At 47.4% G+C, this 288,358-nt stretch overlaps 1 protein-coding gene across 1 annotated transcript; it reads right to left on the bottom strand.

Annotated features, from left to right (window-relative positions):
- Positions 1 to 65,750: 65,750 nt before the first annotated feature.
- il23r (interleukin 23 receptor) lies at positions 65,751 to 212,543 on the bottom strand. Its single transcript, XM_085982739.1, has 16 exons — positions 212,279 to 212,543; positions 199,478 to 199,567; positions 197,733 to 198,026; positions 196,305 to 196,422; positions 174,597 to 174,766; positions 173,322 to 173,476; positions 170,250 to 170,409; positions 161,275 to 161,357; positions 136,152 to 136,359; positions 131,030 to 131,260; positions 130,407 to 130,508; positions 121,601 to 121,756; positions 104,523 to 104,654; positions 89,551 to 89,650; positions 78,305 to 78,395; positions 65,751 to 67,597 (listed from the first exon to the last, which is right to left on the bottom strand). The coding sequence occupies exons 2-16, from the start codon at positions 199,545 to 199,547 to the stop codon at positions 66,962 to 66,964; spliced, it is 2,706 nt and encodes a 901-aa protein (XP_085838865.1). The 5' UTR covers positions 199,548 to 199,567; positions 212,279 to 212,543; the 3' UTR covers positions 65,751 to 66,961.
- Positions 212,544 to 288,358: the final 75,815 nt, after the last annotated feature.

Raw genomic sequence — 288,358 nt, 5'->3', positions numbered from 1 at the left:
GAAGTCCGTGTCAACAGAAGACGATGCCATTGCACTGTCAAGAGACCTTAGAACTCTGTGTTCGAATGGAGGATTCCATCTGACTAAGTGGATAAGCAACAGCAGAGCAGTTCTAGCTTCTATCCCTGAAAAGGAAAGAGCCACTGAAGTCAAAGATCTGGACCTGAGCCACAATGTCCTTCCTATCGAGAGAGCTCTTGGTGTACAATGGTGCATTGAGTCAGACACGTTCAACTTCAGAACAATGGTGAACGAAAGACCATCCACAAGACGAGGGATTCTCTCCGTGGTCAGTTCCATCTACGACCCTCTTGGATTCCTGGCACCACTCATTCTGCCGGTGAAGCTGATCCTACGAGAGCTGTGTAGAGACAAGAGAGGATGGGATGAAGATATCCCAGAAGGTCAAGCTCAGAGATGGCTCAGATGGTTGACAAATTTGCAACAACTTTCTAGCTTCAACGTCAGTAGATGCATCAAGCCTGTGAGTTTTGGAGTTACAAAGACGGCTCAACTACATCATTTCTCGGACACCAGTGAGGACGGCTATGGCACGGCTACTTACCTCTTGCTGACAAATCAACAGGGCCAGAAACATTGTTCCTTCCTCATGGGGAAATCCAGGGTGGCTCCGCTGAAGCAGGTCACCATCCCAAGACTGGAGTTGACGGCAGCGTTTGTTGCAGTTAAAGTTGACAAGGTGATGTGGAAAGAGTTACAGCTCCCACTAGAAGAATCTGTATTCTGGACAGATAACACTACAGTGCTGAAGTATATAGAAAATGAGAAGATACGCTTCAAGACCTTCGTAGCAAACAGAATCTCATCCATTAGAGAAGCTACCCAATCATCTCAGTGGAGGTATGTAAACACCTCATTAAACCCAGCAGATCAAGCCTCACGGGGATTGAAGGCTGAAAACTTCATGAGGAGCGAAACTTGGATACAAGGCCCAAGTTATCTGCTGGAAACAGAGAGATCATGGCCAGAAAGACCAGATATGCCAAGTCAGGTTGCTGAAGACGACGTCGAAGTTAAGAGATCAGTCACAGCAAATCTCATAACTACGAAAGAGAACTTTGACACAGTGAACAAGCTTGTTACCCATTTCTCAGGATGGCACCAGTTGAGGAAAGCAGTTGCATGGTTTCTAAGGCTGAAAGAGTTGCTGCTACACCTGAGCGGTAAGAGAAAAAAGTATTGAGCCACTATCAGTCAGTCTGAAAGTAACCCTGATAAGCAGAGAATGCTTCTACAGCAGCATATGCACTAGCACAAGACCACATTGACCGTGGAGGATTTGGCCACGGCTGAGATGGAGATAGTTTGCTTCAGTCAAAGACAAAGATATCCAGAAGAAATCGAAGCTTTACAGCGAAATACTCCAATCAAGAAAGGTAGTCATATCTACAAGCTGGACCCTACACTCCAAGATGGAGTACTGAGGGTGGGAGGGCGACTAAACAAATCTGCTATGCCAGAGGAGGCCAAGTATCCTGCTATCCTTTCTAAGGACCTCCAGGTTGCTACTCTCATTCTTCAGCATATACACCAGAGTATTGGACACAGTGGGAGGAACCACGTGCTTGCGAAGCTAAGACAAAGATACTGGATTCCAGGAGCTAATTCTGTAATAAGAAAAATACTCTCTGAATGCATTGTTTGCAGACGGTTACACGACCCTGGAAAGACCGATCACAAAGCTCTGCCTGCTACAAGAAGCAGCGTGAAAGGTTCCTGAAAAAAAAAAGAAGGGGACATTTATATTGTAAATATGTTGAACTCATTAGTTTATGACTCTTAAGAATGTTTGAGTAATTGCTATGCTTCATGTGCCTAGTCAATTAGGGGCCGGAATGTAAGAGTCATGAAAGTTTAAGAAAGTGTAAAGAAGAAAGAAAATACTTTAAAATATTGGTTAAATATTATGGTACAGTATGTATGTACATTTGTTTATTATTGATGCATATTCTAGTATAATATAGTTAATTTACCTGACTGACTTATTGTATTGAGAAACCCCCTCTTTTCTTGTTCCAATAGTATAGTCTGAGAGACCCCCTTTATTCTTGCTACAATGGTACAGTCCTTAAGCTTGTCACATGATATCCAGCCATTTTTACAGTTCAAGCTCCACGAGGCTGGAAAAGGTAGAAGCTTTGAGGGCTGTGGTGCAATACAGTTTTTGACCATGTGCGTGTTAAACGTGTTTTACTTTGAAATCCTGTTTAAAATGTAATACAGTAAACAGTTAAAAGACAAAGTTACGTTTTGGAACATTTTATTTTGACACGTGTCTACTCGTTGCTAAAAGCCTCAAAGCTCAGTGGCTGCATATTGAAAACTATGGAGCGCTACTATAACTCACGACCCTCTGTGAGAAAAAAATTCTCCTCATCTCTGTCTGAAATGGGCGACCCCTTATTTTTAAACAGTGACCCCTAGTTCTAGATTGTTCCACAAGAGGAAACATCCTCTCCACATCCACACTGTCCAGACCCCTCAGGATCTTATATGTTTCAATCAAGTCACCTCTTACTCTTCTAAACTCCAGCGGATACAAGCCTAGCCTGTCCAACCTTTCCTTATAAGACAACCCGCCCATTCCAGGTATTAGTCTAGTAAACCTCTGAACTACGTCCAACGCAGTTACATCCTTCCTTAAATAAGGAGACCAATACTGTACACAGTACTCCAGATGTGGTCTCACCAATGCCCTGTGTAACTGAAGCATAACATTCCTACTTTTGTATTCAATTCCCCTCGCAATAAACAATAACATTCTATTAGCTTTCCTAATTACTTGCTGTAACTGTATAGTAACCTTTTGCAATTCATGCACTAGGACACCCAGATCCCTCTGCATCTCAGAGCTCTGCAATCTCTCACCATTTAGATAATAGGCTTCTTTTTTATTCTTCCTGCCAAAATGGACTTCACACTTTCCCACATTATACTCCATTTGCCAGATCTTTGCCCACTCACTTAACCTATCTGTACCCCTTTGTAGCCTCCTTATGTCCTCTTCACAATTTACTTTCCTACCTATCTTTGTGTCATCAGCAAATTTAGCAACCATACCTTCAGTCCCTTCATCCAAGTCATTTATATAAATTGTAAAAAGTTGAGGTCCCAGCACTGATCCCTGTGGCACACCACTCATTACATCTTGCCAATCAGAAAATGACCCATTTATGCCTACTCTCTGTTTCCTGTTAGCTAGCCAATCTTCTATCCATGCCAATGTGTTACCCCCTGCACCATGAGCTTTTATTTTCTGCAATAACCTTTGATGTGGCATCTTATCAAATGTCTTCTGGAAATCTAAGTACAGTACATCCACCGGTTCCCCTTTATCCACAGCACATGTTACTTCCTCAAAGAACTCTAATAAATTGGTTAAACATGATTTCCCTTGCATAAAACCATGTTGACTCTGCCTGATTACTTTGAACTTTTTTAAATGCCCTCCTATAACGTCTTTAATAATAGCTTCTAACATCCCTATGACAGATGTTAAGCTAACTGGCCTGTAGTTTCCTGCTTTCTGTCTCCCTCCCTTTTTGAATAAAGGAGTTACATTCGCTATTTTCCAATCTAATGGAACCTTCCCTGAATCTAGGGAATTTTGGAAAACTAAAACCAACGCATCAACTATCTCACTAGCCACTTCTTTTAAGACTCTAGGATGAAGTCCATCAGGATCCGGGGACTTGTCAGCCCGCAGCTCCAACAATTTGCTCAGTACCACTTCCCTGGTGATTATAATTTTCTTGAGTTCCTCCCTCCCTTCCATTTCCTGATTTACAGCTATTTCTGGGATGTTACTTGTATCCTCTATAGTGAAGACCGATGCAAAATAACTGTTCAATTCAACTGCCATCTCCTTATTTTGCATTATTAATTCCCCAGACTCACTTTTTATTGGGCCAACGCTCACTTTGTTAACTCTTTTCTTTTTAAAATATCTATAGAAACTCTTACTATCTGTTTTTATATTTCCAGCTAGCTTTCTCTCGTACTCTAATTTTTCTCTCCTTATTAATCTTTTAGTCATTCTTTGCTGTTTTTTATATTCTGTCCAATCTTCTGGCCTGCCACCCACCTTTGCGCAATTATATGCTTTTTCTTTAAGTTTAATACTATCTTTAACTTTTTTAGTTAACCACGGATGGTGGCTCCTCCCCTTGGAATTTTTCTTTCTTGTTGGAATGTATATATTCTGTGTATTTTGAAATATCCCCTTAAATGTCTGCCACTGCAACTCTATTGACCTATCCCTTAACCTAATTTGCCAGTTCACTTTAGCTAGCTCTGCTTTCATGCAAATCCCCTCTCATTCTTCTAAACTCCAATGAGTATAGGCCCAACCTGCTCAACTTTTCATAAGAACATAAGAAATAGGAGCAGGGGTAGGCCAATCGGCCCCTCGAGCCTGCTCCACCATTCAATAAGATCATGGCTGATCTGATCCTAACCTCAAATCTTCTATCACTCTCCATCCACCCGAACCCATGTGATCTCCCGGGAGAGGCGAAAAACCAGATAAAAAACCCAATGGCCAATTTGGGAGAAAAAAATCTGGGAAATTCCTCTCCGACCCATCTAGGCGATTGAAACTCGTCCAGGAGATCACTCTGTCCCTATATTTTCTACAGTACTTACCTTCTGTAAAGGCGATCTCCACCCCAGCCAGGAACAGGAATAAAACCATCTCCTGAAATCTAACACAGAATTAGAACACAAGAAGTAGGAGCAGAACCAGGCTACACGGCCCCTGGGCCCACTCCACTACCCACAGGGCCATGACCATTCCGAACCTAGACTCATGTCCAATTTCCTGCCCGCTCCCTGTAACCCTTAATTCCCTTTACTTTTAGGAAACTATCTATTTCTGTTTTAAATTTATTTAATGATGTAGCTTCCACAGCTTTCTGGGGCAGCAAATTCCACAAACCTACCACCCTCTGAGTGAAGAAGTTTCTCCTCATCTCAGTTTTGAAAGAGCAGCCCCTTATTCTAAGATTATGCCCCCTAGTTCTAGTTTCACCCATCATTGGGAACATCCTCACCGCATCCACCCGATCAAGCCCCTTCACAATCTTATATGTTTCAATAAGATCGCCTCTCATTCTTCTGAACTCCAATGAGCAGAGTCCCAATCTACTCAACCTCTCCTCATATGTCCATCCCCTCATCCCCAGGATTAACCGAGTGAACCTTCTTTGTACTGACTTGAGAGCAAGTATGTCTTTTCTTAAGTATGGACACCAAAACTGTATACAGTATTCCAGGTGCGGTCTCCTAAGACTACATAAGACAACCCCTTCATCTCCGAAATCAACGTCGTGAACCTACTCTGAACTGCCTCCAATGCAAGTATATCCTTCCTTAAATAAGAAGACCAAAACTGTACGCAGTACTCCAGGTGTGGTCTCACCAATGCCCTATACAGTTGTAACAGGACTTCCCTACTTTTATACTCCATTCCCTTTGCAATAAAGGCCAACATTCCATTTGCCTTCCTAATTACTTGCTGTACCTGCATGCTAATTTTTTGTGATTCATGTACAAGGACCCCCAGATCCCTCTGTACCTCAGCATTTTGTAATCTCTCACATTTAAATAATAATTTGCTTTTTTTATTTTTCCTACCAAAGTGGATAACCTCACATTTTCCCACATTATACTCCATCTGCCAGATTTTTGCCCACTCACTTAGCCTATCTATATCCCTTTGGAGATTCTTTGCGTCCTCCACACAATTTGCTTTCCCACCTATCTTTGTATCATCAGCAAATTTGGCTACATTACACTCATTACCTTCATCCAAGTCATTAATATAGATTGTAAATAGTTGAGGCCCCAGCACTGATCCCTGCGGCACCCTACTAGTTACAGTTTGTCAACCTAAAAATGACCCATTCACCCCGACTCTGATTTCTGTTAGTTAACCAATCCTCTATCCATGCTAATATATTACCCCCAACCCTGTGAACTCTTATCTTGTGCAGTAACCTTTTATGTGGCACCTTATCGAATGCCTTATGGAAATCCAAATACATGACATCTACTGGTTCCCCTTCATCCACCCTGCTTGTTACATCCTCAAAGAACTCCAGCAAATTTGTCAAACATGATTTCCCTTTCATAAAACCATGCTGACTCTGCTTGACTATATTATGATTTTCTAAATGTCCTGCTACCACTTCCTTAATGATGGACTCCAGCATTTTCCCAATGACAGATGTTAGGCTAACTGGTCTATAGTTGCCTGCTTTCTGTCTCCCTCCTTTCTTAAATAGGGGCATTACATTTGCAGTTTTCCAGTCCGCTGGGACCTCTCCAGAATGCAGGGAATTTTGGTAGATTACAACTAACTCTGCATCCACCTTTTTAAGACCCTAGGATGCAGGCCATCAGGTCCAGGGGACTTGTCCACCTTTAGTCCCATTAGTTTGCCTAGTACTTTTTCTCTAGTGATAGTGATTGTTTTAAGCACCCCCCCCCACCCCAATAGCCCCTTGATTATCCATTATTGGGATGCTTTTAGTGTCTTCTACCATGAAGACCGATACAAAATATTTGTTCAAAGTCTCTGCCATTTCCCTGTTATTAATCCCCCAGACTCATCCTCTAGGGGACCAACATTTACTTTAGCTACTCTCTTCCTTTTTATATACCTATAGAAGCTTTTACTATCTGTTTTTATATTTCTTGCTAGCTTACTCTCATAAGCTATCTTCTCTATTTATCATTTTTTTAGTCGTCCTTTGCTGTTTTTTTTTAATTTCCCAATCGTCTGGCCTTCCACTATTCTTTGCAACATTGTATGCCTTTGTTTTCAATTTGATACCATCCTTTACTTCCTTAGTTAGCCACGGATGGTTCATCCTTCTCTTAGAGTCTTTCTTTCTCACTGGCATATATCTTTGCTGAGAGTTATGAAATATCTCCTTAAATGTTTGCCACTGCTTTTCTACAGTATTACCCTGTAATATATTTTCCCAGTCCACTTTAACTAAGTCTGCCTTCATACCTTTGTAACTACCTTTATTTAAGTTCAGGACACTAGTTTGAGACCTAGCTTTCTCACCCTCAAACTGAATTTGAAATTCTACCATGCTATGATCACTCTTCCCAAGAGGATCCTTCACTTCGAGATCATTAATTAATCCAGCCTCGTTACACATTACCAGATCTAAAATAGTCTGCTCCCTGGTTGGTTCCACAACGTATTGTTCCAAGAAACCATCCCGCATACACTCTAAGAACTCTTCCTCAAGTCTACCTTTGGCCAATCAATGTGAAGATTAAAATCTCCCATGATTATAGTCGTACCTTTCTTACAAGCCTCTATTATTTCTTGATTTATACTTTGTCCTACAGTGTGGCTATTGTTTGGGGGCCTGTAGACCACTCCCACCAGTGACTTCTTACCCTTATTATTTCTCATCTCCACCCAAACTGATTCTACCTCTTGACCTTCTAAGCCAATATCATTTCTCACTACTGCACTGATCTCATCCCTTATTAACAGCGCTACACCACCTCCTTTTCCTTTCTGCCTATCCTTACGAAATGGCAAATACCCCTGAATATTCAGTTCCCAGCTTTGGTCACCTTGCAACCACATCTCTGTAATGGCTATCAGATCATACCCATTTATTTCTATTTGAGCTGTCAACTCATCTATCTTGTTATGAATGTTGCATGCATTCAGATATAGAGCTTTTAATTTTGTCTTTTTACCATTTTTCCCTACTCTAACCCCTCTTTCTGATGCACTCTGTCCCTTCCTGTCACACTCTGGTTATCATTACCCCTATCGCTACCCTGCACTTTTGCCTTCTCATTTTTCTTTGACTTCTTACATTTCCGCTCAGCAGTCAATCATCTCCAGCTGTATTTTTCCTTTCCATTTGCAGTTCTGTAGCTAACCAAATATTCATCCTGAAGATACTCAAAGGATATCAACACGAACCATTAAATCATACCGCTTATACATTTAATAAGCAACAATATTACGAACCCTGTGATGGGCCTGAGCTCCCCATGTGTTAACCTCCTCTCAGTCCGTGCGGCATCAGCGTGTGAACAAAACAAAGTGCACCTTTATAACTTGGCACTGACGATTAAAGTAGACCGTACACATCTCCACCCGCTCTCTCATCTGTGTAGTATATTTGAATGAAAACGATTGAAATAAATGTGCCTGCAGCTAGTTAACACCCTGGTCTGTATTCTGTCCAGATTGTCCATCAATCGTGTTTCATTACCACAGAGCAGAATGAGTACATGGAATAAAACAAAATGTTTTACCCACCTGCAGTTTTATCATGTTTTAATCCAACTAGAATTCCTCCGTCCATTTCTCTCTGTCTCACTGCCCTTTTTATGTGTGAATCATAACATGGTCGATTTTTAAAATGTGTTTAAAACCGATATTGACGATGAGGCACCTTGAGAGGACAAAGCCGGCTAAAGTATTGCAGGCTCTCTGTACTAATGTTTAAAACAATGAAGATCGCTAATCTAAAAAAACCCTCCAGATCAGACATTGGAGATCCTGATTTTACATCATTGGGAAGGGTTTATGCTCCGCTGTAAACACTGCCGATCTTTCTCCGCTGACCTCCAGCCCCCCGCTTACACTCCACTGTTTCCCACAGGTACACATTGACCATGTTGCTCCGAGAGTTGGTGTCTCCGCCCGAAATGATCCATTACATTAAAAAACCCAATCAGACTGCGGAGGTAAACGAGATCACTCACCGTTCACGTCAATCCCGCATTGCAGCTCATTCTCCACGTGTCAGCCGTACACTTTCCCGGAATTCACAAAGGCGGCGTTAACAAGAGAGGGGCTGACTTTTTAGTCATCTATTTAAAGTCTGGGGAACAAAAAGACTTTCTGACAAATTTTAAACTGTTGCGTGATCGGCGTTCAAACCACAGTTGAGTTTTGCTCCCCAGAGCTGTGCTCCTGTGATTCTATTTAAAAGCCGAGCTCTAACCACACGCTTTCGCACCTCTCAAATGTGTGATCCTTCTCACACACAGTCATCAAAAAAACTTTGAATGCAGTGGGCTGCTGCATTCTAACTCGTCTAGACTTTATAGTGCAGTGTGTTTGAAATGGAAACCTGCTTTCCGAGCAGTCATAAAGGGTTGGAAGAAAAGTGTTTTGGAGTCGATTAGCAATGGGGGGCGTTAGATATTTCAGTGTTATGTGTTTCATAGAAATACAGCACAGAAACAGGCCATTCGGCCCAACTGGTCTATCTTTCTCTGTTGGTCATGACCCATGGTGGTCTGTGCCGGTGTTTATGCTCCACAAAAGCCTCCTCCCACCCTACTTCACCTCACCTTAATAGCATATCCTTCTATTCCTTTCTTCATTATGTACTTATCTAACCTCCCCTTAAATGCGTCAAATTATGTGTGTTTGATTTGGAGTGGGAGGAGGAATTTAAAAATTATACAATTTAACGTAAGAACATAAAAAATGGAACCAGAAAAAAGCATTTCAACTTTTCCAGTCTGCTCCATGCACAGACTGTGCAATCCATCCCATTAACCTCCCACGGGAATGTTCTGTGACCAATGGTTATCAATTGAAATTCAAAAAATATCTAGCCACCCTTACAGCTTCACTGTCCAACCTCAGTAGTTACTTTCTGTAGGTCATATCTGTTTATCACAGTTAGCACAGGTGAGTGCTATTCCTTGGAGTATTTGAATATTTCTTTACTTTTCCCTGTAACCTCCTTAAATCAGATGTTTATCCAGCTAATTTTTGGGAAGAGTTAATTAAGCAAGCATGAAATGCTATTGCTTTAGTACCATGCCCCATTTTTATCTATTCAAAATAGAAAATGTTTTAAGCAAAGACATAACACATCCATAGGTAAACATTGGAATATTACAATGAGAGTGAATGGAAACAGTTTTGCTAGTTGAGAAACCTAGATGAAGGACCAAGACCCCAAGAATAGGATACCATCAAGGCTGGAAGAATAGGTAAATGACGAAGCAGTGATTAGGTGACTTCAACTTTAGTTTTAAAAGCCAGTAGGTCAGAGGAAGAAGACCAAGGGAGGGAAGACACTTCGTAGTTTTGAGATTCTATGATGCAATGAAATTCTGTGCATGGATGAACATTGTGCTCAGATTAATCAGCCTTTCTGAACTTGAATGCATTGCAACAAACACCTACTGTTCAGTGACATGTTGTCTATATATTTGTAGGTATGAATTTTGTTCTTTACACAAGGGTATGAGATTCTCAAATTGAATTTCTCAAATACCTTTGTAATAGGAAAGAAACAGGGTGAAATTTACTTATCATAAGACAGGGTGAAACCTACATACAATCAAATCGATGTACTGTTTCTGCAGTTTGAATATGAACAAGTGATAATAAGCCATAATTTAGTTTCTCATATAGTTAGCACTAGTACACCATGTGATGTACATGTCTCATTAAATGTAATGTTTGGAACTCCAGTCTGCTGTAGATTATAATCTGCAATTTACTGTATGTTTTTAAAAAGAATGAATTTGGTAACTCCCTTGATGGTTGAGTTGTTGATACACTCCACAGTGTAAAACTGAGCCACACAGACCAGGGGATCCCAGGTGTACTGTCCTCCCTACGTGTATGTGCCTGTACACAGTTAGACAGCCAGCCAAACTCCTTTCAATAACGACATGGGAGTCAGGATGTAGCGTCCAAGCTCCGGTGTTTAATAATGCCACACTTGCATGAGGTCAATGAAACAATACAAATCAGTTGCATTGGGTTGGAGTAAAACTGAGAAAGAAAAAGGAAAGAAATGCACCATGTTACATACATGAGATATAACTAACATCTAAACATGAATATGTAGTGAAACCATTCAATTCACAGGCAATGCTTTCGAAGGCGTAACAATGTAAGATTACAGCGGATTAACTTGCAGCACGCTCCATGCTGATGTGACCTCTTTGTTTGCTATCACTATACTACTTCCTGTTGAGTGACCCTACTGGCCATTTCCATTTACTGCCACCTGCTGGTGGCAACAAAACGAAACTCCTGCAATTATAAGGCAGAACACTCCCCGCCTGGCGTCTATTAGATGCCACTACTTATAAAACATACAGACCTGTGGAATCAATAACACTCAGTCCTCCTTAGGTAAGAGGAGAACAACCTCTGAGATGGGTCTGAAGAACTTTTTGACCGTCCCTTGAACAGTGGCCTTGGTGTTCTATCAGTTCATGGTGGTGTCTTGTGAGCAATGTTGTGATGTGGCTTTGATGTGGCAGGACAACAGGACTCCTTTCTTGCAAGCTCAGTTCTGCACGCGTCAGCCGTCCTCCAATTCTGATGAGGCCGTCATTCAAAACTGGATTCAGTTTCCACAGTGAACTGGTCTTGGTAATGGTTCTTTTTTCAGCAAGTGCTCTGTACTCCTCAGAGTACGCCTGAACTTGAACTGACCTGATGATAATGTTCTCAGCTGCAGCCAACTCGTCTGGGGAACGAGGCTTCCTGCACCAGTGCCAACCTCTGCATTTGTTTGACGAGCTGCCAGGATCGGACTTGCGAGAGCGAGCCACATGGATTAAGAAAGCTATGGCTCTAACGAGCGATCGCCAGGTTGAAAAGCATTCAAAGCGCTCACAGGTAAGTAGGCTCTCTTGCGTGTGAGTCATTAAGCTGATCACATGTGGATGGACCTCCACATCTAGATCTGGGCTGACGAGCTTGAAGGATTCTTGTGCCGTATGGTCAGCTTGGTCAGGTTTGTGTAAGAAAGCTGGCCCGGTAAACCACATTGTACTGGAGAGCTGGGAGGCAGGCACTGACCGGGTGGCGAGGTCAGCTGGATTCAGCTCTGTGGGCACATAGTGCCACTGGTCGGGGCATGTTGATTGTCTTATTCGCTGAACTCTGTTGTGTACATATATGAAGAATCTCTTTGACTCATTGGAGATGTAATCGAGCACAACTTTGCTGTCGCAGTAGAATTTCACTGCATCAAGCTTGAAATCTATCTCATCCAGGATGAGATCCGCCTTCTCCACCGCTAATACTGCAGCGCATAACTCCAGGCGTGGTATGGTGGGCTCTGGCCGGGGTGTCAACTTCGCCTTTCCCAGGACAAATCCCACGTTGCTTTGGCCCTCATCATCCAGGGATCTCAGGTAGGCTACCGCGCCAATAGCTTTCTCGGACGCATCTGAGAATACACGCAACTCGGTGCGTTTGGATTTGGAGAGTGTGTCTGGTGAGTAGGTGCGTGGGTTTTGAAGATTTTTTAGATTTTTGAGAGAATTTCTCCATGTCTCCCATTCTGTCAACCTGCCTTCGGGGAGTGGAGAGTCCCAGTCGCTCATGTCTGTGCAGAGTTCTCGTAGTAGGGCTCTTCCCTGAATAGTCACGGGTGCCACCATGCCGAGAGGGTCAAAGAGCGAGTTGACCGTTGACAGCACTCCACGGCGTGTAAATGGCTTGTCACCTACAGACACTGCAAAGGTGAAGGTGTCAGATTCAATTTCCCAACGTAAACCAAGGCTTAGCTGGGCTGGAATGGTTTCGTCGCTGAGGTCTAAGTCTTTAATGCCCTTGGCGAGATCCTCAGCTGGAAAGGCCTTCATCACTGCTACACTGTTTGAGGCAATTTTGTGCAGCCTCAGGTTGGACTGTGCTAATGAAGCTTGAGTTCGCGTCAGCAGGTTGATGGCTTCTGCTTCTGAAGGTAAGGATATGAGGCCGTCATCAACATAAAAATGTCTCTCCACAAACTGTCTTGTGTCTTTTCCATGCTCGTGTTCTCCCTCTTTGGCTGCACTTCTGAGCCCATAGATGGAGACTGCAGGGGAGGGGCTGTTACCAAAAACGTGGACCCGCATCCTGTATTCAGTGATGTCCTTTGACATGTTGTTGTCGCGATACCAGAAGAACCTCAGATAGGTCCTATGGTCCTCTCTCACCACAAAGCAATAGAACATCTGTTGGATGTCTGCGGTTACTGCTACGAGCTCTTTCCTAAAGCGAATCAGCACGCCAAGGAGGGTGTTGTTTAGGTCTGGACCCGTGAGCAGAACGTTGTTGTGTGAGATGCCACAGTGCTGAGCGCTGGAGTCGAAAACTACTCTTATTTGACTAGGTTTCTGGGTGTGATAAAACTCCAAAAATCGGGAGATAACAGCACTCTTCTCCTTCTTTGAGTGGAGGTGCTAATTCAGCATGGTTACTCTCGAAAACCTTTTCCATGAAGGCAATGAACTGTTCCTTCATTTTGGGCTTTCTATCTAATGTGCGCCGCAGTGATGCGAGGCGTGACAGTGCCTGATCGCGATTGTTAGGCAGAAGAAACCGGGGTACCTTGAAGGGGAGAGGCGCAACCCAGCTGTTCGCCTCATCTTTGTGAAATTCTTTCTCCATAATATTCATGAAAGCTTCGTCTTCGAAGGAGAGAGCACCTTTGTTGTCATCTTTTGTCTTTTCAAACACGGTGTGCCCCAGTTTGTCGACAGCTCTGGTGTCAGCCGAGCACCCCCATGCTGTGTGAGAGAAATCACTTTGTTGCTCCCTGCCGTAGCTCGCTCTCTCAGGTGGATGTGACTTGGGCAGGGAGTGAGGAAAGAGGGTCGTCTGCTTTCTAGCACGTTGGTCTTAAAGGTGCTTACGTTGGGCTTATGAGCTTGGCCTAGGCACACTTCTCCCACGAGCACCCAGCCTAAGTCGAGTCTTTGGGCAAAGGGGGCATCGTGTGGGCCGTTAACTTGCTCTCTCAACTTATGCACTCTCACCACATCTCTCCCGAGCAGGAGGAGAATCTGGGCCTTTGGATCCAATGCTGGGATGCATGATGCTATGGGCTTTAGGTGGGCATGGTGAAGTGCTGTCTCAGGCGTTGGTATCTCCAATCGGTTGTTCGGGATTTCACTGCACTCTATCAGTGGCAGTAAGTCTATGCTCACCCCTTCACTCACTGCCTCGGCACAGAACCCATCTGCTTTCCTTCCTGCCATCTCCAAGAGTCCGGCACAGGTTCTCAGTGAGTAAGGGACTGGGCTACTCTCGACGCCATATATGTCAAAAAAGTCTGACCGTGCGAGTGACCGGTTACTTTGGTCATCGAGTATTGCGTACATGTTAACTGAGCAGTCGCGCTGTCCTTGTGGGTAGACTCTTACAAGGCATATTTTGGAACATGATCGTCCTGTGAGGCCTTGGCCACACACCTCAGTGCATATGGAGCTCACCGTTGGTGCAGTGGTAAGGGTTCCCTTTCTCTCGTCTCCGGGCTCAGAGTCTTTGATGGTTGGCTTTTCCGTTGTGTGGGTAGGACCTGGGTGCATAGCTGTGCTGTGGCGGTCACTCTCACACTCCCTGCATCTCAACGCTATCCTACAGTCTCTTGCAGTGTGGGAAACGGAGGCGCAACACCTAAAACATATCCCATTATCTTTGAGGTAGGCTCTGCGTTCATCTATGGTCTTGTTTATGAAGCCTCTACATTTTGCGAGCGGATGAGGCTTATGATGGATGGGGCAGTGTTTTCCGGGATCGTCTTCATTCTTTGCTGCATCTATGCTGATGTCGGTCTTTGCAGTGACATCCATCTTATGCACAGATATAGGCATTCTTGTGCCTACGTACTTTGACATGGGCTTCTCATACTTTGAGGGTCCACTACAGTAGCTGGACAGGGCAAAGCTTGGATCATTTCTAATTCTGGCCTCTCTGCAGATAAAGTTCACAAAGAAGGAAAATGGGGGAAACCACATGTGGTTGTCTTTTTTGAATTTTGAGCCTACGTTGATCCATTTTTCTTGGAGAGGGTGGGGCAACTTCTCCACTATTGGGTTGATGCCGCGAGCAGTATCTAAATAGGAGAGCCCAGGTAAGTATCCGTCTGTTTTGGCTGCCAGTAACTCCATTAAAAGGTCTCCGAGTTCTCTAAGCTTAAGGTAGTCTCTGTTACCTATTTTAGGAAAGTTTTCCAGCTTACTGAAGAGGGCTTTCTCTATCACCTCAGGAGCACAGTAACACTCCCTGAGTCTTGCCCAGACCATTCTAAGGGCTGTGCTTGGAACATTTGTGTACACAAACCGGATCCTACGGGCATGTTCTGACGATTCTTTGCCCAGCCATGATGACAATAAATCCAACTCCTCACTAGCACTCAGGCTCAAGCCGCCAGTGACATTAAGGAAGGATGACTGCCATGCTCTAAAACTCTCTGGCTTGTCGTCAAATTTTGTGAGACCTGTCCTTACAAGTTCTCTACGTGCCAAATATTGGGCAATGCCTGTCATATTAGGAGTCTGTGCATGGGTTGCCAGAGTATGATCGCATCAGAAGGGCTGCGATTGGATGGGAGACTGCCATGCCGGGTGACCTGTTCTAACCTTTGAAAAGGGTTCCTTTTTGATGTGTGGAATTTTGGCATAAGTACCTTCCAAGTGGTTGGGAGCGGCGGATTGAGGCACAGGTTTCTTCGGGAGCGCTGCAAACTCTCCTTCGTGTGACCAGTCATCAATAACAAGGAAGGGGTCGTCATCAGTGTAACGTGAATGATCCACCTGAGTAACCTCATGTTGGGCTGGTGATGGCGATTCCGTGTTCTCGTGCAATGGTTCAAAGTTTGGGAAGGAGGAGATGTCTGTGCGTGTCCTAGCCTGCTCCTGGACATAGTTGCTTGTCCGCCTCTCAGTGCTTTGAGGTGATGCAGGACGAACAATGCTGCGGTGCTCTCCCACCTCTGCTTCTAGTGCCGCTTCCCATATCTCCGCCTCAGCAGTAGTGTTAGCTGCTTCTTTCTCAATGTGTAGTGCCTCCAGCGTGGCGTCCAATGTAGCAGCCTCTGCTTGTAGTCAGGCCTTCTCTTTCTCCAATGTAGCAGCCTCTGCTTGTAGTCGGACCTTCTCTTTCTTCACAGCCAGTTCCTGTTTAGCAAAGGTCATGTGAGCCTGTGCCGCTTTAGCTTTAGCCCAGGCTTTAGCTGCTGCTACACTGGCTGTTGATGATCTAGATGAGCGTGTACTTCTTGAGCTGGTCACCGATCTCTGCTTGTCTTGGAAGCTCTTGCCATCCATGATTGCACTGTGCTGCACTGCGAATGTTGCTTGTTGCGCCAGCTGATGACTTGCCCTTTTTACAGTACTGTCCTCCCTACGTGTATGTGTCTGTACGCAGTTAGACAGCCAGCCAAACTCCTTTCAATAACGACATGGGAGTCAGGATGTAGCGTCCAAGCTCCGGTGTTTAATAATGCCACACTTGCATGAGGTCAATGAAACAATACAAATCAGTTGCATTGGGTTGGAGTAAAACTGAGAAAGAAAAAGGAAAGAAGTGCACCTTGTTACATACATGAGATATAACTAACATCTAAACATGAATATGTAATGAAACCATTCAACTCACAGGCAATGCTTTCGAAGGCGTAACAATGTAAGATTACAGCGGATTAACTTGCAGCACGCTCCATGCTGATGTGACCTCTTTGTTTGCTATCACTATACTACTTCCTGTTGAGTGACCCTACTGGCCATTTCCATTTACTGCCACCTGCTGGCGGCAATAAAACGAAACTCCTGCAATTATAAGGCAGAATACTCCCCGCCTGGCATCTATTAGATGCCACTACTTATAAAACATACAGACCTGTGGAATCAATAACACTCAGTCCTCCTTAGGTAAGAGGAGTACGACCTCTGAGATGGGTCTGAAGAACTTTTTGACCGTCCCTTGAACAGTGGCCTTGGTGTTCTATCAGTTCATGGTGGTGTCTTGTGAGCAATGTTGTGATGTGGCTTTGATGTGGCAGGACAACAGGACTCCTTTCTTGCAAGCTCAGTTCTGCACGCGTCAGCCGTCCTCCAATTCTGATGAGGCCGTCATTCAAAACTGGATTCAGTTTCCACAGTGAACTGGTCTTGGTAATGGTTCTTTTTTCAGCAAGTGCTCTGTACTCCTCAGAGTACGCCTGAACTTGAACTGACCTGATGATAATGTTCTCAGCTGCAGCCAACTCGTCTGGGGAACGAGGCTTCCTGCACCAGTGCCAACCTCTGCATTTGTTTGACGAGCTGCCAGGATCAGACTTGCGAGAGCAAGCCACATGGATTCAGAAAGCTATGGCTCTAACGAGCGATCGCCAGGTTGAAAAGCGTTCAAAGCTCTCACAGGTAAGTAGGCTCTCTTGGGTGTGAGTCATTAAGCTGATCACATGAGGACGGACCTCCACATCTAGATCTGGGCTGACGAGCTTGAATGATTCTTGTGCCGTATGGTCAGCTTGGTCAGGTTTGTGTAAGAAAGCTGGCCCGGTAAACCACATTGCACTGGAGAGCTGGGAGGCAGGCACTGACCTGGTGGCGAGGTCAGCTGGATTCAGCTCTGTGGGCACATAGTGCCACTGGTCGGGGCATGTTGATTGTCTTACTCGCTGAACTCTGTTGTGTACATATATGAAGAATCTCTTTGACTCATTGGAGATGTAATCGAGCACAACTTTGCTGTCGCAGTAGAATTTCACTGCATCAAGCTTGAAATCTATCTCATCCAGGATGAGATCCGCCTTCTCCACCGCTAATACTGCAGCGCATAACTCCAGGCGTGGTATGGTGGGCTCTGGCCGGGGTGTCAACTTCGCCTTTCCCAGGACAAATCCCACGTTGCTTTGGCCCTCATCATCCAGGGATCTCAGGTAGGCTACCGCACCAATAGCTTTCTCGGACGCATCTGAGAATACACACAACTCGGTGCGTTTGGATTTGGAGAGTGTGTCTGGTGAGTAGGTGCGTGGGTTTTGAAGATTTTTTAGATTTTTGAGAGAATTTCTCCATGTCTCCCATTCTGTTAACCTGCCTTCGGGGAGTGGAGAGTCCCAGTCGCTCATGTCTGTGCAGAGTTCTCGTAGTAGGGCTCTTCCCTGAATAGTCACGGGCGCCACCATGCCGAGAGGGTCAAAGAGCGAGTTGACCATTGACAGCACTCCACGGCGTGTAAATGGCTTGTCACCTACAGACACTGCAAAGGTGAAGGTGTCAGATTCAATTTCCCAACGTAAACCAAGGCTTAGCTGGGCTGGAATGGTTTCGTCGCTGAGGTCTAAGTCTTTAATGCCCTTGGCGAGATCCTCAGCTGGAAAGGCCTTCATCACTGCTACACTGTTTGAGGCAATTTTGTGCAGCCTCAGGTTGGACTGTGCTAATGAAGCTTGAGTTCGCTTCAGCAGGTTGATGGCTTCTGCTTCTGAAGGTAAGGATATGAGGCCGTCATCAACATAAAAATGTCTCTCCACAAACTGTCTTGTGTCTTTTCCATGCTCGTGTTCTCCCCCTTTGGCTGCACTTCTGAGCCCATAGATGGAGACTGCAGGGGAGGGGCTGTTACCAAAAACGTGGACCTGCATCCTGTATTCAGTGATGTCCTTTGACATGTTGTTGTCGCGATACCAGAAGAACCTCAGATAGTTCCTATGGTCCTCTCTCACCACAAAGCAATAGAACATCTGTTGGATGTCTGCGGTTACTGCTACGAGCTCTTTCCTAAAGCGAATCAGCACGCCAAGGAGGGTGTTGTTTAGGTCTGGACCCGTGAGCAGAACGTTGTTGAGTGAGATGCCACAGTGCTGAGCGCTGGAGTCGAAAACTACTCTTATTTGACTAGGTTTCTGGGTGTGATAAAACTCCAAAAATCGGGAGATAACAGCACTCTTCTCCTTCTTTGAGTGGAGGTGCTAATTCAGCATGGTTACTCTCGAAAACCTTTTCCACGAAGGCAATGAACTGTTCCTTCATTTCGGGCTTTCTATCTAATGTGCGCCGCAGTGATGCGAGGCGTGACAGTGCCTGATCGCGATTGTTAGGCAGAAGAAACCGGGGTACCTTGAAGGGGAGAGGCGCAACCCAGCTGTTCGCCTCATCTTTGTGAAATTCTTTCTCCATAATATTCATGAAAGCTTCGTCTTCGAAGGAGAGAGCACCTTTGTTGTCATCTTTTGTCTTTTCAAACACGGTGTGCCCCAGTGTGTCGACAGCTCTGGTGTCAGCCGAGCACCCCCATGCTGTGTGAGAGAAATCACTTTGTTGCTCCCCGCCGTAGCTCGCTCTCTCAGGTGGATGTGACTTGGGCAGGGAGTGAGGAAAGAGGGTCGTCTGCTTTCTAGCACGTTGGTCTTAAAGGTGCTTACGTTGGGCTTGTGAGCTTGGCCTAGGCACACTTCTCCCACGAGCACCCAGCCTAAGTCGAGTCTTTGGGCAAAGGGGGCATCGTGTGGGCCGTTAACTTGCTCTCTCAACTTATGCACCCTCACCACATCTCTCCCGAGCAGGAGGAGAATCTGGGCCTTTGGATCCAATGCTGGGATGCATGATGCTATGGGCTTTAGGTGGGCATGGTGAAGTGCTGTCTCAGGCGTTGGTATCTCCAATCGGTTGTTCGGGATTTCACTGCACTCTATCAGTGGCAGTAAGTCTATGCTCACCCCTTCACTCACTGCCTCGGCACAGAACCCATCTGCTTTCCTTCCTGCCATCTCCAAGAGTCCGGCACAGGTTCTCAGTGAGTAAGGGACTGGGCTACTCTCGACGCCAAATATGTCAAAAAAGTCTGACCGTGCGAGTGACCGGTTACTTTGGTCATCGAGTATTGCGTACATGTTGACTGAGCAGTCGCGCTGTCCTTGTGGGTAGACTCTTACAAGGCATATTTTGGAACATGATCGTCCTGTGAGGCCTTGGCCACACACCTCAGTGCACATGGAGCTCACCGTTGGTGCAGTGGTAAGGGTTCCCTTTCTCTCGTCTCCGGGCTCAGAGTCTTTGATGGTTGGCTTTTCCGTTGTGTGGGTAGGACCTGGGTGCATAGCTGTGCTGTGGCGGTCACTCTCACACTCCCTGCATCTCAACGCTATCCTACAGTCTCTTGCAGTGTGGGAAACGGAGGCGCAACACCTAAAACATATCCCATTATCTTTGAGGTAGGCTCTGCGTTCATCTATGGTCTTGTTTATGAAGCCTCTACATTTTGCGAGCGGATGAGGCTTATGATGGATGGGGCAGTGTTTTCCGGGATCGTCTTCATTCTTTGCTGCATCTATGCTGATGTCGGTCTTTGCAGTGACATCCGTCTTATGCACAGATATAGGCATTCTTGTGCCTACGTACTTTGACATGGGCTTCTCATACTTTGAGGGTCCACTACAGTAGCTGGACAGGGCAAAGCTTGGATCATTTCTAATTCTGGCCTCTCTGCAGATAAAGTTCACAAAGAAGGAAAATGGGGGAAACCACATGTGGTTGTCTTTTTTGAATTTTGAGCCTACGTTGATCCATTTTTCTTGGAGAGGGTGGGGCAACTTCTCCACTATTGGGTTGATGCCGCGAGCAGTATCTAAATAGGAGAGCCCAGGTAAGTATCCGTCTGTTTTGGCTGCCCGTAACTCCATTAAAAGGTCTCCGAGTTCTCTAAGCTTAAGGTAGTCTCTGTTACCTATTTTAGGAAAGTTTTCCAGCTTACTGAAGAGGGCTTTCTCTATCACCTCAGGAGCACAGTAACACTCCCTGAGTCTTGCCCAGACCATTCTAAGGGCTGTGCTTGGGTCAGTTGTGTACACAAACCGGATCCTACGGGCATGTTCTGACGATTCTTTGCCCAGCCATGATGACACTAAATCCAACTCCTCACTAGCACTCAGGCTCAAGCCGCCAGTGACATTAAGGAAGGATGACTGCCATGCTCTAAAACTCTCTGGCTCGTCGTCAAATTTTGTGAGACCTGTCCTTACAAGTTCTCTACGTGCCAAATATTGGGCAATGCCTGTCATATTAGGAGTCTGTGCATGGGTTGCCAGAGTATGATCGCATCAGAAGGGCTGCGATTGGATGGGAGACTGCCATGCCGGGTGACCTGTTCTAACCTTTGAAAAGGGTTCCTTTTTGATGTGTGGAATTTTGGCATAAGTACCTTCCAAGTGGTTGGGAGCGGCGGATTGAGGCACAGGTTTCTTCGGGAGCGCTGCAAACTCTCCTTCGTGTGACCAGTCATCAATAACAAGGAAGGGGTCGTCATCAGTGTAACGTGAATGATCCACCTGAGTAACCTCATGTTGGGCTGGTGATGGCGATTCCGTGTTCTCGTGCAATGGTTCAAAGTTTGGGAAGGAGGAGATGTCTGTGCGTGTCCTAGCCTGCTCCTGGACATAGTTGCTTGTCCGCCTCTCAGTGCTTTGAGGTGATGCAGGACGAACAATGCTGCGGTGCTCTCCCACCTCTGCTTCTAGTGCCGCTTCCCATATCTCCGCCTCAGCAGTAGTGTTAGCTGCTTCTTTCTCAATGCGTAGTGCCTCCAGCGTGGCGTCCAATGTAGCAGCCTCTGCTTGTAGTCAGACCTTCTCTTTCTCCAATGTAGCAGCCTCTGCTTGTAGTCGGACCTTCTCTTTCTTCACAGCCAGTTCCTGTTTAGCAAAGGTCATGTGAGCCTGTGCCGCTTTAGCTTTAGCCCAGGCTTTAGCTGCTGCTACACTGGCTGTTGATGATCTAGATGAGCGTGTACTTCTTGAGCTGGTCACCGATCTCTGCTTGTCTTGGAAGCTCTTGCCATCCATGATTGCACTGTGCTGCACTGCGAATGTTGCTTGTTGCGCCAGCTGATGACTTGCCCTTTTTACAGTACTGTCCTCCCTACGTGTATGTGTCTGTACGCAGTTAGACAGCCAGCCAAACTCCTTTCAATAACGACATGGGAGTCAGGATGTAGCGTCCAAGCTCCGGTGTTTAATAATGCCACACTTGCATGAGGTCAATGAAACAATACAAATCAGTTGCATTGGGTTGGAGTAAAACTGAGAAAGAAAAAGGAAAGAAGTGCACCTTGTTACATACATGAGATATAACTAACATCTAAACATGAATATGTAATGAAACCATTCAACTCACAGGCAATGCTTTCGAAGGCGTAACAATGTAAGATTACAGCGGATTAACTTGCAGCACGCTCCATGCTGATGTGACCTCTTTGTTTGCTATCACTATACTACTTCCTGTTGAGTGACCCTACTGGCCATTTCCATTTACTGCCACCTGCTGGCGGCAATAAAACGAAACTCCTGCAATTATAAGGCAGAATACTCCCCGCCTGGCATCTATTAGATGCCACTACTTATAAAACATACAGACCTGTGGAATCAATAACACTCAGTCCTCCTTAGGTAAGAGGAGTACGACCTCTGAGATGGGTCTGAAGAACTTTTTGACCGTCCCTTGAACAGTGGCCTTGGTGTTCTATCAGTTCATGGTGGTGTCTTGTGAGCAATGTTGTGATGTGGCTTTGATGTGGCAGGACAACAGGACTCCTTTCTTGCAAGCTCAGTTCTGCACGCGTCAGCCGTCCTCCAATTCTGATGAGGCCGTCATTCAAAACTGGATTCAGTTTCCACAGTGAACTGGTCTTGGTAATGGTTCTTTTTTCAGCAAGTGCTCTGTACTCCTCAGAGTACGCCTGAACTTGAACTGACCTGATGATAATGTTCTCAGCTGCAGCCAACTCGTCTGGGGAACGAGGCTTCCTGCACCAGTGCCAACCTCTGCATTTGTTTGACGAGCTGCCAGGATCAGACTTGCGAGAGCAAGCCACGTGGATTAAGAAAGCTATGGCTCTAACGAGCGATCGCCAGGTTGAAAAGCGTTCAAAGCTCTCACAGGTAAGTAGGCTCTCTTGGGTGTGAGTCATTAAGCTGATCACATGAGGACGGACCTCCACATCTAGATCTGGGCTGACGAGCTTGAATGATTCTTGTGCCGTATGGTCAGCTTGGTCAGGTTTGTGTAAGAAAGCTGGCCCGGTAAACCACATTGCACTGGAGAGCTGGGAGGCAGGCACTGACCTGGTGGCGAGGTCAGCTGGATTCAGCTCTGTGGGCACATAGTGCCACTGGTCGGGGCATGTTGATTGTCTTACTCGCTGAACTCTGTTGTGTACATATATGAAGAATCTCTTTGACTCATTGGAGATGTAATCGAGCACAACTTTGCTGTCGCAGTAGAATTTCACTGCATCAAGCTTGAAATCTATCTCATCCAGGATGAGATCCGCCTTCTCCACCGCTAATACTGCAGCGCATAACTCCAGGCGTGGTATGGTGGGCTCTGGCCGGGGTGTCAACTTCGCCTTTCCCAGGACAAATCCCACGTTGCTTTGGCCCTCATCATCCAGGGATCTCAGGTAGGCTACCGCACCAATAGCTTTCTCGGACGCATCTGAGAATACACACAACTCGGTGCGTTTGGATTTGGAGAGTGTGTCTGGTGAGTAGGTGCGTGGGTTTTGAAGATTTTTTAGATTTTTGAGAGAATTTCTCCATGTCTCCCATTCTGTTAACCTGCCTTCGGGGAGTGGAGAGTCCCAGTCGCTCATGTCTGTGCAGAGTTCTCGTAGTAGGGCTCTTCCCTGAATAGTCACGGGCGCCACCATGCCGAGAGGGTCAAAGAGCGAGTTGACCATTGACAGCACTCCACGGCGTGTAAATGGCTTGTCACCTACAGACACTGCAAAGGTGAAGGTGTCAGATTCAATTTCCCAACGTAAACCAAGGCTTAGCTGGGCTGGAATGGTTTCGTCGCTGAGGTCTAAGTCTTTAATGCCCTTGGCGAGATCCTCAGCTGGAAAGGCCTTCATCACTGCTACACTGTTTGAGGCAATTTTGTGCAGCCTCAGGTTGGACTGTGCTAATGAAGCTTGAGTTCGCTTCAGCAGGTTGATGGCTTCTGCTTCTGAAGGTAAGGATATGAGGCCGTCATCAACATAAAAATGTCTCTCCACAAACTGTCTTGTGTCTTTTCCATGCTCGTGTTCTCCCCCTTTGGCTGCACTTCTGAGCCCATAGATGGAGACTGCAGGGGAGGGGCTGTTACCAAAAACGTGGACCTGCATCCTGTATTCAGTGATGTCCTTTGACATGTTGTTGTCGCGATACCAGAAGAACCTCAGATAGTTCCTATGGTCCTCTCTCACCACAAAGCAATAGAACATCTGTTGGATGTCTGCGGTTACTGCTACGAGCTCTTTCCTAAAGCGAATCAGCACGCCAAGGAGGGTGTTGTTTAGGTCTGGACCCGTGAGCAGAACGTTGTTGAGTGAGATGCCACAGTGCTGAGCGCTGGAGTCGAAAACTACTCTTATTTGACTAGGTTTCTGGGTGTGATAAAACTCCAAAAATCGGGAGATAACAGCACTCTTCTCCTTCTTTGAGTGGAGGTGCTAATTCAGCATGGTTACTCTCGAAAACCTTTTCCATGAAGGCAATGAACTGTTCCTTCATTTCGGGCTTTCTATCTAATGTGCGCCGCAGTGATGCGAGGCGTGACAGTGCCTGATCGCGATTGTTAGGCAGAAGAAACCGGGGTACCTTGAAGGGGAGAGGCGCAACCCAACTGTTCGCCTCATCTTTGTGAAATTCTTTCTCCATAATATTCATGAAAGCTTCGTCTTCGAAGGAGAGAGCACCTTTGTTGTCATCTTTTGTCTTTTCAAACACGGTGTGCCCCAGTTTGTCGACAGCTCTGGTGTCAGCCGAGCACCCCCATGCTGTGTGAGAGAAATCACTTTGTTGCTCCCCGCCGTAGCTCGCTCTCTCAGGTGGATGTGACTTGGGCAGGGAGTGAGGAAAGAGGGTCGTCTGCTTTCTAGCACGTTGGTCTTAAAGGTGCTTACGTTGGGCTTGTGAGCTTGGCCTAGGCACACTTCTCCCACGAGCACCCAGCCTAAGTCGAGTCTTTGGGCAAAGGGGGCATCGTGTGGGCCGTTAACTTGCTCTCTCAACTTATGCACCCTCACCACATCTCTCCCGAGCAGGAGGAGAATCTGGGCCTTTGGATCCAATGCTGGGATGCATGATGCTATGGGCTTTAGGTGGGCATGGTGAAGTGCTGTCTCAGGCGTTGGTATCTCCAATCGGTTGTTCGGGATTTCACTGCACTCTATCAGTGGCAGTAAGTCTATGCTCACCCCTTCACTCACTGCCTCGGCACAGAACCCATCTGCTTTCCTTCCTGCCATCTCCAAGAGTCCGGCACAGGTTCTCAGTGAGTAAGGGACTGGGCTACTCTCGACGCCAAATATGTCAAAAAAGTCTGACCGTGCGAGTGACCGGTTACTTTGGTCATCGAGTATTGCGTACATGTTGACTGAGCAGTCGCGCTGTCCTTGTGGGTAGACTCTTACAAGGCATATTTTGGAACATGATCGTCCTGTGAGGCCTTGGCCACACACCTCAGTGCACATGGAGCTCACCGTTGGTGCAGTGGTAAGGGTTCCCTTTCTCTCGTCTCCGGGCTCAGAGTCTTTGATGGTTGGCTTTTCCGTTGTGTGGGTAGGACCTGGGTGCATAGCTGTGCTGTGGCGGTCACTCTCACACTCCCTGCATCTCAACGCTATCCTACAGTCTCTTGCAGTGTGGGAAACGGAGGCGCAACACCTAAAACATATCCCATTATCTTTGAGGTAGGCTCTGCGTTCATCTATGGTCTTGTTTATGAAGCCTCTACATTTTGCGAGCGGATGAGGCTTATGATGGATGGGGCAGTGTTTTCCGGGATCGTCTTCATTCTTTGCTGCATCTATGCTGATGTCGGTCTTTGCAGTGACATCCGTCTTATGCACAGATATAGGCATTCTTGTGCCTACGTACTTTGACATGGGCTTCTCATACTTTGAGGGTCCACTACAGTAGCTGGACAGGGCAAAGCTTGGATCATTTCTAATTCTGGCCTCTCTGCAGATAAAGTTCACAAAGAAGGAAAATGGGGGAAACCACATGTGGTTGTCTTTTTTGAATTTTGAGCCTACGTTGATCCATTTTTCTTGGAGAGGGTGGGGCAACTTCTCCACTATTGGGTTGATGCCGCGAGCAGTATCTAAATAGGAGAGCCCAGGTAAGTATCCGTCTGTTTTGGCTGCCCGTAACTCCATTAAAAGGTCTCCGAGTTCTCTAAGCTTAAGGTAGTCTCTGTTACCTATTTTAGGAAAGTTTTCCAGCTTACTGAAGAGGGCTTTCTCTATCACCTCAGGAGCACAGTAACACTCCCTGAGTCTTGCCCAGACCATTCTAAGGGCTGTGCTTGGGTCAGTTGTGTACACAAACCGGATCCTACGGGCATGTTCTGACGATTCTTTGCCCAGCCATGATGACAATAAATCCAACTCCTCACTAGCACTCAGGCTCAAGCCGCCAGTGACATTAAGGAAGGATGACTGCCATGCTCTAAAACTCTCTGGCTCGTCGTCAAATTTTGTGAGACCTGTCCTTACAAGTTCTCTACGTGCCAAATATTGGGCAATGCCTGTCATATTAGGAGTCTGTGCATGGGTTGCCAGAGTATGATCGCATCAGAAGGGCTGCGATTGGATGGGAGACTGCCATGCCGGGTAACCTGTTCTAACCTTTGAAAAGGGTTCCTTTTTGATGTGTGGAATTTTGGCATAAGTACCTTCCAAGTGGTTGGGAGCGGCGGATTGAGGCACAGGTTTCTTCGGGAGCGCTGCAAACTCTCCTTCGTGTGACCAGTCATCAATAACAAGGAAGGGGTCATCATCAGTGTAGCGTGAATGATCCACCTGAGTAACCTCATGTTGGGCTGGTGATGGCGATTCCGTGTTCTCGTGCAATGGTTCAAAGTTTGGGAAGGAGGAGATGTCTGTGCATGTCCTAGCCTGCTCCTGGACATAGTTGCTTGTCCGCCTCTCAGTGCTTTGAGGTGATGCAGGACGAACAATGCTGCGGTGCTCTCCCACCTCTGCTTCTAGTGCCGCTTCCCATATCTCCGCCTCAGCAGTAGTGGCAGCTGCTTCTTTCTCAATGTGTAGTGCCTCCAGCGTGGCGTCCAATGTAGCAGCCTCTGCTTGTAGTCAGACCTTCTCTTTCTCCAATGTAGCAGCCTCTGCTTGTAGTCAGACCTTCTCTTTCTCCAATGTAGCAGCCTCTGCTTGTAGTCGGACCTTCTCTTTCTCCAATGTAGCAGCCTCTGCTTGTAATCGGACCTTCTCTTTCTTCACAGCCAGTTCCTGTTTAGCAAAGTTCACGCGAGCCTGTGCCGCTTTAGCTTTAGCCCAGGCTTTAGCTACTGCTACACTGGCTGTTGATGATCTAGATGAGCGTGTACTTCTTGAGCTGGTCACAGATCTCTGCTCGTCCTGGAAGCTCTTGCCATCCATGATTGCACCGTGCTGCACTGCGAATGTTGCTTGTTGCGCCAGCTGATGACTTTCCCTTTTTACAGTACTGTCCTCCCTACGTGTATGTGTCTGTACGCAGTTAGACAGCCAGCCAAACTCCTTTCAATAACGACATGGGAGTCAGGATGTAGCGTCCAAGCTCCGGTGTTTAATAATGCCACACTTGCATGAGGTCAATGAAACAATACAAATCAGTTGCATTGGGTTGGAGTAAAACTGAGAAAGAAAAAGGAAAGAAATGCACCTTGTTACATACATGAGATATAACTAACATCTAAACATGAATATGTAATGAAACCATTCAACTCACAGGCAATGCTTTCGAAGGCGTAACAATGTAAGATTACAGCGGATTAACTTGCAGCACGCTCCATGCTGATGTAACCTCTTTGTTTGCTATCACTATACTACTTCCTGTTGAGTGACCCTACTGGCCATTTCCATTTACTGCCACCTACTGGCGGCAACAAAACGAAACTCCTGCAATTATAAGGCAGAACACCAGGTTTGATCCCTATTCAGTGACTCATGCTAGAAAGTGTTTGTGGGGCCATTAGATGGGGAGAGGACTGGGCTCAGATGTGATACACCCCCGTCAATCCCCCTAACCCCTGAATAGAATAGATTAGCCTATTGGCACTCTCTGTCCTGGATCAACCATGTAGAATGGGCATTTGAACAAAGTACCCAAAGGCAGTGGTGGAATTGTAACACAGCAAGAGCCTATGTCTTCAGCAGAGGAGCAGAAAAAGATGAAAACTTTAGCACCAATCAACTTGCTTCCCATTACTTCTGATCTGCACTTCATAATTCTTTTTACAGTTCTGTAAGCGCAGATCAGAATTAATGTCTGACATTAACTTTTATGCATTAGTAATTCTCATTAATTTGAATTCATCAATGACATGGTTTCAATGATAATTTATGAAGGTGCAAGTGATATCTGTTTTGAACAACATGCATAACATACATGGATAAATACTGTAACTGAGTGATGTTTCTTATTCTATTATGTTTATATAAAATCTGCAAAGTACAGTGTATGTTTAAACATAAAGGGCCCAAAATGTGTAATCGGAATAGAAGGGCAGCGGAATGTCTCTCTGCTTCCAGGTCATGGTGCTGACCCAGCTGTAAATTGCAAGGTCAGCTAATTGAAATAGTGAAAGGCATGTAGTCTGTATAAATACAGGCTACAATGCCTCAAATATGCTGGGGAAGGGGGAAGGAAAATACTGCAGGTGGAGGTTAGACACCAAATGGGCTATGATGGGGGTATTTAATGGAAAATACCTGGAGGAGGAGGTGGAAGTGAGGGAGGTAGAGTGTGGATGAGTGAAGGGAAAGAAGGGGATTGGGTGGGGGAAAGAAGGAGATGGAAATGGTGGGAGGGGGAGTGGGAGGGGTCAGGGGCTCGATAATACTTGGAGGAAAGGACACAGAACCTGCTGCTGCTTACATAAGAACATAAGAAGTAGGAGCAGGAGTAGGCCATACGGCCCCTCGGGCCTGCTCCGCCATTCAATAGGATCATGGCTGATCCGAACCTAGACTCACGTCCACTTCCCTGCCCGCTCCCCGTAACCCCTAATTTCCTTATCAGCTGCTTAACAGAGCAATGACAGCACTGCAGGACCCAGGTGACCTGAGCCAAGAAGGATGATAGGCAGATTGAAGAAACCAGAGGCAAACTTGATGGAGACAGACCGGCATGTCCTCATGATATCTAACTGATGCCATCAGGTCTGTCCTCCCATTGATCAGTTCCAAGAGGCTCATGGTACTACAGCATAGTCATGTACCACTGGCATCCTTGGTCCTCATGTGACACTTTGGTACAGCATTAACAACAGCACAGTGAGACACTAGGGGTAGCACGGTGACAATCAGGACATTTGCTGTAAATTTAGATGTAGAGAAAAACTACTTTGTTTGATGTAGTCCAGTGTTCTGAACATAGTCTGTTCTTTGTTTTTTGTGCTTGAGAGGATGTTTGGTCAGTTTGCAACAGGAGACAAAATTTCTTCTGTGTCTCACTGAACCATTGCCTCCTTAAACAAATCTCTTCTGAGACATCATTGACGAAACTCATGGTTTGTAGACTCTGGTTGAAAGGTACCTCCGAGTTGGTGTTCTTTGCCTTTGGTGTAGCCTTATCCTGTGTATCTTTCTCATTTCCTCTTCATTTTACTCCTGTTCTGCCTCCATTATAAGGACATAAATGGGAATGCCCATAGTGAACCCCATGATAAGGCTCCATAACAGAAGGCTGGGAAGAAAAAGATTTCCCTGCCTAAAACTGCTGACAGATTGCAGAATTCTTTTTTTTAGTCGCACAGCTGGGAAAAGACTTTTGTAAACGCTTGAGCTAAAGCCGATGTTTCAGACAAAATTTGTGGACATTCAAAGCCTTGAACTCTACCACTTCCTAGTTTGACAAGTCATGCAGGTTAACTCATCCCTCTTTTCAACAAGCTTATGTCAGGTGCAATCCTGGTGTAAATGGTGACATTTCTGATGAAATATTTTGCCCTCATTATCCTGGTATTTGCATACATGCATCACTTCGGGAATAGGTGTATCTTCCGCTAGCAGCCACTTCTACTGGAGTTTAGTGTGTATTTTAGAATAGGTGTAACTGTGGTATATCTGACTTATGCCACAAATTCTGGATTGCTACTCTGGTACTACACTACTCTTGCACCAAAAAAAGAATTGGAATTTCGAGAGCAAGATATTTTTGCCGGAGCTTGATTTAGAGAAATGGGGAAGAATCACTCGTCAGATATAGAAACTTTGCTGGCTTCAAATCGCAGTCTGTCTTTTAAGTAGTACACATACTGTTTTCCTGTCATAATTGCCAATTGATACAAGGTAAACGTGTAATATTTGCATGTATGGAACTGGGGAGAGTTTAAGTGCACAAACCTCATATTGTCTTCAGTGATCGAAGATCGTAGTCTGATTGGTGATTAAGAAATCAGAAAGAACTTTGTTCATTTAATGGTCAGACCAATTTTCTCATTTGGACAATTTATCCCAAAAACGATGTTGACACATGGCATGTTAGTAGGGTTGGTATTCTTTGATGAGTCCTACTCCATAGAGGGAATAGGATAGGAAAACTGGGAGGGACAAACAGTAACAGAACAAAAAATAGTGAAGAAAGAGCAGGAAATAAATGGAGAAAGAAAGCGAAGCAGTCTAACAGGGTGTTGGAATGCATGTGTGTTAATGCAAGGAGTGTTACAAGTAAGGTTGGTGAGCTACAGGCACAAGTTGCCACATGGTATTATGATATAGTGGCTATAACGGCGACCTGGCTTAAACATGGGCAGGAATGGGAACAAAACATTCCTGGCTGCAATGTATTCAGGAGGGATAGGGAAGGGAAAAAGAAAGAAGAGGGTGTGGGAATTTTGATCAAGGATAATATTACAGTTCAACAGAGGGATGATATACTGGAGGGTTCAAAGTCTAAATCTATTTGGTTAGAGTTAAGGAACAGAAAAGGAGCTGTTACATTGCTGGGTGTTTACTATAGACTCCCAAAAAGTGAGAAGGAGATAGGGGAGCAAATCTGCAGGCAAATTTCAGAGAAATGTAAAAATAATAGAGCAGTAATAGTAGCGGACTTCAATTACCTGAATATAGACTGGAAAGAAAACAAAGTAAAGGGCAAGGAGGGTGAAGAATTCCTAAAATGTGTACAGGAGAACTTTCTTGATCAGTATCTTTCTAGCCCAACGAGGAAGGAAGCGGTGCTGGATCTAGTTTTGGGGAATGAAGTCGGGCAACTGGAGTGTGTTTCAGTGGGAGAACATCTGGGTAATAGTGAACATAATATAATTTAGGTTTAAAGCAGCTATGGAAAGGGACAAAGAAAAATCAAAAGTGAAAATACCCAGCTGGAAGAGAGCCGATTTCAGTGATTTGAGAAGGGATTTAGTACAAGTGGACTGGAAACAAAGATTGGCCAGGAAAACAGTAAATGAGCAATGGTAGGCCTTCAAGGCGGTGATAGTTTGTGTAAAAACCAAGCATATTCTCATAAGGAAGAAAAATGGGGCATCCAAAGCTAGCGGTTCCTGGATGACAAAGGAAATAGAGGTTAAAATAAAACAGAAAAAGGAGGTTTATGGCAAATGTCAGGTACAGAATACAATTGAAAACCAGGCAGAATAAAGAGAGGTGAGGGGGAAATTGAAAAAGGATATAGGGCGAAGAGAGAGTATGAGAAAAGATTAGCAGGTAACATAAAAGGAACCCAACAATCTTTTATAAAAAGGAAAAGGATAGTTAAAGGAATGGTGGGCTGATTAGGAACAAAAAAGGAAGGCCTGGAAATTCCCTACCTTAATGCCATGTGTTTGCGCCATAATACTTCAAAAAATGGCGGCCACCTCGCTTCCGGCATGGGACACAGCGGCTGCCATTTTGGTGCGGGTCATAGTGCTGCCATTGTCAGCGCTGGCCTCTCAAATTCAAATGAGCAGATCGTGACCTCAATTGGCGGGCAACGCCTGATTTGACACTATGACTGCTATTTTCGATGTTGACGCACGCCATAACACCCTCCCTAAAACACGAACGGAAGAACATGTGTGAGAGCAGCACTGCAGAGATGCTGTCAGCACTTCTTAAAGGGACACACACATCTTTCAGGTAAATTTGGTTTTCAGCTTTTGGACTGTTCCTTTATATTTTATTGAAGTAGCAGCTTGGTGCAATACATTTAAAAAGTTGTTAAAATGTGGTCGAGATTGTTGGTAGGTGAGTGATGGGATGGGGGGGGGTCGTGCAATGAGCAGTGTGTGAGGCTAGTGATGCAGTTAGTAGGAGATGGCTCTTGAAGATGCATTCACTGACCTTGACCACTAGTCTGAGGTCATGTAACTTCTTTGGGCACTGGAGCCAGGTCCTGAGGGCGACACTGCTGGCAGTGATGGCCTCGGCGATCTGATCCCACATCCTTCTTTCTGGCGGGCCTCCTGACCCCTGTGAGTAGAGGAGCTCTCTTCCAGTGTTGCACCAAGCTGGAGTGCTGCGTATGAGATCCTAGGTGCCTTTCCCTGGCCCGTTGAGCCATTTGTGTTAGTGCTGAAGCACTTTTACCATTTTTTTATGTGCAGAAGGCAGTTCAGCTTTAAGAGCTGAAGACTGCCATTTTGGAATTATTTTTAATGTTTTTCTTTTTTCAGAAGGCAGTTGAGCTCTAAAGCCTAAAGACTGCCTATTTTTAAATGATTTTAATTTTTTTATTTTAGAAGGCAATTCCCCTTTCAGGGCTCGAGCCTGCTTTCTAAAATGACAGCCTAGCTTTAAGAAAACACTACCTCGTTCCAGGGATGCTACAGCCATGCTACATTGGGCCTCCTACTGAGCGCACAGCCTGAAACAGTGAGGTCCACACTAATGCTGTGCACTGCAATCATTCCAATCAGCAGGCAGCACCAAAATAACGGTGCTGCATGCGATCTTTTTACAGGCGTGAACAAAGCTCGCCCCGCAGTGGCACCGCCCATTTTCAGCTTTATCGGATTTCTAGGCCAAAATCTTCTTGTGCAGGCAGAGGGCTTGAGTGTGAGGTACTGAATGATTACTATTCATCTGTCTTCACAAAAGAAGAGGATGAAGTTAATGTTGGAGTAGAGGAGGGGGGAGCAGAGATAATGGATAGGATAAAAAGAGATAGAAAAGAGGTTGACATCACTCAAAGTTAACAAGTCACTCGGTCCAGATAGGATGTATCCTAGTTGCTGAGGGAAGGTAGGATGGAGCTAGCAGGAACTGTGACCACAGTCTTTCAATCCTCCTTGGATAGAGGAGTCGGGCCAGAGGACTGGAGGAGTGCAAATGTTATACTCCTGTTCAAAAAAGGGGTGAGAGATAAACCTGGTAACTACAGGGTAATCAGTCTAATGTCAATGGTGGGAAAACTATTGTCAAGGACAACATTAATTCTCACTTGAAGAAGCATGGGACAGCCAGCATGGATTTGTTAACAGCAAATTGTGTCTGACTAACCTGATTGAGTTCTTTGATGAAGTAACAGAGAGGGTTGATGAAGGTAGTGCAATAGATGTTGCATATATGGACTTTCAAAAGGCATTTGATAAAGTACCTCATAACAGACTTATTTGGAAAATAGAATCACATAGTATTAAAGAAATGGTGGTAACTTGGGTACAAAATTAGCTAAAGGATAGGAGGCAGAGAGTAGTGGTGAACAGATGTTTTTCTGACTGGAGAGAAGTACGCAGTGGGGTCCCCCAGGGGTTGATATTAGGACCATTGCTTTTCTTGTTAGAGGTAAATGGCCTGGACTGGGTATAGGTTGTACGATTTCAAAGTTTAGGAGGATGATACCATGGATGAGCGAGTTTAGTTATGTGGAGAGATTGGAGAAGCTGGAATTGTTCTCCTTAGAGCAGGGAATGTTCAGCGGAGACCTAATAGAGGTATTCAAAATGATGAGGGGTTTTGATAGAGCAAGTAGGGGGAAACTGTTTCCTTTGGCAAATGGGCTGGTAGCCAAAGGTGATAGATTTAAAATAATTGCCAAAAGAGCTAGAGGGGAGATGAGGAGCAATTTCTTCACACAGAGAATTGTTAAGATCGGGAACGCACTACCTGAAAGGGTGGGGGAATCCGATTCCATAGGGACTTTAAAAGGCAATTGAACATGTACTTGAAGAGGGCTAATTTACAGGGTTATGGGGAAAAGGCTGGGGTGTGGAATTAAATTGAGCAGCTTTTTCAAAGAGATGACGCAGGCCTGATGGGGTGAATGGTCTCCTTCTGTGCTATAATCTATGATAGGGATAGGGTAGGGAGTAGGATCATTGCTTGAGTCCTGAGGTTGCTTTACTACTGATAAAAACTAGCTAACTTCAATCTAACTCCAGCAATTAATGCATCCATTTCATGAGACACAGAAGTGAGTGAATTTTTTTGTGTCTAATTTACATCTTAGAAACTTTTGTGCAGCTCACTCAAAATATAGATGATAAAAAATGAAATGCTGGAAATACATCGCAGATCAGTCAGTTTTCCAATCTCTCCACATAACTAAACTCGCTCATCCATGGCATCATCCTCCTAAACTTTGAAATCGTACAACCTATACCCAGTCCAGGCCATTTACCTCTAACAAGAAAAGCAATGGTCCTAATATCAACCCCTGGGGGACCCCACTGCGTACTTCTCGCCAGTCAGAAAAACATCTGTTCACCACTACTCTCTGCCTACTATCCCTTAGCCAATTTCATACCCAGCTGCCCCTGTGGCCACCAACCAAAGGAATGTACTTAAAATTTTGTTTTTTAAGAAACATTTTCCTGTGGAGCCAGGAGGAGCAGGAGTCCTCCCCCGACTCCATTGGAGTTTCAATTGCTTCCCACCCGCCCCGTACCCATGGGCCGCTCCAACCCCCCCCCCTCCTGGGACGTACCTGAGGGCTGGTGACGGTGAGGCAGGAGGCCTGAAATTGATGTCTTCCATTGGGTGAGCTGCCCGTGGAGGCGGGACTAGCACCGGCAGCTCGTCCTAATTATTCAGATGAGGCTCGGAGACCAATTTCTATCTATCAATTGTTGAGCATTTTGCTGTGAGCATGTGCTGCCTCCACAGCTAAAAATGGGCCAGACTAATTTCTACACCCGCGTGTTTATTTATAGTGTGTGTTGATCGTGTGTGTGTGTGCCTGTGTGTGTGTAGTATACTGAATATTAAACAGTGACACAGTAAAAAAGGGAACTGCTCAGCACAGATGCTGTTTTGGTAGGTGAGTGCAGAGCTAGTTCAAGGAATTGGCAGTAAACAAATAAAGTGGAACCTTTACATGTAGTTGTGACATTAATAGAATATTTTAATAAAATACCAGCAGTCTTCATTCATAGCAAACATTCTTCCCTTTGTTATGAACAAACCCAGTGTTAGTCACTTACACTTTCTTGAGGCCCAAAGTCCCAACAATATCTCGCTCAAGGGGTCCTCTCTGGAATGCTGCACCACAGTTTGTTCGGACTTGGGAATATCTGATAGCACAGCTGGTGAGCTTCTAATTTCAACCATGCTACTATTGGCAGTTACCAACGAACTTCCATGCAGGAAGAGAAACACAAAAATTACCCTGGAAACTGCCAACTAACAGCATTTCCTTATATTCTTTTCCTGGAGAACAAGAAAAAGTGAAGGAGTTGCACTGAATCTAAACTCAGTCAACATCCCACAGCCAGGCAGAGGTACATGGAGCAGCAATAATCTCAAGGACAATGGGAGGTGAGCTGCAAATGATCGCCAGGCTGTATTATAAGTACCACTGGTGTAATGATATGGAGCACAAATTAAACTGTAATTTAGGAGAAAGGAAAAGATTTATGGAACCTTCTGTGGAGTGTTAACATTTCTAACCCTCCCTTTAGTTCAGCTAATGGAAAGAAACCGTACAATATTGAGGATGGCTTGATCACTCTTTCTTCCCCGTACCCTCACAAAGCTCAAGTAGTATATATTGCAAGTCTCCCATCTACCCAGGAGGATCCTATGCCAGTTCCTGATTCCCAGTGCTGGAGGCAGGCCTTCCTATATTGCCCACTGGGGAAGTTTGCTTGCAACGTCAGGAGTCAGAAGGCAGCACAGGTGATCTGGGATCCTACCAGATGACTTGTAAGGAAAATAATTATCTTCAAGGAAAATTTCTGCAGGAACTAAATAAAATCTATCTCCCAATGTTTATGGCAAACTTTCCCAGTAATGAGCCAGACATTGGTTTTCCACCATAATAACAACAGAAAATGCTGGAAAAACTCAGCAGGTCAGGCAACATCCGTGGAGAGAAATTTGAGTTGACGTTTCGGGTTGGACCCTTCTTCAAAACTGGAAAGAAAAGAAACTAGATCGGAGGCAGGGCCGCAATACTTTTGGGCAGTCTCAGTCCAGTTCCTAGTGGGTATGCGGCCATGATTGGCACTAATGAGCACTTTCACTCAGAAAGGCCATCATGATTGCTAGAGTTGCAAGTGGAACATTTCATATTAGTGCAGTATGTGTGCAATTCTGAGGCTGGGTTTAAGGCACATTATAAAGGCAGAGTAGAGAGAACTTTAGCCTGCAGATAGTTGTGAGATACCTAACTGAAAATGCTTGACAAATGTATTCCACTCCCCAGCACGGATATACTTCACTTTGACAAGTGAAACTTCAGTCCCAAAATGAAGAGGAGAAAAAAAAATGGTACAGTACTTTATTTTCAATAGACATGAATTTTGAGAAAAAATATTTAGCTTGTAGCAGATGTGATTGATGTGGCAAAATGGATATTTTCCTGTGTTGAATTTTGTAACTGGTATTTCTGTACTGCTAGAATCAGCACATAACGGGTTAAAATAATACCATCCAAGGCGTCACTCAAAGGGAAACACATTAATAGCCTGGATTTCAAACCCCGGTGGGAGTCACGGGCGTGGGGGTTGATTCAGACAGCAAACCATCCGGCTCTCCATTGTGTGAGGCTCAGGAGATTTTAACTCTACACGAGCCCTGTAAGTCTCTGATCCAAACCTGATGGGAAGCACTACTTAAGAAATGGTCCCCGGCTGTCAGTTATGTCTTGGGTGGGGGTGGGAGTGGGGTTGGTTGCAGGGAGTGGGGGTTGAGATGGCTTCATGGTCCTGGAAGGGCAGGGAAGCTCGGGGAAGAGAAGGATCAAGGTTTTGTTGTGGGGCCCAGAGGATCACTCCTGCTCCTCCTGGCTCTCTAGGGAACAATCTTTCTGAGCCTCTTTTGGATCTGGATCCACTTGCTGCCTGGTTGCCTGGAAAGATATGCAGATTGGATTAGATAAAGTAGGGTAGGAAAAGGTTGGTGTAGAGCATAAACACCAGCATAGACCAGTTAGGCCGAATGGCCTGTTAATGTGCTGTAAATTCTATGGCTCAGAAATTGGACTACTTACCGCCGCCCGCCACTCGAAAGCCTTCAGTATTTGGACTTTCAGAAGGCTTTCAATAAGGTCCCGCATAAGAGATTAGCGTGCAAAGTTAAAGCACATGGGATTGGGGGTAAGGTACTGACTCAGATAGAGAACTGGTTGGCAGACAGGAAGCAAAGAGTTGGAATAAACGGGTCTTTTTCCGACTAGCAGGCAGTGACTATTGGGGTACCGCAGGGATCGGTGCTAGGACCACAACTATTCACAATATATATTAATGATCTAGACGCGGGAACTCGATGTAATATCTCCAAGTTTGCAGCAGACACAAAGCTGGGTGGGCGGTGTGCTGTGTGGAGGATGCAGAGAAACTCCAGTATGATTTGGACAGGTTGGGTGATTGGGCAGATGCATGATAATGTGGATAAATGCGAGGTTATCCACTTTGGTGGCAAAAACAGGAAGGCAGATTATTATCTGAGTGGCAATAGATTGGGAAAAGGGGAAGTGCAACGAGACCTGGTGGTTGTTGTTGATGTTGTGGTTCTTCTTCTTCTTCTTCCCGCCCCGCCCCTGCCTCGCCTCTGGCCAAGGGCCCAGGCATGCCCCTGCCAGGAATAGCCAGCACTGTCTCCTTCAAGGGGGTGAGTTGAAGCTAGGAATGGGAGGTGTGCCTCGTGTTTAGTACAGGTTGTTGGTAGATGAGCGATTGGGTGGTGGTGGGCGGTGGGGGGGGGGGGGGAGGTGCGGTGGTCTTACAATGAGCAGTGTGTGAGGCTAGTGGTGCAGTTGGTATGAGACGGTTTTTGAAGATGCATTCACTGACCTTGACCAGTGGTCTGAGGTCATGAAGGTTCTTTGGGAACTGGAGCCAGGTTTGTGAGGGTGACACTGCTGGCAGTGATGGCCTTGGTGATCTGGTTCCACTGCCTTCTTTCTGGAGGGCTGCCTGGCCCCTGTGGGTAGAGGACCTCTCTTGCAGTGTTGACCCCTTGCACAAATCTGGAGTGCTGCATGCGAGACCCTCGGTGCTCTTTCCCTGACTTGCTGAGCCATTTGCATTAGTGCTGAAGCACTTCTACCATTTTTTAGGAGCGGAAGGGAATTCAGCTTTAAGAGCTAATGACACCCATTTGGGAATTATTTTTAATGTAAATTTTTTTTCAGAAGGCAGGGCTAAAAAGGTAAGGGCTAAAAACTGCTTATTTTTCCATGAGTTTTATTTTTTTCATTTCTGAAGGCAGTTCCCCTTTAAGGGACAGCACTGCTTTCTGAAATGACAGCCTTGCTTTAAGAGAAGGCTGTTCATGCTGCAATGAGGCTATGCCCCGCTACATTGGGGCCTCCTGCCAGGACTAACACCACCAGAGTGACATTGCACAGTGAGTTTAGCACTGGGCTAATGTTAATTAGCCACCAGCATCAATTTACCAGTCCTGCCAGCATTTCTTTTTCGGCAGCTGTTAACACCAGCCCACGGTGGCACCGGCAGGTTTTTACCGATATCGAATTTCTATGCCCAGCAGGGACCTCGATGACATCACTGGAGCCCAATCTGCATATTTAAAGCGGGTGACCCTAAAAACAGGTCAAAAATACATCCTGTGGAAGGCAGCGGAATCGCATGGGGTAAGTCGCTGCCCTGATTTTAACAACCTATCTGGGGGACAAGGGGACAGGGCTAAAATTGGGACTACTAGTTTAATTCTGGTCATACTGGCTACATGTATTCAAATTGATTAAACTGAGAATAATGGAAAGCCGTAGATGCCAATTAACTGGAATGGTCACATTCATTGTCAAGCAACTTAGGCCACTAGTAGAGATTGCTTCCATTCAATATTGATGAATGGTTGTTTTAGTTAAATGCAATCATAAGAGGTATATTATTTAGGTGTCAGCCTTGGCTTATTGGTTGTACTCTCTCCTCTGAGTCAGAATGTTTGGAGTCAAGCTCCATTCCAGAGAGATAAGTACATAGCTAACACACCAAGGTGTTGTCTGCCCTTTCAGGTGGACATAAAAGATCTCATGGCACTATTTGAGGAAGAGCAGGGGAATTGTTCCAGTGTCCTGGCCAACATTTATCCCTCAACCAACATGACCCAAATAATTTAATTGGTCATTGATGTTTGTGGGATCTTGCTGTGGGAACATAGACTGCCACATTTTTCCAGATTACAATAGTGATTACACTTCAAAAATACTTCATTGGCTGCAAAGCACTCTGGGAAAGACAAAGGCCGTAATTTTCCTTACCTTGGCGGGCCTGGTGCGGTCGGTGTCCGTGGCAGGTCCCGACCCTGCTGTTTGCTCCATCCCACTGTACAGAATGAACTTACCCTAGAGGGGCTTGTTAAGCCCGCCCAGCACGTTTCCCGGCCCAGTTAGATGGAACGGGTCTAGTAATGTCACTCATGATGCGTTTTGAGCCAGTTTCCTTACAGGGACCATGGCTACCTTACTTTTGATGTTTGTGCTGTCAGTGTTCTACAGCATTGACGTGCTGCATACACTGACAATCACTGCACAGAGGTGCAGGGCTGCACCCAGGTTCTCCCATGACCCCCTCCATATTTTTTTTAATTCGTTCACGGGATGTGGGCGTTGCTGGCAAGGCCAGCATTTATTGCCCATCCCTAATTGCCCTTGAGAAGGTGGTAGTGAGCCACCTTATTGAATCACTGCAGTCCTTGTGGTGAAGGTACTCCCATAGCGCTGACTTTGTCGTAGCAGTTTGGTACAACTGAGTGGCTTGCTAGGCCATTTCAGAGGGCAGTTAAGAGTCAACAACATTGCTGTGGTTCTGGAGTCACATATAAGCCAGACCAGGTAAGGACGGCAGGTTTCCTTCCCTAAAGGACATTAGTGAACCAGTTGAGTTTTTACGACAATCCATGTGCTTATGGAGGGAGTCAGAGCACGCAGGGAGGTCCTCTTCCCTTCCCATGGGTAGAAGAGATCTCCCCAGGAGACCAAGGCAGCCTGGTTGCACATTGTACAGGAGGACACAAGCAGGGTTGTCGTTAGGATACCTGGGTGCAGTGGCACAAACCTTTCAATGATTGCATTAGATCAGAAAACATGAGTAAAAAGCCATACTCACCCTTCATCCTGCTGTGACTCTCATCACATCCCCATCACTCTGCCTTCCCTACCCTACTTCCCTGCACATTCTTACTCACAGCAACCTACCTTGCACCTCCACCCATCCCTCTCTCTCTATCTACATTATTGCATCCCCATCTCACTAGCCACCCCTCACACTCACCCTCATCCGAGTGCAATCATACCAACTAACAACACACAAGGGTAGCCGCTTGGCTGTTTTATCCAATGTTCATGTAAAGTTTCTGTTAATGTGGTGTCAAACATTGAAACCTTTATTTTCAACACTAGGGGCTGGATTTTGTCAGCCCCAAAGAGGCGGGTATGGAGGTGGGACTGCCGGTAAAGTTGCAGAATTTGGGGGTGGGTGGCAAACCTTCATGCCCTCTTGCCAGGAGGCGGGAAGCCATCCTGCCCCGGGTCCCGTCTCCTCAAGGCGGGAAAGGGATTAAAGCCTATTAACTGCCTGTTAACAGGTAGTTAACAGGCAGAAAATAGGATTATCCCCAGTTTTCCTTCCGAAGTGCAGACTTCCCGACCTCGGGGAACCCCGCCAGGGTGTAGGAGATGAGAAGGAGGTCTGCGGGGGTCGGAGGGGTCTGAAAGTGCAATGTGGAGGTGAGTGATGGGTGCAAGTGTGGAGTGGTAAGTATGTAAGGTGAGTGTAAAGTGTTAGAAAATGTTCATTTACCTTTGTTTCTGCCTACAGCCTTCAGCCACTGTGGAGCCGGTGTCCCGACATCTCCTTTGTAAATATCACAGACTGACTGTTGGATCCTCCGAACCAACAGCCAGGTGATTTCGGCAAAGTTGAAAGGTTTGATGAGTCCTGAACACAAAGATTCATCAAACTACACAGAATGTCAGTGTTTGACAGCTTCACAGAGTTGTCAAACGATGACATTTCTTCTTTCAAAAGTTCTTGACAGGTCGCACGTCATACGTTAATGTGCTCTGTCACTAACTTCCCCCTAATTGACCTGCTGAGCCCGCTGGGCGGGCTTAACAAGGTCAATCAGGTGAAAATTCCGCTGGTTGGCTAGAAGCTGATGGAGGTGGGATTGAAAGCCGGCAATCACAGAATCACAGAATCACAGAAACCCCACAGTGCAGATAGAGGCCATTTCGGCCCATCGAGCCTGCACCGACACATATGCCACCCGATCCCCGTAACCCCTACACCAACACATGTCCCACCCTATCCCTGTAACCCCACGTATTTAATCCCCCTAACACTAAGGGTCAATTTATCATAGCCAATCAACCTAACCCGCACACCTTTGGACTGTGGGAGGAAACCGGAGCACCCGGAGAAAACCCACGCAAACACGGGGAGAAACACGAGGCAGCATCCCGCCTCCAAAAGCTTCTCATTGAGAAAATCCAGCCCTTTGTGTTCTTGGACAGATTTTTGTGCACCTATGGAAGTGGCTTAGTGAGTTGCAGTGAACGGTGAGACATAACGGTACCCTCGCAATGGTGATGAGTGTGAAAGGAATGGCTTGGACATTGTAGGGGTGCTTTATGGTGTTGGTGTGGGGTTTTGCCAACCTGGCGCATCATATGGCAGCCAGGGTGTACAGCGTCACGTGAAAAAAATCTGGCCATGGTGATGCCATCCCTGGACTCCCCAGCAGCAATGTGGTCGAGTGCTGATGCCCTCTGTCTTGCGTAGCATCAGGTGATTGCGGAGAAGGTTGGAGTTGTTGCTGGTGCTGCTGGTGTGCCTGCTGCTGCTGGTGTTGGGGCTGATCATGGTCAGATTCTGAGGACCAAGGTGAAACAGTATAAACGGTACCTATGCTGATGGAATAGATGGCAGGTGAAGTAGAGATGACAGAAGCAAGCTGTCAATGGTGAGAGAGGTTGTTCCAATGAGGTGACACTGGATGGAGAGTTTGCCTCAAACACTTGCAGCCTGCATAAAGCTCAATCTGGGTTCCAAATGGAGTAAGCAACAGCTTCTGCGCTTGGAAAGTGAACAGCTGTGAGGTGGGAGCTTTTATAGTACGTTTCAAGCTGTCAACTAATCAGCTGATCCAGCATTTTCTGTTGTTATTTCAGCTGATTCAACGACAATTCAACTCCCGCCTCAGATTAACATGTGGTCCAGGACCAGCGTGGGCCCCGTGGGCGAGCAGTTAAAGTGGAAAGGTAAGGTTAAAACCATTATTAAGGGTCTGTCAACAAGCCAATAATTGCTTTAATTGGGTCGTCTGCCTTTACGGGTCGGGTCCGATCCGATATCACAGATGCACCATTGGGAAAGGCACATTGTGGCAGGATGACAACGGGTTCCTGACCCGCTGTCAAAAATTCAAATTTCCCACCTGACCCTCCACCGATCCCACCCACTGACCTCACGGAAAATTCCGGCCATAGGTCATGAAAGGCGCTTTATAAATACAAGTTCTTTTTCCCTTTTCTTCTCTTTTTTGGCCTTCTTTCAGGAGGGTGGGGTGGGGAAAGAGTCTGTTCAGAAGCCCCTTGCTCAAAATTTTTCAACACAGATTCTATCTGAGATAGTGAATTTGATTGATAACTAATTCTGAGTCCTTTGAAAACATTCCTTTGGCTAGCTGGAGCCCTCTGATTGACAGCTCAGTGAGCAGAGACGTCACCTCAGATTGATATTAGCAGTTCTCTGTAAAAGCAGAGGGCACTCAGAGTGTGCCTGCGTCTCACACCCAAGAGCTGCGAGGCTTTTTATTTTAAGGTTCCATGTCATTCTAATGAATAAAATCAGGCTAGTTTGAGATTCTAGTAAGTGAGCATTTGGTTAGAGACTATGGGGGTGAAATTGGTCTTCAGTGGTCAGGCAAAACGGGCAATAGAGAATCAGTGGCCTTTAAGGATTCCTGGTTAAGACACTCCATGCTCAGTTCTACTGGGCAGAGCCCATGTGGTGCCCAGTGGAATACCACTGTATAGGATTGCCTACTCTAGTTGGACATATTCCTGGAGGTGTCATCACATGACCTCCTGGCTCCAATTGCCTATCCCCACACTTCCGCCATTGGTCGCCCAACATATCCAACCGTGCACCGATTAGAAAGTGAACAGGCTCTTCATTGCCCAATTGGATGATTCTTGACTGTCAGTCAAACAGACTTTTTTTCCATGTCCAATAATTTCATAACTATTAAACAAAAGTTTTCAGAGAAAATTTTTAAAAAAGCACAATTTTTTTGAATACCCCCATGATTTTACTTCTGGGTTGCTGGCAGCAGTGTCCTGAAGATTAGTCTTTAATTCCTGGAGACTCCAGGGCAATCCTGGTGGGTTGGCAACCCTACCATTCTATAAAAATAAAAAAAAAAAGGTGACTCAACCGTGGCTAACAAGGAAAATTAGGGATAGCATAAGATCCAAGGAGAGGACATATAAATTGGCCAGAAAAAGCAGTAAACCTGAGGATTGGGAGCAGTTTAGGATTCAACAAAGGAGGACAAAGGGATTAATTAAGAAGGGGAAAATAGAATATGAGAGTAAGCTTGCAGGGAACATAAAAGCTGACTGTAAAAGCTTCTATAGATATGTGAAGAGAAAAAGATTGGTGAAGTCAAGCGTAGGTCCCTTGCAGTCAGAATCAGGGGAATTTATAATGGGGAACAAAGAAATGGCTGACCAATTAAATACATATTTTGGTTCTGTCTTCACAAAGGAGGACACAAATAACCTCCCAGAGATGTCGGGGAACATAAGGTCTGATGAAAGGGAGGAACTGAAAAAAATCAGTATTTGTAGGGAAATGGTGTTAAGGAAATTGATGGGATTGAAGGCCGATAAACCCCCAGTGCCTGATAATCTACATCCTAGGGTACTTAAGGAAGTGGCCCTAGAAATAGTAGATGCATTGCTGATCATCTTCCAACATTCAATGGAATCTGGAACAGTACCCATGGATTGGAGGGTAGTTAATGTTACCCCACTATTCAAAAAAGGTGGTAGAGAGAAAATGGGGAATTACAGACCGGTAAGACTGACATCAGTAGTGGGGAAAATGCTAGAATCCATTATAAAAGATGTAATAGCAGAGCACTTGGAAAACAGTGACAGGATCGGACAAAGTCAACATGGATTTACAAAAGGTAAATCGTGCTTGACTAATCTACTGGAATTTTTTGAGGATGTAACTGGTAAAATAGGTAAGGGAGAACCAGTGGATGTGGTGTATTTGGACTTTCAGAAGGCTTTTGATAAGGTCCCGCGTGTAAAGTTAAGGCACATGGGATTGGGGGCAAGGTATTGACTTGGATAGAGAACTGGTTGGCAAACAGAAAGCAAAGAGTTGGAATAAACTGGTCTTTTTCCGAGTGGCAGGCAATGACTAGTGGGGTGCTGCAGGGATTGGTCCTTGGACCCCAGCTATTCACAATATATATTAATGATCCAGATGAGGGAACTAGATGTAATATCTCCAAATTTGCAGACGACACAAAGCTGGGTGGGCGTGTGTGCTGTGAGGAGGATGCCGAGAAACTCCAGTATGATTTGGACAGGTTGGGTGATTGGGCAGAAGCATGGCAGATGCAATATAACGTGGATAAATGTGAGGTTATCCACTTTGGTAGCAAAAACAGGTAGGCAGATTATTATCTGAATGGCAATAGATTGGGAGAAGGGGAAGTACAACGAGGCCTGGGTGTCCTTGTGCACCAGTCGCTGAAGGTAAGCATGCAGGTGCAGCAGACGGTTAAGAAGGCAAATGGTATGTTGGCCTTCGTAGCGAGAGAGTTTGAATACAGGAACAAGGATGTCTTGCTGCAGTTGTACGGGGCCTTGGTGAGACCACATCTTGAGTATTGTGTGCAGTGTTGGTCGCCTTATCTGAGGAAGGATGTTCTTGCCATGGAGGGAGTTCAGCGAAGATTCACCAGGCTGATACCTGGGATGGCAGGAATGACGTATGAGGCGAGATTGGGTCGATTGGGCTTGTACTCGCTGGAGTTTAGAAGAATGAGAGGGGATCTCATTGAAACTTATAAAATTCTGACAGGACTGGACAGACTAGATGCAGGAAGGATGTTCCCGATGGTCGGGGAGTCCAGAACCAGGGGTCACAGTCTAACATTAAGGGGTAGGCCATTTAGGACAGAAATGAGGAGGAATTTCTTCACCCAGAGAGTGATGAACCTGTGGAATTCTCTACCACAGAAGGCAGTAGAGGCCAATTCATTAAATATATTCAAGAAGGAGTTGGATATATTTTTTAAGGCTAAAGGGATCAAGGGGTATGGGGAGAAAGCAGGGACCGGATACTGAATTTGCATGATCAGCCATGATCGCATTGAATGGCGGAGCAGGCTTGAGGGGCCGAATGGCCTACTCCTGCTCCTATCTTCTATGCTTCTATGTTTCTAAGCATATTTAAATAGGCTCCCACCTGTTTCGGGCTGGAGCACTACTTGCCTGTATCCCGAGGTGCTCCAAAATCACGGTGGGCTGGATGTCCTTGCCAATGGAATCCCTGCCGAGGTGCTAAAGCACGGCAGAGAAGCACTACTGGCACGAATTCATGAGCTCATTTCTCTTATCTGGAAGGAGGAGAGCATGCCAGGGGATCTGAGAGACGCCGTAATTGTGACCATCTTCAAGAAAGGTGACAGGTCCAATTGCGGTAATTACAGACGAGTTCCCTGCTGACTGCCACAGCGAAAGTCATCGCAAGAATCCTCCTCAATTGCCTTCTCCCAGTGGCTGAAGAGCTCCTCCCAGAGTCGCAATACGGATTCCGCCCACTAAGGGGCACAATGGACATGATCTTCGCCACGCGCCAATTACAAGAGAAATGCAGGGAACAGCGCCAACCGCTGTACATGGTCTTCTTTGATCTCACAAAGGCCTTTGACACTGTCAACTGTGAGGGAATATGGAGTGTCCTCCTCAAATTCGGCTGCCCTCAAAAGATTGTCACCATCCTCCGCCTGCTTCACGACGACATGCAAGCCGTGATCCTGACCAATGGTTCCACCACAGACCCAGTTCATGTATGGACTGGGGTCAAGCAAGACTGAGTCATCGCACCAACACTCTTCAAGAACGTCCTTGCGGCAATGCTCCATCTCACCCTCAGTAAGCTCCCTGCTGGAGTGGAGCTAATTTACAGAACAAACGGGAAACTGTTCAACCTCTGTCGCCTCCAGTCCAGATCCAAGGTCATCCCTTCCTCAGTCATCGAATCACAGTATGCAGACGACGCTTGCGTCTGCGCACACTCGGAGGTCGAACTCCAAACCATCATTAACACCTTCACTGAAGCGTACGAGAGCATGGGCCTTACACTAAACATCCGTAAGACAAATGTCCTCTACCAACCTGCCCCCGCCACACAGTACTGCCCCCTGATTATCAAAATCCACGACAAGGCCTTGAATAACGTGGACCACTTTCCATACCTCAGGAGCCTACTGTCAACAAGGGCAGACGTCGATGACGAAGTCCAACACCGCTTTCAGTGTGCCAATGCAGCCTTCGGTGTTTGAAGACCAGGACCTCAAACCCGGCACCAAGCTCATGGTCTACAGAGCAGTAGTAATACCCGCACTCCTGTATGCCTCAGAGACATGGACCATGTACAGCAGGCACCTCAAAGCACTGGAGAGGTACCACCAACGCTGCCTCCGCAAGATCCTGCAAATCCATTGGCAGGATAGGCGCAAAAACGTCGGTGTTCTTGCTCAGGCCAACATCCCCAGCATCGAAGCTTTGACCACACTCAATCAGCTCCGATGGATGGGTCACATCGTCCGCATGCCCGATACGAGACTCCCAAAACAAGCGCTCTACTCGGAGCTCCGACACGACAAGAGCGCCCCAGGCGGGCAGAGGAAATGCTTTGAGGACACCCTCAAAGCCTCCTTGAAAAAGTGCAACATCCCCAGCGACACCTGGGCTCTGATGATGTGGAATCTGTATGGGAAGAGCTAAGAAATACCAAGAGGCAGAAAACGTTAGTGGGAGTTGTATATAGACCCCTAAACAGTAATACTGAGGTTGGGGATGGCAGTAAACGGGAAATTAGTGACGCGTGCAATAAGGGCACAGCAGTTATCATGGGTGACTTTAATCTACATATAGATTAGGCTAACCAAATTAGTAACAATACTGTGGAGGAGGAATTCCTGGAGTGTATACGGGATGGTTTCCTGGACCAATATGTCGAGGAACCAACTAGAGATCAGGCCATCTTAGACTGGGTATTATGGAATGCGAAAGGATTAATTAGCAATCTTGTTGTGCGAGGCCCCTTGGGGCGGAGCGATCATAATATGATAGAATTCTTCATTAAGATGGAGAGTGAAGGATTTGACTCAGAGACGAGGGTCCTGAATTTAAATAAAGGAAACTACGATGGTATGAGGCGCGAGTTGGGTAGGATGGATTGGGGAACATTGCTTAAAGGGTTGATGGTGGATAGGCAATGGCAAACATTTATAGATCGCATGGATGAACTATAGAATTTGTTCATCCCTGTTTGGCATAAAAATAAAACAAAAAAGGTGACTCAACCGTGGCTACCAAGGAAAATTAGGGATAGCATAAGATCCAAGGAGAGGACATATAAATTGGCCAGAAAAAGCAGCAAACCTGAGGATTGGGAGCAGTTTAGGATTCAGCAAAGGAGGACAAAGGGATTAATTAAAAGGGGGAAAATAGAGTATGAGAGCAAGCTTGCAGGGAACATAAAAACTGACTGTAAAAGCTTCTATAGATATGTGAAGAGAAAAAGATTGGTGAAGTCAAGCATAGGTCCCTTGCAGTCAGAATCAGAGGAATTTATAATGGAGAACAAAGAAATGGCAGACCAATTAAATATATACTTATGTTCTGTCTTCACAAAGGAGGACACAAATAACCTCCCAGAGATGTCAGGGAACATAGGGTCTAATGAGAGAGAGGAACTGAATGAAATCAGTATTTGTAGGGAAATGGTGTTAGGGAAATTGATGGGATTGAAGGCCGATAAATCCCCAGGGCCTGATAATCTAAATCCTAGGTTACTTAAGGCAGTGGCCCTAGAAATCGTAGATGCATTGCTGGTCATCTTCCAAAATTCTATAGACTCTGGAACAGTTCCCATGGATTGGAGGGTAGCTAATGTTACCCCACTATTCAAAAAAGGTGGTAAAGAGAAAACTGGGAATTATAGACCGGTAAGCCTGACGTCGGTAGTGAGGAAAATGCTAGAGTCTATTATAAAATAGATAAGGGAGAACCAGTGGATGTGGTGTATTTGGACTTTCAGAAGGCTTTCGATAAGGTCCCACATAAGAGATTAGCGTGTAAAGTTAAGCCACATGGGATTGGGGGCAAGGTATTTCTTATGTTCATTAATAAATAGACATTCTTATTATGAACACAGCTAGCTTTTGCTAGACACTTTTATTGAGCACATGTGGACTAGGTAAAGTATCTGTAGAGGCCTCCATCTTGACTGCTGCCTTGTGGGTAGCCTAGTGCTTCATGGGTAATGTAGTCTTAATATACATACAGCTGGGTAGTGTAGTCTTATATACATACAGCTACATACAGCTCTACACAGCTCTATGGCTCCACCTAGTGTCCACTATAGAATGACATGTTATTGATCTATATAAATGATTTGGAGGAGGGGACCGAGTGTAACATATCAAAGTTTGCAGATGATACTAAGATGGGAGGGAAAGTAGTGAGTGAGGAGGACATAAAAAACCTGCAAGGGGACATAGACAGGCTAAGTAAGTGGGCAGAGATTTGGCAGATGGAATACAATACTGGAAAGTGTGAGGTTATGCACTTTGGCAGGAAAAATCGTAGAGCAAGTTATTATCTTAATGGCAAGAAACTGGAAAGTACTGAAGTACAAAGGGATTTGGGGGTCCTGGTGCACGAAACTCAAAAGGTTAATATGCAGGTGCAGCAAGTGATTAAGAAGGCCAATGGAATGTTGGCTTTCATTGCTAGGGGGATAGAATATAAAAATAGAGAGGTATTGCTTCAGTTGTACAAGGTATTGGTGAGACCGCACCTGGAATACTGCGTACAGTTTTGGTGTCCATACTTAAGAAAGGACATACTTGCTCTCGAGTCAGTACAAAGAAGGTTCACTCAGTTAATCCCGGGGATGAGGGGATGGACATATGAGGAGAGGTTGAGTAGATTGGGACTATACTCATTGGAGTTCAGAAGAATGAGAGGCGATCTTATTGAAACATATAAGATTGTGAAGGGGTTGGATCGGGTGGATGCGGGGAAGATGTTCCCGATGATGGGTGAAACTAGAACTAGGGGGCATAGTCTTAGAATAAGGGGCTGCTCTTTCAAAACTGAGATGAGGAGGAACTACTTCACTCAGAGGGTGGTAGGTCCATGGAATATGCTGCCCCAAAAAGCTGTAGAAGCTACATCATTACATAAATTTAAAACAGAAATAGACAGTTTCCTAGAAGTAAAGGGAATTAAGGGTTACGGGGAGTGGGCAGGAATTTGGACATGAGTCTAGGTTCGGATCGGTCATGGCCCTGTGGGTAGCGGAGCGGGCCCAGGGGCCGTGTAGCCTGATCCTGCTCCTATTTCGTGTGTCTAATTCTGTTAGATTCAGGAGATGGTTCTGTGATAGTGGATTGGCGGTTAGGATCAGATCAGCCATGATCTTATTGAATGGCGGAGCAGGCTCGAGGGGCCGATTGGCCTACTCCTGCTCCTATTTCTTATGTTCTTATGTTCTTATTACATCTCCCTTTCTTTGAGGTTTAACAAAATCAATATCAATCAACTTTCAAGAAAACAATAAAGATAATGGCCTAGAAATTCAGTGGGCTTTGCGCCCAGTTACCGCCCAAAGAGGGCTTCTGCGCCAGTCTGCAAACTTCGGGCGAACTTCATTGAAGCTCTAATTGCGGCGGTAGCCGTTAGCGCTGCGCCGCCACCGATGATGTCATCGGTGTGCGCAGCGCCCCGGTACCGCCCCGACACCGGCCCGACCCCCATCTTCAGTAGCGGCCGCCTCTTCCGTGGCGGCCGCTAATAACATTCGGAGACCGGGTCCGTACAGCAGCCCTAGTGGGGCGCTTTACGGTGGAGGTGCGGCCGGCCGCTTTTTTGGCGGCCGCTTGCCCGCACCTCCTTCCCCGGCCTCCTCCACCCCCCCCCGCGGCATTGCCGGCTGGTTTCCGGGAGCCCGGCACTTCTCCGTTGTGCCGGGCTCTTTTGCCGGCACTCGCGATCGGGGCTCCGGCTGCTGCAGGCACCTCCCCCTTAAGAGAGGGAGGAAGGCCTGCAGTACCGCAGCCTGCCGCTCCGCTGCGGGTGGCGCTGCGGCCACTAGCGCGCCGATATTCAGTTTCAGCGCCCCAAGCGGGGGCGGCCACACCCTTGAACAGCGGCCGTCCTTGACTTTGGGCGCTGAAACTGAATATCGGCTGGGCGCGAGTGGCTCCGCGCCCAGCGGTAAATTCTGGCCGCCAGCGAGCTGGCGGGGCTATAGCTAATTTCTAGGCCAATATCAGTAACACTTTTGTTAGTGCTCTATAAATATAAACATTTTCAAAACAGTCAATACATTTTCAAAGCTTTACATTGTACTCAAAGATTAAGTCTATCAGGCTTTTTTACTTCACGTGTGGATCTTCTCAACACGGGTAAGTCTGATGTGTCTTCATGAGATTGTTCTGGCGGTGAATGACAAGATGCAGTTGTGGCATTGTCATCAATCTGGTCTTGAATAGTCTCTTGTGTTTTTAGGAGGGAACGGCGGTTCCTCCTGAGAATCTGTCCTTTCTCAGTTCTAACAGTGTATGACCTCGGTCCTACTTCCTCAAGAACTGTAGCTTTCCTGTTCCATGCATCTGGATCCTCAATCCTGACAACATCATCCCTTGTCAATGGTTTTAGAGTTTTGGATGACTTGTCATAGTATGATTTCTGTTTCAGCTTTAACAGTTGAAGTCTCTGTCTCAGTTCCTCACTTTGCTGTTCTTTTGCACAGCAGGGTAGCGTGGTGCGCAACTTGCGACCCATTAGTAGTTCAGCAGGTGAAGAACCACAGTCTAAAGGTGAGGCTCGGTAGCTCAGCAGGGCGCGATAAGGATCAGACTTGCTTTCTGTCGCTTTCTTCAGTAGCTGCTTGAGAACTTGAACACCTTTCTCTGCCTTACCATTTGACTGAGCATACAAAGGACTGGATGTGATGTGCTGAAAGTCATAATGTGCTGCAAACTGTTGCCACTCCTTATAGTTGAAGCACGGACCATTGTCGCTAACGGCAATCCTGGGAATTCCATGTCTGGCGAAGATGGATTTCACATGCATTATGACACTGCTTGCTATGGTGCTTGAGAGCAGCGCCATCTCAGGATAGTTAGAATAGTAGTCAATCACTATTAGATAGTCTTTACTATTTAAATGAAAAAGGTCCATACCAACCTTTTGCCATGGTGCTGTTGGTATGTCAGCTACTATCATTGGTTCCTTTGCTTGTTTGTTTTGGTGTTTCTGACATGTCTCACATTTGCCCATCATGTTCTCAATGTCCTTATTTATGCCAGGCCAATAAACAGTGTCTCTTGCTCTCCTTTTGCATTTTTCAATTCCGAGTTGTCCCTCATGAATCCTTTTGAGCATGTCTTGACGTAGAGCCTGTGGAATGACTATTCTGTTCTGTTTTAGTAATAGTCCACTTGCGACACTCAATTCTGACCTTATGTGAAAATATTTTGGACAGGAACCTTTTGGCCAACCATGATGAATGTTCTCTATTACTGTTTGTAATACTGTATCTTTTACTGTTTCTTCTGCTATTTGCTTTGATTTTGTGTCTGACACGGGCAGCGCAGCAGTGACCATACTCACATGAACATCCACGTCTTCTTCAGTAGAGCTCACATGACTCATTGTGGGTGCTCAGGATAGTGCATCCGCTAACACTATGTATTTGCCTGGTGTGTAGATCAGTTCAAAGTCATATCTTTGCAGCTTCATCATGAGTCGTTGAATCCTTGGAGACATCTCATTCAGGTTTTTTTTATGATGGCAACCAGAGGGCTGTGGTCTGTCTCAACTGTGAAGGTGGGAAGTCCATATATGTAGCCATGAAACTTTTCTAGGCCAACTACCAAGCCTAGACATTCCTTTTCAATCTGGGTGTATTGACACTCAGTATCAGTCATAGACCTGGAGGCATAGGCAACAGGCTTCCAATCTTCACCCTCTGCTTGTAGCAAGACCGCACCTAGGTCATCTTTTGATGCATCCGTTGACACTTTGATTCTTTTTGTTGGGTCAAAGAAGATGAGTACAGGTGTGGTTATCAGCACTGTTTTGAGGTTTATCCACTCTTGTTCATGTCTTTCTGTCCATGCAAACTCATTTGTTTTATGTAGCAGGTCTCGCAGACAGGCTGTCTTGGCTGACAAGTTAGGAATGAACTTTCCAATGAAGTTTATCATCCCCATGATGCGTAGCACTCCTTTTTTGTCAGTGGGTCGGGGCATTTTGAGTATGGCGTTTACTTTTTCCATATCTGGCTCTCTTCCTTTACCAGATAGATTATCTCCTAGGAAAGTGACTTCCTGGACGCCAAACTGACACTTGGCTTTGTTGAGCTTCAGTCCATTCCGGCGTATGCTCTGTAGCACTTTAGTCAGTCTCTCATTGTGTTCTTTCAGTGTGGAGCCCCAGATGATGATGTCATCAACATAGACCCGAACTCCTTCCAGACCTTCAATTATGTGTTCCATCGCTCTATGAAAGATTTCAGATGCAGATATTATCCCGAAAGGCATTCTGAGGAAACAATAGGTCTGCCAAATGGTGTGTTGAAGGTACAGTATTTGTGCTCTCTTCATCCAGTTTTTGTTGCCAAAATCCTTGTGAGGCATCGAGCTTTGTAAAGTATCTGGCACCTGACATTTCACTGGTGATTTCTTCTCGCTTGGGAATCTGGTAGTGTTCACGTTTTATGTTTGCATTTAAGTCCTTTAGATCCATGCATATTCTTAGATCATTGTTCTTTTTCTTTACACATACCATGGAGTTAACCCAGTCTGTTGGCTCTTCGACTTTCCTGATGACTCCTAGTGTGGTCATTCTGTCCAGTTCATTCTTGAGCCGGTCACGCAGGGGTGCTGGAACTCTTCGTGGAGCATGTACCACTGGCTGAGCATTCTCCTTTAGCTGGATCTTGTAAGTGAATGGTAGAACTCCAAATCCTTTGAACACATCCTGGAAATTATTCACTACAGAATCCACTGAGTCATCTGGTCTGCTTATGGCACAGTTTATACGGTAGACTCTCTTGATCAGTTCTAAGTCCTCACAAGCTTTGTCACCCAGTAGTGAATCAAGTCTTTCAGCCACAACAGAAAACATGAGATGATGCACTTTGTCTTTGACTGTCACTTTAAGTCTGCATACACCTAAGCTATCTATTTTCTGTCCATTATAGTCCTTCAGTAGTACTGACTTTTTCTGTATTTTGGGCTTTTCTTTCATATTGTTAATGTCACTCATACTGATTAAGTTTGCTTTTGCCCCAGTGTCTAGTTTCAAGGTAACTAATGCTCCATTTACCTGCAGTGGGATCATCCATTTGTCTTCTTTTACTGCATTAACTTTATGTTCAGCATTGTCCATTTCTGAGGGCTGCACATTTTCTGTATCCTTTTTGATATTGTCACATGACACCATTCCTACAAAAAATGTCTCACTTAAATCAGTGTCCTCAATTACATTAACTCGTTGCCCTTTCTTAGTTTGTACTTTTGAAAAGCATTGTTTGGCAAAGTGATTCTTTCCATTACACTTTGTGCACATTTTTCCAAACGCTGGGCATTGTCTTAACTGGTGTTTGTAACCACAGCGTTTACAATTAAAAATTTCATCCTCCGATTGCTGTTCATTTCTGTTCTGCCAACGTTTCTTCCCCTTGTAGGACACAGCACCGACAGCAGCATTATCACTCATTACAATCGCATCATTATTGATTTCACTGAAAGTCTTCACGTGCTTTCGAGCTAGCTCGCTGGCTTGGCATATTTTCACAGCATTTTCCAAACTTAGTTCGGTTTCTCTCAACAGACGTTCCCTGACTTTTTTATCATGAATACCAAACACAATCTGGTCACGAATCATGGATGCTTTGAGCTCAGAGAAATTACATGTCTGTGCTTTCAGTTTCAGATCAGTTATAAAGCTATCAAAAGTCTCATTTTGCTGCTGTGTCTGAGAACGGAACATATATCTTTCATAGGTCTCATTCTTTTTGGGAGAGCAATGTGCATCAAATTTTTTTAGCACATCTTCTAATTTTTCTCTGTTCTCCTCTGGATTAAATACAAATGTATTAAATACCTCTATTGCCTGTGGGCCTGCAACCGTAAGCAGCAACGCTATCTTCCTTGTGTCTGGCTTCGTACCGAATCCGATGGCTGCAATGTAGAGTTCGAATTGTTGTTTAAAAGTCTGCCAATTGTAGTCGATATTTCCTGTGAGTTTCAAACGCTCTGGTGGCTTCAAATTCTCCATGTCGCTTTTCACAATTTTCAGCAGATCTTCACCATCCTGGTACCATCTTATGTTCATTAATAAATAGACATTCTTATTATGAATACAGCTAGCTTTTGCTAGACACTTTTATTGAGCACATGTGGACTAGGTACAGTATCTGTAGAGGTATCCATCTTGACTGCTGCCTTGTGGGTAGCCTAGTGCTTCATGGGTAATGTAGTCTTAATATACATACAGCTGGGTAGCGTAGTCTTATATACATACAGCTCTACACAGCTCTACGGCTCCACCTAATGTCCACTATAGAATGACATGTTATTGATCATTACAGTATTGACTTGGATAGAGAACTGGTTGGCAGATAGAAAGCAAAGAGTTGGAATGAACGGGTCTTTTTCCGAGTGGCAGGCAGTGACTAGTGGGGTACCGCAGGGATCGGTCCTTGGACCCCAGCTATTCACAATATATATTAATGATCTAGACAAGGGAACTAGATGTAATATCTCCAAATTTGCAGACGACACAAAGCTGGGTGGGCGTGTGTGCTGTGAGGAGGATGCCGAGAAACTACAGGATGATTTGGACAGGTTGGGTGATTGGGCAGAAGCATGGCAGATGCAATATAACGTGGATAAATGTGAGGTTATCCACTTTGGTGGCAAAAACAGGAAGGCAGATTATTATCTGAATGGCAATAGATTGGGAGAAGGGGAAGTGCAATGAGACCTGGGCGTCCTCGTGCACCAGTCGCTGAAGGTAAGCATGCAGGTGCAGCAGGCAGTTAAGAAGGCAAATGGTATGTTGGCCTTCATAGCGAGAGCGTTTGAGTACAGGAACAAGAATGTCTTGCTGCAGTTGTACAGGGCCTTGGTGAGACCACATCTTGAGTATTGTGTGCAGTTTTGGTTGCCTTATCTGAGGAAGGATATTCTTGACATGGAAGGAGTTCAGAGAAGATTCATCAGGCTGATACCTGGGATGGCAGGAATGACGTATGAGGAGAGATTGGGTCGATTGGCTTGTACTAGCTGGAGTTTAGAAGAATGAGAGGGGATCTCATTGAAACTTGTAAAATACTGGCAGGACTGGACAGACTAGATGCAGGGAGGATGTTCCCGATGGTCGGGGAATCCAGAACCAGGGCTCACAGTCTAAGGATAAGGGGCAGACCTTTTAGGACAGAAATGACGAGGAATTTCTTCACCCAGAGAGTGGTGAACCTGTGGAATTCTCTACCACAGAAGGCAGTTGAGGCCAATTCATTAAATATATTCAAGAAGGAGTTAGATATATTTCTTAAGGCTAAAGGGATCAAGGGGTATGGGGAGAAAGCAGGGACAGGGTACTGAATTTGGATGATCAGCCATGATCTCATTAAATGGCGGAGCAGGCTCGAGGGGCCGAATGGCCTACTCCTGCTCCTATCCTCTATGTTTCCTTGGCCCAAGACCATACAAAGTGGAGGGGAAGCATCCGGGAAGGCACCGAATACCTCGAGTCTCTTCACCGGGACCAAGCGGAAGCCAAGCGCAAACAGCGGAAGGAGCACACATCAACCCAAGCACCCCACCCACCCGCCCCTTCAACCACCATCTGCCCCACATATGACAGAGACTGTAGATCCTGCATTGGACTCATCAGTCACCTGAGAACTCATTTTTAACGTGGAAGCAAGTCATCTTCGGTTCCGAGAAACTGCCTAAGCAGAAGAGTAAACAAAAGTTTTCAGAATTTTTTTTAAAAAAGCACAATTTTATTGAATGCCCCCATGATTTTTCTTCTGGGTTGTTGGCAGCAGTGTCCTGAAGATTAGTCTTTAATTCCCGGAGACTCCAGGGCAATCCTGGTGGGTTGGCAACCCTACCACTCTTTGCATATTTAAGTATGCTCCCACCTGTTTCGGGCTGGAGCACTACTCGCCTGTATCCCGAGGTGCTCCAAAATCATGGTGGGCTGGATGTCGGTGGGAACAAGGCGGTAAGTGTGCCGTGAATTTTGACCCACTATTGCCCCATTCACCCCGAAAACAGGGATGAAAATTGTCCCCAACAATTTGTATCTATATGGAGCCATTAATGTAGATAAATGTCAAAAGGCACTTCACAGAGGCATAGGGGAAAAAATGGACACTGAGCCAAAGAAGGTGCTATTAGGAGAGGTGACCAATGCTTGGTCAAAGTTTTAAGGAGGCTCTTAAAGGAAGCTTTACTCTGCTTCTAACTCGTTCTTACCTCTCCATTGCACAAGATTTTTTCTGAAGTGTGACAAACCCTTCATGTTGAATGAAGCTCCTGCCCATATAGAGAATCTTTGAAACAAAAGCTGAATGGTTTAGGCCTGGATTTTCTAAGATAGTATCTCAGTAATTTTGTGGTTGTGATGCAATTCCTGCTTTGCACAGTAAACATCACATTTGCCTTTATCTTAGCTCTCAGTCTGTGGCTTCTCTACTGCAAAACAGCTATAATCAAATGGAGTAGAAATTAGTGGAAAATTTTGATAATTGTTATAGGGATTTTTTGCAAAATGTGAGGAAGCTGGAACATTCTTCTCATGTTCACGTCAATAAAACCTTGTTAACTATCTTTTTTTGAAAGTACATGTAAGATACAGTCAGCAAATGTAACAAATGGATTTCATTGATCCAGTGATCAGTTAAGGGCAGGTCGGGTGTTTAAGCTCTTTCAAAGCTTGAAATAAGACAGAAAAATAAATTCATGAAACTGTTGGCAAGATCCTGGGACCTGCCTCCTAGTACTGTCTGACTCTGGGATCTTCCTCTCCAATCAGGTCAGGTTATACAGAGTGCACTTTGTGTGCGATGTCCATGACTTGCACCCAGGTGAGTTTGTAGGGGGCGGGACGGTTGTTTCGAAATCGTCTTGCTCCTATTTTTCTATATTTCTATGTCAGCATTCAGTCACCATAAAGCAGCAGACCTGATAATAGTACCTTGTAGTCATTACATGCAATAATAATGCTAAAGTTATTAAACTTTGATCACAGAAGAATATTGCGACCAGCATATGAACATACGAATGATGACGGACAGGAAAAGACCCTCTGGTCCATCAAGTCTGCCTCACACAATTGTGATGACTTGTGGGCATCACTATATATCTATATATATATATCTATATACACTCCTCACCCCACCCAAAACTGTAGTGTATGTACTTTGCAGAAGGAACTATATTCTGCAGCCCCTGTATACTGCAGTACCAGTAGTGACCACCCCTGTATAAAAGCCTGTGTAGTAACATTTGCATAGTAGTTCCAGGTTGCCTCCATTCAGTAAAGACCTGTTATAACCAACTCCTGCAGTCCGTGTCTCAATTATACACGGACATAATACTGGCGACGAGCAGATACAAACTTACCTACAGTCTGCACCACCTCATGGGGATCCATCCCTGAAGCGAAGTTATCAGAGGTCGAGGCCAGAAGGAAGAAAGAAACAGAAGAAACGGGCGTCGACCGTGGGCATCCGCCTCTGAGTCAGCGGAGTTGAAGATTTGCAGGAGAGGCTGTCGAGAGCGGGGCTTGGTTATCCTGTCGATGGTGCTTCAGCTAATCGGGCTGGTGGCAGGTAGTACACTGATCCTTCCTGGGCTGCGGCGGTACAGAGCTCGAGCGGGTGGCTTTGCAACGGGGCTGAGCAGCGTTGTCGGGAAGAGGAGAGAGAGAGAGGGTGGAGCACACAGGGCGCGGCCGGTGCTACGAAGCCGGGCAGCATACAGACCTGAGAAGAGGGAGGCAAGTGTCACGCAGGGTTGTTCCGACGACGGGGAAATAATAAAAATTAAACGCGCAGAAAGCCGCGAGGAGCTGCAGTTTGCCACGGGAACCGTGGAGAGCGACGTTAACAGCAGCGCGGGGGGGAAGTGCGTGAAGACCATAGGGCGTCACCATCAAGGCATAAAACGCCAGCAACAGCGCTAGCAACAGCGGAGAAGACAGAAAGCGTGGGAGGCGCCATCTTAATCCAGCGGGGAAGAAAGCAAAGCACGGGAGGCGCCATTTTGTTAAATCGGGGAAGAAGGCAAAGCGTGGGAGGCGCCATCTTAGATTTCCAAGATGCCGAAGACTGGCAATATCACTGCCTTCGATAATGCAATAGAAGACTGGACCACGTATGTGGAAAGAGTCGAGGTATATTGCGAGGCAAACGAAGTAGCCGATGAGAAAAAGGCATCGGTACTGCTAAACTTAATGGGCGCAAGAACGTACGGCCTATTGCGGAACCTGATTACTCCAGCCAAACCGAAGGTGAAGAGTTTTAACGAAATTGTTGCTATCCTACGGGAACACCTAAATCCTACACCGCTGCTGATAGCAGAAAGATTAAAATTCCACAGGAGAAATCAGCATAAAGATGAGAGCAATGCTGATTACCTTACGGAACTACGCAAGCTATCAAAGCACTGCCAATTCGGAGCAGGACTGGCAGATACCTTACGGGACAAATTTGTCTATGGACTCCTGAGTGAAGGAACCCAGAAGAGGTTACTCTCAGAGAAAGAGCTGACGCTAGATAAGGCTTTCAGCGTGGCAGTATCGTACGAAGCAGCAGCAAGGGGAGCTGCGGAAATACAGCAAAAGCCACAGGAATACGGCACCCATGAAATGACACGGGGATTTGCAAAATGTTATCGCTGCGGCAGAACAACCCATGACCAGAGGACTGCTGGTCCAAGGACAAAATATGCAGGCAATGCGGAAAGATGGGACACATTGCACGAGTTTGCAGGTCTGGGAAGAAGACCAATGACAACAAAAAGGCTACTAAGGAACCGTACAGGAAAGTACAAAAGATGACGGACAGTAGTTCCGAAGACCAGATGAGCGATAGTGAATCCGGGAACAAGAGACTAAGCTGTCTCAAACTTCACAACGTAATCGCAAAAGAGGATCACCGAACCATTTGGGTCACCCTCACGATAGCAGGGTCCCAAATCAAAATGGAATTGGATACAGGATCAGCTCTAACCGTCATGAATCGACGAGACTACGAGCGGCTATTCTCACACATACCCTTGAAAGAGACATCCATTGTCTTGAAGACGTATATGTGGCAAAAAGTATACCCCAGAGGAAAAATAAGGGTGCCTGTTGAATACAACAGCAAGGAAATACAGAAATTGTATCTGTACATACTGCAAGATGGTGGACCACCGTTATTGGGACGTGAATGGATCAGAAAGATAAGTTTAGACTGGCACTCCATTCAGGCACTGACGGTGGCTGGTAAAAAGGATGACGACGTCACTCCTGGACGATTGGCGTTAGCTAAGATTGTTGACAAAGAGGTATTTCAACAAGAACTGGGAACTCTTAAAGGCATAACCGCCTCGATAAAAATAGAAGAGAATGCAATTCCCAAGTTTTTCAAAGCAAGACCGGTACCATATGCAATTTGCCCAGCCATCGAGGCAGAGCTGGAGAATCTGGAGAATGCAGGCGTGTTATCTAAGGTAGACTGGAGCGAGTGGGCGACACCCATCGTTCCTGTCATGAAGAAAACGTTAAACAATAAGTCTGAGGAGCCAAGGAAGGTTCGCATCTGTGGGGACTTCAAGGTGATGGTGAACCCAATCCTTCACACAGTACAATATCCTCTTCCAAGGATAGAAGATATCTTCGCCTCACTATCTGGAGGGAAGCGTTTTACAAAAATTGACCTAGCACAAGCATATTTGCAGATGGAGGTTGAAGAATCCTCTAGGAAGTATCTCACAATAAACACTCACAAAGGTCTTTACCAGTATAATCGACTGGTATTTGGAGTAGCATTAGCTCCGGCAATATGGCAAAGAGCGATGGAACAAGTCCTGCAAGGGATTCCGGGGACTCAGTGTTACTTGGACGACATCCTAGTGACAGGTGAAGATGACAGTGAACACCTTGCCAACCTAGAGCAGGTGCTCACTAGACTACGTGAACATGGGCTACGGGCCAATCGCCCCAAGTGTGAGTTTCTAAGAAACAGATATCGTATTGTGGCCACGTGATTGATGAAGAGGGGTTACATAAGTCCCCTGACAAAATTGAAGCGGTAGTTAAGGCTCCAGCGCCTGAAAATGTGTTGCAACTGAGGTCATTCCTCGGATTGGTGAATTACTACCATAAGTTTTTGCCGAATTTGTCCACAATTCTGCACCCACTGAACGCCCTACTACAAACGGGAGTAACATGGAAATGGAGCGATGAATGTAAGCGGGCCTTTCAGAAGAGTAAGGACCTAATCACTTCAAGAGAAGTATTGGCTCACTACAACCCATCATTACCGATAAGACTGGCGTGTGATGCGTCTCCCTACGGCATTGGGGCGGTACCGTCACATAAATTCCTTGATGGTTCAGAGGCCGATAGCTTTTGCGTCACGCTTGTTAACTTCAGCCGAGCGTAACTACGCCCAGATTGACAGAGAGGCCCTCAGCCTGGTGTGGGGGGTGAAGAAGTTCAATCACTACCTGCACGGTCAGAAATTTACTCTACTTACTGATCATCAACCTCTTGTCTCCATTTTCAACCCTCAGAAGGGCGTACCGATAATGACAGCACAACGGCTACAGAGGTGGTCCCTTTTCCTAGGGGCACACCAATATGACATCGAGTACAAAGGAACTAAACAGCATGGGAATGCTGATGGATTGTCGCGCCTACTGTTGCCGACGGTGGAAGAAGAACTTGCAGTGGATCCAGTGGAGATATTCCACTCGACCATAGTCGAATGTCTCCGTGACGAATGCAAACATAGAAAAGGAAACACGAAATGACCCGACACTCTCCTGGGTCTATGATTTAACGGTGAAGGGATGGCCAGCACATGGCGAACCACTGCTGCCAGCATTCTCGCCGAGAAGAGAACAGCTGTCAGTGTGCAGAGGAACCTTGATGTGTGGATCCAGAGTAGTAATTCCACCCAAATTGAAGGACAGAGTGCTCAATGAGCTTCATGAGGGTCATCTGGGAGGGGTAAAAATGAAGAACTTAGCCAGAGCGTTTGTGTGGTGGCCGGGAATCGATAGAGAAATCGAAGAGATGACCAAGAGCTGTACAGGATGCCAGAAGGTCCAAAACGCCCCACCACAAGCCCCTCTACATCCATGGGAGTGGCCCTCATCTCCATGGCAAAGGGTGCACATTGATTTTGCTGGTCCATTTATGGACTCGATGTTTTTAATTGCGGTGGATGCACATTCCAAGTGGCCAGAGGTAATAAAAATGTCCTCAACCACCACAGAAAAAACTATCACAGTCTTACGAACCATATTCGCCAGGAATGGGCTGCCTGAACAGATTTGCTCCGACAATGGACCACAGTTTGTGTCTGAAGAGTTCCGGAGGTTCTTAAAGAACAATGGTGTTAAGCATTACACATCCGCCCCATATCATCCAGCCACTAATGGATTGGCCGAGAGGTTCGTTCAAACATTCAAGAAGGCTATCAAGGCAATGTGTAATGAAGATATACCCCTACAGCACAAGGTGGATAACTTCTTGTTTGCCTACCGGAATGCAACACATGCGGTTACCAACCAAACTCCAGCCATGATGTTCTTCAATCGAAGACTACGATGTCGCTTGGATTTGGTTAAGCCAAACATCAGAAGAGATGTGGAGAACAGGCAGTTTCAGAATATGAATGAAAGGCCGACCAGGAGTTTTAAGATAGGTCAACCAGTTTTGGCCCGGGACTACCGCACAGAGAAATGGCAGCCAGGAACGATCTGTACACAGCAAGGACCTCTAATGTATACCGTGGACATTGGAGAGAGCATTGTAAGACGCCATGCTGACCAGATTCTAGAGTCACTGGGAAGCGTCAACTCCACACCACGATCTGATACACCTGGCGATGAAACTGAAGTACCAATGGCATCTACCTCAGAATCGGTGATATTGGAAGCAGACGAACCAAACAACGACATTGATCCCGACTCAACTTTGCCAGAAGAACCTGATACCCCAAAGAGGCGTTATCCAGACAGAATCAGGAAGCCTCCTCAAAGACTGAACTTATAATTGCTTAACTTCAACTAATGTATCTAGCAACTGTAATTGTAAATATGTTATTTCATTGTTAATCGAATGTTATGTACTGTTTAGCTAAAAGAGGAATTGTAGTGTATGTACTTTGCAGAAGGAACTATATTCTGCAGCCCCTGTATACTGCAGTACCAGTAGTGACCACCCCTGTATATAAGCCTGTGTAGTAACATTTGCATCGTAGTTCCAGGTTGCCTCCATTCAGTAAAGACCTGTTATAATCAACTCCTGCAGTCCGTGTCTCAATTATACACGGACATAATAAAAACCACGTGATCTCCTGGGAGAGGCGAAAAACCAGATAAAAACCCAGGCCAATTTGAGAGAAAAAATCTGGGAAATTCCTCTCCGACGCCCTTAGAAAATCAAAACTAGCCCAGGATATCACTCTGGCCCTGATAATCCCTTGCAGTATCTATCTTTTGTACAAGGTGATCTCTGCCCCAGCCAGAAACAAGTCCAGTACTTGCTTGAAGGAATTCAGCAAATCGGTGTCCACCATACGAGCCGGAAGCCTGTTCCAGCGGTCCAATATTCTCTGATAGCTCCTGACAGCTAACCTAACCAGGACTGGCCTTATACAACTTAAAATTGTGACCCCTGGTCCTCCCTAACCTATTTAATTGTAAAAAAAACTGTCTACTCGAAAATAATCTATTCCCTCCATCATCTTATAAACCTTGATCAAATCACCCTGTCTACACCTGTCTAAAGTGTAGAGTCCCAGCTTTTTTAGCCTATCATGATAACTAAGATGCTTGAAACTGGGAATTAATCTAGTGGCTCTCATCTGCACCCTTTTTACAGCCTCAATATCACCCAACATACTTCTCTACTCCTCAAACTTTAAGACCAACACAGGTTTTGATTAAACAGCCACAGGCTGTTACTGGGGATCAAGGGGAAAATTATAAGATTGCAAAAATCACCTTGGAACATTACAGTTTACTTACCTTCCCTACTTTCTGATTCCCATGAGCAACACAAGGGTGCTCTGCCAGTATATATACAAACTGACTGATTTCTTACCATTTTCCACTAACTTGCAATTTTGCATTTTTCTTTAAACCACTATGTGTGCATGGTGGATGATAGTGGATAGCAGGGTCTTTGCAATCAACTCACGTGATTTGATAAACAGTGACATCAGGATTCATTTAAAAGGATAGAAAATATACAGTGCTCCCCATTGGTAGAGTGTTTTCTCAGGATTAGAAGACTTTGGATCGACTTCCAGGCTGGTAAAAATGTTGCAGCTCCCATAAAGATGAATGGAGTTGCTGAGGGACACATGAGGCTCCTGTCAGTGAAAACATTGGACAAGGCAAGGAGGCATGAGAGTTGGATAATGTCACAACTTGCCCTAATGTCCACTGGGGTAACTGCAGGTTGAAGCTATACTGTATGATAACAACAATAAATGTGTTAATTGGGTTAACAGAGGAATTATTCATATCACAATGCAATTTCAACCCAAAGTTTTTTTTAAAATTAAACAAGCTTGTTTTTTTTAATTTGCTCTTAGGATGTGGGCAACACTGGCAAGGCAGTATTTATTGCCCATCCTTACTTGCCCTCAGGGCATTAAAAATCAACCACTTAGTGTGGAACTGGGGTCAAATGTAGGCCAGGCCAGCTACGGGTGGTAGCTTCCCTTCCCTGAAGGAGATTAATTAATCAGTTGGGTCTTTACAACATTCCAGCAGCTTTTGTGATAGTAATTTTCTGGTACTAGCCCACAAGTTACCAGATTTATTGAAGTTAATGTCACAACACGAGTTCTGGGTTGCTAGGCCACCATAACCCCTCAGATTTACCTACCCCTTTAAGTGAATGATACGGGAGAGTAGGGTAACTTCTACTTTGATATTTTTCTTTAAATGAGAAAGCTATAATAAAGCAGATTTAGTGCAATATTAGCTAGCATATAAAAGATATTTAATAAATTGTTGGCCAGAATTTGTCACGATCACCAAATTGTTGGCCAGAATTTGTCACGGTCAAATAAAGATCCCAATTAAGTGGCAATTAATACTGTATTCCTTTTTTTAATTTCAAGGCACTAAATGCTACAAACAGATTGCAAGTTGAAACAGGATAATTTGGAAAATATTTAATAATTAACAGTCTGGGTATAAACATGTTTTATTATTTTAAAATTTTCAACACTTACTTTTCACTAAATGGGAAAAAAGTCATACACTGGTTTTAAAACTGCTACCGTAGTGATATTTATTCTCAACATGGTATTTCCAGGATGGCACATTGAGGGCATAGATATAGTTATATGTGCTGTTGAAAAAGTGTTGTAACCTTCCAGAAATCAATATTTTCAGATACAGTAGCATGAAACTGTATCATAAGTTGTCACAATCTGCAAATCAACAACCCTGACATTTTCAGTGGTTTCAGAAGGATAATTGAATTTAAAGACATATTTTAATTTGTTTGAGAGTAGTTATATTAATATGTTGAATTCAAGGTAATTAAGCAAAATTCCAGGGATACTAATCCAACCTTACTGCCAACACTATTTTAACTGGCTGCATCCACAGTTAGCTCATCCATGGACCCATGAGTACAGTAGGCATCACGTTCCTTAGAGAACTTGACCACTTATTTCTTTCCTTAATCTTGAAACCTTCAATTCTCTTCTTTATCAGATATTTTGCCTACTCTTTTTTAAGAAGGGGTTAATATAACACTCTATTCCATTCTCCCAGTTTCTCCGTCTCCGCCGTATCTGCTCCGACGATGCCACCTTCCACACCAGTGCTTCTGACATGTCTTCCTTTTTCCGCAACCGAGGATTCCCCTCTACCGTGGTTGACACGGCCCTCGACCGTGTCCGTTCTATCTCCCGCACTTCTGCCCTCACCCCTGCCCCTCCCTCCCAGAACCACGATAGGGTTCCCCTTGTCCTCACCTTTCACCTCACCAGCCTCCACATCCAAAGGATCATCCTCCGCCATTTCCGCTACCTCCAGTGATCCCACCACCAAACGCATCTTCCCCTCCCCTCCCCTTTCAGCATTCCGTAGGGACCACTCCCTCTGAGACACCCTAGTCCACTCCTCTATCACCCCCAACAGCCCTTCCCCTTCGCCAGGCACCGTCCCGTGCAAGCGCAGGAGATGTAACACCTGCCCCTATACCTCCCCTCTTCCCACTGTCCAGGGCCCCAAACACCCCTTCCAGGTGAAACAGCGATTTACTTGTACTTCTTGCAATCTAGTATACTGTACTCGCTGCTCACGATGCGGTCTCCTCTACATTGGGGAGACCAAACGCAGATTGGGTGACCGCTTTGCGGAACACCTCCGTTCAGTCCGTAAGGGTGACCCCGAGCTTCCGGTCGCCTGTCATTTTAATTCACCGCTCCATTCCCATTCGGACCTCACCATCCTTGGCCTCTTGCATTGTTCCACGGAAGCTCAGCGTAAACTCGAGGAACAGCACCTCATCTTCCGATTAGGCACTTTGCAGCCTTCTGGACTCAATATCGAGTTCAACAATTTCAGATCATAACCTCGGCCCCTATTACATTTTTACTTATATTTTTTTCCACCCCTTTGTTTTGGATCTTCCCTTCCCTCCCCCTTTCCTTTTTTTTCTCTCTCCCACACGGCAGCTATCTCCCATCCTGCCAGTACACTTCACACCTAATCTTGCCATCTTTTGTCTCCACTGTCCTATTACCACCTCGTCTCGTTTTGAATACCTCTTAATGTCTCTCTTATTTCTCTTACTTCTTTTGTTCTATCGCAGCCCTGTCTTTGATCAATTTTATTTCCTTTCCAGTTTGAAAAAGGGTTAGACCCGAAACATCACTCTAATTTCTCTCCACGGATGTTGCCTGGCCTGCTGAGTTTTTCCAGCATTTTCTGTTGTTATTTAATATAACATTAATTGCTTTTGCTAGCAGCTCATTCCACATATACATTCTGTGGGAAAAATAATCAATTCTTCCAATTTCTAGTCTTTTCGAAGCTTGATAATTTTATACTCAAGCCCTCTACTTCTGTGAGCACGGCCTAAGTTAAATAACCTGCACACAGCTCACGAATTTACGGAAAATAATACAACTTCTGGAGACTTGAAGAGCCAAGGAACAGATTTTGGCATCTGCTAAAGCAGTGTCACTGAATAGCCACAATCTGGGTGAAGACAGACTTTATATCAATGGAGTCTTCTTCTAAGTGCAGTAAACAATCAACAAATTCATCCGGTAGTAGAGTTTGCTCTTTAAACAGCTCCTCTGTCACGTATATTCTATGATGCTCATCGACTGGGAACTGAGCCTTTTCCTTCTTAAGGACATACTTTAGATCATCTTGTGCCCCACTATGGCTAGACATCAAATCTGCGTTGATATCTGGGATTACACCAATAGTGGAAATATCAACTATCCTGTCAAAAACTGGAGTGCTGAACCCTTTGAATTCTTCTGCTTGATTACTTCCATCCTTTTGAATTGATTGGTCACCATTGTGTGATAAATTCACCATCTGGCACCTGTTGGAGATTTGGGGCTTATAGCCAATGGTTTCTGCATCCTCATTTGGTTGAAATAGATCAGAATTATGAGCTTCTGGAGTATCCAGAATTGGGTTCTCAAAACCTGCTTGGTCTATTTGTTGTTTAGAATTTCCATGCACATTCTGGATTGAGCTTTTGTTGTTTTTTGGCAGCAAATCTTCCTTTACTTCTGATATTGGCGGATCATTGTACATCAAGAGCACTGCAGAATGTAAAAAGGGAACTTCATCTTTCTTCTACAATGGAAATAAATGCAAAACTGGATGAATGTCATGAAAATATCATAGGTCTTTTTGCTGAATAAGATTTAAAAAAAAACCTTTGGTATCGCTTCTGTGTGGGTGAGCTCCATTTACTGAATACCTGACAACAATTTTCCACTTGTTTATCATAAATTCAGTAGTTTCACTTTCATTTCAGATTTTCAAGCAAAATCAAAGGTTTTTTAACAGGAAGGATGCTCAGGGTTGCTAGTCCCAGCACTTGTACTTTTACTTTAAGTCAATTGTAACATGCTAGCTAGTAGCAAAATCCCTTGAGATTGGATGGGACAATAGGCTCAGTGGGTACTGTGTGATGCAATGGATTTGCAAGATGTCCTTTTACGTCTAGTGTGTGAGTTCAAATCTAGTTCAGACTGATGGGCTAAAAGCTTCCCCTCTCTCTTGGCTATTTGTGTACCAACATGCTACACCATTATTAAGCTACAAGTCTGTGCCTGCAACTCCCCACAAGGGGAGCCTACCTACGGGAGAAGCTGAGCACCAAAGCAGATAGGTGCCAGGAAAGGCTTCTTAGGAATAATGAAGCAGATTTTCCTCTAATGCTTAGGTATAAAGCATCACCTGGGCATATTAAACATAATAATGAATAGTCAGCATGGATTTCAAAAGGGAAAGTCTTGCTTGACCAACCTCATTGTATTCTTTGAAGAGGTAACAGAGAGAGTAGACAAGGGGACAAGGGTAAGTAGTGGATGTAATATATCTAGATTTCCAAACGGTCTTCAATAAGGTACCACATAATAGACTAATGAATAAGGTCAGAGCATACGGAATCGGGGACAAGTAACAGAATGGATAGCTAGCTGGCTGCAAGACAGAAAGCAGAGAGTAGGGGTAAAGGGTAGCTATTCAGAAGGTGGGAAGTGAGGTCCCACAAGAATCAGTGCTGGGACCACTGTTGTTCACAATTTATATTAACGATTTAGACTTTGGAATCAAAAACACAATTTCTAAATTTGCAGAGAACACCACATGGGGGGTGGGAGGGAGAGGGGGGATTGTGAGTTTTGAGGATGTTAAATCTGTGAGTTATCTAGTTAATTAAGACACAGACTAATTAATAACAATCAAAAACAGGTCTTTACTGGTTGGAGGTAGGGACTATACTGAATACAAGATTACTGCACAGTGCTTATATACCGGTGTGTTCACCCCCGGTATTACATCTACAGCAGCCTGAGAAAGTAGTACATCTCTTAAGGTGGAACAGGCTTAAGCTCTCTTAAGGTGGAACAGGTTACATACACAACACTCCTCCCTTCTTAGCTTTATAGTCATCCCCCCCATTTAACATAACGTAATAACATATATACATATATAACTTCATGTTTAACGTAACATATCACAGATTCAGTCTCTGCGGAAAACAGTTCACAGATTCAATCTCTGTGGTGTAGTCGGTTCACGTTACTCATTCAATAGTCCTTTCATGGATTTAACAGCTTGAACTTCCAAACTGATTTGGCTCCGTTCGGAGGGACCACGTGTGTGATCTGGTAGAGGTGATAATGGTTCAGATGGGTCATCTTCTGTTTTTACTTTTCCTTTTCTGCTTCTTGGAGACTCTCTGGGCTCCATTGTCAGCTGCCACAGCTGCCAGCTGCATGCGCAGTTCCTCCTTCTCTTCCTCCTGTTTCCGTCATAGAGCCAGCTTCTCCCGATGTTCCGTAGACTTTTGGTGCTCCTCCATGATTTCTGCACTTTGGGAGTCGAAGTTACAAGCTGGGCAGGACAGGACATCGTAATATTCGGTGTCGTCCACCAGGTCATGGTAATATTCGGTGTCGTCCTGAGCTAGACCAGTGAGAGGGTCGTCTATTTCCTCCATACCCAGCTGGACGTTAGCCAGCTCTTGTTCCAAATCCAGACATCTTTCCTGAAGAGACTTCTTCATGTGTACCTCTGCATCCAGCTTTTTCTGGGCTTTCAGCAAGTCGTTTACTAGTGACCTCATTTGTGATTTTAATACTTCAACTTCCTTTGGAGATTGATTGATCGGACTATGCAATCCCTCTACCGGAGCAGCTGTTTCAGCGGTCTGTTGTTCTACATTGACGTGAGTCAGCGTACTTTTGGCATCCAATGGCTGCTCTGTTGCAGTCGTTTCAGTCTGTGTCGTCACATCAGCCATCTCAATGACTTTTGAGAGCTCCGAACCCTTTTCCTTTGAAGATCGCAGCTCGTGTTCAAGTTTTTCCCATTTCAGAGTCTTGTCCCTCAGCATATGAAGGAGTTGGCTGACCGTTAACTCTTCTGACACCAGATTATGGCACGCACCTTCAGAACCTGAATCAGCTTTGATTCGTTCGGCCTCCTCGCGCAGATGGTTGGTGTGCTCCTGTTCCATTTTCTCCATCAGTTGCTTCTGTTGCCTTTCCAGATTCTCCCACTCTGTAACAAAGAACTTTTTTATTTCATTCATCTCTTGCTCAAAACGGCGAATCATTTGTTCTAATTGCTGTTGTAGTTTGAAATGGAGTTGAGTTCGAGCCCAGTGTCCCTCAAAAATGTGCATATCAGTAGACTTGACAGACTCAGAATTCTCTGTTAAACTATGTTGTTGTTGCTCAGTGGAATTCTGTGCTGAAACTTTGTCTTTTGCACATGGGTTGGTCTTACCATCATCAGTTCTAGAGTCTGGGCTGATTATCTGCACCGAGTTCTCACTCTTTATGGCTTTTAGCGAATGCCAGTCCATATTTATGTTTCTAAACCACTCCCGGCCTAGTAGTGGTGGACCTCCCTCCGGTAGCACATATAAGTCCATTATTTGACTTCCTTCGCCCTTGTTGGCCACTGCAACCTTTATTGTCCCGATGGGGTACACTCTCTGCCCCGTGTAGGTTGTCAATATAATCTCCGTATCCTGTAGGGGAATATGTTGGAATAACCTTCTGTAATCTTTCTTATTCATGACCGACAATGCCGATCCAGTGTCCAATTCCATTTTTACTTGGACTCCTTCTATCTGAAGAGTAACCCAAATTGTCTGGAGGTCTGCACCCTTACCAACGTTGAGTACCCTTAAGCTAGCCAGTTCAATACTGCTAGCATCTGAATCGGACTCCTGTTCGGCCACCTTGTGTACTTTTGCGTATTTTCCTTGCGGTGACTTCTTGTTGCTGGTCTTCTTCCCTGACCTGCATACTCTAGCTATGTGTCCAAGCCTACCACAAGTTCTACATTCTTGGTTTTTAAACCAACACTGGTTCTGATCATGCGTTGTCTTTCCACAACGATAACATTTGCCAGAACTCACACCCAATTTGTGTGCACTGAGCTCCGGTGACCGTAGCTGCATTACTGCCGTGCCTCTCGCTGCGGCTTCGTGTGCTGCTGCCATAGTGACCGCCTTCTCAAGCGACAGCTCATTCTCCTCGAGCAGTCGCTTTTGTGTATCCTGTTTAAATAAACCACACACAAATTTGTCTCGTAGTGCATCTGTCAGTCCCGTTCCAAACTGGCAATATTTCGCTAATTTACGCAATTCCAGCAAATATTCAGCATTGCTTTCATGCTGTAGCTGCCTTCTGTCGTAAAATTTAAATCGTTCCGCTAGCATCAGCGGCGTGGGGTTCAGATGATCTTTCAGGACAGTAACAATCTCATCGAACGTCTTATCCGCCGGTTCATCTGGTGATAACAGGTGTTTCAATTGCCCGTATGTCTTCGCACCCATTAAATTTAATAATGTTAGAGCTTTATCTTGGTCACGAATTTTATTGGCCTTACAATAATTTTTTACTCTTTCAACATATATGGCCCAATCTTCGAGGTCACTATCAAAGGTGCTAATATTCCCGTGTTTAGGCATTGTAGATTTGCAATTTCTCAGATTTTATTTTCTTTACTTGTTATCAAAGATGGCGGCTTCCCGCTCTTGCCGTCGTCCTCCGCCCACAAAATGGCGGTTTTCCCGCGCTTGGCGGTCTTCACCCGTCCCCCGACGCCGTCTCCCTTCAGCCCCCGAGTGCGGCCCTTATCTTCGCCGCGATCGCCCGAGTGCGGCCCTTATCAGCGGATGCGATCGATGGCCTGGCTGCGCCTCACACTTGAAAGCGGCCCGGCCCTTATCAGTGCTTGCGATCGATGGCCCGGCTGCGCCTCGCACTCCAAAGCCCTTATCTGGAGATGCGATCGCTCTCGCGGCTCTCGGCCCTTATCAGGAGATGCGATCGCTCTGTTGAAACGCCTCCCGCTCGAAGCGGCTCTCGCGCCCTATTCCTCCGGCTCCCCCAGCCCCGTTCGTGCAGCCAACGCGGTCGACTGCCTGTCGTGTCGCTGCCCGGCTCAGACAACGGCTTACCCACCACCAAGCTGGAGAAGAAGCTGACGGTCGCCGATGGAGGCTCCGAGGTCAGGATGTCTTCCAGTGGGGTGGAGAGGGTGGAAACCTCTCTGCAACGTCCTGGCTGTGGACGAAGCTGCCGTGGAGTGACTGCCGCAGGGTCCGAATCAGACTCGTCGCCAGTGTTAAATCTGTGAGTTATCCAGTTAATTAAGACACAGACTAATTAATAACAATCAAAAACAGGTCTTTACTGGTTGGAGGTAGGGACTATACTGAATACAAGATTACTGCACAGTGCTTATATACCGGTGTGTTCACCCCCGGTATTACGTCTACAGCAGCCTGAGAAAGTAGTACATCTCTTAAGGTGGAACAGGCTTAAGCTCTCAAGGTGGAACAGGTTACATACACAACAGAGGAGGACTGCAAAAAGCTACAAGAAGACATTAATAAACTTGCAGAATGTGCATATACAGGAAACTTTCGATTTACCGGCACCTAAATAACCAGAAATCTCGGTTAACCGGCAAAATTCAGGAGTAGGTTTTACTTCATATTGTATTTGCCTTCTTCCATCTGTGCTGTGCAAGGGTGTGGCTGCAGCTGTTGCTAAGCTATAGAGATGTTTGAAACTTGTGGCCATTGTTCTACAGTTGTTGCTAAGCAACAGGGTTTGTTGCTTTATACGGAGCTGTCAGCTCTCCCTATCTTTTACTATAGCGCTCGGTTATCCAGAATTTTTGATGAACCGGCACCACGTCGGTCCCGTCCGTGCCGGATAAAAAAAAAGTTTCCTGTAATTGGCAAATGAATTTCAACATAGATAATTGTGAGGTATTACATTTTGGTAAGAAAAATAAGGAGGTCACATATTATTTGGAAAATAAGGCCTAGAAATTCACTATGGCCCCGCCAGCTGGCTAACGGCCAAAAGTTAGCGCTGGGCGCGGAGCCATGTGCGACCGTCCGATATTCACTTTTTGCGCCCCAAGTCGGAACCGGCCGCTATTCCAGGGTGCGCCCGCCCCCGCTTGGGGCGCTGAAACTGAATTTCAACGCTCTAAGTGCTGCTGCGCCACCCGATGCGGTGCGGCAGGCTGCGGTACTGCAGGCCTCCTCCTTCTCTTAAGGTGGAGGTGCCTGCAACGGGGAGATCGCCGCTGGATTGTGCAGGCAAATGAGCCCAGCACCACGGAGAAGTGCCGGGCTCGCGGAAAGCAGCCGGCAATGCTGCGGGGTGGGGTGGTGGAGGAGGCCGGGGAAGGAGGTGCGGGCAGGTGGACGCCGAAAAAGCGGCCGGCCGCACCTCCACCTTAATGCGCCCCACTAAGGCTGCAGTAAGGCCCTGGTCTCTGGATGTTAGTAGCGGCCGCCACGGAGGAGGCGGCGGCAACTGAATATGGGCGTCGGGCTGGCATCGGGGCACTGCGCACACCGATGACGTCATCGGTGCCGGCGCAGCGCTACCGGCTACCGCCGCCATTATCGCCGATCTCAATATCAGCGCAACCTCCTATACTGACGCAGAAGCCCTCTTTAGGCGGTAACTGGGCGCAAAGCTTGCAGCGCCTTACTGAATTTCTAGGCCTAAGACTCTAAATGGGGTAGAGGAGCAAAGGGATCTGGGAGTACAAATACACAAATCATTGAAAGTAGCAACACAGGTTAATAAGGCCATAAAGAAAGCAAACTAAGCACTAGGGTTTATTTTTAGAGAGATAGAATTGAAAAGTAGAGAAGTTATGCTAAAATTGTATCAAACTTTGGTTAGACTACACTTGGAGTACTGTGTACGGTTCTGGTTGCTATATTATAAAAGGATATAGAGGCACCAGAGAGCGTGCAATAAAGATTTACAAGGATGATACCAGAACTGCAAGGTTATACCAGGATATATATGATGAACAAGCTGGGTCTCTTTTTTCTTGAATAGAGAAGGCTGAGAGGTGACCTAATAGAGGTCTTTATAATTATGAAAGGTTCTGATAGAGTAGACACAGAGGGCTAGATTTTTGGGGAGCCATCAGGAGGGGTTTCAGGCATGTGAGGGGGGGAAAATCCCGACTTTGGGGGTCCCGACACCATCCCGCCCAAAACCCCACCCCACGTAAGTTTCAGGGGCGGCGGGTACCTGCCCCGCACTGGGACCCGCCGAAACCAGGCGGGAAGGGATTAGTGTCAATTAACTGCCTGTTAACAGGTAGTTAACAGGCAGTTTTTAGCCTAATCCCCATTTTGAGGGGGTTCCCGACGGCTCCAAACCATGCCAGGTTAGAGCAGCGGGCCGTCGGGTTGAATGAGTTGGAGGGGTCGCGATGTTGCCGCTCAGGTGAGTGATGGGTGCATGAGTGTACAGGTAAGTGTGTTTGGTGTGTCTAAAGTGTGTAAAGAACTTTTACTTACCTTTACTTACCTTAACAGCCTTTCTTCCTGCAGCCGTCGGGAGCGCATCATTCAGCCGGAACTGAAAGCTGAGCGGCTGCAATCTGCCAAAAGTGACAGCCTGCAGCTTTTAGTGCTGCTGAGATTTCTAAATGAGTCTGCGTAGAAGGACTCATCTTAGAAATCAGACTGTCAATGTTTGACAGCTTCAAACAGCTGTGAGACACTGATATTTCATCTGTCAGAAATCTTGACAGATGAAATTTCAGTCTGTGACGTCACCTGTTGCCGGGTGGCCCTTAATTGGCCTGCTGAGCCCGCTGGGCGGGCTCAACAAGGTCAATCAAGGGAAAATCGCACGGATTGGCCGGACGTCGAAGTAGGCGGGTCAGAAACCCAAAAGGGGAAGTCCCGCCTTCTTCCCGACAGGTTCGACAAAATCGACCCCAGAGTGTTTCCGCTTGTGGGGAAAAGCAAAACTAGAGGCTATCAATAATCAAAGATCTCACAAAGAAGATAGTCACCAAGAAATCCAATAGGGAATTCAGAAGAAACTTCTTTACCCAGAGAGTGGTGAGAATGTGGAACTCGCTACTACAGGGAGTGGTTGAAGTGAATAGTATAGATGCATTTAAGGGGATGCTAGATAAGCATATGAGGGAGAAGGGAATAGAAGATTATGCTGATAAAGTTAGATAAAGAAGAATGGGAGGAGGCTTGAGTGGAGCATAAATACTGGCATGGACTGGTTGGGTCGAATGGCCTGTTTCTGTGCTGTATATTCTGTGTAATCCTATGTAAGTGCACAAGTGAAAATAGAATGAGAAGGATCACACACCCATTACAGAGCCCATCTGATTTTCTGTCCATTGATTTAAATGCATCAGTTTGCACAAGAGATCATAAGCCATTGTCTAGTCCATTACACAACTCAATGCCCCTCTAATTTAATATTACTGTCCAATAAGCATCAGCGCACGTACTGCTGTCACAGAGTAATCCTCTGTTGTAGGTGAAGTAAAGAATACGAGCACAAGTTACCAAATAATATAGAATTGCTCTTAAGTGAAAGGGTTGATTTGTGCTCAGTTTCTTTTCTCAACCTAATTAGAGGGTACTGTTTGATACAATACTAAGATAAATGTAAGTTTCCATCTTGCAACCATTGCTTGTGAAACACCAGGTTTCATTTTCCTCTAAGAGAACACTAACACTTTGCTGTTTCCTCTTTCGTCACTTGCTCATTCTGCCAGAAGTGTGAACAAATGTGAAACTTTTGAGCCTGTTATTGTAAGGGGCTAAGGTGCTTGTATTAAGCTGCTGGCATCAAGGGTTTTAAAACCTGACTATGACCAACATTTTAATGCAGGAACAAATATCTATTGTAAATATTGTGAACTCTAAACAACATTACTTGGTGCAGGATTTCATCACAGGAGAAAAACAAAACACATGTGTGTCTTTTGTCAGCTAATATAGTAAGTAGCATTAATGTCAGATCATATAATAGAGTCAGTAAACCATTTACCTGCTTTACTAACTATAAAAAGGTGATATTTGAAGCGTGGAAGTTGTTTAAATGATGGGGATTTAAAAAAACACTTCAGTCAAGATAAATTGCACTCTTATTCCACGTCTGCCTGAGTATAACAACAACAATAACTTGCATTTATATAGCGCCTTTAACATAGTAAATGTACCAAGGTGCTTCACAGGAGCGTAATCAGACAAAAAAAAGACATCCATTGGCAACCTTTCCTGTTGGGTCAAGGACAAACATGCCAAAGATTGACCTACTCATGTCAAGGACACACCCGGGTCATTCTTACAATCTTTGCCATTCAATTGTCTGAAACACTGACCTTTTTTAGCCAATCAAATAGCACATTTTTTATAGTCGCTGTTATCTCCAAAATGGACAGAGGGGGCAAGGAACCCGAAGAAACAATACAAGTAAATTATTTTAAACTTTATATAAATGGGGAGAAGTTAGAATAGATAGAATCGAGTATCGAGTAGATTTTCTGACTCCTTGCCCGTGGTGGAGTACGTGGCCCGCTGTGAGCACAGACTGGAAAATCGCATGTGTGCTGTCCATGATTTTCCAATCTGTGCTTGTGGCAAACTAAATGCTTCAGCGTGGTTTAGGAAAACCTAGAATTATACATTAATTAATGTTAGTAAAGTTAAAGTTTAAAAAGGGGAGGAGAGAGAATAGGATAAAAAGCGATTTCAGAGTAAACAAAATTGTAATTTGAGTTTACTTTTTGTCATATAGAATTAATATTACAATAGCTTTATTACTGCATTAGTCGCAGAATATAGGGATATTCTCAATATTTGAAATAAAAACAGAAAATATTGGAACCACAAAGCATGTCAGTCAGCACCTGTAAAGAGAAAAGAATGTGTTATCCTTGGCCCCCTCCTATTTCTCATCTACATGTTGCCCTTTGGCGACATCATCCAAAAACACAGCATCAATTTCCACATGTACGCTGACGATACCCAGCTCTACCTCACTACCACCACCTCTTTCGACCCCTCCACTGTCTCTAATTGTCAGACTGCTTGTCCGACATCCAGCACTGGATGAGCAAAAATTTCCTCCAACTAAATATTGGAAATACCGAAGCCATTGTTTTCAGTCCCTGCCATAAACTCCGCTCCCCAGCCATCGACTCCATCCCTCTCCCTGGCAACTGTCTGAGGCTGAATCAGACTGTTCACAACCTTGGTGTCATATTTGACCCTGAAATGAGCTTCCGACCACAGATCCAAAAGATACCAAATCACAAAGCGGGAGTTAATGTGTTAAATGGCCTGCAAACTGTTTAATAGAAAATGGGTGATATAAAGGATCATTAGTGAGATAATGCTAACATATTGAAAGGACAAAAGCATGTGCAAATAATAGCAGGTGAAAAGATGCAGGAGAGGCCCATATACAACAAAAGCAGGAGAAACAAAAATCAAATCCTCCACTGAATTCTATACCATTTAATCTTCTCTAGTAATATACTGTGTGGTACCTTGTCAAAAGCTTTCCTAAAGCCCATGTACACTTTAATAGTCTCCTTGATGACCAATCTTGCAGAGGCGTGTGCCTCATTGTAGCAATTCTCTGCTGCTACTCTTAGTGGAGTCAAAAGGACATACAATGAGCTTTGTCACTTGCAAGCAATCCTTTGACATGATTTTCTTCCCTGAAGAGTTCAAGGAGGGCCAAATTCTGAAGGATGACTGCATTGTGACAATTTCTCACATTGACATGTAGGATTCTTTGAATGTTGTCACATACAATCTGTACATTCAGGGAGTGGAAGCCTTTCTTGTGGTAGTTGAGGGGGTTTGCTGTATGAGTTTGTGAAGCAACGTGGGTGCCATTTATTTCCCCCTGGACCTTGGGAAAGCCAGCAACCCAAGCAAAACTGGATGGCTCTATTTCCTACTACCTTGCTGTGATGCCAAAGATGATGAGTTCCCCAACTCTCCTGTAATATGTGTGTCAGTCACTTGATGAATGCACGCTCGTACTGCAGCTTGGCTGATGTTACAGAGATCCACAGTGGCTGCCTGAAATATGCACCTCTCAGTTGATCCTGGCAACAGCTCCGCCTAATAGTTCTCAGTCTAACTTAGTGTAAGTGCGTTGCAAGCATAAAAACAGGAGATTTGGAGCGGTAGTGCCACTGGCCCTCGCTAATTTATTTCAATTAGGTCATTTGTCATAAAGTGCAAAGGATCGATTTTGAGGTGGAGCTTTCTGCCCCAAAAAATTATTTGTCCTGATTATATGCTGAAATTATGCTGGAAACAGCATAGAAATTCTAGGCCCAAGCATTATTTTCCTTGATGTAGTAAATTTCTTTCCCAGCAGTTCAACTTCCCTGGGAGTGTACTGATTAATGCATTTGTGTAAAATTAGTGTGATAACTACTGTGTTAATATAATGCACAGAGGAAATTCAACCCCTGACAGTTTACCTGCAGTCCTTTAGCCGCATTGCTGTTTTCCACATTGGGAAATTCTTCATGAACCCAGCCAGGTAAAAACATCTTGCACATTGTTTTAATTCTAAAAAGGAAAACAGATCATTCAAATGGAAACAGAAAGCATTAATAAAAAAGTACTTTGAATAGCACTTCTTTTCAACAGTCATTAACTGGATGCTGTGACCTAAATTGCATTGTAATAACGTAGGAATGTGAAAAGGCTATTCAGCTTATCCCCCTCACACCATCATCCAATTTTGTACCTGAAACCTCAAAAATCCTTTTTGAATATTGAAACAGCATCTACTGCAGTAGGTGATTGTCAATTCCATAAGCCAACAGGACACATAGCTCAAGATCATGTCTTTTCATTTTCATGCACTGGTTGTGCACAAAATATCTCTCTACATCCAGAATATTGATTGCTATTTAAAAAGCTTAAATTATATATCTCTTTAATTTTCTTTTTCTTTTCTTCAATGAGAATGGATTTGGCTTCATTTGCCTATCTATGCCTTATCCTGGCCTTTGTGGAGGCACAAGCATTGCCCATGTAATCAGCATCAGACTGTAAAGGAGGTTTCTTTTTTATATATGTTATCATTCCCCCATTTTTGTCCCCCTCCTCTCCTGAATGTACCGACTCATGTTGGGGTATGGCCCTATGGGGTGCAGCTGCCCTCTATTACCTCACACAATTGGTCATTCTTCAGTTGTAAACCTGGACAGTTCATGTTGACATGCTATTCAACAATACATGGCATCGCCAGTGAGTTTGAAACTGCCTTCATCCAATTTGCCACCAAGGTATATGGGATTCTCTGATTGGGTAGAAGCCTGATCTAAATTCAGTGGGGTGAGCCACTAACCCCAGCCAATTTTCAGGGTCAGCCTCATTTAAATAATTTAGATGGGCTTCTATAGGATTCCTGCTTGCATCGAAGAGCTCGCCTCTGGATAGGGTAAGGAGGGAAATTGCTGCACATGTCAGTCTCCAGGACAGCTGAAGGAAAAATAATTATTGCTGGGCAGAGAAAGTATAATTGATTATCCTGTGATTGATTACATTCCCCTGGTTAGAATTACATTTTACATTTTAAATCCCCCCTCTATCTTTAGGAACACTATACACCAGAAACACTCTTGCATCTTAGCCTCCAGTGTTGCTATGGTGTTAATGATAGGAAGTATTTTGTATGATATTTTCCATCACTAATTATTCATTTGAATATACCTGGGCATATCGGGGGGCAGGTATTCAACGCCTGCTGTCACTTCTGGCAGAAACTCCTGGAGGTGGTGGTGGGCCATGGAGAACTCTCAGTCCAAATCCCTGCCTTGTCTACCCCAGATCCACCTGACTTTGGGTGGAAAATCAGCCCTGCACTGTCTAGATTCAAACATGCAAAATAACTATTTGGTCAAGATACTGGAAGGATCCTGTAGAACCATACCATGACATGAATCATCAATTTAAGGAAAGTAAAGCATAAAAATTGAGAAAATTTGAGGTGAAATTAATTTGAAATGGTAGTAAGATCAGTGCGGGTCTTGTAGAGTGATTATGAAGATATATCACTTAAATAACCTTTCTTTACAATAATGTCTGTTCTTGATAGTAACATTATCCCCATGAAATACATGTGTTCAAGAAAGTGAGGGATGTTAGTGTTAGAGAATGGAACATTCCCCACGTCTGGCACTCACTGTCAACATCAAGCACCGTCCTGTCAGAGATAGTACAGGTAGATCTAGTGCACAGTTCCCTCTACACTGCTCCAACAATGCGCCAATACTCCTGTTGTATCCGTGTGTAAATGGAGACACGGAATGCAGGAGTTGGTTTAACAGGTGTTTACTGAACAAAGTCTGGAGGTGAACTAAAAGATACAAGACGCTATACAGGCTTATATACCCGAGTGGTCACTACCGGTATTACAGTACACAGGGGCTCTTAAAGGTACATACACTACAATTCCTCCCCTTTTAGATAATTAGTACATAACATTTTAAGTAATCATTAATTAACATGTTTACAAGAACAATAATCTACACATTTGCTGCAGTTAATCAATTATAAGTCAGTCTCTCTGGAGGCTTCCTGACTCGGTCCGGATAACGCCTCGGTGGTGTAGTAGTTTTCGGTGGTGTAGTAGGTTCTTTTGGCAAGGTCGATTCGGCTTGAATGCCAGTGTCGGGTTCATCTGGTTCCAGTATCACCGGATCAGAGGTAGATACTATGGGTATCTCTGCTTCATCATTAGGCGTATAGAGTTGTGGTGTAGGTTGTCCCTTTTTGGATGACTCTATGATCTGGTCAGCATGGCGCCTTATTATGCTTTCTCCAATGTCCACGGTATACATCAGCGGTCCTAGACATGTGCAAATAGTTCCAGGCTGCCATTTCTCGGTACGGTAGTCCCGGGCCAAAACTTGTTGACCTATCTGGAAGGTTCTAGTTGGCCTTTCATTCATGCCTTGAAATTGCCGGTTCTCTATGTCCCTTCTGATGTTTGGCTTGATCAAATCCAGCCGGCATCTTAGTCTTCTATTGAAAAACATCATGGCGGGAGTTTGCTTTGTAACCACATGTGTTGCATTCCTGTATGCAAACAAGAAGTTATCTACCTTATGTTGTAGATTTATGTCTTCATTACCCATGGCATTTATGGCCTTCTTGAAGGTCTGGACAAACCTTTCAGCTAATCCATTGGTGGCGGGATGGTATGGGGCGGATGTGTAGTGCTTAACCCCATTGTTTTTTAAGAACTTCCTGAATTCTTCAGACACAAATTGCGGTCCATTATCAGAACAGATCTGTTCAGGCAGCCCATTCCTGGCAAATATGGTCCTTAATACTGTGATGGTTTTTTCCATGGTGGTGGAGGACATCTTTATTACCTCCGGCCACTTGGAGTGCGCATCAACCGCGATTAAGAACATTGCGTCCATAAATGGACCAGCAAAGTCGATATGTACACTTTGCCATGGAGATGAGGGCCACTCCCATGGATGTAGAGGGGCTTGTGGTGGGGCATTTTGGACCTTCTGGCATCCTAGACAGCTCTTGGTCATTTCTTCGATGTCTCCATCGATACCTGGCCACCACACAAACGCTGTGGCTAGGTTCTTCATTTTCACTCCACCCAGATGCCCCTCGTGAAGCTCCTTTAGCACTTTATCCTGGAGTTTGGGTGGAATCACCACTCTGGATCCACACATCAAGGTTCCTTGGCACACTGACAGCTGTTCTCTTCTTTGCGAGAATGCTGGCAACAGTGGTTCGCCATGTGCTGGCCATCCCTTCACCGTTAAATCGTAGACTCGTGAGTCGGGTCATTTCTCGTTTCCTTTTCAATGGTAGAATTTGTTACTGGTAGACATTCCACTATGGTTGAGTGGAACATCTCCACTGGGTCCACTGTAGGTGCCTCTTCTACCGTTGGCAACGGTAGGCACGATAAACCGTCAGCATTCCCATGCTGTTTTGATCCTTTGTATTCTATGTCATATTGGTGTGCCCCTAGGAAAAGGGACCACCTCTGTAGCCTTTGCGCTGTCATAATGGGAACGCCCTTTTTAGGGTTGAATATGGAGACGAGGGGTTGATGGTCAGTCAACAAGATAAATTTTTGTCCGTGTAGGTAATGGTTGAATTTCTTCACTCCCCACACCAGGCTGAGTGCTTCCCTGTCGATCTGGGCATAGTTACGCTCAGCTGAGTTCAATGAGCATGACGCAAAAGCTATCGGCCGCTCCGAGCCATCAGGGAATCTATGTGATAATACCGCTCCTATGCCGTAAGGGAATGCATCGCACGCCAGTCTGATTGGCAGTGATGGGTTGTAATGAGCCAACACTTCCTTGGACGTGATCAAGCCTTTGCATTTATGGAAGGCACGTTTACAGTCTTCGCTCCATTTCCAAATTATTCCCGTTTGTAGCAGTGCGTTAAGTGGGTGCAGAACAGTTGACAAGTTCGGTAAAAATTTATGATAGTAATTTATCAATCCCAGGAACGACCTTAATTGTGAGACATTTTCAGGTGCTGGGGCTTTTATGACCGCTTCAATTTTTTCAGGTGACTTACGCAACCCTTCTTCGTTAATTATATGGCCACAATATGATATGTGTTTCTGGAAAAATTCGCATTTGGGGCGATTTGCTCGTAGGCCCCGTTCTATCAGCCTAGTGAGCACCTGCTCCAAATTGGCAAGGTGCTCATTGTCGTTTTCTCCTGTTACAAGGATGTCGTCTAGGTAGCATTGAGTCCCCGGAATCCCTTGCAGGACTTGCTCCATAGCTCTTTGCCAGATAGCTGGAGCTGATGCTACTCCGAAAACCAGTCAATTGTACTGGTACAGGACTTTGTGTGTGTTTATCGTGAGATACTTTTTAGAGGCCTCCTCAACCTTCATCTGTAGATATGTCTGTGCCAAGTCAATTTTGGTGAAACGTTTACCTCCGGATAGTGCGGCGAAAATATATTCTATCCTCGGAAGAGGATACTGTACTGTGTGAAGGACCGGGTTTACAGTCACCTTGAAGTCCCCACAGATGCGAATTTTTCTCTGTTCTTCAGATTTATCATTATTCAACGTTTTCTTCATGACCGGGACGATGGGTGTTGCCCACTCGCTCCAATCTACCTTGGATAACACGCCTGCCTTTTCCAAATTCTCCAGCTCTGCCTCGACTGCTGGACGAATTGTGTATGGCACCGGCCTTGCCTTAAAAAACTTGGGAATTGCCGCATCTTCCACTTTTATTGAGGCGGTGATGCCTTTCAAGGTTCCTAGTTCCTGTTGAAACACTTCTTTGGCGTTGGCCAAGATGTCTTTTAATCGTTCAGGTATGACGTCATCTTAATTTTTTTTCTTACTGGTCACCGTCAGTGCCTGAATGGAGTGCCAGTCTAAACGTATCTTCCTGATCCATTCACATCCCAACAGCGGTGGACCACCGTCTTGCAGAACGTATAAATAGAACTTCTGTATTTCCTTGCCGTTGTATACAACAGGCACCCTTATTTTCCCTCTGGGGTATACTTTCTGCCCCGTATATGTCTTCAAGATAATGGATGTGTCTTTCAAAGGTATATGTGGAAATAGCCACTCGTAATCCCGTCGACTTATGACGGTCAGAGCTGATCCTGTATCTAGCTCCATTTTAACTGGGGACCCCGCTATCGTGAGGGTAACCCAAATGGTCTGGTAATCTTCTTTGGCAATTACATTATATAATTTGAGACAGCTTAGTCTCTTGTTTCTGGAGTTGCTATCGCTCTTCTGGTCTTCGGAGCTACTGTCCGTCATCATTTGTACCTTTCTGTACTTTTCCTTATTGATTTTTTTTCTGTCAGTGGATTTTTTGTTTCCAGATCGGCATACACGTGCAATGTGTCCCATCTTTCCGCATTGTCTGCATGCTTTGTCCTTGAACCAGCAGTCCCTCTGGTCATGGGTGGATCTGCCGCAGCGATAACATCTCTCGAAACCCCGTGTCATTTCATGGGTGCCGAAGTCCTGTGGCTTTTGCTGTATCTCTGCAGCTCCTCTTGCTGCTGCTTCGTATGATACAGCCACACTGAAATCCTTGTCCAGTGTCAAATCTTTCTCAGAAAGTAGCCTTTTCTGTGTTCCTTCACTTAGGAGACCGCAGACGAATTTGTCTCTTAGAGAATCTGCCAGTCCTGCCCCGAATTGGCAGTGCTTTGACAGCTTTCTTAATTCGGTGAGGTAATCAGCGTTACTTTCATTCTTGTGCTGATTCCTCCTGAAGAATTTGAATCGTTCCGCTATCAGCAGCGGTGTTGGGTTTAAGTGCTCCTGTAGGGTATCAACAATCTCCTTAAAATTCTTGTCCATCGGTTTGGCTGGAGTAATTAAGTTTCGTAACAGCCCGTATGTCCTTGCGCCCATCAGATTTAGAAGTACCGATGCCTTTTTATCATCCTCTACTTCATTCGCTGTGCAATATGCCTCCACTCTTTCCACATGTGGTCCAATCCTCTATATTACTATCGAAAGCAGTAATATTGCCAGTCTTAGGCATCCTGAAAATCAAAAATGGCGCCTCCCGCGCTTTCCTTTCTTCCCTGCCGAGAAAAAATGGCGCCTCCCGCGCTTTCCCGCCGCTGCCGCTGCTGACAATGCTGTTCTCCGCGGTTTTTATTTACACAGATATTTTTAATAGTTGGAGACTCGTTCCTGCCGGACTCTCTGGGACTTTTCCCTCCCTTTGCTTGGTCCGAACGCCGACCTGCTTTGCAGCGCCGGCCGTCTCCCGAGTGCTCCACCCTCCGTCTCTGTTTGCCTCCGCCTTCCGACTCGCTGCTCGGCCCCGCTGCAGAGCCACCCGATCGAGCCCCAGCCCGCTGCCCAGGAAGGATTAGTGCAGTACCTGTCACCAGCCTGGCTAGCTGGTGAAACCACAGTTTTTTTTTTCTTCGACCTTCGTCTGAGGAATCGATCTCCTTGAGGTGCTGCCGAATTGCAGGTAAGTCCGTTTCCAATTCGTCGCCACTGCTGTATCCGTGTGTTAATGGAGACACGGAATGCAGGAGTTGGTTTAACAGGTGTTTACTGAACAAAGTCTGGAGGTGAACTAACGATACAAGATGCTATACAGGCTTATATACCCGAGTGGTCACTACCGGTATTACAGTACACAGGGGCTCTTAAAGGTACATACACTACAATTCCAGCTTCACCAGTTGGAAGAGCAATCCATACTGCACAGGGTGACACTTTCCATGTCCTGCAGCAGCCATCTTGTGTAGACTATGTGTAGTAAATGTGTAGTATATATAGGGTTATTAAAGGCATTTTAGCTCTTCAATTTTCATTTAGCCAACCATCCAAGCAGGACAGTTCCAGGACTATCCTGCACTGCACTGGGCTGTGAAGAGATTTTCTCAGGTGTAAATTCAGTAAAAGGGATGTTGGCCTGTTATCTCTGGGGATGGCTTCAAATCAGCTCTGATGGGTTGAAAGGCTTCTTTGTCTGTTCTCTGTAATCTTATGTCTTATGTGGAGTGATTGTCAAGATAAAAAGTTAGTGTTCGAAAGAGAAAGAAAGGTTAATGATTCGGGTGAAGCGCTTCATTAGAGGTGACCCTAAACCTAACTGGCAACCTCACTCAGACATGTGGGGGTCGATTTTAACTCAGGTGTGGGGAATTGTCGGGTTCCCCGAATTTGGTGTTTCCCACACGAATCTAAATGGGTGTGTGAGATTGATGCAATTTTAACTCAATTGGCCAATTGATTTCCAATGTGTGGGAACCCTTGGCAAATGAGTATTTCCAGTCAGAAAGTCGCATAATATGACGTCATTATTGCTGCTGCATTTAGGGTCTGCAACAAGCCTTGCTTCTTCTGCAGGCTGCCAACCTTTTGGCATTTGCTGATACACTGAGCTGGAAGCAGAATGGCAAGAGAAAGACCGAGGTCTGCACCCCGTTTTGACGACATTGCCCTGCAGGCTTTAGTGGAGGGAGCAAGAGCTCACAAGGAGGTGCTCTTCCCTTCATCAGGGAGGAAGATGCCTCCCCAGCAGACAAAGGCTGCGTGGCTGCAAGTGGCAGAGGAGGTCAATTCCTTATCGGCTACCCGCAGAACCTGGATACAGTGCAGGAAGAGATTTCATGACCTTCAGCACACTGGAAAAGTGAGTATGAATTTCCCATCACTCTCAATCTGATCTCCATTGCCTCTCCTCACCAGCACTCAGCTTTAGCAATCTCTTCCTCCACATCCCACTTGACACTGACATCCATGCATCCTTACCCATTCCCTCTCACTCTATGCTCACATTCACCTAACTATTCAACTATGCAGCCCTCACACTCCCTATCACTCTGATGCTATGAAAACAACTGACAACACACAGGGCGGGTCCTTGGTCTTGCCACCTCACTCCATCTTTGTCTCTTTCTAAGCATCTCTGCTATGGATTCTCTACACTCACTCCTTCATTTTCACTCAAACTCCACTTGTCTCCCTCATTGCAGGAAAAGCGAGCTCACAATAAAAGAGAACGAGCGAGGACAGGAGGAGGGCCACCCTTAGTAGCCCACCTCACCCCCTGGGAGGAGGCGGTCCTGGAGATCGTAGGACTGGAGGATGAGGCGCATGTGGGGGACGGACAGACGGGTGCATCACAGCAAGCTGGTGACAGAATAGTTTTCCATCTCTCTCATTGACATTGCATGAGTCGCTGATAATGATTCTGAAGCTAGAACAGATGGACCTATGATCATCTGCAATATGCAATGTGCATGTAACCTTGACCTCACATCTCTAACTCTTTCCTTTACTCCCCCACAGGGCCATCGAGAGCCCCCGTCCCCACTGTCCAGGAGGAAGAGCCTGAGCTTCCAGACTCCTCAGAGGAATGTGCAACCTGTGAGGGTGCAGCGTCAGCAGACTTCAGCGCACCCAGCACCAGCGCAGACACTCACACCACGGTGGGACCTTCGGGACATAGAGTAGTGTTGTCACCTGGTGTATCACAGCTCACAAGTGAGCATCAGCAGATTGTGGAGACAGGGACAGCAGTGGAGAGTGCTAGTCAGAGGGCGCAGGACTCTGCCAGCTCAGCTCAGCTGCATGTTGACCCTCTGCCTCTGGGTCCATCCATAAGATCAGCGGGGGTGGAACTCCAGGAACAGAGGCAGGAGTCTCTGGCAGGTTTTGTCTCCAGGGTCGATGTGAGTGTGGAGCAAATGGAGGAGTCCATAGCGAACATGAGCAGAGCCTTTGTGGAGTCATTGGCGCATGAACGCATCACCATGGAAAGGATGGCAACCTCCATGGAGGAGATAAGTCGCCAGGGTATGGAAAACATGGTGAGTGTTCATAATAAAATGACATCTCTTGAGGAGCGATAGGCATCTGTTGAACAGAGAAACCAGATCTTCATGGAAGTCCTTCTGAGTAGGGCTGCCAGTGCAGATACGGGTCCCCATGGCCCCCTGATGTGCAGCAAGGTGCTCTCAAGCCACTTCCAAGCGCTGGCCCCGTCTGGCCTGTGCAGCTTCAGGTGGGTGAGCAGCAGCCTGGCGCTCCTGTTGCTGCTGCTGTTGTTCATGGTTCTGCTGGTGCCGCGGCTGGTGTTCGAGCTCATCTAATGCCCAGAAGGGAAGGAAATAAATGGCTCCCATGCTTCTGGTATATGCCTCCGTTGAGGAAGCGCTGAGTGAAGGTGGCGAGTGGGGTTTCTCAGGAGGTTACACTGGAGATGTGTGTGAGGCTCCAACCTTCCACAGGTGTGGTTAAGCCTGGTAAAAGTTGCCCCAGGCCTGAAACAACAAAGTCCTGCCACCTGCAAATGATGACTGATCAAATCTCCTCTTTAATGGTTGACCTGCAGCTGATAGTCAGCAAGCCAATAGTGCTCATGCCAGGTTTCACAGGCGTGACCCCCACCAGGTGTGTTTTACGTGGGAAAAGGGTTAAAAATGCAAGGGCCTGTTGAAATGGGATTATAAAGGCCAATTATTGCTGATTAAGGGCCTTAAAGACCAGTCCCGCCTGTTGGAGGCGGGACTGATTCGGGACCATCAGACACACCTGGGTTAAAATGTCTCGGGGTCGGGAACCAGGCGGGGGGGGGGGTCCCGACCCCCAGTTTTTGCAATTTTAACCCCCCACACGCCTCAAAGCCCGCCTCACGGCTGAGTTAAAATCGACCCCGTGATATGAGAGCTGACATAGGCAATGGAACTGTCACACTGGTACACTATGGATGTTCTGAGGCTCAGAGTAAAAGGTCCTTTACTCTGAATCTAGCCACCAGTGAGTGCTTAATGCAGACACAAAGTGCCAGAAATAGGGAAAGTTTCCATTTCTAACTATTAACATCTCTCACCTTGACGAGGAAAAAGTTCATCAAAAAATAAGTCCAGAACTGCTAACTCCCATTGTTGCTATGTCTCTTAAATTTCCTGTTGAACTTCCTGTTCCCAGAAGGAGTGCTTTTTGCAAACTAGTAGGGGAACCCACAACAAACAAACAGAAACATTTAAGATGGCACATTTCATTATTCTGGGTTTTAATGAATTGTAGTAGTGTTCTGTAAAATACAGAAAAGCAGTTGTAGAATAGACAGAGCTAGGTATTGGAATAATCAAACAATGACTTAATTCTTCTATGAAATTTGTAACCAAAGGCAACTGTCGCACATTTTGACATTTTCAGGGGTAAGCTTCCTCCTTAGCTTGAAAAGAAGCAAATACTTTTTTGTATGAATTATTTTCAGTTACAATACTAAATATATACACAGTTCAAAACTGTGTACGCTCTAATTACTGATGATTGATGCTTGAATTTTTTTTGGGTACGTGCTAGAGAAATGTTACTGGAGTCCCTTGTGGGCTTTTGCTGTGCCTGCAGTGTCAATTCTATTTTTACATGTGTGCAAAAGGGGAATCTAGGGAGATATTTTTGCTTCCTTAAATTAGTAATATTTAACATAAAATTTTGTTTTTCCCCTCCAGTTTTCTCCCTCCTCCTCCCTCTTTAATGTGCGAAACCTTGGATGGGGTACAGTTCCACGGGTGCTGGGTGCACTCTGGTTCTTTGCCTGAGTGACCATTCTTAATGGGTGAGCCTGGATAATAAATGTTGGCTATTCTATTGAGAACCATCACAGCTGAGCCAACACTCCTGATCCTACAAGGGTGGAACTTGAGAGGCTGGCAAGGAAAGCATGGAGCATTTGATTCTGGAAATAACAAAGACGGGGAGGGGTGGGGGAAGGTGGGGAGGGATTTAAAACTAACCCGCCCAGCGGGAAACATTTGGGATTGGATTGAAGTCAATGAAAATTAAAATCAAGCGGGGTGCAAAACAGGCGGCTGATCCGATCCCATTAGTTTCCCACCAGCTGAGTTCAGTTAAAATTACCCTCAGCCCGGGTTTGAGTGGCAGTAGGTGCGACATAGGGATGGAGGAGAGCAATTTTGCACAGCAGAGTATGTGTTCTAGGTCCGAGTTTGGATGTTGGATTTGAAGCTCGGTTGAGCAGTCATACCACTATCCCAGCTGAGGTCAGCTAACTCAACACGGACTGAGGATGGTGCCTTTAACCTTTTTGGTCTAAATGGCTCAGTTTCACCACGGGCAAAGCTTTTACCAATTGAGCTACAAGGAAATATTTTCTAAACAGAATAATTTTTCCTTTAATACTTTGTTCCAGTTAAAGATTCTGTTTGATCAAAGAAAGTAACTCACCTTCGTCTGACCGATTTTGCAAATATCAGAGTTAAAAGAAAGGCTGATGGAATGGTTATTCCCAGGCTTAGCTGCAGTGGAAGAGCAATGCCGTAATGGTCTAAAAATTGCCAACAATGAAGAAATCAATTAAAAATACAAACTAATTCTCATGTTCCATAAAATATCATTACTGCATTTCTTATAAATTTAAGTAGAATAAAACAATCAAATATCACAAGATTCATTTCAATACCATTAAGAGATTCAAAGACAGAAACAGAAAATGTTGGGAACACACATCTACAAGAGGAAGACAGGTTAACATATTGAGTAAGAGTCTTCTTCAGGGCCACAACCAAAATCTTATCCTACTTTTCTCATTCAGGTGTTAATTGACCCATCATCAATTTCCAGTGTTGTGTACACTTATTTCTGATTTTCCAGTATTTCCATTTTTTCTTTTTATCTTTAACAACTGTTAGAATTTCAGCCTGCCAGCTTGGATTTTATCTTTCTTTTTATTCGTTCACAGGATGGGAGGGTCGCTGGCAAGGTCAGCATTTATTGCCCATCCCTAATTGCCCTTGAGAAGGTGGTGGTGAGCCTGACTTGTGCCTTGTAGATGGTGGAAAGGCTTTGGGGAGTCAGGTGGTGAGACACTCGCCGCAGAATACCCAACCTCTGACCTGCTCTTGTAGTCACAGTATTTATGTGGCTGGTCCAGTTAAGTTTCTGATCAATGGTGACCCCCAGGATGTTGATGGTGGGGGATTCGGCGATGGTAATGCCGTTGAATGTCAAGGGGCGGTGCTTAGACTCTCTCTTGTTGGAGATGGTCATTGCCTGGCACTTGTGTGGCGCGAATGTTACTTGCCACTTATCAGCCCAAGCATGAATGTTGTCCAGGTCTTGGTACATGCGGGCATGGACTGCTTCATTATCTGAGGAGTTGCGAATGGAACTGAACACTGCAATCCCCACTTCTGACCTTATGTTGGAGGGAAGGTCATTGATGAAGCAGCTGAAGATGGTTGGGCCTAGGACACTGCCCTGAGGAACTCCTGCAGCGATGTCCTGCAGTATTACAATTCAAAAATTTGGGTTAGGTTGAGGACAGCAGTCCTGTGAACTGATAATAAATCATTTTTTGGGTGGGCAAATGTAGATGAGGCACTAATGCTACGATGAATTCATATGCCCCATTTTCTACCATTTCCACCTCATTTACGCTGGATTTCAAACATTTAAAAATGGCGTGCAGGATTGTTAGGCACTACTTTGAAAGTTAAATTAAGTTTAAAGGGGCAAGCTTATACATACTTAGGTGCTCTAAAAACAGTGTTATAATAATATATTGACTTTTAATTCTTTTATTTGCTGTTGCCACCTACTATGTCATCTACCTTTCTGCCACCTGCTGAGGGACTGACAGTTAGCCTCCCCCTCACCACCACACACTTTTCAGACAGATCACAATTGAGGTATCATTGGGAATTCCCCTCTATCTTTAATTATTGGGAAAAGAGTTGGGGCAACAAATGCAGGCCAGATTGTTGAGGTTGTACTGCAGGTTCATGGCACCCATCTGCCAGTAACCCCACGCGCGAGTACATCAGCAGAGGCTCCTATCTTCACTTGAAAGAGGAGCAATGTCTGCATAAGCTTTGCTTTCCAAACAAAGCAGTCACTGTTATATCACATGCTGTGGGTGGTCAAAGGCCCCATGGGGAGCAAAAGCATCACTGCCATTTACCCAATAATATGGAAAATTGCCATTTATGTCCTATTCTAATCTCGATCCTATCGCTCTCCTCTGGATCAGCAGCAAAGTGATGGAAGAATTAAACAACAGTGCTATCAAGCAATATCTATTTACCATTAACCTGCTTGCCAATACTCAGTTTAGGTTCTGCCAGAACAATTTTGCTCCTGATCTTATCAAAACCTTAATCCAGACATGGACGTAAGAGCTGAATGCCAGAAGAAAGGTAAGAGAAGCGGCTCTTGACCACAAAAGCAGCACTCACCCAGATGGGTGTAGTCGCAACAACATTAAAGAAGTTCGACATTATCCAAGAATAAATAGTCTGTTTGATTGGTATCCTAGCCATTGAACTCAGTACACAGTCCCATCATAACTGATGTACTATGGCTGCTGTATATACTATCTGCAAGGGATACAATAGCAACTTTCCAAGCTTACTTTGACATCATCTCCCAGGCCTGCAACCACCGAGAAGAACAAGAACAGCAATGTCATGGGAACACCATCGCCACCAAGTTCCTGTTCGAGTCACACACCGTCCTGACTTGGACATACCACAAGGACTGCAGCGATTCAAGGAGAAGGCCCTCCACTATTTTCATAGAGAAACTAGAGATGAGAATAAATTCGACCTTGCCAGGCTTGCCCACATCTCAAGAACAAATAAAAAACATTCTTTGCCTCCATCCTTACTTTACCCCACTTCCTCTGTAACATATTTTCATGCCTCTGTCACCTCTAGACTTGTCATCTCTAATGTCTTCCTTGTTGACCTCCTAAACTCCACCCCAAATCATTCAAAACTCCACTGCCCACATGCTGTCCCACAGTAAAACCTGCTTGCCTATCACCCCAATCCTCACTGACCTTGTTCTTCTGAAAGGGGACTCAGCATCTATTGGCCAGCTAGCTTCTGTCAGCATTTTCAGCGTCTTTAGCTGGGGCCGCCACAGCTACAAAACCCAACCTCTGAATGCCTTCCCCAGGAGGTCCCCCCCCGACCCTGAAAACTTCAGCAAGTCAGTAATGGAGTTCCAAGGCGGGTGCAATTCCAGTGTAACTGCCAGGATCACTTGTCTGTTATTGGCAGCAGATCAGAACTGGAGACCAAATATTAAAGACTTTCTTCTGTTCAACCTTAAAAAGCATATAACATTTTCAAACAAAACTATTTACATAGCAATAAGACACAGATCTGGATGGGGTTGAGGAGGATATTCACCTGCCTTTGTGGGATGCATCGTCAGGCTGCAACTAGCGCCTGATCCATGGGCATCACTACAGAGAGCTGGGGCGCCGATATTGGTGGGGAAGGAGCGGGGCAGCACGGTAGTGGTGGGGGAACCCGGAAAGCCCGGGGACGTGGGGTTCCTGCCGAAATTAACAAGAGGACCTCATTATCATTTTCTTTATCCATTTCCCGCACGGCAGTCAGCCAGATTGACAGGCTGGCCGGCTGCCAGCTGGGAAGCGCAGTGGCAGGAGGCCACAGCCGGAGACCTTTGGGAACGTTCCCCAGTAATCAGGAGAGATCGGGGCATGATACGGGTGGTCGGTGGGGGGTTCAGAGCCTGGCAATCGAGAGGGAGAGATTGGGGCTTGGGACTGGAAATTGGTGGGGTGGGGGGACAAAGCCCTGCAGGAGGCTTGAGATCAGAGCTCGGTGTGGGGAGGTCTTCGATCAGAGCTCGGTGTGGGGAGGTCTTCGATCAGAGCTCAGCGTGGGGAGGTCTTCGATCAGAGCTCGGTGTGGGGAGGTCTTCGATCAGAGCTCGGTGTGAGGAGGTCTTCGATCAGAGCTCGGTGTGGGGAGGTCTTCGATCAGAGCTCGGTGTGGGGAGGTCTTCGATCAGAGCTCGGTGTGGGGAGGTCTTCGATCAGAGCTTGGTGTGAGAAGGTCTTCGATCAGAGCTTGGTGTGGGGAGGTCTTCGATCAGAGCTCGGTGTGGGGAGGTCTTCGATCAGAGCTCGGTGTGGGGAGGTCTTCGATCAGAGCTTGGTGTGAGAAGGTCTTCGATCAGAGCTTGGTGTGAGGAGGACTTCGATCAGAGCTCGGTGTGAGGAGGTCTTCGATCAGAGCTCGGTGTGAGGAGGTCTTCGATCAGAGCTTGGTGTGGGGAGGTCTTCGACCAGAGCTTGGTGTGGGGAGGTCTTTGATCAGAGCTCGGTGTGGGGAGGTCTTCGATCAGAGCTCGGTGTGGGGAGGTCTTCGATCAGAGCTCGGTGTGGGGAGGTCTTCGATCAGAGCTTGGTGTGGGGAGGTCTTCGACCAGAGCTTGGTGTGGGGAGGTCTTTGATCAGAGCTCGGTGTGGGGAGGTCTTCGATCAGAGCTCGGTGTGGGGAGGTCTTCGATCAGAGCTCGGTGTGGGGAGGTCTTCGATCAGAGCTCGGTGTGGGGAGGTCTTCGATCAGAGCTCGGTGTGGGGAGGTCTTCGATCAGAGCTCGGTGTGGGGAGGTCTTCGATCAGAGCTCGGTGTGGGGAGGTCTTCGATCAGAGCTCGGTGTGGGGAGGTCTTCGATCAGAGCTCGGTGTGGGGAGGTCTTCGATCAGAGCTCGGTGTGGGGAGGTCTTCGATCAGAGCTTGGTGTGGGGAGGTCTTCGACCAGAGCTTGGTGTGGGGAGGTCTTTGATCAGAGCTCGGTGTGGGGAGGTCTTCGATCAGAGCTCGGTGTGGGGAGGTCTTCGATCAGAGCTCGGTGTGGGGAGGTCTTCGATCAGAGCTCGGTGTGGGGAGGTCTTCGATCAGAGCTCGGTGTGGGGAGGTCTTCGATCACGGCCGCGAGGAGAAGCCGCGATTGACAGAAGGGAGGCCAAAGGCTTCCTTGAAGGGTCGGGGGGAAGAACTCCTGCTCCTCCTGGCCCACAAAGAGTGCTTGAAAAAGCACATACCTCGTGGAGCTAACAGCTCTTTCCTTCATTTCACTGCCGGGTTTCCCAAGCCCTTGGAAACCCGACCAGCAGCTGTTAAATTGAAATCAGGCTCCTAATTGCACTATGGGAGCATGATTTAAATATAATAATGAAGTGTCCCACCTCTCCAAGATGGGACATTCGTACGCCTCACATCCTGCTGCCGAAAAATGGTGGCAGACGCATATGTGGCGGGTTGGGGACGCGTTCCCCAATTTTTGATTTTTAACCTGCCACCGACCCTCTCCCGCCCATCTTGTGGGGTGGGGGGGGGGGGGGGGGGTTAATATCAAGGTCAGGAATTCCAAGAGACAGCACATTCAATCAGGAAAAGAGTGAATATTTTTAATTCCCTGTTGCACTTTACCAGTAGGGCCTAGGCTTATTAGACATGTTGAAAGGAGGTGAAGAGTTGCACTTTTTGTTGTATTTGAGTGCATGACAGAAGATGTGATATTGTGTGCTACTTTCCTGAATCTATCTCATTAGAGATAAAAATATCTTTTGCTAGCAGTGTCTTATCTTTGTGAATGTTTTTGAAAATTAGTTATTAGATCGTTTACTATTTAGTTATGAAGATATTACGTAATTCGGTGCTGCTACTTGAAAAATAATTGTAGAAAAAAAATGGACCCCTAAGCTTTTATCTTCTACAGCAGCTTCAATATGCAAATTGTGGTGTGTTAGTGAAAGTCCCTGCACACATTCGCTTTGACTCCTCACAAACCGTGATCACAATTGAACACGGGGCCATCACAGCACAGCCAGTACTGACCTCATCCAGTGCACATGTTCCAGCAAAGTTCACTAGGTTGCTGTCAGGAACATGAATTGTGGCTCATCTTCCAGGTTTATGTGGCTCAGTCCTACATCAGGCAGTGCATTAACCAAATGAGCAATTGGAGGAGCCAGCAGAATCAACACTTCATTATATTTGATTTTTATATTATACACATAATGGTCCCAATGTTAATGTGAAGGTGGTTTCCGGCGGGTGGCGGGGGGGGGGGGGCGGGTGGGGGCGGTGCGAGGGAGGGGGCGGGTGCGGGGGAGCGGTGGGGGGGAGGGGGGCAGGTGGCGGGGGAGAGGGGGGGGTGGGTGGGATGGGTGGAATTGCACGGGCAAAACCCAGAAATCAACTCAGCGGGTCGGAATCTGCGATCGCAACTCAATTGAAGCAATTAATTTGGGCATAAAGCAAGAGCAGCACCCAGAATCAATGACGCCTCACTGGAATGCAGTCAGGAGCAGGTGGGGCATACTTTTCCCAAGCAATGGGAGGAAGAAACCTGCGGCTCTGGTTGGAGGTAGCTGAGGAGATGAGCAGCAGGAGCGTTGTGCCCAGGATGTACCTTAAACATTAATCCCTCCACACCGTGGCTGCAGTGTGTACCATCTACAAGATGCACTGCAGCAGCTTGCGAAGGTTTCTTTGACAGCACCTCACAAACCCACGACCTCTTCCACCTAGAAGAACAAGGGCTGCAAGTGCATGGGAACACCACCACCTGCAAGTTCCCCTCTAAGTCACACACCATCCTGATTTGGAAGTATATCGCCGTTCCTCCATCGTCGCTGGGTCAAAATCCTGGAATTCCCTCCCTAATAGCTCTGTGGGAGTACCCTCACCACACGGACTGCAGCGGTTCAAGAAGTCAGCTCACCACCAGCTTTTCAAGGGCAATTAGTGATGTGCAATAAATGCTGGCGACGCTCACATCCCATGAAAGAATAAAAAATGTTTTGGATTTAGTGCAGGAAGTGGCTCAATGAGCTAACCAGGTCAGGATATATGAGTACATTTGCTGATTCAACTTCATCCTGTGGTTCAACTGCACCTGGTGGCCAGATGGCTCTCCTTGTAGTGCTCCTGTGCCTCATTGGTGGGATTCCTCACAGGTGTCATGAGCCAAATTATCAGGGGGCATCCCTTGTCTCCTACGAGCCAGCCCTTATGTCTGCTTCCCGGAACAAAAAGGTTTGGGTGTTGGACTGCCTCAGCAGGAAGGCATCATCACAGCTCCCAGGGAATCTGGCACAGACTGGCACGAACCTCTTCTTGTGGTTGTACACCAGCTGCACATTGATGGATAAATATCCCTTGTGGTTTATAAAAACTCCTGGTCACTGTGGCAGTGCTCAGTCAATGGCACCCTGTACTTGGGGGAATCCAGCCAAAGAGGCGAATTCGAGTGCCTGCTCAATCTGGCTATTCTCATCACAGGAGAAGTTTACATAACTCCCAGCCCTGGCAAACAATCCATGCGTCACCTGCCTTATGCATTTATGTGCAGCAAACTGTAAGAGCCTTGCGATGTCTCTGGTAGTGCCCTGGAAGGAACCAGAAGCAAATAATTGAGGACGGTGGTGACCTTCACAGCCATTGGTAATGCGTGTCTGCCAGGTCCAACAGGTCTTCTAGGAGGCTGCAGATGTCTGCCACCACCTGACGCGACAACCTCAGCCTGCGGAAGCACTGCTCTTTTGAGAGGTCAAGGCCTCTGTCTGTAAACCCTGTGATGTGGGTAGTGCCTCCTGCAACCTCGGCCCCTCTCCTGTGCACTTCTCTCCTGTGCCCTTGCTGATCTCACCACAGCAAGTTGTTGCTGCTGTGGATGGTAATTGTCTTCCTCTTCTGATGTGCTGTCAAACACATCCATGCGCCTCCCATCCTGATCTTATCAGTTTGAAAGCCTCCAAAGTTGAGAAAAAACTGTAACAACACAAGAACTCTCTGCCAAACATTCGCCAGAGGGAACTGAGACACCAGTTGTAATAAGTGAGGTTTTATTAAGATGGGGCAATGACAAGTTTAAATACCTACCTGATCTATGGCTCAATCTCACCTCCATTTCCCAAGTCAGTTTCCTGAGCCCCGGGAAATCCATGCTGGAGACGTTAAATTTAAACGGTCGTGTCTATTTGCAACACCAAATTTCTGATTGGTCCCCTTGGAGGACAAGACACACCCAACAGTTTGTCTGGAATGTGTAATTTGATCCTGCCTGCTGGAGTAATCAAGATCTTTGCAATGTGTAATTTGATCTATTCATTGTGACAGCCAGGCTCCAGAGCTCACAGTGCTAAAACTACTGCTTTCAGAGAACAGACAGGACTCACCCTCCTGGGTTAGGAGCACTCACACTGCCGGGTTCAGATAGGAAGGGGTGAGGCCATGGAGGGATTTTAACATGAGGATGAGAATTTTAAAATCAAGGTGTTGATGGACAATGTTCCCCCTAATTATTTTTGGATGCGCAGTCCCTTTAATGGGCTGTGCCAATGACTATTCCAACGCACTCCTGGCTGGCCTCCCACATTCCACCCTACGTAAACTTGAGGTCATCCAAAACTCGGCTGCCCGTATCCTAACTCGCACCAAGTCCCGTTCGCCCATCTCCCCTGTGCTCGCTGACCTACATTGGCTCCCGGTTAAGCAGCGCCTCGATTTCAAAATTCTCATCCTTGTTTTCAAATCCCTCCTTGGCCTCACCCCTTCCTATCTCTGTAATCTCCTTCAGCCCCACAAACCCCCGAGATATCTGCGCTCCTCTAATTCTGCCCTCTTGAGCATCCCTGATTATAATCGCTCAACCTTTGGTGGCTAAGTCTTTTGTTGCCTAGGCCCTAAGATCTGGAATTCCCTGCCTAAACCTGTCCGCCTCTCTACCTCTCTTTCCTCCTTAAGATGCTCCTTAAAATCTACCTCTTTGGGCAAGCTTTTGGTCACCTGCCCTAATTTATCCTTATGTGGATCGGAGTCAAATTTTTTTGTCCTAAAACACTCCTGTGCAGCGCTTTGGGATGTTTTACTACGTTAAAGGTGCTATATAAATACAAGTTGTTGTTGTTGTGCAGCTCATTCAAGATTTCACACATGCGCTAAATCTCCCATTCAAAAGCCGGTAAGCGGCCTGTGCGGGACCTCCAGAAAGCTGCGTAGATTAGCAGGAACGTTGTTTGTGGACCATGAGCCAATGTTGGTCGACAAGCTTGAGGGTAATAGGTGAATGGGACTTGCTGTGTGTTAGGATACGTGCAGCAGACTTTAGGATGAGCACAAGTTCATTGAGGGGGGGAAGATGGGGTGCACAGTTTTTCTACTGAAAAGCCGGCACATCAGTTGCGTGGGTTTCCTGGAGCGCTGCACAACCATGCTGCTTACAGGAAACATTGCACAGAATACGTTCTCACTTTCCAAAAATCATTTACTTATTGCCTATCCCTTGTTGCCCTTGAGAGGGTGGTAGTGAGCTGCCTTCTTCAACCGCTATGGTTTTTGGGGGAGGGGGGAGGGGGGCGGGTGGGGGGTTAGAGGGAGAATGTGGTGCAGGTGTAAAGGGGATGAGAATGGAAGAACCTGATCCAGCCCAAACAGAGGGCGGGAGAACGTGATCTATTTTACCATCTGGATCACGTTCTTGCTCACATCCCTCCTCCGTTAGACCTGCATCACGTTTGTCCTCCCCACTGTTCTCACCGTGCTCCCCCCATCAAGTTCCTGACCTTCTCTCCCCAAGTTCTAGACCTTCTGCCCCCAGAGCTCTTCACCTTCTCCCCCCACATGTTCCTGACCAGCTCCCCCCTCTCCAATCCCCTCTCCTCCCCTTCGATCCCCTCTTCTCCCCCCCTTCAATCCCCTCTCCTCTCTCCCCTTCGATCCCCTCTCCTCCCCTCCTTTGATCCCCTCTCCTCTCCCCCCTTCGATCCCCTCTCCTCTCTCCCCTTCGATCCCCTCTCCTCTCTCCCCTTCGATCCCCTCTCCTCTCCCCCCTTCGAACTCCTCTCCTTTCCCCCTTCGATCTTGTTGCGTCCGTGTATAATAAGACACAGACTGCGGAGAACGGTACAACAGGTGTTTACTCAACGTGGCTCACACTGCAACTGATCTGTACAGATTACTACTCAGTGCTATATATAGGTGTGGTCACTGCCGGTACTGCAGTATACATGAGCTGTAAAACATAGTTCCCCCCTTAAAGGTATATACATTAGAATTCCTCCCCTTTTAGATTAACAGTACCATAACATTCATTTAACAATTAAATATCAAACTAATTACAATTAACACTTTTAACATGCAACATTAGCTGAAAATAGTCCATTTATATATTCAGTCTTTGGGGAGGCTTCCTGATCCTTTCTGGATAGCGCCTTTCCCGAGTGTCTTGCTCTTGGTGCGGAGGCAATTCTGGCCCCCTGTCGTCGGTTGGTTCATCAGCTTCCGATGCTACTGTTTCTGGGGTAGATGCTACCTGTACATCGGGTTCATCACCAGGTACGTATGGGCGAGGCAAGGGGTTGACTTGTTCCTGTGACTCTAGGATCTGGTCAGCATGGCGTCTCACGATGCTCTCCCCAACGTCCACTGTGTACATTAGTGGGCCCTGTCGTGTGCATATCGTTCCTGGCTGCCATTTTTCTGTTCGGTAGTCGCAGGCCAAGACTGGTTGCCCTACATTGAAGCTCCTTGTTGGCTTCTCATGGATGTGCAGGAATTGCTTACTCTCAACATCTCTTCGTACATTTGGTCTGAGCAAATCCAGGCGAGATCTTAACCTTCGGTTAAAGAACATCATGGCTGGGGCCTAGTTGGTGACTGCATGTGTCGCATTCCGGTAGGCGAACAGGAAATTGTCCACCTTGTGCTGCAGCGGAACGTTGTCATTGTACATAGCCTTTATTGCCTTCTTAAAGGTTTGTACGAACCTCTCAGCCAATCCATTTGTGGCTGGGTGATACGGGGCGGATGTGTAATGCCTTACCCCATTCTTTTTCAAGAACCTCCGGAACTCTTCGGACACAAACTGTGGTCCGTTGTCAGAGCAAATCTGTTCTGGCTAGCCATTCCTGGCAAAAATGGTCTGTAGGACTGCAATAGTTTTCTCCGTGGTGGTGGAGGACATTTTGATCACCTCAGGCCATTTCGAGTGCGTATCCACGGCTATTAAAAACATTGAGTCCATGAATGGACCAGCAAAATCAATATGCACACATTGCCATGGAGATGAGGGCCACTCCCATGGGTGTAGAGGGGCCTGTGGTGGTGCATTTTGGACTTTCTGGCATCCTGAGCAGCTCTTGGTCAGGTCCTCGATTTGTTTATCGATTCCCGGCCACCACACATAAGCCCTGGCTAGGCTTTTCATTTTTACCCCTCACAGATGACCCTCATGAAGCTCTTTGAGCAGTCTATCCCTTAACTTGGGTGGAATTACCACTCGGGATCCACACATCAAGGTCCCCCGGCACACTGACAGCTGTTCTCTTCTTGTCGAGAATGCTGGCAACAGTGAGTCGCCATGTGCTGGCCATCCCTTCACCGTCAAATCATATACCCGAGACAGTGTCGGGTCATTTCAGGTTTTCTTTTCGATACAAGCGTTAGTTACCGGTAGGTATTCAACTATAGTCGAATGGAATATTTCGACAGGATCCACTGCTGGTGCTTCCTCCGCAGTAGGCAGTGACAGGCGTGATAGCCCATCAGCATGTCCATGCTGTTTCATGCCCTTATATTCAATCTCATAGTGATGCGCCCCTAGAAAAAGTGACCATCTTTGTAGTCGTTGTGCAGTCATCACCAGAACGCCCTTCTTCGGATTAAAAATGGAGACAAGAGGCTGGTGATCAGTCAGCAAGGTGAATTTCTGCCTGTGCAGATAGTGATTGAACTTTTTCACTCCCCACACTAGGCTGAGGGCCTCCCTGTCAATCTGGGCGTAGTTACGCTCGGCTGAGGTTAGTGATCGTGACGCAAAGGCTATTGGCCTCTCTGAGCCGTCTGAGAATTTGTGCGACAGTACCGCTCCAATGCCGTAGGGTGACGCATCACATGCCAACCGAATTGGTAATGCTGGGTTGTAATGGGCCAATACCTCTTTCGATGTGATTAGTGTTTTGTTCTTCTGGAAAGCTCGTCTACATTTGTCACTCCACTTCCATGGCAGCCCAGTTTGCAGTAGGGTGTTCAGTGGGTGTAGTATTGTAGACAAATTTGGCAAGAACTTATGGTAGTAGTTTACCAGCCCGAGGAACGACCTCAGTTGTGACACATTTTCCGGTGCTGGAGCCTTGACTACTGCCTCAATCTTCTTTGGGGACTTATGTAACCCCTCTATCGATAACGTGGCCACAATACGAGATCTGTTTTCTAAAAAACTCGCATTTGGGGCGGTTAGCTCGGAGCCCATATTCCTGCAATTTAGTGAGCACCTGCTCCAGGTTGGCAAGGTGATCACTGTCATTTTCGCCCGTGACCAGGATGTCGTCCAAGTAACACTGGGTCCCTGGGATCCCTTGCAGGACTTGTTCCATTGCCCTCTGCCAAATAGCCGGAGCTGATGCTACCCCGAATACCAGCCGGTTGTATTGGTAGAGACCTTTATGGGTGTTGATTGTGAGGTATTTTTTTGATGCTTCTTCTACCTCCATTTGCAGATACGCCTGGGCCAGATCAATCTTAGTGAAGCGTTTCCCTCCAGATAGCGAGGTGAAAATATCTTCAATCCGCAGAAGTGGATATTGTACGGTGTGAAGGACCGGGTTCACTGTTACCTTAAAGTCCCCACAGATGCGAACCTTCCTTGGTTCCCCAGGCGTGCTGCTCAACGACTTTTTCATCACAGGGACGATGGGTGTAGCCCACTCGCTCCAGTCTACCTTGGACAGTACACCTGAACGTTCCAGACTCTCCAGCTCTGCTTCGACGGCTGGGCGGATCGCATAAGGCCGTAAAACATTTTGGGCTTGCGTTTTCTTCAATTTTAATCATCGCTGTCATGCCTTTTAGTGTTCCGAGTCCTTGCTGGAACACTTCTTTTGTGTCAGTTAGGATCTTTGACAGTTGCCCAGGTGTGACGTCGTCATCCTTTTTGTCAGCCACAGTCAGTGCCTGTATGGAATACCAATCCAGTTGTATTTTCCGGATCCATTCACGTCCCAGTAATGGTGGTCCTCCATCTTGCAATACATACAGGTCTAGTTTTGGTGTTTCCTTACCGTTATATATAACGACCACCCTTATTTTTCCTTTGGGGTAGACTTTTTGCCCCGTGTACGTCTTCAAAATAATTTTTGTGTCTCTCAAGGGTATGTGTGAGAATAGCCGCTCATAGTCCCGTCGGTTTATGACTGTTAGGGCTGATCCTGTGTCCAATTCCATCTTTACCTGGACTCCTACTAACAAATGGTTCGGTGATCCTCCGTTGTGATCACATTATGTAGTTTCAGACAACTCAGTTCCCTGCTTTCGGAGTCGTTATCACTCTTTTGTTCGTCTGAACTATTCTCCGTCATTTTATGTACCTTCTTGTACTTTCCTTTGGTAGGTTTCTTATTGCTGGTTTTCTTTCCCGACCTGCAGACTCGTGCTATGTGTCCTACTTTTCCACACTGTCTGCACACTTTGTCTTTGAACCAGCAATCATTCTGGTCGTGTGCTGTTCTGCCGCAGCGATAGCACTTCTCTGTTCCATATGACATTTCATTTGTGCCATATTCTTGCGGTCTCTGTTGTATCTCTGCAGCGCCCCGTGCTGCTGCTTCTTATGATACCGCAATGCTGAAAGCCTTTTCCAGCGTAAGGTCCTTTTCAGATAAAAGCTGTTTCTGGGTTCCTTCACTTTGAAGCCCACACACAAACTTGTCCCTTAAGGTATCTGCCAGTCCCGCTCCAAACTGGCAGTGTTTCGATAGTTTGCGCAGTTCTGTTAAATAATCAGCATTGCTTTCATCCTTATGCTGGTTCCGTTCGTGAAACTTGAATCTTTCTGCTATCAGCAGCGGTTTGGGGTTTAAATGTCCCTTTAGTATCGTTACTATGTCTTCAAAACTCTTTTCCATTGGCTTCGTTGGGGTTACTAGATTTCGTAATAAACCATACGTCTTTGCACCCATTAAATTTAACAATACCGATGCTTTCTTGTCATCTGACACCTCATTTGCCTTGCAGTACACCTCTATTCGTTCGACATATGTAGTCCAATCTTCGACTTCATTGTCAAATGCGGTGATACTGCCACTCTTCGGCATTTTGGGTGTGGTTTAAAATGGCATCTCCCAATGGCTTAAAATGGCGTCTCCCGCGCTTTCCTTCCTCCCCCGCTGCTGCCAACGCCGCACCCGGCGGTTCTCGAGGCAATGGCGGCGCCCTGTAGGTTTCGCGTGCTTCTCCTGCGCTGCTGCCAACGCCGCTCTCGGCGGTCCTCGTGGCAATGGCGGCGCCTCGCGGGTTTCTGCGCGTCTCTCTCTCCCTCTCTCTGACGCTGCTCGGCCCCTGAACACCGGCTGCGCCCTGTGTGCTCTGCCCTCTCTCTCTCTCCCCCGTCGACGCTGCTCGGCCCTTTGCTGTGCCGCTCGGTCGGGCTCTAGCCCGCCGCTGTCCGGGAAGGGTCTGCGCACTACCTGTTGCCAGCCCGTTTCGCTGGACCACCTCGACTGGAAAGCCAAGCCTGGCTCTCGACAGCCTCCCCCGCAATTCTCGAATCTCTGCTGGATGACTGGGCGGTTGCCCGTGGTCGACACCAGAGTCTCTGGCCTTGACCTCCAATCCACTGATCTCCAGGAATGAATCCCTGGGAGGTGATGCAGAGTTGCAGGTAGGTTCGAACTTGCCTCGTCGCCAATGTTGCGTCCGTGTATAATAAGACACAGACTGCGGAGAATGGTACAACAGGTGTTTACTCAACGTGGCTCACACTGCAACTGATCTGTACAGATTACTACTCAGTGCTGTATACAGGTGTGGTCACTGCCGGTACTGCAGTATACATGAGCTGTAAAACATAGTTCCCCCCTTAAAGGTATATACATTACAGATCCCCTCTCCTCTCTCCCCTTTCATCTCCTTTTGTCTTGCGCCATCAAACTGTGCCCTCTCCTCTCTCCCCCTTCGATCCCCTCTCCTCTCTCCCCCTTCAATCCCCTCTCCTCCTTCGATCCCCTCTCCTCTCTCCCCCTTCGATCCCCTCTCCTCTCCCCCCTTCGATCCCCTCTCCTCTCTCCGTGAGGGTGCAGGCTGCAGCATTTGATCCAGAGAGAGTCAAAGAATCCTTGCAAATAATCACTCCAAATTTAAACCCAAGTTAAATTCAATTTAAAATACCTCATTAACGTTTCCTAAGGATGTTAATTGCAATGATAACTGCCTACACTAATTAAAACCCGACTTCAGCGAGTGTGTCTCCGTCAAAAAGTGGGCACGTTGGAGCCGGGTTGTCGTCGCGATCAAAAAATCAAAAATTTTAACTCCCCATCCGCCCCCAACCCACCTGTTCTTGGGAGTTAAAAGTCCCCCCAATGAGTTACTTACTTGGTTTGATGGTTGCCTCTGCTCCCTTTTCCCCTTCTCCTGCAGCTGTCGAGGCAGTCATGCGCACCGTGTAAACAGTGTCGAATTCAAGCGTCAGCCAGTAAGTTCTCACACTGGCACTTGTGACATTATCTAAAAGTAAAATTAAATCTTTTAATAACTATGTGGCACAGTTTGATCGATGCAACTTGCAATTCTACGTTGGTCTTTTCAATTAACTCTGTTAAAGTTCATGGCATCAAAGCTGACAAATCTGTTGGAATACCGACGCGATAAGCTTCAATATATTGAATGCTGTAACCATTTACTCCTCCTCTGGATCCCTTTTTGTCTTTCTATACTTGTCTTATCATCTCCTTTTGTCTTGCGCCATCATCACTTTTCTCATTTAACCAATCCTGTCGTCCATCCTATCACAGACCTCTCCCTTTCATTCTTTTCCTGCCCCCTTTTCCCCAGGCTCTGTAGCTGCTTAAAAGCTGTTCCAGTTCTGATAAAAGGTCATTGATCTGAAACATTGAGGGTAATTTTAACCCCCCAAAAATGGGTGGGTTTGTGTTGGGTGAGAAGTTAAAATTTAAACAATTTCGAACCCGAACCAAACCTGCCTCGAACCCGTCCACTTCCAGTTTAGACAGGCGGGATGGGGAGGGGTGGGGGGGCGGGGGGAGGGGAGTGGGGTGGTGCTCTCCTGCTCTCAGAAGGCAGGGCTCTCATTTAAATATTTTAATGAGGCGGTGTGCCACAGTTATTTTCTCTGTTCCAGATTTATCAGTGGCTGGCCGGGTTTACTGGGCCTCAGGAAACCCGGCAGCTGAATGGAGGCGAGGACTGCTGCACGGAAGAGTTAAGTGCTTTTCCAACACTGCTTGTGGGCCTGAGGATTAGGAGTGCTTCCCCCCCCCCCCAAGCAAACCTGTTAACCTCCCCACGATCGGGCCCCCTGGTAGCCTCCCGATATCTTCGATGGCCCACGATCTCCTCCTGCCCTCACTCCCCCATCATGTCCTCCCCAGCCCTCCGCGATCTCCACCCTCCCCCCCCCCCCCACACACCGTGTCCTCCCTGGCCTGTGATCTTCTCACGGCCCCACCCCCCTCCCCACCCTGCGATCCTCTCAATCTGGCTGGCTGCGGCCAGGAAACGGATTCCAAAAAGTATTATCAACTCCTGCCGTTAAATTCGGCAGGACCCGAGGGAAACCCATACTACTGGGTTTCCCGACCACTAAACTGCCCCCCGCCCCGCTTCCTCCTCGTAAATATCGGGGCCATTAACTCTGTTTCTCTCTCCACAGAGAGCCTGACCTGCTGAGTGTTTCCAGCAATTTCTGTTTTGATTTCAGATTTCCAGCATCCACAGTATTTTGCTTTTTTTTATTAGAAAGGCATGTTGCCCAACAATACTTTGAATTAAATGTTTCCTGCATCCTCTCCATGTGGCCAAGCCACAGTCAAGTGCTGCATTAGTGGCGTGAAATGACAAACCTTTCCGGTCTTTACAAATCACAAGCTAGCTATGACCACAAGAGTGGCTGACATTTAAGCCCGGCCTCCAATGTTATACCAGCTACTGCAGCTGCACCTGAATTAGTTGCAAATGTGTGCACAGAAAGACTCTCACACAGATTATTCTCTTCTAGTAAACATCAGGGCAAATTTGTGTAAAAAAAAACTGTCAAGTATCAGTTTGAGTCAGGTGGGAAAATTCTTGATTCAGGAGTCAGGAATATCATGGGTTCAAAACCCACTCCACGATTTGAGCAGGTAACCATCGTATTGTCAGAGGTGCTACCTTTTTTGAGATAGTAACCAAGGCTCTGCCTACCTATTTAGGTGGATGTAACAGATTCCATTTCACCTGGCTGCAGTTGACGAGGGTGCAGCAATGTAAACTGCACATAAATGAATATCAGAAACTAGTGCACTCAGATTTCCATGTGTGATTCAGGAACAAACTGCTTCCAGAAAAATCTGGCACCACAGCTTCCAGAGCTGCTGTTTCGGTGCTGTGGAGGTCTTAAGGGATACCGTCAAGAAAGGTCTTCATTTTGGGCTTTTTGAATTAAAAAATGATTTTGCAGTTTCAGTACTTGTTGCAGAATGCTGTTAGTTGTTTACACTTATTGATGGAGGCTATGTTCACTACAAATCAACCCCCTCCACCCACCCCCACCTTTCACAATATGGCTTATTTGCAGACAGATGATGGGAATCAACCACAAGCCCTTCGACAGTTGCTGAAGACATTTGCACGGCGCTCTCCTGAGCCACTAATAACTGTTTTCCTACCACAGAGTAGGAATCCCCCCTCCCCCGACTATACAACTGCTCCTTCATGCCCCACCTGGAATGAAATGAGAAGCCTCACAGTTAAACCACCCTCCTCCTATTTCGGTACCATCGTCCCCTGTTATTCCACCTACTGCTTGACACAACAGAGGCAAAGGGCTCGATTTTACAAGCCCTGAGGAGGCGGGTTTGGTGGGAAAATTGCAGAATTGGGAGGCAGGAACCCATCCGGCCCCAACCCGCCTCTGTGCCAATGTCCCAGGAGGCAGGTTCCCGACCTGTGCTGGGAGCCGCCTCCCCGAGGCGGGAAGGGGATTAGTGCCAATTAACTGCCTGTTAACAGGTAGTTAACAGGCAGTTTTTTGCCTAATCCCTATTTTTAGCCCTGAAGTGTGGGCTGTCCGATGGCTCTGAACCACGCCAAGTTAGCGAGGTGGACCGTCAGTCTGCAGGGGTTGGAGGAGTCGAGATGTCCGTTGTGCATGTGTGCAGAGGTAAGTGTGTGAGGTAAGTGTAAAGTGTTTTAATAAGTTTAATTTACCTTTACTTTCTCCTGCAGGCTTCCTTCCTTCAGTTCTCGGGAGTCCCTCAGCTCACCGGCACAGAAAGCAGAATGGCCGCTGAACTGTCAAAAGCTGCAGCCTCTGCTTTCTGGTCTGGAGAGTTCTCTAACTGAGTCTGAGTAGAAGGACTCAAATTAGAAGACAGATTGTCAGTGTTTGACAGTTTCACAGAGCTGTCAAACGCTGATTTTTCATCTGTCAATAGCTCTTGACAGATGAAATGTCAATCACTGACGTCACCAGTAACCGGGTGTCCCTTAATTGGCCTGCTGAGCCCGCTGGGCGGGCTTAACAAGGTCAATCAAGGGAAAATAGAGTGGGTTGGCCACAAGTCGATGGAGGCGGGACTACAACCCAAAAAGTGGGAGTCCCGCCTCCAAAAGCTCCCCATTGACAAAATCGAGCCCATAGAGTACAAAAGCAAGGACGTTATGCTAAATCTTTATAAAACACTGGTTAGGCCCCAGCTGGAGAATTGTGTCCAATTCTGGGCCCCACACTTTAGGAAATATGTCAAGGCCTTAGAGAGGGTGCAGAGGAGATTTACTAGAATGGTACCAGGGATGCGGGACTTCAGTTACATGGAGAAACTAGAGAAGCTTGTTCTCCTTAGAGCAGAGAGGATTAACAGGAGATTTAATAGAGGTGTTCAAAATCATGAAGAGTTTTGATAGAGTAAATAAAGAGCTGGTTAGAGAGCAGCACTGTTCATAGAATAATAGGATGATACAGCAAAAGAAGGAGGCCATAAGAAGAAACTGTTCCCAGTGGCGGAAGAGTTAGTAACCAGACGACACAGATTTAAGATCATTGGCAAAAGAACCAGAGGCGAGATGAGGAGAATTTTTTTACGCAGCTAATCATTATGATCTGGAATGCACTGCCTGAAGGGGTGGTGGAAGCAGATTCAATAATAACTTTCAAAAAGGAATTGGTTAAATACTTGAATTGGAAAAAATTGCAGGGCTGTGGGGACAGAGCAGGGGAGTGGAACTAATTGGATAGCTCTTTCAAAGAGCCAGCACTGGCATGATGGGCTGAATGGCCTCCTACTGTGCTGTCTCATTCTATGATTCTATGAGTAGTGCTGCTCCCTAGCCAGCTCCCTGCAAGGCAGACTGCAGGGGTGCCCAGACTGCTGTGTGAGTGCTGCCGCCATCTCAGCCATGTGATCTACAATTGTACTTTGTATTGTGTTTTGTATCACCTAATGTAGTTGTACTTTATATTTTTTTAGTATTATTGAATTACTTAAAGCTAGTTGGGAACTATAAGAATGAGTGTTTGTACTCTTTGTACTGTCACTCAAGAATCCAGGAAACTGCTAACCCCAAAGAAACAAAAAGCTTTAGAAACAACATTGGAAAAGAAAACTGATTAACAAAGCTGTGAATTCAATTAAAGCAATCTTGAGAAAGACTAACAAGGAATAGGAGTAAAAACAGAAAATGCTGGAAATACTCAGCAGGTCAGGCAGCATCTGTGGAGAGAGAAACAGAGTTCACGTTTCAGGTCGATGACCTCTCCTCAGAACCGGGAGAGAAAGATCATTTGGAAATGTCTGAGTTAAATTGAGCCCCGTTGTTGAAAATGATAAATTAGTACATTGACTCTAAGATCAGATAAGACTGTCTAGGTTGGCAGAACTTTGTAATGAACAAATGGGCCAAAAATACAGCTAATGGTCCAACTGGAGAACAGCCAAGCTCCAGATCCTCTGAAGGGAGAGATCCAAAGATTCAGTAGCCTGAGGGGAGACAACCACCTAACATTGAAGGAAGAGAGAAGAATACTTTTCTTCTGATTAAATCAATACTGTCATGAAATTCTCTGTTTATTAACTTGTAAAATGAATGTACCTAACTTTGTAATCAAATGAGCATTACATATAGAAAGGAAAAGAAAAGGAAAGTTCCTCTATATTTCTGTCTTCTCTGTTCTTGGGATCCCTTTTTCTAAACCTTTACAGAATGATGATCTCTACCAGGTTAATACTGGGCAAGTAATGTCCTACTATCATAACAGATTTAGATTTATTACGCATCAAATTAGCACCCCAGATGGGACCCAAAACAAAAGGAAGAACTATTGATAATGAAGCCAGGAGCTTTAGAAAAGTGGGAAGTTTATGTTGAATACGACTCACTATTAGAAGTGTCACAGGCCTCTAGGCCACTCCAGGAAAGGTTATTAGGAGTTGAGTCACAAGCCAGGGTTTCAGTTCATAATGACTATCGCCTTATCAGCCACATCCAAACCGTGATGGTTGTGCACAATGGAATCAGTCACGACAGGAAGTAACCACATTTCTGCTACTTTTTTCTTAACGTTACAAGCTACTTGTATGTTCAACAAATGAAACTCCTAATTCTGTGGAGAAGCAGATGTGGGGAACCATGATTCCCAGGACTTTAGATAAAACAATATACCATAAAAATATAAAGTAAAAGTAGAAAATGCTGGAAATTCAAAGCACCTGAAAGAGAAAAATAAGTTAACATCGTGGTTGTGACCTTTGATCATACATTCTGTTTATTATCGACATTTTCTGTTTTATTTCATATTTTTCAGTATTTACAGTTTTCTTTTTATATCCATCATAAAAATGTAATTGTGTTCACACCTGACTCTCTTGTGTCACTGGGAAACAGATATTGAGCCCATTCATCCCGTGCCTGTGCCGACTCGGTGAAAGAGCTATCCAATTAGTCCCACTCCACTGCTCTTTCCCTATAGCCCAGCAAATATTTCCTTTTCAAGTATTTATCCAATTCCCTTTTGAAACTTATTATTGCATTTGCTTCCACTGCTCTTTCAGGCCGTGCATTCTGATGTAATAAAACTCACTACGCACTTGGTTTGAGCATAAAGCAAGGCTTTAATCAACTTGTTTCAGAACATGGAGGTCTAGTTGTACTTCACTAGTTCCTTGTCTTACAAAATGTCCCTGGAAAGCTGGGGCCGGCACCCGAGTATTTATACTCCTTGGACGGCGCCACCAGCTGGCCGTCCAGCATTATTTCACAAGTAGTTTCTTGATGAATGATGAGATTTATAACACATTCCAGATCGTAACAGCTCACTACGTAAAATATTTTCCTTCATGTCGCCTCAGGTTCTTTGGCCAATTACCTTAAATCTGTGTCCTTTGGTTACTGACCCTTCTGCCACTGGAAACAGTTTCTCCTTGTTTTCCCGATCAAAACCTTCACGATCTCCACTTTACCTTCTTTGCTCTAAGGAGAGCAACCCCAGTTTATCTACTCTCTCCACGTAAGTGAAGCTCCGCATCACTGGTACCATTTTAGTAAATATCCTCTGCACTCTCATCCTTCCTAAAGTGTGGTGCCCAGAACTGGCCACAATACTCCAGCTGGGGCCTAACCAGTGTTTTATAACACTGTGATTCACTCCACGTGATGTCAAGAAACAGTTGAGCGCACTGGATACAGCAAAGGCTATGGGCCCAGACAACATCCCGGCTGTCGTGCTGAAGACTTGTGCTCCGGAATTAGCTGCACCTTTAGCCAAGCTGTTCCAGTACAGCTACAACACTGGCATCTATCCGACAATGTGGAAAATTGCCCAGGTATGTCCTGTTCACAAAAAGCAGGACAAATCCAATCCGGCCAATTACCGTCCCAGCCTACTCTCAATCATCACTGATGGAAGGTGTCATCGACAGTGCTATCAAGAGGCACTTACTCACCAATAACCTGCTTACCGATACTCAGTTTGGGTTCCATCTTGACCACTTAGCTCCAGACCTCTTTACAACCTTGTTCCAAACATGGACAAAACAGCTAAATTTCAGAGGTGAGGTGAAAGTGAATGCCCTTGACATCAAGGCAGCATTTGAATGAGTGTGGCATCAAGGAGGCCTAGCAAAATTGAACTCAATGGAAATCAGGGGGAAAACGCTCCACTGGCTGGAGTCATAGCACAAAGGAAGATGGTTGTGGTTGCTGGAGGCCAATCATCTCTGCCCCAGGACATCGCTGCAGGAATTCCTCAGGGCAGTGTCCTAGGCCCAACCATTTTCAGCTGCTTCATCAATGACCTTCCCTCCATCATAGGGTCAGAAATGGGGATGTTCACTGATGAGTGCACATTCGCAACTCCTCAGATAATGAAGTAGTCTGTGCCCGCATGCAGCAAGACCTGCACGACATTCAGGGTTGGGCTGATTTGTGGCGTAAATGTTACTTGCCACTTAAGTGCCAGGCAATGTCTATATGCAACAAGAGAGAGCCTAACCACCGCCCCTTGACATTCAACAGCATTACCATCGCCGAATCCCCCACCATCAACATCCTGGGGGTCACCATTGACCAGAAACTTAACTGGACCAGCCACATAAATACTGTAGCTACAAGAGCAGGTCAGAGGCTGGTTATTCTGCGGCGAGTGTCTCACCTCCTGACTCCCCAAAGCCTTTCCACCATCTACAAGGCACAAGTCAGGAGTGTGATGGAATACTCTCCACTTGCCTGGATGAGTGCAGCTCCAACAACACTCAAGAAGCTCGACACCATCCAGGACAAAGTAGCCCGATTGATTGGCACCCCATCCACCACCTTAAACATTCACTCCCCCCACCACCGGCGTACCGTGGCTGCAGTGTGTACCATCTACAAGATGCACTGCAGCAACTCGCCAAGGCTTCTTTGACAGCTCCTCCCAAACCTGTGACCTCTTCCACCTAGAAGGACAAGGGCAGCAGGCACATGGGAACACCACCACCTGCAAGTTCCCCTCCAAGTCACACATAATCCTGACTTGGAAGTACATTGCCGATCCTTCATCGTCGCTGGGTCAAAATCCTGAAACTCCTTCTCTAACAGTACTGTGGGAGTACCTTCACCACACAGACTGCTGCAGTTCAAGAAGGCGGCTCATCACCACTTTTTCAGGAGCAATTTGGGATGGGCAATAAATGCTGGCTTTGCCAGCGCCGCCCACATCCCATGAATGAATAAAAAATTATCTCAGTGAGGAAAAGAAAAGGCAATTGAAAAATAAAAGAACCAAACAAATAAATAAAATAGTGGAAATCATGGGAAATTCCTAAACTGGAATAAGTCAAGAGAAGAGGGAGATTGGGAATAAAAAGAGTAAAAAATTAAACACAGTCTAAAATGTAAACAGCGTAAGAAAACTCTACATGCCACCTGGCTGTCACCTGTGATCATGAGAGGTGCAACTCGCTGCGTTTAATCACTGTTATGTTTTTGATGCGAGTTGACACATTTGGTATGTGGCTCACAAGTGAAATTTCACACCTGGCCTTTTACCAATGTTAGCATCTCTGTCTAGTAAACCTAGGCCAAGAAACTATGTTTTGTTGAGATGCAGAGAGAGGATTTGGTCTCGTTCAGCCCCTGACACAACCACAACAAAGGTCTTGACCACTCAGCAGGAACCTAGTTTGCCTTTACATTGCTTCCTCCTTTGTTACTGCTTGCATGGTTAACACCAGGTGGAAGTTGCTGCAGACTGCAACAACTACAAACGAAAAGTGTGAAAACTGAAGCTCAGTGTTGCATTGACAGAACTCTCCACTGAAGTATTCAGAGGATAAAATCACACCAACAAAGCAAACCCTTACCCACTATAAGCACCAGTTTACAACTGAGGAAAGAAAAGAGGAAAATCTGAATTACCATCAGCAGTGCCTCTTGCACTCTCGTGGAAACAACTGAACATTTTATTGCTTCCTCCTGCGCACAAGTCTCAGAATATGTAACAGAAGAACGGTTTTGCTGACAACTAGCGGAACTCAGATGAAATAGTATTCTCTGCTTTCCTTCCTGTTCAGCTCTGTTCTGTTAGAAACCAAGTTAATTATAGGTCTTGGCTGGTGTATGACCAGCTGTGTAAACAAAGTATTTACTGCTTCTGCTAATTTTCTCCCTTGCTTTCTTGAAGGCAGCGACTCAGGCTAAGCCACAGATAGAGCTCCAGTACATCACTCAAGTGACCATTCTGCATGAAGATAGACAGTGGGGGTAATTTTGACTTTGGGCGATAGTGCAAAACGGGCGATATCAATTCAGCCCCCCGCTATACGTCTTTCCCCATTCGCATTTTCATTGAGGAAATGCAACTCGTGGCCGCACAAAAATCTTGCCAACCACTGCAATTGCACTGCCCAATATCCGAACAAAGTGAAAATCGCCCCCACTATTTGGCAGGAGTCACTGGAGCGTGGCAATCCTGGCTGATATTTTTTTCTCTCCCTAGCTTAGGAATGCTGAGCCCAGTTATCGAGCTTCTGCTGCCACTTACCCCCACCCCCACTGTGATTAGGTAATTCCTCACAAACAGGAGATAGGAACTTTCCTGTCCATATAAATCAACATCACTCCATGCAGAGAATGTACCCACTTGAGGATGAAGTCAAAAAGAAAATCAAAAAATCTTAATCCAATTCTTGTTTTTTTTCTACAGGTTCATCAAAATCAACAACTTTTTAAACAAGATGTATCACCAATCAATATATCGATTTGGATTATGTTCTGCAGATTTTTATAATCTTGCTGAGGTAAAGAGCTAAAAAGTCAGTTGCGTAGTACCCATTGTTTGGGCGCTATAGGTGCTGAATTGGGTCCAAAATAGGAGTGGCGGGAACAGCAGGAGCACACACTTCTGATGTGCAGGCTGTGCCGGACACCACATTGGTGAGGGCAGTAGGGCAGCTGTTACGAGCATGCGCTGGAAGTATGATAAGTAAACAGATCGCGACATCAATTAGAGTGCAACGCTGATTTGACGCCAGCGCTGCCATTTTCGTCGTCATCGCTGGAGCTAACCTCGCACAGCTGAACATGCGTTCAGCGGCAGGAAGGATCCCACACCAGTGCTATTTAAAGGGATTATCACCAACTTTCAGGTAACTTGCTTTTTGATTTCTGGCTCTGTGTAAGTTTGTAGAAGTCTTTCGTGCTTTCCACCGTTGTTTAAAGTTGGTGAGGTGACAAGGAGTGGTGCTGCAAGTGGAGAAAGCCTCGATTCGGACTTCAAGGGCTCGGGTCAGACCACTTTCTCCCAGTCATGGGTGCTCTAGTTGTCATCCCCCTTGGCCTGCAGCATAACAGAGAGATGGAGCAGAGGCAGCGAAGAAGAGGACAAGCTGTTTGCAGAGGGAGGAGGTGGAGGAGGGGGAGAAGGGCTCTTAGCAGGAGGCTTTACCCACCTAGGGTCTTCCAAGAGCAACTCTCTTACCTCAGCCTGAGCCAGGAGCAATGTGTGAGGTGTCTGCGTTTTACGAAGGAGGTGCTCACAGAACTCTGCCAACTCTTGCAACCAGACCTGCAGCCTCACACCAACAACAACAACTTGTATTTATATAGCGCCTTTAACTTAGTAAAACGTCCCAAGGTACTTCACAGGAGTGTTATAAGACAAAACCAAACAGGGCAAGGACAGCACTGGCAGTGGGTATGAAGGTGACAGTGGCCCTGAATGTCTTCGCATCAGGATCCTTCCAGGCTGGAGCAGGCAACATCTGTAACATTTTCCAGTTCGCCGTCCACTGCTGCATAAGAGAGGTGATAGACGCTCTTTATGCCAGGAAAGGGGACTTCATTATCTTTTCAGATAGCAGCCAGGATGCTTTTATTCTGTGCCAGTCCGCTGTTCCCTCAGTCTTTGAGCCACCATGTCAAACCAGAGGCTGGCTGCTGGGCGACAAGGGCTATCGCTTGACCACCTGGCTTATGTCTCCGCTCTGCAACCCAACCACACGTGGCCAGCACGCTTACAACCAGCCATGTTGCCACACGAAACATCATAGAGCAGACCATTGTGCAGCTGAAGCAACAGTTCCGCTGCCTGGACTGCTCTGGAGGAACCCAACAGTACTCACAGGCGAGTGTGTCCCGATTCGTGGTGGTCTGCTGTATCCTCCACAACCTGGCCATCATGAGGGCACGGCCCTTGCCAGCAGGGATACAGCCACCAGCTCAGGAGCAGAAGCAGGAGCAGGAGGAGGAGGAGGAGGAGGAAGTGGAGGAAACAGAAGAGGAGGAGGTGGAAGCGGAAGGAAGGATGCAACCCCAGATCGCCCCTTTCTGGCCTGGATGTCCAGGATCGAATCATCCACCTGCGGTACCAGTGAACGCAACCCCAATTCCCCTTTCAACATTAGGCCCACACCTTACCTGCTGTCTGTTGCTGACCATCACAGCATTCTCTTGGCCACAATACTGACATATAAGCCACCACAAAGCAAACATTCCAATCCAACTTTATACATCTATACATTCAATATTACATCAAAAAATCAACTAATCACCCTTGTGCATTCCCTAAGTGACTGTCTTGCGTGTGCCTTTGCCAATCCTAGTGCTCCTATGCAGTGCTACCCCAGTGGCTGAAGCATGGCTGGTGGAAGGCTGCTGACTTTCAGTGGGAGACACTGCAGATGGCCTTGCAGGCGACCTCGAAGAGCTCTGGGCCTAGTAGGCCCGGCTTCGGGCAGCACCACCTTGGCATGGGCGGCAGTATTCTGGGCTGGATGGCTGACAGGCAACAGCAAGGGCACTGGCGGAGTGGCAGTGGTGGGAGCACGAATGCTGTCCTCCTGAGAAAGGACAGCAGGTTGGCCTCCATGGATCCATTGCCACTCTTCCGAGGCAGCACCTCAGCAATCTTAGTAATCTTCTGGAGTACAGATTGCTGGACTGCTGTGAAACCCTGCAAGCCCTATCAACACTGGTAAACCCAGCCATGATGGCAGAATCTGTGCTTGCATGGCAGCAAGCTGAGCTTGCATGACTTCAGTCTGAGCTTCCATTGAAGCACTCAGACATTGGGTGGCTTCTGCTTGTACTGCAATGGAAGCCGAGGCTTCAGCCATCAGATGCGGCACGATGATTGGGTCTAAAAGTGCATTAATGGATCTGCCCACCCCTTCCACGCTGGAAAGGATGGGCCCCAAGCTCTGCCCAAAGCCCTGTGCAAGGCTGGAGCTGGACTCCTCCATGCTTCTTGACATTGCATTCAGGTTTTCTGGCAGGCCTGCCACTGCACCAAGCATTTCATTGTGCATACCCATCATTCTTCTGTAGACCACCCCATTGAAATCCTCATCTGGGTACTGTGCAGCAGAACTCATGTGTGACCATGCCCTCCGGGGAGCTGGCACCTGAGCTACCCTTTCCCCCTGCCTTGGCTGCAGCCCACTCGTTCCCTGTGTCTCACCATGTGCAGATCCCACGTCTAACCTATCCTCTAAAGTATGCGGAGTGTCAGTATCTGAGCTGGTGGCTGGGAGTGTGAAATCGAGTGATGGTGTTTCTTCTTCTTCTTCGCTCACCTCTCCCTCTCTTGTTGAAGCACTGGCTAGGCATGCTGGAACAGTGTGTGAGGCTAGTGGTGCAGATGGTGGGACGTGGCATTTGAAGGTGAATTCACTTGACCACTTGTGTGAGGTCACTAAACTTCTTCCTGCACTGTACCCAGGTCCTCGGGGCTACACTGCTGACATTTACCACAGTGGCTATTAGGGGAATTTATAATGGGGAACAAAGAAATGGCAGACCAATTAAATACATATTTTGGTTCTGTCTTCACAAATGAGGACACAAATAACCTCCCATATATGTCGGGGAACATAGGGTCTGATGAAAGGGAGGAACTGAAAGAAATCAGTATTTGTAGGGAAATGGTGTTAGGGAAATTGATGGGATTGAAGGCCGATAAATCCCCAGGGTCTGATAATCTACATCCTAGGGTACTTAAGGAAGTGGCCCTAGAAATAGTAGATGCGTTGCTGATCATCTTCCAACATTCGATGGAATCTGGAACAGTACCCATGGATTGGAGGGTAGCTAATGTTACCCCACTACTCAAAAAAGGTGGCAGAGAGAAAACGGGGAATTACAGACCGGTAAGCCTGACATCGGTAGTGGGGAAAATGCTAGAGTCCATTATAAAAGATGTAATAGCAGAGCACTTGGAAAACAGTGACAGGATCGGACAAAGTCAACATGGATTTACAAAAGGTAAATCGTGCTTGACTAATCTACTGGAATTTTTTGAGGATGTAACTGGTAAAATAGATAAGGGAGAACCAGTGGATGTGGTGTATTTGGACTTTCAGAAGGCTTTCGATAGGGTCCCGCATAAGAGATTAGCGTGTAAAGTTAAGGCACATGGGATTAGGGGCAAGGTATTGACTTGGATAGAGAACTGGTTGGCAGACAGAAAGCAAAGAGTTGGAATAAACGGGTCTTTTTCCGAGTGGCAGGCAGTGACTAGTGGGGTACTGCAGGGATCGGTCCTTGGACCCCAGCTATTCACAATATATATTAATGATCTAGACAAGGGAACTAGATGTAATATCTCCAAATTTGCAGACGACACAAAGCTGGGTGGGCATGTGTGCTGGCGGTTAAGAAGGCAAATGGTATGTTGGCCTTCGTAGCGAGAGGGTTTGAGTACAGGAACAAGGATGTCTTGCTGCAGTTGTACAGGGCCTTGGTGAGACCACATCTTGAGTATTGTGTGCAGTTTTGGTCGCCTTATCTGAGGGATGTTCTTGCCATGGAAGGAGTTCAGCGAAGATTCTCCAGGCTGATACCTGGGATGGCAGGAATGACGTATGAGCAGAGATTGGGTCGATTGGGCTTGTACTCGCTGGAGTTTAGAAGAATGAGAGGGGATCTCATTGAAACTTATAAAATTCTGACAGGACTGGACAGACTAGATGCAGGAAGGATGTTCCCGATGGTCAGGGAGTCCAGAACCAGGGGTCACAGTCTAAGGATAAGGGGTAGGCCATTTAGGACAGAAATGAGGAGGAATTTCTTCACCCAGAGAGTGGCGAACCTGTGGAATTCTCTACCACAGAAGGCAGTAGAGGCCAATTCATTAAATATATTCAAGAAGGAGTTAGATATATTTCTTAAGGCTAAAGGGATCAAGGGGTATGGGGAGAAAGCAGGGACCGGGTACTGAATTTGGATGATCAGCCATGATCGCATTGAATGGCAGAGCAGGCTCGAGGGGCCAAATGGCCTACTCCTGCTCCTATCTTGTATGTTTCTATGGCTATCTGCTCCCACTTCACTCTGGTCTGTTGACTGGAGGGCCTCCTGGCCCCCTGTGGAAAGAGGACCTCTCTCCTGGAGTTGACCTCCTGGACCAAGGCTTCCAGTGCTGCATCAGAGAACCTTGGTGTACGCTCTCTCCCCTGCTGTGCCATCATTATAACTTTCTTGTTCACTGTCTTCCCAGCTGCTTCAATCACCTGTTGCAGGCAGTGGCACCTCCCCTTTAAGAGGTGCAGACTGCCTTTAAGTAGTGCAGCCTAGCTTTAATTGGAGCTAACCTCGCACGAACTTGGGCATTCAGCCACTCAGCAGCGTGTTCAGCGTTGGGCTGAATGCTACAATCATGCAAGTAAGCAGGCAGCACAAAGTTTGTGTGCTGCCTGCAGTCCTCCGAACAGGCACGGGTTGCTATCGCCTCACAATCCGCATGCCCGTTTATGGGGGCTACTGAATTTTTAGGCCTCTACAGTGCCTAAAGCCTGTGTGATATTGTAAACTATGTCTGCTTGTATAGTCTGCTGCATATTATAAATCTACAGAGCGTACTTGGGGGCAATTTTTGTGTCCCTACCATCCCATTTGTATCTAAAAAAAATGGGGTGGTAGCAGAACCAAAATCATGAGTGGAATTGAAGCATTGACTTAACACTCATTGTCTACCTGTTCCAATTTTTGGGCAAATCTTAATCCAAGCAGCCAGAAACCTGCTAGAAACAGGCAGGAGCCTCATTAATAGATTAAAATCAGGGTCATATGATATAGTTATGCCCCCCTCCCCCCACACACCATTTTCATCGCTGCCTGCATTGGTATCGCAAGATCTTTATCCCATCCATAGATCATGGGCAGTACATCAGGAGCTGGCCAATCCCAGCGGTACTTAAAGGGATACTCAGCTATCTCAGGTAAAACTCTAGAAAGTTTTGGTTGCATTACATTGTGTTTCTTTGTTACTTAGATAATTGGGAGTTTGAATTTGGATATGGACCCAGCCTCCTGCTCCAAAAGGTCTGATACAGCTGGCCTACTGGATAGTTTAGGTCCTTCCCCCAATGTCACTGAAGGCCAATATGAATTTGGATGCAGTAAATATTTGATACAGCTTAGTTTCTCATTATTTGTGAAGACAGAATAAAAACAGGGTTACATAGGAACAGGAGTAGGCCATTCAGCTCATCGAGCCTGTTTCACCATTCTAATAGATCATGGCTGACTGTACCACAGTTCCATTTATCCCCTTTTGCTCCATATCCCTTGATACCCTTACCTAACAAAGATATTCACTTATGATCTAATGCTCCACTCCAATGAAATACATACCCTGCAGGTCACTAAAGAATTTGGTATGGGGACCTATACTTCAACCAACTTGCTGAAAGAAGCCCATAGGATGATTGCAAATGCAGAGCATCCCTCTCAAACTGCCCCTGAAGCATTATTTATAACATCCTGACTGAAAATTGTAGACATATAACAAAGATGACGGATTTTGCCAGCCGAGACGAGTTGGGGGCGGGACTGCTGCCTTCCGGGTTCTAGTCCCGCCCCCAGCGACGTGTGACGAACCCACGCTATTTTCCCCTGATTGGCCTTGTTAAGTCCACCCTGTGGGCTTACCGGCCAAGTAAGAGAAAGCCAGTGACAGATGATGTCAGTGTATGACGCTTCATCTGTCCAAAATTTTGGACAGATGAATTGTCAGTGTTTGACAGCTTTGAGAAGCTGTCAAACACTGACAATCTCTGTTCTAAGGTGAGCCCTTGCACAAAGGCTCACCAAACCTCTCTTCCCAGCAGAAAGCAGATGGCTGCTGCATCTGAGAGTGCAGCAGCCATTCTGTCATCTCTGCCATTGAGATGAGGCACCTCCGGATCCTCAATGGTTGAAGCCTGCAGGAAGAAGCAAAGGTAAGGAAATTTTTTCCAACACTTTACTATCACCTCTCATACTTACCTGTCCACATTTGCATCCATCACTCACTCTACATCTGTCATTTCGACCCCTCTCATCCCCTCAGACCCACTGCTCGCCTCGCTGATCCTGGCGAGGTTCACAGCTGTCAGGAAGCCCACAGCAGGAGGCGTAAAATGGGGAAAAGCCTCAAAACTGCCTGTTAACTACCTGCTAACAGGCAGTTAATTGGCTCTAATCCCCTTCCCGCCTCGAGGATATGTGTCCCTGCGCGACTCGGGGACCCGCCTCCCGGGAAGATGGCACGGAGGCAGGTTGGGAGTGGGGTCGGTACCTGCTCCCAGATTCTGCCATTTTCCCGGCAGTCTCGCCTCCAAACCCAGGACTTGCAAAATTCCCCCTGAAGTGCATGTGATCTTCATTGGCTTCTACACATATCATTTTAGTTTCGTAACATCAATATACACAGTTTTATTGTTGTTGTACAAAGAAATAATTTATTTCCTCACTGGGGAATCGTTGATCAGGGTCATTTCCTGTCACAGCTGTTTTTGTGCAGAATCAGTGTGGTTATAATGCTGCCATTTTGTCCTTGATTATTATGCCTGGCATACAGTGCAGAATCCCTGGCCCAAGACCGCACAAAGTGGAGGAGAAGCATCCGGGAAGGCGCCGAACACCTCGAGTCTCTTTGCCAGGAGCAAGTGGAAGCCAAGTGCAAACAGCGGAAGGAGCGCACGTCAACCCAAGCACCCCACCCACCCGCCCCTTCAACCACCGTCTGCCCCACCTGTGACAGAGACTATAGGTCTCGTATTGGACTCATCAGTCACCTGAGAACTCTTTTAGTGTGGAGGCGAGTCATCCTCGGTTCCGAGGGACTGCCTAAGAAGAAGAAGAAGACAGTGCATACCAATAATCAAAATACATTATAAGATTATATAACTAAACAGTTGCAGGGGATGGAGTTAAAGAGGTTCAAGTACTTTCAAGCACAAAGGTACTTGTGCCACGGAGTCGTAGAAAATGGGGCTGTGCCCACATGGTGAATGCCCAACCTCACCATCGAGTTGCTTTCCCATGGGTAGCACAGATTAAAAACATTGGGCCCACTCCTTCTCATGCAACCTCAAATAGAAGCTATGGAGCAACATGAGTGGACATCTAAAAACAGATCTACAACCACTTTTTTCTCAAGACAGAAAGAGGAGAAAAATAAAGGTTACTTGTTATAAAAAAAAAGCAATTGTACTCACATGGAACGAGGTAAGACCCATCAGAACCTCTTTTCAGGTATATGGTGTAGTTGGTGATAAATCCTTGCTGTTTTTCAGGTGGAATTTCTCCCCATTTTACTTGCACTAGGTGTCTACCAAATATAATCAGTGAAACATTTGGTCCTGTTGTGGGCCCTGAAAGCAGAAAGATGGAACTTTCTATGCGGCAAACACAGGGAGATCTCAGCTTGATTTTTAAAAGTTGAAATATGAGTAACTATATAAAATGTTCTCTTGCAGATAATAACTCTAGTTTTCTGATTCTGGCAAACATCGGGGTTGCAATGGCCCCTGGTGCAGGCACAACTGTGCTAACAGTGGAGAGGGCTGGCCTTGCCAAGTTTTCCATGACAAGCCGCTCCTGTTCATTTGAATAGGCTGCCTACACACGGAAAATATGCTTAGGTAGTCAGACCTGAAAACTGGTTGGCCAGATAAATTGTGTGAGCAGACAGCTTATTGAAATCTCCCATTAAATTAACGTTCCTATTCTCAATGCCCTTCCTAGCTCTTCACTGAAAAAGTTGGCTTCCTTCTTATGCTGACCTGGTGGTCTATAGCAAAACCCGCTAGTGTTAGCTGGCTTTTGTGGCGATGTCTAGCCAGAAGTACTTTATTCTGTAGCTTTCCTCCTTTGACAAGATTAACTTGGTTTACTTTCCCAGAGGTTCCTGACAGATGGGGCTACAGCCCTCCTTTCTAAACACTCTGGCCCCATATTTGCAGGGAGGCTGGGAAGGAGCAGGGGGGGGCGTGTTTGTGGAGGGGAAAACGCAGAAATGCCGGGAGCGCGGAGGTCCTGTCCAACTTAACGGCAGGATGTCATTATCATTTTTTAATCTGTTTCCCGCCCGGCAGCCAGTTAGATTGACAGGCTGGCCTCAGCCGACAGACCCCGGCAACCGGGAAACATCACGGGTTGGTGAGGGGGGTCGGACCAGCAATTGGGAGGGGGACCGGGAGAGGTCGCGGGTTTGGGGGGCGAGTGTGGGGGGAGGGAGAGATCGCGGGTTTGGGGGGGGGAGGGAGAAGGGAGAGATCGCGGGTTTGGGGGGCGAGTGTGGGGGAGGGAGAGATCGCGGGTTTGTGGGGGGGAGGGAGAAGGGAGAGATCGCGGGTTTGGGGGACGAGTGTGGGGGGAGGGAGAGATCGCGGGTTTGGGGGGCGAGTGTGGGGGAGGGAGAGATCGCGGGTTTGGGGGGCGAGTGTGGGGGAGGGAGAGATCGCGGGTTTGTGGGGGGGAGGGAGAAGGGAGAGATCGCGGGTTTGGGGGACGAGTGTGGGGGGAGGGAGAGATCGCGGGTTTGGGGGACGAGTGTGGGGGGAGGGAGAGATCGCGGGTTTGGGTGACAGGTGTGGGGGGAGGGGGACCGGGAGAGATCGCGGGTTTGGGGGACGAGGGGAGGGGAGGGAGAGATGGCGGGTTTGGGGGGCGAGTGTGGTGGGAGGGAGAGATCGCGGGTTTGGGGGGGGAGGGAGAAGGGAGATCGCGGGTTTGGGGGACGAGTGTGGGGGAGGGGAAAGATCGCGGGTTTGGGGGACGAGTGTGGGGGAGGGGAGGGGAGAGATCGCGGGTTTGGGGGGGGAGGGAGAAGGGAGATTGCGGGTTCGGGGGACGAGTGTGGGGGAGGGGAAAGATCGCGGGTTTGGGGGACGAGTGTGGGGGGAGGGAGAGATCGCGGGTTTGGGGGACGAGTGTGGGGGGAGGGAGAGGTCGCGGGTTTGGGGGGGAGGGAGAGATCGCGGGTTTGGGGGGGAGGGAGAAGGGAGAGATCGCGGGTTTGGGGGGGAGGGAGAAGGGAGAGATCGCGGGTTTGGGGGACGAGTGTGGGGGGAGGGAGAGGTCACGGGTTTGGGGGGCGAGTGTGGGGGGAGGGAGAGATCGCGGGTTTGGGGGACGAGTGTGGGGGGAGGGAGAGATCGCGGGTTTGGGGGACGAGTGTGGGGGAGGGAGAGATCGCGGGTTTGGGGGGCGAGTGTGGGGGAGGGAGAGGTCGCGGGTTTGGGGGGCGAGTGTGGGGGAGGGAGAGATCGCGGGTTTGGGGGACGAGTGTGGGGGAGGGAGAGATCGCGGGTTTGGGGGGGGAGGGAGAGATCGCGGGTTTGGGGGGGGAGGGAGAAGGGAGAGATCGCGGGTTTGGGGGACGAGTGTGGGGGGAGGGAGAGATCGCGGGTTTGGGGGGCGAGTGTGGGGGGAGGGAGAGATCGCGGGTTTGGGGGACGAGTGTGGGGGGAGGGAGAGGTCGCGGGTTTGGGGGACGAGTGTGGGGGGAGGGAGAGGTCGCGGGTTTGGGGGACGAGTGTGGGGGGAGGGAGAGATCGCGGGTTTGGGGGACGAGTGTGGGGGGAGGGAGAGGTCGCGGGTTTGGGGGGGTGGGAGAAGGGAGAGATCGCGGGTTTGGGTGACAGGTGTGGGGGGAGGGAGAGATCGCGGGTTTGGGTGACAGGTGTGGGGGGAGGGAGAGATCGCGGGTTTGGGTGACAGGTGTGGGGGAGGGGGACCGGGAGAGATCGCGGGTTTGGGGGACGAGTGTGGGGGGAGGGAGAGATCGCGGGTTTGGGGGACGAGTGTGGGGGGAGGGAGAGATCGCGGGTTTGGGGGGGAGGGAGAAGGGAGATTGCGGGTTCGGGGGACGAGTGTGGGGGAGGGGAAAGATCGCGGGTTTGGGGGACGAGTGTGGGGGAGGGAGAGATCGCGGGTTTGGGGGACGAGTGTGGGGGGAGGGAGAGGTCGCGGGTTTGGGGGGGGAGGGAGAAGGGAGAGATCGCGGGTTTGGGGGACGAGTGTGGGGGGAGGGAGAGATCGCGGGTTTGGGTGACAGGTGTGGGGGGAGGGAGAGATCGCGGGTTTGGGGGGCGAGTGTGGGGGGAGGGAGAGATCGCGGGTTTGGGGGGGGAGGGAGAAGGGAGAGATCGCGGGTTTGGGGGGCGAGTGTGGTGGGAGGGAGAGATCGCGGGTTTGGGTGACAGGTGTGGGGGGAGGGAGAGATCGCGGGTTTGGGGGGCGAGTGTGGGGGAGGGAGAGATCGCGGGTTTGGGGGACGAGTGTGGTGGGAGGGAGAGATCGCGGGTTTGGGTGACAGGTGTGGGGGGAGGGAGAGATCGCGGGTTTGGGGGGCGAGTGTGGGGGGAAGGAGAGATCGCGGGTTTGGGGGGGGAGGGAGAAGGGAGAGATCGCGGGTTTGGGGGGCGAGTGTGGTGGGAGGGAGAGATCGCGGGTTTGGGTGACAGGTGTGGGGGAGGGAGAGATCGCGGGTTCGGGGGACGAGGGGAGGGGAGGGAGAGATCGCGGGTTTGGGGGGCGAGTGTGGTGGGAGGGAGAGATCGCGGGTTTGGGGGGGGAGGGAGAAGGGAGATCGCGGGTTTGGGGGACGAGTGTGGGGGAGGGGAAAGATCGCGGGTTCGGGGGACGAGTGTGGGGGAGGGGAAAGATCGCGGGTTTGGGGGACGAGTGTGGGGGGAGGGAGAGATCGCGGGTTTGGGGGACGAGTGTGGGGGGAGGGAGAGGTCGCGGGTTTGGGGGACGAGTGTGGGGGGAGGGAGAGGTCGCGGGTTTGGGGGGGGAGGGAGAAGGGAGAGATCGCGGGTTTGGGGGGGGAGGGAGAAGGGAGAGATCGCGGGTTTGGGGGACGAGTGTGGGGGGAGGGAGAGGTCGCGGGTTTGGGGGGGAGGGAGAAGGGAGAGATCGCGGGTTTGGGGGACGAGTGTGGGGGGAGGGAGAGATCGCGGGTTTGGGGGACGAGTGTGAGGGGAGGGAGAGGTCGCGGGTTTGGGGGACGAGTGTGGGGGGAGGGAGAGGTCGCGGGTTTGGGGGGGGAGGGAGAGATCGCGGGTTTGGGGGGGGAGGGAGAAGGGAGAGATCGCGGGTTTGGGGGGGAGGGAGAAGGGAGAGATCGCGGGTTTGGGGGACGAGTGTGGGGGGAGGGAGAGGTCGCGGGTTTGGGGGGGGAGGGAGAAGGGAGAGATCGCGGGTTTGGGGGACGAGTGTGGGGGGAGGGAGAGGTCGCGGGTTTGGGGGGGGAGGGAGAAGGGAGAGATCGCGGGTTTGGGGGACGAGTGTGGGGGGAGGGAGAGATCGCGGGTTTGGGGGGGAGGGAGAAGGGAGAGATCGCGGGTTTGGGGGACGAGTGTGGGGGGAGGGAGAGATCGCGGGTTTGGGGGGCGAGTGTGGGGGGAGGGAGAGGTCGCGGGTTTGGGGGGCGAGTGTGGGGGGAGGGAGAGATCGCGGGTTTGGGGGACGAGTGTGGGGGGAGGGAGAGATCGCGGGTTTGGGGGGGAGGGAGAAGGGAGAGATCGCGGGTTTGGGGGACGAGTGTGGGGGGAGGGAGAGATCGCGGGTTTGGGGGGCGAGTGTGGAGGGAGGGAGAGGTCGCGGGTTTGGGGGACGAGTGTGGGGGAGGGAGAGATCGCGGGTTTGGGTGACTGGTGTGGGGGGAGGGAGAGATCGCGGGTTTGGGGGGCGAGTGTGGGGGAGGGAGAGGTCGCGGGTTTGGGGGGCGAGTGTGGGGGGAGGGAGAGATCGCGGGTTTGGGGGACGAGGGGAGGGGAGGGAGAGATCGCGGGTTTGGGGGACGAGGGGAGGGAGAGGTCGCGGGTTTGGGGGACGAGTGTGGGGGAGGGAGAGATCGCGGGTTTGGGTGACAGGTGTGGGGGGAGGGAGAGATCGCGGGTTTGGGGGGCGAGTGTGGGGGAGGGAGAGGTCGCGGGTTTGGGGGGCGAGTGTGGGGGAGGGAGAGATCGCGGGTTTGGGGGGCGAGTGTGGGGGGAGGGAGAGGTCGCGGGTTTGGGGGGCGAGTGTGGGGGGAGGGAGAGGTCGCGGGTTTGGGGGGCGAGTGTGGGGGGAGGGAGAGGTCGCGGGTTTGGGGGGCGAGTGTGGGGGAGGGAGAGATCGCGGGTTTGGGGGACGAGGGAGGGGAGGGAGAGATCGCGGGTTTGGGGGACGAGGGGAGGGGAGGGAGAGATCGCGGGTTTGGGGGACGAGGGGAGGGGAGGGAGAGATCGCGGGTTTGGGGGACGAGGGGAGGGGAGGGAGAGATCGCGGGTTTGGGGGACGAGGGGAGGGGAGGGAGAGATCGCGGGTTTGGGGGACGAGGGGAGGGGAGGGAGAGATCGCGGGTTTGGGGGACGAGGGGAGGGGAGGGAGAGATCGCGGGTTTGGGGGACGAGGGGAGGGGAGGGAGAGATCGCGGGTTTGGGGGGCGAGTGTGGGGGAGGGAGAGATCGCGGGTTTGGGTGACAGGTGTGGGGGAGGGGGGACCGGGAGAGATCGCGGGTTTGGGGGACGAGTGTGGGGGGAGGGAGAGATCGCGGGTTCGGGGGACGAGTGTGGGGGAGGGAGAGATCGCGGGTTTGGGGGACGAGTGTGGGGGGAGGGAGAGATCGCGGGTTCGGGGGACGAGTGTGGGGGAGGGAGAGATCGCGGGTTTGGGGGGCGAGTGTGGTGGGAGGGAGAGATCGCGGGTTTGGGGGGGGAGGGAGAAGGGAGAGATCGCGGGTTTGGGGGACGAGTGTGGGGGAGGGGAAAGATCGCGGGTTTGGGGGACGAGTGTGGGGGAGGGGAGGGGAGAGATCGCGGGTTTGGGGGGCGAGTGTGGGGGGAGGGAGAGATCGCGGGTTTGGGTGGGGAGGGAGAAGGGAGATTGCGGGTTCGGGGGACGAGTGTGGGGGAGGGGAAAGCGCGGGTTTGGGGGACGAGTGTGGGGGAGGGGGACCGGGAGAGATCGCGGGTTTGGGGGACGGGTGTGGGGGAGGGAGAGATCGCGGGTTTGCGGGGGGAGGGAGAAGGGAGATTGCGGGTTCGGGGGACGAGTGTGGGGGAGGGGAAAGATCGCGGGTTTGGGGGACGAGTGTGGGGGAGGGGGACCGGGAGAGATCGCGGGTTTGGGGGACGGGTGTGGGGGAGGGGAGAGATCGCGGGTTTGGGGGACGGGTGTGGGGGAGGGAGAGATCGCGGGTTTGGGGGGCTAGTGTGGGGGAGGGAGAGATCGCGGGTTTGGGGGGGGAGGGAGAAGGGAGATTGCGGGTTCGGGGGACGAGTGTGGGGGAGGGGAAAGATCGCGGGTTTGGGGGACGAGTGTGGGGGAGGGGGACCGGGAGAGATCGCGGGTTTGGGGGACGGGTGTGGGGGAGGGGAGAGATCGCAGGTTTGGGTGACGGGTGTGGGGGAGGGGGACCGGGAGAGATCGCGGGTTTGGGTGACGAGTGTGGGGGAGGGGGACCGGGAGAGATCGCTGGTTTGGGTGACGGGTGTGGGGGAGGGGGACCGGGAGAGATCGCTGGTTTGGGTGACGAGTGTGGGGGAGGGGGAGGGGAGAGATCACGGGTTTGGGGGACGAGTGTGGGGGAAGGGGACCAGGAGAGATAGCTGGTTTGTGTGGCCGGTGTCGGGGAGGGGGATCGGGAGAGATCGCTGGTTTGGGTGACGGGTGTGGGGGAGGGGGAGGGGAGAGATCGCGGGTTTGGGGGACGGGTGTGGGGGAGGGGGAGGGGAGAGATCGCAGGTTTGGGGGACGGGTGTGGGGGAGGGGGACCGGGAGAGATCGCTGGTTTGCGTGGCGGGTGTGGGGGAGGGGGACCGGGAGAGATCGCGGGTTTGGGTGACGAGTGTGGGGGAGGGGGACCGGGAGAGATCGCTGGTTTGCGTGGCGGGTGTGGGGGAGGGGGAGGGGAGAGATCGCGGGTTTGGGGGACGGGTGTGGGGGAGGGGGAGGGGAGAGATCGCGGGTTTGGGGGACGGGTGTGGGGGAGGGGGACCGGGAGAGATCGCGGGTTTGGGGGACGGGTGTGGGGGAGGGGGACCGGGAGAGATCGCGGGTTTGGGGGACGGGTGTGGGGGAGGGGGAGGGGAGAGATCGCGGGTTTGGGTGACGGGTGTGGGGGAGGGGGAGGGGAGAGATCGCGGGTTTGGGGGACGGGTGTGGGGGAGGGGGAGGGGAGAGATCGCGGGTTTGGGGGACGGGTGTGGGGGAGGGGGAGGGGAGAGATCGCGGGTTTGGGGGACGGGTGTGGGGGAGGGGGACCGGGAGAGATCGCGGGTTTGGGGGACGGGTGTGGGGGAGGGGGACCGGGAGAGATCGCGGGTTTGGGGGACGGGTGTGGGGGAGGGGGACCGGGAGAGATCGCGGGTTTGGGGGACGGGTGTGGGGGAGGGGGAGGGGAGAGATCGCGGGTTTGGGTGACGGGTGTGGGGGAGGGGGAGGGGAGAGATCGCAGGTTTGGGGGACGGGTGTGGGGGAGGGGGAGGGGAGAGATCGCGGGTTTGGGGGACGGGTGTGGGGGAGGGGGAGGGGAGAGATCGCGGGTTTGGGGGACGGGTGTGGGGGAGGGGGACCGGGAGAGATCGCGGGTTTGGGGGACGGGTGTGGGGGAGGGGGACCGGGAGAGATCGCTGGTTTGCGTGGCGGGTGTGGGGGAGGGGGACCGGGAGAGATCGCTGGTTTGCGTGGCGGGTGTGGGGGAGGGGGACCGGGAGAGATCGCGGGTTTGGGTGACGGGTGTGGGGGAGGGGGAGGGGAGAGATCGCGGGTTTGGGGGACGGGTGTGGGGGAGGGGGACCAGGAGAGATAGCTGGTTTGTGTGGCGGGTGTGGGGGAGGGGGACCGGGAGAGATCGCTGGTTTGCGTGGCGGGTGTGGGGGAGGGGGACCGGGAGAGATCGCGGGTTTGGGTGACGGGTGTGGGGGAGGGGAGAGATCGCGGGTTTGGGGGACGGGTGTGGGGGAGGGGGAGGGGAGAGATCGCGGGTTTGGGATGGGCAGGGGTTGGCTGATCGCGGCACGTTTGCTTGAGGGACTGGGGCGGGGGGAAACACTCCTGCTCCTCCTGGCCCATGAGCAGTGCTATAAAAAGCACATTCCTGCTGGATCCGGCAGCTCCCACCTCCCTTTAGCTGCTGGGAATTTCTAAGCCCTGGGAAACCTATGCAGGAGGTGTTGAATTCAAATTGCTGCCAAAATATCAGGAACGGAGCCTCATTTGATGATTAAAGTTACGGTCCTGCCTCGACAGAGTGGGTCACTCAGCCACCCCAAAAGCCGCCGCAGTTAAAACGTTAGAAGGCGTGGTCACAGCGGGTTGGTGATTTAACCCTCTCCGGTCTGTCGGGCAGGGGTGGCGGGGGGTATTCATCTCTTGGTAGCCTACAAGCTTTCTTCCTTTTCTTACTATCTGCACTTCCTTGGCAGCCATTAGGGGGCCCCTAAATATAAATGACTTCAAATATGTTTACTCATTCAGTTCATATAATTCTACATCAAACTAAGTCCAGAAAAACTCAGAAGAAGCTACAGGCTCACTATAGATTGTTGAGATGTACTCGTTTGCTTTTAACCAGTGCACTGAACTGGAGACCTGATTCGAAAAGTCATGAGGGGGACGTATTTCACCTTGCGAAATGCACCTCCTGTAATTGGAGAAGGATGGTGTTAACAGCGGCTGTAAAGAAGTCCATGCCCTGTCAGCTGGGGTGCTACAGATAGCTTTCCTAGTCCAAGGACACGAAAGCTAAGAAAAACTACAGGGATTCCTGATTCTGATCATTATTCGGTGACTTCTGCTGGACAGTGTGAGCGAACATACGGAGACGTTGGGTGATGCTAAGATTGGGCTCACTGTGATGTTCACTGACACTCACACATAAAGAACAATCTCTTGGACAAGGTAATGGAGTCTGTTCAATGTTCACAGAACACCATTAATCACTACCTTCAGGAGAAAAAAGGGAAGATAATTGAAAAAGTAGTGGGACAGGAACTGATTGAAGAATAATAATCATACTAATTACTTACTTCCTTCTACTGAATATCCCTGCGCTGAACAAGATCTTCCTCGTCCCTTCTGGTATATTGCAGTGACAGAAATATTGTAACGTTTTCTTGGTATAATGTTTCCTAAATATGATGATAGAAATAATTTGCCACGTTAAAATAACCTGCTTTATCACAAACAGAAAACATAAGAAAGCATAAAATAACCATTGTGTACAAATCCACTCCAACAACAAAGCATGTACAATCTATCCCACGTATTTAATGCACCACAAAACTTCTCTCTGAACCACAAAGAGAGTTGAACAATTATTTATCCACATTTACACCTCCATTATTCAAGCTTGCTCTGTGCAGATGGCATTTCCATGATTGTGACAACACATGAAATAATTGACTTCCATTGAAGATTTGATCCTATCTGCCCATACTGATCCCTATAATCCACATATTTATACAAATCTATTTGGAAGGCATGAATTGAAACATTAACTACTTTGGTACTGTATTGGGAAAAAAATCTTTCACTCTCTAAGCCGTTTGTAATGTAATATACTGAAGCAGGTGACCATGGTCCATAGAGTTAGAAGACGTCACTCTGAGATGGAGCAAGCAATGACAGCTGCAGGTTATTGCAAACTTACCTCCTTCTGCTAGATACTCCTGAGGTGAAGAGGTTTGTCCTATAAACACTGAGTGATTTGCCCTAGGAAGCCTTTTCCAACCAAGTAGCTGCTTATTGCTGTCAGTCGCTCGTCTCCAGTCGACTACATAACCCAGCACTGGCTCACTGGTTTCATCTGGTGGTTCCCATTTGACATAAATTCCAGAGTCTCCAGCTGGTGCCACCATAAGGTTTCTGGGAGCCATCATATCTGTATGGTAATAGATATAGTACAACGATATTGCACAATATAACTAGGCTACGTACGTACAAAATTATGCATATGTCAAACTGATCTTGTACAGGAGTTTAGAATCCACATGAAGAAGAAGAAGAAGTCTTTCATTATTGACTCGCTCCTCCCTGGGGAGGGGGGGGGTGGTGGTTGGTCAAGAAGCCTGGTGCTGAGACACCCATTATTAGAAGTGAATACACTCAGGCCATGTACAGCACAGGCAGCTGCAGAGAAAAGTTGCCTCTATTCTGATGCAACTACACACCTTACCCCTGACCCCAAAGAGAACTCGGTTTCTATCAACTGACAATTTAGTTAAAGTTAGCCTGTGTCCTCTCTGCTGTGAGTCAAGGTGCAGTTTTGTGTCATGGGATATCCGCAATATCAATAGGTGTGGTATTTGTTGTTGCCTTGTGAAAAAGTTGAGAAAGAAAGACAGTTGTCGCACAAGTGGTCAACAGAACTAAGTCATAGTCATAGCCAATGCTGGGGCTGAAAAGTCCAATAGCCAGGGTGTGCAGCAAACCTCCCAACTACTGTGCCACAACAATTGTGCTATCTGACTGATTATTTATCATTTTTGAGGGGCATTTGGAAAGTTGGCCATTTCTTTTATGTATTTTCATCCCCAATTCTTAGTCTGCCTGGCCTGACACTCGGGGAGTGGGTGTAGGGCCTGTGCTCGGCCAATGCCTCGGTGTGACTACGAGTGAGGCAGGTACGGGGATCCAGGAGGTAGAGCTGGAGGAGCCGCAGCCCTTGCTCTTGTCCAACAGGTTCAAGGTTCTTACTCCCTGTGGGGACGGGAGCAGGGACTGCAGGGAGGATGAGCAACCTGGCCACAGCACCGTGGAACAGGGGGCCATTCAAGAGGGGGGAGTAAATAGAAATGTTGTAGTGGTAGGGGATAGTATTATTAGGGGGATAGATAGAGTTCTCTGCAGCCGAGAGCGAGAGTCCCGAAGGCTGTGTTGCCTACCCGGTGCCAGGGTTAAGGACATCTCCTCTGGGCTGGAAAGAAACTTGCAGTGGGAGGGGGTGGATCCAGTTGTTGTGGTCCATGTTGGTACAAACGACGTAGATAGGACTAGGAAGCCGGTTCTGTTAAAGGAGTATGAGCAGCTAGGGGTCAAATTAAAAAACAGAACCACAAGGGTAATAATCTCTGGATTATTACCTGAGCCACGAGCGAATTTGGCTAGGACAAATAAAATTAGAGAGTTAAATGCATGGCTCAAAGACTGGTGTGGGAGAAATGGGTTTTGCTTCCTGGGACACTGGCACCAGTACTGGGGCAGGAGGGAGCTGTTCCGTTGGGACGGGCTTCACTTGGCCAGTGCTGGGACTAGAGTCCTGGCGGATCATACAACTAGGGCTGTAGAGAGGGCTTTAAACTAACTAGTTGGGGGGAGGTTCCTAGAGAGCAAATAATAAAAATGACAACAGAGAAGGTCATAGACTTAGGTAGCAGTGGGGAAATTAAAAACCAGAGCGTGTCAGGAAGGGGCAGAAGGTATGGAGTAAAAGGTAAAGTAATAAAAAGGGCAAAAGCAGGAACTAAGTGTCACAAAACATATTTGAAAGTTCTCTATCTGAATGCACGTAGCATTCGTAACAAAATAGATGAGTTAATGGCACAAATAACTACATATGAGTATGATCTTGTGGCCATTACACAAACATGGCTGCAGGGTGACAATGCCTGGGAATTAAACATACCAGGTTATTTAACGATCAGGAAGGACAGGCAGGAAGGAAGGGGAGGTGGGGTGGCTATGTTAATAAAGGAAGGAATCACTGTAATACAGAGAAATGATATTGGGTCAAAAGATCAGGATAATTAAACAGTTTAGGTGGAGATAAGGAATAATAAGGGGAAAAAAACACTAGTGGGCGTAGTCTATAGGCCTCCGAACAGTTGCAACTCTGTTGGACGGAGTATCAATCAGGAAATAGTTGAGGCTTGTAATAAGGGAACATCTATAATTATGGGGGATTTTAATTATCATATTAATTGGACAAATCAAATTAGGCAGGGCTGCCTTGAGGATGAGTTCATTGAGTGTATTAGGGATGGGTTTCTTGAGCAGTATGTAACTGAACCGACCAGGGGGCAAGCAACCTTAGATCTGGTCCTGTGTAACGAGACAGGATTAATTAAAAATGTCCTAGTAAAGGATCCCCTTGGAATGAGTGACCATAACATGGTTGAATTCCATATTCAATTAGAGGGTGAGAAGGTTGGATCTCAAACAAGCGTGCTAAGCTTGAATAAAGGAGACTATGAAGGTATGAGAGCGGAATTGAGTAGAGTGGATTGGGAAAATAGATTAAAAGGTAAGACGATACATGATCAGTGGTGTACATTTAAGGAGTTATTTTACAACTTCCAAAAAAAATATATTCACTGAGAAGAAAAGGGTGTAAAAGAAAAGACAGCCATCCGTGGCTAAGTAAAGAAATTAATGACAGTATTTGATTAAAAACAAGGGCATATAAGGTAGCCAAATCTAGTGGGAGGATAGAGGATTGGGAAAACTTTAAAAGACAGCAAAAAATAACAAAAAGATTGATTAAGAAAGGGAAGATAGATTATGAAAGTAAATTAGCAAAAAATATAAAAACAGATAGTAAGAGTTTTTATAGTTATATAAAAAGAAAAAGGGTGGCTAAAGTAAATGTTGGTCCCTTAGAGGATGAGACCGGGAAATTAATGGTGGGAAATATGGAGATGGCAAAAACACTGAATGAATATTTTGTATCAGTCTTTACAGTAGAGGACACTAAGAATATCCCAACACTGGACAAACAGGGGGCTATGGGGGGGAGGAGCTAAACATGATCAAAATCACGAAGGAAGTGGTACTCGGTAAAATAATGGGACTCAAGGCGGATAAATCACCTGGACCTGATGGCTTACAGCCTAGGGTCTTGAGGGAAGTGGCGGTAGGGATTGTGGATGCATTGGTAATAATTTTCCAAAACTCCCTGGACTCAGCAAAGGTCCCGGCAGACTGGAAAACTGCTAATGTAACACCCTTATTTAAAAAGGGCAGTAGACAGAAGGCTGGAAACTATAGACCGGTTAGCCTAACATCTGTGGTAGGTAAAATTTTGGAGTCCATTATTAAGGAGACAGTAACAGGACATTTGGATAATCATAATTTAATAGAACAAAGTCAGCATGGTTTTATAAAGGGGAAGTCATGTTTGACAAATTTGCTGGAGTTCTTCGAGGAAGTAACATATAGGGTGGATAAAGGGGAACCAGTGGACGTAGTGTATTTAGACTTCCAAAAGGCATTTGACAAGGTGCCACACAAAAGATTATTGCTTAAGATAAAAAATCACGGGATTGGGGGTAATATTCTGGCATGGATAGAGGATTGGCTATCTAACAGAAGGCAGAGAGTTGGGATAAATGGTTCATTCTCAGACTGGCAATCAGTAACTAGTGGTGTTCCGCAGGGGTCAGTGCTGGGTCCCCAACTCTTTACAATCTATATTAACGATTTGGAGGAGGGGACCGAGTGTAACATATCAAAGTTTGCAGATGATACTAAGATGGGAGGGAAAGTAGTGAGTGAGGAGGACATAAAAAACCTGCAAGGGGACATAGACAGGCTAAGTAAGTGGGCAGAGATTTGGCAGATGGAATACAATACTGGAAAGTGTGAGGTTATGCACTTTGGCAGGAAAAATCGTAGAGCAAGTTATTATCTTAATGGCAAGAAACTGGAAAGTACTGAAGTACAAAGGGATCTGGGGGTCCTGGTGCACGAAACTCAAAAGGTTAGTATGCAGGTGCAGCAAGTGATTAAGAAGGCCAATGGAAGGTTGGCTTTCATTGCTAGGGAGATAGAATATAAAAATAGGGAGGTATTGCTTCAGTTGTACAAGGTATTGGTGAGACTGCACCTGGAATACTGCATACAGTTTTGGTGTCCATACTTAAGAAAAGACATACTTGCTCTCGAGTCAGTACAAAGAAGGTTCACTCGGTTAATCCTGGGGATGAGGGGATGGACATATGAGGAGAGGTTGAGTAGATTGGGACTCTACTCATTGGAGTTCAGAAGAATGAGAGGCGATCTTATTGAAACATATAAGATTGTGAAGGGGTTGGATCGGGTGGATGCGGGGAGGATGTTCCCGATGATGGGTGAAACTAGAACTAGGGGGCATAGTCTTAGAATAAGGGGCTGCTCTTTCAAAACTGAGATGAGGAGGAACTACTTCACTCAGAGGGTGGTAGGTCCATGGAATATGCTGCCCCAAAAAGCTGTAGAAGCTACATCATTACATAAATTTAAAACAGAAATAGACAGTTTCCTAGAAGTAAAGGGAATTAAGGGTTACGGGGAGCGGGCAGGAATTTGGACATGAGTCTAGGTTCGGATCGGACATGGCCCTGTGGGTAGCGGAGCGGGCCCAGGGGCCGTGTAGCCTGATCCTGCTCCTATTTCGTGTGTCTAATTCTGTTAGATTCAGGAGATGGTTCTGTGATAGTAGATTGGCGGTTAGGATCAGATCAGCCATGATCTTATTGAATGGCGGAGCAGGCTCGAGGGGCCGATTGGCCTACTCCTGCTCCTATTTCTTATGTTCTTATGTTCTTTTGTAAATGCCTGCTAGTAGACGTTACAGATTTCCCAAATGTGACTCTAGCCTCTTGTTTTTGCTCTCCCTGCTGTGAGGTTGGCACCATCTCCGGTCAACACCTTCCTGTTCAATGTGGATCAATCTGAGAATTGAGTGGGTGTTGACAGGAAATATCAGTCCTTAGAATTTTTACAGATAAAACTGTTTTAATTTCCCTTTGTGAAGACTCAAAAAAGAAAGGTCTCCTGTAAATAATAGGAATTACTTGCTTCTCCTACGTGGAGTACTGCGGGTGTGGAGTTTCCCTTGGAGTTAAATGCAGTAACAAAGATGGTGCCTGGTGCACAGGGTGTTTGCCAGTTGTACTGGGTTTCTGATACATTATACACTCGGATGGTCTTTTCAAGTCCATTTTGTTGATAAAATAAATGATAACCGAAAATAATGCCCCTGGTTTCCTGAGGATGGAGAGGCTAGGAATGGAAAAAAAAAAAATTATATAGCAGAAATATCTCAGCAAAGAATATAATATTTTAGCTCCCTTAACCAGGGGTTACATTTCTAGAACACCTATGGTTCTCCGGGCATTTTCCCTCCCATAGAAACATAGAAGATAGGAGCAGGAGTAGGCCATTCGGCCCATCGAGCCTGCTCCACCATTCAATGCGATCATGGCTGATCATCCAAATTCAGTACCCTGTTCCTGCCTTCTCCCCATATCCCTTGATCCCTTTAGCCTTAAGAAATATATCTAACTCCTTCTTGAATATATTTAATGAATTGGCCTCAACTGCCTTGTTATCACCACTAATAATTGATGGAATAGATCAGTGAGGGAACCCATGTGCTCCTTCTCTAAATTCCAACTTCCGACCTTAAAAAGAGACAGAAAATCCAATTACTGCTGTTGATAAAGTGACTAAATGTAGAGGCTTAAACATAGTATTCTGATTGCTGCACTTGAAAGATTACACTGCGTGCATGTGCAAGGGGAGACACTTCAAGAATATACGCAGCTTTTTAAAAAATGTCAGCACTCAATGGGGATGATTTTTGTGCGACCATTTCCATTGGGTGGGAGGCGGGTGAAGCAAGTCCAATGGAAGTGGTCCGAGGCCCGATCAATTTTCATTCTCGAGCCTTATTGCCATTCCGTCTGCAAGCTGCTTGCACGTTTGGAACAGCTTACTGATGGGAGGGGGCCAAAAATCATGGTGGCTGCACCGCAGAGCCCAGCCAGTCTAAATAAGTTAAAGAGTGGAGGGATGGGATCCTGGGAGAGGGCAGTGGAGGATCGGGCTTCGCAGGGGTCCATTTTTGTGGGGTCCGCATTAATACTCATCCTGACCCCCAAAAAATCATTTACAAATCTGTCTTTCCCCTTTTTCTGAGCAGCCTATAGGGGTCCCTTTAAAGACCACTCATTAGGCCACTCAATTACAAGTATCAATGAGCAGAGTGTGTGCGGCCCACGCTCCATCCATTGGTACTTCAAAATTGCATCAGGGTCCTATTGACATTGGAGCAGCCCGATTTGCATGGGTTAATTAGGCTCCTACATGTTTCCAACAGATGCTTGGGCTGCTTAATTGCAAGGCCCCAGCCAAAATGGCACAGACCCGGATATAGGCTGGAAGGAGGTGGCAAGCCCTGTGCTGCTATTTTGATTGCGCTACCGCACTGTTCCTCCCCGGCGGAAGAGATTAAAATTGGCCCTGTGTGGAAGCCATGCTCATCCTGATCCCTACCCTCTATCCCGTGCCAATTCAATTTTGAACTGGGCAAAAGATAGTGGCCTAGAAATTCATTGACGCCACTTTTGGGGCGCTAAAGTGGGGCGTCCGCTAAAGTTTTGTACCCGGACAATGGCAAGAAGGCGACGGTCCGCGTCTACAGGAGAGCCTGGAGGCATGTCGCCAGCAAGCTGTCAGCCAACAGCGACGTCCCCAGGACCGGTGCCCAATGCCGCAAAAAGATAAATGACCTCACACGCATTGTCAGGGTGAGTACCCTTTCCAATGACCTCCTCATCCTTGCATGTGCACCTCACATTATGGGCAAAGAGACCTGAAAGCTCTAATGGCCAGCCTTCATCCAGCAGCTATGGCACAGGCATGAGCATCAATTGCACATTCTGCACTGAACACACTGGCCAAGCTATTCCACCATGGGAGGCAGTGCACACCAGATCATGGCGACACACTGGCCAAGCTATTCCACCATGGGAGGCAGTGCACACCAGATCATGGCGACACACTGGCCAGGCTATTCCACCATGGGAGGCAGTGCACACAAGATCACAGCGACACACTGTACTTAGAGGCCGTCCTTTCTCTTGCAGGCCAAGCTGGCGAATAATCGCAGGAGCCGGACTGCGACCGGGGGAGGACGACCCCATATCCAGCCACTCACCGACCTGCAACATCGCGTGGAGCGCCTCATGGGTCGCCGGGTGATTGGGCCCGTTGCATGTGGAGATGCCGACCCTGTTCTGGGAAGCAATGGTAAGGACATCACCTTTTGCACCTCTCTCGTCCCACTTGCGCATCAGATCTACATCCTTTGCCACTGTCCGACCAATGCGCTGAATGCCACCACTCATGCATCCCACACTGACGCCCTCTCCTCACTCTAAAGCTACTCTTGTGCCTTCCTGCTTTCAGATGGTCAAGAGGAGGTCCCTCAACTTGCCAGTGACAGACCCTCCGAGGAGGAGGAGTAAGAGGAAGGCGGCCCATCAGGGGAACCCTCAGCCACGGCCACCCAGGCCAATGTAGGGGACACGTCTTCCCTGGAGGGCAGCGTGGCGGAAGTGTCGAAGGGGAGGGGAGCTCCTGGGACCTGCGTGCTGCAGAAAGGCGGGAGGGGGGTGGAAGCTCGGCGGCCTTCTCCCCAGAGGGGGGATGCGTCGGAGGGGAGTCCAATTGCTGGGCCCAGCGGCCTCCAGCAACGCAGGAAGGGTCGGCCAGCTCGGCGGCCTTCTCCCCAGAGGGAGAATCCGGCCTCCAGTCAGGAGATGCTCTTCGCCGAGGAGATGGAAGGCCTCCAAGACTTGGCCGCGGACTCGGAGCGCCGGCACACGGAGCTCATGGCGGCAGTGTCACGGTTGCCTGAGTCCATCGATTCCCTCTCTCGGAGTGTGGCCGAGTTCGGGCCATTAGAGGCCACCAGTCGGGCGGAATACCGGGCAGATCTTGCAGCGACTGGCCAGGTGATTAGTGGTGCCGTCCAGTCACTGGCTGCTCTGCTGCGGGCAGTGAACAGGTCAACATGGGCACTCACTGCTGCCACACTCGCTGTGTCAGCCAGGCATCGCCAGGGCACCCGGTGCGCTGCAGCAGCACATCGGTCTGTCCCTCGGCAGATTGGTGCGCATGCTGCAGTGCTGGCCCGGGCGAGTGCCAGTGTCTCAGGCGACCAGCGAGCGCCTGCCATCCGCCAGCTTGCCGCCATTCCTCCAGCCGCCACTGCCACTCCCCCAGTGGAGCTGCCAGGAGCTGCTGCAGCGACTGATGCTGGCCAGCCACAGCTGCAGCAATCAACAGCCGGCCGCTCGACGCCCAGACCTCGACTAGGCCGACCCCCAAGGGCATCTGCCGTCACGACATGTGCCCCTCAGGAGCCTGCCCCCAGCCTTGCAGCAGCCAATGGCCTTACTTTGAGGCGGAGCAGCAGGGCGGGCAGTGGCCACCCAAAGATGGCCAAGGCATCGCACTAGCGGGCCAAATATTCGAATGTGTGGCCATTTGTGTTTGTTTCTTGAGGCCGAGAATTGGATGTTAGTTTTTTGAAGGCCGATGATGTGATGTTTGTTTTGGACGAAGGCCGACAATGACGGCCATTTTAGTTGCCCTATTTTGTTAATCCTCCCCAGGTTGTGGGAGCGAGTAATGTGTTGGAGTGTTTTTTGGGGGTTTCCTCAGTTTTTGGTTTTCATGTGGGAAGGGCCCAGAGTTTGTACAATAAAGCATTTTATTTATTCACATTGTCCATGTTTGATCTTTGAAGTGTTTGTTGCCTTAACCGGCTGAGGGCTTGCGGAGCAGCTGCAATCATGTTCTATCATTGGCACAAGCCATTCCCTGACAGGGGGCCTAGAAGTGACGTTCAATAAGCCGACGACGGGCGGCCCTTGGACCTTGTGCGTCCCTCCTGGGCTGGTACTCCTCGTCCTTGTCGTCCTCATGCTCCTCCTCCTGAGGTGGTGGTCCAACGTGAGGTGGCAGTGCCTGAGTCCTGCGGATAGCCAGGTTGTGCAGCATGCAGCAAATGACGACGAATTGGGAGACTCGATCCTGCGAATACTGGAGGGCTCCCCTGGAGCGATCGAGACAGCGGAACCGTTGCTTGAGCACGCCGATTGTTTGTTCTATGAGGTTCCTCGTCGCTTGATGGCTCTCGTTGTATGCCTCTTCAGCAGGGGTCGTGGGCGCGCGGAGCGGGGTCATGAGCCAGGTACACAAAGGATAGCCTTTGTCCCCGATAAGCCATCCTCTTGGGGGAGGCTGTGCCTGGAACATGTCAGCCACAGTTGTCTGTCGCAGGATAAAGGCATCGTGGCTGCTGCCTGGAAAGCGGGCATTGACAGCTAGGATGCGCTGCCTGTGCTCACACACCAGCTGTACATTGAGGGAATGGTAGCCCTTCCGGTTGCGGTAATCCTCGGCATGCTCAAGAGGTGCCCGCAAAGCCACATGCGTGCAGTCAATGGCACCCTGCACCATGGGGAAGCCCGCTATTCTTGCAAACCCCACTGCACGCTGCTGCTGCTTGTCCAGGGTCATGGGGAAGGAGATGAATTGATGTCTCCTTCTGAAAAGGGCTTCGGTCACCTGGCGGATGCAGCAATGCATGGCGAACTGGGAGATGTTAGCGATGTCCCCAGTAGCGGATTGGAAGGAGCCGGAGGCATAGAAGTTGAGAGCCACCGTCACCTTCACTGCCACCGACAGAGACGTCCTGCGCATCAGCTGTGGCTGCAGGTCTCTCTGAAGCAGCCGGCAGATGTCTGCAACCACCTCCCTTCGGAATCGCAGCCTCCTAACACACATCGCGGCAGACATGGTCAGATAGGAGGTCTGCTGGCGGTATACCCTGCGTGGGTAAGGCCTCAGTTGGCGACGCCTGTTGCCCCCTCTGCGTCTAGCCAGGGCTGCCACTCTCTCACGGCGTCTGTAAGCCCTTCTGGCATAAGGCTGAAATTCAGCGTTGCCACCCAATGCAGCCCCCATTATATGCTGGCAAACACTGAGCTCTGAATGAAGGCTAAGATAATTGGTAAGCTCTGGCCTGAGCCAAAAATACCTGTCCAAGTGTTGGTCCAAACCAGTAAACTCTCCTCCTTGGTCTCTGTCCAAAAAACCGTTGCACAAGAGTGAATGCTGCAAAATGGCTGGCCTTTATACTGCTGGGTAAGTGCCCTTTAATTAGCGCTCCCCCCGGCCCGGCTGGCCTGTGTACCGTTCCACTTCACAGTCGCTCGGGACGCCCGGCGCACAATGGGCCGGCGCGAGTGAAGTTCCGGTTTGGGGCGCACAAAGGGCGTTGCACTATTATATGACGTCATGATCTGCGCGCGCAGCAGGGCGCGCGCTAAGACTTTGCGCCGGCGCTAAATGTGTCCTGAAGTTGGGGAGAGGCGCAGATCGCGCTGCGCCCGGGCGATAAGCGCCTAGCGCTCGAGATCTACTCCCCCTAAGGCGCTAACGGCTGGCGCGCCCAACTGAATTTCTAGGCCTGTGAGCCTACCACCTTCAAGAGAGGAAGTGAGAAAGGGAAGGGGGAAATCAAAATCAAATTGTAATTGTAATCACACAGCCTGTCACAAGAGGGAGCTATCACAAATCTAGTCAACAAATAGGTTATCAGCAGTCTTTGTCTGAGTTCATACACTTGTTCCACAGGATGTCAGCAAGTACAATAGTACAATAATACAATGGATCCTTTGACTCATTGTCTATATTGAAATGTTACCCCCTCTCCTCATGCCAATCCAGCTGCAGAAAACTTACTGATGTGCAAAACTAATATCAGACCAGATACCAATATTTTCACTATCAAATATAATTAAACCGTTCTTAGCCAACGCTACTAAAACCATCATCACTCCCACAAATACACTGCAAAAGATAGTCCAGATTGTAAACTTTTGGTGGTCTGAATTTACCTGGCATGTTAATCATAAAATGTTCACAGACTTCTGTTACAACTTGTGAAGGGATTTTTTTTTAAAAATTAGTTTCTTTTGGTGAATTTTATTGGCCCGTATTTTCCGAGGCCTGCGATCTAGAAAAATCTGCGCCCTTACCTGAGGGCTCCTGGGACGCACACGCTTCCGCTCCTGGGCCTCACCAAACTTGAAGTGCGCAGCATCCACGTATCCCAGAGGCGCATGTAGTTCGCAGCATCCCTGGAATCATGTGGGCCATGGGGAGCCAATCACAGAAGGGAATCTCCCTTCATACATTTGACTATGAATGGAGATCACCCCCAAAACATAGTAAAACTTTAAATAAATTTTTTTTTTAAATCACATTTTTAAAATGACTTGAAATTACAATAAATTATTTTAAACAAAAATTTAATTAAAAAAAAAAATAATTCAAGTTTTTTATGGGGCTAAAAATAAACTTACCATTTTTAAAAGTATTTTTAAATGATAAATCAGTGAAATTTTTTTTTTTTTACTTTTTTCAACTCTTATCCTGGTAAAAACAGGTCTTACGCCTGCTTTTACCAGGCGTAAGAATTGTAAGGGTTTTCTGCGGGCGGAGGGTCTCCAAAAAGCAGAACTATCGGCCCGCAAAGGCCCTTCTCCCGGGCAGCCGGAGGATCTGTCAAGACCATTCTTGACAGATCGGAAATGCCGGTTTCCAGCGCATGCGCTGTGCATGCCTGAAACCTGCATTTCCGATGTTCCTATGGGTGGGTACACAGCGCGTACCCACCCGTAGGGATCGGAATATCTGAGCCAATGTGTTTAAAGATGCGAGGGATGTTACTCAAAGGACATCAAGAGCTGCCAGGGTCAGGTATAGCACCAGCTAGATGCAACGTAAAACTTCTTATACCTCAAGAACGTGCCTTAAACCAAACCTTAGAAAAGGTCCTCCTACTGCAACAGTGTAAATGTTTCCATTTCACTGTTAACCATATGCACAACCTCTCTAAGTGAGAATGCTGATTTGGTGCTGAGGTTTATCTTCAAATGGAATAGAGGGGAAGAAGAACCTTGGTGTGCAGTGCAAGCAGATAAAGCCATAAAAATGGCAAGTAGAATCCTTGGTTTTGTGTCTAGAACCACAGGATAACAAAACTAGGCAATAATGTTAGACCTGTACACGACCTTAGTTAGGTTGCAGCTGGAGTATTCTGTGCAGTTTTGGGCACTTCATTACAGAAAGGATATAAAAGCAATGGAAAAGGGTGAAATGTGATTCATCAGGGTGGTACCATGGATGAGGGGTTTTAGTTATCAAGGAGGTCTTGAGAAGCTGTTTTTTACTAGAGCTGAGAAGGTGATGGAGGTCTTCAAGATTATGAAGGGTTGTGCTAAGGTAAGGAATGAAGTATTGTTTCCACTGGTTGGTGAGACGGTCACGCACAGCTGGTGAGCCGGCTTTTAAATAGAAAAACCGCGCATGCATGGAATTCTGAATGGCCCACACAGCTCCTTTAAAGGGGCCGCGCAGGCCCCCAAAAATTAGAGGGAATATTGGTCACGAGGGGGCACAAATTTAAGATATTTAACATGGGAACAGGAGTAGGCCATTTAGCCCCTTGAGCCTGTTCCGCCATTCAATGAGATCATGACTGATCTGTGACCTAACTCCATGGGGGTGATTTTGCCAATGGGGGTGCGTTGGAGGCGGGACTGCTGTTTGTCGGGTTTTAGTCCTGCCTCCATTGACATTAGGCCAATCTGTGCTATTTTCCCTTGATTGACCTTGTTAAACCTGCCCAGTGGGCTTAGCAAGCCAATTAAGGGAAAGCTGGTGACAGAGAACGTCAGCGTATGACGTTTCATCTGTCAAAATTTTTTGACAGATGAATTGTCATCATTTGACAGCTTTAAGAAGCTGTCAAACACTGACTATTATGTCCGTGTGTAATTGAGACACGGACTGCAGGAGTTGGTTACAACAGGTGTTTACTGAGTGGAGACAAAACTGGAACTACTATGCAAAGTTACTACACAGGCTTATATACAGGGGTGGTCACTACTGGTACTGCAGTATACAGGGGCTGCAGAATATAGTTCCTTCTGCAAAGTACATACACTACAATTCCTCCCCTTTTAGCTAAACAGTACATAACATTCGATTAATAATTAAATAACATATTTACAATTACAGTTGCTATATACATCAGCTGAAGTTAAACAATTATAAGTTCAGTCTTTGAGGAGGCTTCCTTATTCTGTCTGGATAACGCCTCTTTGGGGTATCAGGTTCTTCCGGCAAAGTTGATTCGGAATCAACGTCGTTGTTTGGTTCGTCTGCTTCCAATATCACCGATTCTGAGGTAGATGCAATTGGTACTTCGGTTTCATCACCAGGTGTATCGGATCGTGGTGTGGAATTGACGTTTTCCAGTGACTCTAGAATCTGGTCAGCATGGCGTCTTACAATGCTCTCTCCAACGTCCACGGTATACATTAGAGGTCCTTGCCGTGTGCAGATCGTTCCTGGCTGCCATTTCTCTGTGCGGTAGTCCCAGGCCAAAACTGGTTGACCTATCTTAAAACTCCTGGTCGGCCTTTCATTCATATTCTGAAACTGCCTGTTCTCCACATCTCTTCTGATGTTTGGCTTAACCGAATCCAAGCGGCATCGTAGTCTTCGATTGAAGAACATCATGGCTTGAGTTTGGTTGGTAACCGCATGTGTCGCATTCCGGTAGGCAAACAAGAAGTTATCCACCTTGTGTTGTAGGGGTATGTCTTCATTACACATTGCCTTGATAGCCTTCTTGAATGTTTGAACGAACCTCTCAGCCAGTCCATTGGTGGCTGGATGATATGGGGCGGATGTGTAATGCTTAAAACCATTGTTCTTTAAGAACCTCCGGAACTCTTCAGACACAAACTGTGGCCCATTGTCAGAGCAAATCTGTTCAGGCAGCCCATTTCAGGCGAATATGGTTCGTAAGACTGTGATAGTTTTTTCTGTGGTGGTTCAGGACATTTTTATTACCTCTGGCCACTTTGAATGTGCATCCACCGCAATTAAAAACATCGAGTCCATAAATGGACCAGCAAAATCAATGTGCACCCTTTGCCATGGAGATGAGGGCCACTCCCATGGATGTAGAGGGGCTTGTGGTGGGGCGTTTTGGACCTTCTGGCATCCTGTACAGCTCTTGGTCATCTCTTCGATTTCTCTATCGATTCTCGGCCACCACACAAACGCTCTGGCTAAGTTCTTCATTTTTACCCCTCCCAGATGACCCTCATGAAGCTCATTGAGCACTCTATCCTTCAATTTGGGTGGAATTACTACTATGGATCCACACATCAAGGTTCCTCTGCACACTGACAGCTGTTCTCTTCTTGGCGAGAATGCTGGCAACAGTGGTTCGCCATGTGCTGGCCATCCCTTCACCGTTAAATCATAGACCCTGGAGAGTGTCGGGTCATTTCGTGTTTCCTTTTCTATGTTTGCATTCGTCACAGGTAGACATTCGACTATGGTCGAGTGGAATATCTCCACAGGATCCACTGCAGGTGTTTCTTCCACCGTCGGCAACGGTAGACGCGACAATCCATCAGCATTCCCATGCTGTTTAGTTCCTTTGTACTCTATGTCATATTGGTGTGCCCCTAGGAAAAGGGACCACCTCTGTAGCCGTTGTGCGGTCATTATCGGTACGCCCTTCTGAGGGTTGAAAATGGAGACAAGAGGTTGATGATCAGTAAGTAGAGTAAATTTCTGACTGTGCAGGTAGTGATTGAACTTCTTCACCCCCCACACCAGGCTGAGGGCCTCTCTGTCAATCTGGGCGTAGTTACGCTCGGCTGAAGTTAACGAGCGTGACGCAAAAGCTATCGGCCTCTCTGAGCCATCAAGGAATTTATGTGACAGTACCGCTCCAATGCCGTAGGGAGACGCATCACACGCCAGTCTTATCGGTAGTGATGGGTTGTAGTGAGCCAATACTTCTCTTGAAGTGATTAGGTCTTTACTCTTCTGAAAGGCCCGCTTACATTCATCGCTCCATTTCCATGCTACTCCAGTTTGTAGTAGGGCGTTCAGTGGGTGCAGAATTGTGGACAAATTCGGCAAAAACTTATGGTAGTAATTCACCAATCCGAGGAATGGCCTCAGTTGCGACACATTTTCAGGCGCTGGAGCCTTAACTACCGCTTCAATTTTGTCAGGGGACTTATGTAACCCCTCTTCATCAATCACGTGGCCACAATACGATATCTGTTTCTTAAAAAACTCGCACTTGGGGCGATTGGCTCGTAGCCCATGTTCTCTTAGTCTAGTGAGCACCTGCTCTAGGTTGGCAAGGTGTTCACTGTCATCTTCACCTGTCACTAGGATGTCGTCCAAGTAACACTGAGTCCCCGGAATCCCTTGCAGGACTTGTTCCATCGCTCTTTGCCATTTCGCCGGAGCTGATGCTACTCCAAATACCAGTCGATTATACTGGTAAAGACCTTTGTGAGTGTTTATCGTGAGATACTTCCTAGAGGATTCTTCAACCTCCATCTGCAAATATGCTTGTGCTAGGTCAATTTTTGTAAAACGCTTCCCTCCAGATAGTGAGGCGAAAATATCTTCTATCCTCGGGAGAGGATACTGCACCATGTGAAGGACTGGGTTCACCGTCACCTTGAAGTCCCCACAGATGCGGACCTTCCTTGGCTCCTCAGACTTATTATTTAACGTTTTCTTCATGACAGGAACGATGGGTGTCACCCACTCGCTCCAGTCTACCTTAGATAACACACCTGCATTCTCCAGATTCTCCAGCTCTGCCTCGACGGCTGGACGAATTGCATATGGTACCGGTCTTGCTTTGAAAAACTTGGGAATTGCATTATCTTCTATTTTTATCGAGGCGGTTACGCCTTTAAGAGTTCCCAGTTCTTGTTGAAATACCTCTTTGGCGTTAGCTAAGATTTTTGACAATCGTCCAGGTGTGACGTCATCATCCTTTTTACCAGCCACAGTCAGTGCCTGAATGGAGTGCCAGTCTAAACTTATCTTTCTGATCCATTCACGTCCCAATAACGGTGGTCCACCATCTTGCAGTATGTACAGATACAATTTCTGTATTTCCTTGCCGTTGTATTCGACAGGCACCCTTATTTTCCCTCTGGGGTATACTTTCTGCCCCGTATACGTCTTCAAGACAATGGATGTGTCTTTCAAGGGTATGTGTGAGAATAGCCGCTCGTAGTCTCGTCGATTCATGACGGTCAGGGCTGATCCTGTATCCAATTCCATTTTGACTTGGGACCCTGCTATCGTGAGGGTGACCCAAATGGTTCGGTGATCCTCTTTTGCGATTACGTTGTGAAGTTTGAGACAGCTTAGTCTCTTGTTCCCGGAATCACTATCGCTCTTCTGGTCTTCGGAACTACTGTCCGTCATCTTTTGTACTTTCCTGTACTGTTCCTTAGTAGCCTTTTTGTTGTCATTAGTCTTCTTCCCAGACCTGCAAACTCGTGCAATGTGTCCCATCTTTCCACATTGCCTGCATATTTTGTCCTTGGACCAGCAGTCCTTCTGGTCATGGGTTGTTCTGCCGCAGCGATAACATTGTTCAAATCCCCATGTCATTTCATGGGTGCCGTATTCCTGTGGCTTTTGCTGTATTTCTGCAGCTCCCCTTGCTGCTGCTTCGTACGATGCTGCCATGCTGAAAGCCTTATCTAGCATCAGCTCCTTCTCTGAGAGCAACCTCTTCTGGGTTCCTTCACTCAGGAGTCCACAGACAAATTTGTCCCGTAGGGTATCTGCCAGTCCTGCTCCGAACTGGCAGTGCTTTGATAGCTTGCGTAGTTCCGTAAGGTAATCAGCATTGCTCTCCTCTTTATGCTGATTTCTCTTGTGGAATTTAAATCTTTCTGCTATCAGCAGCGGTGTAGGATTTAGGTGTTCCTGTAGGATATCAACAATTTCGTTAAAACTCTTCACCATCGGTTTGGCTGGAGTGATCAGGTTCCGCAATAGGCCGTACGTTCTTGCGCCCATTAAGTTTAGTAGTACCGATGCCTTTTTCTCATCGGCTACTTCATTTGCCTTGCAATATACTTCGACTCTTTCCACATATGTGGTCCAGTCTTCTATTGCATTATCGAAGGCAGTGATATTGCCAGTCTTCGGCATCTTGGAAATCTAAGATGGCGCCTCCCGTGCTTTGCCTTCTTCCCCGATTGAACAACATGGCGCCTCCCGCGCTTTGCCTTCTTCCCCGCTGGATTAAGATGGCGCCTCCCGCGCTGTCTTCTCCGCTGCTGCTAGTGCTGTTGCTGGCGTTTTTATGCCTTGATGGCGACGCCCTATGGTCTTCGCGCACTTCCCCCCCGCGCTGCTGCTAACGCCGCTCTCAGCGGTCCCCGTGGCAAACTGCAGCTCCTCGCGTCTTTCTGCGCTTCTAATTTCTTTTATTTTCCCGTCGTCAGAGCAAACCCTCCGGGACACTTTCCTCCCTCTTCTCGGGTCTGTACGCTGCCCGGCTTCGTAGCACCGGCCGCGCCCTGTGTGCTCCACCCTCTCTCTCTCTCTCCTCTTCCCGACAACGCTGCTCGGCCCCGTTGAAAAGCCACCCGATCGAGCTCTAGCCCGCCGCAGCCCAGGAAGGATCAGTGTACTACCTGCCACCAGCCCGATTAGCTGGAACACCATAGACAGGATAACCAAGCCCCGCTCTCGACAGCCTCTCCTGCAAATCTTCAACTCCGATGAATCAGAGGCGGTTGTCCACGGTCGACGCCCGTTTCTTCTGTTTGTTTTTTCTTTTTTTTTTCTTTCTTCCTTCTGGCCTCGACCTCCAACAACTTCGCTTCAGGGATGGATCCCCATGAGGTGGTGCAGAACTGTAGGTAAGTTCAGATCTGCTCGTCACCAGTATTATGTCCATGTGTAATTGAGACACAGACTGCAGGAGTTGGTTACAACAGGTGTTTACTGAGTGGAGACAAAACTGGAACTACTATGCAAAGTTACTGTACAGGCTTATATACAGGGGTGGTCACTACTGGTACTGCAGTATACAGGGGCTGCAGAATATAGTTCCTTCTGCAAAGTACATACACTACACTGACATTCTCTGTTGTTTGGTGAGTTCTCGTACTCAAGACCTCATCAAACCTCTTTTCTGAGCAGAAATCAGATGGCAGTTGCATCAGAGAATGCAGCAGCCATTCTGTCATCTCTGCCGTGGAGATGCCGGAGCCTCCGGATCCCCAACGATTGAAGCCTGCAGGAAGAAACAAAGGTAAGAAAACTTTTTCTAACGCTTTTTACTCACCTCCCATACTTACCTCTCCACACTTGCACCCATCACTCACCTCCACAGCGCACTTTTTGGCACCTCCAACCCCCTCAGACCCACTGCTCACCTCGCTGACCCTGGCGGGGCTTCCTGACGTCAGGAAGCCCGCACTTCTGTTGGAAAAATGGGGATAATCCTCTTAACTGCCTGTTAACTACCTGTTAACAGGCAGTTAAGTGGCTGTAATCCCCTTCCCGCCTCGAGGAGACGGGACCCGGTGTGGCTCGGGTACCTGCCTCCTGGGAAGATGGCACGGAGGCGGGTTGGGGGCGGGATGGGTACCCGCCCCCAGATTCAGCCATTTTCCCGGCAGTTCCGTCTCCATACCCGCCTCCCCAGGGCTGGCAAAATCACCCCCCAAATACCCGCCTTTGCCCCATATCCCTTAATACCTTTGGTTAACAAAAATCTATCAATCTCCGATTTAAAATTAACAATTGACTCAGCATCAACTGCTGTTTACGGAAGAGAGTTCCAAACTTCTATCACTGTTTGCGTGTAGAAGTGTTTCCTAACTTCACTCCTGAAAAGCCTGGCTCTAACTTTTAGGCTCTGTCCCCTAGTCCTAGACTCCCCAAGCAGTGGAAACAGTTCTCTCTATCTACCCCATCAGTTCCCCTTAATATCTTGAAAACTATGATCAAATCACCCCTTAACCTTCCCGTCTTTTGGATGAGACGTTAAACCGAGGCTCCGTCTGCTTTCTCAGACGGATGTAAAAGATCCCATTGCATTATTTTCGAAGAAGAGCAGGGGAGTTATCACCGGTGTCCTGGCCAATATTTATCCCTCAATCAACATCACTAAAATAGATGATCTGGTCATTAACACATTGCTGTTTGTGGGAGCTTGCTGTGCGCAAATTGCTGCCGCGTTTCTTACATTACAACAGTAACTACACTTCAAAAAGTACTTCATTGACTGTAAAGCACTTTGGGATGTCCGGTGGTCATGAAAGGTGCTATATAAAACCAAGTCTTTCTTTAAATTCCAAGGAATACAACCCTAGTTTGTGTAATCTCTCCTCATAATTTAATCCTTGGAGTCCGGGTATCATTCTGGTAAATCTACGCTGCGCTCCTTCCAAGGCCAATATATCCTTCCGGAGGTGTGGTGCCCAGAACTGCTCACAGTACTCCAGGTGAGGTCTAACCAGGGCTTTGTATAGCTGTAGCATAACTTCTACCCACTTGTATTCTAGTCCTCTAGATATAAAGACCAGCATCCCATTAGCCTTTTTGATTATTTTTTGTACCTGTCCATGACATTTTATTGATCTAAGCACATGGACCCCTAAGTCTCTTTGGACCTCCACTGCTTCTAGCTTTTCACCATTTGGAAAGTAATCTGATCTATAATTTTTAGGTCCAAAGTAGATGACTTCACACTTGCTTATATCAAAATCCATTTGCACAGTTCTGCCCATTCACTTAATCTATTAATATCTCTTTGTAATTTTATGTTTCCATCTACACTGCTTACAATGCTGCCTATGTTTGTGTCATCAGCAAATTTGGATATGTGCCTCTCTATCCCATCATCAAAGTTGTTAATAAATACAGTGAATAGTTGAGGCCCCAACACAGATCCCCGTGGGACACCACTAGTCACATCCTGCCAATTAGAGTACCTGCCCATTATCCCTACTCTCTGTCTCCTGCCGCTCAGCCAATTTCCTAATCAGGTCAATAATTTGCCTTCAATTCCATGGGCTTCAACTTTAGCTAACAGTCTCTTATGAGGGACTTTATCAAATGCCTTCTGGAAGTCCATATAAATAACATCCATAGACATTCCCCGGTCCACTACTTCAGTCACCTCTTCAAGAAATTCAATCAGCTTTTTCAGGCATGTCCTACCCTTTACAAATCCATGCTGGCTCTCTCTGATCAGCTGAAAATTTTCAAGGTGTTCAGTCACTCTATCCTTAATTATAGACTAGTAATTTCCTGACAACAGATGTTAGGCTAACTGGTCTATAATTCCCTGGTTTCCTTCTCTCACCTTTCTTAAATAGCAGAGTGACATGTTCAATTTTCCAATCGAAAGGAACGGTTCCTGAATCGAGAACATTTTGGAAGATTATAGTTAGGGCATCTGCAATGTTCTCACCTACTTCCTTTAAAACCCTGGGATTTAAATCATCTGGTCCTGGCGATTTGTCACTCTTTAGTACCAATATTTTCTTCATTACTGCTATTTTGCTTATGTTAATTTTGATGAGTCCCCATCCCTGATTTAATATTAGTTTCTGCTATCCTCTTCCTCTGACACAAAAGTAATTATTCAACATGTCTGCCATTTCCTTATTTTAATTTATAATATCGCTGTTATCAGTTTTCAAGGGCCTCAAATTGTTCCTGACCACTCAAAAAGAATGAAAGAGCAGCTTAGAAAAAGTATCTTTACACAGAGCGTGGTTAGAACTTGGAATTTTTTGCCACAAACTGCTGTTGACATGGAGTATGTGACAAAAATTAACCTTTGTAGCAGTCTCTTTACTCAGTAATAAGATATAAGAGGCAGGATTTCCCTCGGTGTTATGATGCTTCAGTGGCACTAATGGGGCAGGCAGGCATAGGATATCGAGCAAGGACACTTGTCGCCCAGATCCTCACCCATTTTAAAGACCGTGGTCGACAAAAGCCCCCAACCAAGTATGGGTGGTTGTACTGTAATGACCGAGTGACGTCATATATTGTATTTTTCAGCATTTCCACCTTGGCAATGTTGAATGATACTTAGGTCAGAATTGAACAGGTGTCCAGCAATGCTAAGGGAAACAGAACAGCTGAAACAATTTAAAAGGCTGGTACAGGAACAAAAATTAATTGCAAGAAAGAAGAAAGGACCTACATTTATAAAGTGCCTTTCACAACCTCAGGATGTCCCAAAGCACTTTACAGCCAATGAAATATTTTCTAAAGTGTAGTCACTGCTGTAATGTAGTAAATGTGGCAGCCAATTTGCACACAGCAAGGTCCCACAAACAGCAATGAATTAAATGACCACATCATCTGTTTTAGGTGTTAGTTGAGGGATACGTGTTGGCCAGGAGAACTCCACTGTTCTTCTTCGAATAGTGCCGTGGGATCTTTTACGTCTACCAGAGAGGACAGATGATGTCTCATCCGAAAGACGCAGCACTCCGACAGTGCACTCACTGTTGGAGTGCTGCATCAGTACTGCATTGATGCGTCAGCCTGGATTATGTGCTCAAGTCCCTGGATTTTGGATGAATTGCAACACAATGGAGCAGTTGATCAACATCAGTAGATTTTGCCACTTCATCGGATACAAGAAATTCCCTTTCATCTTTGACCTTTAAGCTGCCATAAGCATTCCATCTCCTGCAGCTGCCACCATTTCCCACCACCCCCAACAGCAAGCTCCCAAGCAATGGTGGGAATCCTGCCAGGGATTCCTCACAAAAAATTAAGTAAGTCTGACCTTATTAAGAAAATTAAGAAAGCCCAACCGCCACACATATACTGGAGATCAGATTGAGAGGGAAATCCCAGCAAAGCACATTAAATAAACAGCCATAGTCAGAATGATGCCTCCGGCTTTACTCAATACCAATGTTGTGAGCGTTTGTCGGCTGTGTCCAAAACATGAGATAGGACTCAAGCAACATTCAAACTGTGTGATTTGTTCAGTTGCATGTATGATTTTTGAATATAGCTGACAGTTATTAAATACAGGAAGCCCCAACATCGTTGTCAGGGGCATTTAATGAGCTAAGTTTGTTGAAAACTTTAGAAAGATAGATTGCGCCAGTATAGCTCCTGCAGTTGAAAAGATTATAGGAAGAAAGAAATATTGCAAAAAAAAAGTTAACTATAAAATAATAGCCAAAGGAATGATATGCATTTGGTGAAGAGTTTGCTGATACCTAAGCCAGATACCATGTGGAACATTTCTTTGCACTGAATAGAGTTGGCAGTTTTGTGGATGAATGTTCTGTCAGCAAACCACAGTCAAAGGCTATTTTGCAAAATGACTGGACCTTGTGTTATGCAACATGTACCGTGCTGATGTATACATTTTAATAGTTGCTGTTTGGTTACTTTGATATTTTGTGTGTTTTTTTTAAAAGTGTTTCTATAGTATATTCGCACTCACAGCTAATTTGATTTTCTTTGCGCAAAAAGCTCCATCAAATTAACTTGAAAATCATAATATTAAAGGGTGTGAGGACTGATCAGGAGAGTGGGATTAGCCTAGATGGATCATGTGGAAAATAGCACTGGTGCAGACTTATTGAGCCAAATGTCTGGTTTCTGTACTGTAACATTTAAGATTTGATGATGCTTGTAATGTATATACCTTTAAGGGGGGAACTACTTTCTACAGCTCATGTATACTGTAGTACCAGCAGTGACCACACCTGTATATAATGCTGAGTAGTAATCTGTTGTTTCAGTTGCAGTTTGAACCACGTTGAGTAAACATCTGTTGTACCGTTCTCTGCAGTCCTTTTCTTATTATTACACGGACGTAACAGTGGCGACGAGCAAGTTCGAACCTACCTGCAACTCTGCATCATCTCCCAGGGATTCGCTCCTGGAGAACAGTGGAAGAAGGTCGAGTCCAGAAGCACGGGCGTCGACCACGGCCAACCGCCCAGTCATCCAGCGGAGATTTGAGCATCGCAGGGGAGGCTGTCGAGAACCAGGCTTGGCTTTCCAGTCACGGTGGTCCAGCGAAACGGGCTGGCAACAGGTACTGCGCAGACCCTTCCCGGACAGCGACGGGCTACAGCCCAACCGAGCGGCACAGAAAAAGGCCGAGCAGCGTCGACGGGGGAAGAGAGAGAGGGCAGAGCGCACAGGGCGCAGCCGGTGTTCAGGACCAAGCGGCGTCAACGGGGGAGAGAGGCGAGAGAGAGCAGAGCGCAGCCGGTGGTCAAGGGCCGAGCAGCATCAACGGGGGAGAGAGGCGCGCAGGAAAACGCGAGGCGTTGCCATTGCCACGAGGACTGCAGAGAGTGGCGTTGGCAGCAGCGCAGGAGCAGCGCACGAAACACACAGGGCATCGCCATTTGCCACGAGGACCGCCGAGAGCGGCGTTGGCAGCAGCGCGGGAGACGCCATTTTAAGCCGCAGTGGGGAAGAAAGGAAAGCGCGGGAGACGCCATTTTAAGCCAGTCTAACCACACCCAAAAATGCCAGAGTGGCAGTATCACAGCGTTCGACAATGAAGTCGAAGATTGGACGACATATGTCGAACGCATAGAAGTATACTGCAAGGCGAATGAAGTGCCAGATGACAAGAAAGCGCTGGTATTGTTGAATTCAATGGGTGCAAAAACATATGGCTTACTACGAAACCTAGTAACCCCAGAGAAGCCAGTAGAAAAGGATTTTGAAAACATAGTGTCAATCCTACAGGACCACTTAAACCCCACACCGCTGCTGATAGCAGAAAGATTTAAGTTTCACAAAAGGAACCAGCATAAAGATGAAAGTAATGCTGAGTATTTAACGGAACTGCGCAAGCTATCGAAATGCTGCCAGTTTGGAACGGGACCAGCAGATACTTTAAGGGACAAGTTTGTGTGTGGGCTTCAAAGTGAAGGAACCCAGAAACGGATTCTATCAGAAAAGGATCTTACGCTGGACAAGGCTTTCAGCATTGCAGTATCACATGAAGCAGCAGCACGGGGCGCTGCAGAGATACAACGGAGACCGCAAGAATATGGCACAAATGAAATGTCATACGGAACAGTGAAGTGCTATCGCTGCGGCAGAACAACACACGACCATAATGATTGCTGGTTCAAGGACAAAGTGTGCAGACAGTGTGGAAAAGTAGGACACATAGCAAGAGTCTGCAGGTCGGGAAAGAAAACCAGCAGCAAGAAATCTCCACAGGAGAAGTACAAGAAGGTACATAAGATGACGGAGAGTAGTTCAGATGAACAGAAGAGTGATACAGACTCCGGAAGCAAGGAGCTGGGTTGTCTGAAACTACATAATGTGATCAAAACGGAGGATCACCAAACTATCTGGGTCACGCTCAAGATAGCAGGAGTCCAAGTGAAAATGGAATTGGACACAGGATCAGCCCTAACAGTCATAAACCGAAGGGACTACAAGCGGCTATTCTCACATATACCCTTGAGAGATACAAAGATTGTCTTGAAGACGTACATGGGGCAAAAAGTCTACCCCAAAGGAAAAATAAGGGTGAACGTTATATATAACAGCAAGGAAACACCAAAAATGGACCTATATGTATTGCCAGATGGAGGACCACCACTACTAGGACGTGAATGGATCCGGAAGATACAGCTAGATTGGCATTCCATACAAGCACTGACTGTAGATGCCAAAAAGGATGATGACGTCACACCTGGACGACTGTCAAAAATGCTAACTGACGCACAAGAAGTGTTCCAGCAGGGACTCGGAACACTAAAAGGCATAACAGCGACAATCAAAATAGAGGAAAATGCAAGCCCAAAGTTTTTTAAGGCCAGACCGGTACCTTATGCGATCCGCCCAGCCGTCGAAGCAGAGCTGGAAGGTTTGGAATGTTCAGGAGTACTGTCCAAAGTGGACTGGAGCGAGTGGGCTACACCCATCGTTCTTGTAATGAAGAGGTCGTTGAGTAATACGCCTGGGGAACCAAAGAAGGTTCGCATCTGTGGGGACTTTAAGGTGACAGTGAACCCAGTCCTTCACACTGTACAATATCCGCTTCCGCGGATTGAAGATATTTTCGCCTCGCTATCTGGAGGGAAACGCTTCACTAAGATTGATCTGGCCCAGGCGTACCTGCAAATGGAGGTAGAAGAAGCCTCGAAACAGTACCTCACGATCAACACTCATAAAGGTCTCTACCAATACAACCGGCTGGTGCTCAGGGTAGCATCAGCTCCGGCTATTTGGCAAAGGGCAATGGAACAAGTCCTGCAAGGGATTCCAGGGACCCAGTGTTATTTGGACGACAGCCTGCTCACGGGCGAAAATGACAGTGATCACCTCGCCAACCTGGAGCAGGTGCTCACTAGATTGAAGGAATATGGGCTCCGAGCTAATCGGCACAAATGCAAGTTTTTCCAGAAGCAGATCTCGTATTGTGGCCACGTTATTGATAAAGAGGGGTTACATAAGTCCCCTGAAAAGATTGAGGCAGTAGTCAAGGCTCCAGCACCGGAAAATGTGTCACAACTGAGGTTGTTCCTTGGCCTGGTGAACTACTACCATAAGTTCTTACCAAATTTGTCTACAGTATTACACCCACTGAACACCCTACTGCAAACGGGGGTACCATGGAAGTGGAGTGACGAATGAAAACGAGCTTTCCAGAAGAGCAAAGCATTGATCATATCAAAAGAGGTGTTGGCTCATTTCAACCCAGCACTACCAATTCGGTTGGCGTGTGATGCATCACCCTATGGCATTGGAGCGGTGCTGTCGCACAAATTCCCGGACGGCTCAGAGAGGCCAGTAGCCTTTGCGTCTCGGTCACTAACCTCAGCCGAGTGTAACTACGCCCAGATTGACAGGGAGGCCCTCAGCCGAGTGTGGGGAGTGAAAAAGTTCAATCACTATCTGCACGGGCAGAAGTTCACCTTGCTGACTGACCACCAACCACTTGTCTCCATCTTTAATCCAAAGAAGGGTGTTCCGGTGATGACTGCACAACGGCTACAAAGATGGTCCCTTTTTCTAGGGGCGCACCAATATGAAATCGAGTATAAGGGCACGAAACAGCATGGAAACGCTGATGGGCTATCACGCCTGCCAATGCCTACTGCGGAGGAAGCACCAGCAGTGGATCCTGTCGAAATATTTAATTCGACTATAATTGAATGCTTGCCAGTAACTAACGCTGGTATAGAGAAGGAGACCCGAAATGACCCGACGCTGTCTCGGGTATATGATTTGACGGTGAAGGGATGGCCAGCACATGGCGACTCACTGTTGCCAGCATTCTCATCCAGAAGAGAACAGCTGTCAGTATGCCAGGGGACCTTGATGTGTGGATCCCGAGTGGTAATTCCACCCAAGTTAAGGGAGAAAGTGCTCAATGAGCTTCACGAAGGTCATCTGGGAGGGGTGAAAATGAAAAGCCTTGCTAGGGCTTATGTGTGGTGGCCGGGGATCGATCAGCAAATCGAGGACCTGACAAAGAGCTGCTCAGGATGCCAGAAGGTCCAAAATGCACCACCACATGCCCCTCTACAGCCATGGGAGTGGCCCTCATCTCCATGGCAATGGGTGCATATTGATTTTGCTGGTCCATTCATGGACTCAATGTTTTTAATAGCCGTGGATGCGCACTCGAAATGGCCTGAGGTGATCAAAATGTCCTCCACCACCACGGAGAAAACTATTGCAGTCCTACGGACCATTTTTGCTAGGAACGGCTTGCCAGAGCAGATTTGCTCTGATAACGGACCATAGTTTGTGTCCGAAGAGTTTCGAAGATTTTTGAAAAGGAATGGGGTAAGGCATTACACATCCGCCCCGTATCATCCAGCCACAAATGGATTGGCTGAGAGGTTCGTACAAACCTTTAAAAAAGCAGTAAAGGCCATGTGCGATGACGACATTCCACTGCAGCATAAGGTGGACAATTTCCTGTTAGCCTACAGAAATGCGACACATGCAGTCACCAACCAGGCCCCAGCCATGATGTTCTTCAACCGAAGGTTGAGATCTCGTTTGGATTTGCTCAGACCAAATGTACGAAGAGATGTTGAGAGTAAGCAATTCCAGCACATCAATGAGAAGCCGACAAGGAGCTTCAATGTAGGGCAACCAGTCTTGGCCCGTGACTACCGAACAGAGAAATGGCAACCAGGAACGATATGCACACGGCAGGGGCCACTAATGTACACAGTGGACATTGGGGAGAGCATCGTGAGACGCCATGCTGACCAGATCCTAGAGTCACAGGAACAAGTCAACCCCATGCCTCGCCCATACGTACCTGGTGATGAACCCGACATCTACCCCAGAAACAGTAGCATCGGAAGCTGATGAACCAACCTACGACAGGGGGCCAGAATCGCCTCCGCACCAAGAGCAAGACACTCGGGAAAGGCGCAGGAAGCCTCCCAAAGACTGAATTTATAAATAGACTATTTTCAGCTAATGTTGCATGTTAAAAGTGTTAATTGTAATTAGTTTGATATTTAATTGTTAAATGAGTGTTATGGTACTGTTAATCTAAAAGGGGAGGAATTGAAATGTATGTACCTTTTAGTGGGGAACTACTTTCTACAGCTCATGTATACTGTAGTACCGGCAGTGACCACACCTGTATATAATGCCGAGTAGTAATCTGTTGTTTCAGTTGCAGTTTGAACCACGTTGAGTAAACACCTGTTGTACCGTTCTCTGCAGTCCTTTTCTTATTATTACACGGACGTAACAATGCTTTAATTCCCTTTATGAATAAATTTACATTAAAAGTACCTACAGATGATTTGGGGGGAGGGTGGGTGCCGGGGGAGAGAATTGCTAATTGGATTCTAATTTACTGCAAAACTGTTTCGTCTGCTAGTTGATGATAAATTTTTATATGGTTTTCAAGACAAAAAGTTTTGAAGAGATTACAATTACTGCTGAAGGGTTTCTTTTTGGGAGTATAACTTGCTTATTCTCATTTGTGCTAAGAAGTGGTCAACTGGCGTCTTATCGGTCTGGTATACAGAAGAGAGATTAGTTTGCATTAAAATGACCAGAATTTCATGAGGAGCTGATTATGTGATCCTATTGCAGTGCCGGTGGGACCACAATGCATCGTACACATTTTGGGCAAGTATTGCAGAGAGTTGATCTTGCATCATTTCAGCTCATTTTAACAATTAGCATGGGCTCCCTAAGCAGATCAGCTTGTGTGCATGAAACATATAGGGGGAGTAGGAATTGGATATCCTGTAAGTCAGTATCTCGTAAAAGGCCGCTGATCATAGATAAAGCAGAGCTGCACATTGCCAAATTGAAAGTGCTGCTAATAGTTCAGGCTGGCAGCAAGAAGGGACGGGAGCAAGAGCAGGAGCAGGTTTGCTTCTTTTGAGGATGCTGCTCTGGAAGTCTGATTACACAGGGTGCTGTAAAGGAACCTATTTGAAGTTGAGGGGCACCCTTCAATCAGGAGCACTGTTTGAAATGATTGTGGAGGTTGGCAAGTTAGTCACTGCAATCCCTCACATCTGCAGGCCTTTGAAGCAATTGAGAAATATATTTTCTGGACTCGAAGGTTGACAAGGTAAGAATACTTGCACAATATTTACTTGCAGGGGCTGGGGAGGACAGAAAGCCTGCTAAAGGGGTCCTGGAATTTGGGGCTGATCCCAGTTACACCAATATTCCATCCTGTTTAGACTACTCTTAAATTCTGTGTGTGTGTGTGTGTGTGTGAATGCATAGGCAGATTATCCGCCCACCCTCTATATTGTACGAGAGTATCGGGGGGGGGGGGGGGGGGCGCTCCTGAGCTTCCCTAGAAAACCTGCACCCTTGCACACTTTGCATCTTGAAAGGCCTCAGTGGAATTTATGCCAGCTAAGAGCCCCATTAAGGCCTTCTGAAAGGCCCCAAACCTTCTGACGAAAGGTCATCGACCTGAAACGTTAACTCTGTTTCTCTCTCCATGGAGGCTGCCCTGGCCTGCTGAGTTTTTCCAGCTTTTTCTGTTGTTATTACCCCAAACCTTTATCTTGTCCATGGCTAAATGGCTCTTTTTGGAACCAAAGATGCAAAAAAAATCTATTTTTTCCTTTGGGCCTCAGGGGCTCTCAGGTTGAGTGGCTGTTGGCATTGCTGATGCACCCTCACAAGAATATATTTCACTCTCTGGGAACATTATATATCAGTAACAAATTTAAACTGGCTTCTGTTAACTAAATTTGTAACAGGAAACAATTTAGTTTTTGAGTCATAAAGGGAGAATACATAAACAACTGAAGAGATCCAAGTCTGCTTAATTCAAATCTTGTTTGGCTAGATTCATTGTTGAAATTGTTTACATCTGTAAGTTCTTTTTTTCTGGTCTGTCATTGCAGGAAGTAATTGAACGTGAGACAGTTTTGATGAATTATAAAGGATACCTTTTTACCTTTCATTGTGTAGCTTGAACTTCAAAGATAAGAGGCATAAAGCCAAACACATGCGCCTTGTCCTATTTCGCTGCCCTGTCGAGGGCCAACAAGCATTTTGTGAGGAATAATTTCTCACATAAAGATGCTTTCATCACAGACTTATGTTCAAACATTACTGATGAGAAATGCTAAAACTTCCTAACTTAATGTACTGGTGAACATTAAGTACTGTAAATGTATTTTTAGCTAATGATAACCTGTTTCTGTGAATATTTCTTTCTGGGAATAAGCAATTCATAGTTTAGCCTGTGTTGTTTTACTACCTGTCAGAGAGATCAGGGGGTAGAAGTTGGTATGCGACGCGCCCGTTTTTCAGGTGTAAAACGTGCACAAAGCAAGCCTACAGGCATTGGTATCACTGCTAAACTCATGGGGCCTGTTTTTAGGCAAGCCTAAAACAGGCATTCGGCCCTTTGAATATGTAAATGAGGAGCCTAACGCCTGTTAAGAACTCATTTTAGAAATTTGATTCCGAAGAGCAGGGCAAGCATTGGGGCCTGACCCCATTGAGAAATCTTTAGCGGCCCTGCGGCTGCCAACCAATGCTTTTGAATAGTTTTTTTAGTTTTTATTATTAGGAGGTACACATCGATATTTCATTTTAACTGTTCATTTTAGAAAGGTCACATTGCTTTACAGAACTTTACCTCCCTGAGCTCCACAGTTATTATGTGAAAAACACTGCTGCTGATGGCTTTGTGTCCCGAGGAGTATACAGCTGATTAATAAAATGGCAGGTGTAAGGTGCTCAACATACCTTCCAGTAGATGATTATTGTCCTGTTTTTGTTTGGATCAACTGGCTCACATAAACTCCATGCATCTAAAACTCCTGCCGGCTCTGCAAACATTCATTAGGGGAGAAAAAAAATGATTTTTGCTGGATGGTTGGTGTTTAACAGTAACATAATTTATTGCTAACTATATGAAGTATTTGAAATATGACCTTTCAAATGTCTTCCACTACCACAGTGCACGCTGTTCTCAGATTGTTTTTGATTGATCATTCAATACATATTGTTTCATATGGCCTGTGGCAGGTTAACTAGGCAGTAAAACTTGTTGCATGAACTTTCATTATATTTACCCTTAGCAATACATACAAGCACAGACTTAGGGGGTTAGACACAAATCTTCCCCAATAATAATGATGAGGGTGAAATGCAGCCAATGTGAGTGGATTTGCAGACCCTGACCCACAACCTCTCACTTGATGATTGCAAATCTTGGGTGGGAAGAAGTCAGAAGTTCAAGCAGGGCTCCTTTGTTCTCTCTATGTTGTGGCCAGGATTGCTGGTGTCTGGTTGATTTTATCCATGAGATTTTATCCTGCCGGTTACATGACAAGCAGAATACGATTCACATGTGCTTGCATGGAGATCCTAAGCGGCAGGGGAGCAGGACTCTAATGAGGCTGAGGATGAGAGGCATCGATGAGAGTCATCGGAAGCTTAACCAGGAAATCAAAATGAGATGGCAAAGTAGTATATAGATAAGTTTATAGTGGGTAATATGGAGGGTAACAAACAATATTAACTTGACATTAACTTAGGCAAGTTGCTGCTGAAAGAGGAAGGAGCATCACTAATAAATACCAGGCCAATTAGCATCATCAAGTCTGACAGCATTTGTGCATTGCGCCCAAGTTCTACTTCCACAATGCTGCACATATATCAGTGCCTAAAACAACACTAGATGATGTTTTGATAGAGTATTGAGAACCAGGGGTCGGGGGAGGGTCATAATCAATAGCCCGTGAAAGATTTTTGGGAAAAAAAGTGACAAATTTACTGTTGGTCTACCCTTTTTAAAGGGAGGGCTGGAGGTACAGTAGCTGTGCCATGAGGTGGGACAACATAGGTTTGTGTCCATAATTCCTGCCAACATTCTTCAAAGCCCGTTCCTGCTCTGCCAAGTGGGTGTGTTGAAGGGCTTCATGGAAGTGAGTTGCTTCCACACAGGGAGGGAAAATTGGAAAAAAGAATTACTGTCTTTAAAAAAAATTAAAGTAAAAATAAACTATTGAGGGATTATCTTGACTGGTCCTTTAAGGTATTGACTTGGATAGAGAACTGGTTGGCAGACAGAAAGCAAAGAGTTGGAATAAACGGGTCGTTTTTCGAGTGGCAGGCAGTGACTAGTGGGGTACCGCAAGGATCGGTCCTAGGACCCCAGCTATTCACAATATATATTAATGATCTGGACGAGGGAATTGGATGTAATATCTCCAAATTTGCAGATGACACAAAGCTGGGCGGGAGGGTAAGCTGTGAGGAGGATGTCATGAAACTCCAGTACGATTTGGACAGGTTGGGTGATTGGGCAGAAACATGGCAAATGCACTATAATGTGGATAAATGTGAGGTTATCCACTTTGGTGGCAAAAACAGGAAGGCAGATTATTATTTGAATGGCAATAGATTGGGAGAAGGGGAAGTGCAAAGAGACCTGGGTGTCCTTGTGCACCAGTCGCTGAAGGTAAGCATGCAGGTGCAGCAGGCGGTTAAGAAGGCAAATGGTATGTTGGCCTTCGTAGCAAGAGGGTTCGAGTACAGGAACAAGGATGTCTTGCTGCAGTTGTACAGGGCCTTGGTGAGACCGCACCTTGAGTATTGTGTGCAGTTTTGGTCGCCTTACCTGAGGAAGGACGTTCTTGCCATGGAAGGAGTGCAGCGAAGATTCACCAGGCTGATACCTGGGATGGCAGGAATGACGTATGAGGAGAGATTGTGTCGATTGAGGCTTATACTCACTGGAGTTTAGAAGATTGAGAGGGGATCTCATCGAAACCTATAAAATTCTGTCAGGCCTGGACAGACTAGATGCAGGAAGGATGTTTATGATGGCCGGGAGTCCAGAACCAGGGGTCATAGTCTAAGGATAAGGGGTAAGCCATTTAGGACTGAAATGAGGAGGAATTTCTTCACCCAGAGAGTGGTGAACCTGTGGAATTCTCTGCCACAGAGGGCGGTGGAGGCCAGTTCATTAAATATATTCAAGAAAGAGTTGGATATATTTCTTAAGGCTAAAGGGATCAAGGGATATGGGGAGAAGGCAGGGACAGGGTACTGAATTTGGATGATCAGCCATGATCTCATTGAATGGCGGAGCAGGCTCGAAGGGCCGAATGGCCTACTCCTGCTCCCATCTTCTATGTTTCTATGTTCGGGAGTGGTCAAGCCTAGGGAGGAAGTTCCCCGGCCAGCGGCAGTGGCTAGCCCACGGGCTGCACCGGAGGGGACAGCGGTCCGGGTTAAAGGCCCATCGGCCAAGAAAGCCCCACCCGCCAAAGTCCCTAGAATGTCCCCACGGATGCCCCAACCGAGAAAGCCATGGTCACCAGCTCCCCAGTTTAAAGGGACAGCCTCCCAAGTCAGGGGGAAGTCAAAGGATAGAGGTCCCCAGCTAGCAGCCATGGGCGGCGAGGGACCAACAGTGAAGGACAGTGTGGCCACGCCAGGGGAAGCGGTGTGCCGCAGTCCAACCAGGAATTCGCCTGGCCGCCCGAAGCCGGGCGACGGATGTACACAGTTTAGGTAATGTAAGTTTATATTGTTAAGTTGAAGTGCTTAGCTTAAGTTCGGGTGTTTAGCTTAAGTTAAATAAGGTGATGGGTAGTTTAGATTAAGTAAGTAATCTGCTAAGAGTGTGTATTTTGGGTCGAGGTCGCGAGACCCGACCATGCTTCACCCAAGCCAGAGAATCTCTTGGGGACCTGGCTGTATGTTTTGTATCTGTTACAGAAAGACTGTCAGGATGAAGGGGATCGTAATCCTACTCACCCTGATGGGACTGAGCCTGGGAAAGCGGGGCGAGGTAGAAGACTTCCACATCTACGGGTGCTCGGGAGATAGAGCACCTACAGCGACCGACGGAAGCGGTAAATGGGAGATGGAGGAGACCGCCGTCTACGTCCACGAAGGAAGGTGGCCAGGATGGCTGGGGTCCAATTCGTCTCAGTACTCCAGCCAAACCGGATTCACGTACGGGGAGGCCTCCCTCCTGTGCCCCCGGGTACGGGTTGTTACCACGAGGGTCAGCATCACCGAAGGGAAGCGTATATGTTTAACGTGCAAGGGACACATTCCTCTGGATAGGTGGCGGTGGCTCAGGAAGCTGAGCAAAGATATGAGGAACCCTGCAGTCGAGTGGGAACGGTTGGGGAACAATACCCACCGGATGATTACAGGGACTCACGGAGGATTAAGTGCGTGTTGGGACAAGTGGTGGGAGCCGGATCAAGGGATTTATATCTGTATGTGGGAGTCAGAGAGGGTCTGCCCCGCGGGCATATCCATCATTTTCCACCAGCAGTGGCAAGACGCCGGGGAGGGGATGAAGTGGGCTACCAGCCTGAAGGCGTGCGCAGTCCCATTCTCCCCGATCCCAGTCAGTGCCACTGAGCTTGTGAACCGCCCCCGTAAGCCCCCGCCCACGGCGCCGGCAGCGAGGATACACAGGGAAGGGTGCCCCACCACCACCACCAAGGGACCAGGGAATGGGCTGGTACTAGTACCTATGGATCAGGTGCTGTACCAGGGGGTACACTACGCGGTAGCTTCCGTGATTTTAAATCTCACGAGGTACATTTACCGGAGTGGTGCCCCAAAGAAACAGAGCAGCTATACCAGGCCCTATTGAAGGACATGTTCAGGAAGTTTTATGAGTTTGATTTTGCCAATGTTGACAAAACCGAACTGTACACCACACACCGCGAGTTTTTGGGTAATGCAGGGAGACAAAGAAGGGGAGTATGGAATGATGTTTTTACTGTGTTTAATACTGGGTCCTCTGTCATCAACAGTCTGGATGACATAGAGCTGCAGACCCAGATAAATGGTTTAAAATCACAGTTAAAGAAGATATTAATGGATGAGAACAAAGTATTGGGCTCAGAGTTGCATGAGGACCAGGCCATGACGGTCCATTTAAAAAGGAGATTATAGCGGAGGTGGAGAAGCACGCAAAGACGGTAAATGCCCTCATAAGGGAGGACAGAAATGCTTCTGACCAGGCTGCGCAGAATGAGGTGTGCGTGCTATACGGGGCATGGTTACTGGGCGAGGGCCGCAGTAATCTGGAGGATTTAAAACAGGGTTTAGTCCCCTCCTGGATCAGCAACAAACACCTCGCAGCCCTCCATCCATTTGAGAATGCATTAAGCCCATGCCAACTCTGGCTAGCCTTCGAAGCCTACCCAGTCCCGGTGGATTGTGGACGGTCCAACCACACGATCATGGGAGTAGTAGTTAGGATGCCGGTCAAGGGTAGGACAGCGCCGGTATACAGGGTTGAGAACATTGGAGTCATTCAAGGAGGTGCACACATTCGTTTCACAGCGGTCCCACCTTACGTCATAAAGTGGGAGCACGCTATGACAGGTACTGACCTCTCAGGATGCCGGAGCCGGGGAGCACACATAATCCTGTGTCCCCAGCACTTGAATGCCTATTCAAAACCACAGTGCGGGTTCAGAGCTGCTGGCGCGAAGCCTATAAATTGTACCATGGAGGCAATGGCACAAGGCCATGTTCCCCCGCAGGTAGCATATATAGGTGGGACATATTGTGTCACCACAGGCGCGTCCCACTACCAGCATGGACAGCATAGCTGGTGTCCGGTTAGTGACAGCAGTTTCTGTTTTAAACCCGAGGCAGAAGTTCAAGTGGCCCAGGAGCGAATTGTCCCCATTCCTGAACCCTCCACTGTTCACCTCACTGTGAAAGAGAATTTTACCAATTTGCAGAAGTATGTAGCGCATTTTGGCTATGAAATTCCCCCTCTCCCTGAACACCTTACCAAAATACTCAAAGCCGTTATAGTTTCGCAGAAACATTTTTACACTTTAGAGCAGAAAACAGTAGAGATAGGGGCTAAGATATTGGATATTGTGATTCCACCCTGGTGGGACATTTTCAGTAACATAGAGGTCCCTTCGTGGATCAGACTGGCTTCCCACATTCTCGTGGTTTGCCAGTTAGGGATAGTGTTGTATCTAGTCTGCATCCAGTGCAAGGGAAAAGGTCAGTTGTTAGAGTTCCGAAACCAGAAGATCTGGAAGGAACATTATGTGAAAGTGGAGGGAGATACGCCTATTTGAGTTTTTTCCTTGTATTTTTGATTAAAGATTGTTGTTTTTTGTTTGTTGTTTTTAATAAAGATTTTGTGACACGTTGTTAATAAAGATGTATGTGTACCAAGTGGTGCAGAGGTGTTGGACCCCCTCCGTGCTTGGATGTGTGTAAATGACTGTGGTTATTCTATGTATACTTATGTACACTACATTTTCACGGAATGGGAAGTGCATGTGTCGTGGGTATGTTAGATAGGTAATTACAGGGGAAGGTTGACTATGGAGGGTCAGTAAATTTTGCTCACCTTGTAAGGATGATACTTCAAGCAAGTTTTAGTATCACGGGGGGAGTGTAGGATTCGCAAAATTTCCACATTTCCCCAAGGTTATTAATAAAAGGGACCCTATGGACAATTTAAAAAGGGTACCCAAAGATGGCGTCCGCACCTCGTGACCAAAAGCCTGTAAGATTTTAAAAGCCTGGACTCTGCAGCTCAGAACAAGCAGCTTTGGGAAATCGAAACTTAAAATGCACTTCTGTGAAAAGGACTTTTATGTTTGAAGGGCTAGACAGCTAAGCAAACATTGAATATGCATTTTCGTCAAATTGGAACAGATCAACCCAGTTAGGCCTAAACATGAGGTCATTAGTTTGTCCGCATAAATAATCAGAAACAGCTTAAGGAAGCCATCAAGGCTGGACAGGCCGATTAAAATGCATTAATGACAATACAGCCCAGACATCAGGCCATTAGGTGCGATAAACAGCCATCTAAAACCAGTTATTTTAGATTGGTATAATCATTTAAAACAGCCCGCCAAAAGTGAAACAATGGACTGACATGATTTGGCGCGCAGATAAGGGGCCATTGAAAGGAGTATAACGGTAGGCCCTTAGTAGCAACCACTCTCTTGACTCTTGCTCTGCTCTCGACTCTGACCTCTTGTCGGGCCTTGGGCTGCTGCCGCTCGCACTTGAGCCCTGGCCTCGTGGCGGGTTCTCTTCTCGCTCCCCGCATTGGTTTCTCAGCAATCAAGGACATCCATACCAACAGCAGGGGAGGGAAATGAGACCCGAGTCCAAAGTCACCCAGGACACGAGAGAGGGCAGAGGAAACGAGGTGAGACGAACCGAGACGAAGAGTAAGATAGACCCGACAAAGAGCAGAGAAGGGCAGCAGAAGACATATTAATTAAGACCGAGTGCCGAGTTATAAGCTAACGCTTGGGGAAGAAAATATCTGAGGACAGTGAGACTAAGTTGGCTAGTTGAACACTGCAAATAAGCTGGCATTAAATGCAGGTGTCCACGCCATAACGAATATGCTGGCGTTCTAAGAATGGGGAGGAAAATCTAAGCAGTGAAAACTGCTAACCGTCTCACTGACGCAACGTTACCGCGACAACCGCCCGAGGGAGAAGAAGAGAACCCATCGCGACGAGACGACGATGGTAGTTGAGGAGAAGGTGTGTCACAGCAGCCGCTCCAGCACCGTGCCCAGAGGCCACGTGGCGACGGAGTACCCCAAAGGACAGCAGCTCAGACCTCAAAACTCGCGATTGCTAAAACAACAGGTTTTGCTTTGGATTGGTGAGCATGAATTCCTGGCCCCTCATAGCTTAATCTAATTAGGTATTGGGGTGGGATAAGGATAAGGGGATTGTTAAAGTAGTTGTTTTCCCTCGATGTGCTGTGTGTTCCCCATTCCCTGTATATAAGTATATAGTTATAGGGCTAGATTTTCAGTATAGACAGTTTTGGGGCGCTAACCTTAGCGCCCGCCCGAAGTTAGCGCCCGCCCCAAAGTAGCGCCCCGTTGCCGGAAATTCAGTGGCTTCGCCCTAAGAGGTTGGTGGAGCGCTAAAAGAGGCATTCCACTACTATCTTTAGGCGCTAAGCCGGCGGTGCAGAGCGCAACACCCGAGCTCGGGCGCAGCGCACGGCAGACACTCTGGTGCCAGTGAGCTCTTAAAGAGGAAGGGTGCATGTGTTTTTTTCAAAGGCAGAGTCTGGGGGGGGGGAAAACAGGAGGAGGAGGAGGAGTGCCCTTTAATTTGCGCACCCCAGGGTGTGTTGCGTTCCATTTTACAAACGCTCTGGACGCCAGCCGCACAATGGGGCGGTCCGACTGAAGTTTGGATTCGGGGCGGCCAAAGGGCGTTGCACGAGGATGTGACGTCATTTTCTGCGCGCGCATCCGGGCGGCCGCTAAACTTTGTGCCGGCGCTAACGGGCAACTTAATTTGGGGCGGGGCGCAAACTGCGCTGCGCCCGGGCGCTACACGCATAGCGCCCGAAAATCACTTCTCTTAAGGCGCTAACTGCTGGCACAAGCAACTGAAAATCTAGCCCTATGCCTGTAATTGTTCTCTACCAGTAATTTTCTCATAAGACTGTGTTTTCGTTTCTGTTTTAATACGATCTTGGTTTTCTTACACCGAACCACCTGTCTACTTGAGTCTTTCTGTATCGTCGCCTGTACCTAAGTCCGGTGTCTAGAACCCAGGGGCGTGGGAGCGATTTGAACCGCTCACAGGCAGTCAGGGGCATAACTGACTGGGCGCACGCGCCACCCGCTATCCCCTACAATAGTGATTTCTGGAAGGCTATTTGACCATAGGAAGCATTATATCCAGGCCAAAATCAATCTTCACCCAACAACCACATGCATGTACTTCCAGCAGGTGTCACTGGACACTGGTCAGGAGCAGCGACACTGGCTGATTTTTTCTCTCCCTTTCTAGCCCTGAGATGCCACGACCACCACTATTCAAACTCAGATCAGCTAACAGTGCAGATCAGAGGTTCAGCCTGGGACCTAACTGGCCCATAAGGCTCAGTATCACACTGCATTTACCCACTGAGCCATGGGAAGCCAAAGTTTTATAATCTAGAGTATAAGATATGCTTGCATTACTGCCACACCCTCTCACTTTGAAAGTTGCACCTGCGCCTCACTACAGGGAGATCCTCCGCCAGGGGATAGTAGTGTACACTTTTTAAGCGCTGGTCATTCGGTGTTGGTAGCTGTCTGACCTCCTGCCTCTACAGGGGATACAATGCTGCTGTAGGCAGGAATTTTTGGAATAGGTTTGAGAGATCATGGTGCCCGATCTTGCAAAGCTATCAGAAAGATTCCTGCACATGCGCTGCATCTGTCAAGCAGCAGCAGGCAGGAGTGGCAAGTGGCGTGGAGGGGGAAGGAAGGAAGGAGAGCACCACAGGAAACTAAAGGGGCGGCGGTGGTCAAAGGGGCCACATAAACTGGTGGTGGGGGGGTGCGGTTGGGAGGGGTGGAGAACAACCGGCACAACTTTTAGACTCAGCTTTTAGACCCGGAAGGAAAGAGGCAGCCAAATACTACCCATAGCAGGAGGTGGCCTTGGCAGTGAATGTCACCTCATTTACATTAAGGAATTCCTTCCGAAGCAATTCGAAGTGTGTACAATTTTAAATTTGCTGTCTACAGCTGCTGATCTCTTCTTCTCCTCACCACCCCCCCAACCAACACACATATGCTCACACACACACACCGTCCAGCAGAATTTTGCTCAAGAAACATGTGTGTGCAGTACACATTTAATATACTTGATATAGCTGAGTACATAAGTTTATTTCCACTATCCCAATATTTAAATACATGTCAGAATTGCACTTACCTGCCTCGGGTGTTTTGTTTATAAATGACCCGCTCCAGTCACTCTGGTACTTATTGCCTCTTACGTGGCTGCAGCGGATCTGAAACTTATATTCCTTGAAGGGTTCCCAGTTGTAAAAATGACCTGAACTGCCATTGATGTTAAGTGACTTTTTAGCAACCTAAAATTGGTATCAGAAATATTACTTTCATATCAACTTTTGCTTCTCTTTTTTGAAAAAAAAACTTTCAAACAGTCAGATCACAGCATTTGCAATACAATACAACATCGCATCAACAGTGCCTTCATACTTATCAAAGAGTAAACAGCCACATTATTCAATTATCTGAATCTTTGTATCTATTCAAAGGAGCATCATGAAGAGGTAAAATTATTGGAATGTAATTTTACTAAGTGTTTATAAACAAGAGATACATAGTGACATGTATCTACTGATAGGGAAAAGCACAGTGCACAGTGCAAGAGTTTATACCACAACAGGTATCACATCTCCTGCAGATGCAAATGATGATGATAAAACGTGAATACTCTTGGTACAATACCACTCAGGTGGAATTAGCATCACTTCTTAAACTTTTAGGCCAGAAGAGGAAAAATAGAGCCATTTCAAATTAATAGATGGGAAATCTAGCCCGTTTATTTCTGACCTCATGGAAACCTGCTATTGAGAGTGTCTGCCTTCTTCCTCAGCCTTTCTCTAGGGAGGAACATGCACAATGGTCCCTTTCCTTTCAAAGGGGTTAACACTTCAGGGCATTGCTGGCAAGGCCAGCATTTATTGCCCATCCCTAATTGCTTGAGAAGGTGGTGGTGAGCCGCCTTCTTGAACCGCTGCAGTCCGTGTGGTGAAAGTACTCCTAAGGTGCTGTTAGGTAGGGAATTCAAGGTTTTTGATCCAGCGACGATGAAGGAACGGCAATATATTTCCAAGTCAAGATAGTGTGTAACTTGCACTTCCTGGTTCAGACTCTGTGCGTCTCAGTAGTCTTCAATCTGATTGATTAAGGAGATACAATGCTGCTTTCCCTGTTCACACGGTCCCAGATCCCCTGTAGAGGGCGCCGCGCTGATTTGGATTTCTAATAACCACAAGTTCCAGTGCAAAATCCCACAGAAAGCCTGTGGGCAAGCGTAAGTGTAATGAACAGATAGCGCCATACATTCACTGCTGACCACAAAACCTGGGCCAATTTAACTTCTTCTGAATGGCTGGGTTCCTACAAGTGCAGAGAGCCACTGATGCCATCTTTGTGTATCTAAAAGTCCCATCTGAAAGCCCTATCAACTTAATGAACAGGAAGAGATTTAATTCCCTGAATGTGCAGACAATGCTTGATGCTCGTCGCCTTGTTAAGAATATCAGGGAGTCACCATCATTTTTTTTATTCTCAGGAAACCCAGCATACCTACACTGCTCAGCCACAGCAGTATAACAGGATGCCTGATGGGAGAAGAGGGATACCAGTTCAGCCGTGGCTGATGACACCTTTTTGGAATGCGAGGGCAGAAGGTAAAAGTAGATCCATTATGCCTTGGGTGCTACCAGAATCACTGTGGAACAGTCCATTAGAATTCTCAAGTTCTATTTCCGGTGCTTGGACAGGTCAAGGGGAGCCCTGCAGTATAGTCTAGGAAAGGTTTCCAGAATTGTAGTGGCTTGCTTTATGCCCTGTAATTTGACCATTACAAAGAGATTGGGCCTTCTAAACACAGAATGTCAAGATGAGACTGTCACCACTTCCTGTACATGAAATCTATGCTCCTGAAACATAAATCTTTTAAAGATTGGACCTCCTGAGATCTGGGTCCTTGAGCTCCCCAGCCAAGGGCAGTCATTTATGCTCTATATGTTTCCTCATCATTCCTTCCCGCTCACTGGCGCTGTATGATTCACCCAGTGATATCCCCTTTCTTATTAGTGCCCTTGTCCCAAGTGAGTGTTTCCTGGGCTGGTGCATGAGTAAGTGAAGCAACATGGCAGAGTGGGTGAATTGGGTGGAGGGGAATAGTCCTTCTGGAGATGCCAGCTTGCTGGTCAGATAGCTCTTTCTGTAAGCGTTGAGAACCTGTGAGGAATACAAAGGACATTCATCTTAGGAAGGAGATCTCTGGCTAGTAAATCAGAAATTGTGACTGAGCAATAACAGGAGGCCTTCCAAGTCATCAGAATGTCTACAGACTGCAGAAACTCACAGTTCGATAAATGTTCCATCCCATTACCAGCCTAAACCTGGCAGCCCTCTGCCAACTTCTCCATCTCCCACCGTGTGTAGCAGAGCCTCCTCCTCATGCCTACGGAGGGGCCTGATGGGAGCCATTCCTCCATCCTTGACAGTCCTTTGCTTCTGGTTGTACACATATTTCTCTTTTGCAAAGAACACAAGGATTTAGACATGGAACAGATTAACTCGCAATGTTTTTTCATCCAGGTGTCTGCAGATGTTCCCTTGTAAAGATGTGTTCAGGTACTGGCAATGCAGCAGTCTCTTCATTTTTCAGTCAAACATTGCAGGAAATGTGATATATATGGGATCAGATGCTGGTGGGATCAAATGGGTGGGTAAAAGTCCTGCCGTTATTCACTGAAGATCCAAGGAAAATCCAGACCTATTATCAAGTTTTCAAAAGCAAAATATATTGGACACAAGAGCATCCTATGCCCTGTATTTAGTACTTTCTTATCCTAAATTAGGCTGCTGGCTGCATTAAATTCAAGGGAAAAAAGATTTTTAAGAGAGTCTGCAGCAACATACTTTTTTAATATGATGAGAAGATAAGGTAGGATTGGTTAAAAGCAGCAAAAAAGGCAGGACCATTGCTGGAGGAAGGGAGGCTGATTACAGCCATGTTTTTAACCCCACTCCAGCCACATTTTCCATTCTGTTTATGAATAGTTGGGCCAGTGTCTCCAAATGCTCAGAGCCAGACTCAGGTGTGGCTCTCAGTGTAAATGGTGTACGAGTCTGTCTGGAGAACACAAGGAAGACAAAGAGAAGCAGAGTGAGGCTGATACTTAGTCAGAAAACAATGCATGCTTTATAAACAGCATTCTGCAGCAAATCTGGAACCTACCAGAGTCCAGCTGATACTGGGATCCGATGTTATCTTATATCTCACTTCAAACTGACATTTTGCACTTGATGTTGTGTTTTTCCAGTGAATAATGGTCTTGGCTACTGAATTGTTTACAAATTCAACTTTAGTGATGTTTGGAGCGTCAGGCTTAACTATTTGAACAAAAAAGTTACAAATTGGCATTAGAATTAGAATAATATTTTCTCCAACTATTGAGTACAAAAGCTAGGAAGTTATTGCTCAGCCCTTTACAAACCACCGGTTAAGCCTCAGCTGGAGTATTGTGTTCAATTCAGGGCACCACACGCTTTAGGAAGGATCTCAAGGGAATTTCCTTTGGGACTCTCTTGATCAGCTACCATAACTTCGGCAGAAGGTCGTCAGAAACCCGTCTATGCAGTGTATCAGGGCTTTTTGCCAATATACTGCCAAAGTTACGGTGGTCGATCGAGAGAATCCCTGAGGAAATTCACAGTGGGTAACTTGTGCTGGATATAGTTCCGCAGGTGGCTGCAGCATTTTGCTTTCTTGTCCAAGTGGTTTTTCTTCAAGACTGGACAATTAGGCCCCAAAAATCCTTAGGCCAGCGATCTCAGCACTTACACCAGGATCACCTCCACTGGTGAACTCCGCCACTGACCCTGCCAAAGTCTGCGGGTCAGAAGGAGGCCCTTTCATTTGGAGAGAATTAGCAGAAGTCCACACCACTAGGGACACAACTAGGCACTCACCTTGTGTAGGTGGTTGCAAATTTCAACATAGCTGCTCGGGTCGGGTTGTTATTGGAGCTCCAGATTGGAAATTTCTTGACAGTGCTGCAAAGGGGCCACTCCAAAAAAATGTTTTTTAAAAACACAACGTGCCTCCTGTTCAGGGCATCCCCAGCATGCCATCATGGATACCTTGGAGCTAGGCCAGGACCATATGTATATGGGTCCCAACCTAATATTCATCCCTTCTGTTGTACTTGCGCCAAAGTCATAGCAGGAGTACACCGGAAGGACCACAGATTTTCAGCCCATTGGTCTGTTCAATGTTGGGGTTCATTACAACTGAAATCAATCCTGTCCGTATCCAACATCCACACAAATATGTTTTCCAGCAGGAATTATGACAACATAGACTCCTGATCAAATTTTGGGCTTTCCTAATCTGTGTGGCTCAGTAACAAGCTATGTTAAGTGTTTACCTAGTGAGTCATCAGAGGAGTGGGAGCCCTAAAAATAAAAAGGTCAATTACAATTGTAACTGCTAGAGATTGTAATACTGTACCTATATCATCGATCTCAAAAGTTAAACCCTTGGATGTTGCATTTCCTAGTTCATTCTGAGCTTGTATCCAAACCCTGTATTTAAAGGCTTCTTCAAGGTGACGTCCAGGGACAGTGATATCGCTACTTCTGGATTTTGTTGGAAATATCTGCTCTTTACCTGTTCTCACACTGTAAACACAAGATAATACAGATCTCATACTGTACTGCAGCAGTGTAAGGATGAGAAGCATTTCCGTTATGAACACAAACAAAAAGGTAACAAATTCTCTTATAATGAATGTAAAAATAATCCAAAAATGCAACGATCCTACACCATAATTCCAATATTTCTTCTAGTTCTGCATCATGAGGCCCAAATCATGGAGGGCAGTTTTTGATTATAGCTTAAATTGGGCGTGTGATGAAAGGCTAGGCCCACCCAATGACACCAGCAAGAGACCTAATCCATTTTCATGGTTGGGCCTTATTTTAATATTTAAGGTTAGTTGCCGGTGCTTAAAGATAGAAAGAAAGGAAGACTTGCATTTATATAGTGCCTTCAGGATGTTTACAGTTAATTTTGAAGTGTAGTCACCCATGTTCCCCCTAAGGTGCGTGGCCAATCATGAGGTCCTGTGCAGACCCCTCACCAGCTACTGCCGCTGGAAGAGATATAGCGCAGCAAATTTACAGGGCCCGCACAGGGAAAAGAAATTAGAGGGAACATTGGTAGTCACTGTTGTAATGCAAGAAGCACGGCAGCTAATTTGCACTGTAAGCTCCCACAAACAGCAATGTGATGATGACCACATAATCTGTTTTGATTGGTTGAGGGATAAATATTGTTCAGGAGACCCGGGAAGACACCCCTGCTCTTCTTCGAATAGTGCCTTGGGATCTTTTACATCCACGTGAGGGGGCAGACAGGTCCTCGGTCTCATCTGAAAGACAGCATCTCCAGCAACGCAGTGGATTTGCTGCTATTTCAAGGAAGCCTGCATCTTTTAAAGGGGTGGGGCATTATTTATATGTTGGATACTGGAATTTGTTTCTCACAGTTTGCTGATAAGACGATTGCAGTCTGGGCCCCCAGCTTTTTGGATAGTGCCACAGAAGTGCTCGTAGAGCAAGCCAGCAGCCGGAAGGAGGTCCTCTTCCCTAGAGATGGGCGCCAGGTGCCCAGGCAAACTGCTCAGCGGTAGTGGAGAGAGGTGGCTGAAGACAAGCATTGCTCCAAGGACCTGGCAGTAATGCCAGGAGAAATTTAATGACCTCACCAGTGTTGCTAGGACACCCCTTCACATCTCTGTTACTCTCTGCACAACTCTGCAACAGTCTACTGGAGCCCCAGAATTCCCAATACTTCTCTCCCCGGTTTCCAATGCCTTTCCTGCAACCTCCTTCTGCTTGGACTTGCACACACAGAATGTGCTCCTGATTTGCTGCTTCTCCCTCTCATCATACAAACTATTCTAAGCTGCCTCACATATGTTCAGAACCCTTCAGCAGGGCACACACTAACCTTCACATTAACTTGGAGTCATAAGGCTTTCATTTTACTGTGTGGTCATTTCTGCACAGTTTAGTTTGGGTGACATTTATTTCCAGTTTAACTTCCGCTTGCACTAGTACACACGAGCCTGACTGCCACATCCTATGCTGAATTGGTGTCCTCTAGGGTAAGCGCCCTGGAGTGCCAAACAGGACAATCCCTCATGCTGCAGCATTTCCGCTTCTCCAACTATCCAACAGGGAGTTCAGATAATGCACCGCACCATCGTTTTCCCATAGACTCCTGCCTCAACATTTATTCTGGCTGCGACTGGTTTTTGATGGCCACTTTGTTCTTTATTCTACATAGTGCTTGTCATGACTGAAAGAACAATTTTTAGATGTAGAACTTTGAAAAGGTTGAAATGTTTTGCTTCCATATACGTGAACCTATCCTCATACAAAATACACACACGTGCCCTTTTTAGCAAGGCTTAGGACAACAATCAAGAGCATTAATCATAGGCAATAAATCTGGAATTGTGCATACTCTTTCCCTATACTGCCCCACTTATAATATACTATTATACATTTTAAATGCTTTTTTACTTTACAATAAATTGATTTTTAATCTATTGGAATAAGAAACATTTGTAATATTTGTGTTTATTTGTATTCAACAAGCCAATTAGACGATCACATAGTATTACAAAGTATTTACAGCACAGAAACAGGCCATTCAGCTCAACAAATCCATGCCCGTGTTTATGCTCAACACGAGCCTCCTCCCACCTTCTTCATCTAACTCCATCAACATATCCTTCTATTCCTTTCTCCCTCATGTCTTTATCTTGCTTCTCCTTAAATGCATCCATACTATTTGCCACAACTACTCCTTGTGGTAGCAAGTTCCACATTCTAACCACTCTCTGGGTAAAGATGTTTCTCCTAAATTCCCTATTGGATTTATTAGTGACTATCTTATATTTCTGGCCCTTAGTTCTGGTCTTCCACACAAGTGGAAACATCTTTTCAGCGTCTACCCTATCAAAAGCTTTCATAATCTTAAAGACCTCTATCAGGTCACCCCATAGAGAAAAGAACCCCAGCCCGTTCAATCGTTCCCGATAGGTATAACTGTAAAGTCCGTGCCTCAATAATACACGGACTTCTAGAGAACAGTTTAACAGGTACTTTACTGAACAAGAGGCAGCTTGAAACTGAAACTACAGAAGCCTGCTAGGGCCTTTTATACAGGGGTGGTCACTGCCGGTACTGCAGTCTAAGACCAGTTATTCCCTTAAAGGTACATACACAACCCAATTCCTCCCCTTTTAGATAAACAGTACATAACATTCATTTAACAACTAAATAATAACTAATTACAATTACAATTTTCTCAGTAATATATACATCAACTGAAATAGTCATTTATAAGTTCAGTCTTTGAGGAGGCTTCCTGATCCGGAATGGATAGCGCCTTTCTCGAGTATCCTGTTCTGGCGGTGGAGTCAATTCTGGCTCATTGTCATTGGTTGGTTCGTCAGCTTCCAATACCCCTGCTTCTGAGGTAGACGCAATCTGTACTTTGGGCTCATTACCAGGTGCACATGCTTGTGGTACAGGTTTGGCTTGTTCCTGTGACTCTAGAATCTGGTCAGCATGGCGTCTCACGATGCTCTCTCCAACGTCCACTGTGTACATTAGTGGTCCCTGCTGTGTGCATATCGTGCCTGGCTGCCATTTTTCTGTTCGGTAATCGCAGGCCAAGACTGGTTGCCCTATCTTGAAGCTCCTGGTTGGCTTCTCATTTATGTGCTGGAACTGCTTATCCTCAACATCTCATCTTATGTTTGGTTTGAGCAAATCCAAGCGACATCTTAGTCTCCGGTTGAAAAACAGTACGGCTGGAGTTTGGTTGGTTACTGCATGTGTCGCATTCCGGTAAGCAAACAGAAAGTTATCCACCTTGTGTTGCAGTGGTATGTCGTCATTATACATTGCCTTTATGGCCTTTTTAAAGGTCTGAACAAACCTCTCAGCCAATCCATTTGTGGCTGGATGATATGGGGCAGATGTGTAATGTTTCACCCCATTATTCTTCAGGAACCTCCGGAAATCCTCAGACACAAACTGTGGGCCATTGTCGGAACAGATCTGTTCTGGCAACCCATTCCTGGCGAAGATGGTCCTTAGGACTGCAATAGTTTTCTCCGTGGTGGTGGTGGACATTTTAATGGCCTCTGGCCATTTCGAATGCGCGTCCACAGCGATTAGAAACATTGGCCTAGAAATTCAGTGGGCCTTGCACCCACTTAGCGCCTAAAGAGGTCTTTTGCGCCAGCGGGGTGGTAGCGCGGAAATTGAGTGCAGCGGTATTGGCGGCAGTAGCCGTTAGCGCTGCGCTGGGACCGATGACGTCATCGGTGTGCGCGGTGGCCCGTAACGCCCCGAAACTGCGCCAATCCCCATATTTATTTGCGCCCGCCTCCTCCGAAGCGGGCGCAAACAGCGAACAGAAAACGGGGCCGTCCTGCTGCCATAGTGGGGCGCTTTAAAGCTGAAGGTGCGGCCGGCCGCTTTTTCGGCGGCCGCCTGCCCGCACCTCCTTCCCTGGCCTCCTCCACCCCCCCCCCGCGGCATTGCCGGCTGGTTTCCGTGGAGCCCGGCACTTCTCCGTTGTGCCGGGCTCTTTTGCCGGCACTCGCGATCGGGGCTCCGGCCGTTGCAGGCACCTCCCCCTTAAGAGAAGGAGGAGGCCTGCAGTACCGCAGCCTGCCGCACCGCATCGGGTGGCGATGCGGCAACTAGCGCGCCGATATTCAGTTGCAGCGCCCCAAACGGAGGCGGGTACACCCTGGTATAGCGCCCGCTTCCGAATTGGGGCGCAGAAGACGAATATACGGCATGCGCTAATGCCTCCCCGCCCAGCGCTAACTTTTGGGCGCGAGCGAGCTGCCCGCGCCCAAGTGAATTTCTAGGCCATTGAGTCCATAAATTGACCAGCGAGTCCATAAATTGACCAGCGAAATCAATGTGTACCCATTGCCATGGAGATGAGGGCCACTCCCATGGATGTAGTGGGGCCTGTGGTGGAGCGTTTTGGACCTTCTGGCATCCTGTGCATCTCTTGGTCATATCCTCGATTTCTTTATCGATTCCCGGCCACCACACAAACGCCCTGGCTAGGCTCTTCATTTTTACCCCTCCCAGATGACCCTCGTGAAGCTCATTGAGTACTCCATCTCTCAACTTGGGTGGAATTACCACTCGGGATCCACACACCAAGGTTCCCCGGCACACTGACAGCTGTTCCCTCCTTGGCGAGAATGCTGGCAACAGTGAGTCACCATATGCTGGCCATCCCTTCACCGTCAAATCATAGACCCGAGAGAGTGTCGGGTCATTTCAGGTTTCCTTCTCAATACTTGCGTTTGTAACAGGCAAACATTCGACTATGGTCGCATGGAATATCTCCACCGGGTCCACTGCAGGTGCTTCTTCCACCGTAGGCAACGGTAGGCGCGACAGCCCATCAGCGTTTCCATGTTGTTTCGTACCTTTGTACTCTATGTCATACTGATGTGCCCCTAGAAAAAGTGACCATCTTTGCAGCCATTGCGCCGTCATCACCGGAACGCCCTTCTTTGGGTTAAAAATTGAGACCAGGGGTTGATGATCAGTCAGTAGGGTGAATTTCTGCCCGTGCAGATAGTGATTGAACTTCTTCACCCCCCACACCAGGCTGAGGGCCTCCCTGTCAATCTGGGCGTAGTTACACTCGGCTGAGGTTAGCGAGCGCGATGCAAAGGCTATTGGCCTCTCTGAACCGTCACAGAATTTGTGTGACAGCACCGCTCCAATGCCGTAAGGCGACGCATCACATGCCAACCGAATCGGTAGTGTTGGGTTGTAGTGGGCCAATACTTCTTTTGAAGTGATTTGGCATTTACATTCCTGAAAGGCACGCTTACACTCATCACTCCATTTCCATGTTACACCAGTTTGAAGGAGGGCGTTCAGTGGGTGCAGAATTGTAGATAAATTCGGCAAGAACTTATGGTAGTAGTTCACCAACCCGAGGAACAACCTCAGTTGCGACACATTTTCTGGTGCTGAAGCCTTGACTACAGCCTCAATCTTGTCCGGCGACTTATGCAACCCTTCCTCATCAATCATGTGGCCACAATACGAGATTTGTCTCCTGAAGAACTCGCATTTGGGACGGTTGGCTCGTAGCCCATATTCCTGCAATCTCGTGAGCACCTGTTCCAGGTTGGCAAGGTGTTCATTGTCATTTTCACCCGTAACCAGGATGTCGTCCAAATAACACTGGGTCCCCGGGATCCTTTGCAGGACTTGTTCCATTGCCCTCTGCCACATAGCCGGGGCCGATGCTACCCCAAATACCAGTCGATTGTACTGGTAAAGGCCTTTGTGAGTGTTTATCGTGAGGTATTTCCTAGATGCTTCTTCCACCTCCATTTGTAGATACGCTTGAGCCAGGTCAATCTTTGTAAAACGTTTCCCTCCAGATAGTGAGGCGAAAATATCTTCTATCCGCGGAAGTGGATACTGTACTGTGTGCAGGACTGGGTTCACAGTCACCTTGAAGTCCCCACAGATGCGAACCTTCCTTGGCTCCCCAGGCGTGCTGCTCAATGCTTTCTTCATTACAGGAACGATGGGTGTGGCCCACTCGCTCCAGTCCACCTTAGACAGCACCCCTGAATGCTCCAGACTCTCCAGTTCAGCTTCCACAGCTGGGCGTATCGTGTATGGCACCGGTCTGGCCTTGAAAAATTTTGTGGTTGCGTTACCCTCAATCTTTATGGTTGCCTTTACTCCTTTTAGAGTCCCAAGTCCTTGTTGGAACACCTCTTCCGCGTCAGATAGAATTTGTGACAGACGTCCAGGTGCGACGTCATCATCTTTTTTGTCAGTCACCGTTAGTGCCAGAATGGAATGCCAATCCAATTGTAGTCTTCGGATCCAGTCACATCCCAATAATGGTGGTCCTCCATCTCGTAGTATATACATGTATAGTTTCTGTGTTTCCTTTCCGTTATATTCAACTGGCACCCTTATTTTTCCTCTGGGGTAGACCTTTTGCCCCGTGTATGTCTTCAATACAATGGACGTGTCCTTTAAGGGTATGTGTGAGAATAGCCGCTCATAGTCTCGTCAATTCATGACAGTTAGGGCTGATCCTGTGTCCAATTCCATCTTCACTGGGGACCCTACTATCATGAGGGTGACCCAAATGGTTCGGTGATCTTCTTTTGCGATCACGTTGTGTAACTTTAAACAACTTAGTCGCCTGCTCCCCGAGTCCTTATCACTCTCCTGATCTTCTGAACTACTGTCAGTTTCTTTACTTTCCTGTACTGTTCCTTAGTAGTTCTTGTAGTGTTGGTTTTCTTTCCCGACTTGCAGACTCTTGCTATGTGTCCCATTTTCCCCGCATTGCCTGCATATTTTGTCTTTAACCCAGCAGTCCTTCTGCTCATGGGTTGTTCTGCCGCAGCGATAGCACTTTTTGGCTCCATACGCCATTTCGTTAGCGCTGTATTCTTGTGGTTTCTGTTGTATTTCCGCAGCTCCCCGTGCTGCTGCTTCATAGGATACTGCCACGCTGAAAGCCTGTTCTAGCGTCAGGTCCTTTTTTGAAAGTAGTCGTTCCTGGGTTCCTTCACTCTGGAGCCCGCAGACAAACTTATCCCGTAAGGTGTCTGCCAGTCCTGCTCTGAACTGGCAGTGCTTCGATAACTTGCGTAGTTCCGTAAGATAGTCAGCATTGCTCTCATCTTTGTGCTGGTTTCTTTTATGGAACTTGAATCTTTCTGCTATCAGCAGTGTAGGGCTTAGATGTTCCTGTAAGATATGAACAATCTCCTCAAAACTTTTCTCCATTGGTTTAGCTGGGGTAATTAAATTCCGCAATAGGCCGTACGTACTCGCACCCATCAGATTTAATAATACCGACGCCCTCTTTCCATCAGCCACCTCATTTGCCTTGCAGTACACTTCAATTCTTTCCACATACGTGGTCCAGTCTCCTACCTCGTTGTCGAAAGCAGTGATACTGCCACTTTTCGGCATCTTGGGCGATTTAAAATGGCGCCTCCCGCGCTTTTGCTTCTTCCCCTTACTGCCACGCTGCTCCTAGCGTTCTACGGGGTAATGGCGGCGACCCGCAGCTTTGGCGCGTCTCGCTTTCCTTCCCCCCATTTAGTTTCTCTCCGCTGTCCTGTTGTCGAGCACCGACCGCGCCCTGTGCACGCCACCCTCTCTCTCTTGTTTTCTTTTCCTGGCGACGCTGCGCGGCCCGATTTGTAGAGCCGCTTGATTGAGCTTGAGCCCGCCGCAGTCCGGAAGGGTCAGCGCGCTACCTGCTACCAGCACGATTCGCTTGAACCACAGTCTCTCCCGCAATTCTCCAAACACCGATGGATTCTTTGGGCGGTTGCCCTCGGTCGACGCCCGTTGCTCAGACTACGACCTTCCAGGGCCTTCCTTTCAGGCGAGATCCCCGTGAGATGATGCCACACTGCAGGTGAGTTCGAACTTACTCGTCGCCACTGTAAAGTCCGCGCCTCAATAATACACGGACTTCGGGAGAACAGTTTAACAGGTACTTTACTGAACAAGAGGCAGCTTGAAACTGAAACTACAGAAGCCTGCTAGGGCCTTTTATACAGGGGTGGTCACTGCCGGTACTGCAGTCTAAGACCAGTTATTCCCTTAAAGGTACATTACACACCAATAACCTCTCTGTTCAATCACCTTCACAGCAGCACACTCCCCCATTGATGGTCCTCAGTGCCTGTCCCGGCTACAGCTTCTATTTGATGCTGCTGTTTCACCCCAGGAGTAGACTCTGTGCTGTAAGCAAGAATTCCCAATCTATTGCAAGACCAAGGGATCCCATATATAGGCTGCAACACAAGGTCGTCTCCTGGAATACAGCAGCAATATTAGGTTGGACAGTGGTGAGAAGATTATTAAGGAGCAGAGTGGTAGCAGTTTCCCAGACAGATCCCTTAAGGCAGCAAATCAGTTGTTGGATTCTGATCTTGCCAATTTGGGGTTAAAAAGTGTATAGATTTGTGCACTGTGTGAACAGTGGTTACTTTCCAGGAGAAAGGAAAGGAAAGGAAAAAAAAGGAAAAAAGGACGGACTGACCGACCGAGCAACTGGGACAGACAGGAAGGACAGAGAGGAAGGACAGACAGGAAGGACAGCCAACCGGATGTCCCAAAGCGCTTTACAGCCAATGAAGTACTTTCTGAAGTGCAGCCACTGTAACCATGTGAAGTGCTTGTCTATGCCATGTTCGTATTACTATTCTAAGTTTGTATTTACCACTCTGTCCTTTTTGTGCCTTTGTAAGATCTCCTCAGAATTCCAGAGCTGGTCCCTTCCAGCACTTGCCTGACAATAGCCCAGGAGAAGTAGCAGTGCAGCTAACACCCCATCACTGTACTTAAGACTACTCACTCACCAGATCAGATACATCCACGCGGGACAGGCAGCAGAAGGGCAGCACAGCTGGTGAGTCATAGAGCATGGTGGACAGGAGTAGGATCAGGAACAAGGAGCCCTTTGCCAGAAGGTGAGTTCACCTCCCTCCCCCAGCAAATTAAAACTCCGGCCCAGCTTTTAATAGAAGGATAATTTCTGAGCACATTCTGGGGTCATTTTTGGATCTGCAAAAACCTTCCTACAAGTGGCAGCTAGTATGGAGTAGCCCAGCAGTCATATAAATGGGGTGCTGAAGATTGGCTTACAGAACCTGTAGACATTGTTAGATAGAATGACAATTCCAGGGTCATCAGCAGCATAGCTCCCTGCCAGAGAGGTCATGATTACAGCTGCCATCCAGGCCTTGGGCTGTATTATCACCAAATGAAAGGGCATGGTTACTGATGGGCTTGCTCAAATGAAATGTGAGATAGGGACGGATTTCTGAGGAGCTCTGGAATTCTGAGGCGATCTTACAAAGGCACAAAAAGGACAGAAATCTGTCCCTATCTCACGTCTCATTTGGGCAAGCCCATCAGTAACATCTGCATGTTCATCTAGCAACATAGGAACAGGAGTAGGCCATTCAGCCCCTCGAGCCTGTTCAGCCGTTCAATTAGATAATGGCTGATCTTTAGTTCCGTAACCCTTAATACCCTTGCCTAACAAAAATTTATCAATCTCAGTTTTGAGATTTTCAATTGACCTAGCCTCAACAGCTGGAGAGAGTTCCTGATTTTCACTACCCATTCTGCCCCTCAACATTATCCCTTGCATCACTTGCTTTCTCATTCCCATGCACCACCTCAGATACTTTCACCTGAGGAACATAGAGAGTGTAAATGGTGTCTGGCCCCCAGCCATTCCCTGTGGCAGTCTATTCTCTGATGCCTCTCTATGTGGAAAAATAAACTAACATCTTTTGCCTTGATCACAAAAGTTCACCAAAATAGTGCAGCACTATTGCTCACGGTGATACATTAAAAAAATCAAAGTTACCATTTTGAGACCTTCTGTTTCAGTTTGACAAGCCTGTAATTGAGGTTAATTACCAGAGGAACTCATGGTTTAACACTTGATCAGTTCTTCTTGTAATCAGTACTTCAAATGCAATCGAAATGCGATGACAGTTTGGTTTTGTGGCTAGAATTGTCCTGGCCACAAATAATATTTTTAAAGAAACACTTCTATGCGCCAGCAATAGATTCATAAATGGATCTAATGAAGTGAGATAACTTACTGCTCAATGACCAAATTACCACCATTTAGGATGCTGTGAATGCAAAATGTTATTTGGTTTTGTGGGTGCAACTTCTCTGACCACAATGAACATTTCCACAGAACAGCACTTTAAGTGCCAGTAATAGGAAAGTTTCAATTTAAAAAATAAGCTTGCAATATTGGTAAAGGCTGAAAAAATCAGCGTGCAACGCCCACACCTGAAACAAGCATATGCAAATAAGGGGCGTAATGCCTGTTTGAGGCCCCATTGCAAGATTGTTTTGCCCTAAAGCAGCCGGTGCTCAGGAAAACCTGGCCTATATATAGTGCTTCCTCCAGGCCCAACAATCTACCCAGTAAACTCGCCCCCACCCCCCGCCGCGATCTGTCTGCTCTCTCCCCCACCATCGGACCCCCCGACCACCATCGGACACTCCGACCACCATCGGACCCCCTCCCGAACACCATCGGACACTCCGACCACCATCGGACCCCCTCCCGAACACCATCGGACACTCCGACCACCATCGGACCCCTCCCCCCGAGCACGGTCGGACACTCCGACCACCATCGGACCCCTCCCCCCGAACATGGTCGGACACTCCGACCACCATCAGACCCCTCCCCCCGAACACCATCGGACACTCCGACCACCATCGGACCCCCCTCCCCCCGAACACCGTCGGACCCCCCGATCACCATCGGACCCCTCCCCCCAAACACCGTCGGACACTCCGACCACCATTGGACCCCTCCCCCCGAACACCGTCGGACACTCCGACCACCATCGGACACTCCGACCACCATCGGACCCCCCCCACCGAACACTGTCGGACACTCCGACCACCATCGGACCCCTCCCTCCCCCGAACACGGTCGGACACTCCGACTACCATCGGACCCCTCCCCCCAAACACCGTCGGACACTCCGACCACCATCGGACACCCCCCCCGACCACCATTGGACACTCCCCGAACACCGTCGGACACTCTGACTACCATCGGACCCCCCCTCCCACCCCGAACACCGTCGGACACTCCGACCACCATCGGACCCCCCCCCCCACCGAACACCATCGGACACTCCGACCACCATCGGACCCCCCCCCACCGAACACCATCGGACACTCCGACCACCATCGGACCCCCCCCACCGAACACCATCGGACCCCCTCCTGAACACCATCGGACCCCTCAGCGATCGGAACCCCCCCCCCAGCGCAATCGGGACCCACCCGCGATTGGGATCCCCCCGCAATCAGGACCCCTCCTCCCCACCCCCGCGATCGGGACCTGCCCACGATCTTTCCTACTCCCCCGCTACACCTTTTGGATCTCCTCGGCTGCAACCTTGTGCTGCAGGCTTCCTCGCCCAACAGGCCTCCAGGCTGGCTGTAGGTGGGAACCCAACAGAAAACATTTTTGTTTTATAACGCTCCTGTGAAGCGCCTTGGGACGTTTTACTACATTAAAGGCGATATATAAATACAAGTTGTTGTTGTAATTACATAGACATATTGATTTGTACGTTGAAATAGATCATGTTGATAGTTGGCCTATTATTTATTGGATCCATGCAGTAAGGACTGTTACTTCAAAGTTTAAACTGCAGTACAGATTATTATTCACACCATCCTCACAAACCTGGTCCTCAGTTTGATCCCTTTGGGTAGAAATCCAGGCAGTGCCATTGCACCACCAGAAATGCTATCGGTGGGGCAGAACTTCTGCCTGTTGCTTTGACTTATCCATGAACCTGACCCAAATCCTTGGAATGGGATCATTTAGAATCATAGAATCTTACAGCACAGAAGGAGGCCATTCGGCCCATAATGCCTGGCTGGCTCTGTGAAAGAGCTGTCCAATTTAGTCCCACCCCAGCCTTTTCCCCACAACCCTGCAAATTAGTCCTCTTCGAATACATGTCCATTTGCCTTTTGAAAGTTCCTGTGGAATCTGCTTCCACCATTCTTTTAGATAGTGATTCCAGATCTTAACGACACTCTATGAACAAAATTCTCCTCATTTCCCCCCTAGTTCTTTTGCCAATTATTTTAAATCTGTGATCTCTGGTTACCAATGCACTTGCCAGAGGAAACAGTTTCTCCCTTTGCTCTATCAAAATCTCACATAATTTTGAATACCTCTATTAGGTCTCCCCTTAACCGTCACTGTTCTAAGGAGAACAACCCCAGCTTCTCTGCACAGAGCGGGATTAAATGCAGTGGACTTGAACAGAGTGTTTTATTTGAGCATTTGGAAAGAGTGGGAATTTGGAGAAGAGGGGGGAGGAGTTGCTGCTTTTTGCCTACACTACTTGTAGTGTTTGTGTTACAGGGAGATATTTAATTTCAGTACCCTTAACTTAATCTGGATCAAGTAAGTAGTCGAGAAACTACACTGTAAACTAAGTTAACTAATTACAAATTAAATTAAATTAAATTAAATCAAGGTCATATAGGGATGGCAGTGCAGGTGGTGTGCCGCAACTGCAGCATGTGGGAGTTTGTGGAGAACACTGTGATCCTGGACAACCATGTTTGCAGTAAATGCCTGCTACTTGAGGAACTTCAGCTCAGAGTTTTTGAGCTGGAGTCTGAGGTGCAGATATTGTGGGGCATCAGGGATGGGGAGAGTTACCTGGACACTTTGATTCAAGAGGCAGTCACACCCCTTAGGTTAGGTAGTGGTACAGGTTTGGTTAGTGGACAGGGACAGGAGGGTGTGACTGCAACTCAGGCAGGTAAGGGGACCCCGGGTGCACTGCTGGAGGAGCCTCAGCCTTTGTCCTTGTCCAACAGGTATGAGGATCTTGCTGCCTGTGTGGATGAGGGAAAAGCCTGCAGGATGGATGAGCAAGCTGACCGTGGCACCATAGTGCAGGAGGCCATTCAAGTGGGGGGAGTGAAAGGGAATGTAGTTGTGGTAGGGGACAGTATAGTCAGCGGGATAGATACTGTTCTCTGAAGCTGCGACCGAGAGTTCCAAAGGTTGTGTTGCCTGCCCGGTGCCAGGATTAAAGACATCTCCTCACAGCTGGAAGAGAACTTGGGAGTGTGAGGGGGAGGATCCAGTTGTCATGGTCCACGTAGGAACCAATGACATAGGTAGAACTAGGAATGATGTTCTGCTGAGGGAGTTTGAGGAGCTAGGATCCAAATTAAAAAGCAAAGCCTCAAAGGTAATAATCTTTGGATTGTTACCTGAGCCACGTGCAAATTGGCATAGGGACAAACAGATTAGAGGTTTAAGTGCGTGGCTCAAAGAGTGGTGTGGGAGGAAGGGGTTTCAGTTCATGGGGCACTGGCACCAGTACTGGGGAAAGAGGGAGCTGTTCCATTGGGATGGGCTCCACTTAAACCGGGCTGGGACCAGTGTCCTGGCGAAGCGAATAACTAGGGCAGGAGACAGGGCTTTAAACTAATGAAGGGGGGGGGGGTAGGATTCAAGAAAGAGTAAATTTAAAAGCAGCGAGAGAAATGTCAAGACTCTAGAACAGAGTAGAGTTTAGGGTAAAAATAAGCAGAGTGGGTCAGGAAAGGACAGAGAGAGTAACAAAAGTAATTAGGCATCAGTGACTAAGGTGACATCAGGGAAAAATAGAAATAAGTCAAAGCTAAAGGCACTATATCTGAATACGTAAAGCATTCACAACAAAATAGATGAATTAATAGTGCAGATAGAAATTAACAGGTTAGATCTAATAGCCATTATGGCGACGTGGTTGCAAAGTGGCCAAGGTTGGGAACTAAATATTCCAGGATACTTAACTTTTAGAAGAGATAGACAAAATGGAAAAGGAGGAGGGGTAGCCCTGATAATAAAGGATGGGATAGAGACAGTGGAGAGAAAGGATTTTAGCTCCGAAAATTAAGAAGTAGAATCAGTTTGGGTGGAGCTAAGAAACAGCAAGGGGCAGAAAATATTGGTGGGTGTTGTTTATAGGCTCCCAAACAGTAGCTGTAATGTAGGGTAGAGTATAAATCAGGAAATTAGAGGTGCATGCAACAAGGGTAATACAGTAATCATGGGAGACTTTATTCTACATATAGACTGGGCAAACCAAATTTGCAGTAATAGTGTGGAGGACAAATTCATGGAATGTATGCAAGATAGTTTTCTAGATCAGTATGCTAAGGAACCAACTAGGGAACAGGCTATTTTAGATCTAGTATTGTGCAATGAGAAAGGGTTAATTAATAATCTCATAGTAAAGGGGCCTTTAGGGAAGAGTGACCATAATATGATATAATTTTATATTGAGTTTGAAAGTGATTTAGTTAAATCCGAAACTAGGGTCTTAAATGTAAACAAAGCAAACTACGTAAGTATGAGGGGCGAGTTGGCTAAGGTAGATTGGAAACTACATTAAATGGTATGACAGTAGATAAGCAATGGCTAGCATTTAAAGAATCAATACATAATTTACAACAAATATACTTTCAAGACACAAAAACCCCACAGGAAAAGTGGTCCAAACGTGGTTAACAAGAAAAATTAAAGATAGTGTTAGATCAAAGGAAGAGGTTTATATTGCTGCCAAAAATAGTAAACCTGAGGATTGGGAGGATTTTAGAATTCAGCAAAGGAGGACCAAAAAATTGATAAAGAAATTGAAAATAGAATATGAGAGTAAATTAGTGAGAGACATAAAAACCGACTGCAAAAGCTTCTATAGGTATGTAAAAAGGAAAAGATTAGCGAAAGTAAATGTGGGTCCATTACAAGCTGAGACAGGAGAAATTATAATGGGGAATAAGGAAATGGCAGAGAAATTAAGCAAGTACTTTGTATCTGTCTTCATGGAAGATGCAAAAAACTTCCCACAAATAGTGGAGAACGAAGGTTCTAGCGAGAATTAGGAACTGAAAGAAATTAGTATTAGTAAAAAAAATGGTACTGGAAAAATTAATCGAACTGAAAGTCGATAAATCCCCTCGACCTCATGGCCTACATCCTAGGGTTTTGAAAGAGGCGGCTATAGAGATAGTGGATACATTGGTTGTCATTTTCCCAAATTCCACAGATTCTAGAACGGTTCCCGCGGATTGGAAGGTGGCAAATGTAACGCCACTATTTAAGAAAGGAGGGAGAGAGAAAACGGGGAACTACAGACCAGTTACCCTGACATCAGTATTAGGGAAAATGCTAGAATTTATTATTAAGGATGTGGTAACAGGGCACTTCGAAAATAATAATAGGATTGGGCAGAGTTAATAGATTTATGAACGGGAAATCGTGTTTGACAAATTTGTTAGAGTTTTTTGAGGTTGTAACTAGCAGGTTAGATAAGGGGGAACCAGTGGATGTGGTGTATTTGGATTTTCAGAAGGCATTCGATAAGGTGCCACACAAGAGGTTATTAAACAAAATTAGGGCTCATGAGATTGGGGGTAATATACTAGCATGGATTGAGGAATGGTTAACGGAGAGAAAACAGTAGGAATAAACTAGTCATTTTTGGGCTGGCAGGCTGTAACTAGTGGGGTACTGCAAGGATCAGTGCTTGGGCCTCAGCTATTCACAATCTATATCAATGATTTGGATGAGAGGATCAAATGTAATATATCCAAGTTTACTGATGATACAAAGCTGGGTGGGAATGTAAGTTGTGAGGAGGATGCAAGGAGGCTTCAAGGAGATATAGACAAGCTAAGTGAGTGGGCAAGAACATGGCAAATGGAATATAATGTGGAGAAATGTGAAGTTATCCACTTTGGTAGGAAAAATAGAAAAGCAGTGTATTTTTTAAATGGTAAGAGATTGGGAAATGTAGACGTTCAGAGGGACCTGGGTGTCCTTGTACATGAATCACTGAAAGTTAACATGCAGGTACAGCAAGCAATTAGGAAAGCAAATGGTATGTTGGCCTTTATTACAAGAGGATTTGAGTATAAGAGTAAAGACATCTTACTGCAATTATATAGGGCCCCCTGGTGAGACCACACCTGGAGTATTGTGTACAGTTCTGGTCTCCTTACCTAAGAAAGGATATACTTGCCATAGAGGGAGTGCAACGAAGGTTCACCAGACTGGTTCCTGGTTGGGGGGACTGTCCTGTGAGGAGAGATTGAGTAGACTAGGCTTATATTCTCTAGAGTTTAGAAGAATGAGAGGTGATCTCATTGAAACATACAAAATTCTTACAGGGCTTGACAGGGTAGATGGAGGGAGGATGTTTTTCAATGGCTGGGGAGTCTAGAACCCGGGGTCACAATCTCAGAATAAGGGGTCAGCCATTTGGGACTGAGATGAGGAGAAATTTCTTCACTCAGAGGGTGGTGAATCTTTGGAATTCTCTACCCCAGAGGGCTGTGGAGTCTCAGTCGTTGAGTATATTCAAGACAGAGATCAATAGATTTTTGGATATTAAGGGAATCAAGGGATATGGGGATAGTGCAGGAAAGTGGAGATGAAGAAGATCAGTCATGATCTTATTGAATGGCAGAGCAGGCTCGAAGGGCCAAATGGCCTACTCCTGCTCCTATTTCTTATGTTATGTGCTCCAATCTCTCCACATAACTGAAGTCTCTCATCCCTGGTATAATCCTGGTAACCTCCTCTGTACCCTCTCCAAGGCCTTGACATCCTTCCTAAAGTGTGGTGCCCAGAATTGTACACAATACTGCAGTTGAGGCCTATCCAGTGATTTGTAAAAGTTTAGCATGACTTTCTTATTTTTGTATGCAATGCCCCTATTTACAAAGCCAGGTATGCCATACCCTTTCTTAACCGCCTTATCAGCTTGCCCTGCTACCTTCAAAGATTTGTGAATATGCATCCTCAGGACACTCCACTCTTACATCCCCCTCAAAATAGTACTATTTAGATTATACTGCCTCTCCATATTGTTCATCCCAAAGTGCATCGCTTCACACTTATCTGTCTTAAATTGCATCTGCCATATGTCTGCCCATTTCACCAGTCTGTCTATGTTCTCCTGAAGTCTGCTACTATTGTGCTGACTACTACGTTGCCAAGTTTTGTATCGTCAGCTAACTTCAAAATTGTACTCCCTATAACAAAGTCCAGGTCATTTATATATAACAAGAACCATCTTCCCAGGAGGCGGTCTCTGACTCGCGCAGGGTCAGCGAGGCGAGCTGTGGGTCTGCTGCAGTATAAGTGTGCAAATGACAGCTGCAGAGGTAGTGTGATGGGTGCAATGGTGCACAGGTATGTATGACAGGTGAGAGAATGTAGTGAGAAATATTTTTATTCTGTTTATATGTATTTGCAGGTGACAAGATTTGATGTTTCTGTGAAGCCTCATCTGATTGGGAGAATTGTCAATTGACAATTGACAATTCTGCAATCTCACATGCAGCTGCCATCTGTTTTCTCCTAAGGAGAGAGCCATTGGTGAGCCTGGGCGCAAGGGCTCATCTTTGGACACTGACAATTCATCTGTCAAAAATTTATGGGGCCTGTCCCTTTAAGAAAGCCAGCAGATGAAGCGTCATTCACTGACGTCATCTAACACCGGCTTTCCCTTAATTGGCCGGCAAGCCCGCAGGGCGGGCTTAACAAGGCCAATCAAAGGAAAATAGCGTCAGCTCGTCAGACGTCGCTGGGGGTGGGACTAGAACCCAGAAACCAGCTGTCCCGCCCCCAACGTGCCTCCTCAGGAAAGAAAATGAAAATAAAAAATGAAAGAAAAGAACTTGCATTTATAATAGCATGTTTCACTTCTTCAGGATGTCCCAAAGTGCTTCATAGCCAATTAATTACTTTTGATGTGTAGTCATCGTTTTGTAGACAAGCATGGCAGCCATTTGGCTCCCATCAAGGTCCCATAAACAGCAATACGATAAGTGACCAGTTAATTTTGTTTGATGGTGTTGGTTGAGGGATAAATAGTGCCCAGGGCTTTTCCACATAGAGCGCCAGGCATCTTTTAAATCCACCCGAACAGACAAACAATTTAATCTTATTCCAAACATTGGAGATTTCATTAGTGTAGTGATAGGAAGGCGCAAATATAGTCTAGACACACATGAAAAATGGGCACCTGGGCAAAGTAATGGAGGGCTGTGGAATCATAGCAAACATTATTGCCTTCAGGAGAGAAAAGGGGAAAACATTTGAAACAGGAAATCAAATGGATTGACAATCACAAAAATGGCCCATCCTCATAATTCATTATTATATCTGAACTTAATGAATTAGCTCCTCCTTTCTCCTTGGTCCTCCTCCCCCCCCCCCTTTCATTTTGTTTCTCTCTCTCACCTGGCAGCTGTCCTTATCCTGCCAGTACACTTCACACCTAATCTCAGCTGCCTTTTGTCTCCACGGGCCCATTACCATCTCATCTGGCTTCTAATACCTTTTATTGTCTCCTTTTCTTCTTTTGTTCGATTGCAGCTTTGCCTTCGATCTTTTTATTTTCTTTCCAGTTTTGAAGAAGGGTTTCAACCCGAAACGTCAACTCAAATTTCTCTCCATGGATGTTGCCTTAACTGCTGAGTTTTTCCAGCATTCTCTGCTGAATTAGCTGACTGCTTTATCCACGTAATGGCATACAACTAAACCCACTCTAGATTTCTTTTGGCTTTACAGGCATTTTGAAAACTCCATTTCATGGGCATTCGGCCAGAGCTGTTGTTCTTTTCACTGCTGTTTTTGACTAAAATATTCCCTCTATTCAGGTATTCAAGGTGTGTTCATACCGTCGCATGCAATACTTACCATTGAGATCAGCCTGCATCACTTTTAGGTACGAGCAATACATTGCCTACTGCAGTTGTCTTAATATCGAGGGCAAAGCTCGATCTGGCTTGGCACCCAGCACAATTAGGGAAATATAGGATGATCCTGATATTTTGGGGATGGTTAGAATCTGACACTGTGGCTGTAAGTAACTGGCCATTATTTCCAACTGTGATGTTTAAGAAACAATTTTCTAACCCAGCTATTTGGAACACAGCACTACCAATTTTTGATGACAATCATTACAGTAAATAATAATGTAAACATTCTAGATTCTTCAAAAGTGGACTTTTAGACCTGGAATCACTGGCATTAGACAAAATCATCCCAGATATACCCACACTTGAGATACAGACTAAGCAGAGAATTAGTTAGTCTTAGCTAACAAATTTAGGAACTTTTGGGGGCAATTTACTTGCCTTCTTGGCATTGGGCTACTGACTCAGGAGAAAGACCCTTGTTTAAGCAAAACTATTTAAATATGGAGAATCCTTAGCCTTTCTGGTGCTCTACCACGATAATTCCAGCGGGAGCACACTGCAAGGGCCACAAACTACGTGTCAGCCAAGGCTCAGTTAGGAGCACCCTCACCTCGGAGTCAGCAGGTTGTGGGTTCAAGTCCCACTCCAGATACTGGAGCACAAAAATCTAGGCTGACAGTCCAGTGCAGTACTGAGGGAGTGCTGGATCAGTTGGAAGTGCCGTCTTTCAGATGAGATGTTAGACCAAGTCCCTGACTACTCCCTCAGGTGGACGTAAAAGATCCCATGGCACTATTTCAAAGAAGAGCAGAGGAGTTATCCCCGGTGTCCTGGCCAATATTTATCGCTCAATCAGTCTTTCTTTTTTCTTTTTCAAACTGGGCTAGGATCTGACTGGTCTGGGAGTTTTCTTTGGCCCATGTTTGGGGCACAGCCTCCATCCACCCCAAACAACAGCTTGTATTTATATAGTGCCTTTAAACATATTAAAACATCCCAAGGCGCTTCACAGGAGTGTTACAAAACAAAATTTGACACCGAGCCACGTAAGGAGAAATTAGGGGCAGATGACCAAAAGCTTGGTCAAAGAGGTAGGTTTAAAAGAGCATCTTAAAGGAGGAGAGGTGGAGAGGCGGAGAGGATTAGGGAGGGAATTCCAGAGATTAGGGCGTAGGCAGCTGAAGGCACGGCCAGAATTAGAGGAGCGCAGATATCTCGGGGGGTTGTGAGGCTGGAGGCGATTACAGAGATAGGGAGGGGTGAGGCCATGGAGGGATTTGAAAACAAGATGAGAATTTTAAAATTGAGGCGTTGCTTAACCGGGAGCCAATGTAGGTCAGCGAGCACAAGGGTGATGGGTGAACGGGGCTTGGTGCGAGTTGGGACACAGCCATTGACGTGTAAGTTGTGAGGACTTCCAAGTTTAGAAGTTCCTGCTGACCCTGCCTGGGAAATATCGGTCAGGGGACTGGCGGCAAGTATGCATTGATTATTTTTAAAAATTCATTTATGGGGTGTGGGCATCACTGGCAAGGCCAGCATTTATTGCCCATCACTAATTGCCCTCGAGAAGGTGGCGGTGAGCTGCTTTCTTGAACCGCTGCAGTCCGTGTGGTGAAGGTACTCCCACAGTGCTGTTAGGGAGGGAGTTTCAGGATTTTGACCCTGCGATGATGAAGGATCAGTGATATACTTCCAAGTCAGGATTGTGTGTGACTTGGAGGGGAACTTGGAGGTGGTGTGTTCCCATGCGTCTGCTTCTCTTATCCTTCTAGGTGGAAGAGGTCGTGGGTTTGGGAGGCGCTGCCGAAGAAGCCTTGGCGAGTTGCTGCAGTGCATCTTTTATTGTGGCCTGGACTCCCAAAGAGGAGGATTGTAAAAAATGTTTAGACTAGCCCCATGGCAAGTGGCTACTGAAGGCACAGTAAGGAATCTTCCGGGGGTGGACGGGAGAACGGGGTTCCCAGACAACCCCCATCTCAGCGCAACGATCTGGAAAATATCTACGCCCTTACCCGAGGGCTCCAGAAGTCCGGCTATTTCCTCTCCTGGGCCTCTCCACGATGAAATGCGCAGGGTCCACATATCCCAGGGGCGCATGCGGTTTGCAAGCGTCCCTGGGATCACGTGGGCCATGGGGAACCAATGAAAGAAGGGAATCTCCCTTCATACTTTTGACAGGTCTCTCAGCTTAGACCCGTCAAAAGTATGAATGGAGATCAATGAAAAAACACATCAACTCTTTAAATATATTTTCTTTTAAAAATCACGTTTTTAAAATTAGTTAAAATTACATTAAATTTAATATTTTAAACAAAAATGTAATATTAAGTTTTTTATGGGGCTAAAAATAAACTTACCTTTTTTAAAAGTATTTTAAAATGATAAATGAGTGAAAAAATGTTTTTTTACTTTTTTAAACTCTTATGCTGGTAAAAGCAGGCCTTACGCCTGCTTTTACCAGGCGTAACATTTTTAAGTGTTTTCTGCGGGCGGAGGTTCTGCAGAAAGCGAACTCTCCCCCTGCAGAGGCCCTTCTCCAGGGCAGGCGTCCGATCTGTTAAGAGGATTCTTGACAGATCAGAAATGCCGGGTTTCAGCGCACGCGCTTCACATGCCTGAAACCGGCATTTGCGAGGTCCCTACAGGTATGTACACAACTCATACACACCCGTAGGGATCGGAAAATACGGGCCCATAATTTGCACCCTCCCGGGGCAGGCAGGTACGCGAGATACATCCCTCCTAGGATCACTGACCTACAAGTTTTCAGGTCTAGAATGTCTAAATTCTCACTCACCTTTGGACATGGAGGGTGTAATATGTTTCCAGCAATGTCTGTTTTCCTACTATCCATGTGCATATCATGTTGTTATGTCTCCATATACAGGTCAGATCTTTTGGCTGGTCTGGTGGATCTAACAATGAAGATCACAGCAGTGTTAAAATCCTTGCATAATTTGAGATGTGGCATCTTGCCTAGAGCACCCATTTCAGTTACAGTGCTGTAATATAAATGAAGTGGAGGCTCCTCTGGACCAGCAGTCTAGTTTCGGTATTGCTGATCTTTATGAACGTGCCTCAGCATTGGGAAGATCTACAGCCAGAAACCAAAAACCGAAATCAGCAGCCCCTGCACACTGCACAACTATTTCTACTTTAAGTGATGGTGCAATATAAAGGAGGCAAAAAGTAATTGCCAAAGTTTCAGTCAAAAACTATAGAGCTGCATTTTATCAATAATTTAATAGTGACTGAATTTATTACTTTTAAACAGTTCATGAAAAGCAATAAATCAGGAACCTGTGTTTGGTGATTCAGTGATTTGCAAGAGCCAATTTTAACTCGACCCATTCAGCAGAAAAAGGATGGTAGTGGAATTAAAATCGCTGTGTGCTATTTACTACCCCATTATCGCTACACCGCCATATTTACTGGGGCCTTCCACTGGGTATCTCAGGAACCTGCCTGGATCAGACTTGAGCCTCATTACAGTACGAAACTCGGGTTTCTATGATGTACATAGGACCTTCATGCGATTTCGATGGACAACTGGGCATAGCGTGGGCCTTGTGCACTCCACCCAGTTAAACTGCATGCTGAAGAGGAAAATGTAAGTAAATATTTAATGTTGTGGCACCAGGAGGAGCAGGAGTGTTCCTCTGGGTTCCACAAGAATAATGTGGGCTGCTGCTGCCCGGGACATCCTCCTCCCCTCCATGATTGCCTTCTTTCTAGACCTACTTGTTGGGCTCTGGGCCACCAGATATTGCACTGGCCTGCAGCTGGTGAGCTGCTGCGAGACGCCTATTTGAGGCATGCAGCTTGCCGGAGGCACGCTAATGAGGCCCAGCCCTTGAAATGAACCGCACCCACCCCCCACCCCCCGCTGGCAGGAATGGGCCACGTTCTACCCACCGCCCACCCGTTCCATTCCTGGAGTTAAAATCTACCACTTGTCCTGCAGTTACTGTCCTAATCCTGCTTGGATCCCTCCCGCTGCCATATTGCCCGGGGCCTTCGACTGGGCAGCCCAAGTGGCCGCCTGAATCAAGTGCAAGTGTCATTATTGCATTCATATCGGAGTCCTATGACTTAAAATGATCAATCTTTGTTGTGCTACTGAGCACTTCATCCCAGACAGAAAAAGAAATTTAGAGGGAGAATCATCTTGTGCACCGCTATGAGAGCACATTAGGAAATGGTATTCTTTGAGACAGATACTTACAGCCAGATTGAAGATTTGCTACACACACTAACTCTTTGGCCCCATCTACACACTCAACATAGCAGTATATTATGGATTCTTGGGTTGTAACGTTGGTCATCCAATGGTGTGCTGCAGTGTTATTAATGCGCTTCATTTGTATTTGTTTTCCATTTCTATGCAGTTCAAATTCATTGATGTTGCAGTTCTGTCCCATAGACACACAGGTGATGGAAATGTTTGAGCCCACCAGAAAAACTGAAGCTGGTTTTACCAGGACTTTACCAGGACATTGTATAACAGAAAAACCTGAAACTAAAAGAAATAACAGTTGAATACACACAAGGTTTGGCCTTTCTGAATGCAAACTATGGTTATGTCAATATCATTATAGTTTTTATTTTCTGTGTGTGTTTCAGCTCATCAAAGCACCAAATTATAGCATTATGGAAGAGAAGATTTTTCAACTCTGCAATCAGACCACTAGGTACATAGCTTAGGACATGTGTGATACAGAGCTCTCCTAATAAATTATCTTAATCCAATTTTAGGACAAATGCCCTTTACTGCATCAATATGAATTTTCTATTTCTAGTCTCAGAGAGAGAGATTGCTGAACTAGCTGTTTCAAATGTGATTGCAGTATAATTCTTGTCACTTGTCAGGCTAGCCTCACATGTAGAGCTATTTATCATTGTGGGGTGGTTTAATCTTACTTGCCCACTCAGTATTGATTAAATAAAGAGCTCTACCACTGAACTCGTTAAAGATAGTTTTATTAACCTACTTAAACATAAATGGTACTACCAATTACAAGCAATACACTAAAATATAAATGTAACATACACAGGTATAAACAGTACAATCGCAATATCTGAGCGCAGGACGCAAAGGTGATCAATCTTCCTCCTACCAATGGCACCGGCTTCACAAATTGCCCCGAGAACTCTACCTAACTGGGGGCTCGGCCTTCCTTATATTGGTTTTTTCTGCATGCCTTGCACAATTATCCACCCCTTGCAGCCATCTGCAGTACCATTCTATGCTAGAGAGATGTTTAGCTTAATTCTTATCTTATCTCAGGCATTCCATATACTGGGTCTAGAGGTATGATGATCACACGCACCAGGACAAGGGATTCTTACAATCCCAAGGCCTTCACAAGATGTTTAACTTACTGAGCAGAATTTAAAGCAGATAACAGGCTAAACATCCCTTTTCTCTTTAAGTTGCTGTAGTTGCAGCTTTCCAGCTGTTGCACGGGTACATTTTTAGTTGTCAACACCCCCAAAGGGTCAGAATGTTGTGGTTTCAAGCCCCACTCCAGTGACTTGAGCACATACTCTAGGTTGACACTCCAGTGTAGTAATGAGGGAATACTGCACAGTGGATGGTGCCATCTTTCAGGTGAGTTGTTAAACTGATGTATCAGGTGGATGTAAAATATCCCATGTGCACTATTCAAAGAAGAGCAGGGGAGGTGTCCTGGCCAATATTAATCCCTCAACCAACATCCCTAAAATAGATTATCTGGCTATTTATCTCATTGCTGTTTATGGGACCTTTTGTGCTAAATTTGCTACAATGTTTCCCTACATTAAACAGTGACGACACCTTAAAAGTACTCATTGGTTGTGATGTGTTTTGGGCTATGCTGAGGTTGTGAAAGGTGCTATATATATGCAAGTTCATTCTTTCTTAACATAATTTAAAAAAAACAAGGTTATTAATAAATAAACAATACGCAGTAGAAACACAAGACTCACCATTAGATTTGACGCATAGCGTCATGGCAGTTACAACAGTTACTGTCCCTATTATACTGGCTAGACCCATGGTGAATTCATGAACCTTTCCTGTAAAAAGTTTTTAAAAAAAACAACAGACATCAGTAAAGGAAACTTCAATCGAACATGTGTCACAAACTGTGAAGTTTGTGCTGTTTTGCTTTTATTTATTAAAAAATTACCAGCCGCAATTATTTAAGGTTTAATTAAGAAAAACACTTTATTTTGAGTTTTCAAAATAGTCAAACTAAACCTATTGTATATACTTCAGATGGTCTCAATTGCCTCCTTCTAATTACTATCATTAATTAATTCTCTATGCAAGTAACAAATTGTCCCTTTCAGTGTGAAATATTGTACCAATTAACAATTTGTGTGTCTGGGGTTTTGTTTATAATAATAAGATTTTTATAGTTGGCTGTTTTAGTTTGACATTACACAGGAAAATGACAAAAAGAAAAATGCTGTCTTGTTATGCTTGAATATGTCCCTAAATAAAGAGGACAAACTGCACATGCTGTAAATCTAAAATAAAAACAGAAAATGCTGGAAGTACACTGCAGGCCAGTTAGCACCTGCAAAGAGAAAAAACAGAACTGAAGACTGAGAGATAAACAAGTATTTTAATAATGTTGGAAAAAATACAAAGAAAAAGGGAGGGAGAAGGGGAAGGGGAAGGGAGGGAGAACCAACTGATTTCAGAGAGGGAGTTAATAAGTTAAATGATCTGCAAACTGCTTCACAGAAGGCAGTTTAATGATATACAAGATCATCAGTGACATGATGGCAAGATATAAAAAAGTACAAAAGAATGTGCAGACAATAGGTGGGTGTGGATGTACGTGTGGGTAGGCACAGGATAGGTCCACTTAAGCAAAAAAAGAGAAAGTATGGAAAAATAGAGAAAGAAAGAGAAAAAGCACGGTAACCCTGATCTTGGTTTCTTCACCCCAAAATGGGACCCTTGCCATGTGTTATAGTTACCAAACCCTTTGATCCGGGTGTGAATTTGATTATTGTGAGCTGGTAGGGGTGGAGACCCTTATCCTGAGACTATGCCTCCTAGTTCTAGACTCTCCAGTCAGGGGAAACAACCTCTCAGCATCTACCCTGTCAATCTCTCTCAGAATTTTATGTTTCAATGAGGTCACCTCTCTCTACTCAATCTCTCATCATAGGACAACCCTCTTATCCCAGGGATCAATCTAGTGAACCTTTGTTCCACCACCTCTAAAGCGTGTATGTCCTTCCTTAAAAAAGGAGACCAAGATTGTGCACAGTACTCCAGGTGTGGTCTCACCAAAGCCCTGTAAAATTGTAGTAAGACTTCCTTACTTTTATACTCCAACCCCCTTGCCATTTGCTTTCCTAATTGCTTGCTGTATCTGCATGCTAACTTTCTGTGTTTCCTGTACAAGGATACCCAAATCTCTCTGAACACCAACATTTAATCATGTTAGCAATAGGTATGGTGGGGCAGAGGGACAAAGGAACCCTCTTGTTGTAAGAATAGGGGGTGAGACAGAACTAAAGGCTTGAGAAATGGGACAGACATAGTCAAGGGTTCTGTTGACCACTGTGGAGGGGAAACTTTGGCTGAAGAGAAAGGGAGACATCTCAGAAGCTCCGGTGTGGAAAGTGGAGTCAGAGAAAATGTGGCAGAGATAGAGAAACTGGGAGGAAGGGATGGAGTCCTTACAGGAGGCAGGATGGGAAGAGGCATAATTAATATAGTTATGGGAGTCAGTGTGCTTGTAATAGATGTCTGTAGAAAGTCAATTACAAAAGATAGAGAGAAAGAAGTCCTCTTCGCTGCCAGATCAGGCAAGAGGCTGAACAGGCAGGTGACCAGAATGGGCAGGTAACCAGAATGGGCAGGTAACCAGAACGGGCAGGTGGCTGAACGGGCAGGTGGCTGAACGGGCAGGTAACCAGAACAGGCAGGTAACCAGAACAGAACGGGCAGGTGGCTGGAACGGGCAGGAGGCTGAATGGGCAGGTGGCTGAATGGGCAGGTAACCAGAACAGAACGGGCAGGTGGCCGGAATGGGCAGGAGGCTGAATGGGCAGGTGGCTGAATGGGCAGGTAACCAGAACAGGCAGGTAACCAGAACAGAACGGGCAGGTGGCTGGAACGGGCAGGAGGCTGAATGGGCAGGTGGCTGAATGGGCAGGTAACCAGAACAGAATGGGCAGGTGGCCGGAATGGGCAGGAGGCTGAATGGGCAGGTGGCTGAATGGGCAGGTAACCAGAACAGGCAGGTAACCAGAACAGAACGGGCAGGTGGCTGGAACGGGCAGGAGGCTGAATGGGCAGGTGGCTGAATGGGCAGGTAACCAGAACAGAACGGGCAGGTGGCCGGAATGGGCAGGAGGCTGAACGGGCAGGTGGCTGAACGGGCAGGTAACCAGAACAGAACGGGCAGGAGGCCGGAACGGGCAGGAGGCCGGAACGGGCAGGTGGCCGGAACGGGCAGGAGGCCGGAACGGGCAGGAGGCCGGAACGGGCAGGTGACCGGAACGGGCAGGTGACCGGAACGGGCAGGAGGCCGGAACGGGCAGGAGGCCGGAACTCTCCACTGATCCGCCGCCCACGTTATAATCTGCCCCGATGTGCATTGACCTCCTCATTGGCATTCCATAAAGGGTTCTCCATTATATTATTGTCTAATTTTACAGACATTTCAAGAAAATTTGTGCTATTGTCAAGTGTCAAAGTACAATTTTTGCTTTGATCTCAAAGCAATTAAGGGTATATAAAGTGTGGATCTTTGCGTGTTCTTTATTACAACAACTGTTGGAAATGTGTGGAGTTTTGGACCAGTTGGAGTTTGTATAGGAAGGAGGTTTGAAGGCAGAGGAGGGCATTCAAGAAGTCAAGTCTTGAGTTAATGAGAGCATGGATAACTGTTTCAGCACTGGAGGGGGTGCCAAAATAGAGATGGTGGGCAATGTTGCAGAGATGGAAGTATGCTATCTTGGTGTTGGATAGGATATCGGGTTATAGATTTCATTGGATCTTTGAAAGATGTTCGGAATAAAGAATTGTAATAAAAGGAAGCTCACCACAGATCTATTCATAATGAAAGTTAACTGTTACTCATCAAATTAAAAATGTTCAAAAACAAATGTTGCTCAGTACTTTCACATCATGATCAAACATTTGTTGACTATATTTTTCCCTGGTATTTTTCTTAGAATGAGAAAAGGCCATTCAGATCATCAGATCTGTTCCTACAAACCACATTCAAAGGTAGAAATGCCTGTTTTCCATTTTGATTTATGATCAACTAGTGACCTTGCTGGAACACATAATTTTGAAAAATGTATTGCCATTGGTAGTAATGAATAATTATGGCACACCTGTAACAATAAATCTTTAATGCTTCTCAAGTAGCTAACAATTCACTTAACTAGTACAAATGTTGAAAAGTTCACTTTTGCAGCTGTACAGTTCACCATTATTGTGGATAATAGCTCAACAGCAATTGAGAAAAGCCCACTTTACTGACCAGAACCCTATTACTATTGGCAAGGTAAATAGTGGTGAAATGAGAACATATGACAATCTGCAAAATGTGTAAAGGAGGGGCCAAGTATGGCTTTATGTCACTGAAAGAGCCAATGTGGTGCTAGCTGCTTGGAGGACCTCAGTGGAGACTTGGAAGAAGTTGCATGACTTAAAGAAGATCATAAAGATATGCTTGAATACTACTGTTAAGTAGCTGGACAGGATATACAATAGGAGGGCACAGTGTGAAACAGGTGCTGAAGTTGATCACACTGGAGGATGTGACTCAATATGTAAAGCAATAGTTGATTTATACGAGAAGGAGATCTGAATGATATTGGGACCGTGCAGATTGGAGGGCTGTACAGAACTACTGATTTGTACTATATTGATAATAAAGTTTATGATTTGTATAAGTTACATCAAAGCGTCCATGTGCACAAAGTATGTAATGATAAATGGATAAATCTTGTTATGTACTCATAATGTCCCTTATAATCTGTTCTCTTCATAGAGCAAGGAGGACCCAAGTGGCCGACTAAAATTTAACATGAGCTCTTATCAACCAGACTCGAGAATGGCACCAGCATAAACGCTATGGGAAAAGATCAAACTGATGTTAAAGGTGAGGCATCCAGCACTGGTGATGAAGAAAATGGTGGGGGTTAATGAGGGGCAGCTATTATATGGCAAAGTCCAGACTTTTGAGTGTCCCTCCTTAGATGTGTGGGGATACTGAGCTTAATGAGCCTGCTTTTGAATGGAGGGGAACTGTGAGTCATGGCCCCGATTTTAACTCCAGGTGGATTCCCCGCTTAGGCCTGAGTTAAAATCACAGTCAGGTCTAAATTATGTCATCGGGCCACAACATGCATATGTAAAGAAGGATATGCATATATTGGCTCTGGGCGCTTGTCCTTGCTGCCTGCTCAGGAGAGCAGGTTAAAATTGCAGATGTTGTGATCATGGCAGCTTTCGGACAGGTAAGAGCCAGGGCAATTTTAACTGCCCACCCACCAGCTTTCTGCTGAGCGAGTAGGGTTAAAATCACCCCGATCTTTCTATGCCCACCGCACTCTTTGGACGTGCTGTCCTCCTGTTCCACTACAATTATCCACCAATAATTGATACAGACAAACTCTTGGGCAGAAAACTCCTTTGTGATATTCATTTCTTTGCCTGCTGTGGTGCTACTTCACAATCTAGCCTATTAAACTCATTGGGGAGTTTTTTTTAATTGCTTTGAGTCACCAAACTCAGGCAGAGTCATTCCTGTCAACCTTTCTAGGGTTATCCTGTAAATGTTTGCTGGTGAGAGTTTACCAAAAGTTGTGGGGGAGATAATGGAAAATTAACGGTCAGATGGAGAGGCAAAGCACCCAAAACCCTCTATTTGATGGTTGAATTGAAGGTGCAGTGACCACCGCAGTTATTACGGAGACGAAGTCCCATCTTCACACTGAGAACACCCTCCATTGTGTTGTGTGGCACTACCACCATGCTAAATGGGATAGATTCAGAACAGATCTAGCAGCTCAAAACTGGGCATCCATGAGGCACTGTGGGCCATCAGCAGCAGCAGAACTGTATTCCACCACAGTCTGTAACCTCATGGCTCAGCATATCCTTCACTCTACCATTACCATCAAGCCAGGGGACCAACCCTGGTTCAATGAGGAGTGTAGAAGAGCATGCCAGGAGCAGCACCAGGCGTACCTAAAAATGAGGTGCCAACCTGGGGAAGCTGCAACACAGGACTAAAAAGTGGAAGCAGCATGCTATTGATAGGGCTAAGCTATCCCACAATCAATGGATCAGATCAAAGCTCTGCAGTCCTGCCAGATCCAGTCGTGAATGGTGGTGGACAATTAAACTACTAACAGGAGGAGGAGGCTCCATGAATATACCCATCCTCAATGATGGTGGAGCCCAGCACGTGAGTGCAAAAGACAAGACTGAAGCGTTTGCAACCTTCTTCAGCCAGAAGTGTCGAGTGGATGATCCTTCTCGGCCTCCTCCTGAGGTCCCCACCATCACAGAAGCCAGTCTTCAGCCAATTCGATTCACTCCACATGATATCAGGAAATGGCTGAGCGCACTGGATACAGCAAAGGCTATGGGCCCTGACAACATCCCGGCTGTCGTACTGAAGACTTGTGCGCCAGAACTAGCCATGCCTCTAGCCAAGCTGTTCCAGTACAGCTACAACATGGGCATCTGTCTGACAATGTGGAAAACTGCCCAGGTATGTCCTGTCCACAAAAAGCAAGACAAATCCAATCCGGCCAATTACCGCCCCATCAGTCTACTCCCAATCATCAGCAAAGTGATGGAAGGTGTCGTTGACAGTACTATCAAGTGGCACTTACTCACCAATAACCTGCTCACCGATGCCCAGTTTAGGTTCTACCAGGACCACTTGGCTCCAGATCTCATTACAGCCTTGGCCCAAACATGGAAAAAAAAGAGCTGAATTCCAGAGGTGAGGTGAGAGTGACTGCCCTTGATATCAAGGCAGCATTTGACCGAGTGTGGCATCAAGGAGCCCTAGTAAAACGGAAGTCATTTGGAATCAGGGGGAAAACTCTCCACTGGCTGGAGTCATACCTAGCACAAAGGAAGATGGTTGTGGTGGTTGGAGGTCAATCATCACAGCCCTAGGACCTCGCTGCAGGAGTTCCTCAGGGCAGTGTCCTAGGCCCAACCATCTTCAGCTGCTTCATCAATGACCTTCCCTCCATCATAAGGTCAGAAGTGGGGATGTTCGCTGATAACTGCACAGTGTTCAGTGCCATTCGCAACTCCTCAGATAATGAAACAGTCTATGCCCGCATGCAGCAAGACCTGGATGATATTCAGGCTTGGACTGATAAGTGGCAAGTAACATTCATGCCACACAAGTGCCAGGCAATGACTATCTCCAACAAGCGAGAGTCTAACCACCGCCCCATGACATTCAACGGCATTACTATCGGCGAATCCCACACCATCAACATCCTGGGGGGTCACCATTGACCAGAAACTTAACTGGACCGGCCACATAAATACTGTGGCAACAAGAGCAGGTCAGAGGCTGGGTATTCTGAGGCAAGTGTCTCACCTCCACAAAGCCTTTGCACCATCTACAAGGCACAAGTCAGGAGTGTGATGGAATACTCTCCACTTGCCTGGATGAGTGCAGCTCACACAACACTCAAGAAGCTCAACACCATCCAGGACAAAGCAGCCCGCTTGATCAGCACCGCATCCACCACCTTAAACATTCACTCCCTCCACCACTGGCGTACCGTGGCTGCAGTGTGTACCATCTACAAGATGCACTGCAGCAACTCGCCAAGGTTTCTTCAGCAGCACCTCCCAAACTCGCGACCTCTTCCACCTAGAAGGACAAGAGCACCAGGCGCATGGGAACACCATCAGCTGCAGGTTCCCCTCCAAGTTACACACCATCCTGACTTGGAAATATATCGCCGTTCCTTCATTGTCGCTGGGTCAAAATCCTGGAACTCCCTCCCTAACACCGTATCCTTCATCACACGGACTGCAGCGGTTCAAGAAGGCGGCTCACCACCACCTTCTCATGGGCAATAAGTGCTGGCCTTGCCAGCGGCGCCCACATCCCATGAACGAATAAAAAAAGATACTGTTTAATATGAGGTGGATGGGTGGAGATTTGACACTCTCCCAGTAGTGCAGCATGCTTGACAGGAGGTGATGACAAGGTTCAACACTGTGCACTTCCAACACAACTTGAGATCAGATGTGGAAGAAGATGTCAACCATTCATAAGCTCTTAAGGTGAAACTATCCTTTACCAGGTAGATAATCTAAGTATGAAAGTCACTAAGTATTGCCAGTCAATCTGTTTCATGTTTACTCCTAGACCAAGCTAAGCCCTCACACAACTTTATAGCGTTCTAACATTATTTTTGTTTTCCTGTTGTAAGGCCAGAAAGAGCAGCCTGACAATACTGACTACAACCTGACAACGAGAGCCCATCACAGAACCTTGCAACTCTCTCACTACAATTGAAAGCACCAGCACAACTATGGACCAGCACAACCTGGAGGGTGCAATTAGTGAGGTGGAGAAGATTGCAACATGTGAACTACTAACACTACTAATAATAATCAGCCCCAGGACAGTGACATCCTAGCACAGAGAATTCGACCCAACACAATTATTACTAAACAAAAAGAAAAATATTTGACCTATTGGACAGAAACGGCAAAAACCCAAAACAAACTGGATTGCTATTTGGCCCTAAACAGACAATACACCATGGCTGATTACCTGACCAAGGTGAAAGATAGCAAACTGAGAAAAACCTTGACAATGTACAGACTTAGTGAGCATAGCCTGGCCATCGAAAAAGGCAGACACAGGCAGACCTGGCTGCCCAGGGAGGAGCAGGCTCGAAGGGCCGAATGGCCTACTCCTGCTCATATCTTCTATGTTTCTAGGACAGGCTATGCTCTCACTGCAGTCAGGGAGTGGTGGAGACAGAGATGCACTTCCTCACAACTTGTGGAAACTATCAGGACATAAGGGGGAATTTCTACCCAAAATTCATAAAAATATGCCCTGAATTCAAAAATTTGAATGACCACCAAAAACTCCCATATCTATTAGGGGAACAGAGAAAATGTGTAACTTTAGCGGCAAACTATGTTGCAGCCTGCCATAAGCAGAGGGACAACCAGTGACCATTGAATCTAAGAAAAGATTATATGTATGTTATATGTGTGTATATTTATGTATACATGGGTATATTTGTTTGTACACTGTATGCCTAGATCTGCGTTTATGTGTTCAATTATATATGTTCTTTTTCTGTGCTTTGGCAACATAAGATGTATCTTGTCATGCCAATAAAGCAATTTGAATTGAATTGAATTGAATTGAGTGACAGTACACAGGTGATAAGCAGCAAGTGATAGTGACAGAGAAGGAGCAGGAACCTGTTGGCTGGAAAGCCAAATGAATGTCATCAATGATCCCTGTACTTTGGGAAATGTAGCAGAGCTGTGATATTGAGCTGCCATGTCATACTTCTGTTGCTAGTCAGTGGGAAAGTAGGTGAAAGTGCTGGCCAAGCTGTCTGATGAATCAGTCAATTGTTTGTGTGGCAGAATATTGGCTAAAACTGGAGATGATTCTTACGCTAGTCTGGAAGGAGCCTAAAGCAAAAGAGATGAGGATGCTGGTGACCTTGATTGCCACTGGCAGTGCCAACCCTTTTGGTGCAGGTGTATTTTCAGCAGATGGCACAGCTTTGCAACGAGCTCCCTCCTGATCTGGAGCCTGCAGAGACAGTTCCCCTCAGTCATTGCCAGGGTAGTGCCATGGGCTGCAGATATGGACGGTGTGGGCAGCCTGGCTCTGGTGCCTGTTGATCTCCCTAGCAAGTCTTCTTTCATCTTGTACCACTTGAACCATGAAATACTGTTGTCGGGAAACTTTAGAAGCAATCCTTTTCATTAATTTTAACTTGGCTTGCTAACTGCTGCACGACTGTAGCTTGCACTTAAATGCCTTTTTGCTCTCTGAAGTCTGATGAAAGTGTGTATTGCCAGAACAACCTTTTTTATGGACTCTTTTTTTAAACTTTTACTGTTTTAAAGTCTTGCAAATGTCTGCATTTCTGGTGAGTTGAATTTCCTAGGCCATTATGGTGGACTCCACCATAACCTCAGAAGGAGTTCAACAGAATGGATTGGAAATTGGTTGGGACCCAGATACGCTGGGTACCAACCTCTTCTGGGATTTCCCACGGGGCCTTGCCAAAGTGGCATGGGCACCCACTAGTCCCTTGCAAATCAGGAGCCTTTCCACTGCCCCCAAGACCCAGTAAGGTCAGTGCTGGAGGGCACCAGCGGGAGCGATGCTGCTGTACCCGCCAAGGTCAGTGACCCACAGATTCTTGGAATCAATATTTGGCTGTTTCTGGTTCAACATAAGCATTTTGACAAAAAAACTCAACATTCTCTTTAAATAATAAAAGAGTAAGAGGAGCAATTTGGCTATGGCTCGTTTTTTTTTTTGAGTGCTTGTGAGGACTGTAGAGTTGGGGGTGTACTCCTGCTCCTCTTGGCACCATAGAAATGCTTTTTAATTAAAAAAAGATTTTAAACTTATCTGTTGTTGGCAGTCACTGCTTAGGCCACAGCAGCCACTGAAGAGTCCCGACACCCCTGGCAGGCCCGGCACCTGCTTCACTTAATCCAAACCAATTTCTGCAAAGGGGTCTAAAACAGACATTTGGCCCTAAATTTACATATGTAAGGGGCCTCATTCCTGTTTTAGGTGGCCACTTGGGACACCAGCAAGGCCGTCTTTACCAATGTGGCGGTGACCATAACGCAGGTCCAGATCAAATGTCTCATTTTGTGCCTCAAAATTGGTCCTTTTTGCAATATTTTCAGGATGCACCACCATAATTTAGCCCTAGCACTACCAATCTTTCTCTCCCCAGCTCCCCATGCCTCTCCTCCAATCAAAGCAGCGCACTTTACTGCAGCTCCCTCTCCTTGTACTCACACACTCTACACCCAATACACACAATGAATCCACCTTTCTTCCCCACACCTGTTACTTCTTACTGCCTGCACACGATGCTACACTGCCTTCATAACCCTGCAACCTACAGTTCGAGTTCTAGTTCTGTTGAAGAAAACAGAGACAAAGACATCAGTGGCCCAGCCTTTAAAAGATGAATACTGTGCACCAATTGTTCAATGCATTGGATGGCCTGCCAGGGAGCTTCCGTAACAGGTCAAATAGTGTCCACAACCAGGTTGTGTGCAGTTCTGTCGTGTGACATTGAAACTCTGCCATGGAGCATGTGATGACCTCTGTGGACATTATAGATGTGGCCTCCATGCAGGAGCCCATAGTTCCTGTTGTAGCATCTCTCAGCGATGCTCATACTGGCACCATGTAGGTTCTGGGCTGCACCATTGCCTCTGCCTTGGACAGGCTGGGGGACTGAATGGATAAGGGCTTCAAATGGGTCACAGGTCTCCTGCAGTCAGTTCTCATGCAGATCAGCGAGAGTGCTGTGCTGCAGAGCCATGGGAGTGGCCGTGCGTAATGGGAGTCACCCAGGGTGCCTCCTCTCACCATGATGGGTGAGCGGGAGTTTGTGTGTGTTAGGATACAAGCAACAGAGCTTTAGATGATCTCAAGCTCAAGAAGATGGGAGACTGGCCAGGAAAGCATTGGAATAGTTGTCTGGAGGTAACAAAAGCACGAGTAAGGGTTTCAGCAGCAGATGGGCAGAGGCAGGGGCAGAGACAAACGATATTACGGAGGTGAGAGTAGGTGTCTTTGTGATGAAGAGGATATGAGGTCGGAAAGTAAAATGGGCAGCCCATCTGATCCCATATAGATTACAATTACCCCCATGATCCGGAGTGTTCAATGTCGCAATGAGTATCTGAAATAGGAAGAGTTCCATTCCCCAGCACTAACATTCCTCACCTTGATGATCCCAAAAAAGACTTTGGTGGGAATTAAACCTGCATTTCCACCATGCTCTGATAAGAACATAAGAACATAAGAAATAGGAGCAGGAGTAGGCCAACCGGCCCCTCGAGCCTGCTCCGCCATTCAATAAGATCATGGCTGATCTGACCCTAACCGCCAATCTACTATCACAGAACCATCTCTTGAATCTAACAGAATTAGACACACGAAATAGGAGCAGGATCAGGCTACCCACAGGGCCATGACCGATCCGAACCTAGACTCATGTCCAAATTCCTGCCCGCTCCCCGTAACCCTTAATTCCCTTTACTTCTAGGAAACTGTCTATTTCTGTTTTAAATTTATGTAATGATGTAGCTTCTACAGCTTTTTGGGGCAGCATATTCCATGGACCTACCACCCTCTGAGTGGGGACAGCATTTGTCCCCTTGAAGACAGAGCTTTCAAAAATATTCAACACAACTTCCACAGCTTCACAATACTATTGCTCTAATGGTGGTCCTAATACAAATTTCCATTTTGTCGGTGGCAGTGGGTTAGCGCACTATCTGGAACTAAAAGGGCAGCACGGTGGCATAGTGGTTAGCACTGTTGCCTCACAGCGCCAGGGACCCGGGTTCGAATCCGGCCTCGGGTGACTGTCTGTGTGGAGTTTGCACATTCTCCCCTTGTTTGCGTGGGTTTCCTCCGGGTGCTCCGGTTTCCTCCCACAGTCCAAAGATGTGCGGGTTAGGTTGATTGGCTATGATAAATTGACCCTTAGTGTTAGGGGGATTAAATACGTGGGGTTACGGGGATAGGGTGGGATATGTGTTGGTATAGGGGTTACGGGGATCTGGTGGGATATGTGTCGGTGCAGGCTCGATGGGCCGAAATGGCCTCTATCTGCACTGTGGGGTTTCTGTGATCTGTGATCTGTAAACAAATAGGGCTCCTCTGACTACGGGCTAAAAGGGCCCTGCCTAAAATGAGCTCGGTGATCAACCCAGTGGTCACTGGCCACACTTTGCCACTACATTCAGACTAAATTTCCAATCTCACTCAGATAGCCCATGCGGGTGGCTGATGTGTAAACTGGTGCTGCACGAGTGCTGTTCTGAGTTCGAGACACGTAGCTGGGCAGAGTAATTCGTAATATACATGGCGTTCGGCTGTGCTACGTTCGGCGCTGGTTGCCCAAAGTGGAAAAAATAATTGATCCATCTGTACTTCACTTTGATAAACTTAAAAATTCAGTGAAAATTAATTCAATTTACTGACTTTGTACAGAAACACAGAATTATACAGCACAGAAGAACGACATTCAGCCCACCACCCCTGTGCCGGCTATCTGAGCGAGCTATCCACTTGGTCCCTTTCCCCAAACTTTCAACTTTTTATTTTTGAAATGTTTATCCAATTCTCTTTTAAAAGTTATTATGGATTCTGCTTCCACCACTGTTTCTGGTAGGGCATTCTGTGCTCTAACAACCTCGGCATGAAAAAAAAATCCCCCTAACCTTTCCCTTTGGTGATGATCTTAAAATCTTAAACCTTACAGTTACCAATTCATCGATCAATGGAAGTAGTGTTTCCTGATTTACTTTACGCAGATTAGAGGATTTATAGCATGGATTTTTCTCCAAAAACAGGGTTATATATTTCTAGAGAATAAAGCTAAAACTGTCTTTAACAGTTTTAAAAGTTACGTATTCTTTTAGTTTAGGCGATAAAAATAATGATTCTAAATTTTGTCACTCAAACCGCTATAATGATAACAACAATATTCAGTTTGTATTACCTTGCTCTCCATTAAGGTGCCTTTTTCCCCACTGATTGTATTGTACTCCTTCCTTAGTCGCTGTTTCTGCTACAGTCTTTCTACCTGCGCTTCACAAAAGGACTCTTATTTTCACACAGATTATAGTAGAAGGGGGCGGAATGAGCATCTATGCAGACACTAATTTAAGCAGACTTTCCATTTGAGTACTAAATAGATCACATGACTCATTGGGACACCCCCTTCAGGGGGCTGAATTTTGTGAGCCTTCGGGCTTTTTCTGACATTTGGCAGCATACTTCTCCACGTGCAAAAGTGCTACCCTTGTGCATTTTTTAAAAAACACGATGATTGACACTTAGATTTGTGCACATAAACAATTAGTGCTTACATTTCTATGAGAAATTTTTGCTGTTCAAAAATACATGAATGGCATGTCAGAAAAATTTTAAATTGTCACAAGTTTCCATAACAATTCTTACATTTTTCAGGGGACGGCAATTATTTCAAAATTTGAAAAACTCAAATGCAGAAAAAAAAAATCACATGAACGAACACTGCTGAAAAAGACACGGAAGCATTTAACTTTTCATCTATTTCCTGTTTAAATGGATTATGATCTTTATAAAAACCCATACATTTTGGGCATGCTAAAGAAATAATTATCATAAAAGACATGAGTATTAGTTGACTTATTTTCCTTCTTTCTAGAAAATATTATAATTTAAAAACCAGTATACACGTAACAGTTAAATTATTTAAGTATGTCGATGATATCTTTTCCCTCCTGAGAACCTGACCCATTTTGTACACCCACACCTCAAGACTGAAAAAGCTTAAGTACGAAAACCTTAGCTTTAATTCTAATAGAGCTGAAGGTCACATATATACATACACTATAATTATTACCTTTATGTGGTCATTAGCTTGGTATGGTAAGGAAATTCCATTCAGCAATAACAGGCCAATAAAGACATACATTTATTCAATTAAAAATGTAGCACGTTAGATTTTTTTTAATAAACTGCCCAATGACAAAGTAGTTAACCACATCACATGCTGAGCCTTCAGATTAAATAGGTCCTGGATTCAATCCTTGATCTGCATTGAGTTAGCTAATGTTAGCTAGGGTTCTTGAACGAGCTTCAGCATCTATGGATAAGGATGGGGAAAGAGCAGCTAGAATTACCCCATCTAACTGCTGCCTGATGACAGACCCCCACTTGACGTTTGCATGCGAAGTTTGGGTTCTGATGTCACCTGTGAACAAATGGCCTGCTGTTATTCGCTGGCTAAGCTCACACGTAAACGAACATGCTTGTATTTATGTAGCACTTTTCACAACCTCAGGACGCCCCAAAATGCTTCACAGCCAATTAAGTACTTTTGAAGCATAGTTACTGTTGTAATGTAGGGAAACACAGTAACCAATTTATGCACAAACATCAGTGAGATAAATAATCTGTTTTAGTGATGATGTTTGAAGGATAAACGTTAGCCAGGACACTGAGAGAACTGCCCGGCTCTTCATAGAAAAGTACCTTTTACCTCCACCTGAGAGGGTGGTCAGGGCCTCAGATTAACATCTCATATGAGCCAAGTCTGGCACCTACATGATGTGCTACTTTGTAAGTCAACAATTGTCACAGGTTCAATGCAAGAACAAGAGGAGGATAAAGGACACACTTCATCCTTCAAAAGATTACTTGAAGGGTGTGGGGTAGGGAGAGGTTGTGCAAGCTCTACAACCACAAGGTACATCACAGCTAAGCAGAATCCTGTCCTAAAGGCTCAGGGATGTACAGGATTGAAGGTGCAGGATAACAGAGCAAAAAGATAGAAATATAAGCTGAAAAAGGATACATTCAGGCAGGGTATAAGAAAGCATTACTTCACTGACAGAGTGGTAGGTTTTCTGGTATCGTTTACAAGGGAGGGTGCAGAGGCAAGTAACTTGGATGTCTTCAAGGTCAAATAGGACAAGTATCTTGAGGAGAAATGGTTATAACTGTTAGGATAGCAGGGAGGAAAACTGGATGGATCTGTGAGGATGGAAAGAAAATCGGACAGGCTCATTGGGGTCTGCAAGCCATCCAGGCAATTATTTACATCCAAGCGCAAAAGAAGAAAATCTGTCCCATGCTTTTCTCCGACCTTAAGAGTTTCTATGGATTGGGGCCCACTAGGAACTGATTGACAGTGCTCAAATTAACTCCACATAGGGTAATTATGGGCGATGAAGAAAACAGACTTTCATCTCATTGGTCTGGATTTACATAGTGCACATTACAAGAAAAACCACAAATACTGGAAAGACTGATTATGCTGGAAATATACAAGAAGTTGCTGTGTTTCTCTTTCAGATGCTGTACAACCCAGTTTTGAAGTATTCCCTCACTGGCATATACGTATCTTGGGAAAGACTGAGCAACGAGAAACAATATCAGAGTCTTGGAATGATGTGCAAGTCATTTTGTGTTGTTATGTTGCCATGGGACACTATGGGCTCGATTTTAATAAAGGAGGTGGGGTGAGGGCGGGCCTGCTGCTCGGCAGCTTTCGGATCCGCAACCGGCTGCCGCCTCCCAGCACTTCCGATTTTGGCTTTATTGGCCTCGTTACGGCCGACGTGCGGGTCTCTCCAGGCAATTGCTTGGAGCATAAAAAATAACAACAGAGAATGCTGGAAAAACTCAGCAGGTCAGGCAAAATCCGTGGAGAGAAATTTGAGTTGACGTTTCGGGTTTCTCGCGTCTGATGACGCGTTGTTTGTTTGAAAATTTAAATAGGCCATGTCCCCTTTGAAAAGAATGTCATTGGGATGGATTGATGCTGTCTTATCTAGAAAGGGGAGTTGACAGCGTCTGTTCTGAGCAAAATTTAATGAATGATATTGCTGGTCATATTATTCCAGAAAGAGATTCATGATTTTTTGATATATGACTTTATTATCTGACTATGAAATGAAAAAGATGCCAGATATGTTCCAATCATTTGCTTAGTAATATTAATGCTTTTTTCTCTTAAAGGTGCTGGGAGCTGCAGGAATGGCAGCCCCAAAAACTAAGCCTGCACCCAGGTTCAATGAGGGCTCTCTCCATGCTCTTGTTGAGAGAGTTAGAGGACATCAGGAGGTCCTCTTCCCTGGAAATGGAAGGAGGAGGCCTCTTCAGCAAATCAAGGCAGCTTGGCTGCAAATTGCTGAGGAGGTGAGCTCGAGCTCTGTGTGCAGATGCACATGGGTTTAATGTCGAAAAAGGTTTAATGATCTGCTGAGATCAGCTAAAGTGTGGCTTCTGTCTTCTGGGAAATGGAAGCTCAAGAGTGAGGGTTCAGGGCGATTTCCATGTAGAATGATGGTGGTGACACTGAGCGCAAACCACCGTTTATTGGACAGATGATGCCTGGGGTTTTGAGAATGTCGGACTTATATTCATCTCCATGTGCCAGCCACCTGTGGTTAAAGCATTAGCTTACGCAAATCTGGCACGGATGAGTGCATCCCTTGCCTGACGGACATCAGTGTGGTCGCCTGCTGCTGGATTGGCCACATTCGGCCCCGCAAGGCACCACTCCCCGTCCTCCTCCTCATCCTCCTCCTTGTCCTCCTCCTCATCCTCTTTATCTTCCTCCAAGGAGGCTGTGTGCTGAGCCACTTGTTCATCCGGCAGCACTAAGCCGTGCTGCTCTTCCTCCGAATCTGACGACCAGGGTGAGAGGATGTAAATGGTTCCCATCCCGTTATTATAAATTTCAGTTGAGGCAAGGAGCTTGCAAGCGCACACTCAAAGTGGCCTGAAATTATTCCAATCAGTTCAAACAGCAGATGGGTGTCAGCTTGACCAGTCACAAGGTCAGTAGATTTGCAAAATCTTATCCCAAACCTCCAACAACAAAGTTGTTGCATTTGAATGCCAGCCATGTTACAGGAGTGCTTTTAAAGTTCTGCACCAATAATGACTACAGATCATGTCCTCCACCAACTCGTCTCCTTGCAGCTGGACAGTTTCTGACAAGACGGGAAACAGGAGCCAGAGGCAGGAAAATGGGAAACCTCTATCAAAATAGGATTATCAAGTCAGTTAACTGGCTCTTAACTACCTTAACTACCGGTCCCACCGGTTGGAGTCGGGTCAGTTTGGGAGCAGCTGAACAGACACTCACGAAAATCACATGGGGGTGGGGTGGGATGGAGGCGGGTTGGGTGTCTGAAGCCATTTTCTCCAATTTTCGCAGCTGACCCGCCTCCAAACCCACCTCCTCAGGGCTATTACAGAATCACTCGGTGAGGCAGTTATCTAATATGAAAGCACCATTATCCCTAACAAACATAAAATGGTTTAGCAAAATCAGCTGTACATGTAACCCTTCAAAGCACTACAGATGCTGCAATATTTTTCACAATTTTACAAACCTCATACATCTGCCAACCAACTTAATCTATGATCCTGGATATTTTTTTCAATTTTATTTGGTATATCCACTGCGTTATAGGGTCAAAATTCCTGTATGGCACTCCCCACGTATAGCATAGGCGAAGCACACCAAGAGTGCTCTGCAGCTATGTTGACTGTTGCATTCCAATTATCACTGGGAATATTTTGCATAGTGTGCACGTGCAGCAGACACACAGTGACACACTACTTGACACAGACCCATAAGGGAGAGGAAATCCAGACAACTCCGGGGGCCTTAAGGCAGCAACTGAGTTAAAGGGGCAGGTGCATTAGTAGCCCCTTAACGTCATTACAAAATGGACAACTTCTGTTGAAATTGTAAGCCTTGCTTTGCAGAGTGCTTTAGTGTTTGGTGAAGTTGTTGAAACAGAGAAGTTTTTCATGATCTTATTGAACGGCGGAGCAGGCTCGAGGGGCTGTATGGCCTACTCCTGCTCCTATTTCTTATGTTGTTATGTTCACTTGTGGGTGGACAGTTGGCTACTTATATATTGTAATGTTTTATTGCAACATTAAGCTGCTGAGTGTACCAAGTGTAACAGTCTTTTGATTTATTCGATATAAGGCAGCTGGAGTAAGTAGGGGGAAGTCCTCTGTTTACGACTGGGACGTCTTTTCTAATATCTGCCATGCCAGCGTTACATGAATTTTTTTTATTTTTTTTAATTCATTGATGGGATGTGGGCGTCGCTGGCTAGGCCTGCATTTAGTGCCCATCCCTAATTGCCCTTGAGAAGATGGTGGTGAGCCGCCTTCTTGAACCGCTGCAGTCCATATGGTGTAGGTACACCCACAATGCTGTTAGGAAGGGAGTTCCAGGATTCTGACCCAGCGACAGTGAAGGAACGGCGATACAGGTCCAAGTCAGGATGGTGTGTGGCTTGGAGGGGAACTTGTAGGTGGTGATGTTCCCATGTGTCTGCTGCCCTTGTCCTTCTAAGTGGTAGAGGTCGCGGGTTTGGAAGGTGCTGTTGAAGGAGCTTTGGCGAGTTGCTGCAGTGCATCTTGTAGATGGTACACACTGCAGCCACAGTGCACTGGTGGTGGAGGGAGTGAATGTTGAAGGTGGTGGATGGAGTGCCAATCAAGTGGGCTGCTTTATCCTGAATGGTGTCGAGCTTCTTGAGTGTTGTTGGAGCTGCACTCATCCAGGCAAGTGGAGAGTATTCCATCACACTCCTGACTTGTGCCTTGTAGATGGTGGAAAGGCTTTGGGGAGTCAGGAGGTGAGACACTCACCGCAGAATTCCCAGCCTCTGGCCTGCTCTTGTAGCCACAGTATTTATATGGCTGGTCCAGTTCAGTTTCTGATCAATGGTAACCCCCAGGATGTTGATAGTGGGGGATTCAGCGATGGTAATGCCATTGAATGTCAAGGGGAGATGGTTAGAGTCTCGCTTGTTGGAGATGGTCATTGCCTGGCACTTGTGTGGTGCGAATGTTACTTGCCACTTGTCAGCCCAAGTCTGAATGTTGTCCAGGTCTTGCTGCATATGGACATGGACTGCGTCAGTATCTGACGAGTCTCGAATGGTGCTGAACAGTGTGCAATCATCAGCGAACATCCCCACTTCTGACCTTATGATGGAGGGAAGGTCATTGATGAAACAGCTGAAGATGGTTGGGCCTAGGACACTGCCCTGAGGAACTCCTGCAGTGATGTCATGTGATTGAGGTGAATGACCTCCAACAACCACAGCCAACTTCCTTTGTGCTAGGTATGATTCCAACCAATGGAGAGTTTTCCCCTTGATTCCCATTGACTTCAGTTTTGTTAGAGCTCCTTGATGCCACACTCGATCAAATGCTGCCTTGATGTCAAGGGCAGTCACTCTCACCTCACCTCTTGAGTTCAGCTCTTTTGTCCATGTTTGGACCAAGGCTGTAATGAGGTCAGGAGCTGAGTGGCCCTGGCGGAACCCAAACTGGGCTTCAGTTAGCAGGTTATTGCTGAGTAAGTGCCGCTTGATAGCACCGTCGACGACACCTTCCATCACTTTGCTGATGATTGAGAGTAGACTGATGGGACGGTAATTGGCCGGGTCGGATTTGTCCTGCTTTTTGTAGACAGGACATACTTGGGCAATTTTCCACATTGCCGGGTAGATGCCAGTGTTGTAGCTGTACTGGAACAGCTTGGCTAGGGGCGCAGCTAGTTCTGGAGCACAAGTCTTCAGTACTATTGCCGGAATGTTGTCAGGGCCCATAGCCTTTGCAGTATCCAGTGTCTTCAGCCGTTTCTTGACATCACGTGGAGTGAATTGAATGGTCTGAAGACTGGCATCTGTGATGCTGGGGACCTCAGGAGGAGGCCGAGATGGATCATCAACTCGGCACTTCTGGCTGAAGATAGTTGCAAATGCTTCAGCCTTGTCTTTTGCACTCACGTCATTGAGGATGGGAATATTTTTGGAGCCTCCTCCTCCTGTTAACTGTCCTGTCCTCTGTGCCCATTCACATGCATATTTTGGCTGCTGCTCTGCACCCAAGCTCATTACTTCTATCTCCCTTTAGTTTCTACCTTTCATGGACCCTCTCCTGTCTCCTCCCCTTCCCGTCACCCAGTCATTTCTCCCCCACTTGGGTACTTCCCCCCAATCCCTACCCCAACCCATCACTACTCCTCTGCCTTCCTACTCTACTGCTACCGTTCCAGATTTGAATCGACATTAGATAAGCCCACAGCTATCTTCTGTGCCTTTCTTGGCATTCTACAAATGGCTCTTCGAGGCACCCGTCACTGCCTCCTTCCGAGCTGAAAACCAAAGCGCCCCATCCTCCTATTTTGTTGACCAGCATGCCCGCTGAAGGCTAATCTTGTCAATCTCTGTTCCATCCCGTTCATCCCACCCACCACTGTCACCTTGGACTCTGCCAGCAGACCAGCAATCACTCTCCACATTTCCCTTCAGAATATCTCACAAACAAGGCCGCTGCTATCCACAATCTTATTGGCAATCATTGCATTGCGATCCTGGCTTTGACTGAAATATCTCTTTCTTTGGCTCGGCACCCATCTTTGCCTGCTTACGCCTTTGTGAAGTGTCTTGGGACATTTTTCTACATTAAAGGCTCTCTATAAATATAAATTGCTGTTTATTGCAAAATTCATTAGGAAACTATTTTCTCTGGATTTGTTTGTACTTGGAATCAGCTAGTACATTATTTTAGCAAAGTCTGCATGTTTACTTCCAGTGCTGGCTGCATGAAGCTTTACTATTTGCTGTGTTCTTTTCTTGCCTTTAATGTGTCTTCATCTGTGGCTGTGTTCCTGTTGCTATAGCACCCCAATGAAGAAGCAGGGTACAGTAAACTCTTTTGTATCCGGCACCTACGGGACCAGGATGGTGCCGGTTGATGAAAAATTCTGGATAACAGAGAGGTAGGCAATTTTTAACACAAAAAAAATAAAAACCACTGACTAACTCGGCCACCGCGGGAAACTCAGACTCGGAAAAACGAGTGCTGGATGGATTTGGCAAGATTACCGGTTATCTATTTTGCCGGTTATTAAAGAATTCCGGATTATTGAGTGCCGTTTAAACAAGAGTTTACTGTATTAGGTTTGATGATCAAAGCATCGACCTGTTCTTACAGGCAATATAGCCCGGAATTGTGGTCAGCGACGAAGCGAAGGCGTTTGCCGCTGGCCCCGAAGTACGCTTCGCATGAGGATCTCGCGATCCCTGTGTCGAGAACTTATGGTTTTTCCGGCCTTCAATTCCAATCAACGAAGTAGAGTGGAGATCCCCTTGTGTGAACCGCTGTGACATCAACAAGCTTCCTAAGCAGCCATAACAGATCGCAACTTCAGGAGTTCCGCATACGCCTGTGCGTGCGCCAAATTCTGACATTGCGGTCAGTTTCAAAGGCGGAATGATGGCGAACTGGGCCTTTATGTTGTTCCCTGCAAGGGGAAGAAAAGTAACTAAAGCAGTTAGTTGCAAAGTGTGGCAGGAGATGGCCAAACAGCACTGAATGCTGCACATGGCTACAGTGCAGGAAGTAACCTCACTAGAAGGACACGGTAAACAACTGGCAATCCGTGTTCTTCGTCGAGAAACAGGTGCTGGATATTTGAAGAGCCATGCATGCCATCTCTTACAATCTCTCTCCTTTAGTTTTTACGTGAATATTCAATACAGTAAATATTCTACCTTAGTGAGGAGAAAGAAGCTAGAGTTAAGTTCAAGCTAGTTGGTGGTTCTATCTAAAGACTTTAAGGAAATGAATAGTTCTGCTAAAAGCAGATGCAAATCATGCTATTGGAGCATTATCATCCACTTTATCATTTTCAGATTATATCTGTTCTACTTTAAGTTTTTTTTAAGTATATGTTACCAATCTGCACCATTCTGGGCTTTGTTTGTTTTTGTGATAACTGGTATTAACTGAAATATATGATGATTGCTAGTTGTGATTAGAACATTGGGAGATCTGTTATGCTCTTTTATGAGTAAAATTGATAAAGAAAATTTGCTGCTGGCACCTACTTTGTCATTGGCCCAGATTCTGCTGTCAGACACTTGCCATTATTTATGTGCAAATGGTACAATAACTTCAGGTGAGAAGCAGATGCACGGTTAAACTCGAAAATCTAAAAGTTGCTGTCCGAGTTGCACCATTCTGCCGTTAGCTTCGCAAAAATGGCATCTCGTTGTCTGCTTCACCATTGAAATGCATTGAATGGCATGAAGATGCTGTATTTGCGCGGTAGATATTAACTAAACTCACCACAGAAAGTTAATTCTTGTCCATTCCAGTCTAAGTACCTTTTTAACGTGATAAGTTGCTGCCAATCAACCTCTCTGGCATTGAATATTAACTATTACAAGTGTGAAGTCTCATTCCTTCAGGTTTTAATTGTTCTTAGAGATTTTAAAAATGTAAAACTTAAAATTAAAAACAAATGTTTAACTTTACTTTCTGTCTCTTTTTTCTCCCTCTCTTAATCTAACCTTTCTGTCCCTTTCTTTATTTCTCTTTCTGTACCTGATTTGATATTGAGTCATCCACTCTAATTTACATTCCTTCTCAGCCTTTGCGCTTTTAATTTCACAATCCTTCAATCTGATTGGTTAAGGAGATGCATGGTTGCTTGTCCTTTTCCCTGAGCTCCCCAATGCCCTGTCTCCGTCGCTGCGCTGTTGTCACCTTGCACATTCTGCAACTTGACACACAAAAAATTTAAAAACATAAACGTGCAAGGGCAAGTCTAACTAACAGCAGATACCATTAGATGACGTGCTACAGCAAATTGTAAAACTGACGAACGTGGCAAAATTATCCTGAATCCAGCTACGAAGTGGTCTGAGTGAGAAAAACTGAAGCAAAATTTATGACAAAATATTCCAAAAGTTCGACACGCCATCTGACCTGATAAATCATCACAGCTGACTGATCAGCAGGGTTAAACCGCAGTCCTTTTCTGCTTACTCTTTGTGAAGTTCCATTACTCTGCCCCTTCCTGTCCAGATATGTATTTTTGAAAATTACTTAATAAAATCTAATCACGTGCAGATTTAAATATTAAATACAGTATATAAATCTTTCTTTTGTTTTTGGGCAAAGGGTAGATTGAGAATACAGGTTGAACAAAATGAATTCAAGAACTATCATTGGTCTCAGAATAGGAAACCCAGAGCATTGGACATTGTGCAAAGATAATTTTGGCTCCCTGAGACTGCATTTTTGCATAATCAATACATTTGTTGTGCTGTGCTTGCATTTAAAGTGACAAATAGTTGCCATAGTTCAAGTAGCATCTCAGAAGGTTGGAAGGATGGGACTCACTGTGTCAACTCCCATTCTGTATTATAATCTGGGTGAGGACAGCCATATCATGATGGGACATCATTTGGAGGTGCTCACTCCTGCCACTAATCCAGGTACGGTGGCATAGTGGTTAGCACTGTTGCCTCACAGCGCCAGGGACCCGGGTTCGAATCCGGCCTTGGGTGACTGTCTGTGTGGAGTTTGCACATTCTCCCCGTGTTTGCGTGGGTTTCCTCTGGGTGCTCCGGTTTCCTCCCACAGTCCAAAGATGTGCGGGTTAGGTTGATTGGCTATGATAAATTGACCCTTAGTGTTAGGGGGGATTAAATACATGGAGTTACGGGGATAGGGTGGGATATGTGTTGGTGTAGGGGTTACGGGGATCGGGTGGGATATGTGTCGGTGCAGGCTCGATGGGCCGAAATGGCCGCTATCTGCACTGTGGGTTTTCTGTGATTTCTGTGATAATCCAGGTCTTGTGTTTACAGACACTCTATTCCTACCTGGGCATGTCCAAAAACACTAGCGTTTGCCACCTCTGCTTCAATGCAGATGCAGCCCAATTTACAGATGACCTTAAAGACTGAGATAGCTTTTCCTTTTGCAATTAAGAACACTGCAGTATTAAGTTTCTAAGTCACGGGATCCTTCCAGGCTGCTGGAGGGGACATCTGCCAGATAAGCCAGTTTTTCATTCATTCCTGCATCAAGTAACTGGTGACATGCTTGCCAGGGGGACACCTTTATCAATTTACCAATGGAAAGGACATAGAAAATGGAAATGACACAGAGCCTTTATTGCTTCAGAGGCTTCCCAAGACTGCAGGGCATTATGGTCATGCGGCTATCAGGGCTCTTCAATGGGAACTGTATTGCATTCAAGAAACAGAAGGGATACCACTCTATTAATGTGCACGTGGTTTCCAAGCACCAAAAATGTATTTCTTCACCTTAATGCCCATTATCTGGAGAGCAAACATGATGCTTTTATTCTACAGTCCCTTGGAAGACCATTGCACTCATGGCTCCTGACTCTTATCCTGCTCTAACCACCACCTCTGTTACTGTAGTGTATATTATTGGGATGGTGAAACATCAATTCCATTACGTGGAACTCTCAAGTGGGGTGTACAAAATCATTACTGTGTGTTGAACGATTTGCCATTCAAAGAGGAATGAGTGTGCAGCTAGATAATGAGAGGACAACGAGGCTACAAGCCCACACAAAGAGAAGGAGGAAAAGGATGTGGTGAGAGATGGAGGGTCAAGATATTCAGGCAGGGAGACTGGCATTAAACTCTGTGAGAGAGAACTATTTCCAATGAATGACACTGACTCCCACCCATCATCCTACATCACAAATTCTACATGCATCATTTGGTTTCTGAGGGTAGATGTCACTTTTTGTCTTCTACACCCTCAAATAAAATAGAACTACGAAATGAAAGAAAATAAAGTTTATGAATATTCCACCTTCAACTCTCTATTTTCTAAGCCCACGTATCCCCTTGATGACTGTGTAAGATCTGCTTGAACTCCTGGAGTGGAATGAGCAACTGTGGTTGGCAGGTAGAGGTCAGGTGCTGCACGCCTCTTGGCATGGTTGTAACTGTATGCCTCTAGGTGGTGCAGGTGGCCCAGATCTCCTTGCAACCGCTGCAGACACATATGGCAACACAGTGGCTGCCATTCTAGGCCCTTCTGCAGATGTACACTGATGCTGTGCCCTGCAGACACAGTGGACTGAATGATAGCAGTCCACAGAATGCCTCCTATGCAGGTAAAACCCGCAATCATTGCTCTTTCCAAATAATCTGTTCTTTCCAAGTCAGCAGTTAGGGATTCCTGCAACTGGGTGCCCGAGGTCCTCATGGTTTTATACTCAGTGATTTTGATAGAATACAGGTTGACACTTTGACCCTCACTGCTTTGGGGCTTTCGGCGGATGGTTATGAGATGGGACTTGATACTCTACATTTATGCAAATCATTTACATAACAGTGGCGCCCAAGCTACTGTGCTGCACATTCTTGGACAACTGCTTCTCGTGCAGGAATAATGCTAACACCTTGTGTTCCTTCTGAACAGGTCAAGCAACTGTGTATCTCCTTAACCACCTGGCTTTTGAAGCAGGCCTAGCAGTAGGATACCAATCCCTTGCCCATGTAGTAGAGACATAGCACGAGCTCACAGGCTTGCCAGATGTTTCCTGTGCCTGTCTTATCCCCTCAACAGGTTCCTCCTTTGCAGTAGATAATGCTTCATCTGGTGCCCTATCCCTAAACTCACTAATTGGTTGCTGCAGGAGGCTCCTAGTTTAGCTGGTGCTGGGGTGTGCTGGCTGCAAAGTGTTGTGTTGTGCATGAAACCATAGTGCCCCTTGCTCCTGGCAATTCTTCTTGGGACGCACCTACAGGACGAGAGAAGAACAATGTGCTACAATGCATCAAAACATTGCGTTCAAATTTAAGTAAGAGCAAAGAACTAGTTCATCATCATGCGAAAGAGGAGAATGACAGGATGTTTGGAATCATTCGGAAAAAATGCAAAATACTTGCCAACTGGTAACACCACAACTCCAAATTCCACATCCCCGCTGTTAGAAATCAGTGGTGTCCAAAATGTATATGGTTATGCGGATAAAATTGTGACATGAATAATGCTGTGTTTACATGATGGTATTAGAACTGGAGACAAAGGGCTCAATTTTGCCAGGCCCGAAGAGGCGGGATTGGAGACGTGTGAGGTGTTAAAATCGCTAAAACTGGCGAGCGGGCCAGATCCCGCCTCCATCCCGCCTCCGAGCAATTTTCCCACATGCGCGTTTTCTGACCCCGTCTCCATCCCACCTCCAAGAGGCAGGCTAGGCCTTTAAGGCCCTTAACAACCAGCTAAGTGCGTCTACAATCCCATTTTGAGAGGCCTTTCTAATTTTAACAGTTTTCCCACGTGCTGCACGCCTCCTCTGAAACACGCCAGTGAAACCTGGCAGCAGCACAAGTAGATTGCTTACTAACAGCTGCAGCTCCATCAATAAAAAGGAGTTTTCAGCAATCTTCATTTGCAGGTGGCAGAACTTTGTTGTCTCAGGTCTGGGGGAACTTTTAGCAGGCCTACTCATTGTAGTGGAAGTTTGGAGCCTGACACCCATCTCCAGTGTGACCTCCTGGGAAACCCCTCTCCCCACCTTGAATGAGCACTTCCTCAACTGAGGTATATACCAGAAGAATGGGAACAATTTATTTCCTTTCCTCCTGGACATCAGATTCAGACGAAGACCAGCCGCGGCAGCAGCAGAACCCTGAACAACAGCAGCACCAACTGCGGGAGCAACAGCAGGAGCTCGAAACTGCTGCTCACCCACCTGAAGCTGCACAGGCCAGAAGGCGCCAGCGCGCGACCACATTGCTGCCCGGGATGCAAGGGACGCACTCATCTTGGCCAGAATGCTTAGCCTGCACAATCAAACACTTTTGCCTCACACTTTCTTATCAGACCATCGACAATGGCTAAGAACCTGCGGATTCCTATCACTCTGACCACCATACTGACAATTGCAATTTGCCCTAAGCCCTCAATGTGGAAGTTCCATTTGCGAAATGACACACGCCACAACTGCAACAGTTTGCCATCAGAATTTTTTATGACAATAAGCAAGTGATGGCATTTTAAAAATAAACACAACATTACACCCAAGTGACTACCCTTGTGACTACTTGTGCATTATCCTCCTCTTACGCGTGCTCCTACGTGCTGCTTCCCCTGTGGCTTCAGCAGATGTGGAGGCCCCTTGCTCACTTTCCTGCTGCTCCTGTCTTGACACCTTTGGCAGGAGTCCTCTGGGGTTGCGAACCTGTGAGGGTTCGGCAACGGTCTGCTGCTCCTGCGGCTGTGCAGGGGTTGAGACGCCGATCTCAGTTGGGTGGGGACTCTGGTGAGGCTCTGACCGAGGGCTTTGCAGTGGCATAGTCATGAGCGCTTGGAGAGGAGCCCCCACTTCCTTGCTGTCTGCCACCAACATCCCTCTCATGGGTCAACACCACTTCAGAGCTAGCAAGTGGCTTGACAGCACCTTGCTGCACTTCAGGGGGGCCATGAGGACCCGTTTCTGTACTGGAAGTCCTACTCCCGAGGACTTGCATGAATGTCTGCTTTGTTTGCTCAATAGCTGACCATCACTCCTCAAGAGATGTCAGTCTATTGTGAACAATGACCATGTTTTCACGATCCTGGCGACTAAGCTCCTCCATGGCCATAGCCATCCTCTCCTCTACGGTAGCCATCCTTTCCACGAAGGTTGCCATCCTTTCCGTGGTGATGCGTTCATGCGGCAACGCCTCCACAAAGGCTCTGCTCATGTTAGCAATGGACTCCTCTATTCGCTCCACACTCGCAGTGACCCTGGAGACAAAACCTGCCAGAGACTCCTGCACCTGTTCCTGGAGTTCCAGCACCGCTCTCCTTCTGGATGGATCCGGAGGCACAGGGTCGACATGCAGCGGAGCCGAGCTGGGAGCATCCTCTCCACTGCGACGAGGACTCTCCACTGCTGGCCCTGTCTCCACCATCTGCTGATGCTCACTTGTGAGCTGTGATACACCAGGTGAAAACACTACTCTATGTCCCGAAGGTCCCACCGAGGTGTGAGTGTCTGCGCTGGGTGCGCTTAATTCTGCTGATGGAGAGCCCTCAGAGGTTGCAGCTTACTCTGAGGAGTCTGGAAGTTCAGGCTCTTCCTCCTGGACAGTGGGGACGGAGGCTCTCGATGGTTCTGTGGGGGGGGTAAAGGAAAGAGTTAGAGATGTGAGGTAAAGTTTGCATGCACATTTAATTGTGCAGATGATTATAAGTCAACCTGTTAGAGCATCAGAATCATTATCAGTCACTCATGCAACGTCAATGAGAGAGATGCCAAACTATTCTATCACCAGCTTGCTGTGATGTGCCGGCGTGTCTGTCCCCCACTTGGGAATCCTCCTCGATCCCAGCAATTTCCAGGGCCGCCTCCAACAAGGTGGTGAACTGGGCTACTGAGGGTGGCCCTCCTCCTGTCCTCGCTCTTTCCCTCTTATTGTGGGCTCTCTTTTCCTGCAATGAGGGACACAAGTGGAGCTTGAGTGAGAATGAAGGAGTGAGTGTAGAGAATCCATAGCATAGATGCTTAGAAGGAGACAAAGGGCCCTCCCTGTGTGTTGTAAGTTGTTGTCATTGCATCACAGTGATAGGGAGTGTGAGGGCTGCATGGTTGAATAGTTAGGTGAATGTGACCATAGAGAGATGGATTGGGTAAGGGCGCAGGGATGTCAGTGTCAAGTGGGATGTGGAGGAAGAAGTTGTCAAAGCTGAGTGCTGGTGAGGAGAGGCAATGGGGATCAGATTGAGGGTCATACTCACTTTTCAAGTGCGCAGAAAGTCATAAAACCTCTTCCTGCACTGCAGCCAGGTTCTGCGGCACATAGACAAAGAGTTGACCTCCTGAGCCACTTGCATCCACACAGCTTTTGGCTGCTGGGGAGGCTTCTTCCTCCCTGAGGAAGGGAAGAGCACCTCCTTATTTCCTCTTGCTCCCTCCACCAGAGCTTGCAGGGCGGCGTCATCGAACCTTGGTGCAGACTTTGGCCTACTGCTGGACATATTGGCTGGAGGAATCTACCACAGCAAAGGGCATAACGTTTGCAATCTGCAGAAGAAGCAAGGCTGCTTGCAGGCCTTAAATCCAGCAGCATTGATGGTGTCATCGGAGACGACTTTCAAGATGGAAAGACTAAGTGGGCCATGGGTTCCCACACGCTGGAAATCAATTGCCCAATTAGGTGAAAATCGCATATTTTTTCCACATCAAATTGGAGTTGGGTGGCTAACACGAAAAGTGTCTGGCACACCCCCAGCCCATCCCAATGGCAAAATCGAGCCCTTTGTGTCTATCTTCACAGAAGAATACGCAAAAAACTTCCCGGAAATAGTGGATAACCAAGGGTCTAGCGAGAATGGGGAAGTGAAAGCTATTAGTATTAGTAAAAAAGTAGTACTGGAGAAATTGATGGCACTGAAACCTGATAAATCCCCTCAACCTGATGGCCTGCATCCTAGAGTTTTGAAAGAGGTGGCTATAGAGATGGTAGATGCATTGGTTGTCATTTTCCAAAATTCCATAGATTCTAGAACGGTTCCTGTAGATTGGAAGGTAGCAAATGTAATCCCACTATTTAAGAAAGGAGGGAGAGAGAAAACGGAGAACTACAGACCAGTTAGCCTGACATCAGTAGTAGGGAAAATTCTAGAATCTATTATTAAGGACGTGGTAACAGGGCACTTCGAAAATAATAATAGGGTTGAGCAGAGTCAACACGGATTTATGAAAGGGAAATCGTGTTTGATAAATCTGTTAGAGTGTTTTGAAGTTGTAACTAGCAGAATAGATAAGGGGGAACCAGTGGATGTGGTGTATTTGGATTTTCAGAAGGCATTCAATAAGGTGCCACACAAGAGGTTATTAAACAAAATTAAGGCTCCTGGGATTGGGGGTAATATATTAGCATGAATTGAGGATTGGTTAACAGACAGAAAACAGAGAGTAGGAATAAACTAGTCATTTTCGGTTTGGCAGGCTGTAACTAGTGGGGTACTGCAAGGATCAGTGCTTGAGCCTCAGCTATTCACAATCTATATCAATGATTTGGATGAGGGGACCAAATGTAATATATCCAAGTTTGCTGATGATACAGAGCTGGGTGGAAATGTAAGTTGTGAGGAGGATGCAAAGAGGCTTCACGGGATATAGACAGGCTAAGTGAGTGGGCAAGAACATGGCAAATGGAATATAATGTGGAGAAATGTGAAGTTATCCACTTTGGTAGGAAAAATAGAAAAGCAGAGTATTTTTTAAATGATGAGAGATTGGGAAATGTTGGTGTTCAGATGGACCTGGGTGCCCTTGTTTAAGAATTACTGAAACTTAACATGCAGGTACAACAAGCAATTAGGAAAGCAAATGGTATGTTGGCCTTTATTACAAGAGGATTTGAGTATAAGAGTAAAGACGTCTTACTGCAATTATATAGGGCCCTGGTGAGACCACACCTGAAGTATTGTGTACAGTTTTGGTCTCCTTACCTAAGGAAGGATACACTTGCCATAGAGGGAGTGCAATGGAGGTTCATCAGACTGGTTCCTGGGATGGGGGTATTGTCCTATGAGGAGAGATTGAGTAGACTAGGCCTATATTCTCTGGAGTTTAGAAGAATGAGAGGTGATCTCATTGAAACATACAAAATTCTTACAGGGCTTGACAGGGTAGATGCAGGGAGGATGTTTCCCCTGGCTGGGGAGTCGAGAACCAGGGGTCACAGTCTCAGAATAAGGGGTCGGCCATTTAGGACTGAGATGAGGAGAAATTTATTAACTCAGAGGGTGGTGAATCTTTGGAATACTCTACCCCAGAGGGCTGTGGAGGCTCAGTCGTTGAGTATATTCAATGCAGAGATCGATAGCTTTTTGAATATTAAGGGAATCAAGGGATATGGGGATAGTGCAGGAAAGTGGAGGTGAGGTAGAAGATCAGCCATGATCTTATTGAATGGTGGAGTAGGCTCAGAAGGCCAAATGGCCTACTCCTGCTCCTATTTCTTATGTTCTTATGTTCTTATCTGCTCTTGCTCACTTGTGATGTGTAAGAAACCAGGTGACAACACTACTCAATGTCTCGCAGGACCCACTGACATGCGCGTATCTGCGCTGGTGCTGGGTGCACATGGGTCTGGTGATCGTGCACCCTCAGAGAATGGAGCTTCCTCTGAGGAGTCATCGTCCTCCTCTGGCTGGACAATGGGGGGCACTTGATGTACCTGTGGGAGAGTAAAGACATGAATTAGACCTCTTATGATAAGAATGTATAATGTTACCATTATGAACATGATGATGGCTGCTGACATCAGTGACCGTGAGTGACTGTTGTATGCCATGTGGGATATTTAATTCTGTCACTAGGTTACTGGGAGATCCCCCTCTATCCGTCTCCCACCACCAGAAGCTCTGCCACTCCACTTATTTTGAGAGCCTCCTCCTCTGCTGTCGTCAAATTAGTGTATATTGCAGTGCCACCTCTCGTTCTTTCTCTTTCTCTCCTGTTATGCGCTCTCTTCTCCTGCAAGGAGGGAAAGAAGAGAACTTTGAGTGAGAATGATGGAATGAGTGTAAGGGATGTATGGGCTACATCTGTAAAGGGTGAATATGAGGGAGTGGCATGAAATTGCCAAGTGGCCTCCTTCTGTGGTGTTACTTGCTATGATTGCATTAGGATGAGGGTGAGTGTCAGTGGTGGTTAGTCAGAGGGAGATGTGAATAGGTGCATAGGCAGAGAGTGATGGGTGCACCTGCAAGGTAGGGTGGTGTAAGGAGTGTAGAGTGATGGGGTTGGGTTGACACGCACAACAGGATGTAGTTGAGTGTGGCATTGCACTCACCTTTCATGATCATTAAATCTCTTGCGGCATTGAATCCAGGAACAGCTGACAACACCCCTGCTGCTCACTTTCTGTGCGATCTTCAGCCTTGCCCTCTTGGTTTCACTGGCTGTTCTCTTCCTGCCGCTACCAGGGAATAGCACCTCCCTGCGTGCTCTGACTCCCTGGACCAGGACTTCCAGGGAGGCATCCAAGAACCTGGGCGCAGCCTCCTGACACTGTGACTCCATCCTTGCTTGCACCCACACAAATCTCTTCACTATATAGCAATAGCCACCTCTCCCAACCACCTGTACGCCTCCTCCAACAACCTTCAACTGGGATGTGTGCAAGATTCCTTTAAATATCTGAGCCAAAAATGAGTCATCGGTGATGTCATTAGACCTGCTCCATTTAATTGGCCAGGAAACCTGCATGACTGTTTCAATTGATCCAATTCAGTTAAATGTGCAGTGTAGAACGCGCTGTTGAAGACTTTGGGATGGCGACCCGCTACGTGGCCCGCATGCACCTAAGGTGAAAATTCCAGCCAACTTTTTGGGTCGATCTTTCTCTCTCCACAGATGCTGCCTGAGCATTTCCAGCATTTTCTGTTTTTATTTCAGATTTCCAGCATCTGCAGTATTTTTCTTTTGTTTCTTTACTTGTCCCATTATCACGTCCTTTTGCCTTGCACCTTCATCCCCTTTGTCATTTAATCACTCTTGCCCTCTACCCTTTCACAGACCTTGCCCTTTGTTCTCCTCCCCATCCCCGCCTCCCACCACCCCACCCCTGCCCCCCCGCCCCCGCCCCAATTTCCCAGGCTCTGTACTTACTTATAAAATGTTAAATCTTTAACTTCTTACAGTTCTGATGAATGGTCATTGACCTGAAACGTTAATTCTGTTTCTCTCTCCACAGATGCTGCCTGACCTGCTGAGTATTTCCAGCATTTTCTGTATCTTCAGATTTCCAGCATTTGCAGTATTTTGCTTTTGTCAACCTGAGTGGTTTGAATGGAGCTTTAGCAGCAAGGTGTCATAACATGCTTCTGAGGAATAATGGGCAGGATTTTCATTCAGGAGTCGGGTAGGAGGCGGGACTACAACGTTCGGGGTTGTAGTCCCGCCTCCATCGAGATGCAGCCAATCCACGCGATTTTAACTTGATTGACCTTGTTGAGCCTGCCCAGCGGGCTCAGCAGGCCAATTAAGGGCCACCCGGCAACAGGTGACGCACAGACTGAAATTTCATCTGTCAAGAGGTTTTGACAGATGAAATATCAGTGTTTCACAGCTGTTTGAAGCTGTCAAACACTGACAGTCTTACTTCTAACATGAGTCCTTCTCCACAGACTCAGTTAGAAATCTCTCCTGCACAGAAAGCTGCAGGCTGTCAGTTTTGACAGTTTGCAGCCATTCTGCTTTCTGTGCCGGTGAGATGAGGGACTCCCGAGACCTAAAGGAAGGAAGGCTGAAAAGGTAAGAAAAGGTATGTAAAACTTATTTAATCACTTTAGACACACCAAACACACTTACCTTTGCACTCATGTACACATCACTCACCTGAACACCGACATCTCGACCCCTCCAAGTCCTTCAACCTGACGGCCCACCTCCTCTAACTTGCCGTGGTTTGGAGCCGTCGGGAATCCCATACTTCAACCTTAAAAATAGGGATTAGGCTAAAAACTGCCTGTTAACTACCTGTTAACAGGCAGTTAATTGGCACTAATCCCTTCCCGCCTCAGGTAGGCGGGTCCCAGTGCAGGGCAGGTTTCCACCTCCTTTGAAACTGGCATGGAGGTAGGTTTGGGTGCGGGATGGGGTTGGGACTGTAACGTCTGTGTGTAATTGAGACACGGACTGCAGAAGTTGGTTATAACAGGTGTTTACTGAATGGAGACAAAACTGGAACTACTATACAAAGTTACTACACAGGCTTATATACAGGGGTGGTCACTACTGGTACTGCAATATACAGGGGCTGCAGGATATAGTTCCTTCTTCAAGGTACATACACTACAATTCCTCCCCTTTTAGCTAAACAGTACACAACATTCGATTAATAATTAAATAACATATTTACAATTACAGTTGCTATATACATTAGCTGAAGTTAATCAATTATAAATTCAGTCTTTGAGGAGGCTTCCTGATTCTGTCCGGATAACGCCTCTTTGGGGTATCAGGTTCTTCTGGCAAAGTTGATTCGGGATCAACGTCGTTGTTTGGTTCGTCTGCTTCCAATATCACCGATTCTGAGGTAGATGCAATTGGTACTTCGGTTTCATCACCAGGTGTATAGGATCGTGATGTAGATTTGACGTTTTCCAGTGACTCTAGAATCTGGTCAGCATGGCGTCTTACAATGCTCTCTCCAACGTCCACGGTATACATTAGAGGTCCTTGCCATGTGCAGATCGTTCCTGGCTGCCATTTCTCTGTGCGGTAGTCCCGGGCCAAAACTGGTTGACCTATCTTGAAACTCTTGGTTGGCCTTTCATTCATATTCTGAAACTGCCTGTTCTCCACATCTCTTCTGGTGTTTGGCTGAACCAAATCCAAGCGGCATCTTAGTCTTCGATTGAAGAACATCATGGCTGGAGTTTGGTTGGTAACCGCATGTGTCGCATTCCGGTAGGCAAACAAGAAGTTATCCACCTTGTGTTGTAGGGGTATGTCTTCATTACACATTGCCTTGATAGCCTTCTTGAATGTTTGAATGAACCTCTCAGCCAATCCATTGGTGGCTGGATGATATGGGGCGGATGTGTAATGCTTAACACCATTGTTCTTTAAGAACCTCCGGAACTCTTCAGACACAAACTGTGGTCCATTGTCGGAGCAAATCGGTTCAGGCAGCCCATTTCTGGCGAATATGGTTCGTAAGACTGTGATAGTTTTTTCTGTGGTGGTTGAGGACATTTTTATTACCTCTGGCCACTTTGAATGTGCATCCACCGCAATTAAAAACATCGAGTCCATAAATGGACCAGCAAAATCAATGTGTACCCTTTGCCATGGAGATGAGGGCCACTCCCATGGATGTAGAGGGGCTTGTGGTGGGGCGTTTTGGACCTTCTGGCATCCTGTACAGCTCTTGGTCATCTCTTCGATTTCTCTATCGATTCCCGGCCACCAAACAAACGCTCTGGCGAAGTTCTTCATTTTTACCCCTCCCAGATGACCCTCATGAAGCTCATTGAGCACTCTATCCTTCAATTTGGGTGGAATTACTACTCTGGATCCACACATCAAGGTTTCTCGGCACACTGACAGCTGTTCTCTTCTCGGCGAGAATGCTGGCAACAGTGGTTCGCCATGTGCTGGCCATCCCTTCACCATTAAATCATAGACCCTGGAGAGTGTCGGGTCATTTCGTGGTTCCTTTTCTATGTTTGCATTCGTCACAGGTAGACATTCGACTATGGTCGAGTGGAATATCTCCACAGGATCCACTGCAGGTGCTTCTTCCACCGTCGGCAACGGTAGGCGCGACAATCCATCAGCATTCCCATGCTGTTTAGTTCCTTTGTACTCGATGTCATATCGGTGTGCCCCTAGGAAAAGGGACCACCTCTGTAGCCGTTATGCTGTCATTATCGGGACGCCCTTCTTAGGGTTGAAAATGGAGACAAGAGGTTGATGATCAGTTAGTAGAGTAAATTTCTGTCCGTGCAGGTACTGATTGAACTTCTTCACCCCCCACACCAGGCTGAGAGCCTCTCTGTCAATCTGGGCGTAGTTATGCTCGGCTGCAGTTAACGAGCGTGACGCAAAAGCTATCGGCCTCTCTGAACCATCAAGGGATTTATGTGACAGTACCGCTCCAACGCCATAGGGAAACGCATCACACGCCAGTCTTGTTGGTAGTGAGCCAATACTTCTCTTGAAGTGATCAGGCCTTTACACTTCTGAAAGGCCCGCTTACATTCATCGCTCCATTTCCATGCTACTCCAGTTTGTAGCAGGGCGTTCAGTGGGTGCAGAATTGTGGACAAATTCGGCAAAAACTTATGGTAGTAATTCACCAATCCGAGGAATGACCTCAGTTGCGACACATTTTCAGGCGCTGGAGCCTTAACTACCGCTTCAATTTTGTCAGGGGACTTATGTAACCCCTCTTCATCAATCACGTGGCCACAATACGATATTTGTTTCTTAAAAAACTTGCACTTGGGGTGATTGGCTCGTAGCCCATGTTCTCTTAGTCTAGTGAGCACCTGCTCTAGGTTGGCAAGGTGTTCACTGTCATCTTCACCTGTCACTAGGATGTCGTCCAAGTAACACTGAGTCCCCGGAATCCCTTGCAGGACTTGTTCCATCGCTTTTTGCCATATAGCCGGAGCTGATGCAACTCCGAATACCAGTCGATTATACTGGTAAAGACCTTTGTGAGTGTTTATCGTGAGATATTTCCTAGAGGATTCTTCAACCTCCATCTGCAAATATGCTTGCGCTAGGTCAATTTTTGTAAAACGTTTCCCTCCAGAGAGTGAGGCGAAAATATCTTCTATGGGTTCACAGTCACCTTGAAGTCCCCACAGATGCGAACCTTCCTTGGCTCCTCAGACTTATTGTTTAACGTTTTCTTCATGACAGGAACGATGGGTGTCGCCCACTCGCTCCAGTCTACCTTAGTTAACACGCCTGCATTCTTCAGATTCTCCAGCTCTGCCTCGACGGCTGGGCGAATTGCATACGGTACCGGTCTTGCTTTGAAAAACTTGGGAATTGCATTCTCTTCTATTTTTATCGAGGCGGTTACGCCTTTAAGAGTGCCCAGTTCTTGTTGAAATACCTCTTTAGCGTTAGCCAAGATTTTTGACAATCAACCAGGTGTGACGTCGTCATCCTTTTTACCAGCCACAGTCAGTGCCTGAATGGAGTGCCAGTCTAAACTTATCTTTCTGATCCATTCACGTCCCAATAACGGTGGTCCACCATCTTGCAGTATGTACAGATACAATTTCTGTATTTCCTTGCCGTTGTATTCGACAGGCACCCTTATTTTCCCTCTGGGGTATACTTTCTGCCCCGTATATGTCTTCAAGACAATGGATGTGTCTTTCAAGGGTATGTGTGAGAATAGCCGCTTGTAGTCTCGTCGATTCATGACGGTCAGGGCTGATCCTGTATCCAATTCCATTTTGACTTGGGACCCTGCTATCGTGAGGGTGACCCAAATGGTTCGGTGATCCTCTTTTGTGATTACGTTGTTTAGTTTGAGACAGCTTTGTCTCTTGTTCCCGGATTCACTATCGCTCTTCTGGTCTTTGGAACTACTGTCTGTCATCTTTTGTACTTTCCTGTACTTTTCCTTAGTAGTCTTTTTGTTGTCATTAGTCTTCTTCCCGGACCTGCAAACTCGTGCAATGTGTCCCATCTTTCCGCATTGCCTGCATGTTTTGTCCTTGGACCAGCAGTCCTTCTGGTCATGGGTTGTTCTGCCGCAGCGATAACATTTTTCAAATCCCCGTGTCATTTCATGGGTGCCGTATTCCTGTGGCTTTTGCTGTATTTCCGCAGCTCCCCTTGCTGCTGCTTCGTACGATACTGCCATGCTGAAAGCCTTATCTAGCGTCAGCTCTTTCTCTGAGAGTAACCTCTTCTGGGTTCCTTCACTCAGGAGTCCACAGACAAATTTGTCCCGTAGGGTATCTGCCAGTCCTGCTCCGAACTGGCAGTGCTTTGATAGCTTGCGTAGTTCCGTAAGGTAATCAGCATTGCTCTCATCTTTATGCTGATTTCTCTTGTGGAATTTAAATCTTTCTGCTATCAGCAGCGGTGTAGGATTTAGGTGTTCCTGTAGGATATCAACAATTTCATTAAAACTCTTCTCCATCGGTTTGACTGGAGTGATCAGGTTCCGCAATAGGCCGTACGTTCTTGCGCCCATTAAGTTTTGTAGTACCGATGCCTTTTTCTCATCGGCTACTTCATTTGCCTTGCAATATACTTCGACTCTTTCCACATACGTGGTCCAGTCTTCTATTGCATTATCGAAGGCAGTGATATTGCCAGTCTTCGGCATCTTGGAGATCTAAGATGGTGCCTCCCGTGCTTTGCCTTCTTCCCCGATTGAACAAAATGGCGCCTCCCGCGCTTTGCCTTCTTCCCCGTTGGATTAAGATGGCGCCTCCCGCGCTTTCTGTCTTTTCCGCTGCTGCCAGCACTGTTGCTGGCGTTTTTATGCCTTGATGGTGACGCCCTATGGTCTTCGCGCACTTCCCCCCACGCTGCTGCCAACGCCACTCTCCGCGGTCCCCGTGGCAAACTGCAGCTCCTCGCGGCTTTCTGCGCTTCTAATTTCTTTTATTTTAATTACTGTTCCCGTCATCAGAGCAGACCCTATGGGACACTTTCCTCCCTCTTCTCGGGTCTGTATGCTGCCCGGCTTCGTAGCACCGGCCGCGCCCTGTGTGCTCCACCCTCTCTGTCACCTCTTCCCGACAACGCTGCTCGGCCCCGTTGAAAAGCCACGCGATCGAGCTCTAGCCCGCCGCAGCCCAGGAAGGATCAGTGTACTACCTGCCACCAGCCCGATTAGCTGGAACACCATAGACTGGAGAACCAAGCCCAGCTCTCGACAGCCTCTCCTGCAAATCTTCGAATTCGATGAATCAGAGGGCGGTTGCCCACGGTCGACGCCCGTTTCTTCTGTTTGTTTTTTTCTTTTTGGATTTCTTCCTTCTGGCCTCGACCTCTAACAACTTCGCTTCAGGGATGGATTCCCGTGAGGTGGTGCAGAAATGTAGGTAAGTTCGGATCTGTTCGTCGCCAATGTAACGTCCGTGTGTAATTGAGACATGGACTGCAGAAGTTGGTTATAACAGGTGTTTACTGAATGGAGACAAAACTGGAACTACTATACAAAGTTACTACACAGGCTTATATACAGGGGTGGTCACTACTGGTACTGCAGTATACAGGGGCTGCAGAATATAGTTCCTTCTTCAAGGTACATACACTACAGGGACCCCTGATTTCGGCATTTTAACCCCCCCCCCCCCGCCCCCCCATGCCTCCAATCCCGACTCCACGGCCCAATGAAAATCCTGCCCATGTGTCTGAATTGACCATTTTGGCAACAACAATTTGCATTTATTCAGTGCTTTTAATGCAAAGGTTCCGGAGGTGGAAGCAGGTGGTCCTTGTAATGGAGAGGTTATGGGGTCAGAGTACAGCTTGGGGATCAAATAGGACATTAAGGGTGCAAACAGTGTGGCTTAGCCTGACACAGTGGCTGGGGAGGGGTGGAGGGGGGGGGGGAAGGGGGATGGTGTCAGTGGTGAGGGTATGGAATTTGTGGCAGGGGCTACAGATGATGACTTTGGTCTTCCCAATGTTTAGCTGGAGGAAATTGTGGCTCATCTGAGACTGGATGTCAGACAAGCAATCTGAATGTACAGAAGCAGTGAAGGGGTTGAGAGAGGTGGTGAAGAAGTATAGCTGGATATCATCAGCAAACATGTGAAAGCTGTCCGATCGGATAGACGGCTGGCGTGTGTGAACAGTTCTCCGGCTTACAGCCTTTCTCCCTCTCGTCTCGAACCCCCAAGAGTGTTCGACTTTCGATGAGCGTGGGTCCACTCTCGAAAGAGCGTTCGACCAGCTCACTCTTGTATGGTTCTCCCCTTCACCGTCTGTGTGAATGAGCCCTCATGGTGTTTCTTTTAGTCTCTTTTTAGGGGTGAGCCTGGGGCCAAATTATTGACAAGACCATTTAACCTATAGAAGTTCCCCATAAAACTCAGTGCCCAATGGCACATTGAGTTATTTGTCTCAATTCTAAGGTGAAAGCCCACCCTCAAAGGGGTCTCATGTCCTTTGCCAATTTATCCTTCTTGTTTTTACATTTTGAAGGTTCCTCCATTGGAATTTGTCTTATCTCTCTTTGTCCCTATCCTCCCTGGCACAGCAAGTACAAGGCCTGACCTCGTACCCTCTCCATCAAGGGGCCCACGTCAATGTTGTCTTGCTCATCCTGCCATTATCTAAACTATCTCCCTTTCATCTAACAAACTGTTCCATCCTGAAATGGATCCCTTAACTCACCTAAATTCCTTTTATTCTATGTCTTTATACTAATTAACATTTAATTGTCTTCACAAGCAGTTCTATTAAGCTAACTCTGATTCCTACCTTTAGTATTATAACATGGTTATTAATAATGATAGAAGCAATGTAGGCATTGGGCCTTAGTTGGTCAAATTAGAGATATATAAACAAATTTGAAATCCTAACTGGAGAACAGCAGATAGCTAGCTTGAAAGCAAGATTATTTATAACCGTCACAATACAGAATGCTATAACATCCGAGGGTTCCGAGGGACTGCCTAAGAAGAAGATAACATCCGCAGGGAACCAAAACATAAGCAAATTCTAAGCATCTATCCAGTTATTCTAATACTAGTATGAAGAGACATTTTGGGCTCAATTTTGTCACTGGGGCGGGCTGGGGGCATGTCAGCTGCTTTTCGTGTTAGCCACCCGACTCCAATTTGATGTGGGAAAAATATGCGATTTTCACCCAATTGGGCAATTGATTTCCAGCGTGTGGGAACCCCTGGCCCACTTAGTCTTTCCATCCTGAAAGTCGCCTCCAATGACGTCATCAGTGCTGGTGGAATTAAGGCCTGCAAGCAGCCTTGCTTCTTCTGCAGACTGCAAACGTTATGCCCTTTGGCGTGATAGATTCCTCCAGCCAATATGTCCAGCAGTAGGCCAAAGTCTGCACCAAAGTTCGATGACGCCGCCCTTCAAGCTCTGGTGGAGGGAGCAAGAGGAAATGAGGAGGTGCTCTTCCATTCCTCAGGGAGGAAGAAGCCTCCCCAGCAGACAAAAGCTGTGTGGATGCAAGTGGCTCAGGAGGTCAACTCTTTGACTATGTGCCGCAGAACCTGGCTGCAGTGCAGGAAGAGGTTTCATGACCTTCTGCGCACTGGAAAAGTGAGTATGACTTTCCCATCACCCTCAATCTGATCTCCATTGCCGCTCCTCACCAACACTCAGCTTTGACAACCACTTCCTCCACATCCCACTTGACACTGACATCCCTGCACCCTTACCCATTCCCTCTCTCTCTATGGTCACATTCACCTAACTATTCGACTATGCAGCCCTCACACTCCCTATCGCTGTGATGCTATGAAAACAACTTACAACACACAGGGAGGGCTATTGGTCTTGCAACCTCACTCCATCTTTGTCTCCTTCTAAACATCAATGATATGGATTCTCTACACTCACTCCCTCATTCTCACTCAAACTCCACTTGTCTCCCTCATAGCAGGAAAAGAGAGCTCACAATAAGAGGGAAAGAGTGAGGACAGGAGGAGGACCACCCTCAGTAGCCCAGCTCACCTCCTGGGAGGAGGCGGCCCTGGAGATTGTGGGAGTGGAGGAGGATGCGCAAGTGGGGGATGGACAGACGGGTGCATCAGAGAAAGCTGGTGACAGAATAGATTATCATCTCTCTCATTGACATTGCATGAGTCACTGTTAATGATTCTGATGCTCAAACAGATTGACTTTTGATCATCTGCAATATTCAATGTGCATGTAACCTTGGCCTCACATCTCTGACTCTTTCCTTTACTCCCCCACAGGACCATCGAAAGCCCCCATCCCCACTATCCAGGAGGAACAGCCTGAGCCTTCAGACTCCTCGGAGGAAGCTGCAACCTCGGAGGGCGCAGCATCAGCAGAATTCAGCGCACCCAGCACCAGTGCAGACACTCACACCTCGGTGGGACCTTCGGGATATAGAGTAGATTTGTCACCTGGTGTATCACAGCTCACAAGTGAGCATCAGCAGATGGTGGAGACAGGGTCAGCATTGGAGAGTCCTCGTCGGAGGGCGCAGGACGCTCCCAGCTCGGCTCCGCTGGATGTCGACCCTGTGCCTCCAGGTCCATCCACGCATTTAAACCTCTAATCTGTTTATCCCTATTCCAGTTTACGCGTGGCTCAGGTAACAATCCAGAGATGATTACTGTTGTGTATGTACCTTTAAGAGAATAACTGGTCTCAGACTGCAGTACCGGCAGTGACCACCCCTGTATAAAAGGCGCTAGTGAGCCTATGTTGTTTCAGTTTCACTATTGACTTCCACCAGTAAAGACTTATTTTGTTCCACTCCTGCTGTCCGTGTCTCAATCATTCACAGACGTAATACTGGCGACGAGCAGATACGAACCTACCTACAGTCTGCACCACCTCCTGGGATCCATTCCTACAGCGAAGTGAGCAGAGGTCGAGGCCAAAAAGAAAAGAAAGTAAGAGGCAGTAGAAACGGGCGTCGACCGTGGGCATCCGCCCTGTGTTGCAGAGTTGAAGATTGCTGGAGAAGCTGTCGGATGCGGGGCCTGGTTCCTGTCGACGGTGCTTCAGCTAATCGGGCTGGTGGCAGGTAGTGCACTGATCCTTCCTGGGCTGCGGCGGTCGTGAACTCGAGCGGGTGGTTTGCAACGGGGCCGAGCAGCGTTGTCGGGAAGAAGAGAGAGAGAGGGTGGAGCACACAGGGCGCGGCCGGTGCTACGAAGCCGGGCTGCGTATAGACCCGCGAAGAGGGAGGCAAGAGTCCCACAGGGTTGTTCCACGACGGGAAAATAATAAAAAAAGAAAAATATTAAACGCGCAAGAAACCGTGGAAAGCAGCGCTAACAACAGCGGGGAAGAAGGCAATGCGCGGGAGGCGCCATCTTAATCAGCGGGGAAGAAGGCAAAGCGCGGGAGGCGCCATTTTGTTAAATCGGGGAAGAAGGCAAAGCACGGGAGGCGCCATTTTAGATTTGCAAGATGCCGAAGACTGGCTGTATCACTGCTTTTGATAATACAATAGAGGACTGGACCACGTATGTGGAAAGAGTCGAGGTATATTTCGAGGCAAACGAAATAGCGGAGGAGAAAAAGGCATCGATATTGCTAAACTTAATGGGCGCTAGAACGTACGGCCTATTGCGGGACCTGATTACTCCAGCCAAACCAAAGGCGAAGAGTTTTAACGAAATTGTTGCTGTCCTACAGGAACACCTAAATCCTGCACCGCTGTTGATAGCAGAAAGATTTATATTTCACAGGAGAACTCAGCATAAAGATGAGAGCAATGCTGAGTACCTTACGGAACTACGCAAGCTATCAAAGCACTGCCAGTTCGGAGCAGGACTGGCAGATACCCTACGGGACAAATTTGTCTGTGGACTCCTGAGTGAAGGAACACAGAAGAAGTTAAAATGGAATTGGATACAGGATCAGCGCTAACCATCATGAATCGATGAGACTACGAGCGGCTATTTTCACACATACCCTTGAGAGAGACATCCATCGTCTTGACGACGTATACGGGGCAAAAAGTATACCCCAGAGGAAAAATACGGGTGCCTGTCGAATACAACGGCAAGAAAATACAGAAATTGTATCTCTACATACTGCCAAATGGTGGACCACCGTTATTGGGATGGGAATGGATCAGGAAGATAAACTTAGATTGGCACTCCATTCATGCAATGACGGTGGAAGATAAAAAAGATGAAGACGTCACTCCTGGATGATTGTCAACAATCTTAGCTAACGCCAAAGAGGTATTTCAACAAGAACTGGGCACGCTTAAAGGCGTAACCGCCTCGATAAAAATAGAAGAGAATGCAGTTCCCAAGTTTTTCAAAGCAAGACCGGTGTCATATGCAATTCGCCCAGCCGCCGAGGCAGAGCTGGAGAATCTGGAGAAGGCGGGCGTGTTGTCTAAGGTCGACTGGAGCGAGTGGGCGACACCCATCGTTCCTGTCATGAAGAAAACGTTAAGCAATAAGTCCGGGGAGCCAAGGAAGATTCGCATCTGTGGGGATTTCAAGGTGACGGTGAACCCAGTCCATCACACAGTACAATATCCTCTTCCAAGGATAGAAGACATCTTTGCCTCACTGTCTGGAGGGAAGCGTTTTACAAAAATTGACCTAGCACAAGCATATTTGCAGATGGAGGTTGAAGAGTCCTCTGGGAAGTATCTCACGATAAACACTCACAAAGGTCTTTACCAGTATCATCGATTGGTACTCGGAGTGGCATCAGCTCCAGCGATATGGCAAAGAGCGATGGAACAAGTCCTGCAAGGGATTCCGGGGACTCAGTGTTACTTGGACGACATCCTTGTGACAGGTGAAGATGACGGTGAACACCTTAACAACCTAGAACAGGCTCACTAGACTACGGGAACATGGGCTGCGAGCCAACCGCCCCAAGTGCGAATTTTTAAAGAAACAAATATCGTATTGTGGCCACGTGATTGATGAAGAGGGGTTACATAAGTCCCCTGACAAAATTGAAGCGGTTGTTAAGGCCCCAGCGCCTGAAAATGTGTCGCAACTGAGGTCATTCCTCGGATTGGTGAATTACTATCATAAGTTTTTGCCGAATTTGTCGACAATTCTGCACCCACTGAATGCCCTGCTACGAACGGGGGTAGCATGGAAATGGAGCGATGATTGTAAGCGTGCTTTTCAGAAGAGTAAGGACTTAATTACTTCAAGGGAAGTATTGGCTCACTACAACCCAGCACTGCCGATCAGACTGGCGTGTGATGCGTCTCCCTACGGCATTGGGGCGGTACTGTCACATAAATTCCTTGATGGTTTAGAGAGGCCGATAGCTCTTGCATCACGCTCGTTAACTTCTGCCGAGCGTAACTACGCCCAGATTGACAGAGAGGCCCTCAGCCTAGTGTGGGGGGTGAAGAAGTTCAATCACTACCTGCACGGTCAAAAATGTACTTTACTAACCGATCATCAACCTCTTGTCTCCATTTTCAACCCTCAGAAGGGCGTACCGATAATGACAGCACAACGGCTGCAGAGATGGTCCCTTTTCCTAGGGGCACACCAATATGACATCGAGTACAAAGGAACTAAACAGCATAGAAATGCTGATGGATTGTCACATCTACCGTTGCCGACGGTGGAAGAAGAAGACCTTGCAGTGGATCCAATGGAGTTATTCCACTCGACCATAGTCGAATGTCTCCCTGTGACGAATGCAAACATAGAAAAGGAAACACAGAATGACCCGACACTATCACGGGTCTATGATTTAACGGTGAAGGGATGGCCAGCACATGGCGAACCACTGCTGCCAGCATTCTCGCCGAGAAGAGAACAGCTGTCAGTGTGCAGAGGAACCTTGATGTGTGGATCCAGAGTAGTAATTCCACCTAAGTTGACGGATAGAGTGCTCAATGAGCTTCATGAGGGTCATCTGGGTGGGGTAAAAATGAAGAACTTAGCCAGAGCGTTTGTGTGGTGGCCGGGAATCGATAGAGAAATCGAAGAGATGACCAAGAGCTGTACAGGATGCCAGAAGGTCCAAAACGCCCCACCACAAGCTCCTCTGTATCCATGGGAGTTGCCCTCATCTCCATGGCAAAGGGTGCACATTGATTTTGCTGGTCCCTTCATGGACTCGATGTTTTTAATTGCGGTGGATGCACATTCAAAGTGGCCAGAGGTAATAAAAATGTCCTCAACCACCACGGAAAAAACTATCACAGTTTTACGAACCATATTCGCCAGGAATGGGCTGCCTGAACAGATTTGCTCTGACAATGGACCACAGTTTGTGTCTGAAGAGTTCCGGAGGTTCTTAAAGAACAATGGTGTTAAGCATTACACATCTGCCCCATATCATCCAGCCACTAATGGATTGGCCGAGAGGTTTGTCCAAACATTCAAGAAGGCTATCAAGGCAATGTGTAATGAAGATATACCCCTACAACACAAGGTGGACAACTTCTTGTTTGCCTACCGGAATGCGACACATGCAGTTACCAACCAAACTCCAGCCATGATGTTCTTCAATCGAAGACTACGATGCCGCTTGGATTTGGTTCAGCCAAACACCAGAAGAGATGTGGAGAACAGGCAGTTTCAGAATATGAATGAAAGGCCGACCAGGAGTTTTAAGATAGGTCGACCAGTTTTGGCCCGGGACTACCGCACTGAGAAATGGCAGCCAGGAACGATTTGTACACGACAAGGACCTCTCATGTATACCGTGGACGTTGGGGATAGCATTGTAAGACGCCATGCTGACCAGATTCTAGAGTCACTGGAAAACGTCAACTCCACACCACGATCTGATACACCTGGTAATGAAATCGACATTCCAATTGCAGCTACCGCAGAACCGGTAATGTTGGAAGCAGATGAACCAAACAACGACATTGATCCCGACTCAACATTGCCAGAAGAACCTGATACCCCAAAGAGGAGTTATCCAGACAGAATCAGGAAGCCTCCTCAAAGACTGAACTTATAATTGCTTAAACTTAACCAATGTATCTAGCAACAGTAATTGTGATTGTAATTAGTTATCATTTAGTTGTTAAATGAATGTTATGTACTGTTTATCTAAAAGGGGAGGAATTGTTGTGTATGTACCTTTAAGAGAATAACTGGTCTCAGACTGCAGTACCGGCAGTGACCACCCCTGTATAAAAGGCGCTAGTGAGCCTCTGTTGTTTCAGTTTCACTATTGACTTCCACCAGTAAAGATTTATTTTGTTCCACTCTTGCTGTCCGTGTCTCAATCATTCACGGACGTAATAATTACCTTTGAGGTTCTGCTTTTTAATTTGGATCCTAGCTCCTCAAACTCCCTCAGCAGACCCTCATTCCTAGTTCTACCTATGTCGTTGTTTCCTACATGGTCCATGACAATTGGATCTTCCCCCTCCAACTCCAAGTTCTTCTCCAGCCGCGAGGAGATGTCTTTAACCCAGGCAACACAACCTTCGGAATTCTTGTTCACGGCTGCAAAGGACAGTATCTATCTCCCTGACTATACTGTCCCCTACCACAACTAAACTGAATGGCCTCCTGCACCATGGTGCCATGGTCAGCCTGATCATCCATCCTACAGGCTTTTCCCTCATCCACACAGGCAGCAAGAACCTCATACCTGTTGGACAAGGGCAAAGTCTAAGGATTTTCCAGCACTGCACCTGGGGTCCCCTTACTTGCCCGAGTTGCAGTCACACCCTCCTGTCCCTGACCACTAACCAGACCTGTACCATTACCTAACCTAAGGGGTGTGACTGCCTCCTGGATCAAAGTGTCCAGGTAACTCTCCCCATCCCTGATGCCCCGCAATGTCTGCACCTCAGACTCCAGCTCAAAAACTCTGAGCTGAAGTTCCTCAAGATGCAGGCACTTATTGCAAACGTGGTTGTCCGGGATCACAATGCTCTCCACAAACTCCCACATGCTGCAGTTGCAACACACCACCTGCACTGCCATCCCTATATGACCTTGATTTATTTGATTAAATTTAATTAAATTTGTAATTAGGCAACTTAGTTTACAGTGCAGTTTCTTGACTACTTACTTGATCTAGATTAAGTTAAGGGTACTGAAATTAAATATCTACCTGTAACACAAAGCACTACAAGTACTGTAGGCAAAAAGCAACAACTCCTTCCCCCTCTTCTCTGAATTCCCAACCAAAGCATCTGTTCAAGTCCACTTACATCTGACTGACAGTTAACTGCCACTGGCAGTCAGCTTCTGTTAACTACAGTTTTTAAAGTTTTAAAGTTCTATGTTAAAATCAAAATCTTAAACTAAAGTTCACTTTTTACAACTTCTACTTACCTAATACTTTCCAGAAATTCCCACTCTTTCCAAATTCCCAATCAAAACACTCTGTTCAAGTTCACTCCGTTTAATCCCGCTCTGTGTAGACTGCCTGTGCAGATGGTGTTGACAGGGACAGCAGTGGAGACTCCTGGCTGGAGGGTGCAGGATGCTCCAAGCTCTGCTCAGCTGCAGATGCTGAACCTCGGGCACCATCGACAAAGAGGTTGATCTTGGAGGAGCAGCAACAAATGCGCGAGGCTCTGGCAGCTTTTCCAGCCACAATGTGCGTGATTGTACAGAGAATGGAGGAGTCCATCTCCAACACGAGCAGCATGATATCGCAGGCGATGGCAACGATGTGTTGTTCCATGGAAAGGCTGGCCACCTGCATGCTGCCGCTAATGCGCCAGTCGAACGAGAACATGCTTGCTGTGAACAACAGATTGCAGACTCTTACTGACCTCATTTCTAGAAGGGATAGCAACGTAGACTTGGATGTTCATCGCCCCACTGATGTGCAGCAAGGTGCTCTCCAGCTCCTTGCTAGCAGGGACGTACGGGTGGCCCATGAGAGGGATGATGGTGTGGACAGATGGAAGTAGGGGCTCTGCTTAAAGTGCTCCCACTTCTCCCCCATTGCCACCCTTCAGTCAGAGCCCCACATGCGACCTTAGATCCCGATGGCCGAGTCTGCCCCTGCACAGTTGAAAGAGCAGTCGTACTTAGTCCCACATCCCTGCTTTTCATCCGTAGCCCTGTAAGTACCTGTCCATCTCCCTTTTAAAATTATTTATGGAATCAGCTTCCACCACCTATTTTTAATTCATACTCGGTTTCCATGACAGTTACATCCTTAAAGGGTTCTCAATTCTCCTTTCATAACTCTTGGATAATTGTCAAAATATGGACTTTAAAATAAATAGGGAAATTTAAACATTTTTGAATGCCAATACCTTTCAAAATATTATGGCTGTATACTAATAATCTATTAAGATTCATCTTTACAGTAATCTACAATCAGACAGCTTAGCATTTTATTTTTTCCTCTGAGTGGTATTAGTTGTGTGCTGAGTGTTAACCTCAAACTGTGACACAGTGACCACAACAGCATATTAACTATGACTCTTCATGTACAATATATCACGGTTAGTATGTCAACTGTTCAGGAAATGGCAAAATGGTGATAACATTTCCTTTACTTTGCATCAGTGTGTCATTATACAAAATGTATGTGTCTTGACAGAAATCTGAAAAAATATAGGGGGAAAAATTCGGTATCGCCCTATTTCGGACGCCATTATTGGCGGTGCGCAAAGTTTAGCGCCTGGTGCTAATTATCACCTCCGACAGCAAACTTGGCTTTTATCGCCTCTGGAGGTGATTGGAGCGCTAAATCAGGCGCTACACACCTCTCTTAAGGCGCTAAAGCCAAGGAGCGAGGCGCTACCTCACAGCGCTGGCGAAGCTCATGTGATGTCAGTCAGCAATGGAACACAGACACACTGGCACTGTCCAATTCTTAAAGGGGAGTTCTGACGAATGGTCATCGACCTGAAACGTTAACCCTGTTTCTCTCTTCACAGATGCTGCTTGACCTGCTGAATTTCTCCTGCATTATTTGTTTTTATCTTAAAGGAGAGGGTTGATCTTGCTCTCCATCCACATCCTGCTCATTGCAGCCTTGAATCTCGGCCTGGAGAGACCTGTACATCAAATCTGCTGGAAAGAACAATGGAGAGAACCAGGGAAAGAGCTCAGAGTGCAGACCCCATAGTCTCTTCTAAATCGATACAAGGAAGGGCAAATCAAAATCAACCTGCAAAGTGCTGCTCAGTACCCAAAACTCCTTCACACAGCATTGAATCTCTCCAGAAGTCTCTCTCTCTCTCTCTCAGAATGCATGGTGCAAAAATGTCACCGACAAAAAAAGGCAGGAAGCGGTCATCTTTAAATAGCACTCCCCTAGTCCCTTTCTGACAGCAAAATGCTCCCCTCAACCTGTCGTTGCTAGTGGCAGGTGGTAAGGCAGGGGGCGCCACTCAATTTCCAGTCCGGGGCACTAACGGGGCGTTGCACACTCGACTGACGTCACGATCTGCCGGCGCAGGAGATCGTGGTGGTAGTGTTTAGCGCCGCCGCAAAATGTCTAGTTAATTTCGTGAGCGGTGCAAACATCACCGCGCCCGGGCGCTAGTTGCTTTGCGCCCCACTTGGCACCCTCTTAAGGCGCTAACGGGAGGCGCAAACAACTGAATTTTTCCCCCATAGATCCTGAAATTCACCGTAGTGTGTGTGCCAATTTATGCCAATGTGTCTGGAGTTGTGTCCACCAATGTTCTGCAGAGCTGAAGCTGCCAAAATTTGTGGATCACTTCTTTAAATATCCATTGGTGGTTTTCTAGCGCAATTCCTGTGAAAACGGGAATACTGTGCTGGAAGGTGCTTGGAAATTAGTGTGCAGCCTTTAAGAAGCCATGTCTGGCTGAAGATTACAGCAGTAAACTGGGGAGCTGCAGGTAAAAAAGAAAGGGGGAGAAATTTGATTGGTTAGCGCCTCCTGTTAGCGCCTGGCGGGGGCGCCAATGAAGTAGCACCAGGGCGAGGCGAATCCAGCGCCGCATGCCAAATCCAGTCACCCCTTAGTGCAACCGCTAACAGTTAACGCCTGGGGCTTTAGCGCCAGGCAGATCGTGACGTCAGTGAGCATGCTACGCTCACTGAGTGCCCGATCTGCAAAATTGATTATTGCCCCCTGCCTTAGGGCCTCACCCTGATGACGACAGGAAGAGGAGGTGTGAAGCAGGCTGATGGCGGCTCCAGGGGCACTGCTTAAAGGGATCAGTCGCAGCTGTCAGGTTAGTGCTGTTTTACTACTTCCTTGTCAGTTTGCGATTGTGCAAGAGTTAAATTGGCCTCGATTTTCATTGGGCCGTGAGGCAGGCTTTTAGGCGTGCGGGGGGTTAAAATTGCAAAACCTAGGGGTCACAGCCCCCCCGCCTGGTTCCCACCTCCACGCCATTTTAACCTAGCTGTGTCTGATTGACCCGAATCAGTCCCGCCTGCAACAGTGAGGTGGCAAGACCAAGGGCCCTCCCTGTGTGTTGTCAGTTGTTTTCATAGCATCAGAGTGATAGGGAGTGTGAGGGCTGCATTGTCGAATAGTTAGGTGAATGTGAGCATAGAGTGGGAATGGGTAAGGGTGCATGGATGTCAGTGTCAAGTGGGATGTGGAGGAAGAGATTGCTAAAGCTGAGTGCTGGTGAGGAGAGGCAATGGAGATCAGATTGAGAGTGATGGGAACTTCATACTCACTTTTCCAGTGTGCTGAAGGTCATGAAATCTCTTCCTGCACTGTATCCAAGTTCTGCAGGTAGCCGATAAGGAGTTGACCTCCTCTGCCACTTGCAGCCACGCAGCCTTTGTCTGCTGGGGAGGCATCTTCCTCCCTGATGAAGGGAAGAGCACCTCCTTGTGAGCTCTTGCTCCCTCCACTAAAGCCTGCAGGGCAACGTCGTCAAAACGGGGTGCAGACCTCGGTCTTTCTCTTGCCATTCTGCTTCCAGCTCAGTGTATCAGCAAATGCCAAAAGGTTGGCAGCCTGCAGAAGAAGCAAGGCTTATTGCAGACCCTAAATGCAGCAGCAATAATGACGTCATATTATGCGACTTTCTGACTGGAAATACTTATTTGCCAAGGGTTCCCACACGTTGAAAATCAATTGGCCAATTGAGTTAAAATTGCATCAATCTCACACACCCATTTAGATTCGTGTGGGAAACACCAAATTCGGGGAACCCGACAATTCCCCACACCTGAGTTAAAATCGACCTCTACATTTCCTTCCCCATCACCAGAGAGAAGCAAGATGAACATGCATGTGTCTTTGCCAGGATAGCAGGCTTCCCCATGGTGCATGGCGCCATTAACTGCACCCATGTGGCTTTGCAAGCACCGCATAACAATCCTGAGGTCTTCCGTAACCGCAAAGGCTACCACTCACTTAATGTCCAGTTGGTGTGCGACCACAGACAGCGAATCCTCAATGTGAATGGCCGCTATTCTGGCAGCAGCGATGATGCCTTCATCCTGTGCCAGACCGGTGTGCCAGCACTCTCCCAGCCAGTACGTCAACCTCGCGGCTGGCTGCTAGGAGACAATGGCTACCCGATCTCCACCTGGCTCATGACTCCCCTCCGCAACCCCAACACTCCTGCTCAACACTCCGATAATGAGAGCCATGTGGCCACCAGGAACATCATCGAGCAGACCATCCGGGTGCTCAAGCAATGGTTCTACTGCCTTGACCACCCAGGAGGAGTCCTCCAGTACTCAGCTGAGCAGATGTCCCATTTCGTGGTGGTCTGCTGCATGCTCCACAACTTGGCCATCATGAGGGCCCAGCCGTTGCCACCAGGGATTGCGGGACAACCTCAGGAGGAGGAAGAGGGAGAGGAGGAGGAGGGAGAGGAGGTCGACAAGGAGGACAAGGAAGATGAGGAGGAGGATGAACAGGAGCGAGGGAGGAGGCAGCCACTCAATCGGCCTTCTGGAAGGGCGGTCCATGACCGCCTCATCAGACTGCGTATCCAATAAATTAAACCCGAGATCCCCATTGCTCACCACATCCCCATCATTCCATCCCTGTTGCAGGCCATATCACAGCACAAAGCTGAAATGAGAGACACCATGAAATCATGCAAAGCCAATTAATAAATTTATTAATAATCAGTGAACACATATTTACAACAACATTAGCTATTCATTCTTGTGCAATCCCTTAGTGCCCCTCGTTACAGTGCCTTTGCCTACTCTAGTGCTCCTACGATGTGCTGGCCCAATGGCTGCAGCAGGGCTGGTGGAAGGCTGCTGAGTGTCCATGCGGGAGACTTCAGATGGCCTTGCAGGATGCCTTTGACCAGCTCTGGGCCTGGAAGGCCTGGCTGTAGACTGCACCACCTCAGCATGGGCGGCAGCAGTCTGAGCTGGCTGGATGACAGGCAGCAACAAGGGCAATGGCGGTGTGGCAGTGGTGGGAGCAGGAATGCTGTCATCCTGAGAGAGGGCAGCAGCTTCCTGCTCCACTGACCCACTGCTACTCCCCCAGGGCAGCACCTCAGCATCCCTAGCAATCCGATGCAGCACAGATTGCTGGCCTGCTGTGACACCGTGAAAACCCCGGTGGATGGTGGTCGACCCAGCCACGATGGCAGCAGTCAGATCTTCCGTGGCATCAAGCTGAGACTGCATGAGAGCAGTCTGAGAATCGATGGCACCAAGCATAGACTGCATTACAGCACTAAGACATTGCGTGGCTTTTACCTGTGCTGCAATGGAAGCTGCGACATCGCCCATCACACGTGGCATGAGGTCTGGGTCACCATGGTCTCTCTGGGAATCCACCATCCTCTCCAGACTGCAAATGATGGGCTCCATGGTGTGCGCAGAGCTCTGTGCAATGTTGGAGGCGGACTCCTCCACGCTCCTTACCATTGTCGAGAGGCTCTCAGGCACCCTTGCCTTTGCACCTATCATCTCCGTGTGCATGCCCATCATCCTTCTTCCAATGGCCTCCCCATCGAGGTCCTCATGAGTCCTGTACAGCAGAACTCGCACGCGAACTCGCCCTCCGGCAAGCTGACTCCCAAGCTACCCTCTCCCCCTGGCCTTACTGCAGCCCGCATGTCCCCAGTGCATCACCCTGTGCAGATCCCACTACGATACTAGCCTCTAAAGAACGCATATCTGAGCTGGTGCCTGCGGGTGAGACATGCAGTGACGCGGTGTGTTCTTCATCCTCCTCTTCTTCTGCCTCGCTCTCTATGGTGCCCTCAGGGACAGGCTGCTCAGCTACTTGCTCATTATCAAAAAGCATAAAGGCACAAGAGTCGGTTTAAGCTGAGGGGAGGGGGGCAGGAAGGGAGATAGGCATGAATACATAGAAACATAGAAACATAGAAGATAGGAGCAGGAGTAGGCCATTCGGCCCCTCGAGCCTGCTCCACCATTCAATGAGATCAAGGCTGATCATCCAAATTCAGTACCCTGTCCCTGCCTTCTCCCCATGTCCCTTGATACATTTAGCCTTAAGAAATATATCTAACTCCTTCTTGAATATATTTAATGAATTGGCCTCTACTGTCTTCTGTGGTAGAGAATTCCACAGGTTCACCACTCTCTGGGTGAAGAAATTCCTCCTCTGTCCTAAATGGCTTACCCCTTATCCTTAGAATGTGACCCCTGGTTCTGGACTCCCCCGCCATCGGGAACATCCTTCCTGCATCTAGTCTGTCTAGTCCTGTTAGAATTTTATAAGTTTCAATGAGATCCCCTCTCATTCTTCTAAACTCCAGCGAGTATAAGCCCAATCGACCCAACTCTCCTCATACGTCATTCCTGCCATCCCAGGTATCAGTCTGGTGAATCTTCGCTGCACTCCCTCCATGGCAAGAACATCCTTCCTCAGATAAGGCGACCAAAACTGCACACAATACTCAAGGTGTAGTCTCTCCAAGGCCCTGTACAACTGCAGCAAGACATCCTTGTTCCTGTACTCGAACCCTCTCGCTACGAATGCCAACATACCATTTGCCTTCTTAACCGCCTGCTGCACCTGCATGCTTACCTTCAGCGACTGGTGCACAAGGACACCCAGTTCTCGTTGCACTTCCCCTTCTCCCAATCTATTGTCGTTCAGATAATAATCTGCCTTCCTGTTTTTGCCACCAAAGTGGATAACCTTGCATTTATCCACATTATACTGCATCTGCCATGCTTCTGCCCAATCACCCAACCTGTCCAAATCATACTGGAGTTTCTTGGCATCCTCCTCACAGCACACACGCCCACCCAGCTTTGTGTCATCTGCAAACTTGGAGATATTACATCTAGTTCCCTTGTCTAGATCATCATTTATATATATTGTGAATAGCTGAATACAGCATGATTAGCTGGAAAGTGGGAAAGGCTTGTGGGGTGAGGGGGAAGTGGGATGTGAGAAGAAGGAGTAGGGATGAACATACCATTGTCCCCAAGGGGGTCAACGTCGCCGGTGGCTACAGCTCCCACCACCTGGCGCCCAATGATTTGCAGCACTCTTTCTGTAGTAACCTGGGAGGTTATGAGTAACCTGATCCACCAGGTGGTGCTGTGGCAATTGCTCTCCTGAGTTAAGTCTGATCTGTACTGGTTGTACTCTTTGTTTTGGCTGCCTCATGGCAGAAGCTTTTATGTGCAAGTGTTGATTAAACCATGTTAAGGAGTTAACCGGTGTCCGTCTCCATCTATGGCCACCTCAAGATACCACATATGGCGACGAGAATAAAGGACGGAAGAGTTTTGGAGTATTCGGAAGAGGTGCTCGGGTTGGTTAGCAAACTAGTCGGAAAAGCACGAGGCTAGGCCGCGGGAGTCGAAACGGAGTTTGATTTTTTGGCTGAAGTGACCGGACTCCAAGGATGGCAGGAACGGTAGGCTCCGTGGCACCTTTTGACAGCAAGTCGCAGTCTTGGGAGGAGTATATTGAAATACTGAGCCATTTCTTTATGGCAAACGAGGTGGACAGTGCTGAAAAGAAAAGGGCCATTTTACTGAGTTGTGTGGGAGCGCAAACCTATACACGGATGAGGAATCTGCTGAGCCCGGAGCGGCCAGGAGAAAAATCTTTTGACGAGTTGGTGAGTCTACTAAGGAATCATTTCAATCTGAAACCTAGTGAAATAGTACAGAGATGGAAATTCAATTCGAGGATTAGGAGGCCGGAAGAAAGCGTTACTGAGTATGTGGAGGAGCTTCGGAAGCTCGCACAGGACTGTAATTTTGGAAATGCGCTCACAGTCATGTTAAGGGACAGACTAGTATGCGGAGTTAACAACGACAGTATACAGCAAAGGTTGCTGTCAGAAGAAGGATTAACGTTTGAGACGGCACTTAAAAAAGCACAAGCCATGGAGACGGCTAACAAGGACATTAAGGACTTAAGCAGTATGAGCAAGGAGAAATGGAGTAAACCAGTGGGAGGAGCTGTTTTCAAGATGGAAGCTGGCGCGAAAAGTCCACCAGTCGGGGTTGGGGATTGCTACTGATGTGGCGGGACGAGCCATTATGCAAAGGACTGCAGGTTTGCAAAGACAAAGTGCCACAATTGTGGAAAAATAGGGCACTTAAAGAAAGTCTGTAAAAGGGCAGTGAGTAAGAGAAGCAGTGCTAAAGGGGCAAAGCATGCAAAAGGGGGGAGGGAGAAGTACACAAAGCGGGCAAATTACATACAAGAGGAGGAAGAGTCTAGTGAGTCTAGTGAGGAGGTTTTCACTGTATACAGTATAGACACTTCAAGGCCCAACGTACCCCCTCTCACTCAGTATTTGATAGTGAACGGAGGTCAAGTAAAGCTTGAGATTGACACCGGATGTAGTGTAACCATAATGTCGCAGACTGAGTACACCAAGCTATGGGGGGAAGCAAAAGTACCAGACCTAGGTACATGCCCCATTAGTCTTAAAACCTACACAGGACAGAAGGTGGACATTTTGGGGGCGGCCGAAGTACAAGTGGAACACAAAGGAGTCACCAAAGAGCTTACGGTGGTAGTGGTAGCAGGGTCAGGGCCAAACCTGTTAGGGCGAGGGTGGATCAGTGAGTTGAGTGTGTACTGGCAGGCAATGAATAAAATGGAGGACAGTACAGAGGCACTGCAAGAAGTGCTGATGAAGCATGAGTTAGTGTTCAAGGACGAACTGGGCACCTTAAGGGGAGCCACAGCCAAGATTCATGTAGCCAGTGATGCCACACCTCATTTCTTTAAACCAAGGTCGGTACCTTTTGCAATGAAAACCAAGGTTGAGGCGGAACTAGATCGCCTGCTAAGGGACAAAGTAATGGAACCAGTGAAATTTTCAGACTGGGCGGCACCAATAGTCCCGGTATTGAAGCCCGATGGTAAAGTAAGGGTGTGTGGTGACTATAAGTTAACAGTGAACAGAGTATCATCACTGGAACAGTACCCCATTCCGAGAATGGAGGACATGTTAACATCGCTCGCTGGGGGAGAAAGATTCAGCAAACTGGACATGAGTCATGCGTATCAGCAGATATTGCTAGGTGAAGAATCAAAAAAGTTTGTCACGGTGAACACGCACAAGGGGCTGTTCACGTATGCCAGGTTACCATTTGGTGTCAGTTCTAGCCCAGCAATATTCCAACGGACTATGGAGGGCATTCTGCAGGGCATTCCAAAGGTGGCCGTGTACTTAGATGATATTCTGCTAACAGGAAGTGACGATCAGTATCACTTAAAAACACTGGACAAAGTGCTACAGTGGCTGGAAGAGGCAGGGCTACGCCTGAAACGGAGTAAGTGTAGTTTCATGGAGAAGGAAGTTACATTCCTGGGACATCGGGTGGATGCCACAGGCCTCCATCCATTACCAGGGAAAGTGCGGGCAGTGCAGGATGCACCAGCACCCACCTCAGTGACTGAACTGAAAGCCTATCTAGGGCTCCTGAATTATTATAACCGGTTTCTTCCAAACTTATCGATGCTGCTGGCACCCCTGCACAAACTGCTGAGAAAGGAGGAGCCATGGCGTTGGGGGCCAGAGCAAGCGAAAGCGTTTCAGGAGTCAAAGGAGCTACTTCAGTCCAGCAGGGTGTTAGTGCATTACGACGAGAAGAAGGAGCTGATAATGTCCTGCGACTCATCACCCTATGGAGTGGGGGCAGTGTTGCCCCACCGCATGCCAGATGGAGCGGAAAGGCCCATCAGGTTTGTTTCACGCACGCTCACAGCTGCGGAAAAGAACTATTCACAGCTTGATAAAGAGGGGTTGGCCATTATATTTGGAGTAAAGAAATTCCATAAGTACATATATGGGAGGAAGTTTGTAATCAGTACTGACCACAAGCCTCTTATTAGCTTACTGAATGAGATGAAAGCGGTGCCTCAAATGGCATCACAGAGAATAATGAGATGGGCAGTAATACTAAGAGCCTATGAATATGTGATCACGTACAGAGCCGGCAAGGAAAACGGTAACGCGGATGCTCTCAGCCGCCTGCCCCTCTCAAAATCTCCTCGCAGTACTTCCCCTGAGGAGCACGTCCTGATGCTGGATCAGGAGATCAGTCCCCTGATGACTTTAGCGCAAATCCAGGGCTGGACAGCCAAGGACCCCGTTCTGTCAAGGGTCCGTGAGTATGTGTTGAAAGGCTGGCCAGATCACCGTGAGGGACCGGAGTTCGCGCCGTACAGACAGAGACAGCATGAGCTGGCTTTGATGGAACAGTTGCATCAATTGCACCCAGGATTGACTAGAATGAAAGGACTGGCTAGGAGCTACCTGTGGTGGCCTAACTTGGATGCTGAAATTGAGTCAAAGGTAAAGTCATGCACTATATGTCAGGAACAGAGGAAAGCACCTGCCGGGGCACCACTCCATCCCTGGGAGTGGCCCAGCAAACCCTGGAGGAGAATTCACATAGACTATGCGGGACCTTTTATGGGCAAAATGTTTTTGGTGCTGGTTGACGCTCACTCAAAGTGGATCGACGTTTATCCAGTGAGCTCTGCAACGACTGATGCCACACTGAATTGTCTCAGGAACAGCTTCAGCACGCATGGTATTCCAGAAATGATTGTATCCGACAATGCACAGTGTTTTGTTAGTGAAGGGAGCAAAGAATTCATGGTAAGGAATGGACTCACACATGTCACCTCGGCTCCATATCACCCAGCCTCAAATGGGTTAGCCGAGCGAGCCGTGCAGACTTTTAAGGAGCTCATGAGGAAGAGCTCAGGTGACACCCTGGAGACCAAGCTCAATAGAGCCTTGTTTAGTTATCGTATAACACCCCAAGCTACCACGGGGCTTTCTCCGGCTGAGTTGATGATGGGGAGAAAGTTGTGGTGCACGTTAGACCTGATACACCCAGATCTCAAAAGCAAGGTTGAGACAAAACAAACAAACCAAAAAGCGTACCATGACAAACATACTAAAACTCGCCATTTCGCCAAAGGGGACTCTGTGTACACCCGAAACTTCGGTTATGGGCCGAAATGGATACCAGGACTAATCCAGGACATTACAGGATCTGTGTCGTACTCCGTGTTACTAGGGGATGGTCGAGGGGTTTGTCGGCATGTGGATCAGCTTTTCAGCCGGCAGCAGGGGGAACTGCCTCAGATGGAACAAAGGGCAGTAGAGGAGGCTGTTCCAGGACCCAGCACGGCTTATAAGGTGCCAGTGGACACTGGTACTGTCAGGCCACAGCGGGACAGAGTAAAACCAACATCAGAGACTACTCCAATCTCAAGTGCGAATGAATCTGAGAATCCACCACAAGTGGAATTAAGATGTTCACAAAGGATTCGCAAGCAACCAGAAAGACTTATACAAGCCTGTTAAATTAGTCAGGGGTTAACCATGGTTAGAGCATACTGGTTAATTAAAACGTAGTACCTAGTAAGGGTTATTGTTTAAGAATTGCATACGGCAATCTTAAGGGGGGAGGAGTGTAGTAACCTGGGAGGTTATGAGTAACCTGATCCACCAGGTGGTGCTGTGGCAATTGCTCTCCTGAGTTAAGTCTGATCTGTACTGGTTGTACTCTTTGTTTTGGCTGCCTCATGGCAGAAGCTTTTATGTGCAAGTGTTGATTAAACCATGTTAAGGAGTTAACCGGTGTCCGTCTCCATCTATGGCCACCTCAAGATACCACACTTTCCTCCAGCTCAGAAAGTGGTTGGGTATCAGGTTGTCCCCCGCCTGTGTGTTCCTGCTCCCTCCTGTTGTGAGCGACCTTGGCTTGCAAGAGAAAGGAAAGTGTGTGAATGAGTGTGGAGCAATGTGTTTGGGAGATGTGCCTGCCATAGTTGAATAGCTGTCATGGTGTGAGATGTGGGTGTGAGCGTTGGTAGGTGGAGATTGTTGGTGGGTGAGCTCTCGAGGTGTGGTGCTTTGGACAGTGTGTGCAGACTGAGGTTCAGGGGTTCAGATGGTGGTATGTAGCATTTGTGGAAGCATTGACTCACCCTGACCACCCAAGTGAGGTGGTTAAATTAATTCCTGCACTGTGTGTGGGTCCTGGGGACCACAGTGCCGCCTGCTGGGCTACCTCGCTCCACATGGCATGGAAGACCTGCGGCGAGGGCTTCCTGCCACTTGCCGCGTACAGCACTGCCCTCCGTCTCTCCACAGCGAAGACCAACGCCTCCAATGCTTGGTCGCAGAATCTGCGAGTCTGTCCCTGGGCCGTTGATCTGCCATAATGACAACTCTTTCAGTGATCCAGTTCCTTCTCCTTGGCCTTCTGCTGCTTGTTGAGAGAGCTGCAGAACCAGCAATGCTGAGAATGAGGTTCTGCAGCATGTTTGAACCTTCCCTTTAAGAACTGGAAAGAGCCTGTGGCAATAATGACGAGCAATTAGACTGCACCTGATATTGGTTAGCGCTTTGAGTGTAACACCACTGAGCTAGGTCATTAGTGCTTGATTTAGCGCTCCCATAATTTCTTTGAGTGATGACATTAATGGCCCCGAAATTCCATTCCCTACGTGTGTGTACGCGCTGTGTACTCACCCGTAGGGCCAACGGAAGTGCCGGTTTCACGCATGCACTGCGCATGCGCTGGAAACCGGAACTTCTGTTCTCTGAAGAAAGGGGTTCGCAAGTCAAACGCCAGTGCCGGAGAGGCAGCACGTAAACCTGGAACTTTCGTTTTTTGAGAGGTTGATGCAGTCCGGGTAAGTCGGTAGCAGCTGCGCCTGGAAAAGCGGGCGCAAGGCCTGCTTTTAACAAGGTAAGAGGTGATATCAGTAAAAGAAAAAATGTTTTAACACTTATTTATCATTTTAAAATAGTTTAAAGAAAGGTAAGTTTATTTTTAGCCCCATTAAAAACTTTAATTATTTTTTTCAAAAATTTACATTTTTGTTTAAAATAGTTCATTTATGTAATTTATAGTCATTTTAAAAATGTGATTTTTTAAAAATTTATTTGAAGTTTTACTTATGTTTTGAGGGTGATCTCTATTCATAGATTTGACAGGTCTTCCAGTCAAATCTATGAATGGAGATTCCCTGCTCCAATTGGCTCCCTATGGCCCACGTGATCCCAGGGACGCTGCGAACTAGCTGCGCCCCTGGGATATGCGTGCCCTGCACACCGGCAGTTTGAGGAGGCACATCAACGGAATTCTATGCCGGCCCAGAGCATTATGGTCGGTGCAGTTCATTTGTGCAGGTCGGGGGCTTACGCCCGCGGGAAGCCTCCGACCAGAATTTCTGGGCCATTGAATTTTGCGTGCAGCGTAATTTATTAGCACCTGGTGCTAAATTTCAAACTTTTCCAAAATTAGAGCCCACTTCTGGGCTGATGGGCCTTCAATAACCACAAAACTAGAAGTTATAGGCCTAGAAATTCACTTGGGCGTGGGCAGCTCGCTCGCGCCCAAAAGTTAGCGCTGGGCGGGGAGGCATTAGCGCACGCCGTATATTCGTCTTCTGCGCCCCAATTCGGAAGCGGGCGCTATACCAGGGTGTGCCCGCCTCCGTTTGGGGCGCTGCAACTGAATATCGGCGCGCTAGTTGCCGCAGCGCCACCCGATGCGGTGCGGCAGGCTGCGGTACTGCAGGCCTCCTCCTTCTCTTAAGGGGGAGGTGCCTGCAACGGCCGGAGCCCCGATCGCGAGTGCCGGCAAAAGAGCCCGGCACAACGGAGAAGTGCCGGGCTCCGGCCGGCCGCACCTTCCGCTTTAAAGCACCCCACTATGGCAGCAGGACGGCCCCGTTTTCTGTTCGCTGTTTGCGCCCGCTTCGGAGGAGGCGGGCGCAAATAAATATGGGGATCGGCGCGGTTTCGGGGCATTACGGGCCACCGCGCACACCGATGACGCCATCGGTCCCGGCGCAGCGCTAACGGCTACCGCCGCCAATACCGCCGCACTCAATTTCCGCGCTACCACCCCGCCGGCGCAAAAGACCTCTTTAGGCGCTAAGTGGGCGCAAGGCCCACTGAATTTCTAGGCCATAGACTTAAACAAGTTGGCTTTTAATCACTAAGATCAGAGCTAACATCTCAACACGCCGACTGGTTCACAGGAATGAGTCATACAGATCCTGGGATCTTTATGTAAGAGAAGTCAGGGGCGGAGCCAAGAGCCAAGACCTGGAACCTCCCAGGTTAGTCGGGAAAGAGGAAGTGAAACTATACACAGTGGGGGAGGGTAATATACATGAGTGCAAAACGAATACAGGATCAAGACAAACAGATTTCATTACATTCACCCCTTCTATAGATTTAGCCCATCGGGGTGATGTTTCTTAAAAGTTGGTATAAGTGAGTCTGTCAGGAGGTTTTGCAGTTCTCAGTGATCGGCGCAAAGCCGGTTGGGGTGCCTCTAGGGGAGTGGATTCTGGTTCCTCCGCTGTCCGGGCCTCCACAGTGTCTTCCAGGTTATCTGCAGTGTTCTCCAGGTTAAAGTTGGGTATTGATACCTCTGGGCGTCCTGTCTCTTTGTAGTGTAGGTCTTCATCGGGTAGTCTCCCATCGTTCTCTCCGCTCCCCGAGGGAGCGAGGTCTTTTATGGAAACAGTGTCCTCTCGCCCGTCAGAATATTCGATATAGGCGTACTGAGGGTTTGCATGGAGGAGCTGTACCTTTTCCACAAGGGGGTCCGTTTTATGGCCTCTCACGTGCTTCCGCAATAGTACTGTCCCCGGAGACGTCAGCCACACGGGTAGAGATATGCCCGAGGTGGATTTCCAGGGGAAAACGAACATCTTTTCGTGAGGGGTAGCGTTAGTGGCAGTACATAACAGAGACCTTATGGAGTGGAGCACGTCTGGAAGGACTTCCTGCCAGCGGGAGGTCGGAAGGCCTTTTGACTTTAAGGCTAACGTGACAGCCTTCCAAACAGTAGCATTCTCCCTTTCCACTTGCCCATTACCCCGGGGGTTGTAGCTAGTGGTTCTGCTAGTGGCTATCCCCTTCGAGAGCAAGAACTGGCGCAGCTCGTCACTCATGAATGACGTCCCCCTATCACTGTGTATGTAGTTCGGCATGCCAAACATGCAGAATAGATTACAGAGACACTTGATGACCGTGGCACTGGTCATGTCTGGGCAGGGAATGGCGAAGGGGAAGCGGGAATATTCATCAATGATACTGAGGAAGTATACGTTACGGTCGGCAGAGGGAAGGGGTCCTTTGAAGTCCAGACTTAGGCGCTCGAATGGCCGTGTGGCTTTAATAAGGTGTGCACGGTCAGGCCTGTAGAAACGAGGCTTGCATTCCGCACAGATGCGGCAGGCTCTGGTCATTGCCCTGACCTCCTCGATGGAGTGGGGCAGATTGCGGGACTTTATAAAATGGTATAGTCGGGTGACCCCTGGGTGACAGAGGTCATTGTGGAGACCCTGTAATTTGTCCGTATGAATGCTGGCACACATTCCCCGCGATAGGGCGTCTGGGGGTTCATTAAGGGCTCCCGGCCTGTACATAATATCATAGTCGAACGTGGATAGTTCGATCCTCCACCTGAGTATTTTGTCATTCTTGATTTTCCCCCTTTGTTTGTTATTAAACATGAAAGCCACCGACCGCTGGTCGGTGAGCAGGGTGAAACGTTTGCCGGCTAGGTAGTGTCTCCAGTGCCGCACTGCCTCCACTATAGCCTGTGCCTCCTTCTCGACAGAAGAGTGCCTGATTTCAGGTCCCTGAAGGGTTCGGGAGAAGAAGGCCACAGGTCTCCCAGCCTGATTGAGGGTCGCAGCCAAGGCAAAGTCTGACGCATCGCTTTCGACTTGAAAGGAAATGCATTCGTCCACTGCACACACTGCAGCCCTTTCAATGTCCTGTTTAATACTGGTGAAAGCCTCCCGAGCTTCAGCTGATAGTGGGAAGGACGTCGGTTTAATGAGGGGTCGGGCCTTATCAGAGTAATTGGGCACCCATTGGGCATAATACGAAAAAAATCCCAGGCACCTTTTTAAAGCTTTGGGATTGTGTGGCAGGGGCAGTTCCTTTAGGGGGCGTAATCGGTCAGGGTCCGGTCCAATTACCCCATCTTCCACCACACAGCCGAGGATACAGAGACGGGTTGTGTTGAAGACACATTTGTCTTCGTTGTAGGTTAGATTCAGCTTTAGGGCAGTTTTTAAAAATCTCGCAAGATTTAGATCGTGGTCTTGCTGGTTGTGCCCGCAGATAGTGACATTGTCCAGATAGGGGTAGGTAGCTTGTAGTTTATTCTCGTCAACCATGCGGTCCATCTCACGTTGGAAAACCGAGACCCCATTTGTTACCCCGAAGGGCACTCTGAGAAAATGGTAGAGGCGCCCGTTCGCCTCGAAGGCGCTGTATGGGCGGTCCTCCATTCTAATGGGGAGCTGGTGATACGCGGATTTGAGGTCGATAGTCGAGAAGACTCGGTATTGCGCAATCTGGTTGACCATTTCTGATATGCGGGGTAAAGGGTAGGCGTCCAGCTGGATATAAATATTAACAGTCTGGCTGTAGTCAATTACCATCCGTTTCTTTTCGCTATTTTTAACTATGACTACTTGGGCACGCCACGGGCTGGTACTGCATTCAATAATGCCTTCCCGCAGGAGTCTGTCCACTTCCGCCTTGATAAAGTGTCTGTCTTCCAGATTGTACCATCTACTTTTTGGTCGCTATGGGCCTACAGTTCGGAGCGAGATTAGCGAATAAAGAGGGCGGGCTGATTTTTAAGGTTGATAGGCCACAGACTGTGAGTGGCGGCTGGGACCCGCCATATGCTAGCGTGACACTTTCGTGGTGGCACTGGAAGTCCAGGCCCAAGATTACATTAACACAGAGTTCTGGCATCACGAGGAGTTTAAAATCCTTGTAGTCCGTGCCTTTTACAGTCAGTGTTACCACACAGTAGCCCAAAATGTCCGAAGTGTGGGGCTTAGCAGCCATAGCAATTCTGCTCCGTGTAGGGGTTACCGTTAATGAGTGCCGCCGTACCAGGCTAGGGTGGATAAAACTCTCGGTACTCCCACAGTCAATTAAACATTTCGTTAAATTCCCGTTTACCTGTATGTCCATCATGGATTTTGTCAACGGGTGTGGCCTGGATTGATCCACCGTGATCGAAGCCACTGTTGGGCCCTGGGCGGCCGTTGAGTCGGGAAAAGATGGCGGATCCCAAGTTGGCGGCCCGCACAGCACGCACGAGGCGGTGACGGAGTTGGAAATCGGATTCCCCCTGCAGACTTTGCTAAAATGCCCCTTTTTCTTACATTTGAAGCATGTAGCGTCCTTCGCTGGGCATCGTTGTCTGCGGTGCTTGGCCTGGCCGCAGAAGTAGCATTTCGGGCCTCGAGACATTGCCGCTGTAGTAGGACTCCTGGGTGAACTTCTGTGTGGGGACTCCGGCGGCGTAGAGCTGGTCTGAGACCTGGATGGGGAAGATGGCTGATTCCAAGATGGCGGCCCCCTCGGCGCGCACGAGGCGGTGAGGGCCGCATGGCCGGAAGAATAAGAGTCAGAGTTTCTCTGGGCCACGTCCAGCGATCACGCAGTGGCCACTGCCTTTTTTAAGTCCAGGACCTCCTTCTCCAGCAGTCTCTGCCGGATATAATTTGATTTGAGGCCCGTGATGAAGGAATCGCGGACCAATTCGTCAGAGTACGCGTTGGCCGTCACGGCCTTACAGTTACAGTCCCGGACCAGGTCCTTTAGGCCCTGTAAGAAATCGTCCATTGATTCCTCTGGTCGCTGCCTGCGTGTAGCCAGCAGATGTCTGGCGTACACTTCGTTTACCGGCCTCTGGTATTGGGCCTTCAGGATAGTGATGGCCTCCGTGTAAGAGGTGACGTCCCGGATGAACGAATAAATCCGATGACTTACGCGAGTAGTCAGTAGACTCAGTTTATCTACCTCGCTAGCGGATGAGGCCCCCGCGAAGAGTTCGAAGCATTTGAGCCAGTGTCCAAATTGATTTGATGCTTCAGCAGAATGTGGATCCAAGTCCAGACGCTCTGGTTTTAGGAGTCGATCCATCCTAGTATTCTTTAGTGATTAAAATTGATGGGCCTTCAATAATCACAAAACTAGAAGTTATAGACTTAAACAAGTTGGCTTTTAATCACTAAGATCAGAGCTAACATCTCAACACGCCGACTGGTTCACAGGAATGAGTCATACAGATCCTGGGATCTTTATGTAAGAGAAGTCAGGGGCGGAGCCAAGAGCCAAGACCTGGAACCTCCCAGGTTAGTCGGGAAAGAGGAAGTGAAACTATGCACAGTGGGGGAGGGTAATATACATGAGTGCAAAACGAATACAGGATCAAGACAAACAGGTTTCATTACATGGACGATAATGAATTTCTCCCCCAAAGTGTTTGGCTCACTGAGTTCGCTGTCAGGTAGTTGCACTGGATGTGCAATTTTGTCCCACTTTTTATCAATGTCTTCCACTGGATGATTTGGCTGAGACAGCCAAAAAAGGAGCATGAGAATTGTAAAGAGGAACAAAAGAAGAGCTCACAATTTCAGTTCTATCAACCTCCAAAAACCTCCTTGAAGATATTGAGCAGAAGAGAGAGTGAGAGAGGCTGTTAGGTCTCCATGGGAGGAACCCACAAAAAAAAATGTCTCTAGAACCATGTTGAGGGAGGTGGCACTGGTAGGGGGTGCCAACTCTCACCCTCAGAACTGCAGATAAGTGCTGCAAGAGGATCTATGGCCTGACCAAGCAAAGGTACTGGCCACTCTCCCTTTAATTCCTTGGGCACCAGCACACTCTTCACCCTTTAAAATTAAAAGCTGTACAACTAACCTTTCACATTGCATTCTGGTTAAGGCGGGCACTAACTCGGGGTGTTACAGTATGTGTTGCCATCTTGCCTAACAGCACTTACTTACATGCAGAACTTTACTTCCTCCACTTTAATAGGGTGATACCACCAGATCTCTTACACCAGCTCTCCGATGCCTTCTGGAAGACAGTCCTCAATTGCTAGCTTTCACCTAATTCGTACAATTTTGTTGCAGGACAACCTTGCACACTGTAAGAGGCAGGAGACCAGATACAGCATCCCTGAAATTAAGGAGCTCACACATTACCATTTGCGGCAACATCAGGGAAGCTTTATTTATTGTTGCAGGCATCAATGGAAACTCGACAGCACCCTGATAATGGCTTTCAGACCATGAAGGCCGAGATGCAAGCTATTGTAGGAATTGAGGAATTCCTAACCAATAACTGAGGTCGACTCAGGAGATCAATCAAACAGGTCTTTAATGTAAGACTAAACGAGTTCAAACAGTTTGTTGAGATCGATACAGGAGAACCACGAAAACAGGTCTTAACAAGATGGAGATTCCACGAGGGCTGCCCGGACAGTCATGTGGTTTGCGACGTGACGTCATCGCATTTGCCCACGTTTTCCCGCGCTCTTAAAGGGGCCACGCCCCGTACATACAAACACTATATACAAAACACAGTAATGTCTAACACAATGGTACAGGCTTAGGCTGGTGTTAGAGCCTCGTTAAAGGGAATTATATACAGTTGCCCAGAGTCATTCAGTGGCTCCAGAATTCGCTTTAACGGACAAAGTCAAACGGTGAGGGGGTCTGATGAGCCTGTCAGAATGACTCCTGTACTCCTGAGGTGGAGGCTGCTGGGCGGCTGGCGGTCTGGCGGGCGGTTGCAATTGGTCTGCCGTAACGGCGATGGGTGGCTGACCTCGTCTCGGCGGTTGTGCTGTCTCGACGGGGCAGTTGAGGTCCAAATGTGCCGGCTTTAATCGATCGACTGAAATGTGGTCCGGTTTACCACCGACATCCACCGTGAAGGTTTTGTCCCCTGCCTCCAACACGCGGAAGGGACCAGTATATGGGGCCTTGAGTGGATCCCTATGAGCACCATGGCGAATAAAGACGTACTCAGCCTTGTGAAGCTCCGGGGGAACGTGCAAACTCTACAGCCCATGGTGTGAAGTGGGCACCGGTGCGAAGCATCTGGCCACCTCCTGGTGACTAGTAAGCTGGTCAGACGCGGACCATGGCTTCGTCGAAGCTGGCAGGAAATCCCCCGGGACTCGCAGCAGCTGACCGTACACCAGCTCCGCTGATGAAGAGCGAAGGTCTTCTTTGGGGGCCGTGCAAAGGCCCAACAGGACCCACGGTAGCTTGTCTGCCCATCCAGCGTCCTGGAGGCTGGCCCTCAGGGCGGCTTTCAGTGATCGGTGGAAACATTCACAGAGGCCATTCGCCTGTGGGTGGTAGGCTGTGGTGCGATGTAATTTGACAGCGAGTCCTTGGGCCACTGCATTCCAGAGTTCGGAGGAAAACTGCGGTCCTCTGTCGGAAGAAATATCCGCGGGCACTCCGAACCGGGCAACCCAGGTGGAAATGAATGCCCTGGCCACGTCCGCCGAAGTAGTGGATGACAGGGGAACCGCCTCCAGCCATCTGGTGGTGTGGTCAACCATGGTCAGGATGTGTGAAAAACCATGGGCGGGTGGGAGTGGTCCTACCAGGTCCACATTGACATGGTCAAACCGTCGCTCCGGAACTGTGAAGGTGGCCAACGGAGCTTTGACGTGGCGCTGTACTTTGGCCTTTTGGCAGACCACGCAGGTGTTGGCCCAGTCGCGGACATCCTTGTGCATGCCATGCCATACGAATTTCGCTGACATCAGCTTCTGAGAGGCCTTCATTCCTGGGTGTGACAACCCATGTATGGTGTCGAACACTTTACGGCGCCAGACGACTGGCACGACCGGGCGAGGGTCCCGTACGGAGACGTCACACAACAGCGTGGTACCTGCCGAATGGAACTTGACGTCGGCCAACCGGAGGCCACTGACGGTCGTTCTGCAGACTTGGACTTCTGTGTCTGAGGCTTGGTCCACTGCCATAAGGGCGTAATCGATGCCCAAATGAACCATATTGACAGTCGCGCAGGAGAGGCAGTCTGCCACCAGGTTGTCCTTACCGGCCACGTGCTGTATATCCGTGGTGAATTCGGATATGTAGGTCAGTTGACGTTGCTGTCGGGATGACCATGGTTCGGCGGTCTTGGCCATGGCAAAAGTTAGTGGCTTATGGTCTACAAAGGCGGTGAAAGGACGTCCTTCCAGGAGGAAGCGAAAATGGCGGATGGCCAGAAAAAGGGCGAGCAACTCCCGGTCGAACGTGCTATACGCTCTCTCGTTCCACCGTAGTTGACGGCTGAAGAATGCCAACGGCTGCCATGTCCCGTTCACCCACTGCTCTTGCACGGCGCCGATGGCGTAGTCTGACGCGTCGGTGGTGAGGGCGATGGTGGCTCCTGGTAGCGGGTGCGCCAGCATGGTTGCGTTGGCTAAGGCGCTTTTGGTGTCGTCGAATGCGCGAGCCATGTCGTCCATCCAGTCTACCGAGTTCTTGCCAGTCTTGCCCTTGAGGGCCTTGTACAGGGGCTGCATGAGTAGTGCTGCCTTAGGCACAAAATGGTGGTAAAAGTTTACCATGCCTAGGAATTCCTGCAGGGCCTTAATGCTTTGCGGGCGTTGGAAGGATATCACCGCCTCTACCTTCGCTTGTAGAGGAACCGCTCCCTCTGCGGTGATGCGATGTCCCAGGAAATCAATTTGGCGCAGGCCAAGCTGACACTTGGCTGGGTTGATAATCAGGCCGTGTTGGCTGAGGCGTCGAGAAAAGGGTGCGTAGGTGACAGATATGTTCTTCTTTAGTGTGACTGGCAATTAGGATATTGTCCAGGTAGACGAAGAGGAACTTGAGGTCCTGCAGCACGGAGTCCATCAGGCGTTGGAAAGCCTGGGCGGCGTTCTTTAACCCAAACGGCATTCGCAGAAACTCGAAGAGGCTGAATGGGGTGATGACTGCGGTCTTCTGGACATCCTGTGGGTGCACTGGGACCTGGTGGTAGCCCCGTACGAGGTCGACTTTCAAGAAGGCGGTGCTCCCTGCCAAATGGGCAGAGAAATCCTGGATGTGGGGGATCGGGTACCGATCAGGAGTGGTGGCGTCGTTTAGGTGTCGATAGTCGCCGCATGGTCGCCATCCACCGCCAGGCTTCGGGACGATATGGAGGGGTGAAGACCAGGGACTATTCGACCGGCGAATAATCCCTAACCGTTCCATGGTTGTGAACTCCGCCTTTGCGACCGCCAGCTTGCCAGGTTCCAGGCGCCGGGCCCGCGCGTAGACCGGGGGGCCATTGGTGGTGATGTGGTGTTCCACACCATGTTTCGTGGCTGTGGAGTTGAACGTGGGTCTTGTGAGGTCGGGAAATTTGGCGAGCAGACGAGCGAACTCGTCAGGAGTCGGGAAAGCACAGGCGACGGTGCGCGACGTAGTGTTACTGCGGTAACAAGGGATAGAATTGAAAGGTGCCGTGTTGATCAACCGCCGGTTCTTCATGTCAACCAGGAGGCTGTTGGCGCACAGGAAATCCGCGCCGAGAATGGGTTGAGAATCCTTGGCTGTCACAAACTCCCAGTGAAAACGTTGCCCCCCGAAGCACACCTCCACTCGCTGTCTGCCGAAGGTCCGAATTGCTCCGCCATTGGCCGCTTCAAGGGCGAGGCCGTGATTCCCTGCCTGCACATCGAGCGTGGACGCGGGCAAAATTCTGCACTGCGCTCCGGTGTCACACAGAAAACGACAACCGGAGAGCGTATCGGTGATAAAAAGCAACTTGCCCGTGTTGCCGATCGCCATGGCGGCCGCGGGGCGCCCGTTAGGCCCGTTCCTCAGTAGTCGCAGTTGTGTTTTTTTGGGGGGAAAGCTGCAGGGAGGGCGGCAATGTCGCGCCTTCGCGCCGAACTGCACGTGGTAGAAACACAGCCCAGCAGGCTGACGAGCTGGGGCAGCGTCTGTGGGGGATGGGTGCCTTGTGGCGGTGCAGTAATGCTGCATTACCATGAAAATTTTGTCCGCTTCTGCCGCGAGTGCCGCGCAGTCTTCCACCTTGGATCTGGCCAGGGCAGCTTGCACCTGCTCAGGCAGCTGGCTGAGGAATAGTTCACAGAATAGGAAGCATTCCGGTTCTGAGCCCAGGAGTGTGAGCATTTGGCTCATCAACTCCGAAGGCTTGGAGTCCCTGAGCCCGGGCATAGCGAGCAAACGACGGGCGCGCTCCGATTTAGTGAGCCCGAAAACTTGCAGCAACCACGCCTTGAGGGTTTCATACTTGCGCTCCGTTGGAGGGTTCTCGAGGAGGCTTACGATCCGCGAGGCGGTAGAGCTGTCGAGTGCGGAGACCACATAGAGATATTTGGTCTGATCCGCAACGATGCCCCTCAGGGCGAATTGGGCCTCGACCTGAATGAACCACGAGGTCGCTTGCTGCTCCCAGAACTGCGGTAGCTTCAGCAAAACAGTGTTGGCCTCCATGCTGTGTTCTTTTTGCGAAAAACGTTCACAAAAAACGGGGTCACCAATGTAGGAATTGACGAATTCCTAACCAATAACTGAGGTCGACTCAGGAGATCAATCAAACAGGTCTTTAATGTAAGACTAAACGAGTTCAAACAGTTTGTTGAGATCGCTACAGGAGAACCACGAAAACAGGTCTTAACAAGATGGAGATTCCACGAGGACTGCCCGGACAGTCACGTGGTTTGCGACGTGACGTCATCACGTTTGCCTGCATTTTCCTGCGCTCTTAAAGGGGCCACGCCCCGTACATACAAACACTATATACAAAACACAGTAATGTCTAACACAATGGTACAGGCTGGTGTTAGAGCCTCGTTAAAGGGAATTATATACAGTTGCCCAGAGTCATTCAGTGGCTCCGCCACACTACTGTATTTCAGGGCCTTCAACATTTTAAATTACAACAGTAACCTATTGACATGGGTAAGGAATTGGTTAGGAGGTAGGAGACAGAGAGTAGGGATAATGGATATGTACTCCAATTGGCAGGATGTGACTAGTGGTGTCCCCCATGGATCTGTACTGGGGCCTCAGCTTTTCACTATATTTATCAATGACTGAGATAAAGGAATAGAGAGCCGTATATCTAAGTTTGCTGATGACACTAAGTTAGGTGACACAGTAAGTAGTGTAGAAGTCGTGTGGGAGCAGAAAGTTGCAAAGGGACATTGATAGATTAAGTGAATGGGCAAAACTGTGGCAGATGGAGTTTAGTGTGGGCAAGTGTGAGGCCAACCACTTTGAAACATAGATGAGAGTATTTTCTAAATGGTGAGAAGCTAGGAACTGTGGAGGAGCAGAGAGATACAGGCGTCCATGCACAGAAATCACTAAAAACTCATGGACAGCTACAAAAAATAATTAAAATGACCAATTGAATGTTGGCCTTTATCTCAAGGGGGCTGGAATGCAAAGGGACAGAAATCATGCTACAGTTATATAAAGCTCTGGTTAGCCTGAATCTGGAGTACTGCGTTCAGCTCTGGGCACCATGCTACAGCTATATAAAGCTCTGGTTAGCCTGAATCTGGAGTATTGCGTTCAGCTCTGGGCACCACGCTACAGCTGTATAAAGCTCTGGTTAGCCTGAATCTGGAGTACTGCGTTCAGCTCTGGGCACCATGCTACAGTTATATAAAGCTCTGGTTAGCCTGAATCTGGAGTACTGCGTTCAGCTCTGGGCACCATGCTACAGTTATATAAAGCTCTGGTTAGCCTGAATCTGGAGTACTGCGTTCAGCTCTGGGCACCACGCTACAGCTATATAAAGCTCTGGTTAGACTGAATCTGGAGTACTGCGTTCAGCTCTGGGCACCATGCTACAGCTATATAAAGCTCTGGTTAGCCTGAATCTGGAGTACTGCGTTCAGTTCTGGGCACCATGCTACAGCTATATAAAGCTCTGGTTAGCCTGAATCTGGAGTACTGCGTTCAGTTCTGGGCACCATGCTACAGCTATATAAAGCTCTGGTTAGCCTGAATCTGGAGTACTGCGTTCAGTTCTGGGCACCACATCTCAGGAAGGATATATTGGCTTGGAGGGGGTGCAGCGCAGATTCACCAGAATGATACCAGAGCTAACAGGGTTACATTAGAAGGACAGGTTGCATAGACTAGGCTTGTGTTCCCTTGAGTTTAGAAGATTAAGGGGTGATCTAATTGAGATGTTTTAGATGATCAAAGGATTTGATATGGTAGATCTTCCTCCTTCTCTGCTTCTTGGTACTATGTTTCACCTGGAGGAGGAGAAGGGGAAGAGAGATTAGAATGCGTGGTGGAGGAACAGACTTCTCTCATCACTTTCAGAAAAAGCAATTAGATGAAGCTGTTTGCAGGGAGTATCAGTGTGTTCCTGCAGCTAGAGATGGAGAGCAGCAGAATATAATGATCAACCTACAGCTGGCACTTGCCCTTCAATTTCACCAATAACTCCCTTGACCTCCTCAGTAGCAGAATGGCTTTCTCCTCAAAGGGGATTGTGGAAATGGAAGCTAAGTAAGAAAACTGAAATAAAATGAAGGAGTCATGTGTAAGGGATACTGGATAAATAATGCAGAGGCTCAGTAATATTCTGAACAGAGGGCTCATGGGTAACCTCGTCAGACACGGGTGAGATCACTGTAGACGCCAGTTAACAAACAATGGGTCAATTGAAGAAAATGGATGAAGTAAGACGTAAACTAATCAAGGAGATGGGACAGGTTGTAGAATAGGATAAACTAATCATCAGGGCTCAGGAAAAAAGGAACAGATGTGTAACCAAAGAGATGGGACAGATTATAGGATAGTATAAACCAGGAGGGAAAACCCCAGATAGAGAGCGACAACCTGGGAGCGACAGCCTGGCAGCAAGAGACCTAGGAGCAACACTCGACAGCAGGGACCTGGGGACAGAAACCATACGTAGAGGTTTGGACAAAGATTGATCATCTCGGACCAAAATCAGGTAATATCTATATAAGTTGTGAGTCTTATATTTTGGAATTGTACTTTAAATAACGAACGGTGTTTGTTAAGCATTTATTAAAGATAAATCTTTGTACGTGAAATCTGTTGCCTGTGTGTTTGTTCAGACCAAACTTACATTTGAACCCTAAAAGGAAAAATTGCAAACCTATTTTTTCGATCTTTCGAACATTTAGCGAATTCTGAGCAACAGGATGTAAGGCCTGATGTTGGGTAACCTACCCACTGCAGCTTGTCTTACCCTCAAATTATGGGTCATCTTCTCCTGACACAAGAAAGCAGACAATATAAAAAGCTTGTTTTTGGCATGATATGCAATGCAACCAGGCAGACCATGTAAAGATGTTGACAGCTGCTGCTACAACTGCATGAAATCCAAGGTGTGCCTTTCAAGTGGGAGCATACAGGTTACGTTGTGAAATAAGGTGTATTTGCAGATGTAGAACAGGAATGTAAAGGTAGCCATGGACATAGGAAGATATCAAGGAATCTGTTGAAGAGTGATGGTAAGCGATGATAGAATGATACATATGATACTACTGTGTATTCTGGGAAGCTGTGCTTGACTTGTCAATGCCTTACCCATCCTCGTGAGGTTGGTAAACCTTTTCGGCATTGCACAACTGTCTTGGGTGGGAGGGAGGGGGAGATGTTCTGAAGGTGCCCTTTATCAGCAATGCCACCTCCATCCAATGGGCTGCAACCGCTGCTCAAGATGGCCTCCTGCTTGCATCCCAAACAGGACATTTCTCCTTGTCATTGCCTCCTGCATGAGCTTCTCTGGCTCACTATCAGGGAAATAAACTGATTTATGTCCGGAATGAACCCTTTCCTTCATCATTACCACTTCCTGCACAGCCTGACCTTTTAAATTGCTGCAGGAGTTTAAACCTGCAGTATGCCTCCGTGCCCCTCTCCTCCTCCTCCTCCTCCTCCATAAACCTTCAATCCCTCGCAGGATTTAGGTGTTAGCCCAATATTTAAATCAGCTGGGTCAGTAACAAACATAAAGGGCGGGTGGAAGTCTCACCCTGTCACACTTCCGTTAGCATTACGATCAAGTGGAAAATCTAGGCCATCCAGGTTTATATATTTAAAGTTTCCTGTCTGGCAACTCACAAATCCAAACTTACTAAAATGTTTGAAAAGCAACTTGTCCACCCAATGTAACAAAAGTGGAGCCCGATGAATCTGGATATTCTGTATAGCACGCAGTTGACTTTTAAACATGTACAAACTACTCAAGCACATATAAAAGTACATAGAAGAGCCTGAAAGATACGATAAACAGAAGTTAAAAAGTTTCATAATAGCTGGTCTGATGGAATTTAGGTCAGTATTCATAGTGATGCATTTTGTCTTATATATTACTTGCTACTCACAAGTAAATACCACTGTTTCTCATTTATTAACAACTTTTAGAAATTATATTTGACTTGTTGAATAAAATGCTCTTGATAGATGTTTATAACAGTGACATTTAATCATTAAATTATTTATAATTTGTTTCTTATACCGTAGTCGTTGTGTGGCATTCTTTAGTTTCTTAGTGTTACTTCTTGTCATTTCCTGGCCCTGCGGTTAAAGCTGTTAAATTCACAGTAAAAAGAAACTGCACACCTACGCAAACTTTTTGAGATCTAAAATAGGCCAACTGGCCAATTTTTTTTCAATGGGTTTTTCATGGGGAAAGGGCTGGGGAGTGGGACTAGCTGAAGTGCTCTTGCAGAGAGCCGGCACGGGCTCGATGGGCCGAATGGCCTCCTTCTGTGCTGTAACCATTCTATGATTCTACGGGTTAATTTAAATGAACTATAAACTGATGTAAAACATAAGTCAAGAAATAAGACTGGTTGTTAAGTGTATTGCCTATACTGTATGTTACTATAGGGAAATTTCAGTAATAAGGTATAATAATGCTGATTTTTTTTTCATTTGGCTTGCCAAATTACTCCCTGCGGGTAGCCAGCATTATAACACTTACATAAAATGACAGCATGGAATGACGCCATTCACCCCAACCAGTCCGTACAATTGCCATTTGAAGGCATCTTGAACACTATTCCCAACCTTGCACTTCACATGTCCAGAACTACCTGAGGCTGACACGAGAAGGAGTGCCTTCGGAGGTTATGTGGAACATAAGAACATAAGAAATAGGAGCAGGAATAGGTCACTTGGTCCCTCAAGCCTGCTCCACCATTCAATAAAATCATGGCTGATCTTGGGCTCAAAGCCACTTCCCCGCCCGCTCCCCATAACCCTTCACTCCTTTATCTTGCAAAAATCTGTCTATCTCCACCTTAAATGTATTTAATGACCCAACCTCCACAGCTCTTTGGGGCAGAGAATTCCACAGATTTATGACTCTCTGAGAGAAGAAATTCCTCCTCATCTCAGTTCTAAAAGGGCGACCCTTTATTCTAAAACTGTGCCCCCGAGTTCTAGGTTTCCCCACGAGGGGAAATATCCTCTCTGCATCTACCTTGTCGAGCCCCCTCAGTATCTTATATGTTTCAATATGATCACCTCACATTCTTCTAAATTCCAATGAGTATCGGCCCAGCCTGCTCAACCTTTCCTCATAAGTTAACCCCTCATCTCTGGAATGAACCTAGTGAATCATCTCTGAACTGCCTCTAATGCAAGTATATCCTTCCTTAAATAAGGAGACCAAAACTGTACGCAGTGCTCAAGGTGTGGTCTCACCAATACCCTGTACAGTTGTAGCAGGACTTCCCTGTTTTTATGCTCCAACCTTCTTGAAATAAAGACCAACATTCCATTTGCCTTTTTGATTACTTGCTGTACCTGCATGTTAACTTTTTGTGTTTCATGCACAAGGACCCCCAGGTCCCTCTGAACTGTAGCATTTTGTAATCTCTCTCCACTTAAATAATAATTTGCTTTTTTATTTTTCCTGCCAAAGTGTATAACCTCGCACTTTCCCACATTATACTCCATCTGCAAAATGTTTGCCCACTCACTTAGCCTGTCTATATCCCTTTGCAGATTCTTTGAGTCCTCTGCACAACTTGCTTTCCCACCGATCTTTGTATCATCCGCAAACTTGGCTACATTACAGTGTGTCCCTTCATCCAAGTTATTAATGTACATTGTAAATAGTTGAGGCCCCAGCACCAATCCCTGTGCCATCCCACTAGTTACCGTTTGCCAATCGGAAAATGGCCCATTTATCCCGACTCGCTGCTTTCTGTTAGTGAGCCAATTCTCTATCCATGCTAATATATTACCCCCAATTCCGTGAGCTCTTATCTTATGCAGTAACCTTTTATGTGGCACCTTATCAAATGCCTTCTGGAAATCCAAATCCACCACATCTACTGGTTCACCTTTGTCCATCCTGCTCGTTACATCCTCAAAGAACTCCAGCAAATTTGTTAAACATGATTTCCCTTTCATAAAACCATGCTGACTCTGCTTAACTGCATTATGATTTTCCAAATGCCCTGCTACTGCTTCCTTAATGAAGGACTCCAGCATTTTCCCAATGACAGATGTTAGGCTAACTGGTCTATAGTTTCCTGCATTCTGTCTCCCTCCTTTCTTAAATAGGGGTGTTACATTTGCGGTTTTCCAATCCGCTGGGACCTCTCCAGAGTCCAGGGAATTTTGGTATATTGCAACCAATGCATCCACTATCTCTGTAGCCACTTCATTTAAGACCCTGGGATGCAGGCCATCTGGTCCAGGGGACTTGTCATCTTTTAGTCCCATTATTTTACCAAGTACTATTTCCCTAGTGATAGTGATTGTCTTTAGTTCCCCCCTCCCTGTGGCCCCTTGATTATCCATTATTGGGATGTTGTTAGTGTCTTCCACCGTGAAGACAGATACAAAATATTTGTTCAGAGTCTCTGCCATTTCCCCATTCTCCATTATTAATTCCCCAGTCTCATCCTCTAAGGGACCAACATTTACTTTAGTTACCCTCTTCCTTTTTATATGCCTGTAGAAGCTCCTACTATCTGTTTTAATGTTTCTTGCCAGTTTTCTCTCATAATTCATCTTCTCTCTCTATTATTTTTTTAGTCATCCTTTGCTGGTTTTTAAAAATGTCCCAATCCTCTGGTCTCTCACCAATCTTGGCAACATTGTATGCCTTCGTTTTCAATTTGATGCCATCCATTACTTCCTTAGTTAGCCACGGATGGTGCTCCCTTCTCTTAGCATCTTTCTTTCTCACTGGAATATATTTTTGTTGAGAGTTATGAAATATCTCCTTAAATGTCCACCACTGTATTTCAACTGTCTTACCCTTTAATTTATTTTTCCAGTCCACTTTTCCAGTCCAGTTCTGCCCTCATGCCATTGTAATTGCCTTTGTTTAAGATCAGGACACTGGTTTGAGATACAACTTTCTCACCCTCCAACTGAATTTGAAATTCAACCATACTATGATCACTCTTTCCTAGAGGATCCTTTACTATGAGATCATTTATTAATTCTGTCTCATTACATAGTACCAGATCCAAGATAGGGAAAGGGAAAACTACAAAGGGAAACCCAGCTGTGTCATGCCCAGCAATGCCTCTCTCCCGGACGAGCTTAACACTTTTTACGCCCGGTTTGAGGCCAACAACAACTGGCCTGTTACAAGGGCGCCCGCGGCTCAGGATGACCAGGTCTTCTCAATCTCTGTGGCTGACGTGAGCAAGACTTTTAAGAGAGTGAACACCCACAAAGCACCCGGTCCAGGTGGAATCCCTGGGTGTGTCCTTAGAGCATGCACTGACCAGCTGGCAGCCGTGTTTACGGATATATTCAACCGTTCACTGTACCAGTCTGTAGTCCCCACCTGATTCAAGATGACATTGGTTATTCCAGTCCCCAAAAAAACAAAAGTAACCTGTTTAAACGACTACCGCCACATAGCACTCACTTCTGTCATCATGAAGTGCTTTGACAGGCTGGTCAAAACCCACATCAACTCCTTACTAACTGACACACTGGACCCACTCCAATTTGCTTACCGCCCAAAAAGATCTAGGGATGATGCCATCGCCACTGTACTGCACACTGCCTTATCACACCTGGATAAAAGGAACACCTATGTGAGAATGTTGTTCATTGATTATAGTTCAGCATTCAATACCATTATCCCCTCCAAGCTTGTCAACAAGCTCAGTGAGCTAGGACTTAACACCTCCCTATGCAACTGGATCCTGAACTTCCTGACAGGCAGACTCCAGGTGGTGAAAATAGGCAGTAACACCTCCTCAACACTGATCCTGAACACGGGAGCTCCCCAGGATTGTGTGCTCAGCCCCCTTCTGTACTTCCTGTTTACTCACGATTGCGTGGCCACACACAACTCCAACTCCATCATCAAGTTTGCTGATGACACTACCTTTGTAGGCCTGATCACAGATGGTGACGAGACAGGCTACAGGGAGGAGTAAGAGCTCTAGCAGAATGGTGCAAGTACAACAACCTCTCCCTCAACATCAGCAAAACAAAGGAGATGATCGTGGATTACAGGAAGCGGCAGGGGGAGGGACACACCCCAATCTACATCGAAGGGGCTGAGGTGGAGAGGGTCAGCAGCTTCAAATTCCTGGGTGTATTCATTACGGAGGACTTAACGTGGTCACATCACATCGACGTCGTAACAAAGAAGGCATGCCAATGCCTGTTCTTCCTCAGGAGACTGAAGAAATTTGGAATGGCCCCCCAGATTCTCACCAACTTCTACCGGTGCACCATCGAGAGTATCCTGTCCGGCTGCATCACTACCTGGTATGGCAACTGCACCGCCACAGACCGCAAGGCTCTACAGATGGTGGTGAAAGCTGCACAACATATTATAGGAATGAAATTACCTGCTGTCCAGGATATCTACCCCGAGAGGTGCCGGGGGAAGGCCCTGAGAATCATTAAAGACGCGAGTCACCCCAGCCAAAACCTCTTTGCCCTGCTCCTGTCCGGTAAGAGATACTGAAGCATACGGTCTCGTACCAGCAGGTTTCAAAACAGCTTCTACCCCCAGGCCATAAGACTCATGAACATATAATTTATTATTATTTATTACTGTTGTTTTATTTATTATTACTGTATTTCTATTAGTATTTTATCATTGTTATGCCATATTTATTCCAATGTTGGGAGGACTCGTAAAAATCAACATTTCATTGTGCGGTACACACGTCTGCTGCATATATGACAAATAAAAAAAAAATTGAATTGAATTGAAGATAGCCTGCTCCCTGGTTGGTTCCATTACATACTGTTCTAGAAAAAAATCCCGGATGCACTCTATGAACTCCTCCTCAAGACTACCATGGCCAATTTGATTTGCCCAATCAATATGGAGATTAAAATCACCCATGATTATTACTGTACCTTTTTTACAGGCCTCCATTATTTGTTGATTTATACTCCGTCCAACAGTATTGCTACTGTTCGGGGGCCTGTAGACTACACCCACCAGATCCTTTTTCTCTTTATTATTTTTTATCTCAACCCAAACCGATTCTACATCTTGATCTTCTGATCCAATATCACTTCTCACCACTGCACTGATCCCATCCTTTACCAAAAAAGCCACCCCACCTTCCTTTCCTTTCTGTCTGTCCTTCCGAATTGTCAGATACCCTGGACTATTCAGTTCCCAGCCTTGATCACCTTGCAACCACGTCTCTGTAATGGCGATCAGATCATACCCATTTGTATCTATTTGTGCAGTCAACTCATCTATCTTGTTACGAATGCTGCGTGCATTCAGATATAGAGCTTCTAACTTTGTCTTTTTCCATTTCTCCTTGTTTTGGCCCAATTTTCTGTTGCACTCTTATTTTTAAACATTCTGGCCTAGAAATTCAGTATAGCCACTTTTGGGGCGGTAAAGTCGGGCGGGCGCTAAAGTTTGCGCCTGGCGCAAAGTCGATGGCACTTCGCCGATATTCAGTAGCTTCGCCCTAAGAGGTTGCTTGAGCACTAAAACTGGCGTTGCACGCCTATCTTTAGGCGCTAAGCTGGCGGTGCAGAGGGATAGCGCTGAGGCCGGGCGCAGCGCAGGTGCGGTCATTTCTTGATTGACAGCAGACACCGTGGCGCCGGCCAGCTCTTAAAGGGGGAAGGGTCGACTTGCTCTGCTGCAACGGCCTGCACACTGCAGCCTTCCAGCTAGGCCTGAACACTGCTGGTGATCAGAAGGAGCCATGGCAACGGTACAGAAGGCCAGTGAGCGTGCCCTGCGCTTCTCAGCCCATGACTTGAAGGTGATGGTGAGGGCCTTGGAGAAGAGACAGCACATCTTGTTCCCGGACACTGGCAGGAAGCCTCCAACCAGCGTCTATAGGAAAGCCTGGAGGGAGGTCGCCCGCTGGGTGTCGGCCACCGGCGATGCCCCCAGGGACAATGTCCAATGCCAGAAGAAGTTTAATGACCTGACCAGGATTGTCAGGGTGAGTACCCTTTCCAGTCTCCTCCTCATCCTTGCATGTACACCTGACATGATGGGCAAAGGGACCTGAAAGCCCTAATGGCCAGCCCTCAGCCAGCAGCTATGGGACAGTCATGAACATCAATTGCACATTCTGCACTTCACACCATGGGAGGCAGTGCACACCACATCAGGGCTACACACTGGCCAAGCTATTCCACCATGGGAGGCAGCGCACACCACATCAGGGCTACACACTGGCCAAGCTATTGCACCATGGGAGGCAGCGCACACCACATCAGGGCTACACACTGGCCAAGCTATTCCACCATGGGAGGCAGCGCACATCACATCAGGGCTACACACTGGCCAAGCTATTCCACCATGGGAGGCAGCGCATACCACATCAGGGCTACACACTGGCCAAGCTATTCCACCATGGGAGGCAGTGCACACCACATCAGGGCTACACACCGTACTTACAGGCCGTCCTTTCTCTTGCAGGCAAAACTTGCCAACAACCGAAGGCACCAGGAGCAGACCGGGGGAGGCCGCCCCCAGATCCAGGAGCTCACTCCCCTGGAGGAGCGCGTGAGTCGCCTCATGGGACCCCGGGTGATTGGGCCCGTCGCCTGTGGAGATGCCGACCCTCTTCTGGGCCACAATGGTATGGACATCACCTTTTGGACCTCTCTCGTCGCACTTGCGCATCCGATCTACCTCCTTTGCCATTGTCCGACCAATGCGCTGAATGCCACCAGTCATGCCTCCCTCGCTGATGCCCTCTCCTCACTCTAAAGCTACTCTTGTGCCTTCCTGCTTTCAGCTGGTGATGAAGAGCTCCCTGAAGCTGCCAGTGACAGCCCCTCCGAGGAGGAGGAGGAGGAGGAACAGGAAGGCGGACCATCAGGGCAGCAGTCAGGTGCGGCTGCAGATGCCGAAGTAGTGGACACGTCTTCCCTGGAGGAGAGCCTGGAGGAAGTGTCGGAGGGGAGTGGAGCTGCTGGGACCAGTGGCGTCCAGCAACCCAGGAGGGCTGCGGTTGGTCCGCGGCCTTCCCCCCAGAGGGGGGAAGGATCGGAGGGGAGTGCAGTTGCTGGGCCCAGTCGCCGCCGGCAACATGGCAAGGGTTGGCCAGCTCTGCCCCCTGCTCCCCAGCGGGAGAGTCCGGACTCCATTCCGGCCACCTTCAACTCAGAGGAGGTGCGCCACCTCGATCAAATGGCCCAGGATTCGGATCGCCGGCACACCGAGCTGATGGGGGTAGTGGCACGGATGCCTGAGGCCATCGAGTCCCTGGCTAGTAGTGTGCGCGAGTTCGGGGCCTCACATGCCGCGAGTGGCCGGCTGATCAGTGATGCCGTCCAGACAGTGGCTGCTCTGTTGCGGTCGCAGACCAGGGCAACAGGGGCACTGACTGCTGCCACACGCGCTGCGTCAGCCAGGCATCGCCTGGACACCCGCTGCGCTGCAGCAGCACAGCGGGCTGCCCTTCGGCAGATTGGTGCGCATGCTGCAGTGCGGGCCCGTGCGAGTGCCAGAGTGGCACATCACCAGCCAGAGCCGACCATCCGCCAGATTGCACACATACCTCCAGCCGTCACCGCCACTCCCCCAGTGGCGCCTCAACGGCAAGCGGCTGCGAATGATGTTGGCCAGGCACAGCTGCGCCAATCACCAGCCGGACCCTCGAGGGGCAAACCCCGTCTAGGTTGCCCCCCAAGGGCATCTGCCGGAAGGACATCTAACCCTCAGGAGCCTTTCCCCAGCCTCGCAGCAGCCACTGGGCAGAGCTTGCGGAGGAGCAGCAGGCCGGGCAGGGGCCCCAAAAGGCTCGACAAGGTCTCGCCCTCGCGGCCCAAGAAGTAGACGGAGTGGCCAAGTGTTATTTTATATGGTGATGCGTGATGAAATATTCATCATCATCACTGCCTGTGACTGAGATCGGTTTCAGTGCCATTTCCCTTCCCCCAGACCTCATTGTATTGTGTACTGGAATGTGCTGTATTGTATACTGGAATGTGCTGTGTGTAGGGCTCCGCCCATACCTGGCCCCGTTTGTAGGCTGGCTCAGTCTGGCCTCAGTCCGCAGAAGGAAGACATCTCTCTCGCTTACGTGTTGCATTCTAAGTTAATAAAAGCCTTGTTTTGTTCTGCTAACTTCGAGTCTCGGAATTATTGAGGCACATCAATTTTATTAACTTATTTTTCAACACTATGGATCAACTCCTGAAACCCAAACGTTTGGATTTGGATCAACATGCTCCGGACGCATCAGCACGCTTCGGACACTGGTTTGAGTGTATGGAATTCTTCCTGGACAATTCCGCAGCCGTCAAAGACGCTACGGACGCTGCGAGGATGAGACTCGGAATTCTGCGGAATTGGGTAAGCCACCGGGTTTACCCCCTCATCCAAGACGCCGAGACGTACCTGGCCGCCTGCGACATCTTAAAGGCGCATTACCAGCAGCCTACGAATGAGGTGTATGCTAGGCACCTGCTCGCTACCCGCGCACAGCGACCTGCGGAATCGGTGGAGGAGTTCCTAAGCACCCTGAAAATGCTTGGCAAAGACTGCAAGTACCGAGATGTAAAAGCCGCAGTGTACACTGACGAGCTTGTTCGCGATGCCTTCATCACAGGCCTCAGCTCCACTTACATCCGGCAAAGACTGCTGGAAAAAACGGGGTTGGACCTGAAACAGGCTGCGGACACCGCGCGATCCCTGGATGTGGCCCAGAGAAACTCGGACGCCTACTCTTCAGCCCGCGCCGTCCACGCCGCCACGTGTGCACCGAGGGTGCCGCCATCTTGGAAGGCATCTTCCCCGCCCGACAGCCCGACACCGGCTAGGCCCCGCTCTCCCCCCAGAAGCCCTACGACAGCCGCGACGCGTCAGGGACCCAACTGCTACTTCTGCGGGCAGCCAAAGCACACCAGAAACCTGTGCCCGGCGAAAGGCACCACCTGCTTTAAGTGCGGTAAGAAGGGGCACTTCGGGAAGGTGTGCAGAGGGAACCCCGCCGGAAAACCAACCGCCGGAAAACCCGCCACCGCCGCGTGTGCGCCGTGGGAGCGGCCATCTTGGACGCCATCTTGCCTGACCTCGTGGGGTCCGCCATCTTGTGAGCAGACAGCGTGGACACCATCTTGTATCGATCAGGGCCCTACAGTGGCATCGGTCACAGTGGACCAGACCAGGCCGCACCCGCTATCCAGATCAATGGTGGACATCGAGGTAAACGGGTGCCGGGTTAAATGCTTAATTGACAGTGGAAGCACGGAGAGCTTTATCCACCCAGAACTGGCACAACAACTCTCCCTAAAGGTGGTCCCTACTCAGGGTACCATCTCTATGGCTGACAAAACCCAGACATCGACCATTCTGGGTTACTGCACGGTACAATTGTGCGTTAACGGAACTGTATATGATAATTTTAAAGTATTAATCATGAAGAACCTATGTGCGAGCGTGATCTTGGGCCTGGATTTCCAGTGCAACCACCAAAGCATCACGCTCAAGTACGGTGGGTCCCAGCCGCCCCTCACAGTGTGCGGTCTGGCTACCCTGAAGGTAAAGCCGCCTTTGCTATTCGCGAACCTTACCCCTAACTGCCGGCCAATAGCGACCAAAAGCAGGAGGTACAGCTGGGAGGACAGGCGGTTTATCGCGACCGAGGTAGACAGGCTCCTGAAAGAGCGCATTATTGAACGCAGCAACAGCCCGTGGCGCGCCCAAGTGGTAGTGGTAAGGGGTAGCGAGAAGAAACGGATGGTGATCGACTATAGTCAAACGATCAACAGGTACACCCTACTAGACGCCTACCCGCTACCCCGCATATCAGAAATGGTGAACCAAATCGCCCAATACCGGGTGTTCTCCACCATCGACCTCAAGTCAGCGTACCACCAGCTCCCTATCAGACCAGAGGACCGCCCGTACACCGCCTTCGAGGCGAACGGACGCCTCTACCAATTCCTCAGAGTCCCCTTTGGGGTGACGAATGGGGTCTCGGTCTTCCAGAGGGAGATGGACCGCATGGTCGATGACCACCACTTGCAGGCAACCTTCCCCTACCTCGACAACGTCACCATCTGCGGCCACAATCAGCAGGATCACGACTCGAACCTCGAGAGGTTCCTGGAAACCGCACAAAAACTCAACCTCACCTACAACGAGGACAAGTGCGTTTACAACACCACGCGCCTCTGCATACTAGGCAGCGTGGTGGAGAATGGGGAAATCGGACCAGACCCCGACCGATTGCGCCCCCTACGGGAGCTGCCCCTGCCCAACACTCCCAAAGCCCTGAAAAGGTGTCTGGGGTTATTTTCTTATTATTCCCAATGGGTCCCCAACTACTCCGACAAAGCCCGCCCCCTCTTGAAAGCATCCTTTTTCCCGCTCTCTGCTGAGGCCCACGCCGCCTTCAAAAGCATTAAGCAGGATATTGAGCGGGCCACGCTACAGGCAGTGGACGAGAACACTCCATTTCAAGTGGAAAGTGATGCGTCTGACTTCGCCTTGGCGGCCACCCTCAACCAGGCGGGGCGGCCCGTAGCTTTCTTCTCGAGGACCCTCCAAGGGCCCGAGATCAGACACTCCTCCGTGGAAAAGGAGGCCCAAGCCATCGTGGAGGCAGTGCGCCACTGGCGCCACTACCTAGCCGGCAAACGCTTCACCCTAGTTACCGACCAGCGGTCGGTAGCGTTTATGTTCAATAATAAACAGAGGGGGAAGATTAAAAATGATAAGATTCTTAGGTGGCGGATCGAGCTCTCCACCTTCGAGTACGACATCATTTACCGGCCAGGGGCCCTTAACGAATCCCCTGACACCCTCTCACGAGGGATGTGTGCCAGCGCCACCGGGGATCGGCTACAGACCCTCCACAACGACCTCTGCCACCCAGGGGTCACGCGGCTGTTCCACTTCATAAAGTCCCGTAACTTACCCTACTCGATTGAGGAAGTTCGGTCCCTGACCAGGAACTGCCGCACTTGCGCTGAGTGCAAGCCTCGGTTCTACCGCCCAGATAGAGCCCACTTAATCAAAGCTACACGGCCCTTTGAGCGGCTCAGCTTAGATTTCAAGGGCCCCCTCCCGTCCGTCGACCGCAATGTTTACTTCCTGAACATTGTGGACGAATACTCCCGGTTCCCATTCACCTTCCCCTGCCCAGACATGACCAGCGCCACGGTCATTAAATGCCTCAACAGCCTGTTCTGCCTAATAACAACAGAAAATGCTGGAAAAACTCAGCAAGTCAGGCAACATCCGTGGAGAGAAATTTGAGTTGACGTTTCGGGTTTGACCCTTCTTCAAAACTGGAGAGAAAAGGAACAGCCTGTTCTGCCTGTTCGGTATGCCGAGCTACATCCATACGGATAGGGGGGCGTCCTTCATGAGTGAAGAGCTACGCCAGTACATGCTGTCCAGGGGGATCGCCACGAGCCGTACCACCAGCTACAACCCCCGGGGTAACGGCCAAGTGGAGCGAGAGAACGGGACAGTATGGAAAGCAGTCACTCTAGCTCTAAGGACCAAGGGCCTCCCTATCTCCCGCTGGCAGGAAGTCCTCTCGGATGTGCTCCATTCGATACGGTCGCTATTGTGTACGGCCACTAATACCACGCCTCATGAACGAATGTTTGTCTTTCCCCGGAAATCCACCTCAGGCGTATCCATGCCGTCATGGCTCTCCACCCCAGGTCCGGTACTCGTGCGAAGGCATGTGAGGGGCCACAAGACGGACCCTCTCATGGAGCCAGTACACCTACTCCACGCCAACCCCCAATACGCATATGTCCGGCACGCCGACGGAAGGGAGGACACCGTGTCCATAAAAGACGTCGCCCCAGCCGGCATCGACAACAACCACGGCAATAGCGGCAACGACGATCACAGCAACTCTTACCCACCCACTACTCTTTCATCACCCCCGGAAGAACACCGACCAACGGCACCCCCACCAACTACCCCTTCAACAACCCTGGCGGCACCCCCGGCAGAGACCCAGGAGGCTACCGGGGACACCCAGCCGACACCCGCGGCACCGCAACAGCCACGTCGGTCGCAGAGGACTATCAAGCCCCCGAACAGACTAAATCTATAGAAGGGGTGAATGTGATGAAATATTCATCATCATCACTGCCTGTGACTGAGATCAGTTTCAGTGCCATTTCCCTTCCCCCAGACCTCATTGTATTGTGTACTGGAATGTGCTGTATTGTATACTGGAATGTGCTGTGTGTAGGGCTCCGCCCATACCTGGCCCCGTTTGTAGGCTGGCTCAGTCTGGCCTCAGTCCCCAGAAGGAAGACATCTCTCTCGCTTACGTGTTGCGTTCTAAGTTAATAAAAGCCTTGTTTTGTTCTGCTAACTTCGAGTCTCGGAATTATTGAGGCACATCACGATGCCTATGTTTCTTTTGGCCATGGTTGTTTTGTTTCTGGGGATGTTTTTTGGGTTAAGGCCGAGGATGAAGGCCATTTTTGAACAAATGTTCAGTTATTCCTCCCCAGGTTGTGGGAGTGAGTCATTTGATGTACTGTTTTTTGGGGCCGTTTAATGTTTCTGGGTTTCATGTGTGAAGGGGTTTCATTGGTCTAAAATAAAGATTTCTCTTTATTCAGAGAGTGTCCATGTTTGTTGCTGTAAGTGTTTGTTGCCTTCGCCGGCTGAGGGCTTGCGGAGCGGCTGCGTTCATGTTCCTTCATGGCCACAAGGCATTCCCTGACAGGGGGCTTAGAAGTGACGTTCAATAAGCCGCCGACGGACGGCCCTTGGACCTTCTCGCTCCCTCCTGGGATGGTACTCCTCCTCCTCCTGCTCCTCCTCCTCATGCTCCTCCTGCTCCTCCTCCTGAGGTGGTGGTCCAACGTGAGGTGGCAGTGCCTGAGTCCTGCGGAGAGCCAGGTTGTGCAGCATGCAGCAAACAACGACGAATTGGGACTCTCGGTCCGGGGAATACTGCAGAGATCCGCCGGAACGATCCAGGCAGCGGAACCGCTGCTTGAGGACACCAATTGTTTGTTCAATTATGTTCCTGCTCGCTTGATGACTCTCGTTGTATGCCTCTTCAGCAGGGGTCCTGGGCGCGCGGAGCGGGGTCATGAGCCAGGTACACAAAGGATAGCCTTTGTCCCCGAGAAGCCATCCTCTTGGGGGAGGCTGTGCCTCGAACATGTCACGCACAGTTGTCTGCCGCAGGATAAAGGCATCGTGGCTGCTGCCTGGAAAGCGGGCATTGACAGCTAGGATGCGCTGCTTGTGGTCACACACCAGCTGCACATTGAGGGAATGGTAGCCCTTGCGGTTGCGGTAATCCTCGGCATGCTCCACAGGTGCCCGCAAAGCCACATGCGTACAGTCAATGGCGCCCTGCACCAAGGGGAAGGCCGCGAATCTTGCAAATCCCAGTGCACGCTGATGCTGCCTCTCCAGGGCCATGGGGAAGGAGATGAATTGGCGTCTCCTTCTGAAAAGGGCATCGGTCACCTGGCGGATGCAGCAATGCACGGCGAACTGGGATATGTTAGCTATGTCCCCAGCAGCGGATTGGAAGGAGCTGGTGGCATAGAAGTTCAAGGCCACCGTCACCTTCGCCTCCACCGACAGAGACGTCCTGCTCCTGAGCTTTGGACGCAGATCTCTGCGAAGCAGATGGCAGATCTCTGCAACCACCTCCTTTCGGAATCTCAGCCTTTTTACACATCTCGCGCCACTCATGTTGAGGTAGGTGCGCTGCTGGCGGTATGCCCTGACTGGGTAAGGCCTATGTTGCCGACGCCTGTTGCCCCCTCTGCGTCTAGCCAGGGCTGCCCCTCTCACACCGCGTCTGCGAGCCCTACGGACATGACGCTGAAACTCAGCGTTGGCACCCCATGCAGCCCCCATAATATGCTGCCAAACAGTCAAATATACAAGAGGCCACTTGCAACGCTCTGGCCTGAAGCCAAAAATACCTGAGCTAGTGTGGGCCCAAACCAGAAAGCTGTCTTCCTTGGTCTCTCTCCAGAAATCCGTTGCACAAGAGTGTTTGCTGCAAAATGGCTGCCCTTTATAGTGCAGGGTAAGTGCCCTTTAATTTACGCTCCCCGGGTCCCGCGTCGGCTCTGTTGCGTTCCACTAAACAAGCGTGCGGGCTGCCGGCCGCACAATGGGGCGGTCCCACTGAAGTTCTGGATCAGGGCGCGCAAAGGGTGTTGCACGAGGATATGACGTCATTTTCTGCGCGCAGATGAGCGCGCGCTAAACTTTGCGCTGGCGCTAAATGTGTACTTAATTTGGGGCGAGGCGCAGATCGTGCTGCGCCCGGACGCTACACGCATAGCGCCCGAAATTCACTTCTCTTAAGGCGCTAACGGCTGGCGCAACCAACTGAATTTCTAGGCCTCGGTCCCTTCCTGTCACACTCTAGTTATTATTTCCCCCATCTCTATAGAATGTAGGGCAGAGTATAAATCAGGAAATTAGAGGCGCATGTAACAAGGGTA

The sequence above is a fragment of the Somniosus microcephalus genome, chromosome 3 (assembly GCF_052327205.1).
Source record: "Somniosus microcephalus isolate GS21.2 chromosome 3, FLI_Smic_1.0, whole genome shotgun sequence".
Classification (NCBI taxonomy): Eukaryota; Metazoa; Chordata; class Chondrichthyes; order Squaliformes; family Somniosidae; genus Somniosus; species Somniosus microcephalus.
Note: the sequence above shows the minus strand (reverse complement) of the source record. Positions and strands in the feature narration are given on the sequence as shown.

Bases quoted from the DNA above. Each gene is read 5' to 3' on its own strand.
- il23r (XM_085982739.1), bottom strand. From the start codon at position 199,547: ATGGGTCTAGCCAGTATAATAGGGACAGTAACTGTTGTAACTGCCATG. The intron at 161,358-170,249 runs GTAAGTGCAATT...GAATGTTTGCAG, and splicing joins AAACAAAACACCCGAGGCAG to AGCCGGCAGGAGTTTTAGAT. The intron at 78,396-89,550 runs GTGAGTTACTTT...TTTCCTTTTTAG, and splicing joins GCAAAATCGGTCAGACGAAG to AATTAAAACAATGTGCAAGA.